The 288358-nt window shown below is 40.5% G+C and overlaps 1 protein-coding gene and 2 pseudogenes across 6 annotated transcripts; all 3 read right to left on the bottom strand.

Annotated features, from left to right (window-relative positions):
* Positions 1–56120: 56120 nt before the first annotated feature.
* On the bottom strand, positions 56121–230246 carry ARHGAP12 (Rho GTPase activating protein 12). Of its 4 annotated transcripts, XM_079768604.1 has the most exons (19): positions 230084–230246; positions 210784–210821; positions 207939–208693; positions 137157–137417; positions 125665–125805; positions 124060–124140; positions 110133–110258; positions 104806–104880; positions 92710–92771; positions 86194–86275; positions 74097–74198; positions 71638–71736; positions 68141–68243; positions 65080–65196; positions 61795–61893; positions 57966–58043; positions 57732–57866; positions 57408–57510; positions 56121–56565 (listed from the first exon to the last, which is right to left on the bottom strand). In XM_079768604.1, exons 3-19 carry the CDS (start codon positions 208614–208616, stop codon positions 56391–56393), a joined length of 2517 nt encoding a protein of 838 aa, XP_079624730.1. In that variant the 5' UTR covers positions 208617–208693; positions 210784–210821; positions 230084–230246; the 3' UTR covers positions 56121–56390. The 4 variants fall into 4 exon arrangements, with proteins under 4 accessions (XP_079624730.1, XP_079624731.1, XP_079624732.1 ...); XM_079768605.1 differs by lacking the exon at positions 104806–104880; XM_079768606.1 differs by lacking the exon at positions 125665–125805.
* On the bottom strand, positions 221258–221875 carry LOC307098612 (large ribosomal subunit protein uL24-like; annotated as a pseudogene). Its single transcript has one exon. The product of its transcript is annotated as a large ribosomal subunit protein uL24-like (transcript).
* A 29790-nt stretch (positions 230247–260036) lies between the features above and the next one.
* Positions 260037–268525, bottom strand: LOC307097601 (D-3-phosphoglycerate dehydrogenase-like; annotated as a pseudogene). Its single transcript has 2 exons — positions 268188–268525; positions 260037–261520 (listed from the first exon to the last, which is right to left on the bottom strand). The product of its transcript is annotated as a D-3-phosphoglycerate dehydrogenase-like (transcript).
* Between the last annotated feature and the right edge of the window lie 19833 nt (positions 268526–288358).

Raw genomic sequence — 288358 nt, 5'->3', positions numbered from 1 at the left:
GTGCCATGGGTCTCTGATGTTCAGGCCCCTCCATTTACCTGCAAGGAGACTGCAGTGACAGGTGGAGTAGCCTTGCCCAGGCCACGGAGCCAGCTGCAGCAGAGCCAAGTGCAGGTTTCCAGATTCCTCTTTGTGCTTTTGCTTTCTCAACAGCACCATTAAACACCATTTCAGCTTCTGAATGTGATTCTGACGGAAAAGGAAGTAAGACTCTGATAGGGCTTAAAGAGCACCTGTATGTCAGGCACTTTGTGTGCATTAGCTCATTAACCCTGTTATCTCACTAACAATGACTCTGCCTTGTTAGACTTTATTGTCCACATTTTATATCAGAGACCTGTGCAACATCACACAGACAATAAAGTTGGAGCCAGAATTCACCTCAGGTCTGTCTAACTACAAGTCCTGTATAGCTCATAATCTGGGGGCAAGATTACTTTTTAAATACCAGGAACCCTCCCCCTGGGCTGGTATCCGAGGAATTTATCCCATTCACTATGTGGCCACAGTCCAGCCTGATCAGAAGTCCTTCCTGCCCCACCCCATGGCCTTCCGGCTTTCCAGACTCTCTAGCATCTTTCTGGCAGCTCTCAGATGACACCCAGTGATGGACAGGACAGCAGCACCTGTGCCAGGAACGAGGGCAGCCCCACAAGAGAAGAAGACAGTTCCTGCTCTGATGCCTAAGGCATCTGGTTTCTGAGAGAATCACTGGCTTTCTCCTGTTAGTTCAGACCAGCTATAGCATTGGGGGTTACATTTTACACACTGATGTCACTGTTCCTGCAGGAGGGCTTCCTGTGGGACTCCCTAATTGGCACTACCTGTAGGGTCTGGTCACAATGATCTGCTGCCCCAATACAAAATGAAGGAGGGGAGGGGAGAGCTGTGGAGGGTTCCCCACACCCACCACCTTCCATGATATCCATTCTTAGCTCCTGGGTCTTTACTCTCCTTATCCTTCAGCATGGACTATTCCTCCTTTTACACACTTGACAAGTGAGAAAGTGTTATTCAAGTGGGGTGACGAACAAAGAACCCCAAACTATGCCTTCCATTACAATATCAATCCACACCAAATGAATCTTCTTAAGACACTCCTCCATTCAGTTCACACATACAATAGAAACCACCAGAGCTGCCCTCAATCCATGGCTTTCTAGGACAGTCAACGGGCAGCAGACTCTACTGCAAGGGATTCTTCTCTGGTATATCTACACAAAGACTTTTTGTAGATACAACTGTAATAAAAAAGATCAGTTTGGAACCATGAGTATTAGAAAATGAACATTAGGTCCCCAGGCCTTTCTTTAAAAGGTACCAACATACCTTTGTTAACATCAATATTAAACCTAGATCAAGTTTAGGAAACCACAGAAAAAGTAGGAACTGAAAGCACTTTAAGAAGAAAGTCAGGATAACAGGGAGATCCCTGCACACATTCCCTTGGATCACTACTAGTGCCCAGCCTGGAGAAACGTGGAGCCAAGTTAGACAGTCCCCGGCCATTCTGAGTAACATAATGGTACGCAGACCATGTTCTGAGTGCTAACACACCATGAACACAAACACTAGGCAAGTTGTGAGAGTGGAGATGTTTCATCTTTCATTACAGAAATGAGGAGTACCCACCCCTCCCTTCCTGTCCTATCAGAAGATTCTTGCTCCTTCCCATGACATGGATACATTGAGGCTCATTCATTCATTTGTATGTTTTTTTCAGCAAATATTTATTAAGCTCATGATGTATGTCAGGCACTGTCCTAGGCACTAGAAATCCAGCAGTGAACAAAAGAAACCAGCCAAACAACAACACAGGCAAAAAACCACTGCCCTCAAGGAGCTTCTACTCTAGCTGAGGAAACAGAAGGTGAATTAAAAAAAATAGTATAAGGTAAGAAAATGATAAGGGGAAAAGGAAAATAGAGAAGAGAGATGTGAAGTGTGAGAGGTGGTTGAAGTGTGAGAAAGCCTTCTGAAGTGACTTTTGAGTAAAGATGTGAAGAAGTTAAGAAACAACCAGGTGGATTGTATTTTAGGTAGAGAGAACAGCAAGTGCAAAGGAACCAGGGGAGGGGGGAGGTACAGAGGAGAGTAGTAGAAGATGAGGTCAGGCAGGTAAGGAGCAGGGACAGGAGATAATTCATGTAGAAGAAATCCTGGAGGGTTTGGCAGAGGAATGCCAAAATGACTTCAAACTGGAAGCTGTAACTGTCCATTGAGCAGAGACTAAAGGAGGATGAGAGCAGGTGCAAGGACACAAATCAGGAGACTGCAGTCATCCTAGGGCAGTGGTCGGCAAATTGCGGCTCGCGAGCCACATGCGGCTCTTCGGCCCCTTGAGTGTGGCTCTTCCACAAAATACCACGTGTGGGCGCGCATATACAGTGCGATTGAAACTTTGTGGCCCATGTGCAGAAGTCAGTTTTCGGCTCTCAAAAGAAATTTCAATCGTTGTACTGTTGATATTTGGCTCTGTTGACTAATGAGTTTGCCGACCACTCTCCTAGGGAATTTTGATGGTGGCTTGACCACAGCAATGGAGGTGATAAAAGGTGACTGAAAATATATTTTCAGGAAAGTATTGGCAACAACTGTTGACTGCCTGGGACCTGAGCAAATGGAAGAATGGAGTTTGGATGTTTCCATGCCTTCCTCACCCTGTCTGCACCACTACACACTCACCAACACATGTAAGCTCCCATGTCCCACACTCTTTGTCTTTCCGACAAATTGAACATTTCAGAGCTTTTCTGACTCAGTTCCTAAAGTCTCCCTGTCCTGTCCTAGGTAAGTCAATTCAACTCTGACACTAACCAACAGAATGAACCTGGGTGAGTTATTTTACCCTCTCCGACCCCTCTTCAGCTATAAAACAGGAATAAGGATTACATTTACCCTCAAGAGCAGTTGTGGGTATTAAGAAACTACAAGTACCAGCACATGGAGGGCATTTCCCTGTGACAGTCACACTGGGCCAAGTCTGTAATCACAGTTCCCCTGGCGCTGGCCACAGGAGCAGAAGGCCAGTGTACTCCCACCACTGCAGACACAGCTGTCAGGACAGACCCCACCCAGGGAAATGTGCACAGGCCCAGGTCAGAGGGCCTTGGTGGGCAGGGCAGGAAGTTCAGGGAAGCCCAGGTCTGGCCGAGGGCCACAGTGACTTGGCCCTCCGAGCTTCTGTCCTGAGGATGTTTGCGCTGCAGCCTGATTCTGGACCTGCCAGCAGGGGTCATGGTTCTCATCCTGCATCCAATCCCACCACTCTGGCCTCACTGGGGTTGTGTCAGGAGCACCAGGACTTCAGAGTCAGAATCTCCTGGTTTGAATCCCAAGTTTTCACTTACACTGAGTGGCCAGATTATTATGATCTCTGAATGCATAACAATCTGGCCACTCAGTGTGTATATATATATATGCGATGCATTAATTCGTGCATGGGTGGGGTCCGGCCAGCTTGGCCAGGGGGCGGGGACATGGGTGGTTGGCCAGCCTGCCTGCTGGTCGAACTCCTGGTCAAGGGGACAATTTGCATATTAGCCTTTTATTATATAGGATATACACTGAGTGGCCAGATTATTATGTGTTCAGAAATCATAATAATCTGGCCACTCAGTGTATAAGCTGTGTGGCTTTGGTCGATTATTTAACCTCTCTGGGCCTCCAGTTCATCTTTTATGAAAGGGGTGTTATTAATGCCCACTGCATAGAGCACTCATGGGATAAAACAAACTGGCCCATGCAAAGGACTTAATCCCGAGTCTATCTCCTGGTTAGTGCTTAAATGATGGATGGCTTCATTAGAATGAGTGTACTGTATAGGCTAGCAGGACTTACCTACCACCCAGAATCTATAAACAAAATTATTTTATCGCCAAAAAATGGTGAATAGGTTTGTGTCCTCTGACTTTAGCTCAGAGAACACCTACTTTTTATTATACTTTAATTTTTTAAATCCTCACCCAAAGATATTCTTTCCATTGATTTCTAGAGAGAGAGTGGAAGGGAGGGAGTAGGGGGAGAGAGAGAGAGAAAGAAACATTGACACGAGAAAGACACATCGATTTGTTGCCTCCCTCCTAGGGCTAGGGAACCTGCAACCAAGGTCCATGCCCTTACCTGGAATCAAACCCATGACCCTTTGGACCACAGGATGATACTCTAACCACTGAGAAAAACCGGCTAGGGCAACATCTACTTTTTAAGTAGTTAATACCTTCACATAGAGAAGAGGAGGCAACTCTCATGGATACCATTTTAACCTCTCTGTGATTTGGCTAAAGGATTTACCTTGGGGGTCTGCAACAAACTCAGCCCAAATGTATGTAGACTCTGAGGGCAGCAGATTTTCCTCCTCCCAGCTGATGGCTTGCCTGCTGTTAGTCTCTGGGGACCTAGGTTTTCTTTCACAAGCCACACACACAGCATGGCCCTTCCAGAACCAGGTGGCTTTTCCCCCTCATACTAGCTGGGTATTCTCAAGCCTGAGAGCCAAGCGGCTGTCTCAGGATTGTTCGGGTGGGTGCCAGGGGATGGGAGGGATAATAGAAAGCAAGAGGTTGGGCCTTTTCTTTTCTGAAAAGATCTTCATTTCCACGCTAATGGCAATTTCCGGCCTGCCTCAGTTTCAGACTCAGCCTTATTTGCTGAGTCATCTGGCACATTGCTGCTGGCACGTTTCCTCCACCTCCTTCTTCTTGGCCAAATGAGGTCAGTCATAAATTGACAAGGAAAAACACAGCTCTCCAAACGACTTTAGTATCTTATCTAGGGTTATTATGGAGCTTGGACAAATAACCAACAGGTAACAGCTGCTATGGATGCCAACCTGAACTGGCACCTCTCAACTTTCCCACCTCATCTTCATTCCTGTTTGCTGACTAAAAATGAATTCATTTTTCCCAAACCTTTCCACACTACTCCACAAACCACGGACCACATGAAGGCCCTGTGGGAACCAGAGGCCTCTAACCTTGGACTGAACCAGCCCTACCATTTCAAATGCCTTTTATTCTAGTACTTAATGAAGCAGAAGCAGTTAAGAGATGGACTGTGCAACTGACCAGATGTGAATGGAGAAATGGGAATTTACAGGGTGGAGAGGAGTTGAGAGGTGAAAGGAAGGCATTCAGGGCAGGGCTGAGCATGGAAGGGTGGGAACAACGTAGCATGGCTCATTGGTTTAATTAGAGCTGCCGCTCCATGACGAAGGTGAGACAGGCAGGATTATCTGTTTTTAGTACTTTAGGGCAAACCAGGAATCATCTTGGGTTTTTGAGCACAGAATAATGATGAAAGCAAATTTTTTTCAAGGGTGGAAATGAGAAGCGATTCATGCACTGTAGCTGAAAGAGACTCTTCAGGTAAACAACATCCCTGTCCTCCCAGCCCCTTCAGAATCTAACCTGCTGTATCCTCCTGTGAAATTTAAGATTACAAAATTGACGTATTTCAAATAGGTCTGTTTTCTGCTTGGTGCAATTCATAAGTTTGTTTGTGGCTTGATAGCTAATGGAAAACATGATATTATTTAAAACATGATATTATTTAAAATTATTTTCTTTTCTTTAAAAAGAAAATAAGACTGGAATGCAAAAGATGTAGGAGTACAATTCATTTAATGTCAGCGTTCCCTTTTAAGACTGAAGACAAGTCCTAGGTGGGAAGCATTTTATTCACTTAAGGAGAAGACTAACCTCTATACTCTAACAAAAGGATTCATTTTTATTTCCAGCTTGTTATTCTCTGGTTGCTGGAAGTTAGGCGGAAATCACATTAAGTGCTGACTGCCAGGTTTGGGTCATGAGAACAAGGATTGTGATTTTTAGAAAATGTGCATTACCTTGACCTTTAGAGATGACTGCATTCTGATTGATTAGCTGTGCTGACTTTTCCCCGGGGTTCAGCAGAGTCATAAATACAGAAGAAACAAAAACGCAAGTAATCAAGCCCACCGCAGGATTGGGCGCTGGGAAGAGGGAAGGTGGGCGCTTGGTGCTTGGTTCAAGTCCCTTCAGTAGGCTGGCCCACAGGGAGACACGTAATCCCCGCCAGAGGGTGCTACGGAGGTGGTGTGGTGGGAGGAGGTGTCGGGGAGGAGGAAGACTAGAGCGGGAGAGTGGGTGCGGACCCCCACGAGTGCGACTAGAGCCAGGCCGCGTGGGCGGGGCCGTCCTGTGCGGGCGGCAGGATAAGTGGGGCGAGGGTAGGCGTGCTAGGGGGTGGGGTCTGGGTCTCCTGCGCCAGGACTGGGCTGTAGGTGAGGCTCCAGAACGAGGCCCCTCCCCGCCCCTGACCTCGCGGCTTGTCTTGGGGGTAGATTCTGGAGGAGGTGCCTCCGTGGCCTTGCAGCTGGGAAATAACTGGTCTTCACACCGGAACCGGTGTTTCTGCAGCATCCTGGACCATCGGAGCGCAAGCATCAAGTGCAGCGAGGCTTCGCAGGGCTGGTGTATCCAGGCCTCTGGGGTTAGCTTTTCTGTGACCTGCAATATCAGTCCTTACACGTAATACTAATGCGCTTGGATAAATCTGAGGAAAGGAACTGTACAATTAAAAACCAAAGCAAAGTCTCGGGGTAGGGTTGAGGTGGTATTCGGCCTCAGACACAACGCCCGCACCTGGGTGGTGGGCAAAGGGAGTGTTTACTAGCCGCCCGCCCGCAGCCAGGATGCAGCAGCCAGGATGCAGCAGCCAGGGTGCAGCAGCCAGGATGCAGCAGCCAGGATGCAGCAACCAGGAAGCAGCAGCCAGGGTGCAGCAGTCAGGATGCAGCAGTCAGGATGCAGCAACCAGGAAGCAGCAGCCAGGGTGCAGTAACCACGGCGACCGCACAGGCCTCCACCTCCCTTTCTCCACTTGGCGGCCACGCCCCCTGGATGCCCCGCCTTCCCGTGCTCCCCATTGGCCACCGGCGTTCTCCGAAGCCACCAAATCACAGGACGCGTCTGCTTACAAAGGCTGAAGAGACGCCTCAGGCCCGAAGCCTTGCTCTGTGTCGGGGAGCCAGGCTGATGGCCTAATGGAGGTTAAAGTAAACTCCAATCAGAGAAGCAAATCGCGAGCAGAATCATCTAATCGTATATACGAAGGGAGCAATACCAGAGCCAAAGCAACCCCTAATAATCGGCCCTGAAAGGTTTCTGTAGCGAAGGGTTATCCGATTGCGTTCATCCTGAATATCTATCTAGACTCTGATCCCTCTGGCTCAGGCTCCATCACTTCCTATCAGGAGGTCCCTGTTTTCCTCCACTTAAAGAAGGACTGTATCGTTTATCAAGAACCAACTCCACATTTCTATGAGCTGCAGAGTCTGAGTCACCCCCTGGGAGCTTAAGGCTGTTTAGCATTCAATCCTGAAATGGAAAGCAATGACTGGGAGACTGATTTGTCTTTGCTTTTTTCTTTGCCTCTGTCTGCAGATAAAGAAATAGCTATCACAATTCCCTTTCGCAGAGGAAAAAAAATCAGTAGGTGTTTAATCTGCAATGGAGATGAACTTCCCATCTAACCCAAGGAGATGTGGGACTGCTTCCGGCTGAGGATTGATAAAACTGTCAGATGTCAGAACTGGCAGGGACCATACATAATCCCTTCCAACCTCCTAGCTGTAGCTTTACAGGTGAGGAGTCTGAGGCCCAGAGATGCTAGGGAACTTGTGCAAGGCCACCTAGCTGTCAGAGCCAGGTTAGAAATCCATGACCTTACTGCCACACCACACTGGACAGCTCTAGCCACTTGTTTTCTTCAGGAAGCCCTGTTAGCTGAGCCTCCCACTCCCCCTTCTTCCTCTCCCTCTCACACTGCCCAATAATAATTGACAACAGACCAATCCAGCCCTCAGAACCTGGGAGGCCAGGATCAAGCTGAGTTTTCTGATCCTAGCCACGGTGGATTGATTTCTTTGAAAAAGAAGGAAGCAGCTAGCTTTAACTTGGCCCCAGTCAGAAGCTCTGAAGCATTCAGTGATTCTGCCACACACAGGCTTTGACTTCACAAAATGTGCAGCTGATCTCACAAACCTTCAAAGCCTTAAAGAGCAGAATGATGAAGCATTAGGTCAGCAGTACAGGATGGAGCAAAGGTACGTTTACAGTTGTTCATATGGAAAATAATACAATAATTAATAAATAATAATACAAGAATAAACTCTGTGTTTGACGTACTCATAACTGTAAGCTGCCCCATCCTGTATAGTGACTCATGGCCAGATTCTCTTATTTCCCCAAAGTCCTAAATCCACAACACAGCATTAGCTGGATTTGGTACCTGTAAAGTCTTGCAGTCGTCTAAAAGTAGAGTTCCTTATTTTACCAAATCCACCACATTCCCTGTATGTGCATCTTGGTACCTCTGCTACCTGAGCACCTAGCATTTACTGAACTCCTGTACAGTCTCATCAAGCAATATAGGCACTTGTGAAGCAGCAAGGAGGAGGGAGAATCTCAAAGGCTTTCCTCTGGCCTAATCTTACCCTGCTGGCTCTGTTCATCCTCTGCCCCAGGCTGCAGCCTCCTGGCACCCCCAACCCACACACCTACCAATTCAAACCAACTTTCAGCTATCCATGGTTTCCTCCTAGTTTTTTGGTTAATCCCTGAAATCCAACTGTTCCTTTTGCCTCCATAGTTTCTTTAATGCTATTCTGAGAGAGCCAAACAGCCAAACTGGTTCACTGTCTGCATGGAAGCTGGAAAAGGAGAAGGAGGAGGGAGGATCAGGAGGAAGAGAAGAAGGAGAACAAAAAAAGAACATAGCCCTAACCGGTTTGGCTCAGTGGATAGGGCGTAGGCCTGCGGACTCAAGGATCCCAGGTTCGATTCTGGTCAAGGGCATGTACCTTGGTTGCGGCCACATCCCCAGTAGGGGGTGTGCAGGAGGCAGCTGATTGATGTTTCTAACTCTCTATCCCTCTCCCTTCCTCTCTGTAAAAAATCAATAAATTTTTTTTTTTTTTAAAGAAGCTATATGGCTAAAATGTATCCCTTTTACACCCTACTGAGCAAAATCCAAAATTGTTTTCCACCATATTCAAAGCAGATCCTACCCCATCATTAACTGGCACTGCTCATTCATTTTACAAACACTTTAAGCACCCCTCTGGGCTGGCACTGGGGATATTTAGGAACAATACAGAGAAGGTTGGTGACCCATGAAGCCTGCAGGCACCAGCTGTAGTTGCTACAGGCAGAGGTTACAGCACAGGAACAGTGTGAAATGTTCAGGTTGGATGGTGAAGAAATGGAAATGAAGGTGGCATGGCTAGAGCAAAGTGCTCAGTGGTAGTGTGGTAGGACTGCTGGCTCCTAACCGCTCGCCTGCCTGCCTGCCTGATTGCCCCTAACCGCTTCTGCCTGCCAGCTTGATAACCCCCTAACTGCTCCCCTGCTGGCCTGATTGATGCCTAACTGCTCCCCTGCTGGCCTGATCGCCCCCAACTGCCCTCCCCTGCAGGCCTGGTCACCCCCAACTGCCCTCCCCTGCTTGCCTGGTTGCCCCCAACTGCCCTCCCCTGCTGGCCTGATCTCACCCCCAACTGCCCTCCCCTGCAGGCCTGGTCACCCCCAACTGCTCTCCCCTGCTTGCCTGGTCACCCCCAACTGCCCTCCCCTGCCGGCCATCTTGTGGTGACCATCATGTGGTGACCATCTTGTGGCAGCCATCTGTGACAGCCATCTTGTGACAACATCGTGGCAGCCATCTTGTGATGGCCTAGGCTTTTATTATATAGGATAATGAAAAACCATCGCAGTGTTTTAAGCAGGGGAGAAGCATGATCTGACCCACATTTGCAAACACTGCTCTGGCTGCTGTGTGGCTAATGGATCATAGCAGTACCTAGAGAGGAATCTTCTTGGGCATCAGGAAAAGAAATACCCTTCTGGACTTTAATTTACCTCAGGAGGGGACACTTGTACTCGTTATCCACCCAGATTAGCATGAAGTATAATTGATTTTTGGCCTTCAGTTTTATAAATCAATCTCTTCTGAATTCTTTAGAATGAATCAGTCCCTCAGAACCTCTGGGCAAGAGGATAAAATTGAGTTTCTAGACCTGCAAAGCTGTGAACCAGATTATTCCAAAGTCCTGTCCACCTGTGAGGTCCTAAGTCAGAGCCCTCTCAAATCCCTCTCAGTTGCAGCCGTTTGCTATAAATCATTCTCATGTTTGTTGAGTAAATGAGTGGATGAATGAATGAATACATCAAAAATAGATGGTTGAATGGTTGTCTAGTTGGATGGAAGGATGAAAGGAATTGGTGTGTATGTGTGTGTGTGTGTGTGTGTGTGTGTGTGTGTGTTGCTGTTCTGATTCTTGTGGGAAGCCCACTCTGCTCTGTTAGCAAAAGGAATCCAGACCAAGTATTGGAAATGGCTCCTGGTTAACTTCATAGATTGCATTTTCATGTTGGCCTTGGATGCCTTTATCAAGGATTCCTGTGTCAGATCAGCCAGTCACTTCCCTGGCCTCTAATGGACTGGGCCTCCAGACAGAGAAAAAAGCTAGATGTTGAACAATGTGTTTTCCACCATTGGGAGCCAGTCACAGAACTTAGGCCTGAAAACATTCAGCAAGATTTGCATCTGTTTTCCTGCAAGGTTTACAGTGGAGAAAAATACTCTGAATGGAGGAAGCTTCTTTCCACTTGCTTTTGATCCTTAGGCACTGCAACCATCATCCCACAGACTATTTCCAGAACCTCACTTGCTGACCCCACCCCCAACTTCATGAACTCTGAGCAAGATGGTCATGTCCCCATACCACAATAGTTCGTAGTTAAATTTCAAGTGTGGTGTAAATTATCAGCTGGTATTTGTTGAGCATGTAATATGTGTCAGGCACAGTTTCAGCACTTTACATATATTAACTCATTTAACTTTTGCATCTACTCCTTATGTAGGCACAACTACTATCTCCATTTTACAGGTAAAGAAACTGAAGCAGGTTGTTAGATAACTTGCCCAAAGTTACAGAAGGACTAAAATTTGAACCATGACAGTGTGGGTCCAAAGACCAGCGATTTTCAGCCTTTTTCATCTCATGAACACAATATAAACTAATTAATAAAATTCTGCAACACACCAAAAAATTTGCCAATCTGACAAAAAAACAAAACAAAAAACCACAGGTACAATTTTGATTCATTCACACTGGACAGCTATTTTTGTGTTTGTTGTCATTTTTTAATTTGGCAATCTAATGGAAAAGAGGTTAGTGCCCCTGACTAAATAGTCAGGTATTGCATGTTTTAAAAATTCTTGCATCATACTTGTTGAAAATTGCTGTGCTAGACCAGTGTGTGTCTGTGTGTGTGTGTGTGTGTGTGTGTGTGTGTGTGTGTGTGTAACGATGCTTGAGAATATTCTTGCAGCTGTAGCATGCACTATCTCTGCACTTATACTTACATTGGGTTTTTGTTTTTGTTTAAATATATTTTATTGATTTTTTTATTTTTTACAGAGAGGAAGGGAGAGGGATAGAGAGTTAGAAACATCGATGAGAGAGAAACACCAATCAGCTGCCTCCTGCACACCCCATACTGGGGATGTGCCCGCAACCAAGGTACATGCCCTTGACCGGAATAGAACCTGGGACCCCTCAGTCCGCAGGCCGACGCTCTATCCACTGAGCCAAACCAGCCAGGGCTTACATCATTTTTGTTGTTGTTGTTTTTAACCATTATTGAAGACATCATTTAACATTGAGAATATAGACTGAGTGGCCAGATTATTATGATCTCTGAACGCATAATAATCTGGCCACTCAGTGTGTGTGTGTGTGTGTGTGTGTGTGTGTGTGTGTGTGTATATATATATATATATATATATATATATATATATATATATATATATTAGAGGCCCAGTGCATGAATTCGTGCATTGGTGGGGTCCGGCCAGCCTGGCCAGGGGGAGGAGACATGGGCGGTTGGCCAGCCTGCCTGCTGGTCGAACTCCTGGTCGAGGGGACAATTTGCATATTAGCCTTTTATTATATATGATATACACTGAGTGGCCAGATTATTATGTGTTCAGAAATCATAATAATCTGGCCACTCAGTGTATATCCTTTCATTACCCTTCCTGTAATGGCTTAGAAAAACATACTTATTTTGTTTTTAAAACAGAATTTAGCAAATGCCATAACTGCATCAGGTTAGAAACATATGTACTTTCATCCAACTGTATGGCAAAATGCCCACAGTGTATTCTGTATTATAATCTTCAAATATTCAGCAATTGCTTGCTATGCATCTTCCAATAGAATTTTCTGCCACAAGACTACATTTAAATTCATCTTCACATTTTTTCTGGGTGTTTGACTGGCTTTACCATGGTTTGTGGCTTTTATGTTTCTAAACATTTATTATTAGTAATTTGGTAAAAATCTTTAAGTACTGAAATATTTAATGACTTTAAACATTAATGGGAAAAATGTTGAAATTTGTCTTTATATTCTCTTTACATTACATTTTTTAATGTCTTGCCTATAGTGATATTCTCATTAGCTCTTAAGGTAGAATATATACTTTTGAATAAGGTCATTATGAATGAAATGGCCAATATATCAATTATCCTCTGAAAATGTTAATCCATTGTTAGCTGATATCTTTTCAGATCTGATTATATTGTTGTCGTTTTAACAGCTAATAAAGATTATGATGAGCTCATACTAAAAGCTGAAGAAGAATCCATTCTGCCATTTTCTTGTGTTCTGCATTTTCTTTGCAGGAAGCTTTTTAAACCAGCTGTCCATTTTGTGAGGCTTATTGGTTAAAAGAATGCAGTCTGGAAATATTTTTAACCCAAATTCATAAACTGCAGTAAATTGCAATTTGCTAAAAGCAAACAAAGTGTGGGGTGCTGCTGCACCCCACGCCTTTCCCAGGACCCAGAGGCACCACAGGCACCATCAGACTCCCAAACTGGGGACAGCACCAGGGTGAACCTAGGTATTAGAATATCAAAAAAACTTGATTTATTTTTTTACCTTTGGATAAAAAGAAATCTGAAAGAAAGCTGCAATATTTTATTCCCTCGCCCCAGTGGATTATCTTGCAGGCACCTCACTTTGGGGGCCGCGAGGAAATATTTTGCAGTCATTAAAAATTATGTTATAGGCCTAGCCGACTTGACTCAATGGTTGGAGCATCAGCCCGCAGACTGAAGGGTCTCCGGTTTGATTCCAGTCAAGGGCATGTACCTTGGTTGCAGGCTTGATCCCCGCCCCTGTCTGGCTGCATGCAGCGGGCAACCAATCAATGTGTCTCTCTCACATTGATGTTTCTCTCTCTATCTCTCCCCCTCTCTTCCACTCTCTCTGAAAATCAATAGGAAAAAATAACCTGGGGTGAGGGTTACCAACAACAACAAAAAATTATGTTATTGCCCTAACTGGTTTGGCTCAATGGATAGAGTGTCAGCCTGAAGACTGAAAGGTCCCAGGTTTGATTCCAGTCAAGGGCATGTACCTTGGTTGCGGGCACATCCCCAGTAGGGGGTGTGCAGGAGGCAGCTGATCAATGTTTCTCTCTCAATGATGTTTCTTCTCTGTAAAAAATCAATAAAATATATATATTTTTTTTAATTATGTTATTGAAGAGTACATATAAGGACAAAGAAAAGCAGTCATAATATACCAAATGGAGAAAGTCAGGTTCAAACACAGGATATACAAGATAATTTTTATTTTATATATAACAGTATATACACACATAAATGATAGTCATTCACATAAATGCCAAGTGCCAAATCAAAATGTTTGTCATGCCATTATCACCTATGACAGTCTGCACCTTTTTGAGCTAAGTGAATGTCAGTGCACACATAGTCTGGAAAAGAGTGGGAAAGCACGCTTGGCCCTCGGCATGGACACAGCAGCAGAGTTGAGCTTATGCAATTGGGAAATAGATGGAGAGGAGGGGCTGGAGTCAGAAATCAGCTTTACGTAAGCAGCCCAGGTGAGCCCCAAGCTGCCCGAAAACAGGGTAGGCACCTGTTGGAAGGGGACAGAAAGTAGGATCCAGCAGGCACTTTCCCAGCTTCCAGCTGTGTCCTGGGGCAGACTCTCTGTCAGGCTGGTCTTAAGCAATGACCTGTGTTATTCTAACATGTTCTGTCCTCCTCACATGCCAGACAACATGGTTTGGGTCCTCAGATGAGCAGGGAGAAAGCTGCTCTTCACATGATACACAGAAGTGAAGCATCTATCATCTGAGAAAATTAAACCATTGGCCCCAGACTGTGGGTCCCAAGCTCCTTGTTCCCTCTGGTTCTGCTCAGCCTCCCAGCTTTCTGGCCCTCCCTGGCCTCTCTCCTTTGGGGCAGGGGCTTCTTTGGCCTCTTGCCCATGCTGACACCAAACATCTGCTCAGTGCTTCTGGCCTCTCTCTTGACATCTATTTTAGCAGGTCTTCTAGGCTTGAGAGGTGCCCAGGGAAGATCCCTGAGGTGGCCCAGGACTGACTGCCCACCTATGGCTAAGGCCATTCAGAGCCCCATGTTCCTCTTCTCCTCCTGCACTCACCACAGTGGTGATCTGGCCTCCCAGTCAGACACCCCAGTGCCAAGTGGGAAAACAAGGAAGCCCAGAAGAGTTAGGAAATGAGCCAGAGCCTGAGATTCCTGTCATTCCCACACTCTGGGGCTTCCTTCTTATTAGGTCCAAGAAGTGAGGCTTTCACTGGCCCTGCCCCTGAAACCAGCACTGGGTGCATCAGCATGTGTGCCAACAAGTGTCCCTCCCCCAGAGGTCAAAGCCTTGGCCCAAAGAGATAGCAAAATAACAATACTTATTATAGCTGCCATGTATTGAGCCCCAATAAAACAAGTGCTGTACATGCATTCCTTCTTTTGATCCTATCAACAGCCCCTAGACTCTAGGGCCTAGAGGGTACATTCTTTCCTCTTCATTCTTACAGATGAGGTAGCTGAGGCTCAGAGAGGTTAAATAATTTGCCCAAGGTCTCACAGCCAGGAAGCAGAAAAGCTAGGACCTGGAGAGTCTGTCTGGGAGTCCTGTGTCCCTTCCTCCAGGCAGCACTGCTTAAGTTTGACCACTCAGCAGTAATTTTAGGACCCTGTTGTGAACTCCAGTCCCAAGGCCCACTCCAGTGGCCACCAAGGAAAGGGGCAGATGTCTGGCACTTGACGGCCAGGGACTGACTCTCAAAGATACTGCTCACCCACTCAGTGGGATTTCACTCCACCACACAGACGTCCCTGGACAAGGCCTTGTCAAATGCTATCAGATCTTCCCTGAGATTTGGTGGGGAACCGGTAGACAGTGCTGAGATTTGAAAGTAGAGGAGGAGCCCTGAGGGAGGGAAAGGGGAAGCCAAGGCCTGGATGGAAGCATTTGTGAACACCCAATCTGTAATGAGCCCCTGGAGGCCGACACACCAGGTTCCTAAGCCCTGGAGCCCAGCCCAGAGGCCCAGACTTTGGATGTGTGCGAGGGAGCATGTGGGTGAGTGTGCATGCAGATGTGTTTTGAGGGGAACACATTCTCGCCAGCCAAGTTGGGGTTTGCACCCTGAGACACCAAAAGCCAAACACTTGTTCTGTACTCCGGCCAGCTCTGGAGCCTCTGTTTAAAGTAGCCTATTTTGGGACAAGAAAAGCCCCACACAATTTAAGAGGCCACTGGGAGAGCTGATTTTAATTTTTAAGAACTAATACCACCACCCACAACTCACTGTTTATGAACAACCTTTGCTCTCCATCACTACCTTAAACTGTGTTCAAGACATTGTATCCACGTGGGCCAGGGAAGCACCTGGTGGGCAGGGCCAGGCAGCACTAATCACGGTGTGGGAGATGAAAGAGGGGGGCGAAACAAAAGCAGAGAAGGCAGCTGCTCCTGCGCACAGCGGTGTGGCCGGCCAGCAGGCTGGCCATCTATTGAGGGTAACAGACCCTGTTAAGTTATGCAGCCATGCTAACTCATCTGTTAGCATGCCCCATAAATCAGCCACAGTCTCACATCTTCCGGAAGGTCCCGCAACGCAAGCCTAGGGGGCCCAACAGGCCGGCTACCTGGGTAAACGGGAAGAAAACAAAGGATGAAGGGGGTCTGTGGCTCTTCTACAACACTGGAAGAAAAGCTCTGAGAGGCAGAGGTGGGAGCACGCAGACTGCAGCTCCAGGGCCCTGTGGAATCCAGGGCGCTAAAACCCTAGCGCTGCTGACTTGGGCCCAACCTGGCAGCAGACAGTCCTGTGGCCTGGAGGGGAGATTATTTCTGCCCCTGAACCTGCCTCAGCTAAAAGGCACTTCTGACCAAGAGCCACAATGATCTAACATGCCAAGTGGGGCCCGGATTAGTTCCCTTCCAGCCTTCCAACTCCTTCCAACTTCCACGATGCTTTGGAGCATCGAGGTGAGACTCCCCTGACTGATGGAAGGAACAGGGTCCCTCTGTTTGAGCTGCAGAGAGACTTCAGCAGGCGTGGAGCCCACCTCCCTCAGAGTCAGGGACAAGGTTAATGAGGAAACTGCCTCCTGGTAGCCAGCCCAGTGCCCATTGCAACAAGATGACAGCTCAGGGCTAGGCTTCATGGCTGCAAATTTCTGAAATGCACCTGCTCTCTGAAACAATGACATTGAAATAAAAACCTAACAGGTTGATAGCCTAAAATCGTGATCATTTCGTGTTTTAAAAAGCTAAAGAGCTCCAGTTCTTTATTTTGCTTTGGCCTCCCTACCTCAGCTGCCATCAACGACTGCAGACAAAAGCAGGAATTAATTACTATTATTCATTCCCAGGGCAGCACCGGTCCTGCAGGCATCGTTCCTCCTGGAGGAGAACGGCTTCAGGATATATGACTTCCAATGCTATGGAAACAAAAATGCTATGGAAACAAAGAGAGGAGAATGGAGGCAGAGGAAGGAGACGGGAACAGGGAAGTGGAGAGAAGGGCTCCAATTCTGCAGCTCACACTCTCTCTTCAACAGCCTTGTCCATCTATTTTAGTTGTAATGCTGTGAAAGTTTACAAAATCATATACATTGGGGAACAGTTAGCTCCCTTAAGGTAAAACTCTTTTTAGTATTTAGAAAGGCATATTCTCTTTTGACCATAAATAAAGATCTAAACTAATGGGAAAGTTGTACAGCAATGTGAATGAAATAATGCCACTGAAACCCACACACTTAAAAATGGTTAAAATTGTACATTTTATATTGATATTATATATATTTTACCACAACTTTTTAAAAGGAAAGAAAAACCCTAATGGGAAGAAAAAATGTTTAGTTGTTTCCTGATCTAGCCTCTGGAAATCCTATATAATAAAAGGCTAATATGCAAATAGACTGAACAGCAGAACAACCAGAACAACTGAACAACCGAACAACCAGTCGCTATGACGTGCGCTGACCACCAGGGGGTGTGTGTGGAACATGGCAGGTGTTCGCCATGACAGGATGGTGGAGCAGTTGAGTGGGTGCGCCAGACCAAGGTGGGGCGCTGGTTGCTGTCATCGGGGAAGCCTCTGGTGGTTACTGAAAATTATTTGCTCCCGCACACCGCGGTCCCACCCAGCGCTCGCACCTGCTGCCAGCACCAGCCCTGCTCGCACCCACTGCCAGTGCCAGCCCTGCTCACACCTGCAGCTGGTGCCAGAGCTGCCGCTTGTACCCACTGCCAGGCCCAGCACCGATCCTGATCACTCGGTGCCATCATTGGGTGCGACCAGCGGCTGCCAGCCCTGATCGCCCATGAGGGCTTCTCCAACTCCCCCTGCTCCTGAGGGGCAATTGGGGCAGCAGCCACCGCTCACACCCACTGATGGTGCTGGCCCCAATTGCTCCATGCCATCAGCGGGTGCGAGTGGGGCCGACGCCATCAGCATATGAGAGCTGCAGTGGCGGGACTGGGGCTGCCAGCAGACAGAGGACCTGGGGCCTTGGTGGGAGGGGCCAGGTGGGGGCACAGAGGATGGACCAAGACCCGCCCCTGTGCCTACCACAGCCTAGCAGCCCACAGTTCCTTTCAAGGTGTATGAATTCGTGCACTGGGCCCTAGTATTGTATAAGTGTAAGCCCTCTGCTGCTCCTTGGAGCACAAAATAGCCTGAGCTCCCAGCTCTGGCCAGTGATTAGCACCCAGCATGGGCACACCCTGGCTTTGGGGACCCTGCTCCATCCTCCATCCTTAACCTTAGAATCCAGGGCAAATAGATCGAAGGCTCTATTGGCCAGAGTGAGGGTGTGGCTGAGCTCAGAGCATTCAGTCCAGACTGCACTAAGTCAACATGGAAGGGGGACTGATTCTCAGGGGCTGTGTCCCAAGGCCACTCCCTGTAGGGCAGAGTATAAACACACCCCTCAAAGGGTGTGCTAGACTAGACACAGATCTTCCCTACTGGAATCCCCCAAGAAATACATGTTAAGTACTATGTGTGGGGTCACAGGACCAAGGTAGGGGCTACAGAAGCACACAGGAGAGACACTATCTCAGAGAGGATCAGGTTTAAGGACCAGTACTGGTAGGGGCCCAGGGGCATAAAGCTCATGTCATAGAAGGTAACTTCAAAAATACATAATTAGTTCCTTCAAAAGTAAAACACAGATTTACTGTATGACTCAGCAATTCCACTTCTAGTTATGAAACCGAAATGTGGGGTTTTTGAGTCTGAGTTCATTGTCTCATGAAATCGAAGAATGAAGCCGCAGACAAAAACAGTTAGCAGAACCAAAGTTTATTGGGAGAAGCCAGTCCTGGAAAAGGTGCAGCTGGGGTCCAGAAGCAGGCCAGTGCCCAGAGCTTCTTCCCATGTTACAGTTGGGAGTAGTTCAGCATCCAAGCTAATGGAAGTCTATTATCCATGTGTGGAGGCCCAACAGGCCATAAGCCACGTGGGAGCACATCCCCTGCCACCAACCCAAGAGCCTAGTGTGCCGGGGAGAGAAGAGGAAGCACATGCTTTTTGGCATCTATGCTTGTTAGTTCCTGGTTGGTCCTGTCAAAGAATTTTGTCTTAGCAACATCCTTGGAATTGGTTTATATGCCTTACTGCTTTGTGATTGATTATCTGCAAGTTGCCTGTCTTAGTCATACCACATGTTTTAAAGCTTGTACCTCCCGAACACGCCCTTCTTTCCCTGCCCAGTTGGGGTATCTCAGTAACTCCATTGAGTTGGGCTCCCAGTTTTACTTTCTTCTCCCATGGCCCTGCCCCTATCTACCTAGCTTCTTTCTGTCTCCTCAGTTATATACCCTAAAGAACTAAAAGCAGGGGCTAAGATACCTGTACACCAATGTTCATAGCAGCATTATTCACAATAGCCTAAAAGTGGAAACAACAAAAATGTCCATCATCAGATGAATGGATAACAAAATGTGGTAGAGGTAGTGCTGGAGGCAAATTCCAGCAGGTCATAATTATGCAAGAAGTTCATCAGAAGGCTGATGGACCTTGGGGCTTCAGCAGGGCTGATAATCTGGATATTATTACCTGCTGCTGAACAGCTGTAGGCATTTCCCCTAACCTAGTGGTCGGCAAACTCATTAGTCAACAGAGCCAAATATCAACAGTACAACGATTGAAAATTCTTTTGAGAGCCAAAAACCGACTTCTGCGCATGGACCACGAAGTTTCAATCGCACTGTATGTGCGCACCCGCACGTGGTATTTTGTGGAAGAGTCACACTCAAGGGGCCAAAGAGCCGCATGTGGCTCGTGAGCCGCAGTTTGCCAACCACTGCCCTAACCTGATAATCTTTTCCTGATTATCAAACCTTACCTTTGATATGTATATCTGCTTTCCTAAAGGGCCAATGGGTTTTCCAGTAAATAAAAAGCCGTGGGTCCGGACATTCAGAGAACTTAGTCACTAGAGCTAAGTTTTCGTCTGGCTCCCCTAAAATGCCTTCCAAATTTATATTTCTTGTCTAGTCTCTATCTATTTATGCGCAGCCCTTCTCCAGATTCTTGAACCCTTGCTGCGAAAAGACTGCAGCAAGGTAGATATATAATGCAATAATTATTAGTCAGCCATAAAATGGATTGAAATTCTGACACATGCTACAACATAGATGAACCCTAAAAACATGCTAAGTGAAATAAGCCAGACACATATTGTATGATTCCATTTTTTACTAGGCACCTAGAGTAGTCAAATATAGAAAGACAGAAAGTAGATTAGAGGTTACTAAGGGTGGGGGAAAAGGTGGGGGATGGGAAATTATTGTTTAAATGGGGACAAATTTTCTATTTGGATGATGAAAAAGTTCTAGCAATGGTTGCACAACATTGTGAATGTACTTAATGACATTGAATTGTACACTTAAAATGGTTGAAATGATAAATTATATATTATGTATATTTTACCACAATAAAACATTTTTTTCAGTTACTCAACTCCTCAGGGAGAAAAAAACAAAAACATGTCACTCCCAGATTATATAAGGTTTCCACAAGCTGAGAGAGAAAACATATGCAATAGAGTTAGATGGATTTCTGATTCCTGCAATTGTACACCAGATTTTCAGACCAAGCTGCCTTCTAGAAAAAAAAAAAGAATACTGAACAAAATACATACAAACTCCTTGAAAACATCAATCAAATAGTAACTACAAAATGAGGATATAAGGGGAAATGGGAACCCAGAGAGGTGGCAGAACATCAAAGAATCTAAGCTGTTTTCACCCTGAGGGCTGTTGCTAAAATGGGCCAGGGAGGCCGGGAAACAGAAACCAAGGCCTGGGTCTCATCAAGATGGGGAACCTCGCAGGACACCTTCCCACAGTCAGGCCTACACTTGGGCCTAAACCCATTCTCTTCCCAACATGCACACACACCCCAGGGCTCACAGGAAAAACTACTGAGGCTGCTTGCAAGGCAGGGAGGCAAGAAGAAAAAGGAAAGGAAACCACATATCCTTGGCCATGGGCCCCAGAATGGATTTGTAACCCAGATTCACAAAGAAACTCAAGCTAAGGTTTGGGTATAAAGTGGTTCCATATGGGCCCAGCCTACTTGGCGTGCACAGGATCAATAAATGTTAGCAACCACCACCGTCTCCCCATAACCACCTCTATCTACCCCCATCTCTGCCTCCTCTCTGCCTTTCCTGTCCACCCACACTGGCTTCCTCCAGGTTCCTGGAAGCCCCCAGGATCTCCTGCCCCTGGCCTTTCTCTTGGGTTCTACAGTCTCTCAGTGACCAGCTAACTCCTACTCATCCTTTAGACCTGATGCCAGTGGCATTTCCTCAAGGAAGTTTGCTCTGACTTGAATCTAAACCAAATCCCTTTGTAAATATAACCTTTCAAGCCTTTGTTCCTTACTTTCAGAGCACTTAAACCAGTTTTGAATTACACATTAGTGGGATTATTTTATTAACATCCCTCACTAGCAGGAAATATATCTGGTAATACTCATCATAAACTCCATTGATTTACCTTGTGTGCTTTATCAAGCACTGGTGGAAAATGTAAAGAAGTGTACAGAGGATTGTAGCTGGAGTAATATCAAATTTTGCTATATGACTAACATTGGATTCTTATTATAAACCAAACACTATGCAAAGTGCTTCAAACACATTATCTCATTTAACTCTTATTTTAAAAACTGTGAAGAGGGCATTATTGTCTGAATTTTACATATGAAAAAACTGAAGTCCTAAAAAGTTCAAGCATTTTGATTTGACTCCAGTTGAGAAATGTGGAATTTGAACTCAGGTCTCTCTGACCCCAGCACACTCTTAACCCCTTGCCTTGGTCTCATCCTAGAGCTCCACTTCCCCAGTGCTGCTCTGAGGCAGCAGTGGCCACTGAGAACTGACTGTACGGTTGGCTAGGAATAACGGAACATCAAAAGTCCTCTTACCCATGTTCTTCCCAATTCATGGCAACAAATTTAGAGTTACCCAAGCGCAGAATTCCATAATATAAAGGCAGTTCTGTAACCAGACAATCAAGGAGTCCGGGCTGCCTGTCACTACTTAAGCCAATTAAGCAGAGACAGGGTTGAATCATATATGAGCATTTATTACAATACTGCTGCAGTATGGGAGAGCAGCAGGTCATCCACAGAAATCTGCTCTGCCCCCCACCATAAACCAGCTGCTTATATAGGGTAGAAGGACAAAGATTACATGGGGAAGTAGGCAAAAGGGTATGCCAGAGAGCAGTTTACAGGTCTTCAAAGGACTAGTGATATGCAAAGGGTTGGGGATCTTCAAAGGGTTTAGTGATATGCAAAGGGCTGGTGGTCTTCAAAGGGCTGGTGATTCTGGTTTCTACAACAAGGTTGTTAATCTTTCCATAATAATAGGCAGCTCTGATGGGAAGGATGAGCTGCATTTCCAGGTGAACTCCCAGCCAGGTTAGAATGTGCCTTCTTTAATCAGAACAAAACAATCACTAATAATAGAGCATAATTAATATTTCTTACAATTCTAGTTGACCCCCAATATTCCATTTCTGCCCCTATCAGTCTGACAAGAACCTGGATCTTCTGGGGAAACCCAGTTCCACAAAACATCCTAACACCTGCCACCTCGCAGAGGTCCTGCCGTGACTTTGGTGATGGAGCCACCTGCCCATATTGCCCAAGATCTGCTTCAATTCATGAAGACTTTTCTATTGTCCTACACTCACAGGCAGTCCCTGAGTGTCTAAAAGATCATTGAAGAAGAGGCTGATAATGATGGGGAAAATAGGACATTTTGGGGGGACTAGCTATCTGAATCTGTGCCAGTCACCTAATGTACATTCTTGATAGCCTATAATTAAGTCACTGCTCCTTTCTCCACAATCTGGTCTTGCATGACCTGTTCAGCTAAGTACTCCCATTTTATAGAGGCCATAAACCATGAACAATACACAACCCCTGGAGCGGGTTATCAGCACTGGCACCAGGCCAGGCCTTTAGGTGTGGACTCACGGCCCCCATCCCAACACACAGGGTTTTTAGCAAAGCCTGCAAAAGGTCTGGAAGTCCCATCCATATTTGGGGGACAAAGAAACCAAAGGGTATAAAGGGAGAGCTTCCTCCATATTGGGTTGCTCAGGATTTGGAGAGAAACAGTCTCCCCTGAGTTATTGTACTAGTACATGCAAAACATCTGAAAATAAATGGGTTTTTCCTATAACTCCAATACTCCTGTGTATTTTTCGGTCCCCTGGTAAATTCTGTAACAACACTAGAGAAAGTTCTTTTTCAGTGGACAAAGGTTAAAAATAAATGATCTGTCAACCTTAAGTCAAAAAACAGCTTTAAATTTTTGCCATTGTCCCCAGATCCAAAAGTACTGTTTCCTAAGTTCTTGAAGAGAACCTCAGTTCAGTCTACTTTGGAACTGGTGTACAGTTTCCATTTTGTTCTTTGGAAGGCCTTCCTGTATTTATGGCCACGTTATTTTCAACCTCAGTCACCCAGGGAGCAGTCTTCATGTTCAGTGCCCAGCCTAGAGATGTACACAGGTACGCCCACAAGAGTTTCTACTATTGTTTCTTAGGACACCAAGATTAATCATTTATACAAGAAAAAAGTTAAAACAGTAGGAGCCTGATGATTATATTTTGAACATCTAACTAGATCATGAGTGTATAGCTATTTCTTTTTAAATTTACACAAATTAAGTTTACTTTCTGCAAAGAGGCATTTCCAACTCTTACTTTAAGCTTAAGGAAATTAAAACACCAGACACACACATGCACACACACGCACACACACACACACACACACACACAACCATCCCAGCCATGTTTTTACCCAAGTTAATGAGCAGAGTAGACAAATCCACCTAGCAGGTAATTTACCATTAACAGTTTGACTTCCTCAATCTAGCCACAATGAATTGTGAACCGGGAAAATTAAATAAGCTAAGAGGATTATAGTGCCAGTGCTTAAGGTTTATTTCCTATTATCTGGAAGCACAATTATTTTCAATAAAATGCAACCATTTTCTAAGAGAAAAACTTAAAGCAGCTCAGCTAATAAAATCGTACCATTAAAGTTTCAAGCAGATTTAGCTACTTGGAAACAGGGACCAAGTGCCTTTTATTGATGACTGGTGTGCCAACTCCAAACCCATGCCGCTTTATCACTCTGTTCAGATGAAATGCAGGGAAATAGGGCATTCTCCTGACAAATAACTTCTACATTCACTAAACGAAAGACGTTTATCTCCTTCCCTTTGAATGTCATACAAATTGTCGTCATTTGTAAAATTAGTTGAAAGTCTGTGTCCAATAGCCCAACTCAAAGCAACATAGGACAAGCTGTTAAAACTCTTATGGCAGTATGAAGTAGATCAATAATGTCACACATACTCTGGTGCCCTAAGCCCAGTATAAGCTCATCCAAAAATTACTGAGGAAGAGTTTTAATAGCCCCCACTGCCTATTAGAAATTTCAGAAATTGAGCTTTCAAAAACAGGTAAGTTGTTGGAGATTAGCCTCAAACATAAATATATCTGTCGTATGGGGAATTTTTCTTCCTAATGATATGTTTTGAAAAAAGTAGTAGAACACAACTTTGAAAAAAATTTAGATTTCTTATATTTCAAATGTAATTTAAAGGTTCCTAATGTTACTTACCATTGTGTCTCCTTTAACCAGCCATCAAACACAGCAGCTAAGAATCTAATAGCTTCAGTTTCAAGATAGTGTCTTTTTTGAAAATGAAAAATAATAATTATAGGACCACCAATGCCTAAAGGGGGTAAAAATGCAGTTTCTGAAGCTTATAAGGTCAATCCTAGCTCCTTCTACCACAAAGAAGAATAAATTTTGGGCTCACATAAGAAGAGGAGAAGCAGGTGGAGTGGGGGGAGGATAAATTATAATAATAATAATGAACTGTATACAGGGCTACAGTCTACAGGAAACAGAGCATTTACAATTGGAATGATTGATGAAAGAGAGTGAAACATACTATATTGTTTCTCAGTCAACTTTGACTGAGTAGCATTCACTAGATGATTCTTGCCTGTATCACTTATTACTTTCATGGTTGCTATTCTCTTCTGTATTGTTGTTCTTTTACTTCTTAATTTCTTAGATTTACTTAAATATTAGGAAAATTCACCCTTTTTCTATAACAGATTCTCTCCTTCCTTCCTTTTGTGTCATTCTTGATTTTCCCCCCTGGATTTTTTTCATTTTATCTAAATTTTCCAATGTATTGGCATATTTCCATAAATCCTCTTATTACCTTTTAGATATCTCTAGAGTTTGTGATGATGTCCACCTCTTTTTTATTATTTTTTTAAAATATTTTTTATTGATTTCAAAGAGGGGGAGAGAGAGAACATCAATGATGAGAGAGAGTCTTGGATCAGCTGCCCCACACTGGGGATCGAGCCTGCCACCAGGCATGTGCCCTGACCAGAAATTGAACCGTCAGGATTTCTTTTTGGACCTATTGAGACACCACAGGGTAAAAATGTCACCACTCCTCTACTCCCTACTCAAAACTGCAGATATAGCTTCTTTTTTTTTTAACTTTTTTAATACATTTTTATTGTTGATAGTATTACAGATATCTCTCATTTTCCTCCCTCTCTCCCCCTCCTCCCAGGCCCTACCCACCCACCCCATGTCTTCATTACCCTATTTCCCATGTCCGTGGGCTATGCCTATAAGTATTGGTTTATCTCTTCTCATCTCCCCAAACCCACATCGAGGTCTGTCAGTCTTTTCCATGCCTCCATGCTTCAGATCTTATTTTGTTGGTCAAGTCATTCTGTTCATTAGATTCCACAAATAAATGAGATCGTGTTATATTTGTCTTTCTCAGATTGACTTATTTCACTTAGCATAATATTTCCCAGGTCCATCCATGCTGTCCCAAAGGGTAACAATGGAATACTATACAGCTGTAAAAAAAAAAGGAGTCGGGAGGAGGGGGGATGGACTCATAGACTCTTTTTTTCCTCTGGATTTCTTTTCTTTTCTTTTTTAATTTAAATTCTTTATTGTTTAAACTATTACGTAAGTCTCCTTTTTCCCCTATTGACCACTCCCCGGCCGCCCCCACCCCCCAGCACATGCCCTCACCCCGCCCCTGTCTGTGTCCATTGGTTATGCTCATATGCTGTGCAGCAGATATAGCTTCTTTTATCTCCCTTCTAACTGCCTGTTTAAACTACTGACCCACATGCGCAGTTGATCAAGGTCTGACTGAAAAGTGGACCTTGAAAGAACTGACTTCGCTCCGTCCCCTTGCCCTCTATCTGAACCATAGGCATTCCATTTTATTCCCATAAATTCTGTTAGGACTACCTTTCAGGCACAGATGGTCCATTGACCTGTTAATTCCAGAATATAACTAAACCAGATAAGTAACTATGCCATTTCTAGCTTCTGTAAATATGCATGCTTGAATAATGGGAAAATAAAGCGGGGGGGGGGGGGGGGGGGGCTGGAAATCTGAGCCTGTAACGGAAATCTGGTGTACATTCTTATCGGTCTATGGTCTGGTCATTGCTCCCTCTTAAATCGTCTATCTTGCAGGACCTGTTTGCTTAAGCATTGTTACCATACTGGAAAGGCCATAAACTATAATACTCCCAGATGGAGTTGTCAGGGCTGGCGCCAGGCCAGGCCTTGAGATAGGGTCTCACAGCACCAATCCTAGAGGTTTTTGTGTTTTTTTTTTCCTCTTTTTGCCTTTATAAGCTTACCCCTAACCTCATTTCAGGGCCGCGAGGTTTGGAGTGGCGATAGCCCTTCGCGGTCGCTGTCGGCTTTGAAATAAAAGCTCCAAAATTCGACCCTCTGGCTGTGGCATCTTCTATTGGACTCGCTGAATTTCTTTTTTTAATATATTTTATTGACTTTTTACAGGGAGGAAGGGAGAGGGAGAGTTAGAAACATCGATCAGCTGCCTCCTGCACACTCCCCACTGGGTATGTGCCCTCAACCAAGGTACATGCCCTTGACCGGAATCGAACCTGGGATCCTTGAGTCCGCAGGCCGACCCTCTATCCACTGAGCCAAACCAGTTAGGGCTGGACTCGCTGAATTTCAATTTAACACGACCACTATTGGACCTTCCTAGGTGGCGGCAATAAGCAGTGCGCCCTCTTGGCCCCACAGCACAAGGGGCAAACATAATTACCAGGCCACACAGCTGCAAAAGGAATTCACCCAAACCTGAAATGAAGATTTTCGCATGCCTGCCTTTTCCGGAAAAGCCCCTCTTTTTGCTCTGGCCCGCTTTGTCCCCAGCTTATAAAAGCAGCCAAGCAGAGCCAGCCCCTGAGGCAGTTCAGAGGCCCTTCCTCTCCTCTGTGCTGCCGCCCTTGTGCTCTAGCATAAGCTTAATAAAATCTGTATGGAAATATCTCTGGGGTTTCCTCTCAATTTCTATCTTGGGGAACCCAAGAAACCCGACCTGGTAACACTATGCATTATTTAAAAGTGTATTGCTTAATTTTCAAACATACATGACTTTTCTAGGTTTTGATACTTATTTTTTCTTGCTTAATTCCACTACTCTTTATTGTTTCAATCTGCTAAAAATTGTTGACATTTTATTGCCCAGCCTGTGGTTGACTTTGGTAAATGTTTCATGTGCACTTTAAATTAATATGCATTCTAATATTGTTGGGTGCTGTGTTTAAATGTTTCTCTCTTGCCAATATTTTGTAAGGATGTTCTATTATTTATTGAGAGGTGTGTTAAAATTTCCCGCCTGATTGTGAATATGTTTACTTCTTCTTTCAGTCCTGCCAGTTTTAGTTCTACATTTTTTGAGGCTATGTAAAAAGGTGCATACAATTTAGGATTTTTGTGTCTGGCCCTTTTACTAACATGAAATGTCCTTTTTTGTCTCTCATAATGCTCTTTTGCCTTAAAGCCTAATTTGTAACTTAAACAGCTTTCTTTTGTGAATGCTTACATGATATATATTTTCCATTCTCTTACTTTAAACTTTCTGTAGGTTTATATTTAGGACAGTATATTTTTAAGTTTTGGTTTGGCTTTGTCCAGTGCAATAAAGTTTTAAGTAAAGCACTTAGTTTGTTTACATTATATGTATTATATTTATGTTTGGATCTTACTATTTGTTTTATTTTATATTTTTCCCACCCATCCTACATTACTGTTTATCCTCCCTCTTTTTTTTTTTTAATCTTTATTGTTAAAAGTATTATATATGTCCCTCTCCCCCCCCCCACCCCCATTGATTTCTTCTAGCCTGCCCCTGCTGCCCGCCCCCGGCCTTCATCACCCTATTGTCTGTGTCCATGGTTATGCATACATGTTTACCGATACACCTCCTAGGGCCAAGGGAATTAAGGAGGAAATAAATAAATAGGACTACATCAAAATAAAAAGCTTCTGCACAGCAAAAGAAATTATCAACAAAATAATAAGAGAGCCCATGGGAGAACATTTTTGTCAATGATACATCTGATAAGGGTTTCATTTCCAAAATAGATAGGGAACTCATGCAACTTTAACAAATAGACACTTCTGCCTCCTTTTTTTTTTTTTTTTGCCTTCTTTTGAATCTAGTGGTTTTCAATATTTCACATCCCTTACTATTCTTTTATGATTACCATAGGTTACAACATGCCTCCTGATTTATTAAATCTAATATAAATTAGTACTTTGACCAGTCCCTAAACAATGTCAATACCTCAACATTTTTACTCTATTTACTTGCTTCTATTCATCATAGTTATATGAGCTTGCGCACACACACACACATCCCACAAATCATACCTACATATTTACCTTTTTAATACTTTTCATTCCTTCTTTAAGCTCCATTCTTTATTCTGGGATAATTTTCCTTCTGCCTAAGGAGCCACATTTATTACTTCATTTATCGAGAAAATACTAGGGACAAAATCTCTTCACATTCTCCTTAAAATTGTCTCTATTTTTTCTTGGGATGGAGTTTTCTCACAACACCAACAGGGTGTCCTATAAATTCAACCCAATTCCGATACTATCTACCAGAGACAGTGATAAATCCACAGGTTAAGGGTTCAGTTCCACAAGGATGCCAGTGGCACACCCAAGTTATCATCTAGCTTCTGACAGACCAGCTACAGATCAGAGATTCCAATGACCACCCTGCTTATGTTCGATTAATTTGTTAGGACAGCTCACAGAACTCAGAGAAATATTTTACTTGTTAGACCACTGGTTTATTGTGAAAAAATAAACTCAAGAACAGCCAAATGGAAGATATGCATAGAGCAAGGTATGTGGAACGGGCACAGAGCTTCTACACCTTCTTTGGGCATTCTACTCCCTCAGCATCTCCAAGTGTTCACCAACCCAGGAGTTCTCTGAACACTGTCCTTTGGGCTGTTATGGAAACTGCATTACATGATTAAATCTTTGGCATTGATGACTGTTTCAACCTCCAGCCCTTCTCTCCTCCCTAGAAATCAGGAGGTGGGATAGAAATTTCCAACCCCCTAATCACAGGGTTGGTTCCCCTGGCAACCAGGCCCCAACTTGTGTCCAAAGGTCACCTCATTGACATAAACCCAGTTGTGGTGGAAAGGGGCTTTTTATAAATAACAGGGCGCCTATTTCACCTTTATGGCTCTGAAGTGATTTCAGGAACTGAAGACCAGGACCAAGTGTTATGACAAAAAAAATGCTCCCATGGCTATCATTGCCTAGGAAATTCCAAGGGCTTGGGGAGCTGTGAGCCAGGAACTATAAACAAAGACCAAATTTATATTTCTCATAAATCCCAATATCACAGTGTAGAATTCCAGGTTGGCAGGTAACTTTTACTTTTGGTGAGAAATCAGCAGCCAACTGATTGCTCCTTTAAAGGTAATACTAGTATGTCCCCTGTTTTGGTTTTTATTTTTGACAGTATCCCTACAATATCCCTAAAGTGTGGTTTTTTTCTATAATTATATTGTTTGTAAAGCTTCCCCAATCTATAGCTTGCTTATTTGCAATCTATTTTGGAAAAATTCCCAGGCATTGTCTCTTAAAATACTGCTTCTGCCATATTCTCTCACCTTTCCAGAACTCCTACTACATATATTAGAAATTTTTTTTCACTGTCTCATATAACCTTTATGTTCTTTTTCTTTTTTTTTTCTTTTTAGGAAGTGACCAATTTATCATTTTTTAATTGTTGATATTATTACAGATGTCCTCCATTTCCCCCCTTTTTTATACACTTCCACCCAGTCCCCGCTTCCCTGAACCTTCACCACACTGTTGTCTGTCTGTGTTCATGGCCTATGCATATGTTTTTTAGCTAATGTTTTCACCTTCTTTTATCCATTACCCACTACCACCCTCCACTCTAAGATCTCTCAGTCTGTTCCATGTATCCATGCCATTGGTCCTACTTTGTTCGTCAGTTAATTTATTTTGTTCATTAGCTTCCACATAGAAGTGAAATCATATGGTATTTGTCTTTTCTCTGACTGAGCTATTTTGCTTAGCCTAATCATCTCCAGGCCCATCCATTCTCTTGTAAAGGGTAAAAGTTCCTTCTTTTTTATACTCACATAGTATTCCATGGTATAAATATACCACAGCTTTTTCATCCACTCATCTACTGATGGGCACTTGGGCTGTTTCCAGATCTTGGTTATTATAAATAATGCTGCTAAGAACATAGTGTGCATATAATCTTCCTGATTGGTGTTTCAGGATTCTTAGGATATAATCCCAGAAGCGGGATTTCTGGGTCAAAGGACAGTTCCATTTTTAATTTTTTGAGGAAGCTCCATACTGTTTCCATAGTGGCTGCACCAGTCTGCATTCCCACCAGCAGTGCACTAGGGTTCCATTTTCTCCACATCCTTGCCAGCACTTGTTTTTTTTTTTTTTTTTTAATATATTTTATTGATTTTATACAGAGAGGAAGAGGGAGGGATAGAGAGTTAGAAACATCGATGAGAGAGAAACATCGATCAGCTGCCTCCTGCACACCCCCCACTGGGTACATGCTTTTGATCGGAATCGAACCTGGGACCCTTGAGTCCTCAGGCCGACGTTCTATCCACTGAGCCAAACCGATTTCGGCAGCACTTGTTGTTTGTTGACTAATTGATGGCTACATAGCCATTCTGACAGGTGTAAGGTGGCACCTCATTGTAATTTTAATATGCATCTCTCTGAAAATTGGTGATGTTGAGCAGTTTTTCATATGTCTATTGGCCATTTGTATGTCCTCTTTGGAGAAGTGTCTACTCAGGTCCTTTGCCCATTTTTTAATTGGATTGTAATTTTTCCTGGTGTTAAGGTGTATGAGTTCTTTGTATATTTTGGAAATTAACCCCTTATCAGATGTATCATTGGTGAATATGTTTTCCCATACAGTAGATTCCCTTTTCATTTTGTTGATTTCTTTTTTTTTTTGATTGATTTTTTTACAGAGAGGAAGGGAGAGGGATAGAGAGCTAGAAACATCGATGAGAGAGAAACATCGATCAGCCGCCTCCTGCACACCCCCCACTGGGGATGTGCCCGCAACCAAGGTACATGCCCTTGACCGGAATCGAACCTGGGACCCTTCAGTCCACAGGCCGACGCTCTATCCACTGAGCCAAACCGGTTTCGGCTTGTTGATTTCTTTTGCTGTGTAGAAGCTTTATAGTTTGATGTAGTTCCATTTGTTAATTTTTTCCTTTGTTTCCCTTGCCCTAGGCAATGTATCACTGAAGATACTGCAATGAGAGATATCTGAAATTTTACTGCCTATGTTTCCTTCCAGGGATTTTTGTGGTTTTGTGACTTACATTTAAATCTTCTAACTATTTTGAGTTTACTCCTGTGTGTGATGTAAGTTGGTGGTCTAGTTTAATTTTTTTTCATGTGCTGGTCCAATATACCCAACACCATTTATTGAAGAAACTGTATTACTCCATTGTATGCATGTAAGTGCATTGTATGCACATCTTTGCCAAATATTAATTGGCCATATTGGCTTGGGTCCATTTCTGGGTTATCTGTTCTGTTCCATTTATCTATATGCCTATTGTTGTGTCAATACCAGGCTGTTTTGATTACAATGGCTTTGTAGTGTAATTTGATAATTTGTATTGTGATCCCTCCAATTTTGTCCTTCTGTTTCAAGACTGCTGTGGCTATTCAGGGTCTTTTGGATTCCATATCAATTTTTGGAATACTTGATGTAGATCTGTGGAATATGCCATTGCTGTTTTAATAGGGATTGCATGGAATCTATAGATTTCTTTGGATAGTATGGACATTTTAATGATGTTGATTCTACCAGTCCATGAACACGGTATGTTCTTCCATTTGTTTATGTCTTCCTCTATTTCCTTTTCAATGTCCTGTAGTTTTCCAAGTATAGGTCTTTTATTCCCTCAGTTAGGTTTATTTCCAGGTATCTTTTTTTTCTTGTAATGTTAAATGGGAATTTTTTTTAGTTTCTCTCTCTGAAAGTTCATTGTTTTTTAATTAAAATATCATAGATTTTGTATCCTGCTACATTGCCGAAATTATTTATTAACCTAGCAGATTTTTGGTGGTCTTTAGGGTTTTCTATGACAATATGATGTCTTCTGTGAATAATGACAGTTTTACTTCCCCTTTCCAGTTTGAATGCCTTTTATATCTTCTTATCTGATCACTGTGGCTAGAACTTCCAGTACTATATATATATTTTTTATATATATATTTTATTGATTTTTCACAGAGAGGAAGTGAGAGGGATAGAGAGTTAGAAACATGGATGAGAGAGAAACATCCATCAGCTGCCTCTTGCACACCCCCTACTGGGGATGTGCCCGCAACCAAGGTACATGCCCTTGACCGGAATCGAACCTGGGACCTTTCAGTCCGCAGGCCGACGCTCTATCCACTGAGCCAAACCGGTTTCGGCTCCAGTACTATATTGAATAAGAGTGGTGAAAGAGCACATCCCTATCTTGTTCCTGATATTAAGGAAAATGCTTATAGTTTTTGCCCATTGGGTATGCATGTTTGTTATATATGACCTTTGATACATTGAGAAATGATCCCTCTATTACCACTTTGCCGAGAGTTTTATCATAAATGGGTGTTGGATCTTGTCACATGTTTTTTCTCCATCTATTGATATGATCATATGATTTTTATCTTTCATTTTGTTTATGTGGTATATCATGTTTATTGAATTTTGAATATTGAACCATCCTTGCATCCCTAGAATAAATCCTACTTGGTCATGTTGTATGTCTTTTAAATATATTGCTGGATCCAATTTGCTAATATTTTGTGGAGGATTTTAATGTCTATGTTCATCAGGAATATTGGCCTATAATTTTCTTTTCTTTCTTGTAGTGTCTTTATCTGGTTTTGGAATTAGGATAATACTGGCCTCATATAAAGAGGTTGGCAGTCTTCCATCCTCTTAAATATTTTGGAATAGTTTGAGGAGAATTGGTATTAATTTTTCTTAGAATTTTTGGTAAAACTTACCTGCGAAGTCATCTGATCCACGGCTTTTGTTTGCTGGGTGTTTTTTGACTACTGTTTCAATTTCATCAGTTATTATCAGCCTATTAGAGTTTCTGCCTCTTCCTAATTGAGTTTTATCACATGGTATGTGTCTAGGAATTTGTCCATATTGTCCAGTTTTTTAGCATTTAGATGTTCGAAGTATTTTCTTACAATCTGTCATATTTCTGTGATGTCAGTTAACATTTCTCCTCTTTCATTTCTGATTTCAGTGATTTGGGTCCTCTCTCTTAGTTTCTTGGTAAGTCCTACTAAACATTTATCAATCTTGTTTATCTTTTCAAAGAACCAGCTCTTGGTTTTATTGAAACTTTATATTGGTGAGGTTTTTTTTAGTCTCTATGCCATTCATTTCTGCTCTGATCTTTATTATTTTGTTTCTTTTATTTACTCAGGGCTTTTCTTGTTCTCTTCATAATTCTTTTAGTTGTAGAATTAGTTCATTTGTTAAGAGTTTTTTCTGGTGTTTGCGGGTAGGCCTGTAATGCTATGAACTTCCCTCTCACTATTGCTTTTGCTGTGTCCCATAGATTTACGTGTTTTTGTGTTCATTTTCATTTGTTTCCAGGAAGTTTTTGATTTCTGCCTTGATCTCGATCCTCATTCTTTTAAATTGTTTCTTTTTGCTGCTCTGACAAGCTGATTTTTTTTCCACCTTGTCTTCCAAATCACTTATTTGACCCTTTGCTTCATACAACCTAATTTTAATTCCTTTCAGTGTATTCTTGATGTCAGATATGATATTCTTTATTTCTGACTGGTTCTTATTCATCATTTCTATTTCATTTTTCATGCTGTTGTAGTTCCAAGTTCCTTTTAATTCTCACTCAGTTTTTTGAGTATCCCTTTGACTATTACTTTGAATTCTATATCTGATAAGTTGCTTTCCTCCATTTAATTTAGCTAGTTTTACTAGTATGTAGATCCCTCCTGTTCTTTCATTTGGGGCTTGTTTCTTTTTTTTTCTTTTTTTTATCATTTATATACTATTATTTATTAAAATTTAGGTATTATTTATCAAAGGTTTACTCATACTTTTTTATTTTTTATTTTTTATTTTTTTTACGAAGGTATTATATGTGTACATATCTTACAATTGCCCCCCCCCCACTCCCATATATGCCCTCACCCCCCAGAGTTTTGCGTTCATTGGTTATGCTTATATGCATGCATACAAGTCCTTTGGTTGATCTCTTATCTTCCCCACCTCTCCCTAACCTTCCTGCTGTAATTTGACAGACTGTTTGATGCTTTACTGCCTCTGTATCTATCTTTTTGTTCAACAGTTTATAATGTTCTTTATTATCCATAAATGAGTGAGGTCATGTGGTATTTTTCTTTCATTGACTGGCTTATTTCACTCAGCATAATGTTCTCCAATTCCATCCAGGTTGCTGCAAATGGTAAGAATTCCTTCTTTTTTATGGCAGCATACTATTCCATTGTGTAGATGTACCATAGTTTTCTGATCCAGTCATCAGCTGATGGGCACCTAGGCTGTTTCCAGATCTTAGCTATTGTAAATTGTGCTGCTATAAACATAGGGGTGCATATATCCTTTCTAATTGGTGTTCCCAGTTTCTTAGGATATATTCCTAGGAGTGGAATTACTGGGTCAAATGGGAGTTCCATTTTCAGTTTTTTGAGGAAACTCCATACTGTTATCCACAGTGGTTGCACCAGTCTGCATTCCCACCAGCAGTGCACGAGGGTTCCTTTTTCTCCACATCCTTGCCAACACTTGTCGTTTGTTGATTTGTTGATGATAGCCATTCTGACAGGTGTGAGATGGTACCACATTGTTGTTTTGATTTGCATCTCTCGGATGATTAGTGACTTTGAGCATGTTTTCATGTGTCTCTTGGCCTTCCTTCTGTCTTATTTTAAAAAGATTCTATTTAGATCCATTGCCCATTTTTTTATTGGATCATTTATCTTCCTTTTATTAAGTTGTATAAGCTGCCTGTAGATGTTGGAGATTAAACCTTTATCAGTGATACCATTTGCAAATATGTTCTCCTATACAGTGGGCTTTCTTGTTGTTTTGTTGATGGTTTCCTTTGCTGTAAAAAAAGCTTTTTATTTTGATGTAGTCCCATTTGTTTATTTTCTCTTTAGATTCCATTGCCCTAGGGGCAGTATCGGTGAAGAAGTTCTTTTGGCATATGTCTGACATTTTGCTGCCTGTTGATTCTTCTAGTATTTTTATGGTTTTCCATCTTATGTTTAAGTCCTGTACCCATTTTGGGTTTATTTTTGTGTATGGTGTAAGTTGATGATCTAGTTTCATTTTTTTGCATGTATCTGTCCAATTTTCCCAACACCATTTATTGAAGAGACTATCTTGATTCCATTGTATGTTCATGCCTCCTTTGTCAAATATTAATTGAGCATAGTGGTTTGGGTAAATATCTGGATTCCCTATTCTATTCCATTGATCTATATGTCTGTTCTTGTGCCAGTACCAGGCTGTTTTCAGAATAGTGGCTTTGTAATACAGCTTGAAATCTGGTATTGAGATCCCTCCTACTTTATTCTTCTTTCTCAGGATTGCTGCGGCTATTCGGGGTCTTTTTTTATTCCAGATGAATTTTTCGAGAGTTCTTTCAAGGTCTGTGAAATATGCCGTTGGTATTTTAATGGGGAGTGCATTGAATCTATAGATTGCTTTGGTTAGTATGGACATTTTAAGGATGTTGATTCTACCAATCCATGAACATGGTATGTTCTTCCATCTGTTTACGTCTTCCTCTATCTCTTTTTTCAGTGTCCTGTAGTTTTCCGCGTATAGGTCTTTTACCTCCTTAGTTAGGTTTATTCCTGGGTATCTTAATTTCTTTGGTGTGATGGTAAATGGGATTGTCTTTTTCGTCTCTCTTTCTGTAAGTTCACTATTGGTGTATAGAAAGGCAATAGATTTCTTGGCGTTAATTTTGTATCCTGATACATTACCGAATTCATTTATTAAGTCTATGAGTTTTTTGACGGAGTCTATCGGATTTTTTATGTACAATATCATGTCGTCTGCAAATAAAGACAGCTTTACTTGTTCTTTTCCAATTTGGATGCCTTTTATTTCTTCTTCTTGTCTAATTGCAATGGCTAATACTTCCAGTACTATGTCAAACAGGAGTGGTGAGAGTGGGCATCCCTGTCTTGTTCCTGTTCTTAGGGGAAATGTTTTTAGTTTTTGTCCATTGAGTATGATGTTTGCTGTGGGTTTATCATATATAGCTTTTATTATGTTGAGGTATGAGCCTTCTATTCCCACCTTGTTGAGAGTTTTTATCAAGAAAGGGTGTTGGATTTTGTCAAATGCTTTTTCTGCATCAATTGATATGACTATGTGATTTTTATCTCTCAGTTGGTTTATGTGATGTATCACGTTTATTGATTTGCGGATATTTTACCATCCTTGCATTCCTGGGATAAATCCTACTTGGTCATGGTGTATGATCTTTCTGATGTACTGCTGGAGCCGATTTGCTAGAATTTTGTTGAGGATTTTGGCATCTATGTTCATGAGGGATATTGGTCTGTAATTCTCTTTCATTGTATTGTCTTTATCTGGTTTTGGTATTAGGGTGATGCTGGCTTCATAGAAGGAGCTTGGAAGTGTTCCTTCCTCTTGAATTTTTTGGAATAGTCTGAGGAGGATAGGTTTTAGTTCTTCCTTGAATGTTTGGTAAAACTCTCCTGTGAAGACGTCAGGCCCCGGGCTTTTGTTTGCCGGAAGCTTTTTGATGACTGCTTCAATTTCATCCACAGTTACTGGCCTATTGAGCTGTTTAGATTCTTCCTGATTGATTTTTGGAAGGTTATATTTTTCTAGGAATATGTCCATTTCCTCCAGGTTGTCCAGTTTGTTGGAATAGAGTTGTTCGTAGTATTTTGTAACAATCCTTTGTATCTCAGTGGGGTCTGTTGTTATTTCACCTCTTTCATTTCTGATTTTGTTTATTTGGGTCCTCTCTCTTTGCTTCTTGGTGAGCCTGGCTAGAGGTTCATCAATCTTGTTTATCCTTTCCAAAAACCAGCTCTTGGTTTTGTTGATCTTTTGTATTGTTTCTTTGGTCTCTATGTCGTTTATCTCCGCTCTGATCTTTGTAATTTCCTTCCTTCTGGTTACACTGGGCTTTTCTTGCTGCTCTTTTGCTAACTCTTTGAGTTGTAGGGTTAGGTAATTTATTACCATTGTTTCTTGTTTTTTGCAATAGGCCTGTAGAGCTATGAACTTCCCTCTCAAGACTGCTTTCGCTGTGTCCCATAGATTTTGGATTGTTGTGTTTTCATTGTCATTTGTTGCTATGATGTTTTTTTATTTCTTCTTTGATCTCTCTGGTGACCCAGTCCTTGTTTAATAGCATGCTGTTTAGTCTCCATGTGTTTGATTTCTTTGGATTGTATTTATTGTAGTTGGTTTCCAGTTTTATGCCACTGTGATCTGAGAAGATGCTTGATATAATTTCTCTCTTCTTGAATTTGAAGAGACTTTGCCTGTGACCTAGCATATGGTCTATCTTTGAAAATGACCCATGTGCACTTGAGAAGAATGTATATTCTGTGGCTTTGGGGTGAAATGTTCTGAAGATGTCAATTAATTCCATCTGGTCTAGTGAGTCATTTAGGATTGCTGTTTCTTTGCTGATTTTTTGTTTAGAGGATTTGTCCAATGGTGATAGTGGGGTATTAAAGTCTCCTACTATGATTGTATTGCTATTAATCTCTCCCTTCATATCCTCCAGGAGTTTTTTTATGTATTTGGGTGCTCCTATATTGGGTGCGTATATGTTTACCAGAATTATTTCTTCTTGTTGAATTTCTCCCTTTAGTATTATGAAGTGGCCTTCCTTATCTCTTGTTATGGCATTTACTTTGAGGTCTATTTTGTCAGATATAAGTATTGCTACCCCAGCTTTTTTTTCATTTCCATTTGCCTGAAAGATATTTTTCCATCCCTTCACTTTCAATCTGTGTGAGTCTCTTGTTCTGAGGTGGGTCTCTTGTAGACAGCATATATATGGGTCATGTTTTTTTATCCATTCAGCCACTTGATGTCTTTTGATTGGAGCATTTAGTCCATTTACATTTAAAGTTATTACTGAAAGGTATTTGTTTGTAGTCTTATCTATTTTTGTGTCTGTATTCCTTCTTACCTATTTCTTCTTTTTACAGTATTCCCTTTAGCATTTCTTGCATTGCTGGTTTGGTGGTGATAAACTCACTGAGCCTTTTTTTTGTCTTCAAAGCACCTGATTTCCCCTTCAATTTTGATTGATAGCCTTGCTGAATATAGTATTCTTGGATTCAGTCCTTTGCTTTGCAACACTTTGTATACCTCCTTCCATTCTCTTATAGCTTGTTGTGTTTCTGTTGAGTAATCATTTGACAATCTGATGGGTGTTCCTTTGTAGGTAACTCTCTGTCTCTCTCTTGCCGCCTTTAAGATTCTCTCTTTATCATTTATATTTGCCATTGAAATTATGACATGTCTTGGTGTGGGTCTTTTGGGGTTGATCCTGCTTGGGACTCTCTTTACTTGTGTAACTTTTATCTTTCCCATATCCGGGAAGTTTTCTGTCATTATTTCTTCAAATAGATTTTCTAATCCCTGCTGCTCTTCTTGTCCTTCTGGCAGCCCTATTATATGCATGTTACTTCGTTTCATGTTGTCCCAAAGCTCCCTTAGGCTTTCTTCCTGCTTTTTAATTTTTTTCTCCAATTGCTGTTCATATTGAGCTTGTTTCTGTAACTAATCTCCTAACTCACTAATTTGGTCCTCTGCTTCTTCTAGTCTATTGTTGAAACTTTCCATGGTGTTTTTGATTGTAGCTATATCACTTTTCATTTCTTCCTGATTCTTGCATAAGTTGTTGATTTTCTCATCCATCCGATGTATAAATTCCACGACCATTACTCTGAACTCTCTTTTGGTCATGTTGCAAGCCTCAGTTTCATTAATTTCCTTTCTTGGTGACTCCTCATTTTCCTTCTTCTGTGAATTGTTTCGTCTCCCCATTCTGACTATCACCAGAAAGCTCAAGCTTCAGTTTGCGTGGACCTGGGCTGTGTGCTGTGGGGACTTCGCTCCACCCGAGTTTCACTGAAGTGCTCTGACACTAGGACGTGTGGCTGCCGTTGGTTGGTGGGAACCAGGCTTGCCCAGGGTCAGTGTCCCTGGTGTTCCATGTGGTCTCGTGTGCACACTTAGAATCAGGGGCCCTGTCTGCACCACGCTGTTGGTATGTGCCGAAAATGAGATCCTTAGCATGTGCCAGGAGTCAGAGTTTCCCTGTGTCTGCACCAAGAATCGAGTGTCAGAGTCTCTGTTGCCTCGTGCAGTTTCTTGTTGAGAATCAGGGTCCCTGTGTGTGCATGCACTACAATTGGAGTCACTGGCTCTTAGTGTGAATGCGCTGTGAGTCAGGGATCCCAGGCAGCTGTGTCCAGCGTGCCAAATTCCCTGAAGTGGAGCTGCATCCTGTTTGTGCTCTCTCTACTGAGCCAAACCGGCTAGGGCTTCGCACACTCTCAAATTCCTGAAGGGGAGCTGCCTCCGTGCACTCTCCCAGATTCCCCGAAGGGGGCGGAGTCCGTCCTGTGCGCCAAATTCCCCAAAGGGGAGCCCCTCTGTGCGCGCTCTAAGATTCCCCAAAGGGGAGCTGTGTCCCGCAAGCCAAATTCCCCCAAATTCCCCGAAGGCAGCCCTCTGTGCGTGCTGTTAGATTTCCCCTAAGGGGAGCTGCATCTGTCCCGCGCGCCAAATTCCCTAAAGGGGAGCGCGTCCGTGCGCGGGCGCTCTGCAGCTTGGGCGAGGGGCAGGTCTATCAGTTACTATGGCACTATCCGAGAGTCTGCGGGGAGGGGGATAGGCTCTTTGACTCACGGAAATCTGCTGCCGGGAAGTCTGGATTCTTGTTGTCTGTTGGTCTGAAGCTGTGATAGCAGTTCTCTGTCCCCAGTGGCTGCAGGGTCCTGATTTGTGTCTGAAGCCACGATCCTAGTCCCAGGCAGCTCTATTTCTCAAGATGGTGTGGTCTCCGCATCTGCACCAGCCGCCGAGAAGTGTCCGCTTTGTGTGCAGGGCTCCACCGTCTAGGACTGCCCGGTTAGGCAGCCCCTTGGAAGACCTGCAGGATCTAACTGACCCTAGCTCATACACACACACACACCACAGACGTCTACACTCTCCTCTATGGGTTCCTCACTCACACTCTCTCTCTCCCTACCTTCCTGCTGGTCGCCATCTTTTCTCTGGGGCTTGTTTCTTTATCTCCCTATTTTGGCTGTCTTTTTGTGTTTGCTTCTATGCATTAGATAGAACTGCTATGGCAAAGCCTAGAAAAAGAAAACAGAGAAAAGGGACAAAAAGAATAAGAAATAGAAAAAAATAGAGTAAGAAAAATAAAGAGCAAAATAAGAAATAAAAAGGGGAAAAGGAAATAGAAAACAAAAAAATATATAAAGAAAATAATGAAAAACAAAGTGGAATTCACCTCAGCAGATTTTAGTGTCTGCTGTGACCTCCCTTTGGATATGCTGTTGTGATGTTTGTTGGATCCTGCTCTGATATTGTCTGAAGCTGACCACTTGATGTGCCAATTCTGGGCTTTTGGGAGTTTCTCTGGTGCAACAATGTCAGACACTGTCCATACCTGGCCCTTAGCAACCTGTCTGAAGCTCCAAGTGATTCATAGTTTGTAGCTGCCTCCACTGAGTTTGGTTACACAAGAAAAGGACCAAGTTGCACTCTAAGGCCAGCTTTTACCAACACAGGACCCAGGGGCTAGTCATCAAATGTCCCAAGGCCCCTGGGATCTGCCTCCAGCTGTCAGGTTTACCAGTAGTCACTGAAAAGGCTGTTTCTGAAAAGGACTATGGCAGAATCAGAAGGGTGGGACCACTGGATCTCCCATAAGGAAAAGGTGCCATTCAGATTTCAGGGAAGATGGTGGTTATATTCCCCAGCTGCAGAGCCATACGTCTGAGTCTGTACCATATTTTTTCCCTGACCTCAGTAGGCTGGAACCCCTAGTATGCAGGTGAATGGGCCCTCCAGAGCCCAGCCATAAAGTCTTCCAGAAGCCAGAGATTGCTTCTATCAGCTCTCCCATGAGGGGGAAGCACCAGTTAGGTTCCTGGAAATGTAGGGTAATGGCCCAGCCCCAAGCCAGCCATTGATACCCCTAGAGACTGCCAAGACCTCTATACACCCCGGACTATGCTGCTGTGTTACCCTGCATCTTAGCAGGGTGGGATGAGTGGGATTCCAGCTTTTCCTCAGGCTGATGTCACTGTGAGGGGATTTCTCCTCAATAAAAATGGCTGTTACAGTGTTGAAGGATGACCAAGCATAGGGATCCTGGTGGCTGCTCTTCCATGTGTCTCTCTAAAGCCACCCACTCCAGATTCTCCTCAGGAGACTCCAGACTGCACTGCCCTCCCTCCACTGGTGCTCAGGGTGAGCGGCTACAAATGAAAAATTTGCACATCGGCCCTTGAAAAGGGTGGCTTTGTCTCCAACAGGTTTTGCCTCTCCTTGTCTGACATAAACCCCATCATCTTTCAAGCTGGATGCCACGTGGGCGCCTGTTCCAGGCTCTGACACTCTAGACTGGGGAACCGGTCTGGGGTCTAGGTTTCACAGCTGTGAGGGGCACCTCCTGCAGCTGAGGTAGCCCTCCATAACCTCAGCCTGCCACCCATGGGAGCAAGGCCCGCCCCTTTCAAGTCTCTGCCCTTCCTACAAGTCTTAAGGCGGCTTCTTCTGCCAGTCCTTGGTTAAAAGTCTCCTCTTCAGATGGTCTTCAGCTGGTAAGTCAGGGTGATAGTTCCCCAATTCTGGTGTTCATTTCCAGTTTGGTTCTGGAAGGAATTGCAAGATCCACCTACTCTGCTGCCATCTTGAACCACCCTCTGTTCAATTCTTTAGTTTCTATTCTTTTGTCTCACTGAGTTTCAGTCTGAATATTTTCTTCTGACATATCTTCTGTGCAGTTCTCTCTTTAGCTGTATTTAATCTGTAAACTCATTTACTAAATTCTTATTTCAGTTACTATATTTTTCAGTCCCAGAATTTTCATTTGAATCTTACCATAATTTCTAGTTCTCTGCTGAAATTCTCGATCCTTTCATTTGTTGTCTTGAACATACTTATCACAACTTTTATAAATAGGACAATTCCAATATTAGGAGCTCACATGTAACTGGTTTTTGTTTGTTGTTTTTTACTGATTTTGGTTAATTATTGCTTTATTCTCTGAGTGTTTTGTTTGTTAAATGGCAAACATTGAACATAAAAATTGTTAGATGTTCTGGATGATGCTATAATTCAGCAGAGTTTCTTTTTAAAATTTGAAACACATCATCTTTTTTTTTTTAATTGGGGCATAATTTATATACAGAGAAATATAGAGATCTTAAGTGAATAGTTTGGTAAACTTTGACAAATACATAACCTATACCCTTATAAAAATACTAGAAGCCCGGTGCACGAAATTCGTGCACGGCAGGGGGTTGTCCCTCAGCCCAGCCTGTACCCTCTCCAATCTGGGACTCCTGGAGGGATGTCCGACTGCCCGTTTAGGCCCGATCCTGGTGGGATCGGGCCTAAACGGGCAGTCGGACATCCCTCTCACAATCTAGTACTGCTGGCTCCCAACTGCTTGCCTGCCTTCCTGATTGCCCCTAACCGCTTCTGCCTGCCAGCCTGATCACCCCCTAACCACTCTGCTGCCAGCCTGGTTGATGCTTAACTGCTCCTCTGCCAGCCTGTTTGCCTCCAACTTCCCTCCTCTGCCAGCCTGGTCACCCCTAACTGCCCTCTCCTGCAGGGTTGATCACCTCCAACTGCCCTCCCTTGCAAGCCTGGTCCCTCTCAACTGCCCTCCCTTGCAGGCCTGGTCCCTCACAACTGCCCTCCCTTGCAGGCCGGGTGCCTCCCAACTGCCCTCTCCTTCTGGCCATCTTGTGTCCACATGGGGGCAGGATCTTTGACCATATGGGGGCAGCTATATTGTGTGTTGCAGTGATGATCAATCTGTATATTACTCTTTTATTAGATAGAATAGAGACCTGGTGCACAGGTGGGGGCCAGCTGGTTTGCCCTGAAGGGGGTCACAGATAAGGGTGGGGGTTCCCTTGGGGTGTGGGGCGGCCTGAGCGAGGGGCCTGTGGTGGTTTGCAGGCCGGCCATGCCCCCTGGCAACCCAAGGGGAGGCCCTGGTATCTGGAATTTATTTTCCTTCTACAATTGAAACTTTGTAGCCTGGAGCAGAGCCAAGCCTGGGGCTCCGGCAGCCATTTCTGTGGCAGTTAATTCACCTTCTACAATTGAAACTTTGTACCCTTAAGCGGGTGAGCCCGGCCAGGGTGTGCGGAAAGCTTTGCTTCCCCTGTTGCCGCCGGCAACCCTGGCCTGCTCTCTCAAGCTCCATTCTGCCACCATTTGTTTGAATTTGTTTACCTTCTATAATTGAAACTTTGTAGCTTGAGTGGAGGCTTAGGCCTGCAACAGCTATGGAAAGCTTGGCTTCCTCTGTTACCTGGGAAACCTTGCTCTCTGTGGCTGTAGCCATCTTGGATTGGGGTTAATTTGCATACTCGACCTGATTGGCTGGTGGGCGTGGCTTGGCTGGTGGGCGTGGCTTGGCTGGTGGGCGTGGCTTATGTAGCGGAGTGATGGTTAATTTGCATATTACCATTTTATTAGAGAGGATGACACATTTTATCACTCCTCCTGCCTCCTTTCCAATAAATTCCTTCTCTCCACAAAATGAATGTCAAGAGATGAATGTGGAATAAACAAATTGCAGTATGGACACACAATGGAATGTTACTCAGCAGTAAAACGACTTTAATACACACCTGGGTGAATCACAAATCATTATGCTGAGTCAAAGAAGTTGGACAGAAAAGAACATATGCAGTATGGTTACATTTACATGAACCTCCAGAAAAGTCAAATCTAGTCTGTATAGAAAGCCCGTCTGTAGTTGCCTGGCATGAGGTGTGGAGGATAGATATTGGCTGAAAAGGAGCACAAGGAACTTCTGAAGATGATGGCATTTTATTCTTTGTCTTCATGTGGTAGTGGTTTACAAAGGTGTTTATATTTGCCAAAACTAATCACACTGTACACTCAAAATGAGTGCAATATACCTCAATAATAGTGGTTTTTAAAACATTAACCGTTTCTCTAGTTCTTAGCTGGAGGGTTCATCTGAAGTTAATTTGCTGCAGCCAAAAGCATGTCTACTCATATAATTTTGTATATTGATTATGTCAGCTACATTGCTTAATATTCTCAGTTCTATATTATCTGCAGATTTTTATGCTTAAGTTATTAATAAAAAATTTAAATGTTACTAAGGCAAAAGTTAAGGTCACTCAAAGATATTGTTATATCACCAAGCCTAAAACTCACATTAACAGCTGGTTGTTACTCTAAAAGCCAAGTTATTTTTCTCTCTTTATCCACAGGACATTGTGTGCAATTTTGTCAAAGGCTTTGCTGAATCCAGGATTGTATTTACAGCATTCCTTTAATTGGCCAACCCATTTTTTTCTTAACTTGGGGGTCGGGGAGGGGAGATAGTCCATTTTGAGATTTCAAACATATCAACATATATTCTTGAATTCCATCTGCAGGTTTTTCAAGAAGCAGGAGCACGTTGTTGGTCTGGTCCTGGAGATAGTCATTTAAGACTTTTCATTGCTTTTCTTGGTTCTGTTATCACATCTCCACATTATTTATTTTATGCTTCCCTATTTGAAGATAATTTTGCTTGCTGCGGATGTAAGCCTTTTTTGTACTTCTTGATCTGCATATAGTTTTAAGGCACTGTTTGTTAACTAGCTTTTTAAAAAAACTTCATGGGGAATTTAAACCTCTGATATTTTTATAAACTTGAACTGTTGTATCATCACTTTGATTATATGTTCCACATAGTCAAATTGAGTTCATCCTCTGGAATCTGTGTTCCTCAGAGGGCTTTCTATGCAAGCATACCAGTTTCTTTAGTTTCTTTCTCTTCCCACTTTGCCTCTCATTAACTGTACACTTGAAATCTCACATTTTTATACTTGCCCAGGAATTCATGGGACTATTCACTTTTAAACTCTCAAGTTGTAAGATTGTTTGACTATGTGCTCTTTCAAGAGACATGGAGTATCTAGTTACTTCTCTTTTTATGATGCCAGTAGCCACTGATGCTTAATACTTATATTTGTTAATTCAATGGGGAAATAAAATGGGTAATATTATATTACTTCATTTTCAATTATTAATTGGAATACTTCTATATAGAGATGTTTTCCTTCTCCTGCCATTTGGTTACCCAAGTGCAAGCAGAAAAGACAGAATAAATGCTCCCTTCCCTTTATTTACTAGCTTTAAAGATGATATTAATTGGTTCCCTATCTTCCTCTTAAGGTTATTATCTTTTAAAATATCATTATGAATTCATAGGTTAAAGGATATTAATGGATCTCAATTCACTGCAATCATTCTCATTATTGAAGCTCTACTATTCTATTTTTGAGCACTGGGAATCCTTTTCAAGTTCCTCCAGATCCTTTTGACAAGATCCTAGTAGTATTTGATAGCTTCCTTGCTATCTGCTATGACAAAATCTTCTAGGATCATCTTGTACATTTCCTGTCCCACACGTGGAATCAGCCCTCTCTCTAAAAACCTTTGTTTCTTTTAATGAGAAATTACATTTCAAAGTCAAAATGTAGGTGCTAGAGATATTCCCTGGGTTGTTCATTTTTCTAGGTCTTTTTCATGGACAGTTAATAGAGTATGCATAGATATAGATACATAAACTATCTTATGACTTCATACTGATACTACCAATCCAAGCTAAGACTACAGTTTTTACTTATTACAATTGTAACTCTTTTCTTCCATTATGAGAATCCTGATTCTCAAGTGCTCAGGGTATAGAATATCACAGAAGTACTCATGTTTTATTTCCCATTACATACACAATCAGAATATGATTGCTGAAAACATTACAAAATTGTGCATATCGCCAAAGCCGGTTTGGCTCAGTGGATAGAGCGTCGGCCTGCGAACTGAAAGGTCCCAGGTTCGATTCCGGTCAAGGGCATGTATCTTGGTTGCGGGCACATCCCCCGTGGGGGGTGTGCAGGAGGCAGCTGATCGATGTTTCTCTCTCATCGATGTTTCTAGCTCTCTATCCCTCTCCCTTCCTCTCTGTAAAAAATCAATAAAATATATTTTTAAAAAATTTTGCATATGTTCTCCTCATCCTTCTGTTGTAAAAAACTGCACTAAATCTTTATTTGTAAGGGCCTCTGTGGCTATTAAGGACTAAGCAGTCTCCCTGTTGGCTCTCATTTACTCTTATTTCTATAAACAATGAAATATTTAATGCTCAAACTGCCAGTCCTTATGCTGATGACTCTAAAGACACTTTGACAGCCTGAAACTCATTCTGTAATGATTCTTAAAGATGGGATCATGAAGTATTTTTGAATCCATAAATGCTGATAATTTGTGCCTTTTATGCTTTGAAAGTCTATTTTGTTAGAAAATCCTTGATGGACTTCCCTTGAGAATCTTAAGTACATTGCTCCATTTTCATCTGGAGTAGAGTGTTGCTATTAAAAGTTCTGATAATCTAATTAATACTTTCCCTTACAAACCACAGGCCCTTTTTAAACAGATGTTCAAAGGGTTTACTTGCTTTCCTTTACAGCCCAGTAATTTCACTTGAATGTCTTGATATTGTTCATTTTAGGTCAATGTTAGTTATTTGGTGTGTTTTCAATACCCAATTTATTTTCTAATTTCAGGAAAGTCTTCTTAACAATGTCTTTTGCTTGCCTTCTCTTCTTTATGAACCTCCATCCTATATTTGATTTTTTGCCTATCTTCAATGCCACTTTTTAATTTAAAAAATCTTAAAACCTTTCATTTTTATTTAAAATTTTTATACTTTGGATTTAAGGCATGATCTTCTTATTGGTTATGTTTCTCTTTACAACTCTGAAATGTTTATAATTCTTTACTGAGTTTTGCCATCTTGTTTCTTAGTTCTGACAATTAGATCTATATTGTCCTTCCAGGTCTTATAGCATTTCCTATAGACTTTGAGCTCATTTTGGAATAATAGGTTATAGTTTTCTTTCATGGGGATGTGTTTCTGGCATGCTTCCTGTGTCCATAGGAATGTTATTCTGTTCCTTATTTTTTTCTTAATATTTTATATGGAATTTGGCCTTGATACTATGACTTGACCCATTTTTATGTAAAATTAACTTTCCTGAACCTTGGAGTAAGACAAAATTCAGGGAAGCTTTATTAACTTCACACATTTTTGTGTTTGCATTGTGTTAAAAATATGACAGCTTGATTCCTGGCTCTAACTTCCCTTCCCCACTTTGATCTAGATGATCTTTTGTCTATTGCCCCTATCTTGTCCAATTTTGATTCTGCTCTCAGCAACTTTTCAATGTGAGGTGTCGTCCTGGAAGGAAGAGGTTTTGAGAATCCTTAGGGGCTTAATTTTTGACAGTATTACAGATGTTCCTTTTGTGTCCTCGCCATTGACCCTCTCCACCCTGCTCCCATTCCCTCCCCAGGCCTTCCCCACACTATTGTCTGTCCATGAGTTATGCATATATGCATTTAAGTTCATTGGTTAATCTCTTCCGCCCCCTTCCCCTCCCCTTCCCTCTGAAAAATCTGACTGTTGCATGTTTCAATATCTCTGGATCTTTTTTGTTCATCAGTTTATTTTGCTCATTAGATTCCACATATAAGTGAGATCATGTGATATTTGTCTTTGTCAGCCTCTTCATTCTTGATGGTTGCACTGCAGTTCTGTCCTCAGGTCTATCAGAAGTTACCCTATTGCTTCTTTTTGCTACTCTCTCACAGATAGCAACATCATTGCAGATCTTGAAGCTGCTGGTGCTTTTCCCCACTTGGTCATATTTTGGGGGCTGTGAGGATACCTTGTTAAGAAACATGTCGTCACTGCACCATGTTCCCAGAATCCTCCGTATATTTAATTTTAATACATGAAGTATGATGTGGGTTACTTGTGTCACCATTACTATGTTGTTAAATCCGTGCTTTTCCTAGACTTTATTGAGAATGTCCCACTTCACATTTTATTGTTTTATGCCAGGATGATCCATCTGCTATTTAAAATCAGGCCTTTATCAATTGAAACCATGCTTTATCAAAGCCTCAACATTTCTTGTATTTATTTAACAAACCTGCCTTACTTCAACTCAACAAGTACTCAAGAATTATGTCATTCTCAACACATGCTACTCAATTGTGTAGCAATATATCTTAGCTCAATCTCAGTAGGCTGGCATGACCACAACAGGAGTAGCTGATTTGAAAGGCACACTAACAAAACTAGAGATTGACCATTTTGAGTTCATTTACTTAGTATGGGAATGTGTCAGAATTATATATACTAGTATACTATTTGACATCCCAAGACTGAAAACATGAAAGCAGGAATTCTGTTTTGCTTACCCTTGTATCCTTGGAAATTAACACTATGCTTAAACACCTAAAACAAATTCACTGAATTTGTTGAATAAATAAATGGGATCTTAGCATACTGTTAATATTAAAGTCTCTTCCCAACCTCTTATTCAGTGGGAGATGTTTCAATAATACCCATTATTTAAAATAATTATTTCATATTGTCTGATACTGGCTTTGTGGAACCATTAATGCCAAATGAACAAGCACTTATGAGAGTGCTAAGATGGTTAAGAAGGTTCATTCTTGTTACCTGCAATGTTCAGGCAATCAATTTAGTTAATATAACAGGTTGGAAGACAGGGACATAATAGGTAGGCAGCTATAAAATGTAGCCAGATGTCAGAAACATCACATCAGATCTGGTTCCCTAACATAAGGGGTTGAATTCAGGGAACCTCATAGTCAAAACTATGTGATCCAAAGACACTGAATTACCTCCTCCTACCCTGAAAAGATTTAGTTTCCTTCTAAGAAGAGCAGTGTTGGCTTTGATTCCTCTTTAAATCCACCCTCTCTAGGAAACATGGACACTTTGGACACAAGGGCCTCAATAAATCCCAATACAGTCTCTGTGAGTAGTCATTCATCTGATGGTCTAATGTAAACATCAACTGCAGAGCTAGGGGAGGGGAAGGAAGATAAAAGGAAGGCAAAAGAAGAAAAGACACAGAAAAAAATATTTCATGTTTCAATGAGAAGATGGGACAAGAGTTTGTAAGTTAATTTTACTAGATGGCAAAGCTGCTGCACTTATAAATTGCCTAAGTCTGAACTGAAGCACGGTGTCAATAGGAACTACTACACTACCTATCTAGGAATTTTAAGAGAGATTATTTTAGAAACAGAACTTTAATGGAAATTATTAATAGAAAGCCTTTACAATAGGGTTGAAAATACATCAGTAGCATCTTCTTCAACCAGAGCATTACGTGTGTCAACAATGCATAAAAGTACCAGCTCTGAAAGAATTTGGCCTGGGAGCCTTATAATAAGTAATCATTTTGATAAAAACAAAACACATTCATCATCACCATTCTATGGGATCTATATACCATGTCCCTGTCTATACTTTAGCAGGCAGCTGGTGAAATCATGTGCAGACCTATTGATGCACTTTGAGATTACCAACAATTTCCCTGTATCCATGGCTATATTTCAGCTCCCATTTAAAGATAAATTTGCATGTAACATCTCCATTACTTCATACAGGGCGTCATTTCAGAAAATCTTTCCCACCAAACAAAATTCTTGAAATCTAAATCTAAGAATACTGTGACATAAACTTCAGAAATGTTCTCTCATAGTACAGAATTCCTAAATTTCCCAGAGAACAATGTCAACCAAGGTTTTTTTAAAGCCACAGTTTTAAACCAGTTTACACCAAATTGCAAGCATTTTGATGGGAGAGGTATTTGAAAGTCAAATCACATTTAACACCCTTCCAACCCCCAATATGAGAACATATAGCAGGATAAATATTCAAAGTTGTCAGGCCTGCTATAAAAAATGTATCTCTCTTTGCTTTTAAGATCTTCTGGTGTCATATACTTAAGAGATAAGCATGAGAATTATGAAATATTATAACAGGTTTTTATAGGTCATGTATTTTTAAAAATAATTTTGCATTTTGCAATTGCTTATTCCTCATAACCAACCTTCTAGAACAGTACTTTCCAGAATTTTCTGAGGATGGAAATGCACTATCCAATATAGTAGACATTAACTCCATGTCACTACTGAACATTTGAAATGTGGCTACTGAGACTAACTGAATTTTTAGCATTTAATTTTAATAAAATTTAAATTGCTACAAGACAATTTAAATGGTGGCTGCAGTGATGGACAGCAGAGTTCTAGAACACAAGTGAAAGCGGATATCCATATTAAATAGAGATTAATGTACACAATGGCCTGCCCAGGAATGTCAATGGGTAGAAATAGAATCACTTAAGTCTGATTATTTGCCAGGGGAGGGAGAAGAATGCTGGCTTACTATCTATACAATTAGAACTAAAGCAGAAAGCAATACCAAACCTCTGTCAACCTCATTATAGATGTACACTAGTGGCCCGTTGCAGGAAGATTCCTGCAAGAACAGGGCTTCCCTCCCGCCACCGCCACCTCTCCCGCCCCCCCCCCGCGCTTTCCCTGCCGCCTCTGCCCCTCACCCTCTGCGCTTTCCCTCCCGCAGCTGCCGCCCCCCCTGCGCTTTCCCTCCCACCGCCACCGCTGCCCCGCACTTTCCCTCCCGCCACCTTGTGCTTTCCCTTCCCTCCCGCCGTCTCTGCCCTCCACCCCAAGCTTTCCCTCCCGCAGCCGCTGTCCCCGCCGCGCTTTCCCTCCCACCACGGCTGCCCCATGCTTTCCCTTCCGCTGCCGCCCCGCACTTTTCCGCCACCCGCCGCCGCCACCGCCCCACCCGTGCTTTCCCTCCCGCAGCTGCCTTGCTTTCTGCTTTCCCTCCCTCTTCCTTCTATGCTGTCTTCAGTCTTCCCTCCCTCCGCATATGCAAATTAACCGCCATATTTGTTGGGTTAATTTGCATACTCACTCTGATTGGCTCTGGGCGTAGCGAAGGTACGGTCAATTAGCATTTTTCTCTTTTATTAGTGTAGTTAATATATTTTTTAAAAATAGAAGTTTAATATGCCACACAAGTAAAAATTAGCTTAAAAACAGATGTCCATAATGTAGACAAGTTACTTGTTTTTTTCTCAAATATTTGAACATGCCAGAATATGCTTTACTTAAATTGATCACAAACTTAAAATAGCAATAACATAATTAAGATATTTCTTCCCTTTCAGCCTTATGCTTATCATCTTGTGCCACTAACTGACCAAATGACCTTAAGCATTCACAATAATTCTGGACCTCCATGAAACAAAACTGGGAATGTGAGGGTCCCTATTGATCCGGCTTTATCAATTGATGAGACTGTTTTTACTTCAGTATCTAAGATTCCCATTTCTCTTTGAAGGGGAAAGTAAGACATTTGGGGGGCTAGCTATCTGAATCTGTGCCAGTAACCTGCCTTCTGCCGCACACTCTTGCTTGCTGATAAATTCCATTCTTATCAAACTCCATTCTTATCTGTGATGCCTGTCCTGCCTTGCAGAACCTGTTTCCTGGAATACTCCCATTTTACAGAGGCCTTAAACCATGAACCATATACAATCTCCGGAGGGGCTAGCACCAGTGCTGGCCAAGCCTCTGGGTATGGTCTCACTTCCCCATCCCAACTCATGGGGGGCTGCAAAGCCCACGATGGGCCCAGAAGCCTGATTCATATTTGGGGACAAAGGAACTAAAGGGTATAAAGGGAAAGCTTTGTCCATGTCCATTGCTCAGGATTTGGAGACTGACTCCCCTGAGTCACGGCACTAGTGCAATCTGCAATAAAGACTACCTTTCTGAAAATATCCTCTTGATTCTCATGCATCACCTGGCAGCTTATCTGCAACATCTTGATTAGATCTAAATAATCTCTCAAAATGCCTAAGAGAAAGGAGGTCTTGAATGCCATGCTGAATCTCCATTAGGTACTCTACTATGACATCACAGTGGTTTTTATTTCCCCCTCTGCAAAGGCCCCTCTAATAAGAACTTCTACATAGCATCGTTGGTCATTCTGATGGCAGTACAGATTTCATCAGCATTAAAAGATTCATGACAACATTACAAGTTTCAGTGCTATTTGCAGTGTGAGTACAAGCATTAGAACCATGTAAAAGATTTGGCTACCAGAATTAATAATTAAAAATCTTAACCAAAACTTCTCTTCTGAAAACACCAAGAGAGGAAGTAAAATAAAGGGGGGCAGGGAGTTGATGAGAAAAAGTGAGGAACCAGACTTTTCTAAGTCCTTATGGTAGTGGTTTGTTAAACAGTTACCTTGTTCTACAAGTGCTCTGTTTATGAGAGTACCATGAAAGTGCTCTTTTCTTCCCCCCCTTTTTTTTCCTGTGAGAGAAGGGAAGCAATGAAGGAAATGAAAGAGTTCATTTAAGTGCTATATTCACATAAAGCTAATTTATAAAAGCTCAATCCAGCTGAATATATTTACAGCCACCACTGATCTATAAAACTTCAGTTGAGAAGACTAATTGAGATTCCCCAGGAGAACTGCCTTGTCTTTAGTAGTTACAGAATGTCTCATTAGGCATTCTGTACCTCCCCCTTCTCTAGAATACAAAGTCTGCCTGCCTGGCCTGGGTTTACAGCTTATGCATTTCCAATAGATTCCAATTTGTCATTATTGTAAGAGTGTTGCTTTTGTTTTGTAGCACCCTTTACCATTTTTGTTTGTTTGTTTCAAACTAAAGCTGCATTTAATAGGACTGTTAGTTATACTGGAATACTGTTTAAAAAAACAACTCTGCCCCTCCTCCAGGACTGTAACATATGGGCTGCTAAAGTCCCTATTTAACACCTTTTCTAGATTGCACCAGAGAAGTGCTTTCTGTAAAAGAGGATCATTAAAGCTAATGGTTGGAGTTCAGAGACCAGTAAACTACATAAAATCTTATTTTCTACCCATTTTTAATTCTATGTTTAGATGCAATATTTGAGCATCTGACTTTTATTACACCATGAGAGCATGACACCCGTTTGACTATTTTCTTCTTTATTGAAATGATGTGTGGTATGTTTCTTTGTGTATTTTTTTTAATGCATAAAGATATTGGAGAAATTAGTGTCATGGGAAACTATATGTTTACTTTAAATATTTAATTAGAAGCCTCTTCCATGAGATGAAAAACAAATCTCTTGGCATAATTATGGAATAACATTTTTTCCCCCTCTCACTGCTGCTATCTAATATCTAATTTACGGGCTTACAAAAAATTGTGTGATGAAACTAACATAGTATAAAGGTCTCTAGGTCTCTGCCCATACTATTATTGATGAATTTTCATTTATATGAAAACAATGGCACACACACTCATATTATATACACATAGTGTATGGATGTGTATGTAACATCTGCCTAAGCCTCAAATTTGACTGAATTATTCCATTTGTACTTTTCACATAATAAAAAATTATCTATAGATTTGCCTCTGTCTAAAATATAACATTATTTTTCATAGATATTTCATAATTAACTTTTTCGAGTAAACGGTAAAGCTTCTTATTGCTTTAAATTCTAAATATTTTTCTTTTAACTGGAATGTAATCCCATACTGAATTTATTTGTCTTTCAATTTCCAACTACATTTTTTATGACATGCTGAAGTAACTTTAGTAAATGAAATTTCACTGACAACTTATTTCAGCCTTTATTACATTTTCTACTAAAACTCAAGCTGTTGAAACAAAAAAAAATTACTGGTTTTGTTATTACAAAAAACAAGTGAGAAATTTTAATTCACAAAGGATGAAAACACAGGACACTGATCTTACTGTACATACAATATTACAATAAATCGATTAGGTACAGACTTAACATTTAAGACTTTACACACACACACGTACTTTGACAGAAGAAACACAGGACAATATTAATCACTGATATGTCCATAACGACTGAGAGAAAGAACATTACTGATTGGAGTCTGATTGTTTTCCTGGCACACCATCACTATATAGGCCAGTCCTAAATCATGTGGTATTATTAAGGATATCTTTAGGCAAATGTTAACATTCTCACTTGGCGGGTTATTCTCCCTGCCCAAAACAATTTGCTTTCCCTAGCTATCAAGTAACTAGGCTTATCATCAATTTAACAAGACCACAACAACAAACAATAGTTTTACCACAAAACTCAGGTGAGAGGTTTTTAGACAGATCATATAAAATATTTGTTCCTAAGGAAGGCAATCTATAAATTATAAATTAATTTCTAAGAAAAAGAGACTTGGTTACAAATCATTCAGTTTCAAATTTTGATGAAGAAATAAAAAATGGGGGCAGGGAGGAGGTACTGGCATGGAGCTAGTAGAAAAGATGTAAAATGAGGAAAAGATATTTGCCACAGAAAATATTAGATTCAGTTGATTTTTAAATGAGGTATACCAGCATATGCAAAAACAAAAAATTAAAAAACCAAAATAAACATCTCTAATGGGAAAAAAATTTCTAAACCTCTTATAGTTTTCTTTATTCAGATTAGACATTTCATATACAGCAGTTAATCTAAAAAAATACATTTTAAAAAATCTTCAACAAACCATGCTCTCCGTAACAAAACCTTCCAAACCCTGTTTTATTATACAAATTAATCTACATTAGTAATATAAGAAGAAATTCTCAAATTTAGCAATGTCATTTTCTGACATTCATCTAATTTACATATAGGTTTCCACTATCATACTGCAGTTAGAATTCAGCAATAAATTGTTTTCTAATGTATTCTGTACATATTAAATAACCTAAAGGCTCTTCTTGTAGTGCATTTACCATTTAGCAAGTCTATTCAGTATTTTTCCAGTACCATTTGCAATACAGTGATTTGCCTGTAAATATAATTAAAACCTAAAAGTGCGTAGTTAATTTTATCAAATAACAACCTATTTTTGGAGGAGACCTAGTATTCACAGAAAAGATAATCAATATCATGATTAGAAATGTTGGCTTAGAATATACTCTGAGGCTATACAACACAACTTTATACATAAGCTGAAGGACATTAAGTCTTCAGCCTATATTTACATAAAATAACGTGTTTCCACAGGATCATACCAAGAAGTCAATATGGCACTAGATATAATTAGGATTGTTAGCTAAATCAGTGTAGCACAGACAGCCCCAAAATACCCTGAACTGGCCTATGCTAAATTAAACTCCAGTATATCACAGTGTTTTATGTAATATTAGTGTGCTGCCCAAACAAGCAACTAAGATATCCCATAAGGATGCTGTGCAATACAGCAAAAGACAAAGCCTCTATCAAGGAATTATATCTGGGTTACATTAATTTTAGCACTTAGACTGCACTACATGCAAAAACCTTGAGGAAGAAATACACAGGTATCAAAACAGATATACTTCACTTTGTTTAAAATGCCCAGGAGAGATTTCCAAATAACTGATAGTAAGTATTGTTCTATCAATTAATAAACCTAACAAATCATGAGAAGAAGTTCTACATTATCCAGTTTGAGAAAAAAAAATATAGTTTTCTTACCAAATTATCCAGTGTATATGACTGGTTAGATTTGCAACTTTTTATTTTTACTGAAATTCAGAGTACGGAATGCAAACATTGAGGATAAAATTAAACACAGTTTTAACACCTTGCAACAAAGCAGCAAATATGAGGGCCTATTACCCATTTTGACTCTTCCAGTCCCTTCTGATCCCTCAAAAAAGTGCAAAATCAAAGAGTCACTGCTTGGTCCAAAAACAAAATACAACATGTATAAGGATTTAAAATCTGATGAAATCCGGTTCCTATGCTACAGGTTGTCTTCAATATGAAATCAACGTCCGAAGATTGAATTTATTTCCAGAAGAATTAATTCTACAATCTGGTTTTGGTAGACAGTATGAACTGCGATATTACCAGTCTCTTTCTCGGGCTTTAACAAGGTAGGACCAAAAACAATTGCTATACTCTGATAGGTCATTCGGTTTTTTTCTCCATTTTCTATAACTCTAAGGGGGAAAAGATAAATTGTTAATAGAGAAAATCTTAGAAAGAGAGGTAAATTCTTCCAATTGTATTATAAACATAAACAGTTTGCATTTAAAAATGAGAAATAACTTTCATTTTCTGAAGGTACATATAAACTATTTAGTCAAGTAGAATTCAGTCCAAATATCATGTAAAACTCTCTTCTGGATAAATACAGCTGGAAGGTATAATAAAACATATTCTAATAAACTTAAATGTGGTATTTTAGCTTAGCATTTAAAATAAGACAAACTTAAATATGACTTATAATTCAGGTGACAAAGATTATTGCACTAGGTTGATGGGGGTAAATTTCATTAGGGCACAGAGCTTAAACTTTACATTTTACTCACTTTATGTGTTGTTGTTTTTTAAATCTCTCACTGAGTCATTTAGTTTAGTATTCTAGTGGTTGTTCTTTCAGAATGAAAAAATCAGTTATTAAGGTAGCTATGTAGTAACTTAGAGCAATGATGGCTTTATTTTAAGGTGATTTAACAGTCCTCATTTAATAACCAATCTCATCTTCATATTAATTAAATTTAACAATTTCTAACACCAACCACACCCTTGCTAGGCATTACTTCACACATAATATCTATTTTAATGTATTCTTTATACCAAATCCTTTTACCTATGAGGAATTGAGGCTCAAAGGAGCTCTTTATCAAGTTGCAAAGACAGTAAACAGCATAGCTGGTATCTAAACCTGGGTCTGAGTGACCAAGCCTCCTGGGTATATTACACCATGTTTCATAACTATGCAGTTCTTCTATTTTTTGTTTTCCTAATTACTATTTCTCTTTTGTGCCAAGACTTTTACCTTTTGAGATGTCTAAAAAGGATCTGCATTGTATCTTGATTTGGCTTTGGCAACTGTTTGATTAGGTCCTTAACAGCAGTGACTCGCTGTCTTGGTTCTTGTTCTGAAAAAAAGATAGTAAGTAGAACTGAAACTGAAAAGCAGTGACATATTTTGGAACCTGTTATTTGGTGATACATAGTGACATCTGGTGGTCACATTTATAATTTCTGGAGCAAAACAGTTAAAAAACAAAACAAAAAAAATTCCACCAGAATGTAGTGACTTAATCTCTATAGAGGATTTTCAACATCTAGAAAAAAGAGAGTAGAATTACATACTTACTTATTGCATTCACAAAATCATTAAAGTGATTAAATGTAAAAAGTGGTTCTGGTAATTCTCGAAAAAACATTTTGAGTGCTCCAGTGATGACATGAATATCTTCCCATTTACTATCATTCAAGTTCAATTTCTCATCTGGAAAAACAGTTAAAATAGAAACAATTTTAAATTACTTTAAATTCTAACAGCTTTGAGTGATTCTTTTGGATATAACAATAGGGAATATGATCTTACCATGATTGACTGCAAATCTCAGTTTCTGAATCACTGCAAGGTTGCCACTTACTCTGTATATCCCATCAACATCCAAACCTAAGAGACAAATAATATTTTTATGTTTAAAGTACTTGCTTGCCTCTTCTAAAGATGCTCACATGTTTCAGAATTCTTATTCATTAACATTAGCATAAATGACTTTGTCTATAGATACTTGGCAGAGAAAGGGTGGAGATTCACTCTGAATTTTATTTAATAAACAGCAACAATTATATTTTATCATGTAAACTGTGAATCATCTCAAGGAAATAATTTCATTCAACTTGAAATACTAACAATTTAAAAGAAACTTCTACAAACACCTGGGGATAGTTCAACAAGTAAAGAAAGCCAATAGATAAAATCAGCCCACCCAGAGGGGAGAAACCAAGATGGCAGCACAGGTAAACACCTAAACTGCAGCCTCGCACAACAATTTCAAAAATACAACTAAAAAACAAAACGGACATCATCCAGAACCACAGGAAAGCTGGCTGACTGGAAATCCTACAACTAGAAGGAAAGAGAAAACCACAAGTAAAATCAGAGGAGCTGTAAAAGCCTGAGGTACGGAGACACGGGCACGCGCGTGCAGAGAGGACAGAGCCAGAGAGGACGGGGTGGCTGAGTGCCCGGCTGGCGTTCTCTAGGGGGAAGGAGATAAAAGCTCCGGACTGCGCTGAACCCTAGTTCCGACTGCACTGAACCCCAGTTCCGGGCGAGACCCTGGGGACCCAGGCTCATACTGGGGGAATCTGGGCTGTAAGGCGGAAACTCAGGGGAGCGGTGAAAGGCAGAGGTCCAGAGACGCGCACGTGAATGCATGCAGAGGACGGACTGTTGACTGTGCCGCTGGATTGCCCTAACGGGAAGGAGACAAAAGCTCCGGACTGCGCTGAACCCCAGTTCTGACAGCACTGAACCCCAGTTCCAGGCGAGAATTTGGGAATCCAGATTCATTGGGGGAGAGACTAGACTGTCTGGCAGCGGGCAAAACTCGAGGGCACCTTTCTCTCAGGTGCTTGCAGTGAGTACTGAGGGACACTGAGACCCAGGAACCTCATAGGGCGGGGCTGACGGGAAGCCAAGGCTGTCCGCTCCACCCTGAAACTCTGCTCCATCCAAGCTGAGCACAGAGGCTTTTGCAATTTTGCAAGTCTAGTCGAATAAGGCTGTCTTCTGGCGTAGAAACAGCTGATCCTCACAGCCAATTGGCCTGGAGGTCAACTCCTCCCACTGATACCAACAACAATCAAGACTTAACTACAACAAGGCTGAACACACAGTCCACAAAGGGGTGCACCAAGAGTGTCCACCTCAGGTAACTGGGGAGGCCGAGCCACTGGCCCATATAGGACACCTAGCACACAAAGCTACCCTACCAACTCAGGGAAGCAGCGAAAATGCGGAGACAAAGAAACAGATCACAAATGAAAGAAATGGAGGAAAACAAATGAATGGGCACAGAGTTCAAAACCACGGTTATAAGGTTTTTCAAGAATTTCCTAGAAAAGGCCGATAGATTTAGCGAGACCCTCAAGGATATGAGAGAGACCCTTGAGGATATGGAAAAGGACCAACTAGAAATTAAACATACACTGACTGAAATAAAAAATATTATACAGAGACCCAACAGCAAACTAGAGGAACGCAAGAATCAAGTCAAAGATTTGAAATACAAAGAAGCAAAAAAACACTCAACCGGACAAGCAAAAAGAGAAAAGAATCCAAAAAATTGAAGATAGTGTAAGAAGCCTCTGGGACAACTTCAAGCGTACCAACATCAGAATTATGGGGGTGCCAGAAGAAGAGAGAGCGCAAGATACTGAAAACCTATTTGAAGAAATAATGACTGAAAACTTCCCCCACCAGGTCAAAGAAATAGACTTACAAGTCCAGGAAGCGCAGAGAACCCCAAACAAAAGGAATCCAAAGAGGACCACACCAAGACACATCATAATTAAAATGCCAAGAGCAAAAGACAAAGAGAGAACATTAAAAGCAGCAAGATAAAAACAGTTAATTACCTACAAGGGAGCACCCATACGATTGTCAGCTGATTTCTCAACAGAAACTTTGCAGGCCAGTCGGGAGTGGCAAGAAATATTCAAAGTGATGAATAGCAAGAACCTACAACCAAGAGTACTCTACCCAGCCAAGATGACATTCAGAATTGAAGGTCAGCTAAAGAGCTTCACAGATAAGAAAAAGCTAAAGGAGTTCATCAACACCAAACCAGTATTATATGAAATGCTGAAAGGTATTCTTTAAGAAGAGGAATAAGAAGAAAAAGGTAAAGATAAAAATTATGAACAACAAATACGTATCTATCAACAAGTGAATCTAAAAATCAAGTGAATTAAAAATCTGATGAACAGAATAAACTGGTGAATATAATAGAATCAGGGGCATAGAAAGGGAGTGGACTGATAATTCTCAGGGGGAAAGGGGTGTGGGGGGTGCAGGAAGAGACTGGACAAAAATCGTACACCTATGGATGAGGACAGTGGGGGGAAGGTAAGGGAAGAGGGTGGGATGGGAACCAGGTGGAGGGAAGCTATGGGGGGGGGAAAGTGGAACAACTGTAATAATCTGAACAATAAAGATTTATTAAATTTTAAAAAAAATTAGCCCACCCATCTTTTCTATGCCATCTTATAATGTAAATGCCATAAGTACTCTCTTAAAAATGTTTGCCATATTAATATGTGCTTGTGACAAACTTAGTACAAGCTAACAACTAAAATAATGGTTTAATAAAAATAATTGATAATTTGATAATTTAGTAACTTATTTTATATGTGTAATAGAATCATTTGAAATTCATCCAATTAAGCCTAAAAATTCAAATATTCATTAAATGATAATGCTGTACACATTTAAAAAAAAGCTATTCATTTAACTTCAAATAAAGGCAAGTAGCATGGTAACTGTACTATCATGTTGACAAAGAGAATCAAAGAGATGAGATCTGAACTAGCAGAAATTCTGAATTATGTAAATATTTTAATTATACAAGATGTTTTTGAAGATATACAGATATAATAATGTGGTTAGTCAAGATACTGTTAATTTATATAAAACTAGTGTAAATATTATAAACATGTTAAAATTAATCAAAATAGAAATTAGTTTGTCTCATTTTACAGTAAAAAAAGATTAGGTAACTTTATAGTTGATTTAAGTTTTAAAATATCTCATTTTTATTATAAACAAAGAATTTTCTCTTAGTAAGTAAACATAATCTCTTCATATCTTCTACATTGTCAAATCATTTAATCAGTTTCAAGCCCAGCCGGGTGTAGCTCAGCAGTTAAACGTCGACCCAGGAACCAAGAGGTCACCAGTTTGATTCCCAATCAGGGCATATGCCCAGGTTGCAGGCTAGATCCCCAGTGGGAGGGCGTGCAGGAGGCAGCCAATCAATTATTCTCTCTCATCATTGATGTTTCTATCTCTCCCTCCCTCTCCCTTCCTCTCTGAAACCAATAAAAATATATTTTAAAAAATCAGTTTCAAAATCACAAACTTCTTCATTTTAAGCAAATGCCAACTCTAAATGGCTTCAAAGAACACCAGATGCTAAGCAATCATAAGCACTGAACATTTTAATGGACGCCCACAAAGGTCTTAATTTAAAACAGGTACAAACACGTTAAGTTTTTTGCAAACAAGATGCTTTTCTTAACATCTTTCAACTATGAAGAACTTTTGGTTTCATCACTCAAAATCATAAAAACGCTAGGGATTTTGATGGCAAAACAATAGGTTGGTATGCTTAACATTTTTAAAAAAATTATTTTCTTACCATATTCTTCAACATATTCGATGCATAATTTCACAAATTTTGGCACTGTGTCATTCTCTCTCTGACACAGATTAGCAAGATTGGCTCCAAATACCTGATCTGAAAGAGATCATTTTTTCAAAAATAATCACTTTGCTAAAATTTAGTTCATAAAACAGCTAAACCATTTCATAGTGCAATAAAGCCATTGAGTGCATCCAGAATTGCTTACCATGATTTATACTCTATACTAGAGGCCCGGTGCACGAAATTCGTGCACAGAGGGGGGTTGTCCCTCAGCCCAGCCTGTACCCTCTCCAATCTGGGACCCCTCGAGGGCAGTCGGACATCCTTCTCACAATCCAGGACTGCTGGCTCCCAACTGCTTGCCTGCCTGCCTTCCTGATAGCCCCTAACCGCTTCTGCCTGCCAGCCTGATCACCCCCTAACCACTCTGCTGCCATCCTGTTTGCCCCCAACTTCCCTCCTCTGCCAGCCTGGTCACCCCTAACTGCCCTCTCCTGCAGGGTTGATCACCTCCAACTGTCCTTCCTTGCAAGCCTGGTCCCTCTCAACTGCCCTCCCTTGCAGGCCTGGTCCTTCTCAACTGCCCTCCCTTGCAGGTTGGGTGCCTCCCAACTGCCCTCCCCTGCTGGCCATCTTGTGGAGGCCATATTGTGTCCACATGGGGGCAGGATTTTTGACCACATGGAGGCAGCTATATTTTGTGTTGCAGTGATGATCAATCTGCATATTACTCTTTTATTAGATAGGATAGAGGCCTGGTACAGGGGTAGGGGCCAGTTGGTTTGACCTGAAGGGTGTCCCTGATCAGTGTGGGGTTCCCTTGGGGCATGGGGCGGCCTGAGTGAGGGGCCTGTGGTGGTTTGCAGGCCAGTCACGCCCCCTGGCAACCCAAGCGGAGGCCCTGGTATCTGGAATTTATTCTCCTTCTACAATTGAAACTTTGTGGCTCCCTCCGCGGCCGGCAGCCATTTCTATTGGGGTTATAATTGAAACTTTGTAGCCTTAAGAGGGTGAGCCCGGCCAGGGTGTACGGAAAGCTTTGCTTCCCCTGTTGCCAGGGACAACCCTGGCCTGCTCTCTCAAGCTCCATTCTGCCGCCATTTCTGTTTGAATTTGTTTACCTTCTATAATTGAAACTTTGTAGCTTGAGTGGAGGCTTAGGCCTGGCAAGGGCAGGCGGAAAGCTTGGCTTCCTCTGTTACCTAGGAGACCTTGCTCTCTGTGGCTGTAGCCATCTTGGTTGGGTTAATTTGCAGACTTGCTCTGATTGGATGGTGGGCATGGCTTGTGGGTGTCGGAGGTATGGTCAATTTGCATATTTGTCTATTATTAGGTAGGATGATTTGCACTCTGCTTATCCCTTCCAATTTCATTTCAAACAATTTTCCTTCTTTACTAAATTCCATGAACATCCCAACTTATATTTGCTTGAGAACTTTATTACTTTCTATACCATCTGTAGAGATCAATATTCCCCTAAATTCAGCTCCTTCTCATCTCATCAATCCTGGTCTCAGCTAAATGTCATCGCCATAGGAAAACCCTCTGAACATCCTATCTATCATAACCCACTTCCAGTCACTATTTTATTACGATGTTAGATTATTCATAGTAGACGTTACTCTTTTAAATTATGTTGTCCATCTCTCATTTTTATATATAAGTTTTGTAAGGGCAAGGACCTCGCAATTGAACACCTGGCACTTGGTACATACTCAAGTATTAAAACTAGTATTTGCGTGCCCATCACGAGCCAACACTTGATTTCACAAAATATATTTCAAAGACTTCTATTAATCTTTTAGCCCAAAAGCTTTGAAATGCCAACACTTGTGTTAAGCATTCATGAAAACAAACAAAATATCTGAACTAGTGAATAACAACATAAAATCGCAACAGTTTATATTTCTCAGTGAAAAGGCCTGGTGAACAAATTAGTGGCTATTTCAATTCATTTATTTTTGAGGTTTTTTTTTTAAGGTTCTAAACTCAAAATATTAAATTAATATACATTATCGGGGAGTATTTATCTATAACTCTTAGGTTGCTAATATGAATCACTTAATTAGCTGAACTCTTCCTAAAAGTTTTAAATATCCTTTTAATGAAACCCATCTGTGTATTTTATTCAGATGCTTTGCAAACAGATGTTTCAGTGATGATTTTTATCAGAAACTTCATAATCAGAGACAAACTATATTTTATATATATCCTTTACCTATACCTTTATTTAAAATAACTATCACTATTTGGAATTATGTATTAAAAAACTTACCTTTGGAATTAAATATGCTTGCAAGAATATTGTATATTGTTTAAATCACATTATATGATTTTAAAAGAATGCTTTCTTACAAAGACAAGATCCTGTGCATTATGATTCTTTTAATGAAATAACAAATATACTAATTTTTAAATTATCTTAAATGAGAACTGAAGATAAATAAAAATAAAATTGCTTGTTCACTATTTTTTCTTCTTTCTACTGTGTTAATGATTGTCAATTCAAAATTTCTTCTGATCTGTACATCTCAAAACTGAAAATTATGTCTTCTAAAAATGTGCCACGTGCCCAGTGGGTGTTACTCAGTGGTCGAGTATCAACCTTTGAAACAGGAGATCACGGTTTGTGCCTGGATTGCAGACTTGATACCCGGTGTGGGGCATGCAGGAAGCAGCTGATCAATGATTCGCTCTCATCATTAATGTTTCTATCTCTCTCTGTCCCTCCCCATTCCTCTCTGAAATAAATAAAAATATATGTATTTTTAAATAATAAACAAAAATGTGCCACCCATATGATCACACTTGTGTAGTTCTTCTAGTACAGGGTTGCTAAAAACTTAGTTTGGTATTTATGTCTGCTCAATGCTTAAGTTAAAATAAACTCTTCATGTGAATTTTAAAAATCAATTTTAATTACTCAAATGTATTTTAATCACTGAACCTAAAAACTTTATGTGTGCTGAAACCTGTTTGGCTCAGTGGATAGAGCGTTGGCCTGCGGACTCAAGGGTCCCAGGTTCGATTCCGGTCAAGGGCATGTACCTTGGTTGCTGGCACATCCCCAGTAGGGGGTGTGCAGGAGGCAGCTGATCGATGTTTCTCTCTCATCGATGTATCTAACTCTCTATCCTCTCTCTTCCTCTCTGTAAAAAATCAATAAAATATATATATTTTAAAAAACTTTATGTGTAAGGAATAAGAACATTTTTATTTTGGAATATTTTTAGTTTTTAATTTAAAATGTCTTATTTCTGATTTCATACTTCTACCTACCTTTAATATAACCTTTTTCACGTACAGCTTGTAAAGTGGGGCGCCGTGTAAGAAACTTCTTTAAGTTTTTCTTAGTTTTTTTCTGTTCTGAAGAATCGATGCTAGACACTTTCATGGCTTAAAACAAACAGATATTAAGCATTTCATAAAATAAAAACCTTTTTGAAAAAAGTTCTTCCAGCTCACATTCAAAATATATTGTGATATATAAAAATCACAGTATAAGTTCAGTTATTCTAACTTTAATATGGTTTAAGAGTAACATGTGAGGAATCAAACTAACACAAACTTTTTCAAAGTGAAAAACCAAACAATACATTCCATTTTTATAACTAAGACTGACCACAAATTGTACCTTCTTTGGTATATATGTCAAGACATTCCCAAGTTACCCTAATTCACAATCACTATTTTATAAAGAATACTAGAGGCCCAGTGCACGAATTCATACATGGGTGGGGTCTGGCCAGCCCGCCCCTATGGGGGCCGATTGGGGCTGGAGGGCCCGATCGCAGGTGGGGCCAGCCAGGGGAGGGGCCACAGGAGGTTGGGAGGTCCGATTGGGGCCCGGATCGGGACAGCTGACCACCACAGTGTGTGTCATAGCAACTGGTCATTCTGGTAGCTGGGCTTTTACATATATAGATACAACTTATCTTCTTTAACTCTCCATCAGTTTTAGAAGGTAAAAATAAAACCCAGCAGCGCCAGCCAGTTTGGCTCGGGGGATAGAGCATTGGCCTGTGGACCAAAGGGTCCCAGGTTCAATTCTGTTCAAGGGCACGTACTTTGGTTGCAGGCTCCTCTCTGGCCTGGGCCCTGGTCAGGGCTTGTGCAGGAGGCTACCAATTAATGTGTTTCTCTCACATCATTGCTTCTCTCTGTCTTTCCCTCTCTCTTCCACTCTCCCTAAAGATCAATGAAAAAATATGCTCAGGAGAGGATTAACAAAAAAACAAAAGACCAGCAAAAAATTATCCTATATAATAAAGAGCTAATATGCTAATTAGACTGGACATCAGAATGACTATAAATAATGCATCAGCTTTGCAGTCTGGATCTGTTCTGTGGCCTCAGCCAGGCACAGAAGATCCACCTAGACCCAGCTAATTCTCTTGTCTGTCTTTTTCTTCATCCTTCACCAGCCCTCCCTCAGGCTCGCCGAACCCTTGGCTGTGCTGGCCCGGCGCAGAGAACTAGCTTAATTATTTATAGTTTAGGTTAAGTTTCATCATAATTATCTATACGCTGAACTAATTCTTTGGAAAATGTTGTATACTGCCTTTAATATTGATTTCTTTATTACAATAACGATTCAAAAAGTAAATTTCTTAAAAAATAACTACATTTGAGGAAACAATATATTAATAAAGAATTAAAGTAAGAGAATTTGTATCTGTTTACACTGTTATATGGTAACAATGTCAATAGGCCTACACTTCATTGGAATATGAGAGAACAAAAGTAGAACTGATTTTCTAATCACTCAGTTAATTTGAAGGCTAAAAATAAATTCTCAGTTATATGTGGATTTGTTAAAATAGATTTAACAAAGTTCAGAGTCATAGCTAATGGCCTATTTAAATTCACAAGACAATGCTTTCTTAAAACTGCTGGCCTAGCTCTGGTTCTTTATGTACATAGGATCTGGAAATATGGGTGCATGCAGCTGTACTTGCACAGACATACCCTAGTCCAGAGATGGCTGCATGGTGTCCAGTATGACTTTTGACGTTTTAAAGTTTAAGATTCTATCTAGAATCATAAACAATAATTATATATTTTTAAATCAATAAAGTTCAGTTTCCTAGAGACCTCAAAAGAAGTTCATCCTAATATATATTTTTTCTCTTTAAGTATCACAGTCCCTCAAAATTAATATGATGCTCTAGGGATGCATACAATGAGGTTGAAAATAACAATGAGTTAACAAGGAGAGTATTACAACATTGAACTTGCAAGTATTTAATCTTATAACTTCTTTGTAACACTGGAGATTTCACTTAGCTTTTATATATTTTTTAAAAATCTTTGAAAAGTAAGCCTCCTAACATTTAAATCAAAAAAGGAGGGGATAGTAGAAGAATATCAAAAAGGGAAAATATCCTGTAAGTAAATTACATCTAGAAAATTAATACTTTAGAAAATTAATTGTAAGGCTAAAAGCAAGACACCCATGAAAAATACACAAGGTGTCAAAACAAGCCAGAGGAAAATCATTTGGGCAAAAAATGAAATAGGATCCCAAGTCAAATTTATAGAAAATATTCCTTTATTAATTTTTGGTCGAGAATATGTTTATATATTTTCAGAAAATAGCTCCGAGACCATGTGGATTCCAGCAACAGAGAGGAATCGACAGGACTACTCCAGCCATGAAGACAGAAGAGAAGCAGTCCAGAGATGGAAGATGCTGACGTGGCCTTCCCATACTAGCAGTTAGCAGCTGTGCATCACTGTAGGTTGCCCAGGACCAAATCAGAGAGTCGGACCTGCATTACCACCATTTGTCCACCATCCAGAACTGAAATGTCAGTGCTGACATGTATACATAAGGAACTGTTGGACATTGAAATTGGGTCTCAAAAGAACTGTTGGCCCAGAAAGAAACTCACTACAGACTGATTCATTTGCCTGTCACTATAACCATTATTGCTTGTCTCATTTTCGGTTCTTATAAGTGTATTTCTAAATAGCACATGATCTCACTCATCTTGGGGAAATAATGAACAACATAGACTGATGAACAAGAACAGACCCAGAAACAAGGAGGCATGGATCAGACTGTCGGGCCTCAGAGGGAGGGTAGAGGAGGGTGGGGGTAAAGGGGAGAGATCAACCAAAGGACTTGTGTGCAAGCATATGAGCCTAACCAGCGGTTAAGGACAACAGGGGGTGGGGACATGTGTGGGGAGGGGTGTGGGATGGGAATGGGGGCATGAGGACAAATATGTGATACCTTAATCAATAAAGAAATTAAAAAAAAATAAAAAAAATCTTTGAAAAGCAAAGAGAATAAGCTCACTCAAACCACTAGCCAAATAGAGAAAGAATAACTTACAACGAAGTTTTCTAGGATCCTTATGGTCTTTTTCTTTATCTTGTTTTTCTATTCCTGGTGAGTCTGGTATTTCCTCTTCAATTGCTTCATCAGTTTCTACTGTCTATGGGTTGCAGATTTCGCAAACATGCATTACTTTTGATATTACTTTAGATGTAACAGCATAATTTTCAGAATAATCACTGACTTTTCAAATTATTTTAGGGAACCAATTAGCATATAACAGGTATGATTTAGATATTTGATAAATCATTTAAATTAGTCTGTTTTTTCTCCTTAGATGGCATTAATTCTGAATTTCCAAAAAGAAAAATTACTGATAATTCACAGACAATGGATTCACACTGATGGTGAAGTGATCTTGCCTCATTTTGATCAACTGCATATGAGTGTCAGTAATAACAGTTAAAAGGTCAGGCTACAATCTATGGTGCTAGAACAAGATGAAGCTACATTCTGAGAAAATGGCACAAGATAACTACATTTTGTGTCAATAGTTAATCATTATTCAGACTCATGGATGTTAAGAATTGAAAGAAATCCTAAGGATCTTAATCTAAGGTCTAACCACTTTTATAGGTTAAAAAACTGGACTGAGTTCTCAAAGCCAACCTTGCATTTTGCCTTTCACACTGAGGTCTTTATTCAACCAAGAATTTATTTTTCTGTATCATGTAAGGAAAGGCTCAAATTTCTTCTTGGATATCCAGCTGGCCCAGCATCATTTACTAAAAAATTTATTCTTACTCACTAGTCTACAGTGCTATATCTGGCATAAAGTGTCCAAAGATACGGGGGTCTATTCCACAGGTCTTTGTATCTATCCTGGTATGGATACAACATTGTATTAAATAATATAGCTTTACTGAAGTCTTGGCATATGATAGAGCAATTCCTTACACTTTCTTCTTCAAGAGTGTCTTGTATACTTTTAAGCCCTTTGCATTTCTCAATGAATTTTAGAATAAGCTTCTCAAGTTTCAGGAGAAAATCTAATGGGATTTTGAGTGAGATTCAAAAATCTCAAATCTATAAATTTATAAATCAATTGGAAGTATACTGTATCTTTGCATTATTGAGCCTTTTAATTTATGAACATAATATACTTCTCATTTAATTTAATTAGGTTTTCTTCAATGTCTCTCCATAAAGTTTTGTAATTTTCCCTGACAAGGTCTTGCAGATCTCTTACTACTTAGTATCTTTTGCCACTCTGTAAATGGTATATATTTTAAAATTTCATAGTAGTAAGTTCCTCTCTTTTCACTTGGTTTATTCCTTGATCCTTCAATTCTAAAAAATAAAACAAACAAACAAAAACACTTTCTCTGCAAGGCCTTCCCTGACCTTGAATTTTAGAATAAGGTTGGTCCCTACTTAATCAGTGTTTTTATAGTATGTTATACATCCCATACTATCATAAAACTCACCACATGTCATTATATGAACTGGTCAGTTGTCTGTCTTCAGTAATCATCTATCTTTTATGGCAAGCTCCATATAGAGAGGTATAGCATCTGACTGCATGCTGCTATATCCCCAGTTCATAAGGCATGCACACATTTGCCAAATGAATGCACCCAGACTTGCTTTCAAGAAAGCTGATATTGGGTAGAGTAGATGGCACATTTGAAAAGATTGGGCTCAGGTTGTTGAATTTTAATGGGAGTTACAGAAGGTTTCTAAGCAGGAAAGAGCTGTAAAATTGACATTAGAAAGTTTCATATTGCAATGGCATTAAAAATTAATTGGTGGGGAACTCAGAAAGAGAAACTAAAAAAGCAATCCCATTTACCATTGCAACAACAAAAAAGTAAGATAACTAGGAATAAACTTAACCAAGGAGGTAAAAGTTCTGTACATAGAAAACTATAGGACATTGAAAAAAGAAATAGAGGAAGATAACAAAGAAATGGAAGTGCATACCATGTTCATGGATTGGAAGAATTAACAATATTAAAATGTCTATACTACCAAAAGCAAGCTACAGATTCAACGCAATCCCTATTAAAATACCAATGGCATACTTCACAGAATTAGAACAAATACTCTGAAGATTTATACGGGATCATAGAAGACCCAGAATAGATGCAGAAATCTTGAGAAAGAAGAACAGAGTAGGAGGGATCACAATACCAGATATCAAACTATACTACAAAGCAATTATAACCAAAATAGCCTGGTACTGGCACAAGAACAGGCATATAGACCAATGTATCAGAACAGAGACCCTAGAAATTGATCCACACCATTACGGTCAATTAATATTTGATAAAGGAGGTAAGAACATACAATGGAGTAAAGACAGTCTCTTCAATAAATGGTGTTGAAAAAACTGGACAGACACATGCAAAAGGATGAAACTAGACCACCAACTTACACCATACACAAGAATAAACTCAAGGTGGATAAAAGACTTAAATGTAAGGCATGAAACCATAAAGGTCTGTACATTGTTTAGAGGGAAGGAGGTTTGGAGGGAGGGAGGGAGGGGTAGATATGAGTCATTTGATAGAAGAGGTAAAAGAGGAAAAGTTAAAGCATACTCAGATTCTATATCTGGGTGTTTTGAACTGAGGGAATCATAAAATTTTGGAGCTTGAAAGGATACTTAGAGACAATCAAATCCAACCTCTCTATTTTATAAGTAAAATACTGATGCTCACAGAGGTAGATACTAGTACCTTAGTAAGACCATAACTCATTAATTATGGGGCTTCACCTATAAATTCTCTGATAGACATCTTAATCTCTACTAAAGCCAGTGATTCCCAACTTTTTTTCTGTCTCTGTTTAGTTTTAAACCATAACACATTCCACTATGTATTCATTTTCAATTTTGTCACTGACATGTGATCCTTATTTAGCAGCCATGCCCCATATTGTGAATGGGTAAAAATATAATCTAAGGAAGTATAGCTCTAAGTATAAATCTGCAGTTCTTTTTAGTTACTGTATATATAAGGAGAAATTTATCAGGAACATGAGGGCACTGGTTGGGGTATGAGGGAGAGCTAGAACATCTGAGAACACCTTGGGATATTGGGGGATTAGATGTGTCACTAGTAAAAAAAAGCATGCTAATTAAAAGACTACAGATTCATTTATTTCACAATTTTGCCTAGGACCTATTTCCACCAAGTAGTACTATTTTTAACTCATTCAATCATTGAATAAATACTATGCACTAGGCATAGTGTATCTATCCCTTCTTCTTGAACTATTTCTTTTTGGACCAATGCCTCATGTGTAAATTATTTACAATAATTTAAATATTTTAAATAGTTAGACACTATATAAATGAGAATGCTAAATCATTCACCAGCTCCTGGGAATTAATGAAGTGACCACTGCCTTACCCACTTCTGTAAAAATATATATTAAGAATGTGTTTTTTCCACATATAAATTGGAATATAGAGATGCAATAAACAATTAGAAAACCAAAATGAAAAGCTGCTCTGAAGTAAAAAAAATTTACCTAAGTCAAACACATACCTGATTATTGATAGTAGTACTAAGAACTTTAAACCAATCATTAATAACAGTATCATTATCAGACTGAATTAGCAATTCTGTTCCTTGACGGGTTTTCAGCTTTAGAGAAAAGGAAAAAGAAAGAAAAAAAAAAGAGAGAGCATGGTTAGTGCTTTCAACCAAATAAATAAATACATTTAATTCAAAATCTAAAAAACCACAAGGAGAAGATTATAAGCCATATAATATATTATGTGATGAGAGGTTTAAGTACTACACAGCAATGGAATATCTCTTATTTTAGTATAAAATAATATCAGCTGAATTATTTTTTAAAAATATATACTTTATTGATTTTTTACAGAGAGGAAGGGAGAGGGATAGAGAGTCAGAAACATCGATGGGAGAGAAACATCTATCAGCTGCCTCCTGCACACCCCCTACTGGGGATGTGCCCGCAACCAAGGTACATGCCCTTGACCAGAATCGAACCTGGGACCTTTCAATCCACAGGCCGACGCTCTATCCACTGAACCAAACTGGTTAGGGCTCAGCTGAATTCTTTTATAAAATGTAAAGTTTTTCTCACAATAAATTTTCAGTGAAAATCTTAATTTAGGGTCCCAAATTCCATTACACAAATGACATAACACTTACTGAAATATAATATACTTGATCATTAAAAAATATGTTTAAGTACCAAAGCCATACATTTTAAATTAGAACTGAAACATAATTCATAAAACCTATGATATTTTTATATAAATCTGAGAAATTTCCCCCCCCCCTCTGGTTAAAAAATAAATGTAGGGAAAAATGTACATGGAGTTAGACTTACATTAATTCCTATTTAATAGAAAATATAATGGCTTACTACAGAGATAGCACAGATGATATATGCCATATCCTTTTTGGGCAGAAATATTACTAAATTTACTAAACATTACTAAAGTGTCAAATCACGAACTAACTCAAGTAAGGATACTATTGTATTGTGCTATCTGAAAGCAATAACAATTTATGTATAATTTCTTTGTTCTAAGTTTCTTACAATTGCTTGAAGTAAAGTTGGAGAAAGCCATCCTATTTTCTGGTTGATAACTTTTTTTTTCCCTGCAGGAACTTATGGCAATGTTTCCCAAACAACATTCTAAGACATAAGCCTCAAGCACAGTTCCTGAAATAATGTTTTAAAAAGGTATTTGACCACTGAATCCTTTTCATTCTGGAATCAGTTATTGGCACTGCAAGGCTTATTCAGAAAATAGTAACTTTCTTCCTTGCATTTTTCTAGAAAGTGGGTCAGGTCAGTCAACTAATACTGAATATTCAGTGGACATAAGAAACACTGTTAGAAGTTCTTAAAGATAAGGAAATAACATAGTTTTTCTGCTTAAAATACAAAAAAACACTTTCATCATCTAGTGGAGAGAATAACTTACAGATGTCGACAACCCAAGGTACATTAAAATAAATGCTAATTTTAAAGCATAAACAAAGCCGAAGCATCAATGTTGTGGTAATGTTTCTTATGCAATATAGATAATGTTGGGCATGGGTCAGTACCCAAGGTAAAATAATACAGAGTGAAAAATCAAAGAGGCAGGAAAACAGCAACTAATCCAATCTGCCTAGACAACAAGCTAGGAAAGGACTAAACCTTGAAGCTAGAAAGGAAGGTTGGGATCTGAAAGATTGTTTGCAAAGAGAGCCTCAAAAATTCTTCCCATCTCTCTATCCATACTCTACAATGTGACTTTGTACTGCTCATCAACTGGTGGACTCTAATTCCCCTCAACCCAGAATACTTGGCTGGCCTTTTGACTTGAGTTCACCAACAGAATATATTTGACATATGACTTCTAAATTTAGGCTGCAAGAAGTCTTGCAGCTTTCACAAAGCCCCTCTTGGAACCCTGATTCCAACACATAAAGAAGCCTGGGGTAGCCTCCTTGAGAATTAGAGATCTTGTGGAGAAAGAGGCCTAGCAAACAGCTGGCACCAACACCAGACAAGTGAACCATCCAGCCCCAGTCAAGCCACTGGGTGACTGAAGACTCATGAAAGATCAGAAGAATCACTCAGCTCAGTACCAGACAAATTAAGCAATGTGACTCTTCGTAAGCTGCTAATTGGGTGGTCTGATTTGCAGCAATAAATGACGCAAAATCACACATTACTATGCAGGGGTTTTTAATCACAAAATGGAAAGTATTTTTAAATATTAGATTTCATAGTAAATGAAATCATACCTTTTTTAGTGCTGCTGGGGAAAGGCAAGATTTGTGGAACAAAGGCTCGTAATATATGTGAGATCCTATAATTTATGCAAATGAAACCCAGATCTTCATACCAGCTGTTTTTCTTAATACAAACTGACTTAATTATACTGAAAGGCCATTTCCAAAGTAACTCAAAAAAAGAAGATCCAATCACTACAGTTAAGAATGTGAATTATACTCAGAAAAAAATTTATTACCTCAAATACATTCTTTTTGCTGGATTTATCCTTGGAAGCCATCTCAATCATCGCCCCCTTAAGGTCCACTGTGAACTCTGGTTTGGACTGATTACTCCCAAACTTCATGTTTAGAAAAAAGAGAAAAAAAAGCCTTTATGTGATATTCATGTACATGTGTACATTCAAAAAGAATGAAGACCAACTTTATATTATTAACAATAAATCAAACAGGTGATTATCTCAAATTCTTCTCTTTCTCTATTATAAAATAACAATTTCCACTTTAAAACTGAAAAATGTCTGCAAGACATAAATATATAGGTCATAGAAAAGGAAATAAAATGACAACTTCTATCATAAGAAAAATACAAAATAAAGCCACATTAAAATCTTTTTTCATCCAACAGTGTAGCAAAAAGGAAAAGGAAAAAAAGGTAATAAAATAAAATACAAACTTTTGAGGAAAAACTGTGTTGGTGAGGCTATAGAGCAAAGGTGGGGAATGTCTGGCCTGCGGGCCGTATAAGGCCCACAAAATCATTTGGTCTGGCCCTGCCAAGGCATTAGGGGTGAGTTAATTAAATGTTTGACCAAATATAGCAGGCTAATTTTCAAGTTGATAATTTTGTATGGCCCGTGAATGATGTTACGAATATCCAAATGGCCCTTGGCAGAAAAAAGTTCCCCACCCCCGCTATAGAGTATTAACAACCTTCATATGTAAGTAGGGTATAAATTAGAACAACTCCTAGAGAGGAAAAATTGGTAATTCTATAGAGTGTCCAAAAAAAATGTACACACACTTTTTTCTGATAGCTCAATTGATGTTTCTTTCTTTTCAGATTTAATCCATTGGAATTAATAATTATTCAAAGTGTATATACATTTTTTGGGACACAACCTATATATTTACAAATTTACAAATACATGTATTCTTTGGCTTAGCAATTCCATTTCTTGGCATTTATCCTAAGCTTAATATGACTACGTGAAATGATGTGTTCAAAAAGGCAAGGCAATATATATATATATATAAATATCTGGCAGATATTAAGTACCTTTCTACCTAATAAATATTCTCTAACTATGATTTGGTGATTTCAAGAGTGATTTCCTTACTAATTATTTGTTGTCAACAACTACCAATAACTTACAAAGTCAGAAAACTCTATACCCCATGTTCTTTAATTTAGCCTTTGTTAGAAATTATAATTAGAGCCAGATGCTATAAAGCCTTAGCAATTTAATGAGGAACTGTGAAAATAATAGGAAGATAGTTGGCATGGCTGGTCTCAGAAGAAAAAGCACTTAACTAGCTATTATATTTTGTTAACCAGATACGAAAAAGATTAGCAAATAGCAGAAAATCTATGTTAAATGTAGACTTATACTGTATCTTGCAATCATTAACTTAAATTTTTGTTTAGTCTGTTAACTAAGAATGTAAAACAGCATTCCTATGTCACTGAAAGGTTTGGAGGTTTTAAAATCTTTAAGGACTGATGAACTGTAATCTTAAAGTCAGAAAGATTTGTTACAGGAAATTTCATTTGCTAAAATATTTTCAAGTCAAATTAGATTTGCCATTGGAAAAAGATATTACCAACCTTGTCATAATTTATTCATTATTCATAATGTCAGTAGTTTCACATTTAATAAATGGTTCAACTTCATCTTTTTCCTTTTAGTCCATTTTTGCAGCTAGCAATGTGGACTTAAATAAGTACTTGTTATAACAAAACAAAATTTAGGATATTATATAGGATTTTTATTAGTGAAATAAAAATAATAATAAGATTTTTAACTATTCTACAAATTCTTGGCCTTCTTACATACAGTTTGTCACTCAGAAGACATTTAATTAACCATAAAGTTACAATGGACATATAGAAGTTTCTGAGCAAAAATGATAAATCTCAAAAGTTATTAAAACTTAAGTATACATATTTAACAAAATGATAAAAATCCATTTAATTTATTACATGCTCTGTAGATGGTTTGCTACATATAAGTTAAGATACAAGTAACTAACCAAATAAGATAAAGTAAACAACTATAAATTCAATAACATGGCATCGAATGCTAGAAAGATGCATTCAATATATAGTTGGCAACATCTTGTGTCTGTTATACTTTCTTTTTCAAAATCCAGTCTCACTTTTCTCTACTGTAATCAATCCCTCCAATGCATTCATAGCAAAGAAAATAAAATTACTGTGGCAAAGGGTATGCAATAACAACACATAATAGTGACAGCTGAGACAGGATCAGATTTTACATAAGTGACAGCAGGCCAAAGACTGACAGAATTTTTCTAAGAAAGCAGAGAATGTAAGAGCTCAGAGACTGAGCCCTGTTGGCAAAATGACTTGGTGAAAAAGGGGAAGAAAATGATGATGTCATAACATGGCACAATGGCAAAAGGACACACAAGAGAAAAGCATAATGGGAAACAGGTAAGACAAAAATACAATTCTACAAGCAGACACAACACAGCAAAGTTGAACTTCCAAATACTTTTACAAAAGCTCTAATTTTATCAGAATATTTTCTGACGTTATTACATAAATTCATGTTTTATTTTTAAGATTAGTGATGAATAAAGCATTATACGTTAAACAGGCCTGTGTTAGCTAAAATCACGACAAAGAACTTGAAGGATAATAGAGAAGTCATCTAAGCTTCCTCCTTGTGATCTGCTGGGCAATATTCTCTGGTACTCCTTCCTGAGTCTTCTTAGATGACCCTACCATCTAAGCTGCCTTCCCCTTCCTCTAGGAAAGTAGTTCTCAAATAGAGATGATTTTGCCCCCTGAGGACATTTTTAGTTGTCACAACAGGCGGTTTAGATGCTACTATCATCTGCTAATCACCTTATAATGCATAGGACAGCCCCCACAACAAAGAATTATCTTCCCCAAAGTGACTATTTTTAGAAATTTGAAATCATGTATAAATAAATTTGAATATGTACCAATATTTGTGTGAAAAATTTTTAAAATACTCAAGGTATATGATGAATGCTATCTGAGAGGGAGCATATGACACACTGTATTATAACTGTGCATGTGTTGATTTTCCCCATTATAATGTAAGCAATGAAGACAGGGACCAAAACCTCAAAATTTAACACAGCCCAGAACATAGCAGTTTTTATGTCTGTTGAAAAAAATGAGGTAAGGAAAAAGCAAGTGTCATTTACATTACTGATATAACAAACCAGTAAATAACTAATATTTTCCAGAAAACTAGTGGAATGTATCTATCCTTATGGAGAAGGAAAATCTCACTGGATTTTTAGATAACACAACAGCTATGCAAAATGTATCTTATACAGTGGAGTTGCATGCCACATATGTACATTTCTATTTACTCAATTTTAGCTATCCATAGAACCAAAAATAAATACAAAGCGTGAATGATTTTTAAGAAACATAACTTCAAATAGTTTGGGTGACTTTACTCATCAATAAGTATATGCAGTGGAGTAAGTATAAAATTTGAATCAACGACTTAAACTGTGTTGATCTAATTTTTAAAGAACCATACTTCTATAACATAACCCCTTATCATAAACCATCCAAACTCAACTGAAGGAAAAGCCATTTCTTCCCAAAATTAAAGGAAAAAACTGGCTGTGCTACAGACTGAGCTCTAATATACCATCTTCCAAAGAGATGCACAAGGGCAATTTTTATTATAGCTGATTTTTGTCCTTTTAGCTTATATGATAGCATTAGCATCTCATCCTCAGGGAAATCACTGTATAATCAGCATACATTTTACCTACAACAGATCTAATTGGTGAGTGAGCAGAAAAACAAAAGTAGGATTCTTTGAAATCCTTTTTTGAGTAATCATTATTATAGAGTTAATTAAGAAGCATCTTAACTGGCATTCTGTAACAGAAAAATTAGGAAACAATCTAAATGTCCATCCTTAGAAAAAATTATGGAACATCTACATAATGAAATATTATGTAACCCTAAAAAAGATTAAAGGAGATTTTTATGGGCTGAGTGATTTCCAATATATATTGCTAAGAGAAAAAAAGAAGCAAAATATAACAGCATACATAATGTGGTAGCTTTTGTCTACAAAAGAAAGAAAATGTCAGACATATATTGTATTTGCTGATTTTTGAGAGCTTGTTTGGAGGTTCTAGCAGGAGAGCGAAGCTACTTGTATACCCTTAACTGAAGACCAGTCCTCTCATGTGGGGGAGGGAAGTGCACAGCTTCGGGAGGAACGCACATGGATCGGTGAGAGAGGAGGGGGACACCCGCCTAGCCAGCCAGATCAGCCGAATCAACCCTGGCGAACAATGGGGTTAACAGATGTCGCAGCCAGATCGCCCTCACATCCTCTTTGCCGATTTTTGCAAGATGAAACACAGGAGGAATTAACCAATAACTAATACAAATGGCAACAAAAAAGAAACACCCTCCATATTTAATCAATTTTTAATATTTATGAATATTGTATATGCCAAAATACATCATACACACACATACACTTTTTATTTGAATAATCTTACTTGCTTTTACTTAAGCCATTTAAAAATTAGTTTTCAGTCCCTTAGTATGTGTTATTTATGGGAAGGAAAAAGCAAGGCTATCTTGAGATTTTTAAAAATTTGTCATCAAATAAAAACTAAAAAGAACCAAAATAGCAGCATACGTAAATGTCTGCACTTGCTGCCTCCCACAACCACATCAAAATTGCAATTAAAATACAGAAAATTATCATCCAGAACCGCCAGAAAGCTGGCTGAGTGGAAGTACTACAACTAGAGAGGTAAAGAAGAAAGCACATTGAGACTGGTAGGAGGTGCAGAGGTGCAGAATGGGCTGGTCCGGCACCTGGGTGTGCCGCTTTTTTAATCGGGAGGGAGATTGCCTCTGTGGAGGCTGCCAATTGGCCTGGAGGTCAATTCCTCCCAGTGATACCAACAGCAATCAAGGCTTAACTACAATAAGACTGTGCACACAGCCCACAAAGGGGTGCACCAAGAGCGTCCACCTCAGGTGACTGGGGAGGCTGAGCCACTGGGCCCTATAGGACAGCTAGCACACAAAGCCTCCTTATCAACACAGGGAAGCAGCAAAATGCGGAGACAAAGAAACATGTCACAAATGAAAGAAATGGAGGAAAGCAAGCTACAAGATATAGAGTTCAAAACCACAGTTATAAGGTTACTCAAGAATCTTCTAGAAACCTCTGAGAAATTTAGTGAGACCCTCGAGGATATGAAAAAGGACCAATTAGAAATTAAGCATACACTGACTGAAATAATGAATAATATACAGAGATCCAACAGCAGACTACAGAATCCCAAGAATCAAGTCAAAGATTTGAAATACAAAGAAGCAAAAAACACCCAACCGGAAAAGCAAAAAGAAAAAAGAATCCAAAAATATGAAGATAGTGTAAGGAGCCTCTGGGACAACTTCAAGCTTACCAACATCCGAATTATAGGGGTACCAGAAGAAGAGAGAGGGCAAGATATTGAAAACCTATTTGAAGAAATAATGACAGAAAACTTCCCCAACCTGGTGAAAGAAATAGACTTACAAGTCCAGGAAGCGCAGAGAACTCCAAACAAGAGGAATCCAAAGAGGACCACACCAAGACACATCATAATTAAAATGCCAAGGGCAAAAGACAAAGAGAGAATCTTACAAGCAGCAAGAGAAAAACAGTTAGTTACCTACAAGGGAGCACCCATATGACTGTCAGCTGATTTCTCAACAGAAACTATGCAAGCCATAAGGGAGTGGCAAGAAATATTCAAAGTGATGAATAGCAAGAACCTACAACCAAGATTACTCTACCCAGCAAAGCTGTCATTTAGAATTGAAGGTCAGATAAAGAGCTTCACAGACAAGAAAAAGCTAAAGGAGTTCATCACCTCCAAATCAGTATTATATGAAACTAGAAGCCCGATGCATGAAATTCGTGCAAGAGTAGGCCTTCCTTCTCCTGGCTACTGGCACCGGCTTCCCTCTGGCACCAGGGACCTGGGCTTCCCTCCGGCTGCCAGCAGACACCGGGGACCCAGGCTTCCCTCACAGCCCCGGCTTTGTCTGGAAAATCGTCCAGAAGGACATCCAGTCTAGTTAGCATATTACGCTTTTATTATTATACATGCTGAAAGGTATTCTTTAAGAAGAGAAAGAAGAAGGAAAAGGTAAAGATAAAAAATATGAACAAAGTGACAACAAATCCATATCTATGAACAAGTTAATCTAAAAATCAAATGAATAAAAAAATCAAATGAATAAAAAATCTGATGAACAGAATTAATTGCTGAAAGGAATAGAATCAGGGGCATGGATATGGAAGAGACTGACGATTCTCAGATGGAAGGGGGGTGTTGGGGGTGTGGGAAGAGATTAGATAAAGATCTTATATGCATGTATGCATTACCTATGGACACAGACAATAGGGCGGCGAAGGCCTGGGGTGGGGTGGGAACCGGGTGGAGGGGAGCTACGGGGTTAGGGGGAAGAGGGACATCTGTAATAATCTCAACAATAAAAATTAATTAAAAATAAAATAAAATTAAAAATCACTACATTACCAAGCATTTTATCATATTCCACATCTGTTTAGCTTTTACTGAGACTATAAAACAGTGTGATTGTACTTTATTTAATTATACCGATATGAAATGATTACTAATATTATATTAATAAAATTTTATGTAAAGGCAAAAATTCAAATAGTGAATCTCCACAGTTAAAAATTCATTAAGAATTCTACAATTTCAGAGGGGAGGAGCCAAGATGGCGGCGGAGGTGAACGGCTGATCTGTTGCCTCGCATGGCAGTTTCGGAAATACAACTAAAAAGATGGACTGGTGAGCGCGGCGACTCCTGCTCGCGTCTCCCCAGGCTGGGTGGCTGCTCCTCTCAGTCAGCACCTCAGCCGGGGCCATGAGCTCGTGGGCGGCCGCGGCAGCTGCTGTGGCGGCGGCCGCGGACTCGGCGCAGTGGCTCTCGGTGAAGGAAGAGACCATCTTTCTGCGGGACGGGCCCATCAGCGTCACCGACCTGGCAGAGCTACCCAGTGAGATCCTCGGGACCCTGTTGGCCGCCGACACCGACTTAGAGGATTTTTAGGACTTCCCGCCTTACATTCCAGTCCTTTAGCCATTTTGAGGGAGGAGAACCAAGAAGGCAGGAAAGTTAAACAAAGGAACTTCGCCGCGCACAGCAATTTCAATAATACAACTGGAGGACAGAGCGTCTGCCACCCAGAACCACAGGAGAGCTGGCTGAATGGTGGATTTACAGCTAAGAGGGAAGAGGAAAGAGCGAACTCGGAGGGGCTGAGGTGCGGAGGTGCGTGGGTCGGGCTGGAGGCGGGGGAAGGGTCGTGCAGCTTTGGTTCCAACCCTAGGGGAGATTAGCTCCCCATCACCCTGAAATCCAGCTTCTGGGGACGCACGGGAGACCCAGACGCCTGCGGGGAGAGGCTGGACTCTTGGCCTTCGTGTCGGAGAGTGGGAGTAACTTCCTTGCGAAGGTGCGCCCAGCAATCAGTGTTTGCTGCGCTGGAATGCGGAACGAGGTGGCTTAGAAACGCGGAAAGCAGAAAAAAGCAGACTTGAAGCCACTGCGGTTCGCCATGCCATGGCCTGGTGGCGCCCTGAGGCCCCGCCCCGCCCTGAGACCCGCCCCGCCCTGGGACCCACCCCGCACGTTTTGCAGACCCGCCCCGCACGTTTTGCAGGCCCACCTGGGCTCCAAACAACAGCTTTTGCATGTGGGTGGCCTGCCCTATGGCAGCTTGACCAGATAAACTGCGGTTCTAGTCGGACTGCTCCAGGGACGCTCAGACAGGAGGAGGAAACTGCAATTTTTGCTGTAATTCCTGCTGAGTGGCCTCAGGCAGTAGCTGACCTACACTCCATTGGAGACCCAGAAAGGAGGGCATCTAGTGGTCGGTGTGAGATGACACCAGATTTCAAACTCTCGCATAAGAGATACATTCAAGAGGCAGACTCAGTGAGCGCCAAAGCCTTGCTGCACCAAGACCCGGCCCATAAACGTGTCTCCTGCACAGCAACTCTTCCTTTATAGACACAGAGGGTCCGCACGGCCAATTGGCCTGGAGGACAATTCCTCCCAGCGACACCAACAACCATCAAGACTTAACTATACAAAGGAGGACCAAGATGGAGGCATAGGGCGGAAGCCTGATTGTTGCCTACCACAACAATTTTGAGTCTAAGACGGGAGAGCAGAGCAGACACCATCCAGAACCACCGGAGGGCTGGCTGAGCAGATGCTCTACAACTAGAAAAAAAGAGAGGGGTACGCGGGATAATGCTGATGCCGGTGACCCAAAGATCACACTTTAAGAACTACGGCTCAGGCGACACAAGGGCGGCCTGGAACGTGCTCGGCGCAGTTCCCCCGGCGGTCTCCGGCTGAGGGGACGGCTCCACTCGCTGCCGAGCACGGACAGACGAGCCCCTGGGAGACATGGAGTGGGAGACTCCGCGCTTGCTGACCTCCGAGTCCTTCAAGAATCTCAACGCCCCGGAAGCGGCCAGGTGCACACGCTCAGCGACCGGCCACCGCTGCAGACCCAAGGGCTGACGCAGCGACCCCGGACCAGCCCGCCGCCGCGCACCGGGCACACCGGAGCTTCGCCAAGCCCGCCAACCAACGAGTTCTGCGGCGGCTGCCCTGGAGCTCTGAGAAAATGGCCGAAGGAATTGCTGAGATGGAATTGACCAACAGGAATTGGGATCAAGAAGACGAAACCCCGCACCCCTGGGTCCGGGTGAGGTTGGGAACTGGGTCAGGGTGAGGCTGGGTACCGGGTCCGGGTGAGGCCACATGCCCCTGGATCCGGGTAAGGCTGCACGCCCACGGGTCCGGGTGAGGCTGGGTCCTGGGTCTGGGCGAGGCCGTGTGCCCCTGGATCCGGGTGAGGCTATGCACCCCTAGGTCCGGGTGAGGCTGGTACCTGGGTCCGGGTAAGGCCGCACGTCCCTGGGTCCGGGTGAGACTGGGTCCCGGGTCCGGGTGGGGCCGCCCCCATGGGTCCGGGTGAGGCTATGCGCCCCTAGGTCCGGGTGAGGCTGGTACCTGGGTCCGGGTGGGGCAGTGCGCCCCTGGACCCGGGTGAGGCCACGCAACCCTGGGTCTGGGAGAGGCCACACGCCCCTGGGTCCGGGTGAAGCTGTATCCCGGGTCCGGGTGAGGCCATATGCCCCTGGATCAGGGAGAGGCTGGGTCCCGGGTCCGGATGAGGCCTCGCGCACTTGGGTCCAGGTGAGGCCACGCGCCCCTGGGTCCGGGCGAGGCCGTGTGCCCCTGGATCTGGGTGAGGCTGGGTCCCGGGCCCGGGAGAGGACACGCGCCCCTGGGTCCAGGTGAGGCCATGCGCCCCTGGGTCCGGGTGAGGCCGTGTGCCCCTGGATCTGGGTGAGGCTGGGCCCCGGGTCCGGGTGAGGCCATGTGCCCCTGGGTCCGGGGGAAGCTAGATCCCGGGTCCGGGTGAGGCCACGTGCCCCTGGATCCGGGTGAGGCTGGGTCCCGGGCCCGGGTGAGGCCACGCGCCCCTGGGTCCGGGTAAGGCCACGCGCCCCCGGGTCCAGGTGAAGCTGGATCCCGGGTCCGGGTGAGGCCGTGTGCCCCTGGATCCGGGTGAGGCTGGGTCCCGGGTCCGGGTGAGGCCGTGTGCCCCTGGATCTGGGTGAGGCTGGGTCCCGGGCCCGGGAGAGGCCGCGCGCCCCTGGGTTCGGGTGAGGCCATGCGCCCCTAGGTCCGGGTGAAGCTGGACCCTGGGTCTGGGCGAGGCCGTGTGCCCCTGGATCCGGGTGAGGCTGGGTCCCGGGTCCGGGTGAGGCCGTGGGCCCCTGGATCCAGGTGAGGCCACGCGACCCTGGGTCTGGGAGAGGCCATGCGCCCCTGGGTCCGGGTGAGGCCACGCGCCCCTGGGTCCGGGGGAAGCTAGATCCCGGGTCCGGGCGAGGCCGTGTGCCCCTGGATCCAGGTGAGGCTGGGTCCCGGGCCCAGGAGAGGCCGCGCGCCCCTGGGTCCGGGTAAGGCCACGCGCCCCTGGGTCCGGGTGAAGCTGGATCCCGGGTCCGGGTGAGGCCGTGTGCCCCTGGATCCGGGTGAGGCTGGGTCCCGGGCCCGGGAGAGGCCGCGTGCCCCTGGGTCCAGGTGAGGCCCTGTGCCCCTGGATCCGGGTGAGGCTGGGCCCCGGGTCTGGGTGAGGCCATGGGCCCCGGGATCTGGGTGAGGCCACGCGACCCTGGGTCTGGGTGAGGCCACGCGCCCCTGGGTCCGGGGGAAGCTGGATCCCGGGTCCGGGTGAGGCCGTGTGCCCCTGGATCCGGGTGAGGCCGGGTCCCGGGCCCGGGTGAGGCCACGCGCCCCTGGGTCCGGGTGGGGCCACGCGCCCCTGGGTCCGGGTGAAGCTGGGTCCCGGGTCCGGGTGAGGCCGTGTGTCCCTGGATCCGGGTGAGGCCACGCGACCCTGGGTCTGGGAGAGGCCATGCACCCCTGGATCCGGGGGAAGCTGGACCCTGAGGCTGGGTCCCGGGTCCGGGTGAGGCCGTGGGCCCCTGGATCCGGGTGAGGCCAAGCGACCCTGGGTCTGGGAGAGGCCATGTGCCCCTGGGTCCGGATGAAGCCGTGCCCCTGGGTCCGGCCGAGGCCCAACCAGAGGGAATCGAACCTGCATTACCACCATTCGTCCACCATCCAGAGCTGAGGGGTCAGTGCCGACATGTACACATAAGGAACTGGTGGAAATTGATATTGGGTCTCAAAAGAACTGTTGGTCCAGAAAGAAACTCACTACAGACTGATTCATTTGCCTGTCAGCATAACTATTATTGCTTGTCTCACATTCAGTTCATATAAGTATATCTCTAGTGACACATGATCTCGCTCATCTAGGGGAAATGATGAACAACATAGACTGATGAACAAGAACAGAACCAGAAACAAGGAGGCATCGATCGGACTATCGGGCCTCAGAGGGAGGATAGGGGAGGGTGGGGGGAGGGGGGAGAGATCAACCAAAGGACTTGTGTGCATGCACATGAGCCTAACCAATGGTTAAGTTCAACAGGGGGTTGGGGCATCCGTGGGGAGGGGTGTGGGATGGGAATGGGGGGATGAGGACAAATATGTGACACCTTAATCAATAAAGAAATTTAAAAAAAAAAGAATTCTACAATTTCAATACTGGCTAAATCAGAGAATTTTAAACTATGTTTCTGCAATTGCAATTAATTGTACCTAACGCATATTAAGCATTCAAAAAGTATTAGATATTATGTCACAAATATACTTTTTAGAATTTGTACTACAAATAACTGAGGAGTAATAATAGTAAACACTCAAATATACAAAAAGTTTCAAAATGCTACAAGTAATGGTGACATTTCTTTCTCTTCTAAAACCTGGCTGACATTATATACGGACATGGACACCTGAATCACTGACTAGTATTTAGGGGTCCGTTCAAGGTGGAGCTTGGCACATTACTACTTATTTTCTGACTAAATACTTGAAATAGTAGAGTCACAAATAGAGGAGAGCTTTAATATCCTGAACATGAATCAAGAAATGTATTTGTTCTATCATGCCTAAATAGTAAGCCCACCTTTCAGTTCAATGGATAAAACAGAATCTGTTGATTTTAAGACATCATCTGTATACTGCAGTGTCTTCACCACCCAAAGTCAAGACTCCTTCTGTCACCATACATTTGGCCCCCTTTATCCTCTTCCACCTCCCCCCACCTCCCTTTCCCTCTGGTAACCACCATACTGCTGTCTGGGTCTATGAGTTTTTGTTTATTTGTCTAATTCGTTTGTTTGTTGCTTTCTGTTTTATATCCACCATGTGAATGAAATCATATGGTTCTTGACTTTTTCCATCAGACATATTTCACTTACCATGATATTTTCAAGGTGTATCCATGTTGTTCGCAAATGGCAGTATTTAATCTTTTTCATTTACTTTTTTTTTCACATTAGCCATAGCTAGAAGGACTATGGTATACTTCATGAACTTCAGGTACAATACTATCGACATATTTTGAATGTATAAAGCCCCCAAAGAGAAGAAATACTTACCCAACTTGTGCTACTTCCTTGAGTTTTGGTAAAGAGTAAAGATGAACCCTGCAACACGGCCCAAGAAGACAACCAGTTCTTTCTGTAATTATAAAGATGACCAATCAAAGTTCAATTTCCTAGTTTTTACAACCAAACTTTAAAAATTAAACACTATTTAGTGGTTATCAATGTTGTCCAAATTTACAGTCATTATTGACACTCTAATTGTTTTTATTAGGGATATAAAGCTAATGAAAATTACAATCATTTCATTATCCCAACATGACCATAAAGGCCCCAAAATCAATGAAGTTAGAGATACAGTTTATCAGAATAACTGTATACCTAATTATGCTTCCAGGGTACTTATCCAGGACTCTGAATATAGAAATATATAAAGGAAAACGCATTTATTCTCATTCAATCCATACTCCAGAGGTAACCAATGTTTACCTTATAAGGGAATTCAATCGCTGGCAGGCTAAAGTAAAATGTTAAATATGTCTACTACAGAAATTTATTAAAACTTACCTTACTGCCAAACATGTGGCCAGTTTTGTGGAAACTCTACAGGCACTCAAAAAAAGGTTTATTCTCCATTTTCAGAGTGTAGAATTTAATATCTATCAATCAGACCTACATTATTATTTTATTTCCTTTTATATCTACTTAAACTTCAAGGGTTAAGAAAAGGGAAATAAAGTTCACCACTACTTAGTCAACTAATATTTGACAAGAATACTTAATGGAAAAAGATAATTTTCAATAAATTATGCTGGGATACTTGAATATTCACTTAAAAGAATGAAGCTAAATCTGTAACTTACACTACTCACAAAAATTCACTAAAAATAGATTAAAGACCTAAATGTAGGACCTAAAACCATAAACCTTCTAGACAAAAACATAGAATAAAGCTCCCTGACTTGAGTCTTGGTAATAATTTTTTTAAATATGACATTTAAAGCACAAGCAACAAAATAAAAAAGTGGGACTAGATCGAACTAAAAAGCTCTGCATAGTGAAAGAAACTATCAACAAAGTGAAAGACAACCTACAGAATGGGGAAAAAATTTACAAACCAGATACCTGATAATGGGTTAATATCCAAAATGTATAAAGAACTCACATAACTTAACAGCAAAAGCCCATACAACCCAATGAAAAAGAAAAATGGGTAAAAGACCTGAATAGACATTTCTTCAAAGAAGATATACTAAAAGCTAATAGGCACATGAAAAGATGCTCAACTAGTCATTAGGAAAATTGCAAATTAAAACCACAATGCGATATCACCTTAGACCTGTTAAATGGCCATCATCAAAAAGACAAGAAGTAACAAATGATGTGGAGAAAAAGAAACCTTGTGCACTGCTGGTGGGATTGTAAATTGGCGCAGCCACTATGCAAAACAGTATGGAGGTTCCTCAAAATATTAAATATAGAATTACTTTATGACCCAGCAATTCCACTTCTGGGCATATATCCAAAAGAAAGAAAAGCACTAACTCGAAAAGATATTTGCTCCTTCATGTTCATAGCAGCATAATTTACAATAGCCCAGACAAGGAAACAACCTAAGTGTTCTCTGATGAATGAATGAATAAAGAAGTTGTGGTATATATACATATAATGGCATATCATTCAACCATAAAAAAGAAAAGGAAATCCTGTTATTTGTGACAACATGGATGGACCTTGAAGGCCTTATGCTAAGTGAAATAAGTCAGACAGAGAAAGACAAATACCATATAATCTCAATTATGTGTGGAATTTTAAAAACAAAACAAAACCTCAAAGAAAAAGAGGCAGAAGGTAGGGGGAGGAAGGTGGTTAAAGATACAAACTCACAGTAATAATATAAGTAAGCACTAGGCATAAAATGTACAACATGATAACTATGAGTAAATCTTACTAGTTCTCATCAAAAAGAGAAAATATTTTCCCTTTTTCTTTTCTGTTTATTGTATCTATATGAGAAGATGGATGTTAGCTGAACCTATTATGGTAATCATTTCACAATATATGTAAATCAAACCATCTTGCTGTATGCCTTAAACTTAATACAGTGATGTATGGCAATTATTTCTCAATAAAACAGGGGGGGAAGACAAATATTTAAAATTTCAAAAAAAGTTTGGGGGGGGGGGGATGGAGGATATCTGTAATAGTGTCAACCATAAAAAAATTAGGAAAAAAGTTTACTACATCTGAGTTTCTATCTATATATCTTTTTATTTCCTGTTCTTTTTGCCTATGGATCTTTATGCATTTGGTGAATGGCTGTTCTTAATGATTAAGATTCATAGTGGATTTATTCACAGTGCTTTATCATTTAAAAGTATTAATCTTTGTGATGCTTCATGCTTTTAGCCTGAATTGAACTCATCTGGTATTAAGATCCCTATTCCTGATCTTTGCATATCTTTGAAAAGCCTTTTTTTAAAAACTTTTATCATTTTTAGATGTCTCTGTTATATATAATATTTAGTTGGGTTTTGATTTGTGCTTCAGTCTGAGCACCTTTTACTTTCAATAAATGAGTATAGTTGACTTACATTTGTTGAAATTGTGATATGATAGATATGTTTGGTGCTTGTTCTGTCATCATTTTATTTTTACTTCATTTTACTATTTTGTATGGATGTCTTAAAATATTTTGTAATAATTTATTTTTATTTGTAATTTTTTAATGTTCAATCTCTGTTCTTAGATAATATCTACTGATTCCCTACTTTGAAAAATAGTAAAATATATTTCCACTTTAAATAAACTATATTTAAATAAAAATACTATAGAAGTAATAAATATATATGTGAGAACAAATACTGAAATTTTAGCACAATTAACAATAGTTGCTTCAAGGACTAAAGCACTTCTGTGAATGAGTTGCAAGCAGAATTAATCACTTTTTTTTTTCATGGTACCCAATTTTTTGCCAGGAAAAAAAAACAAAAAACCATTGATGGGCACACTCTGGTTATTTAGACTTGATTATCTGGCAAGTAGACATCATCTCAAAAATAAATGAAGATCTGAAAAATAAATCTTTCATTTCAAAGACAATAAATAATAGTGTTTATTGACTTGTTAGATGTACAAGGTAGATTCAGGAAAAAAAGTAGCACTCAATATCTAATTGTGAGCATTCACTGGATACCGGAGTGTCGCAAAGAATTTCAGAAAAAGGTTAGTCTATGTTTTGTAGACTACAGTAAAGTCTTTGTGACCATCATGAAAAGCTCTGGGTTGCTCTGAAAGCAACTGGCATGCCTCAGCACTTGACTGTCCTAATGTGTAACCTGTCCTATGGACAGGAAGTTGCTGTCACAGAATATGGAAACAGAATGGTTTCCTATAGCAGAGGTGTCAGACCAGGGAGCATTTCATTTCCCTATTTATTTAATTTGTACATACAACATATCATACAAAGAACTGGGCTAGATTCAGAGGAAGTAGTGAAAATTGGTGAAAGAAATATCAATGACTTAAGATATCAGTAACTTAAGATATGCAGATGACACCATATTACTTGTGGAAGGTAGCAATGACTTGAAACTTCTGATGAAAAGAAGAAAATGCCAAAGCAGGACTGCATTTGAACATTAAAAAGACAAAAATCATGACTACAGAAGAAATATACACCTTTAACCTAGATAATGAAGATATTGATATTAAAGATTTTGCTTACCTTGGTTCAGTCATCAATTCCAATGGAGACTGCAGCCAAGAAATGAAAAGAAGGCTGAGACTTGGAAGGGCAGCAAATGAAGAATTATGAAAGATCACGAAGAGCAAGGATGTGTCATTAGAGACCAAGATTAAGGTCATCCACACCCTCATATTTCCAAATACTATGTACTGATGTGAAAGTGGAACAGTGAAGAAGGCTGAGAGGAAAAAAGTGATTCACTTGAAACATGGTGTTGAAGGAGAGCTCTAAGCATACCCTGGACCACCAGAAAGATGAACAAGTGGATCCTAGAGCAAATTAAGCCTCAGACACTGCTTGAGGCAAAAATCACAAAACTAAAACTGTCCTACTTCAAGCACATCATAAGAAGACAGGGTCCTTTGGAAAAGACAATAATGCTGGAAAAAATAGAAGACCACAGGTAAGGGGAAGACAAAATATGAAATGGACTGACTCCATAAAAGCCATAGGCATGAGTATACAGGAGCTGAACAAGGCTGTAGAGAACAGGACATGATGACTATCACTCATTCATCCTTGGTGGCTAGGAGTCGGAGCTGACTCAATGGCACATAACACACATTTGTTGACAATAAAAAATTAAAGTTTCAAAAAGAAAGATTTTGGAAAACTTGGCATATCTGCTTCTATGAAGTTGTCAGTTTTCCATTACTAAGTGACTATTCTGATTTGTGGTTCTTTGATATAATAAAATAGAGTGTCAACATTTGAAATCAGTAAACTTAAACGAGTATTTTCCAAATGACCTACAAGATGCTACAAAATTATGCACGTGTAAAGATTCATTCAAAATGCAACACAGACCCATGGATTTTCATGTAATTAAGTATGAGAAGTTCACTGATGGTTTTTCAGTATTCATTGAAACTAACATTTGTGGAGTTTGAGTGCAACAGAAAAAATATGCACAATAATCTGAGAAGGCTATTAAAATATTCTTCCCTTTTTCAACTTTACTGTGTAAAGAAAGATTTTCTTCATATACTTTAACCAAAATAATGTCACAGCAAACAGACTACAAGCAGAGATGAAAATCTAGCTATTTTCCATTAAGCCAGATATTAAAGATTTGTGAAAATGTAAAACAATGTAATGCTTCTCATGGAAATTTTCTATGTATTGGAAAATAAAGGGGGTTTTCTTCATAAAAAATGTTCTCCATGTTAACATGTAACAGGTTATTAGCTTTAAAAGTTAATAAATATTCTTAAATTTTGTTTTAATTCCTCAGAGTAAATAACAATAAACTATAAGAACATAAGTTCTTTGCAGTAATTAATGATTTTTAAGAGTTTAAAAGGTTCCTCAGATCAAAATATATGAGGACCACTAATATACTGGAAATGCAAAGACTATTTTGTTCAACTCTATGTAAATTTGGTAGTAAAATGGATGATATTCTTAGGAAAATATAAATCAACAAAAGTATTCCCCAAAAAATTAGAAAATCTGTAAGACTATCACAGTTAAAGCAACAATAAAAACCAAATGGCCAAATAATTATTTTTACTAAATACAGTCAAAAGAGAGAAAGAGAAAAATAAAGACCCAATTTACAAGTGATTTGTACTGAAGAACAGTTTAAAGAACAGATAGTTGCAGTATTTGTAACGCTATTTTCAAGCACTAAAAACTTCCAAGTACTAATATTGGACATAGTTCAATATAAGCACAGATTTGATTGCTCATCCACACAGATTTGAAAGTTCAACTACATGTAGATTTTAAATGCTTTCTTAAACAACGGACTGATCTCATTTGGACTATAAAATCATAGCATTTTACAAATTTTTAAAAACTGGAGAAAATGCAACTTGGCTTACAAAGACATCAACCAAACAAGCCCAACAACTCAATAGAAAAACAAAGGGTAAGAACTGACAGTTCAACAACAAAAATACAAATGACTTATGACACTCTATGCCACACAAAGACAAATAAAAAATACCATTTCTCTCTAATTTCTATTAGCAAAGATCAAAGAATTTGACAACATATTAAACTGCAAAGGTGTGGAGAAATCCACTGCTACTGAGAGGTATGGACTGATTCAATGCTTTAGAAAATAATTTGGAACACTATGAAGATGACCATTGAATATGGCCTAGCAATTCCACTTTTATAAAATTTATTCTACAGGCCTACTTATATACTTACAAAATAAACTATGCAAGATACTAAGTATAATTTTGTTTGTAATAGCAAAAAAATGTAAACATCCTAAATGCCAACCAATAGATAGGCATATTTACATACTTGCAAATAACAAATAGTTAAATGAACTGTGATACAATATGTAACTATGCAGCAGTCACAATGTGGCAGCTCTGAATGCAATAAAATGAAACTATGTCCAAGATAAACTGTCAAAAGATTGTATTTAAAAATTAATCTATGCACATACAAATATATATATTCTATCTCTGAAGAGAATACTACATCTCATTAGATTTAGCTGGTTGCCTCTGGGGAGAGAAACTGATGGCTGGGTGACTGACTTTTGATTAAATATTGTGCATGCCTTTTATTTTTGTCATGTGCATTTATTACTTATTAAAAAATTTTTAATAAAGCTAATCCTTGCTCAGAATCCTCTGCCTTTTCACCTCTAATTTAATTTCACCTTAATATGTTAAGACACACAAAGAAAAAATTTCATACATTTCATGACAATAATACATACATTATATTAGAAAATATATTATTTGAAATTCTTATAGACTTTTTAAACATTTCTACTAGAATATAATTAAATTCATAGGTTTTCTTTATTTCAATCAGATGAAACATAGCAGAACATTTATGATTTGTGTACTTACCGAACCTTTTTTCCATTTTCAGTAATTTTTGTTACATTTAATAATCCATATTTCTCTTGACCCTATGGAACAGAGTAATACTGTGTATATATATATGTATATATATATATATATATCATTCTTATAGACAATGAAGTCCAAACCTTTACATATGAGTGGATCAAAATGATCTGATACTCTAAAAATTAGCTTAAAAGAAAAGATTAGTTTGTATGTATTGTGTTTAGTCCTTTTTAACACCTTGCTGACCAGTCACAAGTATACTCGTGTTTCCGTGTCCAAACATTGCTGACCGGTCATAAGTTAACTCATGTCTTTTTCTCAACTCATCAGTATTTTCAGAGATGTGACAAACAATATATCTAATTCTTTAAAATACATTTAATTCTTTTTTAAAAACCACATTGCAGCAGAGAAGACCATTTGAGCAAATTATGTGCAGATACTTTATCTGACTGATTTTGGTAGTCAGCTGGAAGATAGTACTTTGTCAGAAGATAGTAATGAGTCTGACATTAGACCATCATGAAGGCAAGAGAGAAATGTGATAGTATCTGATAGTGAAAGTGATTCTGAAGAAGAATGAGCAGAAAAAGACATTTTACCAGCTCTGGAAAATTTTATAAATATTTCAGATGTAACTGTTCAATCTGAATACCCACAAAGTATAAGTAAGCTTTTTTTTTTTTAAATTTTTTGTTGTTGTTAATCCTCACCCAAGGATATTTTTCCACTGATTTTTAGAGAGAGTGGGAGGGAAGGAGAAAGACAGAGAGAGAGAAACATCAATGTAAGAGAGACACATCAATTGGTTGCCTCCCACACATGCCCCCATCAGGGTCAGGGATCGAACCTGAAACCAAGGTACATACCTTTGACTGGAATCAAACCCAGGACCCTTTAGCCCACCGGCCAACACTCTATCCACTGAGCCAAACTGGCTAGGTCCCAATTTATTTGTTGATTTCATTACTTCTCAAATCAATTTATACCATCAACAAATGTAAAAATACCACAAAACCTCTGCTAAAACTTCACCATAGACAGACGTTACTTATATTGATAGATATAAAGAAGTTTCTTGGTTTACTTATATTGATGGGACTAACAAAGGGTAAGAAAAACAAAGAAGCCAGAATAAAAAAATTCCTGGTCAACCAATCTGTTACTTGAATCACCCATACTTCTATTTTTTAGAAATATTCTGTGTTCTTTTTATTTTTATTTTGAATTAATTTCAGAGAGGAAGGGAGAGGGAGAGAGAGTTAGAAATGTCAATGATGAGAAAGAATCATTGATTGGCTGCCCTCTGCACACCCCCTACTGGGGATCAAGCCCGCAACCCAGGCATGTGCCCTTGACCGGAATCGAACCTGGGACTCTTCAGTCCGCCGGCCGACACTCTATCCACTGAGCCAAACCGGTTAGGGGGAATCACCCATATTTCTGAAAACTATGACTGGAAAGAGGTTCAAGCAAATACTTACATTCTGTCATCTGAATGACAATTCACAAACAACATGTAACACAGACCGTCTTTACAAACCTCTTTTGGATCGCTTTATTTAGAAATTTAAATCTTTATATATACCAAAACAGCAGTTAGCACTCGAAACAATGATTCCATGGAGAGGACACATCAAATTCAAGACATATAATCCAGCAAAAATAATAAAATATGGAACTTTAGTAAGGAAGCTTTGTGAAAGTAAAGAGTGGCTATATTTGTAACTTCAAGATATATAACACAGAGGGTGGGTGGATGGAAAGAGATCAACCAAAGAACTTGTAAGTATATATACATAACCCATGGACACAGATAATAGGGTGGTAAAGGCCTGGGGTGGGGGCGGGGCCAGGCTAGAAGAGGTCAATGGGGGAACTAGGAGACATATGTAATACTTTCAACAATAAAGTTTTTTAAAAAACATATATAAGGGCCCTAACCGGTTTGGCTCAGTGGATAGAGCGTCGGCCTGCAGACTCAAGGGTCCCAGGTTCGATTCCAGTCAAGGGCATGTACCTTGGTTGCGGGCACATCCCCAGTGTGCAGAAGGCAGCTAATCGATGTTTCTCTCTCATCAATGTTTCTAACTTTCTATCCCTCTCCCTTCCTCTCTGTAAAATATCAATAAAATATATTTTTTTAAAAAAACATATATAAGGAAAGGCAAAAAGTTACAACAGATTATATTATCCATCTTATAGCCTTTTCTTGGTTCCTGGCATCATATTTACCAAGATAATTACTACAACAGCATATCTACAGCTGAACTTACATTACTGAAGAACAAAACACTGGTCTGTGGAACAAGAAGGGAAACCGTGGGTTGCCAAAACTACTAAAAGAAAAGCAACCAGCCACACAGGCAAGTTCTGCCTCGAAACAACCGGTCCAGCAAGGTGTTAAGAATATAACTTCTTAATACATCTATAAAGTTATTTTTAGTAATTCTGTAATTTAAAACTTCCTCTTCTCAAGTCATAGAAGCCCCATAAAGTATTTTGCTATCAAATTAGATTTCTATATAAATGCTACAAGTCAGCACTGGAAAAATTATTTGTGATTTGCTGTTCAAAGAAAGTGATACAATCCTACCTAATAAAATGATAATATGTAAGTTATCATCACTCTGCTACGCCCACGATTGGGCCAGCGGGAGGCGCAGGGGGAGGGACTCGGGGTGGCTGGGGTAGCTGATTGGGCCAGCGGGTCGCCAACAGCGGCGTGAGCTCAGCGTCTGAGCCATGGCTGTGCTGCGGAACAGAAGGGGCCTCTGGGGCAGCGAGCTCATGTCCCGCCGCGGACCATCAAAAGCGTGGGAGCTGGGTGCCTGTCCGCTCAGACACCAGGCCTTTCAGAAGCCTCCACCGAGCCGGAGGCTTCCGAAAAGCCTGGTGCACCAGCAGATAGGCACCCAGCTCCCCCGCGATCGAAAGCGAAAGCGTGTAGGGGACCCTACACGTGCATGATTCAATCATGCACTGGGCCTCTAGTGTTATGATAAAAATACCAAAAAATGAATTACTCTGCTGCTACTTTACAACAATATACTAGTAGTCTGAAAATTATTTAAGATACTAACCCACTTTGTCAAAATGTAAAAATATCTAGGTAGAATAAATGCAGTGACTGTATTTAATAAACTATTCAAAAGTAATGGCACTATGCATAAAATTGGCCTTAATGTGGCATAAAAAATTCAGTATGTGCTTCACTAAACATATTATCAGATGATAAATGGGGCCCTGGATAAACTAGATATATTAGTCAGTTGATGTAAAAAATAGTGACATAGCTTTAATCACCAAACCCTGTGAAAATAAAAGTCACTATGCTCAAGTTAAATGTTATTTTAAAATTATTTCAGGTGGAACTAAAGAGCACTTCCTCATTGCTTTAGCTTCGGATATTCAAATGAATTTAATCAAAATGAACTGGTGCCTATGGTAATCATCAGTATTAGGAAGCACTGTATGTATATGACAGAGCAGTCAATTTTATTTTAGCTGAAACATATACACACATATAAAAATATTCCTAATTCAAAATTTATTTATATGTAACTGACACCTTAGCTATTTTCTCCATGTACTTTAATTACAAAAAAATAAATATTTCTTGTATGAGAGATAAACACAATATAAAATATTTTCTCAATAATATATAAAAGGTAATGTTGAAAGTTTTGCCTGGTCTGATAAAAACTCATATCTATAAACAAAGGTGACATACTGTTGCTGACCCACATTTTTTGTATACAGGGAATTTTAGAAACACTCATGAAGTTTTACTATAATTTTTTCATAAAGCATATGTTAGATTGCCTTAGATATGCAAGTCGGATACTTTTCATAAAAGCTCTTTGTTGTGTCTCAACAAAAACATCAACTATACAGTTAAAAGTGTGCACAGGATGTTCAGTAAAAACATTCCTCAAGTTACTATCAGAAGTAGAGAGAAAAAAATAATTTCAATGATACAGGAACTAAGTAACACCATTAATCTGAGAGTATGGGTCCTGGTTATGTGAGCACAGGAACTGGAAGGATAGAGATAGGAATCAAGCCTATAAAAAAAAATGCCAAAATTGAAACTGTGCAGGGCAACAACCCAGAGGCAGAAAGGAAATACAGGTATCAAAACACAGAGGAATAGCCATAATGAGAACAGCCTATGCCTGAGGATGAGAAAGACACTCTAAATCAGGGATTCTTACCTAATCAATGGATGGATTAAAACTGGCACAAAATTTGTGCATGTATTGCATCACTCAAGAAAAAGGTCTAAAACTTTCACAAAATTCTCACAGGAATCAAGACCCAATTACTAATGCTCTTAGTATTAAGCACTCTAACTTGAATATAAAATAAGAACAAAATCTGCCATATCAAAAATGTGCAAATACAAAAACAATTACCATCCAATGTGATAAGTGCTGTGAGAAAGCTGTAACTAAATCAACCAGGGAGAGAAAGAAGGCTTCCTGGAGGCTGACACTTGAGCTAAGGAATAAGAGTTAGCTAGATGGAAACAGGAGATGAAAAACACAGATAGTACAAAGGCACAGAAGCTAGAGAGAACATAACATGTGAGGGCCTTTAAGTGTTCTCAGAGTATTGGATGAGGTGAAGCAGCAAGTAACAGGCAGTGGAAAGAAAGAACTAAGAAAGGGTGGCAGACTGGGATCCAACCACAAAAGTAACCTAATAATTTCCATAAGAAATGTTGAAGGCCTGAGCGAGGGCAGTGACAGAGAGTGAAGAGGGCCCAAATCTGAGAGAGATTCAGAAGACAGAATGTGAGGGTGAGAGGGAAGATCTGAGGGAAACTCCCAAGCTTGAGCAATGGGTAGATGTGGCATCTCAGCTTCAATGACACTTTTTATAGAGAAGCTTTCCCTGACCACTCCTCCACCCCTCCCATTATTTACTACTGCCCCCAGTTTTGTCTCTTTCATTGCATTTAATGTAAAGTATAACGACATATCCATTATTTACTCACTGGATACTCCAATAGGTTGTATGCTCGGATCATATCTGTTATGTTCATTAATATAACACCAGTGCCTTATATGTAGTTCAATACATATTTGTTGAAGTAATAAACCAACAAATCAGCAGTGCTATTACAAAAAAGAAATGTAAGAGAAATGTAACTTTTCAAACACCGAAGTTTCTGAATCTGACATAGAAGTGCTAAGTGGGCAGATAAATAATATAGGTTTGGCTATACAGGTGAGAGATTTGGGAGAAAAAAATTAGATCTTTATTTCAACAACTATCTGATGTACTTTCTCTACTTAACAGAATTCAAAATTAACCAATGTTTTTGTGTTGCTTAATAAAATAACTTCATAAAAATATCCTAAGTCTGGTAAAAAAAAAAAAAAAGCCCTTTTTCACACATGAATATATCTTAGTCTAAATATAGTTGCTACTCAAAGAAAACTCCATAAAATAAGCAAAAATGTTTTAATAAGGGTTAGCAAAATATGATTAAATTTTAACCAAAAAAAAAGAAAATCTATCCTAATTAAGGCAAGAAAATAACAAAATGCCAGTTCCATTATGTAATTTGAGAAAACTTTCACAGGTTCATAATCACTTTGCAGGCTCCAGAACTTCTAATCAATGTGGCATTCACTTAGTAAAATAGGTATTTCCCAATTTTGGCTAACAAGTATTATGTATCAAAATCAATGCAGTCCATCATATTATAATCACATTCCAGTTAATTATATATAATCATTTAATACTAAGATTCTTGTAATACAGAAAAAGTAAACTTGCACAATGATATAGTGTTGAAAAAGACCCAGAAATTTCCAGAACAGACAACAAAGACAGAAGGCACACTAGTGGTTGCCAGGAGGACAGGGAAGGGAGATGAGAAGATGTGCACTGACTAGTTAATGCAAGTGGTGGGCCCACAAAATCATTTGGTCTGACACTGCCAAGGTGTTAGAGGTGAGTTAATTAAATGTTTGACCAAATATAGTAGGCTAATTTTTAAGCTGATAATTTTGTATGGCCCTCGAATGATGTATAAATATCCAAATGGCCCCTGGCAGAAAAAAGGTCCCCCACCCCTGGAAGAGGTGTGAGCTTCCCTCTGAGGGATGAGAATGTCCTGAAACGAGATAGAAGGGATAGCTCTGCATATTATAAATATATGAATTATATACACTGAACTGTGTAGTTTAAGATGATTAATGGTTAATTTTGTTACACAAATTTCAACTTAAAAATTTTAAACCAGTGTTATTATGTTTTTAGAAAGGCTTTAAAATTGAATTATTCAATAAAAAAAACTACCACACTTGTCCATTAACACTTTTGTTAAAGCAAGTGTTGAAATGTCCTTTACTCCAAATGGGTAATGTATTTTAATACCATAAATGGAAATACAGGTAGAAAAGCTCAAGTTTCCAAGTTGGATAAAATCTTACTCAGTAATCTAGAACTTGAAAATGCATTTTCTAATAGGCAGATTGTGACAGAGATAAGGTTCTTAAATCAGCCCACCAAAAACCTATTTAATCTGTACTGTAGTCATATTATAGAAAATATAATAAATTTTAAAATTGTACACACTGCATTTCCAAAAATGATTTGAAAGAGACTATGAAAAATGACAATACACCCCAATTATAAAGTTATCAGTGCTTAGATCCCATCTCCACAATCTAATAATATTGACAATTCATCAAATAATGAAATTCAGCTTTATTACACCCATTTTCGAAATTTTAGGGAGTTAATTATAAAAAACAGCAGACTTCAAAAGTTCAAACTAAACTTGACAATTTTTTCAAAGCAGGATTACCTAAAGCAAATGCCTCAAGATGGAACATTACCATCAGACCACAATGGGAGTGTCTGGATATATCATCATCCAAAGACAATTAAATAAAAAAACTTTTTTCTGTTCTTATAAAATTTAAATTTTATTTTTAAGAACATTGTTTTATTTGTTTAGTTAAATATAATTAAAGTGTATTTTCGAAAAAATGTTTTAAAAAAAGAAAAATAATGCATTTGGAAACTGAAAATGAATTAAAAATAAACATGTTTAAAATTTACATTAGGAAATGGAATTTTAAATCTGGCTTGATTAGAAGAGACTGAATGAAAATATGCTAAGTGAAAAAGGTCTGTCAAGAAAGACCAGATATTTTATACGATTACTACAAGCCCGATGCACGAAGATTTGTGCTAGAATGGGCCTTCCTTTCCCTGGCTGCTGGCACCACCTTTCCACTCCGGCCCAGTCCCGGAGCCGCCTCTTTCCGCTCCAGCCCCGCCTTCCCACGCTGCACAGAGACCAGGGATGGAGCAGAATGCCTGCCCCTGGTCGCTTGGCGCCTGTGTATGCAAATTAATTGCCATCTTTGTTGGGTTAATTTGCATATCACTCCTGATTGGCTGGTGGGTGTAGCAGAGGTATGGTCAATTTACATGTTTGTCTATTATTAGGTAAGATATTCAGATGAAATGTCCAGAATAAGCAAATATAGTGAAACAGAAAGGATTACTGTATGCTTAAGGCTTTGTGGGATCTAGAGGTAGAGGGGTGACAGCAATGGGTACAGGTTCTTTCTGAGATGATGAAAATAGTCTACAGTTGACTATGATGATAGTTGCACATATCTGAATATACTAAAAACAACTGAATTATACACTTTAAATGAGTGAATTGCATGGCATGTGAATTACATTTTAATAAAGTTTTGATTAAAAAAAACCTAAAGAGCCCTGACCAGTTTGGCTCAGTGGATGGAACATCGGGCCATAGACTGATGGGTCCCGGGTTCAATTCTGGTCGAGGGCATGTACCTTGGTTGCAGGCTTGATCCCCAGTAGAGGGCGTGCAGGAGGAAGCTGATCAATGTTTCTCATCGATGTTTCTAACTCTCTAGCCCTCTCTCTTTATTAAAAAGTCAATAAAAAGATTTTTAATATAAAAATAAATAAAGAAGAGTTTGAAGAGGAAGATGGGCAATTTTCAGAGAGTTTAAGATGACATCAATAGCTAACATTATGATATTACTAGGGGCCCAGTGCATGAATTCGTGCACCTTGAAAGGAACTGTGGGCCGTGAGGCTGCAGTGGCACAGGGGCAGGTCTCAGCCCATCCTCCACACCCCCGCCTGGCCCCTCCCACTGAAGGCCCCAGTCCCCTGTCTGCCAGCAGCCCCACTCCTGCCACTGCCGCTCCCATGTGCTGACAGCAGCGGGTGTGAACGGGTCCGGCGCCGTCAGCAGGTGCAAACAGCGGCTGCTCACCCTATCACCCCTTAGGAGCAGGGGGAGATACAGAAGCCCTCAAGAGGCGATTGGGGCTGGCAGCCGCCGCTCGCACCCGCTGATGGCACCGAGCGATCAGGACCAACACTGGGCACCGGCAGCAGGTGCGAGTGGGGCCGGCAACGAAAGTGGGTGTGAGCGGTGGGTCCGGTGCTGGCAGCGGGTTTGAGCAGCTGCTGCTGGCACTGATCACCACTCAGGAGCAGGGGAAGGTGGAGAAGCCCTAAGGGGCCAGCAGCTGCCGCTCCGGCGCCAGCAGCAGGTACAAGGGGGGCTGGCACTGGCAGCAGGTGTGAGTGCTAGGCAGGACCGCAGTGCATGGGAGCAAAGAATTTTCAGTAACCATCAGAGATCAGAGGTTCATCCTAATGACAGCAACCAGTGACCCACCTTGGTTTGGCACCCCTGCTCACCTGCTCCACCATCCCACCACAGCCAATGCCCGCCATGTTTGCACTCTGCCACCTGTTGCGTACGCCCACCATGTTCCGCCTGCGCCCCCTAGTGGTCAGCACACGTCATAGTAACCAGTTGTTCAGTTGTTCCGCTGTTCTATTTGCATATGAGCCTTTTATTATATACAATTTTTATATATAAATTTGTAGCCTCCTTGTTCTTACCACTGAAGGCTTTATAACAACCAGATTTTAACTACTCACAAAGAAAGAGACATGTAAATATCCTTGTATTAACAAAGAAAGCGTGAGATGGACAAAATTCAGTGGAACCAAGGAAAAAGGAGAAGAGAGTAAAGGGAAAGGGAGGGAGGAGAAGTCAAGGAGGGCAGAAGCCTCAGTAAGGAAGGGCTGGCAGCATGGAGGAGGCACATTTCCCAGCATTCCCCATTCCAAGGGAAACAAGTGGCTGTGTGAAAACAGACTGGCCTCAGGTAGAATTAACAGAGCTGTTCATTATTTTGTTTTTTTTCCACTTGAAGGTACACAAAGAATAACAGAAAAAACATTGGTGAGACAATTCCCTATGATGGCCATCAGAGGATACCATGAGTCCAAGATGGCCTAGTTGCTTTCATACTCTTCAGAAAATGGCTAAGGCATCTATAATAATAAAAAGGTAATATGCTAATTAGACTGGACGTCTTCCAGATGTCATTCTGGATGTCCTTCCTGATGAAACCGGGCTGGAGGGAAGCCAGCCCAGGTTCCGGGTGCATGTGGGCGGCCCGGGGGAAGCCGGCCTGGGTCCTGGGTGCCTGCAGGTGGCCTGGGGGAAGCCAGCCCAGGCCCTGGGTGCTGGAGGGAAGCCGGTGCTGGCAGCCAGGGAAGGAAGGCCTACTCTTGCACGAATTTTCATGCATCGGGCCTCTAGTCCTATATAATAAAAGGCTAATATGCAAATAGACTGAACAGCGGAATGACTTGTCGCTATGACGCGCACTGACCACCAGGGGGCAGACGCTCAACACAGGAGCTGCCCCCTGGTGGTCAGTGCACTCCCACCAGGGGAGTGCTGCTCAGCCAGAAGTGGGCTCACGGCTGGTGAGCATAGCAGCGGTGGTGGGGAGCCTCTCCCGCCTCCGCAGCAGCGCTAAGCATGTCCCACTGCCAGCTTAGGCCTGCTCCTTGGGGGGGAGCGTCAGACATCCCCTGAGGGTTCCCGGACTGCGAGAGGTTGCAGGCTGGGCTGAGGGAACCCACCCCCAGTGCACCAATTTAGTGCACCAGGCCTCTACTGGAAAAATAATTTGTAAACAGTCCTTTATAACTCTATATAGACCATTTACAATGTCCTATTTCAAAGATTACCTAGAAATTTCCTTTTACCAAAATATAAATAATTTATAAAAGATATTAGGAATTATATTTTACCTATATTTAAAATAAGTTAAAAGGGGGTTCTGCTTTTTTCTAGATGGACTGATAGAGTATGATAGTAAGACCATCTTAGATCCATGCAGTAATTCTTTACAAAACCACTAAAATCATGTTTACAGTTATCTACATTTAATACTTATAAACCCAGGACTGTGTTAAATAATACAAAAGATAAAAAGTAGAAACTTAGTCTCTATCTATCCCTTAGGAGCTTAAAACCTTAGTAGGGAGACAAAGGGTACATGAGGTAACTTTCGCACCATTCAATGCAATAAGTGACAGGAGTTCAGAAAAAAAAAAAGAGATCATTAAAATGCTAAAGTTAGTCTGGCAAAGCCTCCTAAAAAGTCAGCACAGCATTTAACTGTAAAGTTTAACTAAGAAACACCAAGGACATTAGAGGCAGGGGAACTACACCTGAGCAATGTCAGAAGGGAATGTGTGCAACAGGTGATATGAACCATGAAAGACCTGACTAGGTTAGGGAATGAAGAGTTAGAAAAGTAAAATTTGGCATCTGTGGAAATCCTTGACTCTAACAAATGGGAAACTATCTAATAAATAACAGTCTATCATAGTTTCATAAAATAAGGAAGAAACAATAAAAGTTTATGTTTTAAAAAGCTTTAAAACTTTTATTTACTCATTCAACAAACATTTACTGAACAGCTAACTGGCACTGCAACAGGTATTGGGGTGATTCCATTTCTGCTCTAATGATGCTTTTCTTTGTCTAGTAGGGAAGACAGGCATAAATAGAGGGTTCAAGGTTTCTAGAAGACTGAAATGAAAAATTATTCTATTTCATGTACTCGAATATCATAATCAAATAAATGCTTTATGTATTTCAGAGAAACCTGATCAAATCTAGATTTGAATAAAATTTTCTGAGGAAGCAAATGAACGAACAGAAGTTAGGCAAAGATGTGGGAGAAAAATGTTTCAGTGGTCAGAGGAACGACAGTGCTGAAAAACAGGCTTCTTTGAGGAATGAGCAGAAGGGTAGTGTAGTTGGAGGAAAATAAGCCAGGAGGAAGGATTAGGACCAAGAAGTATGAGGTAAGGCTGGAGAAGCAATCAAGGACCAGAGCAGGCACAATCTTGTAGTCTTCATTAAAATTGCAGTCTTGCCCTGGCCAGTATGGTTCAGTTTGTTGGAGGATTGCCCCCTGCACCGAAGTGTCGCAGGTTCAATTCCCGATCAGGGCACATACCCAGGTTGCGGGTTCGACCTCCAGTCAGGGTGCATATGAGAGGCAACCAATCGATGTTTCTCTCTCTCTCTCTCTCCCTAAAATCAATAAAACATATCCTTGGGTGAGGATTCAAAAACAAAAAAAAACACAAAAAACAAACCTGCAGTCTTCATTCTAAAAGAAAAGAGAATCCACTGAAAGAGAAGACAAGACTGGAGGGACTTCAGATACAGAGATCAAGTAAAATTTCATACCACTTAAGACAAGTATGTAGAGAGAAACCACTTGGAGGTTTTTCAGTTTAGGGAAAACTCTCCAATATTCACCTGGCATAGAATGGGCAATGTGTTTCACAGCATTGAAAAACAATGGAATCTATGCTCATTAGGGAGGAAAATGCTTCTTACCTTTGGATTGCTGGCCTGAGGAAAACAAGGTAAAGTATGCCTTGATGGCCTTCTCCAGGGATTTTTATATTTACCAATATTTTTAAAAATCAAATAAATTCATCACTTACAAATATGGTATACAAATTAATCATGAATATACCATATTTTACACAAAGAGGCTTTTACATTAATAAAATCTGATTTTTAATTTAAACCTATTTTACTTGTGATTATCTTTTAAAAAACCAATGAAATTTAATAAAAGCCTAAGAAGTATTTAAACACTATACTTTGAGAAAATCAATTGATTGAAATTGATTGAAATAACTGGACTAAATTTTACTATAAGCTCTTATCATACTAACTGTATCTTGGTGCTTTGGTGAAGAGGGAGAAGATTCATTTTCAGGAAAGCAGGGTTTTGAGGCAGGTGGAGATTCCTATAAGAAATAAGTAATGAAAAATGTTATTCTAGCTTATATAATTTTATTTCTCCTTCTGCTCACAGTATGAGAGCTTACTAGAGGAAACTAGGAAAATTATTGTCCTTCTATATTGAGCTCCGAAAATAATATGGTACTGATTTGAAAAACTATAGATATCATAAAGTTTATGAAATATGGCATATTTTATACCAATTAGTTAAATTTAAATACCACATGTAGAATTACTCAAAAGAAATGATGCATACTGTCTTAAATCATGATGTCACATCAACTTGAATTAACCATATTTAAAATAGGTAAAACCTAAACACTTGTGGATAAAAATGTAATAGTCACCATAGTAATTTGCTATTGGTATGGTAGGTGTGAATACCTAGGATTAGCCCTAACCAGTTTGGCTCAGTGGATAGAGCGTCGGCCTGCGGACTGAAGGGTCCCAGGTTCGATTCCGGTCAAGGGCATGTACCTTGGTTGCAGGCACATACCCAGTAGGGAGTGTGCAGGAGGCAGCTGATCGATGTTTCTCTCTCATCGATGTTTCTAACTCTCTATCCCTCTCCCTTCCTCTCTGTAAAAAAATCAATAAAATATATATATTTTTAAAAATACCTAGGATTAGGAAAGGAATAGTCACAGGAATTACTTGACAACGGTGAGAATGAGAACTTTATTTTAGTAAATAGCTATCTAAGAAATTAAATTATTATTAATATTTAAAGTAATTTACAGTTAACTTTCCAATTATTAGAAATAAGATTTTTAAAATGCAAAACAGACACCTCCAATATAAAGATTAATAACTTAAGAGAAAAAAATTTAATTTCTAAGCCTATAAGAATACAATAGGGGCAAACCAATAATGTGCATTTCTAAAGCAATTCTGCTTTGTCAATTATTAAAAATGGTATGTGATTTCTACCACAGATGTTTATAAGACTATTAATGAAGGATAAAACTGAAAAAAACATTTTTAAAAATTTTTTTGGTATCAACAGCCAAATTTATATGGATTTAAATTCTCTCCATTCCCCTAGAAGCTTTGAATAATTACAGGAAAAGAGAATTTTAAAAATTCATATGCCAATGCCTATTATTAATTTTCCTATAAAACCAAATAATTTCTTTGAACATTTATCTTCACATCTGTATCAGTCTACTCCTCTATGCTTATGAAACTGGATAAGGAACTGAAAATTTGTACTAAATCACAATACAAAAATTGTTAACTGAGGAAAGTCTTCAGATTTATATCCTATATAATTTATAAACAGAGAAACTAGGCAGTAGTGAAAGTTTAACTCTTGGAGGGACAACCTTCCAAATCAAACATCCTAACTCATCTATACTATTAGTGGAGAACACATTAAAATTATACTAAAACTAGAGGCCTGGTACACAAAATTTGTGCACAGGTGGGGGGTTGTCCCTCAGCCCGGACTGCACCCTCTCCAATCTGGGACACCTCGGGGATGTCCGACTGCCAGTTTAGGCCCGATCCCACAACCGGCAGTCGGACATCCCTCTCACAATCCAGGACTGCTGGCTCCTAACCGCTCGCCTGCCTTACTGCCCCTAACCACTCCCCTGCAGGCCTGAATGATGCCTAACTGCTCCCCTGCCTGCCTGATCGCCCCCAACTGCCCTCTCCTGCTGGCCTGATCGCCCCCAACTACCCTTCCCTGCTGGCCTGATGGCCCCCAACTGCCCTTCCCTTCCAGCCTGGTCACCCCACCCCCAACTGCCCTCCCCTGCTGGCCTGGTCACCCCCCAACTGCCCTCCCCTGCCGGCCTGATCTCGCCCCCAACTGCCCTCCCCTGCCAGCCTGATGGCTCCCAACTGCCCTCCCCTGCCAGCCTGGCTGCCCCCAACTGCCCTCCCCTGCAGGCCTGGTCGCCCCCAACTGCCCTCCCCTGCCAGCCCCATCTCCCCCAACTGCCCTCCCCTGCCAGCCATCTTGTGGCAGCCATCTTGTGACGACGTCACATGAGAGCATGACACCACCTAGGCTTTTATTATATAGGATATCTTTATAAAAAGGAGTAACACTTAATGCTCAAATTTCAGTTTAGCCCCCTTTAACCTTTTGCACTCGGATGTTGAGTGTGACTCGACACGGTTAGCATCAGTAGCAGCTCGAGAAAAAAGCAAGCGAGTGCAAAGGGTTAACGATTCCTTTATTCTACTCGGGATTTAAATTTTTAAATACCCCAGATTTTACAAAGTGCGGCAGTAGAATAAAAAACTGGAGTTTCTTTTCATACAAACTTATTTATTTGGATTTTTTTATATTTCAAATTATTGATACGTTCAAAGAGTAATTTGCACTCGACATCCGAGTGCAAAAGGTTAAGTACTTTGAGAGAGCTTCACATTTTCTACTTTTTAATTTCTTAACTTCTAAAAAAGTGTCTAATATAAAACAGTCTGAGGAAAGGATTTGTAACCCACACACCAGAAAATAAGCAACTGAGTAAAATGAACAGTAACTATAGTTTATTTTTCATAGCATATCAATCCTACAGAAATAAAAACCACATCAAATGGAGTAATTATGTGTAATTATTTTAATTATTATTATAAATAAGAAACAATTTTACAATTATATATTTACTTATGTATACTATAAATGTATATGCATATATAAATATATCTTAAGTTTCTCCAAACAGCAGGTTTTAGTAAAAGCTACTAGTGGCCCAATGCACGAACTTCGTGCACTTGGGTGGGGGGGGGGGGGCGTCCCTCAGCCCAGCCTGTGCCCTCTCACAGCCTGGGAGCCCTCAGGGGATGTCTGACTGCCGTGGAGGTGGGAAGAGGCTCCGCCGCTGCGCTCACCAGCCTTGAGCCTGGCTTCTGGCTGAGTGGCGCGCCCCCTGTGGGAATGCACTGACCACCAGGGGGCAGCTCCTGCATTGAGCGTCTGCCCCCTGGTGATCAGTGCACATCATAGCGACCAGTCGTTTGGTCGATTTACATATTAGCCTTTTATTATATAGGATAAGCAGGCAGAAACAAACAGATGTACCACATATAAACATACAACATACACATACCTCCCTTCTCCATAGTTGTCTGCAACATCATAACATTTGCTACATAGTAGTATATTTCTATTTCAAGTTAACCCCTTTATATTAGTCAGCTACACTGTTCTGGTATAGTCCCTCTTTCATATCCTCAAATCTTTAAGAGGTATTATTATATGATGATAATAGAAAAGTTTACTTGGTGAAGCAGTTATCTATGATTCTATTTATAAAGAACTAGAGGCCCGGTGCACGAAATTCATGCATGGGGGAGAAGGGATCCCTCAGCCCAGCCTGCACCCTCTCACAATCCGGGACCCGTCAGGGCATGTCCGACTGCCGCTTTAGGCCTGATCCCACAGGGATCCCTGCTGGATTGGGCCTAAACCGGCAGTCCGACATCCCTCTCGCAATCCGGGGCTGCTGGCTTCTAACTATTTGCCTGCCTGCCTGATCGCCCCTAACCACTCTGCCTGCCTGCCTGATTGCCCCTAACCACTCGCCTGCCTGCCTCATCTCCCCTAACCACTCTGCCTGTCTGCCTCATCGCCCCTAACCACTCGCCTGCCTGCCTCATCGCCCGTAACCACTCTGCCTGCCTGCCTGATCACCCCTAACTGCTTGCCTGCCTGCTGATCACCCCTAACCACCTCTGCCTCAGCCCTCACCACCACGGCTTCATCCAGAATGATGCCCGGAAGGTTGTTCGACTCTCCAGTCTAATTAGCATATTGTGCTTTTATTACTATAGATAAGGTAGGGAGGGGGAGAGACATTTCTACCAAAAATAAGTAAATCTCTGGTCTCAAGAAAAATCATGTCCTCACAAATCTAACACAATTACATGAAAAAGAAAATGTAATTAAGAACTTCATAAAAGTTATTCTAATTGACTGAAACTTCAAGAAAAATTAAAAAGGAATACAAAATTTTAAGTCCACATCACCAAAATAATCATCCTTTTTTGTTCGTTATTAAGAGGCAGTGGAGTTGGTTCAGCAATGGCTTTTACATTAGAGCATTATACATGGTCTGAAGGAGCTTTCTAAATACCCTTATTGTAATTTGGTTCTTGGAATAAAATGACTTTTTCTATTAAAATCTCTAGGAATCTTACCTACTCAGGTTAATCTCAATGCTAATGTATCTTCAAGCATTCTTCAATGGCACAAACCCCAGAATTTCAATCCTTTAATATGCCATCTACATTCAACCTTACAAAGCAGAAATTAGAAACTTATCTACTACTTTCATTGTTGTTCTTTTAGTTCATCTTATGAGTAGAATGTTTCTACAGCTCTACAAAAGTCCATCTTTTAATTCAACAAAGACAACTTTACAGTCCCTTGTACTACTAAAACAAATACTTGTTTTGACTGACTGACAGAGATAATTTATAAAGGAATTTAAGACGGAAAGTATCCAAATATAAAGAACTATGCCTTAGGAGAGTTCATTCTGCTTTCAGTAGCACACCTAAAAATGCAGGAAACCTGTTAATTATGTCAAAAGAGAAGTCTGATAGTAAAATGTTTTAAAAGTCTCCAACAACAAATATCTTTCTAAAATAGTTTCCTTATATTGGAGTGTTAGCACCACCCTCACATTTTAACAGTAGTATGCCTAATGTTCTGCAAATTTGTACTGATTTCCTACTCCATCCCCAAAATGAAACCACAATGAAAAGATGTAACACAAGGAAGTTTAAAACTTTATGGCTTTTCCATTCTGAAGTTTGCATCAAAATTCATCCCCTATTTGAAATCAAGAACATTACTTTTCAGATTGATAAAAGAAGCACTTTTATGCAAAGAACATTTAGGGAAACAGAGGGTGTAAGATTCCAATCATTCCTGATATGGGAAAAATTAATTTTCTGTACTATAAAACTTCCTAGAGATTAAAGACAAACAATTAACAAATATATAACTTTAAAGAGGGTTATCAAAATAAAACAACACCCTGTCAACTACTAGGCTCAAATGTATCAAGGTATATACATACTTCATTAAACTACAGATAAGGTCCATTGAGCAAAAACACTTCAGACCCAATCTAAACCAAAATTTATTGTGCAAACATCAAACACTTCAAAACCAAAATCTACTACAGGACAAATAGTCACTAAGGTACGAGATTCTGCTAAGGAGAAAATAATTAATAATAATAAAGAATTTGCCAAAATTCTCAACCGATTTTTTCCCCCCAAAAAGTCTTACCTTGTCATTGGTGTCCAGCACAATGGTGCTATGTCTCCACTTTGTTAATACTATTGGTTCTTGTAGCCGCCTATCCAGGCTCCTACTTTTAGTTATTTCTCTTTGTTGCTGAGATGAAACATTATACTAAAGAAAAAAATATACTTCATAAATAATAGAAACGAAACGAAAACCTAAATATGCCAGCCCCCAATGACACATGAGGTAAGGTAAAGTTCATCATGTGACACTAACATGAATTTTCTGTCCTTGGTTTTCTCATCTGACCAGCATTTTGGTATTAGAGGGACCAAGTTAATGTTATCTTCGGCAAAATATTACATCTTTGTAAGTCTAAGTTTCATCAACTGTAAAACAGATATAACAGAAATATCTAATTCAAAGAGTTAACATGAGGATTAAACAAAGTATAAAAGATAGCAAATATTGACCTGATAGTAGGTTTTCGATAAATATTAGTTATTATCTATACCTATAAAAGCCTAAGCAACCGAACGACCGGTCGAGCAGTCACTATGACATGCACTGACCACCAGGGGGCAGTCGCTCAACGCAGGAGCTGGTGGTCAGTGCGCTCCCATAGCCTACCTCCCAGGGTCCCTCGCCCCGCCAGCCAACCTCCTGCAGCCCCGATCGGCCCCGAATGCCGGCCAGTCCAAGGGACCCCACCCATGCACAAATTTGTGCACCAGGCCTCTAGTAATTTATAAAATGTGGTCATTGGACAAATTAACTTTTTAGGGTTTCTGCTACTTATAAAATACACATGAATTCAATTTTTGGTGTAGGTTTTATAAACCATGCTTACATACACTGTAATAGTATTCTCTTATTTAAAGAAAATTTTGTTCATTTGCTATTACTTTTGTTTTACTTACAGGCCAAACACACTATTATTTCTTTCTCTGAAGAGGTAAAATATAACCAGGTCAAAAGGTAGAGATGGTCCTAATTCTAAGTCAATCCTATATCAGTTGTGTACAACAGATAGGTAATAACTGCCCAAGAAAATTGCATATAAAATTAAAAACACATTATCAATAAGGCATTAAGTCATTTAAGTTTTTCAAATGTCAAACATAAACATTTGAGAAATGTGAGGTTTAATAGGTATGCTGTTTTATACAGCCAATTTAGTAAATAATAAATTGTAATAAAACAAAATTAATCTGCTTTTTTAAGGGATACCTTCTTCTACTGAAACCAAAAGATACCTAAAATATCTATTACCCCCAACCCTAAAAGCCCAGTAAATCTTAAAATTTAATGATTCTGATTATAATTTCAATAAAAGTATCTTTGGGGATGTTTTTAATGTTAAGAACTCTTCCAACATCTTTCTCCACAATATGCCATTTCTTTTCTCTCCAAAATGAGTCCCTACAGACCCCTCTAAAATGGTCTCCCAAAGCTCTTAGTACTTTATTTTTCACATTAAAATTTGCCAAAACCAGGCAATCACGCGTGGGTGTTTGTTTTTAATTCATTTATCACAATTCACAAATGGGGTCATTTCTAAAATAAACAAAAAAGTTCAAAGGCTACCAAAAAATTCTGTGCCGGCCTGGCCAGCATGGCTCAGTGGCTGAGCATTGAGTTGTGAACCAGGAGGTCATGGTTAGGTTCCAGGTCAGGGCACATGCCCGGGTTGTGGGCTCAGTGTGGGCATGCAGGAGGCAGCCAATCAATGATTCTCTCTCACCATTGATGTCTCTCTCTCTTTCTCTCTCTCTCTCCTCCCACCCCCCTTACTCTCTGAAATCAATAATATTTTTTTTTAAAATTCTGTGCCAGAATCTCTAAGTAAAAAGAGACCTAATTATTAAACAAGGCTATATTTTCCCTTCAATCACTGTCAGCAATAATGGAAATGAATAGTTGTATAAAATCTTATATATGAATTTAATTGCTTCCTCCTCTAGTTTTTGACCTTTATAATTACCACAGCTGTTTAAAAATCCTTTCTATGCAGCAACAAAAATAATGTAACATTAAACTGGGTAATAACCACAATTTTAAATGTGTTAATTGTTTTACTATGCAACAGTATGTTAATAAAAGCCAATAAAAAGCATAAATGAAACATAAAATCTAGTGTAGACAAAAATGAAGTGTCATAATTAGAGAAAAGAAAAAGACCCCAGTTACACACACACACTCTTAATTAAAGTAGATGACTAAAAACTTTTTTCTAATCCTTTTAAAAATACCTTTCTGTTTAAAAATTTTAACTGAATTTTTATTTGAATTATTTCAAACATATACAAGACTAGAGACTATAATAAAAACCTACCATTGAGCTTTAGCATATCTAACATAAGACATCTGCTTCAGCTACTTTTTTTTTAAACAAAATATTACAGACCTATTAGAGGCTCTGAATATTGCTTCCAGATTCTATTCCTCTCTCTCCCTCCCCAGTAGTAACACATAATTCAATTTTTATTATTCTCATGCAGTTTGTAATCTGATACATACTTAGCTATATATATAAAAGCCTAATATGCAAAGTGTCCCCTCGGGAGTTCAACCGACCGGGAGTTTGACCGACTGGGAGTTCGATCGCTCGCTATGACATGCACTGATCACCACAGGACGAAGGAAGCCTCGGCCGGCAGCTGGCAGCTGAGGGAGGCCCCAGCTGGTGGCCGGCAGCAGCTAGGGACCCTACCTGTGCACAAATTTCTTGCACTGGGCTTCTTGTATGTATATATGCACACATTTTTAAAAATCTATCTGAAGGGTAAATATTACTTCATTGTTTTAATTCACATTTTCCTGGTTACTTGTAAAACTGAATATCTTTTCATGTATTATTTCATGTTATGTCCTCTTCTGTGCATTGCTTAGTCATGTATTTTGCCTATTTGCAACTAGGTTATCTTTCTCTTACTGGCATGTACAAAAAGAACTAGGACGTTCTCTATTCTTGGGATTCTAAACCTTTGTAAACTATGTGAGTTAAATGTATCTTTTCCTACTCTGTAGCTCATCTTTTCTCCTTTATGTATTGTATTTTTTACATTAGAAGACATTTTGTTTAATTTTCATGTAGTCACATCTGTCAATGTTGCCTTTCATAGTTTTCCCTTATATAGTCTTCTTTAAGAAATTCTTCCTACTCTGTAGTCAAAGATATTCTATGATATATATATACTACTATAGCCTTTAAAGTTTGCTTATTATAGTTATATCTGTAATCTACCTGGAAGTATGAAGTAAGGTCAAGGGCTATATTTAGTTCTTTTTTTTCTTTCATGTGAATAACCAATAATCTTAGCAACATTTACTGAATAGTCCATGCTTAATCCATTGATTTGTAATGCTACATCTGAGCTTCCTATTCCATTCTGGTCTATTCCTCTAGACATGTGCCCATACTATCCCATCTTAATCACTACAGCATAAACCCAGGCCTCATGTGCATGCCCGCCTCCCCCCACCCACACATTCTCCCTACTTAGAAATATTTTGCTTCTTCATAGAACTTTGTTTGCAAATAAAATTTAGAATGAGTTGCAACAAGGTGGGGAGGGGAATAGTAAATAGAAAGGCAGTGAATTTTACAGACTAATGTGGGCACTGTTATAAAATTAAGCCTCCAATGCAAGATCATAATGTAATACTGCACCATTTATTTGGGTCTTCTTTTATGTCCTTCAATTCTGGTCTGAAATTTTTCTTAAGATCTTACAAACTTTAATAGGCATCTTCTTAGTCATGGTTCTTTTTGTAGCTGTTGCTACTGTTAATATAAAGAGGATCTTTATTCCTGTAACATTTTAAAACTACTTACTAGAAAAATGAGTAGTTTTTATGTTGATTATATACCCAGCAACTGAACTATTATCAGTTTTGAGTTTGTAGAGTCTCTTGATTTTTCTAACAATTCAAAACAAAACAAAACACAAAAAACAATTGTATCTTTCTTTTCAATTATATTACAGATATCCCCCACTTTCCAAAAGTTTATATTGTGCCACTTTGCTTTTACAAAAGAACTACCTGAGTACACCTATTTCACTAGCAGGAAAAAAATCCAAAGAGGACTTCCGCTTTTATGAAAAAAATGTCACATACTGCACTTTTCGTCATTGTGGCTTACAATAGTTTTCATAGGAATACTCTACTTTCTGATAGTGAGAGAAATCAGTTTTTCTTTTTCTTTTACTTTATTACTGAACAGAAGCAGTGATAGAGAATTTATAATCTAGTTCCTAACTCTAATGGGAAAGTTTCTGTAATTTCACCGTGAAATATGAGATTTATCATAGATTATTTGATAAACAACCTTTAGCATGATGTAGTATGTCATTACATCTGAAGTAATTTTCTTATAGAAGCATATAGTTGGGTCATGGTTTTTTACCCATTCTGAAAATCTTTTAATAAGTATATTTAGAACATTTACACTTAATGTATTGTTTATGTAAGGATTATGCCTGCCATTTTTACTATGTTTTGTGTTCTGTTTACATGCCTATGTCTCTATTTCTGCCTTGCTGTGGCCTACTACCATTTTTTTTTTAATCCTCACTCAATTATACATGTGTTTTTTTCATTGATTTTAAAGGTGCCCCGACTGGGGATGGAACCCACAACCTGGATATGTGCCCTCATTGGGAACTGAACCTGAAACCTCTCTGGTGTATGGGGTGACACTCCAACCAACTGAGCAACCCGGCCAAAGCCTACCGTATTTTAATTTATCATACAGATATTCCCTGATTTACTGGTACAATGACAATGGGGTTATGTCCCAAAAAAATCTATCATATGTTATAAATATTTTAAGTCGAAAATGCATTTAACACAACTGACATACTGAACATCATAGCATAGCCAAGCCTCCCTTAAATGTTCTCAACACAATATCCAAAAAAAACGCTGGCAACACAGTGCACTGTAGAGCGTCTGTTGTTTACTCCATAATCACATGCCTGACTGGGAGCTACGCTTCACTGCCAGTGCCCAGCATCATGAGAGTACTGTCTGTTTATCTCTAGCCCAGGAAATGATCAAAACTCAAAATTTGAAGTACAGTTTCTCCTGAAAGCCAACCACTTTCACACCATCATAAAGTCAAAAAGTCGTAAGTCAAATCATCGTACGTGAGGACCATCTATGGTTTCTTGAGTGTATCTCTTGTTACATTTTTTAGTGCTTGCTCTAGGAATTACAATTTACATACTTAATATATTAGTATACTAGTATCAATATTTTACTACTTCAAATGGAATGTAAAAACTTTTTAAAAATTACACCACATTATTCTCGTTCTCTTTATGATATAGTTGGTTATCTCTACACTCAAGTGCTACTTCAGAAATGTTATAATTTCCCTTTTGAATGTCAAACATGATTTTTTAAATTTTCTCTTTATTGCTTAAAGTATTACAAATGTCCCTCCCTCCACTAACCTCCTTCACCACCCTCCAGACCTTCACCACACTATTGTATGTGTCCAGGGGTTATGTACATTTGCATGTAAGTTCTTTGGTTAATCTCTTCCTGCGGCTCCTCCCTCTTCCCTCTGAGATTCGTTAGTCTATTCCATGCTTCCATGTCTCTAGATGTATTTTTTCCAGTTTGCTTTGTTCACTAGATTCCACATATAAGTTAGATCATGTGATATGTGTCTTTCTATGACTGGCTTATTTTGTTTAACATAATACTCTTTAGGTCCCTCCATGGTGTCTCAAAGGTAAGAGATCCTTCTTTTTACAGCTGCATAGTATTCCACTGTGTAAATGTACCACAGGTATTTTATCTACTCATCTACTGATGGGCACTTGGTCTGTTTCCACATCTTAGCTATTGTAAATTCTGTTATGAACATAGGGGTCCATATATTCTTTCTGATTGGTGTTTCAGGCTTCTCAGGATATGTCCCTAGAAGTGGGATCATTGGGTCAAATAGGAGTTCCATTTTTAATTTTTTGAGGAAACTTCATACTGTTCTCCACAGTGGCTGCGCCAGTCTGCATTCCCACCAGCAGTGCACTAGGGTTCCTTTTTCTCCGCATCCTCGCCACCACTTATTGTTTGTTGATCTCATTGTAGTTTTAATCTGAATCTCTGTGATGATTAGTGACTTTGAGCATTTTTTCATATGTTTCGTGCCCATCTGTATGTACTCTTTGGAGAAGTGTCTATTCAGGTCCTTTGCCCATTTTTAAATTGGATTGTCTGTCTTCCTTCTGTTAAATTGTATGAGTTTTTTATATATTTTGGAAATTAACCTCTTACCAGATGTATCATTGGCAAATATGTTCTCCCATATACTAGTAGTTGGCTCCCTTTTCATTGTGTTGATGGTTTCTTTTGCTGTGCAATAGCTTTTTAGTTTGATGTGGTCCCATTTGTTTACTTTTTCCTGTTTCCCTTGCTCTAGGGGATGTATCGACAAATATATTGCTACAAGAGATGTCTGAGATTTGATGCCCATGGTTTCTTCTAGGATTTTTATGGTTTCACCACTTATATTTAAGTCTAAAAATATGGAACTCTTCACAAGTTTGTGTATCATCCTTACCCAGGGGCCATGCTAATCTTCTCTGTATCATTATAATTTTAGTATATGTGCTGCTGAAGCGAGCACTCAAACAGAATTTTAAAAACTCAGGACTAAAATCTCCCTTCCCCATTGTTTCTTCATTCCTGATGTTCCAAGTATTCTTCAGCTATCATTTCCTTTCTGTTTGAAGAACTTACTATAGCAATTTTTGTGTAAAAAGACTGTTGGTGATAAATCTCTTAAGTTACTTTCATCTGAAAATATCTTTATTTTACTTTCATTCCTGAAGGATATTTTTGCTGGATATACAATTATGGATTAACAGGTGTTTTCTTTCAACATATGAAAAATATTTCACCACTTCCTTCTGGCTTCATGGTTTCTAAGAAGATATCTACTGCCATTCAAATCATTACTACCCTATAAGAAATGTGTTGTTTCACTGAGCTGCTTTCAAGATTGGGTGAATGGGGCTGGGGCAGGGTCCTTAGTTTTCAGAAATGTGATTACAATCTGTTTAGATGTGGATTTCTTCGGGTCTGTCCTATTTAGTTTACTTTGCTTCTTAAATCTGTTTGTTTCACTTTTGCCAAATTTGGAACATTTTCAAACATTATTTCTTCAAATATTTTTCAGCCTCGCACTCTCCTTCTGGAAGTCCAATTAAACAAATGTTAGATCTTTTTCATTTTCCCACAGATCTGAGGTTTTGTTTATTTATTTATTTTTTTAAAAACACACCTATTTATTCTTCCTAGGACCAGTAAACTGGCCTGGCTTGTTCTTCCCATGGCAATGGGAAAGATTAAAGAGCAAGCCCTAGTACTCAAGCCTATCTCAATATTATGCTTTGTGACACATCTGCTCACATTCCATCAGTAAAAGCAAGTCACATGACTGAACTCAGTAAAGGGCAGGACAATACATCCCATCCACTGTGGGAGGCCACTACAAAGGTACATGGTAAAGAGCACTAAAAAGGAGTGGGTAAAGAATGGCCTCAATGACTCAATGATGTAATCTACCCTAGCAGGTAATCTGATCTTTTACCCTCTGATGGTTTTTAAGATTGTCTATTCTGAAGTTTTGCAGATCCAGTAAACTTTGTTAATATGTGGATTTATTTTTTACCTATCCTTCCTTTAGTTTTAGAAAATTCCAAGATCTTATATTTTTAAATATTATTTCTCTACCACTTTCCTCCATTCTCTCCTTTTGGAATTCCTAGTGTGAGTACAGAAAACTCCACCCATCTTCTATTTCCCTTAACTATGTACACATTACTATTTGTTATTTTCCTCTCTCTCTTCTATAGTTTATGCTATCCACTGTACTTTTTATTTCAATTACTATCTTTTTTATCTCAAAGATTTATAATTGCATATTCTTTATTTTATTCACCTGTTCATGTTAACATTTGTTTTGAGTTTTAAAATTTCTTGTTCTTTTAAAACAAAAGCCTTCATTTAACTTTCTGAACACCCACAACATATTCAAAGTCTTTATCATCTGAAATGAGCACAATAATCTGATTCTTGATTTTCTTGTGTCTGTAACAGCATTAGAGTTATTCCTGTGTTTTATTTGGAATTCTAAGCACTCATTTTGAGTGAGAGGGATTTTGTTTTTTCATTCTTCATTTATCCTTCTTTATTTTTCCCTCCCAATCCTTGCTCTTATATACTAGGTTTTAAGTTCCCTTCACCTACATCCAATCTAGAACCAGGTACATAATATGTGTATATACATATTTTATCTTACTTAGTTGTCACATGAACATGTTCTTCTTTCCAAATTTATAGACCAACGCCTTGAGGGTAAAGACCAAGCCCTATGCATTTGTACCCATTATAACACCTACACAGTACTGAGAGACAAAATGTATTTAAAAAAGTTAAATTTCTAATATCTGTATTGAGGGTTACAAATCTCTGACAGAACTTAAGACTTACTTTCAGTGTTAAATTTCTTAGGGTACAGAACTTAATCTGCAGTCTTCATTATTATACAGTAACTAAAGGCCCGGTGCACGAAATTCATACCTGGGGGGGGGGGGGTTGTCCCTCAGCCTAGCCTGCACCCTCTCCAATCTGGGACCCCTCAAGGGATGTCCGACTGCCCGTTTAGGCCAGATCCCGGTAGTATCGGGCCCAAACGGGCAGTCGGACATCCCTCTCACAATCCAGGACTGCTGGCTCCCAACTGCTCACCTGCCTGCCTTCCTGAATGTCCTTAACTGCTTCTGCCTGCCAGCCTGATTACCCCCTAACCACTCCCATGCCAGCCTGATTGATGCCTAACTGCTCCCCTGCTAGCCCAATTGCCCCTAACTGCCCTCCCCTACAGGCCTGGTCCCCCCTAACTGCCCTCCCCTGCAGGCCTGGTCTCCCAACTGCCCTCCCCTACCAACCCGGTCACCCCTAACTGCCCTCTCCTGCCAGCCTCATTGCCCCTAACTGCTCTCCCTTGCTGGTCTGGTCCCCCCCCCCAACTGCCCTCCCCTGCAGGCCTGGTCCCCCCCAACTGCCCTTCCCTGCAGGCCCGGTTGGCCCCAAATTCCCTTCTCTGCCAGCCTGGTCACCCCTAACTGCCCTTCCCTGCAGGCTTGATCGCCCCCAACTGCCCTCCCTTGCAGGCCTGGTCCCCCCCCCACAACTGCTCTCCCCTGTAGGCCTGGGTCTTCCCCAACTGCCCTACCCTACAGGCCCAGTCGCCCCCAACTTCCCTCCTCTGCCAGCCTGGTCACCCCTAACTGCCCTCCCCTGCAGGCTTGATTGCCCCCAACTGCTCTCCCTTACAGGCCTGGTCCCTCCCAACTGCCCTACCCTGCTGGTCATCTTGTGGTGGCCATCTTGTGTCCACATGGGGGCAGCAATCTTGTGTGTTGGAGTGACAGTCAATTTGCATATTACTCTTTTATTAGATAGGATAAGTCATTAAATAGTGATTCTAGAACATTTTCCCTCATTTACTTACTAGAGGCTTGAAGCACAAAATTCAGGCAAGAGTAGGCCTTCCTTCCCTGGCTGCCGGCACCGGCTTCCCTCTGGCACCCAGGACCCAGGCTTCCCAGAGGCCGCCAGCAAGCACCCGGGACTCAGGCTTCCCTCGCAGCCCTGGCTTCATCCAGAAAGTCGTCTGGAAGGACGTCTGGTCTAATTAGTATATTATGCTTTTATTATTATATATAGATTCCCACTGTACCCAACTCAAGCCTCCTCTCCATATCAAATTTAATTGGAAGTTCAAAAAACTGCCAAGACCTTCTGACACTTTATCCTAAGTGGCAAATGGCAGAAAATAAGATAATATCACAAAACTAGTAACTCCACACTGGTCATAATAACCTTCCATTTCTAATGTTGTAGAACTAACTATCCTTTAGGACTGGGGTGGGGAAAATCCAGCAAAGGGCCTTAAAATCTTTTGGTCTGGCCCTGCCAAGGCATTAGGGGTGAGTTAAATATTTGACCAAATATTGCAGGTTAATTTTTAAGTTGATAATTTTGTATGGCCCATGAATGATGTTATAAATATCCAAATAGCCCTTGGCAGAAAAAAGGTTTCCCATCCTCCCTTCTTTCTTTCACCCAAGGCATCTTCAGAAGTAAGTTGGTTTCCTAATATTGAGCCTATACATCTTCTGACTAAGGAGAGTATAGATGTTAGTAAGAAATCCAACAGAGATATTTAGCTACCAGTTAAGTAAAGGTTCCAAATTAACCCTTATCTAAAGTCATTCTGGAAGCCTCTCCTTTCAGTGGACCCTGACGTAGGAAAAAAAAAAATCACTCACAAAAAGTTTTAGTTTCATGTCATTAACCAGAGAATCAGACTAATAAGAGCTACAATTCAAATCCGTCACGAAAAGCAAAAAATTTAACATTGTATGTTTAAAATATTTAATTAATACTATATTAATGAAATATTAGTCTTCTATATTTGATAATTTTCAGTGAAATACAATTTCATCAGATTTGTCTTCTAATTTTTTAGGTCAAAATCCGATCTCATATATTATAAGGCTAACAGAACCAACCACTGTTACATAGTTTTCAATACTGAACAGTTATAGCCCCAAAATACATTCCTATCCCAGCACATAGGATATTATATATTTTAGCCATCAGTATCCATAGATTTTTTTCTTCCCAATTTAATCACTAAATATGATTAAACTGTTTTTATTTACAGTTTTAAAAAGTAACAGCTAACAGTCTTCAACTTCTTGGCACATTTGAAAAACAAAAACATTATTAATCTTATTATGCATATGTCTATTCTTCTAAGAGTGTGGAACAGCCATATTAAATTTAGAATATTAATTTCTCACTTCAAAGTTTTATTGTATTCTGATTAAATTTGGAAAATAAAATTGTATCATTTCATATTCAATTTTTTGAAAATTTAAAAAACAAAAAACCCCAAACTGTTGCTAGTTTATCACTTAACTGCTCTGCTTATGTTCGTAATATAATATTTCAGGGACCCCAAAGCTCGGCACAACTTCGATGTTCAAAGAGTAATAATATGGTTTGATCTTTAGTCAGAATCAAATCCAAAGTACAAATTAAAGATAATTTTTTTAAATCCACAAATGTTTTACTGAATGATATTTCATAATTTTATTTACATTTTTTTCCCATCATTTACCCCTCTATGCCCTTTTCCACTTCCCCGCCCACAATCACCATACTGTGGTCCATGTCCATAAGTTCTGTTTTATTTTTATTTTTTGTTCAATCACTCCACCCCTACCAGCACCCCCAAATCACCAAAGTTGTGCTCTCTGTCTATGAGTCTGTCTATATTTTGTGTGGTAGTTCACTTTCTTCATTAAATTCCAACACGAGAGCAATCATATGGTACTTGTCTCTCTATGACTGGCTTATTTCACTTTTCTAGGTCCATCCATTCTGTGCCAAAGGTTAAAATTTTCTTCCTTTTTACGACAGAGTAGTATTCCATTGTGTAAATGTATCACAGCATTTTATACACTCATCTACTGAAGGACACTTGGCCTGCTTCCAAATCTTGACTATTATAAATAACTAGAGGCCCAGTGCATGAAATTCGTGCACGGGGCGGGGGGGTGTCCCTCAGCCCAGCCTGCACCCTCTCCAATCTGGGACCCCTCGAGGGATATCCGACTGCCCGTTTAGGCCCTACCGGGATCGGGCCTAAACAGGCAGTCAGAAATCCCCCTCAAAATCCAGGACTGCTGGCTCCCAACTGCTCACCTGCCTGCCTTCCTGAATGCCTCTAACCACTTCTGCCTGCCAGCCTGATCACCCCCTAACCACTCCCCTGCCAGCCTAATTGATGCCAAACTGCTCCCCTGCCAGCCTGTTTGCCCCTAACTACCCTCCCCTGCAGGCCTGGTCACCCCTAGCTGCCCTCCCCTGCAGGCCTGGTCACCCCCAACTGCTCTCCCCTGCAGGCCTGGGTCCCCTGCAACTGCCCTTCCCTGAAGGCCCGGTCACCTCCAACTTCCCTCCTCTGCCAGCCTGGTCACCCCTAACTGCCCTCCCCTGCAGGCTTGATCACCCCAACTGCCCTCCCCTGCAGGCCTGGTCCCCCCCAACTGCCCGCCCCTGCTGGCCTGATTGCCCCCAACTGCCCTCCCTTGCAGGCCTGGTCCCTCCCAACTGCCCTCCCCTGCTGGCCATCTTGTGGTGGCCATCTTGTGTCCACATGGGGGCAGCCATCTTATGTGTTGGAGTGATGGTCAATTTGCATATTACTCTTTTATTAGATAGGCTAGAGGCCTGGTGCATGGGTGGGGGCCAGCTGGTTTGCCCTGAAGGGTGTCCCGAATCAGGGTGGGGCTTCCCTTGGGGCGTGGGGTAGCCTGGGCGAGGGGCCTGTGGTGGTTTGCAGGCCAGCCACGCCCCCTGGCAACCCAAGCAGAGGCCCTGGTATCTGGAATTTATTTATCTTTTACAATTGAAACTTTGTAGCCTGGAGCAGAGCCAAGCCTTCTGCTCACTCCGTGGCGGCAGCCATTTCTGTTGGGATTTATTTATCTTCTATAATTGAAACTTTGTAGCCTTAAGAGGAGGCCAAAGAAGGCCAGGGCTGCAGAAGCTAGGCTTCCTCCATCGCTGGGGGCAACCCTAGCCTCCTGCTCTCTCCAGCACTGTGGCTGCCGCCATTTCTGTTGGGATTTATTGATCTTCTATAATTGAAACTTTGTAGCATTGAGTGGAGGCCTGGGCTGGCAAGGGCAGGCGGAAAGCTTGGCTTCCTCTATTACCAGGGAAACCCAAGCCTCCCTCCTGCTCTCTCCGTGGCTGCAGCCATCTTGGTTGAGTTTATTTGCATATTTGCTCCTGATTGGCTGGTGGGCGTGGCTTGTTGGAGTGGCTTGTTGGTGTAGCAGAGGTACGGTCAATTTGCTTATTACTCTTTTATTAGATAGGATGCTGCAATTAACATAGGGGTACATATATTCTTTCAAATTGGTGTTTCAGGTTTACTCAGATAAATTCCTAGAAGTAAAAACGCCAAGTCCTAAGGCAGCCCCATTTTTAACTTTTAGAGGTAACTCCATACTGCTATCCACAGTAGCTGCACCAATCTGCATGCCCACCAGCAGTACATGAGGGGTCCCTTTTCTCCACATCCTCGCCAAGACCTGTTATTTACTGATTAATTGATAACAGCCATTCAGACAGGTGTGAGGTGATATCTCCTTGTGGTTTTAATTAGCATTTCTCTGATGATTAGTGATGTTGTACATCTTTTCACATGTCTATTGGCCATCTATCTGTATTTTCTCTTTGGAGAAGTGTCTATTCAAGTCTTTTGCCCATTTTTTAAATTGGATTGTTTGTTTTTTTGGTGTTGAGTTTTACCAGTTATTTATATATTTTAGAGATTAACCCTTTATCAGATGTATCATTGGTGAATACATTCTCCCATTCAGTGGGTTGTCTTTTCATTTGGCTGATGTTTTCCTTTGCTATGCAAAAACTCTTTAGTTTAATGTAGTCCCATTTGTTTATTTTCTCTTTTATTTCCTTTGCCAAATAATATATATCAGAAAAATTATGGGTACATGAGATGTCAGAAATTTTAGTGCCGATATTTTCTAGAATATTTACAGTTTTGCGACTAACATTTAAGTATTTAATCCATTGTGAGCTTATTCTTGTGTGTAGTATAAGAAGGTAGTCTAGTTTCATTTTTTGGATGGTGCTTTGGAGAATTCAAATGGTCACTGTAGGATCGAGTTTTTTCTAAAATAATGTTTTTTTCTAAAATAAAAACTGGAAGCTACACTGACACTATCCCAGGACCAAACTGGAATTACAACTAAAATATAGAAAACAATCCAGAATAATAAACAATTTTCATATTATTTCATCTACTATTTTCAAATAGGAAGTCAGTATTAAGGTTTATTACCTTTGGCAATTCCCATTCCGACCTAGATCCATCGGCACTGTAGTAATATTGTCTACCTTGATCATCAACATGCTTGAGCCACTATAAAAACAGAACAGGTGTTATTTTTTAATTTAAATAAAAGTAAGTTTAAGCTTATACAACCAGAGATATTAGTTATTATTCCTATGAATTGTATTCTAACTGCTTTAGAAAACTTCAAAAAAATTTTTAACAATCTTATGCTAATAGTTACATTTTAAGTTTGGTAAGATTAAATAAACTCAATATTGAATTAAGTTTATTTTCTCTCTCTTTCCTCCAAAGTAAAGCTAGGGGTTCAAGTACCACTAAATAACATAAGAAATATATAACATAAAGATATAAATACACACACACACACACACACACACACACACACACATATATATATACACACACACACACTGAACACAGGTCCACACCACCCTAAAAAACAGGATTGAGAAATTAATAAAAAGAGATTTTTTTCTTCAATCTTTAAGTATAACACTACTAAAAATTTTAAGCCAAACTTCATGAGGGCAACAAATCTTACTTACTATGACTAAATAATAATAGAAAAATATTTCATACGATATAACACAGAGACTGAGGGGGAAAAGACTACGTATTGCTAATACAAATGTATTATCTTGACGGTGATATATATAATTACTACTATTTCCTTATGTTCTAGTGTCAAATAATTAAAGCAGAAATGAGGGATAAAAGCCTGACTTCATTCATTCCCAAGGGCATGTTCTCTAAACCAGCCCAACTAAACAGTTACCTTCTCTGATGATAAGAGATGTAATATACACATAAAATTTCAATATGCATTCCCCCAAACAAGTTAATTATTCATAAGATACTAGATTCATGGGTTTTGTTTTACATAACTTGGTTATAAAAGAAAAGTGAGTGTAGGAAGTGAGGTAGTATATCATAATAACATGCTAAGAAAACTATTCCCAAAATCTTTTCTCCATGAAAAATAGCCCTTTGAATCCGCAGGTTTCCCATCTACAGATTTAACCAACTGCAGATTGAAAATAAAGGCCCACCCCCAATTCCCAGAAAGTTCCAAGGAGCAAAATTTGGATTTGCCAATGTGCCAAGCACTACACTGAATCCACATGAATGAAGTGATGTGTAGGCAGGTCCTGCTTTAGCCCATGTACAAATATAGGTTATTGGCAAATACTATGCCATTTTATATAACATGAGGATTTGAGCATCCTCAGATTATGGTATCTGTGGGGAAGAGGAGGGTTCTGGACCAATCCCGCAAGGATACCAAGGGACAACTATATAAAGAAGTATTTTTATTGAAGAAATCTAAACAGAATGACACTTAACAGGCCTACTCTTAAAAAGGTCTGTTCTAAGTGGGTTTTGACACCATAAAAATAATCAATGTAATTGTAAGCAGTTTAAAAGCTGAGTCAGTAGTTATATTGAGTTTTCATGTTGTCAACTTACATAACTACAGAATTACAATGAAGAATATTTGCATGAGTTTTTTAAGTACTACTAAACTTTCAGTATACAATGATTTTATGAGAGGATTCAACCAAGAAAACTAGATGACAAAAAAGAATGTACCTTTTCATTAGTATAGTCACTGGTATATAAGGTATGCCCACGTTCATCCAACTCTTCTGACCAACCCCTTGGAGGAGAACCACACTGACTATCTGACTGGCTGTAACAAATGTTGTGGCAGTTTTCTTCTGATGAAAGAAGCTATAAATAGTCAGAAACATAAGGAATTTTCTTCTTTGAATAATATAAGTATGCAGCAGTTGAAAATCTAAGAGATCAATTTTATTTGACTTTAAATACTAAGACATCCTGAATATATTTGAAGAATTAATTTTTAAAACAAATTGTTCACCCTTTTAAATGGTACACTGTAAGTGTTGAGGTGAAATTAATAATAGTTATTCTATAACATTAATACAAATCTAGAAAAGTTCACCATCATAAAATTGAAAACAGAAGCTTTCACTCGTCAGCAAACAAGGACTTTGATAGAAAAGCAGAATATCACCAGTACCTGAGCCCCATCACCCCCCTCCAGTGACTATTCCACCCAAACTTAATTTAGGACGTCAAAGGACAGATTCCCTTGGTCTCTCCCTTAAAGTTTCAACAATTATAACTCAACAAAGGAGTCCCTGCTCAATGCACAAGCATGCCTGAGAGATACATTCATTAAGACATCTAAAGGTGGGCAAGTGAGAGCAAAAGAGGGAGGCAAGAAGGCAGGAAAGCTGAGATGAGCCACCGACACAGCCCTGCATCAGAGAGCTCAGGGCCGGGCTCAGCCTGGAGAAGGGAGGAATCTGGTTCTGGTTCACAATCCCTTCAGCCAGGAAGAGCAGAAAGATTTGGTGGGCATTCCTGCAGAAGCAAATAGTATGAGCTTCAGCTGAGCAGAGACCTGGACAAGGATACAGCACTGGGCTCCGTCACAGTTGTTAGGCGGTGGCCATTACAGGTAGAGAAACAAAGCTACAAAGTCCATAGCCTCCCAGAGCCAGCCTCCCTTCACCTTTGGTGTTGGGTTGTGGGGCACAATATCTGCAAACATGAGAACTGGTACTACAGAATCACTTTTTTCCCTTAACAAAGGGTGCACTCTGTAATCAATTTGGGGGTCAGGGCACAGGGGTGACCCATGGAAATTAAGGTCACCATTATTAAGAGGGCAAAACAACAAAGAAGCTGGCCAGCTCCCCAGCCCACCCCACCACCACACATCACAGCTACCTGGAGGAAAGTGTCTGGCTACAGAGGACAACACGGGATCTCACAGATATATATATGACAACAACAACTGGTTGCAGACTCCTCCCCAGCTCTGACTGAGGTGCATACAGGAGGCAACCAATTGATGTGCTTCTCTCACATCAATATTTCTCTCTGTCTCTCCCTCCCTCTTCTACGTGCTCTAAAAAAAAAAAAATCAATGGAAAAATATCCTCAGGTGAGGACTGAAAAAAAAAGAACAAAAAACTTGTGATTTAGCACCACCTATTGGAAAATAAGAGAAAGACCCCTTCGCATTAATCTGCTAGAGAAATGCCACTCATATACATAGATGCCTAGACAGAAAAAATCTATCAAATACCACGAATAAACAAGGTAGCAAGGCAGTTCAGAAAGAGAATGAAAAATCTCCAGAAAACAAACTTAAAGACATAAAAATGTGTGATATAAATTACAGCAAATTCAAGATTGCAGTTATGAAAATACAAGATGTAAGAAAATACAGACAGGCAATTTAATGCACTCAGAAAACAAGCAAAGAAAATTAATACCATACTGAAAAGACTGAAATTTTAAAAAAGAACCAACCAAACAAATTCTGGAGATGAAGAACTCAGTAAGAGATCAAGAATGAACTAGCAAGCATATGAAATAAAGCAAAGCAGATAGAGGAAAGGCTTAGTGGTATCAAAGACAGAAATCTAGAAATGATACAGAGGGAAGAAGAAACAGATTTAAGCATAAAAAAGATATGTAAGAACTCTACGAAAACTATCTGACTCCATCAGAAAAAGCAATCCTATATAATAAAAGCATAATATCCAAATCGACAAAACAGCTGAATGACCAGTCAGTGGGGGGAGGGGCCGGCAAGCAGGTGGCACCAGGCCAACCAAGGCGCATGCCAGTGAGCAGGAGGGGACAGCGATGGGGGTGGGGGGTGGCAGCGACCAGTGGCGGCAGAGGGGCAATGGGGGGGAGGGTGGCCAAGCCGCACCGGCCGGTGCCATCCCCTGATCAGCCGCCCGGTCGCAGGGTGATGGGGGCAGCACCGTCCCCTGATCAGCCCGCCTGGTCAGAGGGAGGCCAGACTGCAGCTTAGGCCCACTCCCTGAGCGGGCCTAAGCTGTCAATAGGACATCCCCTGAGGGCTCCCGGACTGAGAGGACACAGGCCAGGCTGAGGGACCCCCCACCCCAGAGTGCACGAATTTTCCTGCACTGAGCCTCTAGTCTATAATAATAAAAGCGTAATATGCTCATTAGACTGACGTCCTTCTGGAAGACCTTCTGGATGAAGCCGGGACTGCAAGGGAAGCCTGGGTCCCAGGTGCCAGAGGGAAGCCAGTGCCAGCAGCCAGGGGAAGGAAGGCCTACTCTTGCACTATTTTCCTGCATTGGGCCTCTAGTATAAGAATAATAGGCATACCAGAAAAAGAGGAAGAAAGAAACAGAGAGCCTATTCAAACAAATAGTTGATAAGAACTTCCCAAACCTATTGAAAGAGCCAGATCCTTGAATCCAAGAAGCAATAACACATAGTTATTTCGATCCAAAGAGGCCTTCTCCAAGGCACATTGTATTAAAACTGTCAAAAATTAATTTTTTTAACAGAGAAAGAATTTTCAAGGCAGCTGAGGGGTTAGGGGGAGGAGTAAGTAACCTATAAAGGAAAGCCCATTACATTATCATCAGACTTCTCAGCAGAAACTCTACAAGCCAGAAGAGAAGTGGAACCAAATATTCAAACTACTGAAAGAAATTATCAGCCAAGAATAATATATGCAGTAAAGTTATCCTTTAAATATGAAGGAGAAATAAAGACTTTTCTAGACATACAGAAACAGAGGGAATTCATCAGAAGACCTCCATTGCAGTAAATACTCAAGGGGGTTATTCTACCGGAAACAAAGAACAAAAGGTCACTATGAGTAAGTTCACCAACAAACTTACAGCATAGCCTGGCTGGTGTGGCTCGGTGGTTGACAGTCGACCTACGAACCAGGAGGTCAGGGTTGAATTCTCGATCAGGGCACAATTCCTGGTTGGGCACATGCCTGCGTTGCAGCTCAATCCCCAGGAGGGGGTGTGCAGGAGGCAGCCAATCAATGATTCTCTCTCATCATTGATGTTTCTATCTCTCTCTCTCCTCTCTGAAATCAATTAAAAAAATATTTCATTAAAAAAAACTTACAGCATAAGTATAGATAATTTGTGACAACAAAAACAGTGACAATAAAAGGGGAGAGGGTGAAGGTCTGACTTTGCAAAGGAGGATGGACATCAGATGCATTCAAAAGAAAAAGAGTTACTACATAATGAAACTTTCTTTTTCATAAACCTAATAGTAACCACACAAAAAAAATCCAAAACAGAGACACATAGCTTAAAAAAAGAGGAAACAAAGTAAAGAAGTATGGAATATCACCAAACAAAAACAGACAGAAACACAAAGAAAAAGAACCAATGGAGGTACAGAGCTACCAGAAAACAAAAGATAAAATGGCTACAGAAAATCCTCATACATCAATAATTACACTAAATGTAAATGGACTAAATTCACCAATAAAGAGGCAGAGAGTAGCAGAGTGGATCAAAAAACAAAACCTAACCATATGCTGCCTTCAGGAGACACATCTAAGTGTCACTTTGTGCAGATGACATAATTCTGTATATAGAAAACCCTAAAGACTCCACCAAAAACTATTAGAAACAATAAATACAGTAAAGTTGCAGGATACAAAATCAAAGCGCAAAAATCCACTGCTTTCCTATATACTAATAATGAAACTTCAGAAAAAGAAATGGGAGGGACAGGGGACAATACCTAGGAATAGACTTAAAGAAGGATGTGAAGGACCTATATACTGAAAACTACAAAGCATTATTAAAAAAAATAAATGTAATACTATCAACAATAAAAATATATATACATTTTTTTAAAAGGAGAGATAGAAAAAGACACAATGAAATAGAAAGATACCCCATGTTCAGGGACTGGAAGAATCAACATCCAGTTAAAAGGGCCATATTACCCAAAGCAATATACAGGTTTAATCCCCATCAAAATCTTAATGTCATTTTTTTAAAGAAATAGAATTTTAAAATTATTAGGTTTGTATGGCACCACAAAAGAACCTGAATAGCAAAACTGAGAAAAAAGAACAAAGCCAGAGGTATCATACTACCTGACTTCAAAACTGTAATACAGAGCTACGATAATCAAAACAGCATGGTACTGGTGAAAAAAAGACCACACAGAGCAATGGAACAGAATTAAGAGCCCAGCAATAAAACCACAGGTACACAGGCAAATAATTTTTGACAAAGAGCCAAAAATACACAATGGAAAGGGGGGTGGAGGGGAAGCCTCTTCAATAAATGATTCTGGGAAAATTAGCAAGCCACATGCAAAAAAATGAAACTAGATTACAGTTTGACCCTTGTACATAATTTAATTCAAAATGAATCAAAGACATAGATCTGAAACAATAAATTACATAAAAGAAAACCTAAGTGCTATGTTTTCTATGGACCGTGGTCATAGAAAACATTTTATGAATCTGACCCCAAAGGCAAGGGAAGTAAAGGTAAAAAGAAATGAATAAGACTATAAAATACAGCAAAAGAAACTGACAACATAACAAATAGGCAACCAACCAAATGGGAGATGATATTTGCAAACAACAGCTCCAACAAGGGGTTAATATCCAAACTATATAAAGAACTCAACTCATACAATTCAACACCAAACAAACAATCCAATTTAAAAAATGGGCAGAGGATGTGAACAGATACGTCTCCCCAAAAAGACATATGAATGGCCAACATATGAAAAGATGTTCAATTTTACTAGCTATTAAGGAAATGCAAATCAAAAGTACAATTCACCACCTCATACCTGTTAGAATGGCTATTAACAACAAGACAGGTAATAATGAGGAGTTAGAAATGAGTAGCAATTAGGGATGGGATATGGGGGAGAGGAATGTAAAGGGGAGGAGTGACTGAACCCGCCTTTGGGAGCAGAAAACAGTTCATCAACCATACCTTTTCCCATTTGAAATCACAAGAATCAAGGAGCCTGGTCCAGAGCTGAAACAGGGGTAGGGAAAATGAGCAAGAACCCTGAAGTTTAAAATGTATGGATATTGCTAAGGCAGAATTCTTAGAATTTACCAATGGGAAGTTAGCAAGGCACATATTAACCTCTAGACAAAGAAACTTCGGTGGCAACCTGCTTGGGTCCCCTCCCTCCTACAGCAAGGAGTTTTTCTGTAACAAAACTTTACTTTCAGCCCTGCCCACATTGGTCATGGTTGAGCGTTGACCTATGAACCAGGAGGTCATGGTTCAATTCCTAGTCAGGGCACATGCCCTGGTTGCAGGCTTGATCCCCAGTGTGAGGTGTGCAGAAAGCAACCAATCAATGATTCTCTCTCATTTTTTGAATTTAATTACAGAGGAAAGGAGAGTGAGAGGCAGATTTCTCCCTCCCCTTCTCCCTTCCTCTGTAATTAAATTAAATTTTTAAAAAACTAAATAAAAACTTTACTTTTGCTCATCTCTTTGTCTGTGAATTCATTCTTCAATTTTGCGGGACAACGAACTTGGACCCAAACAGAAATTTTGGCATTAATAACAAGTGTTGGAGAGGTTGTGAAGAAAAAGGAACCCTCATTCACTGCTGGTGAGAATGTAAACTGGTACAGCCACTATGAAAAACAGTTTGGCAATTCCTAAAAAAATTAAGAATGGACTTACCATATAACCCAGCAATCCTTTTAAGTATCTACCAAAAAATTTGAAAACATTTATTTGCACCCCTGAATTCATCCCAGCATTGTTCATGGTGGCCAAGATGTTGAGACAACTACAGTGTCCTTCAATGGAGGACTGGATAAAGAACATATGGTGCATATATACTATTTACTGGAATTATCAAAAATAAATTATGAGACTAAAAAAAGATAATAACAAACAATAGGCCCTTCACTGGATAATAACAAATAAATAATAGACCCTTCATTGTAGAAAAAAAAAACTACATAAAATATTATTTGACAAGTGAACATGGAATATTAACTGTATACTAAATAATATATCAGCATTAACTTTTTTCTATGATAAATCTATTTTTCACCCCCCAAAAAAATGGTTTTGCTGGAAAATGTCCATATAGTTAAGAGAATAATTATGTTGTCTGCTCCAAATGGTCCAGAAAAAAGTTACTGGAGGTTGGAGGGAGGAAGAGAGAAATAAAGCAAATGTGGCAAAATATTAACAATTGGTAACTTTACATGAAATCTCTGGTGTAGAGAGCACCTGGGAAGGCAAATGAGCATTTCTTTAATTATTGTCAGCTGAATCCAGTGGCATTCGCAGAACCACGTCCTGGAGACATACCGTGCCAGAGGCAGGTACCTCGTCAGCCTGACCCTTAGCTCAGGTGCCAGGGGGTGGGTTTTATTATCTAAGTTCAGCCAGGCGCAAGGAATGGACGAAATTATCTGGGCTTAGCCAGAAGTAACGATTACAAAGAAGCCACAAAGAATGAAAAATTACAGCTTGATCTTTAATCATGATTTCACATAATTTCCTTTGTTTTAAACTCTAGTAAAACTTCCTGGAATTATACTGTATATAATGAACGCGCTGCACTGGCTCTGGGTCACTGTCTCTCCATCAGAGGACAGCTGTCCCACCCCGTCCCAGCTTTCCCTACTGTTTCTGCGTCTGTCTCTTTCATTTTCTCAATCCCCCGTCACCCCTTAGGACTCGTGTCCACTCTCGAGCCGCACTGGACAGGGTAAAGAGAGAAATACTTAATACTCTGGTATATGAATTTTCACTGTATTGTTCTTTCTAGTTTATTGTAGGTTTCAAACTTTTCAAATTAACAAGAGGGGAAGCTTCACCAAACAAATACTAAGGGTACCAGTTAATAATGCGGATTTTTTTCAATAGATGGAGTTACACATATGTTGATACATATTCGATTTGATATGTATGCTATTTTGTTGTGTTGACAAGCTTCAAAACTTCCTATCTCAAATTTGCTGAAGGTGTTAACATCATAGATATTTTTACACTTAAAAATCTTGAATTTTGTGCCAAAAAAAGAGCATTTGCGGGAAGTTTTAATTCATTACTTTATTTTGAAGAAAAGTGCTGATGAAAGTTATCATATGGTGAATATGCTCCTTTCTCAAGATACTTGTGAACGCTGGTTTAAACGCTTTAAAAGTGATGATTTCGATGTAAAAGACAAAGAACATCCAGGTCAACCGCAAAAGTTTGAAGACCAACAATTACAAGCATTATTGGGTGAAGATGCATGTCAAACTCAAAAGCAACTTGCAAAAAGATTAAACACTGCTAAGCAAACAATGTCTAATTGTTTACAAGCAATGGGAAAGATTTTAAAGGAAGGAAAATGGGTGCTACATCAACTGAATGAAAGACAAATGGAAAACCAAAAAGTCATCAGTAAAATGTTGCTTCAACGGCACAAAAGAAAGTCTTTTTGCATCGAATTGTGACTGGCGATGAAAAGTGGCTTTATTTTGAGAATCCCAAATGCACAAAATCATGGGTTGATCCAGGTCAACCATCAACATCGACTGCAAGGCCAAACCCTTCAGAAAGAAGACAATGCTCTGTGTTTGGTGGGATCAGGAAGGTGTGGTGTATTATGAGCTTCTAAAACCAGGTGAAACCGTTAATACTGATCACTACCGACAACAAATAATCAATTTGAACCACACTTTGTTCTTGAAACGACCAGAATGGGCCAGAAGACACGGCAAAGTAATTTTGCTTCATGATGACACACCATCACACACTTCAAAACCAGTTAGACACGTTAAAAGATCTTGCCTGGGAAGTATTAACCCACCCGCCTTATTCACCAGACCTTGCTCCTTCAGATTACCACTTGTTCCGATCAATGGCACATGCACTTTCTGAGCAGCACTTAAGTGGAAAACTGGGTCTCTGAATGGTTTGCCTCAAAATAAGAAAGGTTCTATTAGGACGGTATCCACAAATTACCTGAAAGATGGGGGAAATGTGTAGCTATCGATGGATATTACTTTGAATAAAGCACTTTTGATGTTTCTCTTGAAATTATCGTGTTTCCTTTGATTACAAAATCCACATTATTTAATGGTACATGTAGCAAAAACACTTTTTTTAAAAATTCAAACACCAAATAAAAATGTAAATGAAGAGGAAAATAGTGAACAGAAACTACATCTGGAAAATTATTGAGAATGAAGCAGAGAGACATAGAGATAACATTTTTAAATATAAGGGAAATCAAGAGACATGACAAACAGAGTGAACAGACTAAACATGCATCTAATCAAATTTCCAGAATGAGAAGAGAAAATGAGACACTAGCTATTTACAGTTAATGGCTATGAATTTTCCTGAACTGATCAAAGATAGGACTCCTAAAATTCAGGGATTCCAACAAAGCTGTGGCAGGAAATAGAAAAGATAACCTTCACCTTATCACATCATAGTGAAATTATAAATAGAAGATCTTAAAAGTTACCAGCAAGAAATGACAATCAGACTGACAGGTGAATTTTTATTATCAACCATGGAAGCAAGAAACATGAGAATAAAATCTTTAATAAATTAGAAAAAAAACAAATAAGTAAACATTCAACTTAGATCTATATACCAGGTAAAAACATTCTTCAAATATAAGGACGAAATGAGTAAATTTCCAGATAAATAAAAACTAAAATTCTATCACGAACAGATCCTCACTAAGGACATTTAAAAGTATGTACTTAAGATGGTAGGAAAGTTATCCAGATAATCTAATTTGCATTAAAAAATGTGATAAAAGTGGTAGTAAATATGAGGATTAATTTTAAGAGTCATCATGTACAACAAGAATAAAGACAACAATAAAATAAAATATAAGAAGACAATAGCACAACAACATGTATAGTCCTTGTACGGCTTTAAGGAGCAAGAAGCAAAAGCAGCACCACTGACATTTAAGACCAGATAGATAACTCTTTGTGAGAGTTTTCTTGCGTATCATAAGCTGTTCATCAGCATCTCTGGTCTCCAACCACTAGAGGCCAGTAGCAGTCTCCCACCAGTAACAAACACAACTGACTCCACACTGTCTAAATCTAACCCCTCACCCCTCAACCCTCACCCCTCCCTGAGCAGAACTATCCCTAGTTGAGAACTTTTGTTCTAGAGTGACAACTAAAATAATGTCTCTAAGTTAAGATGGAACATTTGCTCCGTATCAAACCCCACTAAAATAAAAATGGTAAGATACCTTTAAAAGTCCTAAACCCACAAGAAGAGGGAAAATGGTGAAGAGCCAACAGTCACAAAACTCTGAAAATTGAGACACAGATGAACAAGAAAGCAGAATCTAAACTGGTGGGAGTAGGGAGTGAAGTTGGGAAGGGAAGATGAAATCCAATAAATTTAGAGAAGAATCTTCAAATGGCTCAGGATCTGATGGTATTCCTGGAACTGGGGCTGAAAGCAGGGGTACTAACTGGGAGTGCACCTCTTCCTTCCTTATCTCAGCAGAAGTATACGTATTTATTCCCTCTCAAGAGAGAGAAACAGTACAATTCTTAGTTGGAAGACAACATAATTAGGACATAGGTACCAACAGAAAGAGGGAAGACTAAGGGATTATATTGCAAACTGAATGCTGACTACCAAGATCCTGGCAGCCCTGACTTTCTAGATAGAGATTTTAAGACTTCTGTGGAAACTCTGATTAGTCTAAAAGGAAAGACCTAATGGTTCTAACATTAGGGACTCCCCAATAAGCAGATGACTTCACCTGCCATAAAGTTCAAAATGCCTTGCAAATGTGAGGGGAAAAAAAATAATTTCCAACCAGAATTCTATATTCAGACAAACTAGCAATTAAATATGAGAGCAGAATATAGACATTTTAACACTCAACTTTGCCTCCCATGCACAACCCTTCCCAAGAACTAGAAGATGTGACCCAGCCACTTTGAAAATACCTATTTTTATACAATTTGTAAGCTGAGACTCTGATATACAAAACACTCTTTTATTTCATGAAATTTAAAGTTAAAAAACATGTTGTTAAAAGTTCCTGTGTGTACTTTAAAATTCCTTTAAATTATTCTATAATTTAGCCCTTTCCCCAATTCTCCCAAATTACAAGATTTTACTTTATTGTTCATACACAGGGTAATTTATTTTCAAATCTTTCTAGGTCTACAATTCAAATAGTTTTCCTAACATTTTTTATTACAATAACCAGAAACAATTTCTCTCACTATTCTCAATCTCATTCTTGAACACTAAAAGTACAATTTACCACCAAACCAGAGCTATTAATAACCAACTAAAAAGCAGGACAAGAAGAGGGGTTATTAACTACAAAAAGCTTCTAGATTCTGTTAAATACAAGAAGTGTTACCTGATTTTTCCAGCTCCTGAAGTTCTGTTTTTATTGTACAAGCCAGCTGCTTTTTATAAGGGCAGGGTGCCCTACGCAAGTGCAGGGCCCAGTTTACTGAACAGCAGGATTTAACACCCTTTTATCAATCCAACTGAAGCTTTTCCTGCATATCTAGACAGCCCCAAGGAATCTCTACAAATCTCTGAGGTAAGTATTTCTCAAAATACAGCTGGCCAATTCACTGCACCACCCTTCAAGAAGTGTGGGGAAAGGTGAAATCAAGGGTGCAGGGGGAAGATAGTATAAACACACCTGTTAGAGAAAATAATGATTTTGAAATAAATTGTCAGACTTACTGGATGGCTCATTTGTAGCAGACACATTAGATTATAAAAAGTGATCTTGTACCTCTAACTGTCAGAAACTGAGAAGTATCCTGATAGATACCAAACCAATAAAGTATCCATTTTAATCAGTTAAATATTTGTTTTTGTGTATTTGACTAAGCCACATCATATAATATTTTTTCCTTCCTTTTCTAAAAAAAAAAAAAAAGTCACTGCATGGGCAATAACAGTGATTGAACTATCTACCATCTAGCACATGAGCACATGAGGGAAACCATTAGCACTAGGCAACTTTAATCCAGTTAATTCTGCAACTAATAAGCACACTACAAGGTTAGCTACTGTCTACTAGTTAGAGATTAGGCAGTAACTAGCATTAACAAAATAAAACTTGCAAAGAAGATTTGGTATTTTAGAGATTTCAAGTATACTACCATTTCAATACCAAGACACAAACCTATTCACTCCTTTTGTCTCTGAATGATTAAAAAAAAAAAAAAAGTTTTGTAACTCACTGGTCAACTCCGTGATTACTCATACCTCTTGATCTCCTGGATTTTGTAAATCTTTGCTAATGCTTGAATCCCGAGTCCATCGAGGGGGTTTCCAAGTTCTTTCCTGTGTTCCTCTGTTATAGTAATAACTGCGCCCTGAAGTATCTTTATGAGTTTCCCATTCTCCATTAATCTGAATTGCTGGGCTCCCAGGAAGCGGGGGGAGAGTAGACTGGGATATTTTCAGCTCTTGTAGATTAGCATAGACGGGAGAATCTGGACGTCCTTGATTTGGAGGTGTTGTTGCCTGTGAAAAATTTAAAGTATTCATGTTTAAACTACCAAATCATTTATAAATTAAAATTAAATTAAACACGAGATTTATAAAGATACATACTAAGATTCATTTAAAAACCTATACAGGAAGTTTCTTTTCAAGGAAGTAACAATTTAACAGTTTCAATAGCCCTAGTTTGAAAGAAATTAAAGATTCAAAGAGAGCCCTGGCCAGTTTGGCTCAGTGGATGGAGCATCGGCCTGTGGACTGGGGGTCCCAGGTTCGATTCCAGTCAAGGGCATGTACCTTGGTTGAGGGCACATCCCCAGTAGGGGGTGTGCAGGAGGCAGGTGATAGATGTTTCTCTCTCATCGATGTTTCTAACTCTCTATCTCTCTCCCTTTCTCTCTGTAAAAAATCAATAAAATATATATATTTTTTAAAGATTCAAAGAGAATACACTGTGATTAATAACTTTGCCTCACCCTGAATCAATATGCAACTAGAAATCAGAAGTTGTGGGTTCTAGTCCAAGATGTGGCACTAACAAATTATATGACACAGGATCAGATCACTTCACCTCTTTAAAGATGGAATTTTTTTTTTATTGGTTGTAAACGAGAAAATTGGATCAAACAACCTGGGTCTCCTTTGGTTCTAAAATTCTATTATTTTAGGCAATTTTTAAAATATAGAAAGCCTTGCTCTAGCTGGTTTGGCTCAGTGGATAGAGCATCAGCCTTCAGACTGAACGGTCCCAGGTTCGATTCTGGTCAAGGGCACATGCCCGATTGCAGACTCAATTCCCAGTAGGGGGCATGCAGAAGGCAGCGGATCAATGATTCTCCCTCATCATTAATGTTTCTATCTCTCTTACCCTCTCCCTTCCTCTCTCTAAAAATCAATAAAAAAAATTTTTTAATATATATAAAGACACATGAATAACTTAGCAATTACTCAGAAAACTATCAAAAGAAATAATTTTATATTCAAAGCTTTAATATTAAATCAGGAATATAAATGAAAGATAAAGGAGATAGATTACTTCAGCTAAGAATTTATTACATTCTATTTCTTCTCAGTTACAAGTTCTAGGTAGCCATAAATATTTAATTTATTCCTAGTTTCTTCGTGAATTTCCTAACAGTGGAAAAGTGAAAATGAGCAATAACTCTGATTTACAAGCTTAATCTCAAACTACATATTTTGTTTTAAATGTCTCACTACATGTCAAGAGCAGAATACTCTTCATACACTTTGCATAATGACACTGTAAACTGGATTGTTAGAATTCTAGTTGCTGGAAAAAAGCATTCATCTGGGAACACCTTTTTATATTGTGTATTCATATTTGTGTATAATCATCCCTTTTATGACAGGGTATCTCAACCTCAGCACCACTAGCATTTTGGGACAGATCATTATTTGCTGTGGGAGGCTATCCTGTGCAATGCAGAATGTTTACTAGCATCTCTGGCCTCTACCCTCTAGATCAAGAATGGGGAACTTTTTTTCTGCCAAGGGTCATTTGGATATTTATAACACCATTCACAAGCCATACAAAATTATTAACTTAAAAATTAGCCAGCCCCATTTGCAACAGCATGGATGGAACTAGAGAGCATTATGACAAGCGAAATAACCAATCAGAGAAAGATAAGTATCACATGATCTCACTCATATGTGGATATAATGATCAACATAATTTGATGAACAAGAATAGATCCAGAGACAAATGGTAGGGGATGGGGGGGGGGGGATAAAAGAGCAACAAAAGGACTTGTATGCCTGCATATTAGCATAACCAATGGGGTGGTGGGTGCCTGCCTGGGGTGGGAATGGCTGGGAGCGGGGGTCAAATGGGAAAAAGGAGACATATGTAAAACTTTAGACAATGAAAAAAAAATTAGCCTGTCATAGTTGGTCAAACATTTAATTAACTCACCCCTAACACCTTGGCACCATGGCAGGACAGGACCAAATGATTTTGAAGGCCTTACAAGGTCCACAGACTGACATTCCTCACCTGTAGTCTAGATGATAGTGGCTTCCCCCAGACCCCACTGTGACAACTAAAAATTATTCATACATTGTCAAATGTCCCCTGGGGACAAAACTGCCTTTGGGGAGAAACCAAGATGGCGACATAGGTAAACACCTAAACTGCTGCCTCGCACAACAATATCAAAACTACAACTAAAAGACAAAACGAACACCATCCAGAACCACAGGAAAGCTGGCTGAGTGGAAATTCTACAACTAGAAGGAAAGAGGAAAGCACATTGAGACTCAGAGGAGCTGCAAAAGGCTGAGGTACGGAGACGCACGCGCGCGGAGAGGACGGGCAGCTGACTGCACGGGTGGCTGAGTGCGCGGCTGGCTTTCTAAAGCGGGAGGGAGACGGAAGCTCCCGACTGCGCTGAACTCCAGTCCCGGGCTAGACTCTGGGAACCCAAACTCATTCGGGGGGAATCTGGACTGTTAGGAAAAGAGAAAGCACACTGAGACTCAGGGGAGCTGCAGAAGGCAGAGGTCCAGAGGCGCGCACGCGCAGAGAGGATTGACTGCTGAGTGCACGGGTGACTGAGTGCGCAGCTGGCTTTCTAAAGCGGGAAGGAGACGGAAGCTCCCGACAGCTCTGAACTCCAGTTCCGGGGGAGACTCTGGGAAACCAGACTCATTCAGGGAGAAACTGGACTGTCTGGCAGTGGGCGAAACTCGAGGGCAGCTTTCTCTCAGAGGTGCTTGCAGCAATTACCAGGGACACTGAGACCCAGGGGCCTCATAGGGCAGGGCTGACGGGCAGCCATTGCTGTTTGCTCCACCCTGAGACTCCACCCCATCCAAGCTGAGCACTGAGGCTTTTCCAAGTCTTCTCCCATAAGGGTGTCTCCAGCACAGAAGTTCTCCCAGTGTAGACACAGCTGATCCTCACAACCAATTGGCCTGGAGGTCAATTCCTCCCAGTGATACCAACAACAATCAAGACTTAACTACAACAACACTGTGCACACAGCCCACAAAGGGGTGCACCAAAAGTGTCCACCTCAGGTAACTGGGGAGGCTGAGCCACTGGGCCATATAGGACACTTACCACACAAAGCTACTCTACCAACTCAGGGAAGCAGCCAAAATGCGGACAAAGAAACAGATCACAAATGAAAAAAATGGAGGAAAGCAAACGACTGGATATAGAGTTCAAAACCACGGTTATAAGCCGAAACCGGTTTGGCTCAGTGAATAGAGCGTCGGTCTGCGGACTGAAAGGTCCCAGGTTCGATTCCGGTCAAGGGCATATACATTGGTTGCGGGCACATCCCCAGTAGGGGGTGTGCAGGAGGCAGCAGGTCGATGTTTCTCTCTCATCGATGTTTCTAGCTCTCTATCCCTCTCCTTTCCTCTCTGTAAAAAATCAATAAATATATTTTTTAAAAAAACAAAAAACACAGTTATAAGGTTTTTCAAGAATTTTCTAGAAAAGGCCGATAAATTTAGCGAGACCCTCGAGGATATGAAAAAGGACCAACTAGAAATTAAACATACATTGACTGAAATAAAAAATATTATACAAAGACCTAACAGCAGACTAAAGGACTGCAAGAATCAAGTCAAAGATTTGAAGTACAAAGAAGCAAAAAACACTCAACCGGAAAAGCAAAAAGAATCCAAAAATTTGAAGATAGTGTAAGGAGCCTCTAGGACAACCTCAAGCGTACCAACATCCGAATTATGGGGGTGCCAGAAGAAGAGAGAGAGCAAGATACTGAAAACCTATTTGAAGAAATAATGACAGAAAACTTCCCCCACCTGGTGAAATAGACTTACGAGTCCAGGAAGCGCACAGAACCCCAAACAAAAGGAATCCAAAGAGTACCACACCAAGACACATCATAATTAAAATGCCAAGGGCAAAAGACAAAGAGAGAATCTTACAAGCAGCAAGAGAAAAACAGTTAATTACCTACAAGGGAGCACCCATATGATTGTCAGCTGATTTCTCAACAGAAACTATGCAGGCCAGATGGGAGTGGCAAGAAATATTCAAAGTGATGAATAGCAAGAACCTACAACCAAGATTACTCTACCCAGCAAAGCTATCATTTAGAATTGAAGGTCAGATAAAGAGCTTCACAGATAAGAAAAAGCTAAAGGAGTTCATCACTGCCAAACCAGGATTATATGAAATGCTGAAAGGTATTCTTTAAGAAGAGGAAGAAGAAGAAAAAAGTAAAGATAAAAATTATGAACAACAAATACATATCTATGAACAAGTGAATCTAAAAATCAAGTGAATAAAAAATCTGATGAACAGAATAAACTGGTGAATATAATAGAATCAGGGGCATAGAAAGGGAGTGAACTGACAATTCTCGGGGGGAAAGGGGTGTGGGGGATGCAGGAAGAGACTGGACAAAAATCATACACCTATGGATGAGGACAGTGCGGGGGAGGTAAGGGCAGAGGGTGGGGTGGGAACCATGTGGAGGGGAGCTAAGGGGGGTTGGGGGGAAGAGGAACAATTGTAATAATCTGAACAATAAAGATTTATTAAATTAAAAAAAAACTGCCTTTGGTTTCAAACCATTGTTTTATCATATAAATCCTAGAATTATATTCAGATTTACAATTACTTCTATAATATACCCACTGTTTTATGAATGCTTAAAAATGTTAAATTAAAAAGGAAAATGTGGATATACTGAATCAGTTTAATTAAAATTAAAGTAACTATAACTTCTCAAATAAAAAACGAATTTGTATTTAAATTTTTAAAAATGGGGAAAGAGCTGAAACAAATAAATATTATTTGTCTATTAAGTAATTATAATTAATTGAAATCACATAATAAGCTTTAAAAAAAGAAAACAGAAAAAAAAGAAAACAGTAAAAATAATCCACAGCTTGAACACATTTGTAAAATGGTTATCTTTGGTCTTTTTACACACAGTAATTATGCCAAAAGAGTGTACTCAATGATACAAATTATAATTACACAAATTAACATTTTTCTTAAAATGTTACCTTTGAATTTAGATTACTATTGAACATTATCCTCCTATGAGGAAAACCTATCCATGAAGATAAATTTCCATGTATTTCTCTTCCAAACTAATTCCAATCCTGGTGAATTCCCTAAGATAATAATGCTTCTCTGACTAAAAATGAACTCCGTTAACATAATAATTCTATATAGTAAGTCATTTCCTAGAACCTTGTCAAGACAGTATTTATTCAAAAAGTATTAAATAAGTTCATATTTATTCCTGATACCTTTACTAAAGTTAGAGAAATAAAAATACTAAGAAATAGCCATTTTCTAAATGATGTTTATGGACAAACTACTAAATCTTTAGGAAACAACTAGTTCCTGTTAAAGTAGTTCAAATTTAAACAGTTTTTCCAATAAAAAAAAAAAATTTAAACTGCTTCAACACAGTTTATAAGGCTAGCATAATTCCGAAACAAAAGCAAAGAAGAATTTAATGAAAGAAAATCATAAACCTATCTCACTTATAAAAATATATTAACTAAAACATTAGCAATCAAATCCAGTAATGTATTAATAAACAAACTGGGGGGAAAGCAGAAATGTTAAGAAAGTCTGTCTTTAGGAAATCTCACTGTAATCCTTTACATTAACAAAACAACATTGTCATCTCCACAGACCAACAAATCATTTGATAAAATTCAACATGGAATGATAATAAAACTCAGCAAGTGAGGAATAGGTGATACCTCTTTAATTTGACTTTTGAAAATTACATAGAATAAAACCAAAAAAATGGTGGCGTAACAGACAGACGTGTCCCGAGCCTTGTCCCGAAGACGAAAGAAAGAACAGCTGAGGGTCGCACAGGGAGTGTTTGTTGGTGAGTTGAGGGACAGCTATACTCCAGGAGAAGGTGGGGGACTGCTGGACGGGGTTCCCCTGACCAGGCAGCCCCCACTGCTGCTGGGTTCCCTCCCGGAGCCACCGGCTCGGATGCAGAGACTGTGCCATCTTGAAGGGGAAAGTGGATGTTATCGGAAGCCTGAAAATCTACAACTGCGGCACCCACCGAACAGCTGCGAACCCCAGAACACCGGTCCCCAATTGGTGCAAACATGCAGATGCAGAGGAGCTCTACACTCCACCACAGAAAGGTCAGATTTCGCCTGGGATAAGGTGAGGTCTCTGGTCCCCGCAGGAGAGAGAAATGCGCGCACTGCGGGAGCTGGAGACCGGGGGAAGTCTGCGCCTAGAAAAATCCATGGCTGTTGGGGCTGGCGTGATCCGTGAATATGGAAGGGGGTCCTCAGAGCTGCTAACAGAAGGGATCTCTAAAAAGCAACCCATTTTGATCTGACGCAAAAGGACAGCCTAAATATTTTAAAAGTGTGCCGGCTGCTTAGACCCAAGGGGGAAGGGGGCCTGCGCAGACTTGAGTGCAGCCCTGTTGTTCGCACACTTGGGCTTTTTCCTCTTCAAATCCTTGCTTCTGATTACTAAGCCCAATACATAGGATCACCCAGTTAGGGACATCCTAGGAGAATGCAGGGGGAAATTGTTTTTCTGAAAATTACATAGAATAAATATCATATTTAGCAGGACACTGATGAAAACCACTGTCATTAAAGTCAATAATAATCTGTTTTCACCACTCTTATTCAAGACTAGAAGCCCAGCGTGCGAAATTGCATGGCCCCGCCCACCCGCGCCAGTCTTTGGTCGTTACGGCGTTATGGCCACTAGGTTTTTATAATATAGATAGTCCTGGAAGTCCTAGCCGCAGCGATCAGACAAGAAGAAAACATAAAAGGTATTCAAACTGGAAAGGAGGAATTAAAACTCTCATTATTCACAGATGATATGATACTGTACAAAGAAAACACTAAAGACCCCACCAAAAAACTACCAGATTTAATAAATGAATTTGGAAAAGCAGCAGCATACAAATTAACACAAAGAAATTGATGGCATTTTATACAACAATAATTAACTCTCTCAGAAATGGAAACTAAAAAAAAATCCCATATACCACTACAAAAAAACACACAAAAAATAATATGGTATCTAGGAATAAACCTAACTAAGGAGGTAAAAGACTGTATTTGGAAAACTATAGGATACTATAAAAAGAAATAGAGGATGATACAAACAACTGGAAGTATATGTTCATGGATTGGAAGACTTATCATCATTAAAATGTCCGAACTACCCAAAGCAAACTATAGATTCAACACAATTCCTATTAAAATACCAACAGAATATTTCATAGATCTAGAACAAATATCCCAAAAATATATATGGAACCAAAAAAAAAAAAGCCTGAATAGCCTCATTAATCTTGAGAAAGAAGAAAAAAATTGAGGGATCAAAATACCAGATATCAAACTGTATTACAAAGCCACTGTAATCAAAACAGACTGATTCTGGCACAAGAACAAGCATATAGATCAATGGAACAGAACAGAGAACCCAGAAATCGACCCAAGCCATTATGCTCAATTAATATTTGATAAAGGAAGCAAGAGCACACAATAAAGACAGTCTCTACAAAAAATGGAGTTGGGAAAATTGGACAGATACATGCAAAAAAAAACCAACTAGACTACCAACTTACAACAGACATAAGAATAAACTCAAAATGGATAAAAGACTTAAATGTAAGTTGTGAAACCATAAAAATCCTAGAAGAAACCATAGGCAGCAAAATCTCAGACATCTCTCATAGCAATATGTTTACAGATACATCTCCTAAGGCAAGGGAAAAAATTAACAAATGGGACTATATCAAACTAAAAAGCTTCTGCACAGCAAAAGAAACCATCAACAATATAAAAAAGGAAACCCACTGTATGGGAGAACATATTCACCAATGATACATCGGATAAGGGATTAATTTCCAAAATATATCAAGAACTTATACAACTCAACATCAGAAAGACAAACATTCTAATTTAAAAATGGGCAAATGACCTAAATAGACACTTGTCCAAAGAGGACATACAGATGACCTAAATAGACACTTGTCCAAAGAGGACATACAGATGGCCAAGAAATATATGAAAAAATGTTCAACGTCACTAATCATCAGAAAGATACAAATAAAAATAATAATGAGATATCACCTCATACCTGTCAGATGGCTATCATCAACAAATAAACAAAAAAATAAATGCTGGCAAGAATGTGGAGAAAAGGGAATCTCAAACCTTAGTATGCTGCTGGTAGGAATGCAGATTGGTGCAGCCAATAAAAAATCTCAGAATAAAAAATCTCATTCACACTAGGAAAACAACTGTTTAACACTAATAAGCTCTAAAGGAAAGGTAGAAAACCAAGTGAGGAATACTAATAACACTTTCCTTAGGCACCGAAAATTATACTTGAATATATACACCTTTGTTCCTAAATGGAACAACTAACTTTTAAACATGTACTTCTCCAATAATCTATAAATGCTACAAATTCAATGCAATGTTTAGCACGTAATACGGTTAATATAACACCTAGCACACAGTAGTACTTAATGAAATTTATTGAATGAATGAAAGAATTAATGAACAAACACACACGTGAACAAAAGAATGCAAACACACATGCCCAAGTAAAAGCAAAATTAAAGACTTGGAATTGGTTACATGCAAGGAAACTTAAGAAAACACCCACATTTCCAGTTTGGATAAAAGAATGGGCAGTTGTGCCAGCACCTAAGATAGAAACTACCTAAAACATGAGTGTCAACTAAGCTAGGTGCTAATATTACAACTATGAATAAAAAAAATTATTGTGCCTTAAGACCTCATAATATAGGAAAATAAAGTATAACAAAAATATCATTTAAACACATAATAGAAACAATGCTAAAGTTACACATGGGATATCATGGGAGCAAAAAGGAAGCGACCTGGGAACAAGTAATTATGACTTAGACATAAGAGTTAGCCAGGTAAAAGCGGGGGATACAGGAGTCTGCAAGAACAAAGTTTGAGTGGGGGGGGGGGGGGGTGGAGTCAGGAATGATGCTGACTCACAGAGTAGGCAAAAGGAGCAGCAAGAGAAATATCTAAGGAGAAGCAAATGACAGAATAAGGAGAGTTTTTATGTCATGTAAAAAAAATGGCCATTTTCCAGTAACCTTTAGGGAACTAGTTAAGACTTTACACCAGGAAGTACATTCTGATTTAAAATTTAGAAATATTACAGCTTTTAGAGGGCCACAACTAGAGACAGAGATCAGTTAAGAGGTTGGTACAACAGTATAGAAACAAGATGAACAAATATGCAATAGGACAAGAATAGTAGAAATGGAGACCCAAAGCCAGATTCAAGAAATAATTAGAAGATTAAATTAACATACAGATTCCTATGTGAAGCATATTTTTTGTTATGTGTGTTTTTAACTATAGATTAAATAATGTCAAGATGAAAAATAGGATAAAAAGAGAGGAGCAAAGAAGAGTTCCATTTAGACTGCATTAAGTTCATATGCCTTTTGAAAATCCAGGTGTACAGGGCTGACTGGCTCAGACTGTTAGATATACAGATTGGGAGCTCAGCAAAAAAATCGGTGGAGCCAATAACTGAAGATAGTACACAGAATGAGAGCAGGAGGAAAACAGAACCCTGAAGAATACTAAGCAGTTACTTTATAAATTAAAATCAGAGGAGAACCAAGATAGTGGCATAGGTAAATGCCTGTCCTGGCCACCTCCCACAACCACATCAAAATTACAACTAAAAATTCAGAACCACCATCATGCAGAACTGCCTGAAAGTTGGCTGAATGTAAGTCCTACAACTATAGAAGTAAAGAAGAGTGGACTCTTTTCCCCCTCCCCAATATGGGAGTCTGTGCTTGTTTCTCAATAAATTTTCACCTTTTACTATAAAAAAAAAAAAAAGTAAAGAAGAAAACATATTGAGACTGGTAGGAGGTATGGAGGGGCAAAGGGGCGGAGGTGCAGAATGGGCTGGACCTGCTTCCTCGTGCGCCAGCTTTTTTTGTTTGTTTTTAATCATGAGGGAGGTCGTCTCAGCAGAGGCCGTGGGTGAAAAGCAAGGAGTCCCAGCCCCACAACAGACCCCCAACCCAGAGTTCCAGAGCTGGGAAAAGAAGTCCCTATAACTACCACTGTAAAAACAATAGGGATTGAGGCTCAGTGATGCGGATGCTGCTGGAGACACAGCTGTTCCTCTTAAAGGGCTGGCACACTTACTGAAATTACCAGGTCCCGCTTCCTCCGAGCTCTAGCACCAGGGCAAGGCTATGGGGTACAGACACATATGAGAAGGAACTGGATTATCTGGCATCAGGGCAAGAATTCAGGAGCAGCTTTCTACCATACAGAGGTGCTGGTAGGGGTCACTGTTCCTATGCTGGGGCCTCCCCAGTGACAGGGCTGACTGGCAGCCATTTCTATTTGCTCCTTTCTGGTGAGTCCCTGAGACCCCACCCCATCCAATTTACAACCCCATCCAACCTGTATGCAGCGGCTTTTGCATATGAATGGCCTGTCCTTGCTTAGGCTTCACACTTTGATAAAAATCTCTCAAACAAGCTGCAGCTGGGTCACGAATCCCCAAACCTATCAATAAAAGGCCCAAAACCCAGCACTAGCACCAGCCTGCCTTGCTTCACAACTGGGCCTCATCTGGACACTTCCAAACCCGATACAAATACAAGGAATCTGCAGATATCTCTGTAGCCCCCGCCGGGTGGCCCCAGATAGTTTGCACCTCCCTAGAGAACCAAGAAACCGTGCACCCAGTGTACAGCGTCAGACCATACCAGATTACAACTCTACACATCCGTAAGTGACAAGGGGCAGACTCAGTGAGCACCAAAGCCCTACTGAAGCAAGTCCTGCTCCATAGGGGTATCTCCTGCACAGCAGCTTTCCCACTGAGGTTGCAGCTAGTCCTCACAGTCAATTGGCCTGGAGGTCAATTCTTCCCAGTGACACCAACAGCAATCAAGGCTCAACAGGACAGTGCACACAACCACAGATGGGCGCACCTAGAATGCCCAGCTCAGGTGACTGGGGAGGCTGAGTCACTGAACCCTATAGGACACCTATTATACAAGGCCTCTCTACCAATTCCAGAAGACATAGCAGCTCTATCCAGTACACAGAAACAAACACAGGGAAGCAGCCCAAATGCAGAAACAAAGAAACATGTCAAATGAAAGAAATGGAAGAAAGCAAACTACTGGATATAGGAGTTCAAAATCACAGTTATAAGGTTACTCAAGAAGCTTCATGAGGCCTTCAAGAGACTTAGTGAGATTTTCAAGGATCTTAGTGAGAATGTGACCCACAGGTTGAGAACCGCTAGCAGGGTCGCCTAAGACCACCAGAAAACACATATATTTACATTATGATTCATAACAGTTATAAAATTACAGTTATGAAGTAGCAACGAAAATAATTTTTTGGTTGGGGGTCACCACAACTTGAGGAACTGTATTAAAGGGTCGCAGCATTAGAAAGGTTGAGAACCACTGGTCTAGGAGATCCCACAATGCGTCTGCCACCGTAACAACGATTCCCAGCATTCCTGGTGCTCCCTGCACTCTGGGCTTCCGCTTCTGGTCCAGGGGCTGCACAAACGAAAAGGAATGCTAACTCCAGCCGCCCCCAGGCCTGGCTGACAGGACCAGACACTCCAGTGGTGTCCCCGGGACCCTGGCTGCTTGGTGCTGGCGTGCGCGGGTGCACTGGCCACAGGCTCAAAGCGGGTGGGGTCCTGGGGACACCCACCACACCCCGAGCCACTCGGCGCCTCCGCGCATAGGCCCCAAGTGACCAAAGGACGGGAACGCCCCCAGCCACTCGGGGCCTGCATACCTCCGCGATGCCCACAGGCCCGCCATCTTTGTCAGGTTAATTTGCATACTTGCTCCTGATTGGCTGTGGGCATCGCAGAGGCATAGTCAATTTACATATTTGTCTATTATTAGTGTAAATATGCATTAACTATGGGCACAGACAATAGGGTGGTGAAGGCCTGGGGCAAGGTGGGAACCAGGTAGAAGGGGGCAATGTGTGTGGGGAGAGGGACATCTGTAATACTCTCAACAATAAAGATTTTAAAAATAAATTAATAAAAAAAATTTTTAAGCAATTAATTAAAATCCGAATACAGATATACAGGTTAGCGTAAGGTCTGGCACGGTAACTTTACTGTTGTTGTTATTATTGTAAGTATTATTGCAATTGATATTATTAAGTTACTAGGCAAAGTAAGAGGATCTAGTAAAACAGGCAAATAGGAAAGTCAGCAGTAGAAGATGCAAGGGGAAAAATCAAGAAGGAAAACTTCGCCGAAACCGGTTTGGCTCAGTGGATAGAGCGTCGGTCTGCGGACTGGAAGGTCCCAGGTTCGATTCCGGTCAAGGGCATGTACATTGGTTGCGGGCACATCCCCCGCCCCCCGGTGGGGGGTGTGCAGGAGGCAGCTGATCGATGTCTCTCTCTCATCGATGTTTCTAGCTCTCTATCCCTCTCCCTTCCTCTCTGTGAAAAATCAATAAAATATATTTTTTTAAAAAAAATTAGAAAAAAAAGAAGGAAAACTTCATAAAAGAAGGAACTTGACAGTACCAATCCAAAGACTCTGAAAAGATCACTAGATTCAGCAATTAAGAAGTCATTAAAAGACTTCAACTTCCAGCCTCAAGGATCTGAAATTATCTTCCCTCCATAAACAACCAGAAAAGTCAGTAAAACACCAAAAATTATTTGTACAACAAGCAGCAGAGGAGTATGTGTGATTCCTGAGAGAAGTAACAAAGGAAGTGAGCACTACCACTCCCATGCTTTCTGACTAGAGGTGGTTTCCAGAAAGCAGCCCAGGGAGGAGAAGTCCAAGCAGAGTTTAGCAAGCTCAGTAAGTGAACAAGACAGAGATAGAAGTTTGCATTTACTACTTAAAGTAACAAAGAGAATAACGTTAAGTGAAAATAATTAGATAAATATCAAACACTGCAGAAAGGAAAAGGAGAAGGGAATGGTCCCTATTTTTTTTTAATCGGGAAATTTTCAAACTTGGTATTCTTCAAAATTGATAACCCAGGAAATAAGAGGCAGCAGTGATGTCTGAAATCAAAAGATATAACAGTAATTCTAAATAGAAGAACATATAGTTAGAAGAGGTTTATTGGCAATAAATGGTAAAACTTTAATATTTCACATTCTCTTTTTCCACCAAATATTGTTCATTTGCTATTAAAAACACTTCCTAGTAGAAATAAGAAATTTGTTTTCTTAATTAAACTCCATACTTATAATAGGTTTAAACTTTCTATTCCAAAGTGTGGGAAGAGATAAAAGAACACTCAGTAATTTTATTAATACTGTCATCTCTGACCATGTTTATTATCAACAACTCAGACCACTGAGAAAACCTCAAGGTAATTACCATTGATTCATCACTAATTGTTTTTTTTCCTCAAGAACTCTTGAAAATATAAATTCTTGGTAGAAAAAATACTTAGTATAAAATATCAAACTAATTTTTGCATTTACACAAAACATATATTGCCCAGCCAGTGTGGCTCAGTGGTTGGGCATTGATCTATGAACCAGGTCACGGTTCAATTCCCAGTCAGGGCACATGCCTGGGTTGTAGGCCTGATCCCCAGTAGGGGGCATGTACTACAGGCAGCCAATCAATGATTCTCCCTCATCATTGATATTTCTGTCTCTCTCCCTCTCTCCCTTCCTTTCTGAAATCAATAAAATATGTATTTTTTAAAGCATATTAACTACAACAAGGGATGGTTTAAGCAATTATACACCATTTTGTCTAGTGAACCAAAAATATGGTGGTGGTGTTTTAACAAACACACTCAATGCTGGTGAAGGTACAATGTAACAACTTTAGTTTACTGCTACTAATTTTAATTAGCTGAACCTTTTTGGAAAACAGTTTGGCATTATGTTTCAAAAGCTTTATTAAAAATATTTTTTTATTGTTGATAGTATTACAGCTATCTCCCATAACCTTTTAAAAGTATTTTTAGGACCCTCAGCCAAGTGGGGGAGGGAGTTCTAGATATAGAAAGAAAAAATTTCCCACAAAAATGTTCATTCCAATGTTATTTATCAGATGTAAATTAGAAACAATTTAAAATCCAACAGAGGAATAGTTAAGTAAATAATGATCCAACAGATGAGGTAATACTGTATAAGCACTGTAAATGTTAATGACTTTTTAATAACATGGTAAAAATTTTTGAGGATAATGAGAAAAGGAGCATATAAAACTTCTTCCAACTTCCAAGTAAACTTTAACTAAAATTTTAAAAGTATGAAGAAAAACAAACTAAAACAACAGTATTCTCTGGACAATGGGATTTATATATTATTTGTTTTCTATGTGCTTTATTTCCCAATTTTGTTACAATAAAAATTATTATTTTGGGAGTTTGATTGGGGCAAGAATCTGGGGCACCTAACTAGTCCACTGACTCATAAAATGGACAACAATTTAGTATTAACACTAATGTTTCTTAAGGACTGGTCAATGGCTCATCTGTATCACTCACCTAGGGTATTTATTAGTGCACGTTCCTTTTGTTGTTGTTGTTCATCCTCACCTAAGGATAATTTTCCATTGATTTTTAGAGAGAGTGGAAGGGAGGGGGAGAGCCAGAGAGAGAGAAACAGGGAAACATCAATACGAGAGAAACACATCGATTGGTTGCCTCCCGCACGCGCCCTGACCAAGGCTGGGGTTCGAGCCCACAACTGAGTTATGTGCCTTGGGCCGGTTTGAACCTAGGACCTATCAGTCTGTGGGCGAATGCTTTGTCCACTGAGCCAAACCGGCTATGGCCTAGGGTGCTTATTAAAATTCTTGGGCCATATCCCAGAGTTACTGGGAGGTGGGAGACAGTGATTAGAGTGGTAGTCAAGAATCGGTATTTTTTAAGTACTTTATGTGATTTTTATGTATACTATTGTTCAGAAAACACCAATAGAATTCAATCTTTCTGAGTGGGCTTAGGGAAAACTGGTTGCCCTGTCTCAATAAATTTGTATTATAAAACATATGATTACTTAAAGTCAATTCTGAAGTCCACATACCACCAGTTGCTTCTTACTATGCAGACAAGTGAAAGGAAGAAGAGTTAAATAAAATAAACAAAAAAGTATTTCTAATAAACAAATCAAAAATTAATTTTCTAATATTTATAAGAAGTATTCTATACTTCAACTGAACAACTTTGTTCAAGAATTGTCAACAACAAAAATAAGTTAATTTTTTATGTCTCCCACTGCAGAGGAGGGGGGTAACAAACCTTTGAAAGGAGAACAAAAAAACAAAGTTAATTTTATAGGCCATTTCTGTCATTAATTAACAACTAAATTGGGACTAGGACCTCTGCACATGACCTAATTTTACATTTAAAAAAAGACTTGGCCTGTTCCACTTTATCTATACATAGAACTAAATAGTCCTCCCACTATCCACAGAAAGAAAAAAATTGAGAACCATAAAGAAGGTAAATTTAAATTGCATCTGAATCTTTTTTTTAATACCAAAAGGATTGAGATTTGTCCCCTTTTTATTTTTGACATTCATGTAGTTCAAGAATTGTTTCTAAAATAAACTTCAGATATTGGCAGATTATATATACCTCATCTCCTGATTAGTATATGCTACTCAATACTGAGGTATTTACCTTACTATAAATGCAAGATTACACTTATATTTACTGAATGATTAATATAAGTCTTTATTGTTTATCATAACTTTGACATCAATTTAGGAGGGAAAAACACATTTACCAAAGTATCAGACACCAAATAAAAACTTACATTACTTTTTAAATTCTATTTTAATTTATGTGGAAAGAAGACATTTATGTGCCTTTGGTAATTTATTTGCTTAAACTCTGCCTTAAAATAGTGGCTAATTATTATAACACTCAACCATTGAACAGAATAGAAAACAACAAATAACTGTCAATAAGCCAATATTGTTAAAAGTAGACTAAAATTTTAGTTTCACTACTGAAAATTACATATTAATTTTTATATCTTTATTGTTGAGAGTATTACAGATGTCCACCACCCTTATTCCCCCCATTGCCCTCCTCCACCCAGATCCTGTCCCATCCCAGACCTTCACCACCCTATTGTCTGTGTCCATGGGTAATGCATATATGCATATCAGTTCTTTGGTCAATCTCTTCCCCCACCCCATATCCCCTTCCCTCTGAGATTCATATGTCTTTTCCATGTTTCTATGCCTCTGGTTCTATTCTATTCATCAGTTTATTTTGTTCATGAGATTCCTTATTCTTTTATTTTGATTTTTAGATTTACTTGCTGATAGATATGTATTTATTGCCATTTTATGGTTCCCCTTCCCCTTCTGCTTCTTCAAAAAGACCCTTTAACATTTCTTGCAATACTGGTTTGTGGTGATGAACTCCATTAGCTTTTTCTTGTCTATGAAGCTCTTTATCTGACCTTCAATTCTTAATTATAGCTTTGCTGGGTAGGGTAATCTTGCTTGTAAGTCCTTGCTTTTCAACACTTTGAATATTTTTTGCCACTCCCTTCTGGCCTGCAGTTTCTGTTGAAAAAATCAGCTGACAGTTGCATGGGCGATCCTTTGTAAGTAACTAATTGTGTTTCTCTTGCTGCTTTTAAGATTCTTTGTCTTTAACCTTTGGCTATGATGTGTCTTGGTGTGAGCCTCATGGGGTTCATCTTGTTTGGGACTCTCTGTGCTTCCTGGACTTGTAAATGTATTTCTTTCACCAGGTAAAGGAAGTTTTCTGTCTTTATTTTTTCAAATAGTTTTTCAGTTTTTTGCTCCCTCTCTTCTCCTTCCTGCAACCCTGATGCAAATGTTGGTACATTTGAAGTTGACCCAGAGACTCCTTACACCGTCTTCATATTTTTGTATTCTATTTTCATTTTCCTCTTTTGACTGGGTGTTTTTTGCTTCCTTATATTCCAAATTGCTGATTTGATTTGCAGTATCCTCTACTGCTGATTCTCTGTAACTTCTTCTTTTCAGTTAGTGTGGTCTTCATTTCTGACTTGTCCTTTTTCATGTATCTGATGTTCTAATTTCCTTGAGATTCTCAATAAGTTCCTTGACATTCTTACTAAGATCCTTGAAGCTCTCATTAAGTTCCTTCAGCATCCTTATAACCATTGTTTTGAACTCTGTATGTAATAGTTTTCTTCCATTTCATTTAGTTCTTATTCTGGAGATTTCTTCTGTTCTTTCATTGTAACATGTTTCTTTGTCTCCCTATTTTGGCTGCTTCCCTATGCTTGTTTCTATGTATTGGGTAGAGCTGCTATGTTTCCTGGAATTGATAGAGTGGCCTTGTATAGGAGGTGTCCAGCAGGGCCCAGTGGCTCAACCTCCCCAGTCACCTGAGCTGGGCACTCTAGGTGTGCCCCTGGGTGGCCCGTGTGCACTGTCCTATTGTAGTTGAGCCTTAATTGTAGTTGATGTCACTTGGAGGAATTGAGCCTCAGGCCAATCGGCTGTGAGGACCATCTGTGACTACAGCAGAAGAACTTCTGTGCATAAGACACCCCTATGAAGCAGGATTTGCTTCAGCGGGGCTTTGGTGCTCACGGAGCCCGCCCCTTAAGTGTGTCACTTGTGGATGTAGTAGAGTTGTAATGTGGTATGTTGTGAAGCTGCCCACCAGGTGCACAGGCTCTGGGGCCTCCCAGGAGGTTCAAAGTCAGCTACTGTCTATGCCCTCCTTGGGGCCACCCAGCCTGAGTTACAGAGTGATCTGCAGATGGCTGCTATAATGTGTTGGGCTAGGAGGTGCCCAGGAAAGGCCAAACTGTGAGCCTTGGCAAGCTGCTGCTAGTGCCGGGCATGGGGCCCCTTACTAAAGGTTTGGGGCACACTGAGTCCAACTGCTGCTTGTTTGAGAGATTTTAGGAAATCTCTGAAGCCTGAGCCAGAACAGGCCACTTATATGGAAAAGACACTGCAAACAGTTTGGGTGGGGCTGCAAATTGGGTAAAGTGGATTATCAGGGAATCACCAGGGCAGTGGGAAACTAGGCAGGCCAGCTTGATGGAGACTCAGATATGGCATCTGCCAGTCAGCTCTGTAGGGGGTCGGGGGGAAGGTCCCAGCACTTTTGTCTGGGAGCAAGCTACCCCTAAGTTCTTGCCATGATGCAAGACAATGTAGTTCCTCCCTCCGTAATCCCGGGTCCTTTCAAGCTGCTGCCCCAGTGCTATAGCTCAGTGAAAGTGAGTCTGAGTAAATCCGTGCACTGGCCCTTTAAGAGGAATGCCTGGGAATCTTAGTGGCCCTATTTCCCTCAGCCTCAATCCCCACTGGTTTTAATAGCCTGAAGTTATGGAGATTTCTCTTCCCGGCACTGGAACCCTGAGCTGGGAGCCTGATGTGCAGCTGGGACCCCTTTCTCCTCACAGGAGGCCTCCTCAGTCAAGATATCCCTCCCAATTAAAAACACACACCATACATGCTTGTCGGACCAGCCCATTCCTCACTTTCAACCCTCCTGCCAGTCTCAAGTTGTAAGACTTCCATCCAGCCAGATTTGATTGTTGGAGGATGCGAGTACCAGTGTTTACCTACAATGTCATCTTGGTTCCTCCTCCATATCAATTTTAACTGAAAAATACAACTTTCCAAAAGGCAATCTTTTAATCAAAAGCCAAATTTAAGGGGGGGGGGGGTGTATCATCCTGTTTCATTATTTTAAAATATAATCTTACAAATTATAGTGTTCATATCTTAAAGCATGATGGCATTGAGACTTCAAGTTCTATAGAGTATACTGGTATTTTCAATGATTTACTTATTTAGCTAACATTTAAAAACTAATTATGAGTTAGGTGGGAGATAGATGGGAGATGAAAATAAGACAGTCCCTGTCCTTATGTGCCAGAAGCCTAGTATAAAGAGGAAGAAAACTATTTCAGTGGCATGAGCTAAGTGCTACGGTGAAGTTTGTGTACAGGATGCTCGGGTAGCACAAAAGAGTGGCACTAAACAGGAAGAATGTGAGACATGGTGTTCAGAAAGGGTTCAGAGCATAGGTTTAAATCTATACTAATAAAAGGGTAACATGCTAATTAGACCAAATAGACCAGATGTCTTCCAGACATCCTTCCATGCATCCTTCCAGACAAAGTCATGGTGGCAGGGGCCGAAGCAGAGGCTGTTAGGGACAATCAGGCCAGCAGGGGAGAGCGGTTAGGGGTGATCAGGCTGGCAAGGAAGAACAGTTAGGGGCAATCAGGCAAGCAGGCAGAGGCGGTTAGGGGCAATCAAGCAAGCAGGCAGAGGCAGTTAGGGGCAATCAAGCAAGCAGGCAAAGTGGTTAGGGGAGATCAAGCAGGAAGGCAGAGTGGTTAGGGGTGATCAGGCAGGCAGGTGAGCGGTTAGGAGCCAGTGGTCCCGGATTGTGAAAGAGATGTCCGTCTGCCAGTTTGGCCCGATCCCGCTGATAAAGCAACATGCAAAGAGCTGGTACACTGTCATTATTCCAAATGTCCGTCCCTCGGGATCTGAACGGTAACTGTATAATCACCATGACTAAAGATTACTCTGTTGAAGGAAACCAAGATGGCGGCATAAGGTATACACCTATACGTGCTGCCCCTCACAAGCACACCAAAACTGCAACTAAAAGACAAAACGACTATCATCCAGAACCATGGGAAAGCTGGCTAAGAGGAAGTTCTACAACTAGAAGGAAAGAAAAAAGCACATTGAGACTAGGTGTGGAAGAGCAGAGGTACGGAGGCGCACGAATTGGGCTGGCAACTGGGTGCGCTGTTTTGTTTTATCGGAAGGGAGATACAAGTTCCCGACTGCTCTGAACTCCAGTTTCCGGCGAGACTTTGAGAACTCAAACTCATACAGGGAGAAACTGGACTGTCTGGTATCGGGTCGGAAAGCGAGGGTGGCTTTTTCGCAGAGGTGCTCGCAGGGATCATTGTTACTGCGTGGGGGCGCAGGACGCGGGGACAAAGAGACACAGAGACGGCTGATTGGCAGTCATCACTGTCTGCTTAGCCCTGGTAAATCCCTGAGACCCCCGCCCCACCCAATTTACAACCCCACCCAAGCTGTGCAGTGGCTTTTGCATATGAATGGCCTGTCCTTTCAAAGCCTAACCTAACAAATTGCAGCTGGGTCAGAGAGCTCCAAAACTTCCAAACCCCAAAACAAAAAGGAGAAATCTGCAGATCTCATTGTAGCTCCTGTTGGGGGGCCTCAGGCAGTAGCTGACTTTGCACCTCCTTGGAGATCCAGGAGCCAGTGTATCGTGTTCAGTGTGAGACGATACCAGATTTCAACTCCTCACATGCATAAGTGACACACTCAAGGGGCAGACTCAGTGAGCACCAAAGTCCCACTGAAGCAAGTTCTGCCCCATAAGGGTGTCTCCAGCACAGCAGTTCTTCCATTATAAACACAGCGGGCCCTCACAGCCAATTGGCCTGGAGGTCAATTCCTCCCAGTAATACCAACAGCAATCAAGGCTTAACTACAACAAGACTGTGCACACAGCCCACAAAGGGGTGCACCAAGAGTGTCCATCTCAGGTAACTGGGGAGGCTGAGCCACTGGGCCCCATAGGACACCTAGCACACAAAGCCACTCTATCAACAGAGGGAAGCAGCCAAAATGCAGAGACAAAGAAACATATCACAAATGAAAGAAATGGAGGAAAGCAAACTACTAGATATAGAGTTCAAAACCACAATTATAAGGTTACTCAAGAATCTTCTAGAAACCTCGGAGAAACTTAGTGAGACCTCCGAGGAACTTAGTGAGACCTTCAAGGACCTTAATGAGAATGCCAAAGAAATGGAAAAAGACCAGTCAGAAATTAAGCATGCACTGTCTGAAATAAAGAATAATATACAGAAATTCAACAGTAGACTAGAGGATCCCAAGAATCAAATCAAAGATTTGAAATACGAGGAAGCAAAAAACACCCAACCAGAAATGAAAAAAGAATCCAAAAATATGAAGATAGTGTAAGGAGCCTCTGGGACAACTTCAAGCGTGCCAACATCCAAATTATGGGGGTGCCAGAAGAAGAGAGAGAGCAAGATATTGAAAACCTATTTGAAGAAATAATGACAGAAAACTTCCCCTACCTGGTGAAAAAAATAAACTTACAAGTCCAGGAAGCGCACAGAACCCCAAACAAAAGGAATCCAAAGAGGACCACACAAATACACATCATAATTAAAATGCCAAGGGCAAAAGACAAAGAGAGAATCTTGAAAGCAGCAAGAGAACAACAGTTAGTTACCTACAAGGGAGTACCCAAATGACTGTCAGCTGATTTGTCAACAAAAACTATGCAGGCCAGAAGGGAGTGGCAAGAAATATTCAAAGTGATGAACAGCAAGAACTTACAACCAAGATTACTCTACCCAGCAAAGCTATCATTTAGAATTGAAGGTCAGCTAAAGAGCTTCACAGATAAGAAAAAGCTAAAGGAGTTCATCACCACCAAACCAGGATTATATGAAATGCTGAAGGGTAGTCTTTAAGAAGAGAAAGAAGAAAAAAAGGGAAAGATAAAAATTATGAACAACCAAGTCAAATACATATCTATGAACAAGTGAATCTAAAAATCAAGTAGCCGAAACCGGTTTGGCTCAGTGGATAAAAATCAAGTGAATAAAAAATCTGATAAACAGAATAAACTGGTGAATACAATACAATCAGGGGCATAGAAAGGGAGTGGACTGACAATTATCGGGGTGGGGAAGGGGGCGTGAGGGGTGCAGGAAGAGATTAGACAAAAATCTTACACCTATGGATGAGGACAGTGGCAGGGGGTAAGGGTATGGGGTGAGGGGGAACCGGGTGGAGGGGAGCTATGGGGGGAAAAAAGAGGAACATCTGTAATAATCTGAACAATAAAGATGTATTTTAAAAAAATATTATTCTGTTGCTGAAATTTCTAGAGAGTAAAAAGTTTATGGTACAGTTACAAATGAAAAAAATGCATGTATGTTTACTTGTTGAGTGTATATATGCACAAGTTATAGCTTAGAAGTTGAAGGTGCTGGCAACAGCAAAAAAAAATTAATAAATTTCAAAAAGATACTAAATTAATCCATAGTAACAAGGTGCACATTTAAATGGCTGACATACCATCCTTCCTCTCATTTTCTGATAAATGACTATTCTTTTTTGTTTGTTTATTCAAAAATAAGATTCTGAAATAACATTTTGAAAACTTCTAATTATCTATCTATAATCTAGGGGGCAGTTGGGGGCGAGAAGGCCGGCAGGGGAGGGCAGTTGGGGGCAATCGGGCCAGCAGGGGAGCGGTCTAATATGCTAATTAGACCGGGAGACCTTCTGGAGACCTTCTGGAGACCATCCTGACGTCCTTCCGGACAAAGCTGGGAGCTTGGCAGGCCTGCAAAGCGCCCCCAAACGGCCCTCAGACCTTTGCCCAGGCCAGCCACGCCCCCCAGGGGGACCATCACCCTGATGGGGGTGTGGCCGACCTGCAAACGGCTATCAGCCCCTCGCACAGGCCGGCCACACCCCCCAGCAGGGACCTCACAACAGTGGGGGTGTGGCCAGCCTGAAAATGGCAATCAGCCCCTTGCCCAGGCTGACCACACCCCCCAGCAGAGACAGCCACCCCGAAGGGGGTGTGGCCAGCCTGAAAACAGCACTCAGCCCCTCACTCAGGCTGGCCACTCCCCCCAGCAAGGACACTCACCCGGATGGGGGTGTGGCTAGCCTGCAAACCACCCCAGCCCCCTCACCTAGGCCAGCCCCGCCCTCCAAGGGAACCCCCACTCTGATCCAGGACCCCCTTCAGGACAAAGCCATGGTGGTGGGGACAAGGCAGAGGTGGTTAGGGGCGATCAGGCCAGGAGGGGAGGGCAGTTGGGGTTGATAAGGCCAGAGGGGGGGGGACGGTTGGGGGCGAGCAGGCCAACAGTGGGGGGCAGATGGAGGCGAGAAGGCCAGCAGGTAGACTGGATAGGGGCTATCAGGCAGGCAGGCAGGTGAGCGGCTAGGAGCCAGCGGTCCCGGATTGCCAGAGTGATGTCCGACTGTATAAATTGGGCCTAAACCAGCAGTCGAGACATCCCCTGAGGGGTCTCAGATTGGAGAAGGTGCAGATTGGGCTGAGCAACACCCCACCCCGTGCACGAATTTTGTGCTAGACACTAGTGTAAAATAATTTCTAAGTTGTCACTTCAAATAACACAACCAAACAAATGGGTTTCTAACTAACAACATGTACCAATTCATTAGTAAGTCTGCATGATAACACTGTAATACAGTTGCTCGAATCATCTATTATTATATTAACTAGAAGCCCGGTGCACGAAATTCGTGCACAGCGGGGGGTTGTAACTCAGCCCAGCCTGTACCCTCTCCAATCTGGGACTCCTGGAGGGATGTCCGACTGCCCGTTTAGGCCCGATCCTGGTGGGATCGGGCCTAAACGGGCAGTCGGACATCCCTCTCACAATCCAGGACTGCTGGCTCCCAACTGCTTGCCTGCCTGCCTTCCTGATTGGCCCTAACCGCTTCTGCCTGCCAGCCTGATCATCCCCTAACCACTCCGCTGCCAGCCTGGTTGATGCTTAACTGCTCCCCTGCCAGCCTGTTTGCCCCCAACTTCCCTCCTCTGCCAGCGTGGTCACCCCTAACTGCCCTCTCCTTCAGGGTTGATCACCTCCAACTGCCCTCCCTTGCAAGCCTGGTCCCTCTCAACTGCCCTCCCTTGCAGGCCGGGTGCCGCCCAACTGCCCTCCCCTGCTGGCCATCTTGTAGTGGCCATCTTGTGTCCACATGGGGGCAGGATCTTTGACCACATGGGGCAGCTATATTGTGTGTTGCAGTGATGATCAATCTGCATATTACTCTTTTATTAGATAGGATAGAGGCCTGGTACACAGGTGGGGGCCAGCTGGTTTGCCCTGAAGGGTGTCCCGGATCAGGGTGGGGTTCCCTTGGGGCGTGGGGCGGCCTGAGCGAGGGGCCTGTGGTGGTTTGCAGGCCGGCCACGCCCCCTGGCATCCCAAGCAGAGGCCCTGGTATCTGGGATTTATTTTCCTTCTACAATTGAAACTTTGTAGCGTGGAGCAGAGCCAAGCCTGCTGCTCCCTCCGGGGCAGCAGCCATTTCTGTGGCAGTTAATTCACCTTCTACAATTGAAACTTTGTAGCCTTAAGCGGGTGAGCCCGACCAGGGTGTGCGGAAAGCTTTGCTTCCCCTGTTGCCGCCGGCAACCCTGGCCTGCTCTCTCAAGCTCCATTCTGCCGCCATTTGTTTGAATTTGTTTACCTTCTATAATTGAAACTTTGTAGCTTGAGTGGAGGCTTAGGCCTGCAATGGCTATGGAAAGCTTGGCTTGCTCTGTTACCTGGGAAACCTTGCTCTCTGTGGCTGAGCCATCTTGTTTTGGGTTAATTTGCATACTCGCCCTGATTGGCTGGTGGGTGTGGCTTGGCTGGCGGGAGTGGCTTATGTAGCGGAGTGATGGTTAATTTGCATATTACCATTTTATTAGAGAGGATTCTAAACTGGCTGCATAGTTACAAGGTTTAAAGCACTATTTCCTTAAAGCTGTACTGAAAACTTTATACAAAGTACATAAAAAATAAATGATTTTCCATCATCTTTCACTTGTTTGTATTTTCTAATTTATTCTTCAAATTATTCTTCAAATTCATTAATTAATGAATTCATTAATTTGAAGTGAGAGCAAAAAAAAAAAAAACTGTGGGAGAGAAAAGACCATTAGTTTAAAACCACATGACAATTCTAGAATGATCCTTAGGAAGTTCTATAACCTAAGCTAACGAGGCAAGAATATATGATACCCCTGGAGGCCAATACCAAACTCAAATTTACTCAGAAAATCCAGAGTAGGCAAGGAGGAAGGGCTGGTTCAAGTCATAGGTATTTGGGTTCACTATAAATTAGAATTATCCTACATAATAAAGAGGCAATATGCAAATTGACCCTCACGCCGTTGCACAAGATGGTCGCCCCCATGTGGTCAAAGATAGCCACCCCCATGTGGTCAAAGATGACTGCCACAAGATGGCCGGTGGGGAGGGTAGTTGTGGGCGATCAGAACTGCAGGGGAGGTCAGTTGGGGGGGACCATGCCTGCAGGGGAGGGCAGTTGGGGGGGACCAGGCCAGTAGGGGAGGGCAGTGAAGGGTGACCAGGCCAGCAGGGGAGGGCAGTTAGGGGCAATCAGGCCGGCCGGGGAGCAGTTAGGTGTCGATCAGGCTGGCAGGGGAGTGGTTAGGGGGTTATCAGGCTGGCATGCAGAAGCAGTTACGGGCAATCATGCAGACAGGCAGGCAACTGTTTGGGAGCCAGCAGTCCTGGATTGTGAGAGGGATGTCCGACTGCCCGTTTAGGCCCGATCTCACTAGGATCAGGCCTAAACGGGCAGTCGGACATCCCTCGATGGGTCCCAGATTGGAGAGGGTGCAGGCTGGGCTGAGGGACAACCCCCCCCGCCGTGCACAAATATTACTCTAGTGTGTGTGTGTGTGTGTATGTATGTATGTATATGTATGTGTGTGTGTATGTTAACGGCGGAACAACCGGTCGTTATGACGTGCGCTGACCATGAGGAGGCACGCGCGGAACATAGCAGGCATCGGCAGCAGGCAACACAGCACGGAACATGGTGGGAGTTGGCTGCAGCGGGATGCTGGAGCAGGTGAGTGGGGGCGCCATACCAAGGCAGGGCACCAGTCGCTGTCATTGGGCCCAGCCTCTGGTGGTTACTGAAAATTCTTTGCTCCTCCTCTTTACGGTCCCGCCCAGCACTTGCACCTACTGTTGGCACCAGCCCTACTTGCACCCGCTTCCAGCACCCAGCGCTGGCCCCAATCACTTGGCATCATCAGTGGGTTCAAACGGCAGCTGCCAGCCCCACTCGCCCATCAGGGCTTCTCTACCTCCCCCCTGCTCCTGAGGGGCAATCGGGTCAGCAGCTGCCATTCACACCCACTGTCGGAGCCAGCCCCACTTACAACTGATGCTGGCACCGGCCCCAATCGCTCCGTGCCGTCAGCAGGTGTGAGCGGGGCCAGTGCCGTCAGCTGCTGGCAGACAGGGGCCCGGGGGCCATGGCGGGAGGAGCCAGGCAGGGTCACAGAGGATAGGCAGAGACCTGCCCCTATGCACACCGTGACCCACAGTTCCATTCAAGGTGCACGAATTCATGCACTGGGCCTCTAGTGTAGGATGTTGCTATAAATATGGAGATACGAATATCTGTTCAAGTCACTACTTTCAATTCTTTTAAGTACTGTGATGATTAATTTTGTGTCAATTTGACTAAGCTAAGGGGATGCCCAGATAAGCAGGAAAAGCATTATTTCTGGGTGTATTTTAAGGGTATCCCTGGAAAAGATTACTTGAATAAGTAGAATTAAAGAATTAATAAAGAAGATTTTCCTCACCAATGGTGATGGGGCATCCTCTAATCCATTAAGGGCCTGAATAGAACAAACAGGCAGAGGAAGGGCAAATTCACTTTTTCCAGTTGAGCTGAGACATCTATTGCCTCCTGCTCTAGGACATTGGCTCTTCTGGTTCTCACGCCTTAGGATTCAAACAGGGACTTGCACTCAGCCCACCCCAGTTCTCAGAACTTGAGACTTGGACTGAATGAATTACGCTGCTGGCTTTCCTGGTTCTCCAACTTGCAGACGGCAGATTGTGGGACTTCTCAAATCTCCATAAATGCATTAGCCAATTCCTATAATAAATGTTCTCTTACATTATCTTCTATTGATTCTGTTCCTCTGGAAAACCCTGACTAACAGATTTATACACAGAGCCTTTTTCTTTTTAAACTCCTCCAAAAAAAAAACTTACCATTAGCTCTAAAGGTCATCATTAAAAATCATATTGATATTTTATTACATATTTTCCACTTCCCAACAACTTACATACATACTAAAGACCATTAATCCAAATAGGGGGTAGGGATTCAACAGTTTAAAAGCAATTTAATTTTATTCTTCTCAACCTCCTCATACTAGGTGTATCGGTTAATAATTCGGATTTTGTAATCAAAGAAAACACAATAATTTCAAGGGAAACATCAAAAGTGCTGTATACAAAGTAACGTCCATCGCTAGCTACACATTTCTTCCATCTTTCAGGTGATTTGTGGATACTGTCCCAATAGAACCTTTCTTGTTTTGAGGCAAACCATTCAGAGACCCAATTTTCCACTTCTTTGTATGTTTTGAAGTGTTGCTCAGAAAGTGCGTGTGCCATCGATTGGAACAAGTGGTAATCTGGAGGAGCAAGGTCTGGTGAATAAGGCAGGTGGGTTAATACTTCCCAGGCAAGATCTTTTCATGTGTCTTTAACTGGTTTTGAAATGTGTGAAGGTGCGTCATCATGAAGCAAAATTACTTTGCCGTGTCTTCTGGCCCATTCTGGTCATTTCAAGATCAAAGTGTGGTTCAAATTGATTATTTGTTGTCGGTAGCGATCAGTATTAACGGTTTCACCTGGTTTTAGAAGCTCATAATACACCACACCTTCCTGATCCCACCAAACACAGAGCATTGTCTTCTTTCTGAAGGGTTTGGCCCTGCAGTCGATGTTGATGGTTGACCTGGATCAACCCATGATTTTGTGCATTTGGGATTCTCAAAATAAAGCCACTTTTCATCGCCGGTCACAATTCGATGCAAAAAAGTCTTTCTTTTGTGCCGTTGAAGCAACATTTTACTGATGACTTTTTGGTTTTCCATTTGTCTTTCGTTCAGTTGATGTGGCACCCATTTTCCTTCCTTTAAAATCTTTCCCATTGCTTGTAAACGATTGAACATTGTTTGCTGAGCAATGTTTGATCTTTCTGCAAGTTGCTTTTGAGTTTGACATGCATCTTCACCCAATAATGCTTGTAACTGTTGGTCTTCAAACTTTTTCAGTTGACCTGGATGTTCTTTGTCTTTTACATCGAAATCATCACTTTTAAAGCATTTAAACCAGCATTCACAAGTATCTTGAGATGGAGCATGTTCACCAAAAGCTTCCCGAAGTATATGATAACTTTTATCAGCACTTTTCTTCAAAATAAAGTAATGAATTAAAACTTCCTGCAAACGCTCTTTTTTTTTGGCACAAAATTCAAGATTTTTAAGTGTAAAAATATCTATGATGTTAACACCTTCAGCAAATTTGAGATATGAAGTTTTGAAGCTTGTTATCAATACAACAAAATAGCATACATATCAAATCGCATATGTATCAACATATGTGTAATTCCATCTATTGAAAAAAATCCACATTATTAACCGGTACACCTAGTATATCCCAAATTCCCAGGGAGAAAAATATAAACCATGTACTTATATTTCAAAGTGCAGAAAACAAAATCATCTAATAAATAAACTCCAGTTCTATGCAGAGTTAATGCTATTCAAAACTCTAGTTTGTTTTCCAGGATCCTTAGTCTCCTAGCAGGCCCTTCCAAATTCTCTTCCTCATCAAAACTAGCTCAGTTCAGAGTTTTTAGAAAAGATCCTTAAATACAAAGATACATTTCCCATAAGTCATAATAATTCTTGACCCTCCTCTAAAGACTCAGAATTACTCTACCTTATTCAAAGCTCACTTGAGAAATGTCGGCTCCCTTTGGTTCCAAATCAGTTATTTATATGTTTGTTCCTTTTCATTGGGTATCTAAACATTCACAGGAATAATAAAAAGATTTTCATTCAGGCTTCAAAAGTCTCTACATATAAAACAAAAAAAAATGAGAAAATCTGTGACAGAGATCTAAATTCAGTTAAGATTTACTAATTTCTTAACTAGTGTGTCCTTTTGAGATACTGTTGCTCTTCATAATGAGACATACTGAAAGTGCCATAAAGATGCCTGGTTCCTTTTAACAGAAGTACTAGCCATCGGAAGAAACAACTCTGGTTATCACAGTTTTCAGTCTTCATATTCTTTTTTAGTGAATGCCCTAACAGAAAAACTATTAGGTATCAATAACAATATGTCAGAACAAGTAACTACTGTAAGAGTATCCATACCATTTTTTTCACATGCAATAAACATTAATATCTTAAAAAAGTTATTTTAAATATGTTACATGCAATAAACACCAATTATTCAAGAAAAATTATCTTACATATATTACATGTAATAAACATTAATATTTCAAGAATAAAAGGATTTTTAGTATAATAATATTACCAAAACTGTACTAACATAGTATGGTATCACAAAAGTTGTAGAAAATACTAAAAATCATCAAATAACAGGATTACTTCTATTATATTCTAGAATATTTTTCCCCTCTGGCTCTATTTTTGTTCATCAGTTTATGTTGTTCATTATATTCCACAAATGAGTGAGATCATATGATATTTATCTTTCTCTGACTTGCTTATTTTGCTTAACATGATGCATTTAAAGTCTCTTTTGCCCTAACCGGTTTGGCGCAGTGGATAGAGCGTCGGCCTGCGGACTCAAGGGTCCCAGGTTCGATTCCGGTCAAGGGCATGTACCTTGGTTGCAGTTGATGTTTCTAACTCTCTCCTCCTCTCCCTTCCTCTCTGTAAAAAAAATCAATAAAAAAAAATTTTTTTTTAAATCTCTTTTGTTGGATATGAGTATTGCTACTCCAGCTTTTTTTTTTCTTTTCCATTTGCATGGAAAAATTTTTTCCATCCCTTCACTTTCATCCTGTGTGTGTCTTTTGTTTTGAAGTGGGTCTCTTGTAGACAGCATATAGTTGGGTCATGTTTTTGTATCCATTCAGATACCCTAAACCAGTGATGGCAAACCTATGACACGCGTGTCAGCACTGACACGCGTAGCCATTTCTGATGACATGCGGCCACATGCCGAGGATGAAACATTTGCTGCTCCTGAGGATGAAACATTTGCGACTAGAGTCTTGGAGTTAGTTTTTTCCTCAAAGTGACACACTACCTGAGTTATGCTCAGTTTTTTGGCGAAGTTTGACACACCAAGCTCAAAAGGTTGCCCATCACTGCCCTAAACCTTTTGATTGGAGCATTTAATCCATTTACATTTAGGGTTATTATTGAGAGGTACTTATTTATAGCCCTTTTAATTCTATATGGCTAGGTTTCTCTGTTTCTTCTTCTCAGCAATCCCTTACAGCAATCCCTTTAGCATTCCTTATAATGCTGGCTTGGTGGTGATGAATTCCTTTACCCCCCCCTTTTTTTTTTTTTTTTGGTCTGGGAAGCTTTTTATTTGACCCTCTATTTTGAATGATAGCCTTGCTGGATATAGTAATCTTGGTCTCAGATCCTTGCTTTCCATTACCTTGAGTACTTTATGCCATTCCCTCTGGCCTATTGAGTTTCTGATGAGAAATCAGGTGTCAGCCTTATGGGAACTCCTTTGTAGGTTTTCTTTTCTCTTGCTGCCTTTAAGATTCTGTCTTTTAATTTTTGGCATTTTAATTATGAAGTGTCTGGGCGTGGATCTGTTTGGGTTCTTCCTGTTTGGGGTTCTCTGTGCCTTCTGTACTTGTGTGACTTTCTCCTTTACCAGTTTAGGAAAGTTTTCTACCATTATTTCTTCAAACACCTTCTCTATTCCTTTTTTTCTTTCTGCCTCTTCTGGCACACCTACTATTCTAATATTGTTAGGTTTCACGTTGTCCCACTGCTCCCTTAAGCTGTCCTCCTGTTTTTAATTGTTTTTTCTTTTTGGTTCTCTAATTGACTAATTGAGTGATATTTTCAACTGTCTTCTAATTCACTGATTTGATCCTCAGCTTCCTGTAATCTGCTGTGTATTCCTTCCAATGTGTTCTTTGTGTTATGTCATTCTTTATCTCAGACTGTTCTTTTTTCATAGTTACATCTTTTTTTATACTGTTGAGCATTTTTAACATCATTACTCTGAACTCTGTTTCAGATAAATTTTTTATCTCCATTTATCTCTTCTTCTGAAGAATTCTCTAGTTCTTCCATTTGGGGGTTCTTTGTTTCCTCATTTTGGTTGTCTGTTTGGGTTTGTGACTATGTTTTAGGTAGATCCTCTATACCTCTCATCTCTACTGCAGGACAGTGTTAAAGGCTGTTTCTGACTAATTGGATTAGGCAAAAAATCAAAGCCCCAGAGACTGCCTCTGTCTACAGATTACAACTTGAATTGCACCCAGGCAATTCAGGTATGGAGTGTTTTTCCAACAGGGTGGGGCACTTGCTTCTGCCTGGAGGCTAATTGTAACTTTTAATCTCTTAATTGGCCTCAGGGCAAGGTGTTTTCCAATAGGGTGTGTCCACCCTCTTCCCCCCAGGCAAGGCAGATGTCTATCTGGGACAGATGTCCTCCGCTGCGTGAGGGAATGACTCAGCCCAGGAAACCTGGGGTGTCTGCCTTCTGAGCTCTATCGCCTAGGTTCTGCTCTCACAGCACCAGTCCACTGAACCCTCCTCTCTGCCAGAGCACAAGGTGGGTGGCTCCAAAAGGAATTTTTGTGCATTGGCCCTTTAAGAGGGTGCCCGAACTTTCAGCTGCCACTCCCTGGCAGACAGCACCCCACTGCTTTTCACAGCTAGATGTTATGTGGGTTCCCTCCTCAGTTTTGGTGCTCTCTGCTAGGGAGCCCAGCTTCAGGATTAGATCCCAGAGTTCTCAGTGGCACCCACCCCCATACACACACACAGCTGAGATCTCTCTCCAGGACTTCAGTTGCCATCTGTGGGTGCCTAGCCAGCCCTTTCACGCCTCTGCCCCTCCTACCAGTCTCCATGCGGTCTCTACCTTCGGTCCTTGAGTATCAGGGTTCTCTCCTGTGAGTTTTCCATTGATTATTCAGGAAGGCTTTCCATATTCCAGTTGTAATTCCAGCTTGTTTCTGGGAGCATGTCCGTGCAGCATCCTCCTACTCTGCCACCATCCCATTTTTCTAATTACATTTAGTTACTAGAGGAAACTAAGATTTATTAATTTCTATTTAAATCTTTAAATCTGTAGCTAAAAAATTAAAAGATTACATTCTTTCCCACTTGATTATGCCTAAAGAAAATCTGGCTATTAAGTTACTATAATTTGTAAACAGATTTTTCCATAACTCATTTAAATTATATTAAATAAACTGTCAATAAAGACAAAATTACTTTAATAGATACATGAAATATTTGGTTTTCTATAAAAACAAACAGTTCTGACCTGCTGACATGGCTCAGTGGTTGAGCATCAACCTATGGACCAGGAAGTCATGGTTCAATTCCTGGTCAGGGCACATACCCGGGTTGCGGGCTTGGTCCCCAGTGTGGGGCATGCAGGAGGCAGCTGATAAATGATTCTCTCTCATCACTGATGTTTCTTTCTCTCTCCCTCTTCCTTCCTCTCTGAAATAAAAAAATAAAATAAAACAAAACAGTTCTAAGCTCTAGGTATATGTTAGCAATACCATCCAAATAACATGGGTGCTTAACAATGCTTTTCAATAATAACCATGACAAATCAAGTACAGGAAAATCTGACATACCTAAGGGAGGTACTAGTACCGTATTTTCCGGCGTATAAGATTTTCCTGGGTTAAAAAGTCGTTTTATACGCCAGAAAATACAGTAGTCCAATATATCTAATCCATTATATCTAATCCCATCAATATAGTCCAATATACCATATTTCCCGGCGTATAAAACGACTTTTTAACCCAGGAAAATCTTATATGCCCAGTCGTCTTATACGCTAGAAAGTACGGTATTTAGCATATAATTAATAAAACTTTAAAACCACACTTTATTCACTAGAAAAGTGATGTATTACGTTGCACAAAATGTTAGATTTAGTCCTCTTTAAAGTATGAAATATACATACAAAAGCAAAAAAAAGTCATCTGACTCCTTTTTTAAAAAATTGAAAAACAAAAAATAGGATGAAAAAGAAAAAAAAACTCTAGAACTCTACTACTTATAAATAAAGGCAGTCCGCGGGTTACTTTGGACTCGACATATGTCATTTCATGGTTACGTCGCCATCTTCCATTTAGTTATATAAAAAAAGTTCCATCATTTTGACGTATGTATATATGTGCTTTATGTTTCTTATTATTTATTTACTACAAGTAAAGGTCAGGAATTGTTAACTTTCTTTTAAATTTTTTTTACTGTTTCACTTCATTACTGCTGTGTATGTGCTCCATGTGAGTGACATAGGTGCTTATGTAGGTGGGTTCTGACTTACGGCGAAAATCGCGTTATATCGTGCCATAGGAACGGATCTCCGACGTAACCCCTGTTGATATCTCGAATGAAGTTTTAATAATACAGGCTGAAATATTCTTTCTTTAGGATATTTAACACTTTCAAACATCTTGCACTTCCATAATTTCATAATGAAACTCCTGAGCTTCCTTTAATATAAAAATCTGTCTTATACCAGCTGATGACTTTTTTGAGCAATCAAATAATGGCAACAATTCTCTTTCCAAAGCCTTCAGTTTTATCTGTATGGCAATGCTTTTGCAATTTACATTTGAGCATTTTATTGTATTTTACATTTCTTAAAATGAGGCAATAATGAATATTTAGAAAAAATAGTACAAAACTTCCCTGTATTTCCTTATAGTAACAGGAATATGCAAATTCTGCTGCAAATCAAGCCTGTGGCCTGTTTTTTGTAAATAAAGTTTTATTGAAACAAAGCCATGTTCCTTTTTTGCATATTGTCTATGACTACTTTTAAGCTACAATGGCAGAGTTGAAAATTTGTGACAGAGACCATATAGCTCACAAAACCTAAAATAGTTACTATCTGATTCTTTAAAGAAAAAGTTTCCAACTCCTGTGAAAATAAACTATATTTTATTAAAACTAAGATTTAAACTCGATTTTATTAAAACTAAGTACACATGAATTAGATAAATACATATTATACTGCATTCTTCCAAAATAGTTAAATAGTTATAAAATTTAGATCCTTTCTACACTGGCATTGTCTTCTATAAACCACAAAAAAGATGAACAAAAATGCAATCTTCAGCTATGTAAAAATGTCAGTTTCATGTTAACAAAATTTCAACTGATTTTCTTAATTGACCTGTAAATTTTAATACCTATTTAAAAGACAAGCCCTAGCCGGTTTGGCTCAGAGGATAGAGCATCGGCCTGCAGACTCAAGGGTCCCAGGTTCGATTCTGGTCAAGGGCATGTACCTTGGTTGCGGGCATATCCCCACTGGGGGGTGTGCAGGAGGCAGCTGATCGATGTTTCTCTCTCATTGATGTTTCTAACTCTCTATCCCTCTCCCTTCCTCTCTGTAAATAATCAATAAAATATATTTTAAAAAATAAAAGACAAAAGCATTTCTTTCATTTAACTATAGAAATAGTTATCACAGAGAACTTCAGTGTTTCCTTTAAGAAAGGAAAATTGTATTTTAAAAATATAATTTTATTAGTACCTGGTCCAAATAAAATAGACACAAAAATTACATGCAAAATCTCAAACTCTAATAACTGTTTAACTTATCTAACTTATTCTTTCCAACATATTTTTCCTCTGACCTCATATTTTGTATTACCCATTCACTTCTTTATCACACTAACTAGAGGCCCGGTGCACGACATTCATGCACTGGTGGGGGGGGGGTCCCTCAGCCTGGCCTGAGCCCTCTCGCAGTCCAGGAGCCCTCAGGAGATGTCCACCTGCCAGCTTAGGCCCGCTCCCTAGAGGAGTCGGACATCCTTAGCGCTGTAGAGGAGGCGTGAGAGGCTCCCGCCACCGCCGCTGCACTTGCAGCCATCAGCCTGGCTTGTGATTAAGCAAACCTCCCCCTGTGGGAGCGCACTGACCACCAGGGGGCAGCTCCTGCGTTGAGCGTCTGCCCCCTGGTGGTCAGTGCATGTCATAGCAACCGGTTGTTCCCAGTCGTTCTGCCATTAGGTCAATATGCATACTACCCTTTTATTATATAGGATTTTGTGAACAAGGCATTATTCTAAGTACTTATACCATTTCACTTAATCTCCATAAAAATTCTATGACATAAATTTTACTATCATTCCCATTTTACAGATGGAGAAATAGTTCCAGGAAAATTCAAGTACCTGTCCAGGGTTAAACAAGTAAAAAGTGACCAATCTACACTTTGAACCCAGGTAACCTGGCTCCAGAATCTGTGTTTGTGTTCTTTGCCTCTTTTATACTATGCTGCCTTTACACTTATTTATGGGTAAAAAATTTATTAAAGTTATAATTGTAACATATTAAAGTAAACCATTCCAAAATTCAAGCCCTCTTTTGAAGTATATTACAAACTAAATTAGATAAACAAGAAAAGTACTTGTGCTAGTAAAAAAATATATGTATTTGTTTGACAATGTATACTATGTTAATTATAAAATAAAAGTGTAAAGTCATACATACTCTTTAATGTGCAGGTCTTTTGATTTCACTAGTAGCTTTAATGCTCTCTATCATTCATTTTTACATTCAAGAATCATGCAATACATCCCGGATAAAAGGATAAAAAACAGTAATAGACAAATCCTTGTCCTTGAGAGGTAAGACTCAAAACAGTAAAGTGTACTTTCCAGACTTTACATCCTAAGTTCCCCCAAAACTTATCATACCAGTTTCCCATAAGAATATTTAAAATGACAAAGGATTACAAAACATAATATAAATGTACTGAGCAATGTCATGTTAAAAAAATTTTTTAGCCGTGGCTGTCATGGCTCAGTGGTTAGACCAGGGCACTAAAGGGTCTCAGGTTCAATTCCCGGTCAAGAGCATGTATCTGGGTTGCAGGTTCGATCCTGCGTGTGGGAAACAAACAATCGATGTGTCTCTCACATCAATGTTTCTGTCTTTCTCTTTCTTTCTCTCCTTCCTCCCCTCTGTTCTACTCTCTAAAAATCAATGGAAAAAAATATTCTCAGTTGAGGATTAACAAAAAAAAATAGTTTTTAACTTGCTTAAACTATCTATATATATATATATATATATATATATATATATATATATATATATATATATATATATAAAGAGGTAATATGCTAATTTGTCCTAACGGTGTCCCAGTCACAACCGGTCAACAGGCAGGAGCTGCTGGGCAGGAATGGGGTTGGGGACTTCTGTCCCCAGTGCTAACCTCACACTGCCTCTGAGGCAGAGGCCACTCCCGACGGAGGCATGCACAGGCAGGAGCTGATGGGCAGGGACAAAGGTGGGTACTTCTGCCCCCAGTGCAGATGTGTGCAGGCCTGCCCAGCACTCACGTCACGCTGCCTGCGTGCGTCCCCGTCCAGCACTGACATGACACTGCAGGGGGGCCGGGCTTGACAGGTGTGTGGCCGGCCGGGTCTGGGTCTTGCCCAGTGGGGGTGGGTCCGGCCGGGTCTGGGTCTCAAGTGATTCTGAGGCATGCACAAGTGCGCGGGGACTTGACTCTGGGTCCCACGGCGTGCTCCGGAGTCTGACAGGAGGGAGGAGGGAGCCTGATACCCGCACCCAGGACCCACACAGCAGGGCGGCAGGAGCCCCAACCCTCATGGAATCAGCCGTTGGTCAGCTTGCTGTCAGTGGCCTGACAGCCAGGAATCCATTCACCCGCATCCCAGACCCTGACAGAAGGGAGGTGGGAATATGTCTAAAGGCCAACTATTGGCACAAAGTACCTCTGAAGCCAAAAGAAGCCATTGTTGGCGACACAATGTATCTGAAGGCCAACTACTGGCACAAGGTATCTCTGCAGCCAAAAGAAAGCATCATTGTCAACAGAGTATGTCTGAAGAGCAAGTTATTTGCACAACGTACCTCTGAAGCCGAAAGAAGCCAGCGTCAGTGACAGAACGTATCTGAAGAGCAACTATTGGCACAACGTAGGTCTGCAGCCAAAAGAAGCCAGAGTCATCGACAGAAAATGTCTGAAAACCAACGTATCTCTGAAGCTGAAGGAAGGCAGTGTCAGCAACAGAATGTATCTGAGCACCAAGTATTGGCACGTAGGTCTGCAGCCGAAAGAAGGAAGCATCATCGACAGAAAATGTCTGAAGACCAACGTCCCTCTGAAGCTGAAAGGCAATGGCGGCATCGACAGAATATGTCTAGAGAACAGTCAGCAACAAGTACTACCAATATTGGTAGGAACTGCCTTCACAGCAAAAAAGGAGTAAATGAGGATTCAATTATCGAACATAGTTGTGGTCCAATGACTGCTATATGTCAATTTTGTCTGTCACTAAATTTCTCCGATGAAAAACCATCTGATAGAAAATTTACTCGATGTTGTAGCAAAGGTAAAGTTTGTCCAAATGATATACATTTTCCAGAATACCCGGCATATTTTTAAAAATTAATGATAAATTAAGATTCTGACAGTAAAAATTTCATGGAAAATATTATTTCAATAAATAGTTCTTTTGCTTTTGCTTCCATGGGTGCAAAGATTGCATCGCCATCAGGATATGGGCCACACTGTTTTAGAATACACGGACAAGTTTATCAACGTACTGGAATTTTACATCCTTCGGATGGTGTTTCTCGGAAGTTTGCTCAACTCTATATTTTGGATACAGCCGAAGCTATAAGTAAACGATTAGCAATGCCAGAGAACCAGGGCTGCTCAGAAAGACTCATGATCAACATCAACAACCTCATGCATGAAATAAATGAATTAACAAAATCATACAAGATGCTATATGAGGTAGAAAAGGAAGCCCAATCTGAAGCAGCAGTGAAAGATATTGCTCCCATGGAAGTAACAATGGTGATTAAATAAGATCGTAACAGTGATCTGGATAGATATAATTCTCCCCGTGTAACCGAGGTTGTTGTCATATTCAGAAACGAAGATGGAGAACCTCCTTTTGAAAGGGACTTGCTCATTCATTGTAAACCAGATCCCAATAATCCGAATGCCAATAAAATGAAACAAATCAGTATCCTGTTTCCTACATTAGATGCAATAACATATCCTACTCTTTTTCCACATGGCAAAAAAAGCCTGGGGAACGGATATTGCATTAAGACTCAGAGATGACAGTGTAACTGACAGTAATACTAGACAACATGTAAGGACACGAGTCACACAAATGCAGTATTATGGATTTCATCTCTCTGTCCAGGACACATTCAATCCTATTCTAAATGCAGGAAAATTAACTCAACAGTATATTGTCGATTCATATTCAAAAATGGAAGCCAATCGGATAGATTTCATTAAAGCAAACCAATCAAGGTTGAGAGTTAAAAAATATAGTGGTTTGATGGATTATCTCACATCTAGATCTGAAAATGACAATGTGCCGATTAGTAAAATGATAATACTGCCGTCATCTTTTAAGGGTAGTCCCAGAAATATGCAGCAGCAATATCAGGATGCTATGGCAATTGTACCGAAGTATGGCAAGCCCGATTTATTCATAACCATGACATGCAACCCAAAATGGGCAGATATTACAATTTACAACGCTGGCAAAAAGTTGAAAACAGACCTGACTTGGTAGCCAGAGTTTTTAATATTAAACTGAATGCTTTTTTAAATGATATATGTAAATTCCATTTATTTGGCAAAGTAATAGCTAAAATTCATGTCACTGAATTTCAGAAACGCAGACTGCCTCATGCTCACATATTATTGATATTAGATAGTGAATCCAAATTACGGACAGAAGATGACATTGACTGTATAGTTAAGACAGAAATTCCGGATGAAGACCAGTGTCCTCGACTTTTTCAAATTGTAAAATCAAATATGGTACATGGACCATGTGGAATACAAAATCCATGTATGTCCATGTATGGAAAATGGAAAATGTTCAAAGGGATATCCAAAAGAATTTCAAAATGTGACCATTGGAAATATTGATGGATATCCCAAATACAAAGGAAGATCTGGTAGCACCATGTCTATTGGAAATAAAGTTGTTGATAACACTTGGATTGTCCCTTATAACCCATACTTGTGCCTTAAATATAACTGTCATATAAACGTTTAAGTCTGTGCATCGTGTCAAGTAGTTATTTAAATATGTCTATAAAGGGCACGATTGTGCAAATATTTCAAATTTCTGAAAAATATATTATCAATCATGATGAAGTACAGGACTTCATTGACTCCAGGTATGTGAGCGCTCCTGAGGCTGTTTGGAGACTTTTTGCAATGTGAATGCATGACCAATCTCATGCAATTACAAGATTAGCTATTCATTTGCCAAATTAACAAAATTTGTATTTTCATACTGATGATTTTGCTGAAGTTTTAGATAGGGCTAAAAGGCATAACTCAACTTTGATGGCTTGGTTCTTATTGAATAGAGATGATTTTTCACACACGTAATTATTATTATTGGTAGATTTCACAGCATTACGTATTTAATAATTCTTTGTGGACAAAACGCCGAAAGGGTGGGAATAAAGTATTAGGTAGACTGTTCACTGTGAGCTTTAGAGAACCAGGACGATATTACCTTAGACTTTTGCTTCTGCATGTAAAGGGTGGGGTAAGTTTTGAGGATCAGGCAACTGTAGGAGGTGTAATTTATGATACCTTTCGTGAAGCTGCTAAACATCAAGGACTATTAATCGACGACACTATCTGGAAAGATACGATTGATGATGCAATCATCCTTAATATGCCCAAACAACTATGGCAACTTTTTGCATACATATGTGTGTTTGTATGTCCTTCTAATGCAGACAAATTATGGGATGAGAATAAATCTCATTTTATTGAAGATTTTTGTTGGAAATTACTCCGAAGACAAGGTGCCTGTGTAAACTGAAATGCATGCCCTTAACAAAATTCAAGAGGTATGCACAATGCATGGAATGAAATGTTCACATTTCAAACTTCCGGACCATCCTTTATTTACAAATACATGTGATGAATCGTACGAGCAACAACAGGCAGAGGTTTTGATAAATTCTCTGAATGATGAACAGTTGGCAGCCTTTCAGACTATAACTTCAGCCATTGAAGATAAAACTGTACACCCCAAATGCTTTTTCTTGGATGGTCCAGGTGGTAGTGGAAAAACATATCTTTATAAAGTTTTAATACATTATATTAGAGGTCGTGGTGGTACTGTTTTACCCACAGTGTCTACAGGAATTGCTGCAAATTTACTTCTTGGTGGAAGAACCTTTCATTCCCAATATAAATTACCAATTCCATTAAATGAAACTTCAATTTCTAGACTTGATATAAAGAGTGAAGTTGCTAAAACCATTAAAAAGGCCCAGCTTCTCATTATTGATGAATGCACCATGGCATCCAGTCATGCTATAAACGACATAGAAAGATTATTAAGAGCAATTACGAATTTGAATGTTGCATTTAGTAGGAAAGTTCTCCTTCTCGGAGGGGATTTTAGACAATGTCTCAGTATTGTACCACATGCTATGCGATCGGCCATAGTACAAACGAGTATAAAGTACTGTAATGTTTGGGGATGTTTCAAAAAATTGTCTCTTAAAAAAAATATGAGATCAGAGGATTCTGCTTATTGTGAATGGTTAGTAAAACTGGGAGATGGCAAACTTGATAGCAGTTTTCATTTAGGAATGGATACTATTGAAACCCCCTGTGAAATGATTTGTAATGGACCTATTATTGAAGCTACCTTTGGAAATAGTATATCTATAGATAATATTAAAAATATATCTAAACGTGAGATTCTTTGTCCAAAAAATGAGCACGTTCAAAAGTTAAATGAAGAAATTTTGTATATACTCGATGGAGATTTTCACACCTATTTGAGTGATGATTCCATTGATTCAACAGATGATGCTAAAAAGGAAAATTTTCCCATCGAATTTCTTATAGTATTACTCCTTTGGGAATGCCGTGTCATAAATTAAAATTGAAAGTGGGTGTAATCATCATGATACTGAGAAATCTTAATAGTAAATGGGGTCTTTGTAATGGTACCAGATTTATTATCAAAAGATTACGACCTAACATTATCGAAGCTGAAGTATTAACAGGATCTGCAGAGGGAGAGGTTGTTCTGATTCCAAGGACTGATTTGTCCCCATCTGACACTGGCCTCCCATTTAAATTAATTCAACGACAGTTTCCCGTGATGCCAGCATTTGCGATGACTATTAATAAATCATAAGGACAAACTCTAGACAGAGTAGGAATATTCCTACCTGAACCCGTTTTTGCAAATGGTCAGTTATATGTTGCTTTCTCTCAAGTTCAAAGAGCATGTGACATTCAAGTTAAAGTTCTAAATACTTCATCACAAGGAAAATCAGTCAAGCACTTTGAAAGTGTTTTCACTCTTAATGTGGTGTACAGGGAGATATTAGCATAAGTTTAGTCACTTTATCAGTTATTGTTTGCATCACTGTTGTTTTTATATCATGTTTTTGTTGTTTTTATATCATGTTTTTGTTGTTATATCATTTTGTTATTGCTTATTTATTAATAAATTTATATATTATTTTCATATACATTTTACTAATTTTCTTTCATCTCTGACACTTCTATTATAGAGAAAGGGCAAATAGCAATATTAACATATTTCCTCTAATTAATTCCCTTTTAATGTGCACAAATTTCATGCACCAGGCCACTAGTTATAAATAAGACAAGAAATAGCAAGTGTTAAAGAGGATGTGGAGAAAAGTGAACCCTCAGACACTGCTGGTAGGGATGTAAACTGGTGCAGTCAATATGGAAAACAGTATAGAAGTTCCAGGAAAAATTAAAAATAGAGTTACCACATGATCCAGCACCCCTCTTCTGCGTATCTACCCCAAAATGTTGAAAACACTTATTCATAAAGATATATGTACCACTATGTTCACTGCAGCATTATTCACAATAGCCAAGATATGGAAACAATCTAAGTGTCCTTTGACCAATGACTGTATAAAGAAGATGTGGTACATTTATACAATGGAGCACTACTCTGTTATAAAAAAAGATAAAATACTGCCATTTGCAACAACATGGGTGGATCTTAAGAGTATCATGCAAAGTCTCACAGAAAAGGACAAGAACCATACGATTTCACTCACATATGAGATAAAAAAACAAATTCACAAACCCAGACAACAGTACAGTGGTTATCAAAAGGGTAAAGGGGTGAGAAAAGGTCAAACAGAGTAAAGGGGGTAAATTATATGGTGACGAAAGTAGACTAGACTTTGAGTGGTGAGCATAAAATGGAGTATACAGATGTTGTATTACAAAGTTGTACACCTAAATCTTATAGAATGTTATTAAACCAATGTTACTTCCAATAAACTTAAATTTTTATAAAAAGCTTGCCTAAAGCAGTAACATTATCCATTCAGACTAAAAAACAAAATTAAATGTCTTGGGCCCTCAAATATATTTCAAGAGGCATAACACAGTACACAAAGTACATAAAGCACAAACCCAAACAAATCTATTCTAAACCAATATGCTAAAAATTTAAAAATTCTGCTTGCCTCCTTAGAGATTAGAAAAGTTCTTTTGAGAATCTAAAATAGAAATTCATAAAGTTTCAAACTGTCTTTTCTCAATAAAAATTTCCTTTGGCAATAACAAAAATACATAGCAATTAATATTTATTTTAAGCATATATTCTGAGACTCCTGACTTATTCATCTCATTAATCTTCTCAACACCCAAAAGTTAATTATTCCTCCTCATAAGGAAGTTACTGAACCAAGAGTCACAATTACATCTATTTGATTTCAAAGTTCAGGCTATTACTACCTATGTTGTCCCTACCAAGTAGAAGTAATAGTAATCATTTCTTAAAACTATGTTTAATATTTTTGTTGTCACATTGTAAAATATTTTCAAATTTAAGAGCTTGCACATTCTTTCTCCCTAAAGCTAATAACAGAAAAACACTAGTAAGAAATATTAAGTGTTATCAACTTTAATTTCAGTTTGCCTATCTTTTGGTAAAAGATTTGAAAATAATGTTCTGCTTCCTAAAACATGCCTGGCAAAGTATAAGCAAACAACACATATTTTAAATAGTTAAATAATGCAATCCTTTCTACGAAAATGGCAACTATCCAGCTCAGTTCTGATTTCAAATGTTGTCTCTCACAGTTCCCAGAAGTACGTTCTTACTTCTCACACTCATCAAAACAAATGTTCTGAAATTTGGTTTATAAAGTATAGATACTACATTTATGACACTGCCCAAAATTCAAGCTCAAAACTAACAAATATACTACTATAAAGACAACTAACAGTATTAATAATGATAAATACAAAAATTTGATTCTTTTAAAAACAAAGGTTCAATAATTTTTCATGTTACTTCTGATAATCCTGGAGAGTGGACTAAAATACACTAACTACAAGCTCTTTAAAAGCAAAAACTAAATAAGTCTTTGCATTTTATCTAGCACAGAGAAAGCCTTTAATAAGTGATGAATGAAAAACAGATATTGGATATTCCTGTCTTACTAAAGGGATTTCAATTAGGCAAAAATTTCTGTCCCCCAGGAAAAATGATTGAGGTTTCACGACAGTAAAAAATATTTACTTTATAAGATTTAACATTAATTATCCTCTTATCAAAACTTGCTACAAATTTTACTTCAACAAGCTAAACAGATAAAAGGAGAGAAACTGTGTTAGTTCATCTTATATCAAATTATTGAAAAATAGTTCAATCACTAATAAAGCTATCTCTCACACTGTATACTACGCTTAAAGAAGAATCAATATAGTAGGCAGCCTTTCTTTTGCTTGGTAAGCTTTCCATTTTCTAATTTCAGCACAAAAACATTTAAGACTGACTACAGGAAATCTTTCCTTCCTCTTTTCCAACCTTACTGCAGGCATAGTCTTTCACTTCTTGTCATTTCTAATTTGCAAAGTCAAGGTTTTCAGATTTTGAAACTGAGCATTTTCATACTGTGCCTTCCTCATGGAAATGTGGCTTTCTTTATGTATAAGTTTTGAGATAAGCATTAACTATTTCTAAGGCAAGAAGTTTCCAACATTTTAATTTTGCCATAGTTCATATATGCTTACAAGAAAAAAAAATTAATTTAACTCTATGTATTTGTTAAAAGACCACTGTTTTCCAAACTAACTGATACAGATTTTAATAAAGAACTCATCTATCAGTTGCCTCTCCTCAAAAGAGTTTTGCCAAAAAATATTTAGCCAAATTTTAAAACATTTTTATCAAAAATTTTTATTATCATCAACCAATAACATATATGCCCTGAATAAAGTGATTTGACTGTAAGAAAAAGAACCTTGCAAGGCCTCAATTAAATGCCACTTTCACTTAGCCAAATGTAGACACTCTCACCAAAACAGCAATTCTCAAACTTTCTGGTCCCAGAACCCCTCTTACATTCTTAAAAATCACTTGGGACACCAAAAAGCTTTTGTTCATGCAAGTTATCCATTGATCTTTAGTATTCAAAGTTGAAACTACAAAATTTTAAAACTACAAAATTTTAAAACTAAAAATTATTGGTAAAATTTCTTTTTAAACATCCTATCTAATAAAAGAGTAATATGCAAATTGACCATACCTCTGCTACACCCACAAACCACAGCCACCAGCCAATCAGGCGCAAGTATGCAAATTAACCCAACCAAGATGGCTGCAGCCACGGAGAGAGCAGGAGGCTTGGGTTTCCCTGGCAATGAAGGAAGCCAAGCTTTCCGCCTGCCCTGGCCTGCCTTGGCCTCCGCTTAAGGCTACAAAGTTTCAATTATAGAAGATAAATAAATCCCAACAAAAATGGCGGCAGCTACGGAGCTGGAAAGAGCAGGAGGCTTGAGTTGCCCCCGGCGATGGAGGAAGCCAAGTTTCCACAGCCCAGGTCTGCCTTGGCCTCCACTTAAGGCTACAAAGTTTCAATTATAGAAGACAAATAAATCCCAGATACCAGGGCCTCCACTTGGGTCGCCGGGGAGCATGGCCAGCCTGCAAACCACCACAGGCCCCTCGCCCAGGCCGCCCCACGCCCCAAGGGAAGCCCCACACTGATCCAGGACACCCTTCAGGTCAAACCAGCTGGCCCCCACCCATGCACCTGGCCTCTATCCTATCTAATCCTATCTAATAAAAGAATAATATGCAAATTGACCATCACTCCAACACACAAGATGGCTGCCCCGTGTGGTCAAAGATGGCTGCCCCCATGTGGATACAAGATGGCCGTCACAAGATGGCCAGCAGGGGAGGGGAGTTGGGAGGGACCAGGCCTGCAAGGGAGGGCCGTTGTGGGCTATCAGGCCAGCAGGGGAGGGCAGTTGGGGGCAATCAAGCCTGCAGGGGAGGGCCGTTAGGGGTGAGCAGGCCGGCAGAGGAGGGAAGTTGGGGGTGACCAGGCCTGCAGGGAAGGGAAGTTGAGGGGGACCCAGGCCTGCACGAAAGAGCAGTTGGAGGGGAACAGGCCTGCAGGGGAGGGCAGTTAGGGGTGACCAAGCCTGCAGGGGAGGGTAGTTAGGGGAAAACAGGCTGACAGGGGAGCAGTTAGGCATCAATCAGGCTGGCAGGGGAGTAGTTAGGGGGTGATTAGGCTGGCAGGCAGAAGCAGTTAGGGGCAATCAGTAAGGCAGGCAGGCAAGCAGTTGGGAGCCTAACGGGATCGGGCCTAAACAGGCAGTCAGACATCCCTCAAGGGGTCCCAGATTGGAGAGGGTGCAGGCTGAGCTGAGGGACACACACTCCCCCACCTGCACGAATTTCGTGCACCGGGCCTCTAGTAATTATATATTTATGCAAAATGATAGTCTCCCAAAAAAATTAGTGGGAAAAATGTTTTTACATTTACATTCTAATTTCTTCACTGTCTGGATTCTCATATCTGCTTCTACATTAAATCTGTTGTAATATGCCCTAACTGGATTGGCTCAGTGGATAGAGCAACAGCCCGTGGACTGATAGGTACCGGGTTCAATTCCTGGGTCAGGGCACATGCCTTGGTTGAGGGCTTGATCCCCAGTAGGGGGACATGAAGGAGGTAGCTGATAGATGTTTCACTCTCATCCATGTTTCTAACTCTCTATCCCTCTCCCTTCCTCTCTGTAAAAATCAATAAAATATATATTTTTTAAATCTGTTGTAATTTGTTGTTTTGATAAAAAAAAAAAAAGAGAGAGAGAGAGAAGGCTTTTTTTATTACAGACATTCTTTGATAATTACAGACATTAAGATAATTACAGACATTCTTCACTGGCATTCCACCAAAACTCAAGTGGTAGTTTTTTTAGAGATCAGTTGCAATGTAGAAACTAAAATCACATCAATTAACTATTTGTACTTTATCACATTAAATTCACTGATCTACCTTGTCCTTGAATGACTCTCGTACCCATCACACATTGGTCTCACTGAATTAATATTTACCTTCCAAATGTTGAAACATTTATTATACAATATCAAAAAAATATATAACTAAGTATCACCACTGCTTTCATCAAGAAAGTCTTGGGTTGAGCAGTTGTAAGCTCATGGTATCAGATAAAAATTTTCGAAATTCTAATTTTCACTTGATAGCTTGAATTTTATAATTTGCAACAAAAAATAATCAATTGTTTTTCTAAAATTGGTGAGCTTATTTTATTCATTTTTGACAAAATGTCTAACAAGTACCCTAGAATTAACCAGTTGTCAGTCATTCTTTCAAGTAAAACTGGTGTTCTATGATAAAAGTGACTAGCTCAACTCAACTTAATCAAATGAGAATGTTTTATAATTATTTTCAGTATCTTTAAAAATGCAAATTTCTCCCTTGATTTTGTAAACTGAAAATATGAAATTGTTTCTTCAACGTAAAAAGAAAGTTATCTCTACCTACCTTACAAAGCAGTTGTGAGGCAACCACACATGTAAGCATCTATTTGACTGCTTTACACATTAAAGATGCTCAACAATGGTTAGTTCCTTTCACTCTCCTCTCTCTCACTATAATATTGGTTATTTTTATGAATTGCCTCTATTTATTTTTCTATATCTCATTAAAAACCAAGCTGTCATCCTGGCTGGTGTGGCTCAGTTGGCTGGAGCATTGTCCAGTACACTGAAAGGTGGTGGGTTGAATTCCCAGTAAGGACACATACCCGGGTTGCGGGTTCGATCCCCCAGTCGGGGTGTGTATGAGAAGCAATCGATAGATGTTTCTCTCACACATCAACATTTCTTTCTCCCTCTCGTTCTCGCTCGCTCTCTCTCTCACAAAAAAAAGTCAACTTAAAAAAGCATATTAAAAACACCAAGTTTCACTCACCTACTCTCCAATCACTTCTAAATGACTCAATTCCACTCTGCTAAGACACAGAAAAACAGACATATAAGTAGTATTGAACAATAGGTTACAAAACGAGGGCTTCAGAAGTCAAGTACTTTGTAGAAAGGCTAAGACAAAAATTTGGTTTAGAAGCCTATTCTTGTACTTCTTTTTTTAATGTACCAAGTTACACTCATGATTTTCCAGAAATCTGAGCTCAAGTGTTACACCATGCTTCAAATTAATTGTTGTGGCATTATTTGAGTAGTCATTCTGAGTTTATATCATCTGTCTGGCATCTACTGAAGTAATTGCTAAAAATATTCTATGCATAGAGATATTTTTCTCAACAAAAATGTTTCCACATCTGTTGTTTTTGTTAATATGTCACCTAGATTACCAAATTCTTTCCCAGGACAAAAACAGGGTGAAAACACAAAACATTTTTAATGTACATATTTTTTAATGACTCTATTAAGATTCCATCATCTTTTCAACCATCTCTTCTATTGCTACTCTAATATAATCATACAACAAATATATATGTACTAGAGGCCCAATACACAAAATTTGTGCAAGAGTAGGCCTTCACAGCCCTGGCTGCCCAGGCCCTCGCCACCCCGGCTTCATCTGGAAGGTCATCGGGACAGTCGTTCCACTGTTCGGCCATTCGGTCAATTTGCATATTACACTTTTATTATTATAGATGTATACATATACATACATATGTCAAGAGGAAGGGACAGAGAGAGAAAATTTTAATACCTCAAGTACCGTACTTTCCGGCATATAAGACGACTTTTTAACCCAGGAAAATCTTCTCAAAAGTCGGGGGTCTTATACGCCGAAAATACGGTAGGTTAGAAAAATCTCTGACAATGTATATCAGATTGCTTAAAACCCAAATACCGTATTTTCCGGGGTATAAGACCCCCGACTTTTGAGACTTTCCTGGGTTAAAAAGTTGTCTTATATGCTGGAAAATACGGTAAACTGGTACCATGACTTTAAACATAATGTGTAAGACTTTTTAAATCATAGACTTAAATATTCATGCATTTAAATTTATCAGAATCTGGCTACAGCTGTGAAGAAATTTATATGAAACTGACCCTACACTGTATCCAAGAATTCTGAAACATAAATAATACATTCATGCCCTGGCCGGGTGGCCCAGTTGATTAGAACATCACCCCATATAACAAAAAATTCCGGTTCAATTCCTGGTCAGGGCACATATATCTAGGTTGCGGGTTCAATCCCCAGTTAGGGCACGTATGGGAGGCAACTGATCAATGTTTCTCTATCACGTCAATGTTTCTCCCTCCCTCCCCTCCCTTTTTCTCTCTGACATATCCTATATCTTCAGATGAGAATTAAAAAGAATACATTCATTTACTATTCCAAAATATAGCTATATCCCAATGTACAGCAAATAATTGTGCCAAATGACTATTTATTGTTTCTGAATGCATAGTATTCCCCCTTTTCAGGTACTAGCACCACCATTCCTTTTGTTGATGATCTGCCCGCCCCCAAATGATGTGATTCTGACGGGACTGCCAACCATGCTACCCTGCACACTCCACACCTTCTCTGTGAAGCGGCTGCCACAACATGCACTTCTGACAAAACAGAGTGCTCAACCTACCTACCAAAGTAACTGGCCCAGAGATGAGCATAAGAATTAAGCCAGGCTGAGGATTTTAACCCTTTGCACTTTCTTGCTTTTTTCTCGATTCCTTTATTCTAATGCTAACCGTGTAGAGTCACACTCAACATCCGAGTGCAAAAGGTTAAAAATGAACTTCAGGCCTTTCTTTTGGATCCAATGGTGGTGATAAAAGCCTGGAGCAGTCAGTGACTATACCCTGTGTATTAGGGTATAGAAAAAGAAACATTAAGAAGTATATATGTATATATGTATGTGTGTGTGTGTATATATATATAAATATAAATATAGACAGACAGATATAGGTAGATAATGGGGGATAGAGAGAGGAATTATTTTAAGGAATTGGCTCGTGCACTCGTGGAGGTGGGGCAAGTCCAAAATCTTCAGGGTAAGCTGGCAGGCTGGAGACCAAGGGAAGAGGTGCAGTTTAGAGTTCAAAAGCAGTCTGCAGCAGAATTCCTTCTTATTGAGGGGAGGTTCAATTCTCTGCTATAGTCTCAGTACATATATAATCTTCACTATACAGATTATTTGTTGTCAAAATGCTGGCAGAACTAGGACACAAACCTTAGCTTTAAAGACTATACTCTGAAGAGAATAAGTCATGTGCAAGGGAATATTACTTTGCTATTCCTATTTCATAGAACTCCTCTCTACTTGAAATCTGGACCTTGAAAGCTTCCTATGCTGAACTAGAATCAGTATGGAAACAAGTCCTTGTAGCACTCTCCCTGGCCTGGCTAGCAGCTGGTATCAATGACTGACCTCGTAGAGAAGAAGTGTAACCTAGAGGTTCCATCTCAGAAAACAAGGATATGGTGGACAACTATTACTTTAATGCCTGGCATCTCTTTCTATTCTTGGAACAGCATATTTGCTACTTCTTTGGAGGAACTTTTTGCCATCAAATTACAATTATGCAGTTTGGGTAGGTCCAAGCATGTCCCTGGCCATAGTATAAGCATACCCACAAGCCAAGCCAGATGCCTTCTCCAAGATTTTCTCCAAGAATTAGAACTAAGGAAAGAAAAGTAGCCCAGCCTATGTGATTCAGTGGTTGAGCATTGACCTATGAACCAGGAGGTCATGGTTCGATTCCCGTTTAGGGCACATGCCTGGGTTGCGAGCTCGATCTCCAGTAGGGGTGTGTGCAGGAGGCAGTCAATCAATGATTCTCTCTCGTCATTGATGTTTCTCTCTCTCTCTCTCCCTCTCCCTTCCTCTCTGAAATCAAATAAAAATATGTATTTTTAAAAAGAAAGTAAATTAGATACTCTAACAGAAAAATTAAGGATGTGATACCAGTAGTTGCCAAAAACTTGTCTACAGCCATAAGGAAGAAGTCTATGTGGAAGAATGATAGGATCATGGAGAGAGAATTAGAGATGAGAGAGAGAGAGAAAAGGGATCATGACAGCAAAAAAGGCCCCACTTGCAATCACCTCTAAAGCCTGGGTGAATGAACCCTTCCTGTAGCTTTGTTACATGAGCCAATAAATTTCCTTTTGCCTAAGCTTTGTCACAATTTGGTTTTCACCACTTACAACAAAGTTCTAACTAATACAAAAGGGATTAAAGCACAAAATGGAAATAAATATAAAATAAAATAAAGCCAAATGCACCTATGAAGTATAGGTAGAAGTCAGAGTATACACAAAAAGTAAAAAAAAAAAAAAAAAAAAAAAAAGAGCAAATTGTCTAAGAAAAGAAAAAGGTGAGAAAAGGGTAGGGAAAGAGGTGAAAGGGAGATGAACACAAGACGAGCTTGATGTTGAGGGTGAGCCCAATGAAACTGTATGCATGAATATACATGTAGGCATTTCTTGGAAAGATGGTCTATGGCTTTCACTAGATCCTCAAAAAGGTCACCACCACACAATTAAGGAAGATGGGGCCTGATAAAGAGATATACGCTAAAATAAAGCAGGCTCTTTGTTCCAGAAGCAAGCTAGAAATAGATAATAAAGTATTTGCTTTCTAATAACAATAGTGTCTAAGAAAAGACAGCAGTTATAAAAAGATATTCTTTTCCTGGAGAATAGGTATGCCAAACAGAATAAGACCAGTCACCATAGAAGATCCGATCAATCTTGCCTTCAGATTTAATCCAAATATAATTTCAAGTTGATCTAGATCCTCTCTCAAGTTTCCATCTACTTATCTATTTGTGCCTAAATTCCCTTAAAGAAGAGTTATCAATTTTTACTCCACAATCACTTTGTCTAAAAATTTCCCTTTAAAAATCTGGGTTTCCGAATATATTTAAATTATAGCAAAATTATGTGTAAATGCACATTTCTTGAGAAAGGAGTTTGCATTTTTCTTCAAATTCTAACAGGCAGTGTTGATTTTGTCACTTCCAGGGATTTCACTAATTAATACATTACCGAAACTAGACTCAACTGTAATACAACCAACTCTCCATGATGTGGAGATGAAGATAATTTTTGTGGATTATTAGAATTCTTTTTCTTTCCTTCTTACTACTTATTAGTGTTTTACAGGCTCAACGCAAAGGATAGCCAAGAGAATGGAATGGAACTAAAATGTCAATCAATCCACATTAGTACTTTCTAGTAAGGTTAAAGAATAATTTTTTTTTAAAGATTAATGAGGGATGAGATAAAACTAACAACTACTGAGAGTGAAGGAAAGAGTCAAGATGGCAGGTAAACACGGCACTTGCCTCCTCCCACAACCACATCAAAATTATAACTAAAATACAGAACAATCATCATTCAGATCTGCCTGAAATATGGCTGAATGGAAGCCGTACAACTAGAGAATTAAAGAAGAGCCACATTGAGATTGGTAGGAAGGGCGGAGGCAGAGAAGGCCTAGTCCAATACCCACTTGTGGCGTATTTTTAATTGGGAGGGATATCATGGTAGCGGAGATCCCCTGTGAGGAGAAAAGGGTCCCAGCTCCAAACCAGACCCCTCAGCCCAGGGTTCCAGTGTGGGGAAGAGAAGTCCCCATAATTTCAGCTGCAAAACCAGTGGGGACTGAGGCTGAGGGAGACAGAGGTCTCCTAAGATTCCCCTGGATTCTTTTTAAAGGGCCCACAGACTTACTCAGACTCATTCCCTTTTAGCTTCAGCAATGGAGCAGCAGCTTGAAAGGATCCAAGGACATATGGGAAGGAACTAAATTGTCTGGCATCAGGGCAACAACAGTGGGACAGCTTTCTACCAGATAAATGTGCTGACAGAGTTCACTGTTCTTTTGCTGAGAACTCTCCACCACAGAACCGACTGGCAGGTGCCATAACTGAGTCTCCATCAACCTTGCCCACACTGTTGGCCCCACAATAGTGATTCCTTGAGACCCCACCCCATCCCACCCAATTTGCAGTCCCATCCAACCTGTTTGCTGTGGCTTTTCTATATGAATGCCTGTCTTGGCTCAGGCTTCAGATATTCCTAAAATATCTCAAACAAGCCGCAGTTGGCCTCCATAGGCCTCATACCTGTCAATAAGTGACCCCAGGCCTGACACTAGCAGCAGCTTTCATTGTCTCACAACTTGGCCTCTCCTGAACACCTCCAAGCTCAACACAAGTAGCAGCAATCTGCAGATAACACTGTAGCTCATGCAGGGTGGCCCCAGGAAGGGCATAGACAGTAGCTGATTTGTACCTCCTGGGAGGCTCCAGAGCCAGTGTAATCAGTGGTTAGCTTCAAACAATGCCAGATTACAACCTCACCACATCTACGAGTGACACACTCAAGGAATACACTAGGAAAACACAAAGCCCCACTGAAGCCAATCCTGCTCCATAGGGGTATCTCCTGCACAGCAACTCTTCCGATGTAGTCACAGCTGGTCCTCACAGCCGATTGGCCAGGGAGTCAATCACTACCAGTGACACCAACAACAATCAAGGCTCAACTACAACAGAACAGACCACACAGACCACACAGGAGCGCACCTAGAGTGCCCAGCTCAGATGGCTGGAGAGGCTGAGCCACTGGGCCCTACAGGACACCTATTACACAAGGCCACTCTACCAATTCCAGAAGACACAGCAGTTCTATCTAATACATACAAACAGACATAGGGAAGCAGCCAACATGCAGAGACAAATAAACATGTCGCAATGAAAGAACAGAATAAATCTCCAGAAAGAGAACTAAATGAAATGGAAAAAAAGCAAAGTACCAGATGCAGAATTCTACACAATGGTTATAAAGATGCTTAAGGAACTTAATAAGAACTTCAAGGAACTTATAACTTCAAGGAACTTAGTAGGAACTACAACTTCAAGAAACTTAGTAAGAACATCAATGACATGAAAAAGGATAAGTCAGAAATGAAGGCTGCACTAACTGAAATGAATAAGTTACCAGAGATTCAGCAGTACAGTAGAGGATACTGAGAATCAAACCAGCGATTTGGAATATAAGGAAGCAAAAAACACCCCAATCAGAAAAGCAAGAAGAATATAGAATCCAGAAACATGAAGATGGTGTAGGACATCCCCTGAGGGCCCCAGTCTGTGAGAGGGGGCAGGCTGGGCTGACGGCCCCCGCCCCAGTGCATGAATTTCATGCACCGGGCCCCTAGTCCTCCAATATAATAAAAGGATAATATGCAAATCGACCAAATGGCAGAACCACTGGACACTATGATGCGCACTCACCACCAGGGGGCAGACGCTGAACGCAGGAGCTGCCCCCTAGTGGTCAGTAGACTCCCACAGTGGGAGCACCGCTCAGCCAGAAGCCGGTCTCAAGGCTGGTGAGTGCAACAGCGGTGGCGGGAGCCTCTCCCGCCTCCACAGCAGTGGGACATCCCCTGGGGGCTCCCGGACTGCAAGAGGGCGCAGTCCAGGCTGAGGGACCCCCTGCGAGTGCACAAATTTCATGCATCCAGCTTCTAGTTTAAAAAATAATGACAGAAAACTCCCCCTACCTGGTGAAAGAAATAGACTTACAAGTCCAGGAAGCACAGATAGCCCCAAACAAGAGGAAACCCAAGAGACCCATGCCGGCACAAACACAGGCTCTAGGAGCCCACAGTGAGTCACAGAGTCATACGCTACCCATTATGTGGGCTCTGGGACCGCGCAGTGAGTTGCACACCATTGGGATGTCTCAGATGTCCATTGCTACAGAAGTAGGGACCCTAAGCTCATCCACAACAGCTTGCAGGACAAGATCAGAAGTGAGCCAGATAGTCAGACAACCTGTGTGAAGAGACTTCATCCACGAACGGTACAATAACATTCAAGACCCAACTACATCAGGACAACCCAAATAATTCAAGTAGGGGGCTTTCCTAGAACACCCACCTCAGGAGATCACAGAGACTAAACCATTGGATCCAACAAAACACCTACTACATAGGATCACCCCCTAAGAAAGCTGAGAGGCACAGCAGTTTGATCTAAGACATAGAAACAAATACAAAGGGACAGCAAAAATGAGGAAACAAAGAAACAATTCCCAAAGGAAAGAAAAGGAGGAATCACCAGAAAAGGAACTAAATGAAATGGAGGCAAATAACTTGTCAGAAAAAGAATTTAAATGGTTATAAGGATGCTCAAGTTTCTTACTGAAAATTACAAGCAACTCAATGAGAATTTAAGAAGCTGAATGAGAAATATACCAACATGGATAAGAATCAAGAGGAAATCAAAAATGACTTAGCTGCAATAAAGAACACAGTGGAAGATTTGAACAGACTAGAGGAAGCTGAGGACTGATTCAGCGACTTAGAAGACAGGGTAGGAAAACACACCCAGTCAGAGCAGCAACTGAAAAAAAAAAATTAAAAAGCAGGAGGAGAGTTTAAAGGGAGCTTTGGGAAACAGAACAAAGCAACATCTGCATAATAGCGGTCCCATAAGGAGAAGAAGATGAGCAAGGAATAGAAAATCTATTTGAAGAAACAATGACAGAAAACTTGCCTGACTTGGGGAAAAAAATGTCCCACAAGTCCAGGAGGCACAGAGTCCCAAAAAAGATGAACCTATAAAAGGCTGACACCAAGACACATCATAATTAAAATGACAAACATTAAAGACAAAGGAAGAATCTTAAAGGCTGCAAGAGAGAGACAATTACATAATTACATACAAGGGACCTCCCATTAAACTATCAGCTGATTTCTCAACAGAAACACATCAGGCCAGAAGGGAGTGGCATGAACTATACAAAGTAATGAAAAGCAAGGTACTGAATCCAAGACTACTCTATCCAGCAAGGCTATCATTCAAAAATGAAGATGGAATCAGGAGCTTTACAGACAAGGAGTTTATTACCACCAAACCAGCAATGCAAGAAATCCTAAAGGGACCCTTGTAAGAAGAAGAAATAGAAAGAGGAAGGAACACAGGCATAAAGAATAAAAATGAGAACAAACAAGTACCTATCAATAACCGTAAATGTAGATGGATTAAATGATCCAATCAAAATACACATGGTATCTGAATGGATAAGAAAACATTATATATATAAATTCATTGGGCAAATGGAAATGAGACAGGACACACAACAACCCCAAATCTCTAGGACACTACAAAAGCAGTCCTGAGATGGAAGTTCATAGCACTACAGCCCTACCTCAAAAGGACAAGAAAAACTTGTACTAACTTATGCAACCCTATAACTTTAAGAATTAGAAAGAGAGCAACAAGAAAAGCCCAGAATAAGTAGAAGAAAATAATAAAGATCAGAGCAAAAATAAATGACATAGAGACTAAAAAAAAAATACAAAATATCAATAAAACCAAGATCAGGTTCCTTGAAAGGATAAACAAGATTGATGAACCTCCAGCCAAACTCACGAAGAAACAAAGAGAAAGGACCCAAATAAACAAAATCAAAATTGAAATAGGTGAAGTAACAACTGACCCCACAGAAATACAAAGGATTGTAAAAAAAATACTAAGAACAACTCTATTCGAACAAACTGAACAACCTTGATGAAATGGACACATTATTTAAAAAATACAATCTTCCAAAACTCAGTCAGGAAAATTCAGAAAACCTAAGTAGGCCAATAACTACTGATGAAATTGGGCAGAGATAATAAAAAAAAATCTTCCAACAAACAAAAAGCCCTGGTCCAGACACCTTCACAGGTGAATTTTACCAAACATTCAAAGAACAATTAACACCTACCCTCCTCAAACTATTCCAAAAAGTTCAAGAAGACAAAACACTTCCAAGCTCTTTCTATGAGGTCAGCATTACCCTAATCACAAAACTAGATAAAGACACTACAAAGAAAGAGAATTACAGGCCAATATCCCTCATGAACATAGATGCTAAAATTCTCAACAAAATTTTAGCAAATCAGATCCAGCATACATTAAAAGGATCACACACCATGACCAAGTGGGATTTATTCCAGGGATGCAAGGATGGTACAATATCTGCAAATCAATAAATGTGATACAGCAAATTAACTGATTGCAAGACAAAAATTAAATGATCATATTAATTAATGCAGAAAGCAATTGACAAAATCCAACACCCTTTTTTGATGAAAACTTTCAGCAAAGTGGGAATACATCAACATAACAAAAGCCTTATATGACAAACCTACAGCCAGCATCTTACTGAATGGGCAAAAACTAAAAGCATTTCCCCTAACAACAAGAACAAGACAGGGATGCCCACTTTACTACTCTTGTTCAACATAGTACTGGAAGTTCTAAAAACAGCAATCAGACAAGAAGAAGAAATAAAAGGCATACAAATTGGAAAGAAGGTCTCATTATTCACAGATAACATGATATTGCACATAGAAAACCATAAAGACTCCATCAAAAAACTAGATTTAATAAATGAATTCAGCAATGTAGTAGGATATAAATTAACACACAGAAATCTATGGTATTTCTATACACCAATAATAAACTATCAGAAAGAGAAACTAATTAAATAATTCCATTTACCATTACAACAAAAAAATTTAGATAAGAATAAACTTAACCAAGCAGATAAAAGACCTATGCTCAGGAAACAACAGGACGTTTAAAAGAGATAGAGGAAGATATAAACAAGTGGAAGAATATACCATGTTCATGGATTGATAAAATCATTATCATTAAAATGTCAGGCCCTAGCTGGTTTGGCTCAGTGGATAGAACATTAGACTGTGGACTGGAGGGTACCAAGTTCAATTCCAGTCAAGGTCCCATGCTCAGGTTTTGGCTTAATTCCCAGTAGGGGGCGTACAGGAGGCAGCCAATCAATGATAGTCTCTCATCACTGATGTTTCTATCTCTCCCTCTTTCTACCTCTCTGAAATCAATAAAAAATATATTTTTTAAATAATAATAAAATAAAATGTCCATACTACCCAAAGCAATTTATATATTCAATGCAACCCCTAATAAAATACCAAAGCATATTTCACAGACCTGGAACAAATACTCCAAATATGTATATGGAATCTAAAAAGATCAAAAACCTTAAGAAAAAAGAACAAAGTTGGAGGCACCACAATACCAGATATCAAGTTATACTACAAAGCCACTGTACTCAAAATAGCCTGGTACTGGCACAAGAACAGGTATATAGACCAATGGAACAGAACAGAGACTCCAGAAATCGACCCAAGCCATTATGCTCAATTAATATTTGACAAAGGAGGCAAGAACATAAAATGGAGTCAAGACAGTCTCTTCAATAAATGGTGTTGGGAAAATTGGACAGATACATGCAAAAAAAATGAAACTAGACCACCAAATTACACCATACACAAAAATAAACTCAAAATGGATAAAAGACTTAAATGTAAGACGTGAAACTATAAAAATCCTAGAAGAAACCATTGACAGCAAAATATCAGACATTTGTTGTAGCAATATCTTTACCAATACTTCTCCTAGGATAATGGAAACTAAGGGGAAAAATAAATAGGACTACATCAAAATAATGTTTCTGCAGAGCTGAAACCGGTTTGGCTCAGTGGATAGAGCGTCGGCCTGCGGACTGAAAGGTCCCAGGTTCGATTCCGGTCAAGGGTATGTACCTTGGTTGCGGGCACATCCCCAGTAGGGGTTGTGCAAGAGGCAGCTGATCGATGTTTCTAACTCTCTATCCCTCTCTCTTCCTCTCTGTGAAAAATCAATAAAATATATTTTTTTTAAAAAATGTTTCTGCAGAGCAAAAGAAACCATCAACAAAATGAAAAGGAAACCCACTGCATGGGAGAACATATTTGCCAATGATACATCCAATAAGGGGTTAATCTTCAAAAGTTATAGGGAACTCATACAACTTAACAAAAGGAAGATTTAAAAAATCCAATTAAAAATGGCAAAGAACCTAGATACTTTATGTCCACACTTCCAAAGTGGACATAAAGAAGGCCAAGAGGCATATGGAAAAATGCTCAAAGTCACTAATCATCCAAGGGATGCACATCAAAACAACAATGAGGTATTACCTCACACCTGTCAGAACTGCTATCATTAACAAATCAACAAATGACAAGTGTTGTCAAGGATGTGGTGAAAAGGGAACCATCGTACACTGCTGGTGGGAATGCAGACTGGTACAGTTTCTGTGGAAAACAGTATGAAGCTTCCCCAGAAAATTAAAAATGGAACTCCCATTTGACCCAGTGATCCCACTTCTAGAAATATATCCTAAGAAATCAGAAACACCAATCAGAAATAATATATGCGCCCCTATGTTCATAGCACAATTTACAATAGCTAAGATTTGGAAACAGCCTAAGTGCCCATCAGCAGATGAGTGGATAAAAAACCTATGGCATATCTAGACAATGGAATACTATGCAGCTGTAAAAAAGAAAGAACTCTTATCCTTTGCAACAGCATGGATGAACCTGGAGAGCATTATTTTAAGTGAAATAAGCCAATCAGAGAAAGGTAAGTATCACATGATCTCACTCATATGTGCAATCTAATGAACACTATAAACTGATGATTAAAATAGATCCAGAGACATAAAAGCATTGAACAGACTGTCAAACCTCAGAGGGAAGGCAGGGGATGGTGGGTGGATGGAAAGAAATCAACCAATGAATTTGTATGCATATATACATAACCTATGGATACAGACAACAGAGTGGTAAAGGACTGGGGTGACAAGGGCGGACTGGCAGAGGTCAATGGGTTAAAGGGGGACATGTAATACTTACAATAATAAAGATTTAAAAAATAAATAAAAGAAAAGCAAGGACCTACAACCAAGATTACTCTATCCCACAAAGCTATAGTTTAGAACTGAAGGTCAGACAAAGAGCTTCCCAGACAAGAAAAAGCTAAAGGAGTTCATCGCCACCAAACCAGTATTACATGAAATGTGGAAGGGGGAGGGAGAGGAGAAGGAGAAAAAGAGGGAGAAGGAAGAGGAAGAGAATGGGGAGGAAAGGGAGAAAGAGAAGGAGGGGGAGGAGGGGGAAAAGGGGAGGGGGGAGAAGGAGGAGGAGGAAGAGGAGGAAGAGGAGGAAGAGGAGGAAGAGGAGGAAGAGGAGATCAAAAATATGAACAATAGCCCAGCCAGCATGGCTCAGTGGTTGAGCATTGACCTATGAACCAGGAGTGCATGGTTCGACCCAGTCAGGGCACATGCCCAGGTTGCAGGCTCAATCCCCAGTGTGGGGCATGCATGAGGCAGCTGATCAATGATTTTCTCTCATTATTGATGTTTCTATCTCTCTCTCCCTCTCCCTTCCTCTCTGAAATCAATAAAATTATATTTTTTGAAATATATGAACAATAAAATGGAAATAAATACATATCTATCTACAAATCAAAATAAACAAACATAGAATCTAATGAACAAAATAAACTAGAATAATTTTTTTAAAAAAAAGAAACAGAAGCATGGAAACAAGGAAAAGACTGATGAATCTCAGAGGGAAGGGGATCTGGGATTGGGGAAGATATTAACCAAAGAACTTACATGCATTATCCATGGACACAGACAATAGGGTGGTGAAGGCTTTGTACCTAAAACATACAAGGAACTCTTAACACTCAACAATAAGAAAATAAACCCAATTTCAAAATGAACAAAGATCTAGACACCTCATCAAAGAAGATACAAAGACACAAAATAAGCATATGAAAAGATGCTCAATATCACTTGTCATTAGTGAATGCAAATTAAAATAAGATATTACATATTATTAGAACAGCTAAAACTAAAAAAAAATTGACAATACCAAATGATCATGAATATGTGGAAAATGAGAAACTCTCATTCACTGCTGATGGGAACGCAAAATGGAATAGCCACTTTGAAAACACAGTTTGGCAGTTTCTTATAAGGGTAAATATTGCCTTATCATACTACTCAACAATCTTAGGTATTTACCCAACTGATTTTAGGTATCTACCCTAATGATCTGAAATATGTCTACACAAAAGCCTGAATACAAATATTTCTAGCAGTTTTATTCAAAATTTCCAAAAACTGGAAGCAACCAAGATGTCCTTCATAAGATAAATGAATAAATAAATTGTGATACATCACTATAACAAATTACTCAGCAATAAAAGAAATGTTCTCAAACATGAAAAGGCATGGATGAATCTTAAATACATACTGCTAAGTGAAAGAAGCCAATCTAAAAAGTCTACCCACTAGAAAAGACAAAATTACACAGAGAGTAAAAGGATGAGCGGTTGCAAAGGACTGGAAGTGAGAAAGGGCAGAGGGTGAACAGGTGAAGCACAGGGGATTAGGTCAATGAAACTATTCTGTAGGATACTATAATTGTGTATATATAATATTGTGCATTTGTCAAAACCCATTGAACTCTACAGCACTAAGAGCAAACCTTGATGTATGCAAATTTTTTAATGTAGAAATTTGAGGTGAGATAGAGAATTCCAGAAAAGAATGCAGAATATGAGAAAAAATAAACTAACTTTAGCCCTGGCCAGTATGGCTCAGTTGGTTGAAGCATTGTCCTGTGCACTGAAGAGTCCCAGGTTTGATACCCAATCAGGGTACATACCCAGATTGTGGTTCGACTCTGGTCTCAGGTGGGGATAAAGGTGTTGATGAGTGGAGCTTGCATAACGAAACAAAACAAAACTGCACATGCAGTACTATATTCTAGCTGATAAAGTTATGCCGCCATCTTTGTTGGGTTAATTTGCATACTCACTCCTGATTGGCTGGTGGGTGTAGCAGAGGTGCGGTCAATTTGCATGTTTTTCTTTTATTAGTGTAGATGTTTCTGTAAGAGTGTTTTTAGATTTATAATTAACATTTAAATAGGTGGACTTTAAGTAAATCAGATTCCCCGCCCCTCAATAATATGGCAGACCTCATCCAATCAGTTGAAGACCTGAATAGAACAAAAGACTGCCCGCCCCCCCGCCCCCCCCCCCCCCCAATGCAAGAATAAATTCTTACAGTTGACCTTCAGATTTGAACTTCAACACTAGCTCTTCCCTGGGTCTTCAGCATATTATCCTACTCTGCAGATTTTGTACTTGCCAGCCTTCATAATCACATAAGCCAATTCCTTAAAATAAATGTCTCTCTACATATACACACACACTCTATTGGTTCTGTTTCCCTGGAGAAACCTAATAGAGCTATGCAATGAGTTCTTACACTCGACACAAAAGCATGATCCACAAAAGGAAAAGTAAATTGGACATCAAAATTAAAAACTTTTGCTCTACAAAAGAATCTGCTTAAGAGGATGAAAAGACAAGCTACACATTAGGAGAAAATATCTGCAAACCATGTATCTGACAAATGACTACTATCTAGACCAGTGGTCGGCAAACTCATTAGTCAACAGAGCCAAATATCAACAGTACGATTGAAATTTCTTTTGAGAACCAAATTTTTTAAACTTAAACTTCTTCTAACACCACTTCTTCAAAATAGACTCGCCCAGGCCGTGGAATTTTGTGGAAGAGCCACACTCAAGGGGCCAAAGAGCCGCATGTGGCTCGCGAGCCGCAGTTTGCCGACCACGGATCTAGACTATATAAACAACTCTCCAAACTCAACTGTACAAAAACAGCCCAATTAGAAACTGGGCAAAAAGACATAAAGAGACATTTCAATGAAAAGGATCTACTGATGGCAAATAAGCACATGTAAAGATGTTCAACATCATTAGCTATTTGGGAAATACAAATTAAAATCACAAGATATTACACACCTATAAAAATGGCTAAAATAAAGAAAGGACTTGTATGCATGCATATAAGCCTAACCAATGGACACGAACACCAGGGGGATGAGGGCATGAGTGGGGGAGGGAGGTTTGGGGGGTTAATGGAGGTATGAGGACACATATGTAATACCTTAATCAATAAAGAAATTTTTTAAAAAAAGAAGTGACAACACCAAATGCTGGTGAGCATGCAGAGAAATTGGATTACAAACATTGTTGGTAGGAACATAAAATGATAGAGCAACTCTAGAACACAGAGTTTGGTTGTCTCCTAAAAAATTAAACATGCAACTACCATCAGCAATTATACTTGTGGGAAATTATACCAGAGATATAAAAAGTTTATGTTCACACAAAACCTGTGCAGAAATGTTTATATATAGTAGCTTTGTTTGCAACAGCCAAAAACTGGAAACCCAGATGTTTTTCAATGGGTGAATGGTGAAACTAAGTATGGTACATTCACACAACAGAATACTAGTCAGCAATAAAAAGAACAAATACTAATTCACACAACAAACGGAATCTCCAGAGAATTATACTGAATGATAAAGCCAATCCCAAAAGATTATATAGCATACAACTACCTTTAGATAACATTCTTGAAATACCAAAAAAAAATTTTTTTTAATATATATTTTATTGATTTTTTTTTTTACAGAGAGCAAGGGAGAGGGATAGAGAGTCAGAAACATAGATGGGAGAGAAACATCGATCAGCTGCCTCCTACACACCTCCCACTGGGGATGTGCCCGCAACCAAGGTACATGCCCTTGACCGGAATCGAACCCGGGACCCTTCAGTCCGCAGGCCGACGCTCTATCCAAACTGGTTAGGGCAAATACCAAAAAATTTTAAATGGAGAGTATATCAGTGGTGACCAGGGTGGGGGTGGGAGGGAAGAGGGTATGGCTATAAAAGGAAACCATAAATGATCCTTGTGGTGATGGAAATGCTCAGTATCTCTACTGTACAAGGTCAGTATCCTGATTGTGATATCATAGTTTTGCAAGACATTTAGGTGGCTTGGTGGAGTCAGAATACATATTAAAATAGCTTAAGCAAAGAGTGGGAAGTGAGCAAATGCAGAGAAGTAAATCTATTTAACTCTTTCCGTAAATTGCCAGTAAAGGGGAAGGGTAGTAAGTGATACTCAGAGGGAAAGGTGTCATTGAAGAGCTTTACTAAGATGGGAAACACAAGAGCAAATTTAAATGCTGATGAAAAAACTTGGTAAATAATGAGTCTACAGCCACATGAGCACAATGCGATATAACTTTTAACAAAAGGTTTGTGGAAGAAAGGGAAAAGCAAATACACTTTTGATAGGAGAGACAACTCTTGCATTATACTGGGGATAAAATGAATGGCTGATATAGGTGTACTTAATATTTGATGGTGAAAATAATAATAGAAATAATAGCCCTAGCAGGTTTGGCTCAGTGGATAGAGCATCGGCCTGTGCACTGAAAGGTCCAAGGTTCAATTCCGGTCAAGGACATTTGTTTCTCTCACACTGATATTTCTCTCTGTCTTTCCCTCATTTTTCCACTCTCTAAAAATCAATGGAAAGAAAAAAAAATTATCCTTGGAAATTGAAGCAGTCGTCAAAAAGCTTCCAGTAAACCAGAGCCCGAAGCCAAACAGCTTCACAGGGGAATTTTACCAAACATTCAAAGAACTAAAACCTATCCTTCTCAGACTACTGCAAAAAAGTAAAGAGGAAGGGAACACTTCCAAGCTCATTCTATGAAGCTAGCATTACCCTAATACCAAAACCAGACAAAGACAATACAAAGAAAGAGAATTACAGGCCAATATCCCTCATGAACAAAGATGCTAAAATCCTCAACAAAATTCTAGCAAATCTGATCCAGCATTACATCAGAAAGATGATACACCATGACCAAATAAGATTTATCCCGGGGATGCAAGGATGGTACAATATCCGCAAATCAATAAACATGATATATCACATAAACAAAATGAGAGATAAAAATCACAGTCATGCCGGGGCCGGTTTGGCTCAGTGGATAGAGCGTCGGTCTGCGGACTGGAGGGTCCCAGGTTCAATTCCGGTCAAGGGCATGTACATTGGTTGCGGGGACATCCCCCGGTGGGGGGTGTGCAGGAGGCAGCTGGTCGATGTCTCTCTCTCATCGATGTTTCTGGCTCTCTATCCCTCTCCCTTCCTCTCTGTGAAAAATCAATAAAATATATTTTTTTTAAAAAATAATCACAGTCATATCAATTGATGCAGAAAAAGCATTTGACAAAATCCAACACCCTTCCTTTTTTTCTTTTAATATATTTTATTGATTTTTTACAGAGAGGAAGAGAGAGGGATAGAGAGTTAGAAACATCGATGAGAGAGAAACATTGATCAGCTGCCTCCTGCACACCCCCTACTGGGGATGTGCCCGCAACCAAGGTACATGCCCTTGACCGGAATCGAACCTGGAACCCTTCAGTCCGCAGGCCGACGCTCTATCCACTGAGCCAAACCAGTTTCGGCCCAACAGCCTTTCTTGATAAAAACCCTCAGCAAAGTGGGAATAGAGGGATCATACCTCAACATAATAAAAGCCTTATATGACAAACCATAGCTAACATCATATTCAATGGCAAAAACTAAAACCATTTCACCTAAGAACGGGAACAAGACAGGGATGTCCACTTTCACCACTCCTGTTTGACATAATCCTGGAAGTGCTAGCCACAGTAATTAGAGAAGAAGAAATAAAAGGTATCCAAATTGGAAAAGAAGAAGTAAAACTGTCATTATTCACAGATGGCATGACACTGTACATAGAAAACCCTAAAGACTCCATCAAAAAACTACTAGACTTAATAAATGAATTCGGCAATGTAGCAGGATACAAAATTAACACCCAGAAATCTATGGCCTTTTTACCAGTATACACCAACTAGAAGCCCGATGCACAAAATTCGTGCAAGGGGCTCGGCCCTCGAGGCTCCAGCTGCCTCACGGCCTCAGCTGTCTCGGAGCCCCACGGCCCTGCCCCCCACCCATTTGTTGTTCCACAAAGTTGTTCTGCCACCTGGTCTAATTAGCATATTAGCTCTTTATTATACAGGACAGTGAATTACACAAAGAGAGTCTAAAAAAGCAATCCCATTTACCATAGCACAAAAAAAATTAAGATACCTAGGAAAAAACTTAACTAAGGAGGTAAAAGATCTGTACTCGGAAAACTACAGGACACTGAAAAAAAGAGGTAGAGGAAGACATAAACAGATGGAAGAACATACTGTGTTCATGGATTAGTAGCATCAACATCATTGAAATGTCCATATTACCCAAAGCAATCTATAGATTCAATGCACTCCCCACTGAAATACCAATAGCATATTTCACAGACCTAGAACAAACTCTCCAAAAATTCATCTGGAAAAAAGACCCCGAATAGCAGCAGCAATCCTGCAAAAGAAGAACAAAGTAGGAGGGATCTCAATACCAGGTATCAAGCTATATTACAAAGCCACGGTTCTCAAAACTGTCTGGTACTGGCACAAGAACAGTACTAGTAGACCAATGGGATAGGATAGAGAACCCAGAAATCAACCCAAACCACAATGCTCAATTAATATTTCACAAAGGAGACAAGAGCATACAATCGAGTCAAGACAGTCTATTCAATAAATTGTGTTTGGAAAATTGGACAGATACATGCAAAAAAAATGAAACTAGACCACCAACTTACACCACACACAAAAATAAACTCAAAATGGATAAAGGACTTAAATGTAAGACGGGAAACCATAAAAATCTTAAGAGGAATTCACAGGCAGCAAAATCTCAGACATATGCCAAAGCAATATCTTCACTGATACAGCTCGTAGGGCAATGGAAACTAAGAAAAAAATAAACAAATGGGACTACATCAAAATAAAAAGCTTCTGCACAGCAAAAGAAACCATCAACAAAACAATAAGAAAGCCCACTGTATGGGAGAACATATTTGCCAATGTTATCACCAATAAGGGTTTAATCTCCAACATTTACAGGGAACTCATACAACTTAACAAAAAAAAGGTAAACAACCCAATCAAAAAATGGGCAACGGACCTACATAGATACTGTTCAAAAGAAGACATAAGGAAGGCCAAGAGACATATGAAAACATGCTCAAAGTCACTAATCATCCAAGAGATGCAAATCACAATGACAATGCGGTACCATCTCACACCTGTCAGAATAGCTATCATCAACAAATCAACAAATGGCAAATGCTGGCGAGGAAGCGGAGAAAAAGGAACTCTCATGCACTGCTGATGAGAATGCAGACTGGTGCAGCCACTGTGGAGAACAGTATGGAATTTCCTCAAAAAACTAAAAATGGAACTCCCATTTGACCCAGTGATCCCACTTCTAGGAATATATACCAAGAAACTAGAAACACCAATCAGAAAGAATATAGGCACCCCTATGTTCATAGCGGCACAATTTACCATAGCTAAGATTTGGAAACAGCCTAAGTGCCCATCAGCAGATGAGTGGATTAAAAAACTGTGGTACATCTACACAATGGAATACTAAGCTGCTGTAAAAAGGAAGGAACTCCTACTATTTGCAAGAGCATGGATGGAACTGGAGAGCATTATGCTAAGTGAAATAAGTCAGTCAGAGAAAGATAAATATCACATGATCTCACCCATTTGTGGAATATGATGAAAAACATAAACTGATGAACAAAAACAGATCCAGAGACAGTGAAGCATCAATCAGACCGTCAAACCTCAGACGGAAGGCAGGGGAGAGTGGGGGTAAGGGGGAGAGATCAACCAAAGGACTTGTATGTATGCATATAAACCTAACCAATGGACACAGACACCAGGGGGGTGAGGGCACAAGCGGGGGGGGGGGGGGTGGCGGGGGGAAGAGTTAGAGGGACAATGGGGGGGGGGATAAGGACACATATGTAATACCTTAATCAATAAAGAATTTAAAAATGTGGGGGAAAATAAATAAAATAACAATTTTTTTAAATCCTCGGGTGAGGATAAATAAGGAACAATAATAATGACGGCTATAATTTACTGAATACTTACTGTGATAGCCAGCCCCCAAGGTGGTCCCAATGATCTCAGATCCTAATGTGTACACCCAGTGTAGTCCCTTCCCACAGAGAATAGGGCTGAATTGCATACTAGTAAGATATGACAGTGTGTAACTTCCAAGATTCAGGCAAAAAAGATAATGCAACTTTTATCTTGTTCTACCTTGCATTGCTCCTTCTGGGGGAAAGCTAGTCACAACATTCAAACATATGTGAAGAGGCTGAACTAGCACCATGTGAGTGAGCCATCTTTAAAAGTACCCCCCACATTGTCCTGACCGGTTTGGCTCAGTGGATAGAGTGTCCGCCTGCAGACTTAGGGTTCCAGGTTTGATTCCGGTCAAGGGCATGTACCTTGGTTGGGGGCACATCCCCAGTAGGGGATGTGCAGGAGGCAGCTGATCGATGTTTCTCTCTCATCAATGTTTCTAATTCTCTATCCCTCTCTCTTCCTCTCTGTAAAAAAATCAATAAAATATATTTTTAAAAAATAAATAAAGTACCACCCCCCCTCCCCCAATGCTTATTGTGCTAAGCCACTAAATTTGGAAGTACAATCAAACCTCATTTCTCGAATATAATTCGCTTCTGGACTCAACAACCCTTTCATGCTGATACCATCTCTCAGGCAACAAAGGAGAGAATTCAGAGAGATTGCTCGAGTATGAGTCAGTCTACCACTGTTCACTCCAGATATTGTGCTGTGAATATTTTCATGGGTTTTTGTTGCTTTTGTTGCTATTTATTATTTTAAAATTTTCATGTTTTACTGTACATTTAATTTCCTTTTTGTTAAATTTTCATTTACAATTCATGTCCTTTTTGTTTTTAAAGTGTTTATTTATAGATTAAACAGTACATTAAACATATATACTGTTTATAAAAAAGGTTAAAACAGGAAATCATTTGGGGGTCTGGAATGGATTAATTCAATTTACATTATTTCTAATGGGAAAAATGCTTTGGTTTTCAAACAGCCTTTTGGAACTAATTAAATTCAACAACTGAGATTCCAGCAATAGGTACCTAACGTACATATGTGCCACCACCCAGGCATAGTTTTAAGCATATTAGATACAGTAACCCACTTAATCCTCAACAAGCCCATGATCTGCAATTTAAGATGAGAAAACTGAAACATGGATAAGTTAACTAATTTGCCCCAATCATCACACAGCGCGTGATAGAATGGAATTATGGAAACCGTAAAGGGAACCTTTATAGAGTCTGATTCAAATCAAAAGCCAGTGCGATTAACAGCTGTTAAAAGTGCTATTAAGGGCTATTAACATCCTCCCCGAAGTTGAAGCAGTTTCTATCCCATGGCTTTTATTTTTGCTGTGAAATAGAAGGAAAGGTTACCTGATAAGACAGCAGGGAAAAGCAGGTGAATCAAAGAACTAAAGATAATATAAAAGGTTTGAACAGTTGCCATGAAGAGAAAGGGACTGGCTAGAGAAATCTAATAGAATTTCCAAACAGGAGAGGTAAAGAGCCATGAAATTGTATGCCATGATTTTAAAATGACCATAATGAGGAGAATACAGGCTGGCCGTGTACCTAAATAAAAAACGAAATTTGAAGTGTGAAACAGTGGTGATGATGAGATAGAAGAGAAAAAGGACATCTTTCTCAAATCCAACTAGCTCAAAAATGAGCCATTTATAAAAACAATTCCTAGAAACACTACATATTCTATGTGAAAATCTATATATGTAACAGCCTAATATGCAAAGTGTCCCCTTGGGAGTTTGACTGACCGGAAGTTCAATCGCTCGCTATGATGTGTGCTGACCACCAGGGGGCAGCGCAGAAGGAAGAAAGGAAGGCCCCGGCCAGCAGCTGGCAGCTGCTAGGGACCCTACCAATGCACGAATTTCATGCACTGGGCCTCCAGTATCACATAAAGACTAAAGAAAAGAAAGCTTACTGAGATGAATGATGATAAACTGACAGTACTACTTTCCGTGTCTTTTTTAAAATATATTTTTATTGATTTCAGAGAGGAAGGGAGAGGGAGAAGGAAATAGAAACATCAATGATGAGAGAAAATCATTGATCGGCTGCCTCCTGCACACCCGCTACTGGGGTTTGAGCCCACCACCCAGGCACGTGCCCTGACCAGAAATCGAACCATGACTCCTTGGTTCATAGGCTGACACTCAACCACTGAGAACACACCAGCCGAGCTTATGTAAATGTCTTGATCTCAAACATCTAAAGTTTTTTTAGAAAATGTTACCTTTTCCCTAATTCTATTTAAAATATCACACACAAAAATTAAAACTTAGAAAAAGAACATACTAGTTCCATTATAATCAGATCACACCTAAATGCAGCCATACAATTATTTACTAACTAAACCTGATGAATAAATCTTACAACAGAGCTTTAGACAAAAAATGTATCACATTTTTCTTTTTTATTTATTTATTTAAGAGAGAGAGGAAGGCAGAGGGGGAGAGAGGCAGAGAGGGGGGAAGGGAGAGAGATGAAGGGAGAGAGGGAGAGAGAAACATCTATTTGTTATTCCACTTATTTATGCACTCATTGGTTGATTCTTGTATGTGCCCTGACCAGGGATCAAACCCGCAACCTTGGCATTTTCAAGTGCACTTAACAATAGACTTTTCCAAATATAGGGTGTCCCCCAAAAAATGTATACACTTTTTAACAGCTGCTAACTAACTTAATTTTGAAAATGAGTTGTATGTTAATAAGCACTGACTTTACAATCATTCAAAGTATGTATACATTTTGGGGGGACACCCTATACATTTAAGTTTCAATTTTAGGCATGTGCTTTTAAAATTACTTCACTATACCTGACTAATAAACTGGCATAAACTAATCTCAAAATAAAGTTAGGTAAGGAAAAATTTTAGAAACCAAACAACAGACACATAAAATTTTTTCCAGGCAATGCAAATAAGCATGGATACATAGACACTTAAGACACAAAAGTGCATGAATGGAGGTAAAGGTTTGTGAACTTTATGTTTTTCTTAATACTCCAGGTTAATAAATAAGTTTTGAAGACCAAGAGTTAGTGGTTAATATTCCAGTGACTTCTTTCCCCATATATCCATTATTACCTGGAGACTTATCAGAAACTAGTCAAAATGAGTACTGCTAGAAAACAAACTTTTTCTAATAAAAGAAATATCATCACTGGGTAAATTAAGATCTATCTCATGCATAATCAATAGAGAGAAAATTTTTTCCACACATAAAGTACTTCTAGTCCTAAAAACATCCAAGAATTATGGAAACCATAAAGTGAACTCTACAAATTATTTACCATATTCTCTATCTCTTTAATTCAGGATGGAACCCATGTATTTTATAAACATAAAGTAAAACAAATGATTCTTAATTCTTACAAAGATTTTTTAATTAAATTAAAATCTGTAATTTATATTTTTATTAAGGTACACGTGTTTCATCATTCTTTTAATCTTACCCTTATCTGTTCCGTGGAGCTGCTGCTAAGTTCATCACCAGACTCAGAATCCTGATGGGCCCTTTCTGAGACTTCTGCTGAATCGCAAGACTGTTCCTGGGAGAAGCTAGTTTTCTCTACGTCCAAGAACTCTGGACCGGGAAAGTGACCAAATAAGCGCGTCCTATTCTGGCTGGAAACTTTAGGTGAATGTGAATCACTGCTAAACTTTCCATTATTGTGGGTGAGGTCCAGGCTTAGGTTGACAGTTTGACTTGGATCATAACTGGGTCCAAAATTCTGATTGGCATCACGAATAAGACCTGTTCCTTGAATAGACAATGATGGCTTTCCAAAACTTGAAAGCTCAGGCAATTTGTTCACATTTTCTGTTGATCTCTGAAGATGGAGACTCTGGATCACTTTCATAGAATTATTTGGCAGTCCAACTGCCTGTTTAACAGGCGGCGGCATCAGAGCTTTGCGGGTGACTTCCTTAACATATTGGGCTGGCACATAAAATGCTTTAGAATTCTCATCTGGTTTGACTTGCCACCAGTCATCATTGGTCTTTTTCACCAATATGTATCGCTCCCCTTGTCTTATCACAATCTTTCTGTCCTTTGCTTCATATTCATAATCATATTCCACTTCGATATACACTTGTCCTGAAACAATCTTGCCACTTCTGTCAGCCATTTTTATTCAATAATATTCACCTCTCAAAAAGCATGGTATGCCACATTATAGCCTTATGTCTTGTTGGATTAATATAGCTATTGTTATTTAAACAGAAGAACAGAATGAAGAAACAAGTTAATAGAGTTTGGATTTTTTATATTTACTCACAAGCATCACATAATACAAGCCATTTATTACCTTCAAATCTCAAACTCAGAAAGTAAATATGAATCTAATGTTTTCTATTGTCCTACATTAGAAAACTCTCATAATACTGTAATGTACATTTTTCAGTCATTTATGACCAATACCAAACCAATGATTGGAATAGTAAATACACTACTAACCAGTCAGACACAAGACTATCAAAACTAAGAGGTAAGAAAAACTTTCCTTCTTTTCATGACTACCTCAAACCTCCTTCACTTTCTTAGAAAGGCTCAGTAATAATAGGCACTTCCCATAGGCCAGGCACTGATCTAGGTTCACTGTATGCCTTAGCTAAGATCATCTTTGAAGTTGGAGTTGAATTTCAATGAAATTGTACTCTTCATTTTTAAAATGATCAAGAGCATTAATGAGCTTTAAAAAACACTATCCAGCCCAGACAGTGTTGCCCAGTGATTGAGCATCAACCTATGATCCAGGAAGTCACAATTCAATTCCCCATCAGGGCACATGCCCAGATTGCGGGTTCAATCCCCAGTGGAGGGCATACAGGAGGCAGCCAATCAATGGTTCTCATGATTTATGTTTCTCTCTCTCCCTCTCCATTCCTCTCTGAAATCAATGAAAATATATATTTTTTTAAAGTTATCCAATTATACTTTTCATTTCCTAATATAAAAAATACAACATTGTTATTGTTAGACAAAATACACTGAAAAAGAAACTGCTAATTTACTTTGTTTTCCTTTTATGTCTACCTCAGGAGGGCCATGATTCTTGTTAGGTTGAATCCCACAAATGCCAACAAATAATCAGTCTTTGTATTAGTAAATGTTAAAAATCTACCACCACCACCCTAAACCCATTCAAAGTCTATTAAAAATAGCACTAAATTGGCTTAAGAAATCTAGTTTTTACTTTGTTTTTTCAATCCTCACCTGAAGATATGTTTATTGGTTTGAGAGAGAGAGAGAGAGAAACATCAGTGTGAGAGAGAAACATTGATCAGTTGCCTCCCTTACGCAAGCCAACAGGGGATTGAACCTGCAACCTAAGTATGTGCCCTGATCAGGAATGGAACCTGCAACCTTTTGGTGTATGGGATGATGCTCCAACCAGCCAGTTCTCTAGTTTTCACTTTAATTTCTACATGAATTCCAAAATATTTTGTACCTCATAGAACACAGCTTTCAAACTTCAAAATGATCATAGCATTTCAATATTGCTGCAACTCAAGTCAAGCCACAACCACAGTGGGATAAAGTATCTTCCCCCAAATAAAAGGTATGTTGAAGTCCTAAAGCCAGGACCTGCAAAAACCTTATTTGGAAATAGGGTCTACCCATATATAATCCACTTAGGATAAAGTTATACATGATTAGGGCGAGCCCCAAAATCCAATGACTGGTGTCTTCATAAGGAGAGGGAGATTTGAAAACCAGGAGAGGAGACACAGAGGAAAAAAGCCCATATGAACACAAAGACAGAAACTGTAGTGATTTAGGTATAAGCCAAAACGCCAAGGATGCTGGGAAGAGGCAAGAAAGGACCCTCCCCTAGAGCCTTCAGAGGGAGAGCAGACTTATTGATGCCTTTATTTTGGACAGCTAGCTTCCAGAACTGTGAGAGAATAAATTTTTGTTGTTTTAAGCCAATCACTTTGTGCACTCTATTACAGCAGCCCTGGGAAACTAATATATTCAACCCAAAGCTCACACATCAAACCTTAGCAATTCTGAATATTAAGTGTACCAAAAATATTTACCCAAGGTCCCATGACAACCTGCTAATTTTCCTCAGCACCCAAGTACTGGGCATGATATTACTGTATGCTATATGTGCAGTAACTAACAAGCATTCCCCTGAGGACCATTATTCTCTGTAACAGATAACCCCATTAGCCCAGTTGATAAATAAGTTAGTGATGCAGTAACTAAAATGTACTTTCTAGACAAACTACTTGAATAACAAATTTAATACAGTAATGTTGTTTCAAAAAAATAAAAATAAAACTTACCTTAGAAGGAGACAGAAATATCCAGTATTAATTTAAACCTATAAAAAAAATAAAGTTCATTAACTTTGGCCAAAATTGCTTAAAGAAAGCTATAAGTACAATGTTGCTCACATTTTAGAAGTATAACATTCTGGCTACAAGGAACACAGTACAATTTTATATGCCACCACTGTGTCAGCAACATCCTCCAAACACAGGTACACTTTACCACTGCCTCTCCTACTTCATTTCCACATTGTCTCAACTTCATTTCTGCCCCTATTTTTATTCTGACAGAATACCTTTTTAAACTTCTAATAACATGAGAAACAACTTTTGTAAAATTGTTTAAAATGACAACTATTTTTCAAGTTTATGTATTGAATGGGTAAAGAGAATGAAAACAAATAATGAAAGTTGTTGGGAGCCCTAACATTTCCCCACAGATTACTTACTAATTATAAATGGGGAAATACACCAAGTGGTCAAACTTAGCAACACCAACAGTGGGACAGACAACCCGATAATATATATGCCCCCTAATGTGATGCAATGAGATATTACAATGTCACCTAAATTGCACTCTTGCCAAAAAAAGGTTTAACCTTAAGCTAATCATTAGGATACAAACAAATCCAGAAAGTGAGACGTTCTATTAGACAACAGACCTGAATTCTTTTTAAAAATTCAACCTCATAAAAAAATGAAAAAGAGCCCTGACTGGTTTGGCTCAGTGGATAAAGCATTGGCCTGTGGACTCAGGGGTCCCAGGTTCGAATCCGGTCAAGGGCATGTACCTCAGTTGTGGGCACATCCCCAGTAGGGAGTGTGCAGGAGGCAGCTGATCGATGTTTCTCTCTCATCGATGTTTCTAACTCTCTATCCCTCTGCCTTCCTCTGTAAAAAATCAGTAAAATATATATATTTTTTTTAAAATGAAAAAGGGAGGGAGATTCTTCAAGATTAAAAGTGACTACAGACACACAATAGCCAAATCCACTTGATGTTTTAATACCTAAAACTTACCATACCCAAAATCCGCTTCCTATCTCTACCCCACCCCAGGCCTAGCAAATCCACATGGTATAAGCCCTCACAGTAAATAGGAATTCTAACCTTCCAAAAGTCCCAACCTTTATTTTCATTCATTACCGGGACATTAGTCACTATGTGCTTTAATCTTTTTACCTACATAACTTTTTCGCTACAACTTTTCAAAATTCCACACTGAGATATTTATCCTCAGGTGTTTGTTTGTTTTTTCTTTTTCTTTCCAGGAAGTAATAAAATAACTTAAGTTTATACCTTTGAAGATAGTGAAACAAGTAAGGGTATATGCAGAAAATTATTGTAGCTCAGGCATACTATAATTGGTCAAACATTTATTCGTAGGAATGGAGAAAAAAGTATGAAGAATAAGAAGTAAACTGTATGATTTCATGCTAGTCAGAGAGGGGCTGTGGGATGGGAAGCAATACTGGGTTAAAGGCCAGCCTATGTTCCACCTCTTTTACTGCCAGGTTTTACAACTACACCTTCCCAGTAACTAGAAGGTAAGTATGAAGGAGGTGTTAGGAAGAAAGATAAAGAAGTCAATTTAACCACATTCAACGTGAGACATCCAATCTACAGTTTTAGTTAAAGGCAATGAGAATTATGAGGACAAGGAAGACAAAGAAGTAGTCAAAAGACTATGCAAAAAAGATAGTTAGATATCAAGGCAGATGGCATGAGCAAAAGTGGGCACAATGTAATAAGAGAACAGGAGCTGAGATAGATTTCTAGGTAATACTGGGATGGAAGATGGGGAATGAAACTGGGAAGCCCCTAAGAGAGACTAATCTATAAAAGCGTAATTAGACCAGACGTCATTCCAGACGACCTTCCGGACGAAGCCAGGGCTGCAAGAGAAGCCCAAGTCCCAGGTGCCTGCCGGCAGCCAGAGAGAAGCCTGGGTTTCAGGTACCAGAGGGAAGCCTGTGCCAGCAGCCGGGGGAAGGAAGGCCTACTCTTACACAAATTTCGTGCATTGGGCCTCTAGTAAAATTATAAACTTCTAGAAAATCACATAGCAGAAATTATGTATTACAATCCAAGGTCTAGGAAAAGTTATATAAAATAAAAATAAAAGCCTTATTATATACTATGGAGTCAAAGAAAATTAAAATAATTATGGGGTAGCTCTAAAAACTTAGGTCTCAGTGAAAATTACCTGCAAATGTGTGAATAACTTATATACTTTTAAAAACATAAGCTGTATTATTAAAACGCTAGAGGCCCGGTGCACGAAATTCGTGCACGGAGGGGGGGGGTTGTCCCTCAGCCCAGCCTGCACCCTCTCCAATCTGGGACCCCTCGAGGGATGTCTGACTGCCCGTTTAGGCCCGATGTAGGATCGGGCCTAAACGGGCAGTTGGACATCCCTCTCACAATCCAGGACTGCTGGCTCCCAACTTCTCACCTGCCTGCCTTCCTGATTGTCCCTAACTGCTTCTGCCTGCCAGCCTGATCACCCCCTAACCACTCCGCTGCCAGCCTGATTGATGCCTAACTGCTCCCCTGCCAGCCTGTTTGCCCCCAACTTCCCTCCTCTGCCGGCCTGGTCACCACTAACTGCCCTCCCCTGCAGGGTTGATGGCCTCCAACTGCCCTCCCTTGCAGGCCTGGTGCCTCCCAACTGCCCTCCCCTGCTGGCCATCTTGTGGTGGCCATCTTGTGTCCACATGGGGGCAGGATCTTTGACCACATGGGGACAGCTATATTGTGTGTTGTAGTGATGGTCAATCTGCATATTACTCTTTTATTAGATAGGATAGAGGCCTGGTGCATGGGTGGGGGCCAGCTGGTTTGCCCTAAAGGGTGAGGGTTCCCTTGGGGCGTGGGGTGGCCTGAGCAAGGGTCCTGTGGTGGTTTGCAGGCCGGCCACGCCCCCTGGCGACCCAAGAGGAGGCCCTGGTATCTGGAATTTATTTACCTTCTACAATTGAAACTTTGTAGCCTGGAGCAAAGCCAAGCCTGCTGCTCGCTCCTCGGCCAGCAGCGATTTCTGTTGGAGTTAATTCACCTTCTATAATTGAAACTTTGTAGCCTTGAGTGGAGGCTTAGGCCTGCAACAGGATGGCTTCTTTTGTTACCGCGGAAACCCAAGCCTCCCTCCTGCTCTCAGTGGCTATAGCCATCTTGGTTGGGTTTATTTGCATATTTGCTCCTGATTGGTTGGTGGGCGTGGCTTGGCTGGTGGGTGTGGCTTAGGCATAGCGAAGGTGCGGTCAATTTGCATATTACTCTATTATTAGGTAGGATTTAGTTTTGGTTTGTTTCTTCATCCATGCCCCAAACTTGTGGATTCTTCTCTTTAAATTAGGTTGAGAACTGTTTATCCTGTTATCCTCAAGTATTTTGGTTAGAATCTTATTCAACTACAGCACCCACTGAGCAAAACACTCCTCTAATTAAAATATATTCTGTACTCATCATCACACTCCTGCATTCATATTCATCTCACACACACACACACAGAGACACACTTACAACTAAGTACCTAGCCAGTACAAGTAACGTTTTTGCATAGCTACTGCCCAGTACCAACCGTTTTTCTTTGCCGTTTCAAAAATACATATGTAGGCTTTGCACACCTCTCTTCCTCGTTTTTCAACAAGAACAAACATACAAACATACAACTGCTTATATCTTTTACTTCTCTTCCTCCAAGTCAGATTCAGAACTTTCTATTGTGATATTTTAAAATCTAATAGTCTCCTCCTTTCTGTCTGCCAATTTTTCTCATTTTCCTCCACAAATTACACAGCTCAGCAAAGGTTATCTTCCTCCTCCAGGACATCCACTTAGTCAACTATATCTCTCAGTATGGTGTCCTTACTAATTATATCAAAAAAGTAAACAACATCTTAAGAAAAATATAGTAAATGTACCCATAATTAATAAGTTTACAATTTAAGTCCCATATATAGGTATAGCCTATTTAGCAATTCTAATACTATGAACAATAAAATGTTAACACAGCCTCACATGTAAACGTTAACCAACTTAAAAATACCACAATTTAAACACTGATTCTTGATACTAAGTCCTCCAATTAGTTTTAGAAGTACTTGTTTAAAATTAAAAATCCCTGAACAGGCCTCTGCTAAAGAAATCAATTAAGCTTAATGAGCAAAACAAAAATGTTAACAACAATTCCAGTGAAAGAAATTACTCCACCAAATAATTCTGTAAATTGTACAGTTAACAAGACATCATAGGCCAGCCATTCTAGGGCCCTTAAGAGTCTTTTTCTTAATGCATGATCCCTGTTTTCTAAGAATAAAAAGATACATAAGGCATTTCTTTAGGCCTAAAGAAATAAAGGAAAATAAAATAATTAATATTAGAAACTATTCTGGCCATAAAGAAATAGCAAAAATGGAATAGCAGAAAGGATACAGGACATGATCGGGTAACTGGAAAGCAGCAGAGAACACAGTCAAGTGTAAACCAGTAAAGGAAACTCAAAACCAAGATTTAAATCTGAAACAAAAAAAGAGAAAACAACCAAAAAAGTGTTTGGGGAAGCAAGCATATTTTAATAAAAATGACATGTGCATGAGGTATTTTAGGAATATTTGTGCCATGAAGTCTTTCTTAGTCAGAAATGAGTGAGCATGACTTTTTCTTGGATACAAGAATGGAGAAAATATTCCAATTTAAAAAGGAAAAAATATGACCTTAGAATCAGCAATGAATTTTTAAATATACCCACCAAATGCATGATCCATGAAGAAAATATTACGTAGAAATTTATTGAAATTTAAAACTTCTGATCTGTGAAAGACACTAAGAGAATGAAAACCAACCTCAGAAAGAGAAAATATTTGCAAAAGACCTCTGATGAAGGACTTGTAACCAAATATGCAAAGAACTCTTAAAACTCAACAAAATGAACCAAAATTTTTACATGGAAAAAAGGATCTGAGAAAACACATCATGAAAGAAAACATAGCAAGTAAGCACGTGAAAAAATATCAACATCATGTCATTAAGAATTTGCAAATTAAAACAAGATACCATTACATACCCATTAGAACGGCTAAAATAAAATTTAAAAAAACTGAAAACACCAAATGCTGGTGAGGATATAGAGCAACAGGAACTTTTATTCATTGCTGGTAGAAATGCAAAATGGTACAGCCACTGTGGAAGACAGTTTAGCAGCTTCTTACAAAGCTAAATATGGTCTTACCATACCATCACACTCCTGGGTATTTAACCAAATGAATTGAAAACTTATTTCCACAAAAAGTTCTACAGCAAATGTTTATAGCAGCTTTATTTATAACTTCTAAAAACTAAAAGCAACCAAGATGTCCTACAATAGGAGAAAGGATAAACTGTAATGGAATATTATTCAGTGATAAAAAGAAATGCGCTATCAAGTCAAGAATAGACACAAATAAAGCTTAGATATAGTTTGCAAAGTGAAAGAAGTCAGTTTGAAAGAGCCAAATACGGAATTTTAATTACCGTTTTTTCCGGAGTATAAGACGACTGAGCGTATAAGATTTTCCTGGGTTAAAAAGTCATCTTATATGCCAGAAAATACTGTACCTTTTCTGAAACAATCCCCACCCTCTGTTCCATCGTTCCTGTTACAATTACCGTATTTTCCGGCTTATAAGACTACTTTTTAACCCAGGAAAATCTTATACGCCCAGTCGTCTTATACGCTGGAAAATACGGTATATAGCATTCTGCAAAAGTCAAAACTATAGAGACAGTGATTATTGGAAGTGGGAGGAGAAGAGGGAGTCTTTCATACCCAATTAATCATTACAAAACAAAGTCTGAACTTCAATGTATACAAAATTTTTAAAAACTGTTACGAGGTCAGGGGAATCCCAGGATGGAATGCAGACATGCTAGTCGAGCAGTATTACAAATATATAGATTGATCTCCCTGAAGGGGAGGAAGAAGGGAAAGATGCTGACCTAACAAATATTGGAAATAAGTGGGGTGTATAAGAATATAGGCAAAGGGACTGCACTTAAGTACTGTGTTGTAGTAAATAAAAATGTGTCCCAAACGAGTGTGAATTAAAAATTATGATACTGCTATACATATATACTGGAGCTGAATAATTAAGTAAATGGAATGTGTGTAGCAGGAACCAGATTTCTCAATGTTGGAGTGAAAATTTATAGACAAGCAAGGAGAGAAGGCTAGAGTAATCCATGTGTTAATGGATTAGACTTGGAGACATCAGTATGAAATCAATGAACCCATTTTTAGTTTACCACAGATATAGGTGATTACCTTATAAAAATTACAGAAACTTGTCTATGAGATAGTTCAATAAGCCAGGACATGTGGAATAGGGAAACTGAGACAGATAGCTGAACTAACTGGCAGAGCAATTTACAGCATATAGAGAAGGTCATCTCCCTAGAAATAACATCTAGGCCTCAATTGTATTTCAGCTACAAACCCAGAAAAACAGCAAAACTAGATGAGCGACACCAGGACCAGCTGCAATGACTAAGGACCCCTTGCCCTAACACTAACCAATCGGTGGAGATCAGGGCCCTCATCAATTTTCTAAGTGAGAATCACACTTAGAAAACTGATGAATATTCTGCTGAAACCCTCCCTTGAGAGCACCCCTAAGATTCCCACCTGCAAGAAAGAGATGAAAGCCTCAAGACAAAGGACTCAGTACTCACTCTCTTGGGGAAGCAGCCCATACCATTTCCTTTCCCCTCTTCCCCCACAGGCATCTTCTAGACGCTAAGGGACCCCAAGAGACTTACAACCAGGAGAGCAATGGGCAGCAGCCGGCCCACCCCTGAAGCTGTTCCCAAGGCCCCCTTTTCTCTGACTTCCCAGAGAGCTAAGGCAGCCCAGCCTCGGCTCTCCTGTTGCTTCTTCTAGGCTAAGCCCCTTCTTGTTTTACTGTCACCAGCTTTAATAAACATTCCCTCATAGTCACCTGGACTCATGTTGTGAAATTTTTCCTGCACGAAGTCAAGAACCCACACACTACCAGCCGGCCCTAGGCAGACCCACCAAGGGCTAGGTCCTCTTTCCGGCAACATCCATCTACTTCTTAGTACACACTGTTCCTTGCTGTCTGTAAAAATGACAGCCTAGAGGCAACAAGCACACATAGCACCCAGACTTGGTTTCTAATACCATTCTCCAAATAAAGGAACCAAGGCTCTTTGGTAAAATGGCTGATTCTAGTACTGGGGAAAGAAATATACAAGATGAGCCTGGAGCATCTTCTAGTGCCATATTGACCCTTCAAACTCCCCCATTTGGATTTTAAGTACTTGATTTAAATGCTTCTTATTAGACAACTGTCTTCTTAACTCTACCTCAAATTAAAAGTGATATGCACATTTGATATTCTGATTAATGTATCTTACATAATGTCCCACGTTTAAATAATTTAAATAAACTCACATTTCTTTTGTGCTTTACTTATAAACACCACATTTATGGAGAATTACAGTGCTTGTTTTTCTCACCTAAACACAAATTACAATTATTTAAGAGGTACTAGGGTTCTTCATTATCAATGGCTGTTAAATCTTCAAAATCATTCTAAAAATGATCTCTTAAACATGACCCAGTTAATATATAACAGAGCAGAAAGTGAAAATCCTATTGTATTCAAAAAAATTTTCGCAAACTCAGTACTTTAGTAAAGAGCCCTGATCAAGCTCCCTTTCAGACCAAAAAACAGTAAAGATCAATTAGGATTTTAATCCCTTAAGAGCCACTTGCACACACTAAGAGTTTTAATATGATGATGTAGGATACCAAGATAGCATGAGGTAAAAAAAAAAAAAAAAACCTCAAAATCAGTAAAAAGTCTAAGGAACAAAAGTAATTCTTTTCTTGAGCAAAAAGGTTACTTAACTTCCTTTTCCTTAAGACTCTATTTCATCAAAAACTACCACCTATGGATATCAGCTTCACAATAACCTTTAAAACCACCCTTTTATGATGATCATTCTGCTTCTACACTTTTTTTTTTTTTTTTAGTTTTCTCTTTACTTCCTTCTAAATGCACTCCAATTAATGGATTTTTCCTTCCAAACCCTCAACACCTAAGTCCCATATTTCAATTTTTTAATAAGAACTTTCTAAAAATAATCAGTTTTTAAAAACAAAAAGAAATTAACTTTTTTACAGTTCATATAATTTTTTTCTTGCATCTCACCCACCCCCATCCCCTTGTGGTAACAACACCTGTTCAATGCTGGTGGGAATGTAAAACAGTACAGCCACTGGGAAATCAGCATGGAATTTTTTTCAAAACATTAGAAATAAAATTACTATATGATACAGCAAGTCTACTACTGGATATACATCCAAAAGAATTGAAAGCAGGGACTTGAACAGATATATGAACACCCATGTTCATAGCAATATTATTCACAATAATAAAAAAGGTGGAAGCAAATCTAATGTCCATAGGTGGATGGATAGCTTTAAAAAAAAAAAAAAAGTGGTATATACAGACAATGAAATATTACAGGCACATATTACCACAATAAAGAGTCACTAGAAATACCATTTAAATCACCTTATCCTTGTCTACCCATAACCTACAAGTTACTAAAATCCTAACAAAGCTTTTACAGATGTCAATGTCAATACAGGGTGGGGTAAAAGTGGGTTTACAGTTGTGAGTACACAAAACACAGTTTATTCTTGTATTATTATTTTATTATTATTTTTCATGTGAACAACTGTATTAAAAAGCAAATAAACATTAAAACTTTTGGAAAATTGTAAAGTAGCATGTATGTAGCAAACAAATAATGAACTACACTACCAATCCCTCCAAGCTTTCTGTCCTCTACTGGAAAAAAAAGAAACACTTGCCCGGCTGGCTTGGCTCAATGGTTGAGCATTGACCTATGAATCAGAAGGTCACAGTTCAATTCCCAGTCATGGCACATGCCAGGGTTGGAGGCTCGACCCCTGCGCGTGCAGGAGGGTACAGGAGGCAGCCGATCAATGATTCCCTCCCATCATTGTTTCTATCTCTCTCTCCTTTTCCCTCTCTCCCCTCCTCTCTGAAATCAATAAAACTCTATTTAAAAAAAGAAAAACACTCCACAATTCTTAACTTTTATTCAAGTTTAAATTATTTTATAAAACATTAAAAACCCAATAATGCAAATTAAAACCAAAATAAGATATAACTACAAACCAACTACAATAAAGTTATTTTTAAAAAAAGACAATACAGCTTGGTCAACCTGTGCACCGGGGATTGCGGTTCGATTCCCGGTAGGGGCCCATGCCCAAGTTGCAGCCTTCCCCAGTGTGGGGTGTGCAGGAGGCGGCCAATCAGTGCTGACAAGAATACCAACAACTGGAACACTCAAACAGTGCTAATGGGAATGCTAAATGGTACAGCCATTTCTAATAAACCATATATTTTCCTTAGACTATATTCTGGGCCATAAAACAAATTTCAATAAAATTAAAAGAACTGAAATCATACAAAGTGTTTTCTCTGACAATTAAATTATAAATTAATAAAAGACATCTTAAACCCCCAAATTTGTTGTTAGAATCTAAACACTTTCTGAGTAACTTAGTGGTCAAAGCAGATATCAAACAGGAAATTTGAACTGAATGAAAATGAAAACATGACATTTCAAAATTTGTGGGATGCAGCTAAAGTAGTACTTAGAACATTTTATAGCATTAAAAGCCCATATTAGGAAAGAAGAAAGGTCTCAAATCAATGACATAAGCTTCTACTCTATGAAACTAAATAAAGAAGAGTAAAATAAACCCAAAGTAAGCAGAAGGGGTATGCTAAACATCAGAGTAGAAATCAATAAAAAACAGTAAAATGTTAGAGGAAATCAATGAAACCAGAAGCTGGGTCTTTGAGAACATCAGTAATACTGATAATCCTCTGGCCAAATTGATCAAGAACAAATGAGGAAAACACAAATTGCCAATATCAGGAATAAGACAAGAGACATACTAGAGATCCTAAAGACATCAAAGAAAGATAAGATTATGAACTTATGCCAATAAATTCAACAACTTAGATAAATTGGACAAATTTCTTGAAAGACAAATTACCAAAGTTTGCTTAAAAAGAGATAATCAAAAGAGCCCTGTATCTATTAAAAATATTGACTGTCTTGCCCTAGACCAGTGATAGCGAACCTATGACACGCGTGTCAGCACTGACTTTTGCTGCTCCTGAGGATGAAACATTTGCGAAATAATGTTTTTTCCTCAAAGTGACACACTACCCGAGTTATGCTCAGTTTTTTGGCGAAGTTTGACACACCAAGCTCAAAAGGTTGCCCATCACTGCCCTAGACAGTTTGGCTAAGTGCATACATAGCACGAGGACTGAAGAGTCTCAGATTCAATTCCAGTATCTCAGTTGCAGGCTCAATCCCCAGCCCGAGCCGGGCAGTGCGGAAGGCAACTAATCAATGTGTCTCTCTCACATTGATGTTTCTATTTCTGTCTCCCCTTGTTCCTTCCAATCTCTCTAAAAATCAATGAAAAAAATATCCTTGGATGAGGATTCACAAAAGAAAATAAACATTGAATGTCTTTTTTTTTTAAGTTTTTAATGAAAGTTGAATATAGGATTACTTTATTCCTGCATCTTCTCAATTGTGTCTTCCTTGTATTTACCCTTTTCCTTTCCTACTTGGTGAGATTTGGCTTTCCATTCAAGGGTCTTTGCAAAGTCTTTGTCCAGTTTTAGTCTAGTGATAACCACCTTGCTAAGGTAAATGCCCACATGAACAGCTGTACCATTAGCTTTCTCCTGCTGCACTCGTTTAATGTAGATGACATATTTCGTTCTCTACACCTAGACTACTTTGCCAATTTGCTGCCCTTTGTAATGTCCTTGAGCAACCTGAACTTTATCATCCTTTCGGATGGGCATGGATTGAACACTGTAGTACTTCTCTCTCAGTTCTTCGGAAAGAGAAGACATAATCTTCCTGCAAATGTGGAAAGGCACACTGAAATGACTCTTACAGTTCTTGATCCAGTCAGAAGTCACAAAGAGATTGAACTTCATTTTGACCATTGGCGCTTCTACACTGGCTGCAAAAGGCTTGAATCTGTCTTTTAAAATCTTCCCACAAAGAAAATTCCTGGCCCAGATGTCTTCACTAGTGATTTTACCAAAAATGTAAGGAAGATAATATAAACTCTATACAAGCCTCTCAAAGAAAACTGAAAGAGGGAAAGCACCCCAACTCATTCTATGAGATGAGCATTACCATCGTGTCAAAACCAGACCTTATAAGAAAGAAAAACTATCCCTCATGAACACATATCTCCAACAAACTCATATCTAGAATATATAAAAAATTATACAAAGTCAATAACACAAACAACCCAACAAAAATGGCAAAAGATATAAACAGACACTTATCCAAAGAAGATAGATGATAAATAAGCCCATAAAAAAGGTGCCCAAAATCTTTAGTCATTACGAAAATGCAAATCAAAACCACAAAGAATACATACTATTAGAATGACCAAAATTTAAAAGACTGATACCAGTGTTTTTGAGAATGTGGAGCAACTAGAACTTACCCACTGCTGGTTGAGATGTAAAATAGTAAAAGCACTTAGGAAAAAATTTTAACATATATCTACTATATGATCCAGGGATTCTACTCCTAGTTATTTACCAAAAAAAAATGAAAGCACATGACAACACAAAGGTCTGTATGTGAATGTTCACAGCAGCTTTATTTGTCATCACCCCAAATTGGGAACAACCCAAATGTCCATCAACAGGTAGGTGGATAAACTAATTGCAGTATATCCACATATGGGTCTATCAGAATAAAAAGGAATGAACTACTGATGCACACAAAAAAAACAGGATGAATTTCAAAACAATTTTGCTGAATGAAAAAAATCCAAACAACAGTGCATACTTTCAAGATTCTATCTGCATAAAATTCTAGAAAATACAAACTAATCTATAGTGACAGAAAGCAGATGAAATATCACCAGGGAACAAGGGCAACGAATTACAAAGAGGCTCAAGAAAATTTTTTTGTGTGGGGAGGTGATAAATATGTTATCTTAATAGTGGTGATAATGGTATATAGCTCACAGGTATATACATACATAAAAACTCATCAAATTACACACTTAAATATGCAAAGTTAATTATACAGCAATTATACCTCAATAAAGCTGTGAAACAAAACCCTAATAATGAAAATGAAAATTTCCAGATATCACTACCCGTCTATTAGAATGGTCTTAGGTCTGACTGGGTAATAATAACAGTATTTTTGTAATAAGAGCTAGAACTTATAAAGCACTTACTATGTGCCAAGCATTATGCCATGTACTTTACACATATCCACACTAATTCTCCCAGTATGTGGACTGTCCTATTAATAAGCTTTGTTTTACAAATGGAAAAAAACTGATGCTGAGAGAGGTTCAGTGACTCAGGTCACATGGCTAGCAAGAGGCAGAGGCAGGGATTTTTGAGGAGGGACTAATTTTACTAGTGTCATCCATCAGTTCATTTGTGAGTATTTTTCTACTCTCACAAATTTTGCTTATTTGAGTAAGCAACAATTAGTGTGGATACTCTGTATCATTCCTTATAGTTTATAAAGTACTTTTTCTCTTTTCATTCTCACAAGGATCTTTTGAGGTTTGTATTTTTTTCCTTTGTTTTTCAAATAAGTTAGGATGCTCAGGGTCTGAGAGCTGATAGATGGCAAATCCTAGATATAAGTTTCAGATTTTCTTAGTTCTTCCCTATTAAACTTTTTTCTGTTGTGGGATCCCATTCAGAATACCACATATACATTGTGTAGCATATCCTGTAGCTTTCAAAACACAAGTTACTGAAACCCAGATATTCTAAAGAGAGGAGGCATGAGGTAGGGACCCAAAATTTACATTTCTAACAAATTCCCAAAGGTTGCTCTTGGGGCCAATAAAAAAAAAACATACACTTAAAATAGCATTGATCTAGATTCTAGACTCCAGGCCTGTGCTGTTCAATACAGCAGCCATTAGCCAAATGTGGTTATTGAGCATTTGATGTGTGACCAATCCAAACTTGATGTGCTGTCAACAACACGTGGGATTTCAAAGACTTAGTTCAAAAAAAAAAAAAAAGAATGTATAAAAAAATCATTATGAAGTTCATATTGATTACATGATAAAATGATAAATTTATTTCACTTGGGGTTTTTTCCCCCACTTTACTTTTATCATGTAGCTACTTAAATCTTCAAACTTACATAGGCAACTGGCATTTATTTCTATTGGATAGCAGTGATCTGTGTTCTGGGCAGAAGGACAGCACGAGTTATCACCTGGGGGCTTGTTAGAGTTCAGATGATTCCCATACACATTCAAGTCTGAGAAGCATTTAGAGATGTCAGCATTTAACAGTTCTGTTCCAAGAAAAAGCTTTATCAACAGCAAAATGAAACTGCACGATATTTACTAAGTCAATAAAGTCAATAAAAGTAATAGTAATAGGAAAATAGCCAAATCACTGCAAAGCCATCCACAAATGAGGATGTGGCACAATTAGACCATTTAACAATTGAAGAAAAGAAAAACCACAAGATAATGGCCCAATGGGTTCCTCAAAATAGCATGATTTAAAAAGCAGGATTTGAAGTACAATGATGCCATGTGGTACCATCATACCTTTTCACATCTGATTCATTCTACAAAATAGTGCACGTTTGCAATTTTTGCAACATATAACTAAAACTATTATAAAAGTTTAAATCCACTTTCCTCTCCCACTATTTATTATAAAACTAGAGGCCCAGTGCACGAAATTCGTGCGGGGGGGGGGGGGGGGTCCCTCAGCCCAGCCTGCACCCTCTCCAATCTGGGACCCATTGAGGGATGTCCGACTGCCAGTTTAGGCCCGATCCTGGCAGGATAGGGCCTAAACGGGCAGTCGGACATCCCTCTCACAGTCCAGGACTGCTGGCTCCCAACTGCTTGCCTGCCTGCCTTCCTGATTGCCCCTAACCGCTTCTGCCTGCCAGCCTGATCACCCCCTAACCACTCCCCTGCCAGCCTGACTGATGCCGAACTGCTCCCCTGCCAGCCTGTTTGCCCCTAACTGCCCTCCCCTGCAGGCCTGGTCACCCCTAACTGCCCTCCCCTGCAGGCTTGATTGCCCCCAACTGCCCTCCCTTGCAGGCCTGGTCCCTCCCAACTGCCCTCTCCTGCTGGCCTGACCGCCCACAACTGCCCTCCCCTGCAGGCCTGATCCCTCCCAACTGCCTTCCCCTGCTGGCCATCTTGTGGTGGCCATCTTGTGTCCACATGGGGGCAGCCATCTTGGGTGTTGGAGTGATGGTCAATTTGCATATTACTCTTTGATTAGATAGGATTATATAGGATAAGCGATGCCTGGTGCATGGGTGGGGGCCGGCTGGTTTGACCTGAAAGGTGTCCCGGATCAGGGTGGGGGTTCTCTTGGGGCGTGGGGCGGCCTGAGCGAGGGGCCTATGGTGGTTTATAGGCTGGCCTTGCCCCCTGGCGACCCAAGGGGAGGCCCTGGTATCTGGGATATATTTATCTTCTATAATTTAATTGAAACTTTGTAGCCTTTTAGCGGAGGCCAAGGCAGGCCAGGGCTGCAGAAGCTTGGCTTCCTCCATTGCCTGGGGCAACTCAAGCCTCCTGCTCTCTCCAGCTCCATGGCTGCCACCATTTTTGTTGGGATTTATTTATCTTCTATAATTGAAACTTTGTAGCCTTGAGTGGAGGCCTGGGCTGGCCAGGGTGTGCAGAAAGCTTGGCTTCCTCCATTGCCAGGGAAACCCAAGCCTCCTGCTCACTCCGTGGCCGCAGCCATCTTGGTTGGGTTAATTTGCATACTCGCTCCTGATTGTCTGGTAGGTATGGTTTGTGGGTATAGCGGAGTGGAGGTTAATTTGCATATTACTCTTTTATTAGATAGGATTATAATACCTGTTTTAGGGAAATTCGCCTTAAGCTTTTCCTAGTACCAATTTTTTCAGATAAGCAAAATATTAGTACTACCATTTAACACTTTGCACTCGCTTGCTTTTTTCTCGAGCTGCTACCTATGCTAACCGTGTCGAGTCACACTCGACATCCAAGTGCAAAAGGTTAATAATTTTACACATCACTATATTCATTGTTTTGGTCAACTTAAAATTTTTACTAGCCTTTTGTTCTTGGAAATGTCAACTACATAACTTAAAGTACTTAAATTTTTTAAGCCCACTTTCTATCCACCTTTTACAAAAAGCACTCAAGAGATACTTTCTAATTAATGGAAGAAAATCCAAGTGATTAACTACAAATAATATGTTGTTTTTCTACATCATTTGCTATGATCACTTGAACCTTCAAAAAACTGATGTAGTAAGTAAAAAAATTTAAAGTTACATGCCCTAGGGCGTTTGTCTCGGTGGATAGAGCGTCCTGAAGGATCACGGGTTCCATTCCGGTCAAGGGCGTCACGGGCAGGTAGTAACTGGATCCCCAGCCCCAGCCCTGGCCGGAAGGCAACCAAGGGATGTGTCTCTCTCACTTCGATGTCTCTCTGTCTCTCCCCCACCTCCCTTCCACTCTAAAAAAAAAAAAAAAAATGGAAAATTGTTCTCAGGTGAGGATTAACCAAACAAATATATATATATATACTAGTGGCCCAGTGCACGAAATTCATGCACATTAAAAAGGGATTAATTAGAGGAAATAATTTAATATTGCTATTTGCCCTTTCTCTATAATAGAAGTGTCAGAGATGAAAGAAAATTAGTAAAAATGTATATGAAAACCTTCCTCCTGTCAGAGTCTGGGGTGCACTACGGGACCCAGAGTCAAGTCCCCACCCACCCACATGTGCCTCAAAATTGCATGAGACCCAGACCCGGCCACCCTCCCCCCCGCATTGGGCTACATCCAGACCCGGCCAGTCCCACCCTTGTCAAGCCCCACCAGGCAGGGGGCGTAGCCTCAAGTCCTCTGGCCCGGTGCCAGGATGGGGGGCGTGGCCTGAGGTCCCCCAGCCCAGACCGGAGTGGGGGGGCATGCCTTGAGGTCCCTTGTAAAGCCACGCTGGGTGGGGGGCATGGCCTGAGGTCCTCCATCAAGCCCTGCCAGGCGGGAGGGCGCAGCCTCAGGTCCCCCGTCAAGCCCCACTGGGCTGGGGGCACGGCCTGAGTTCCCTCGACCCAGCACTGGGGGTGCACCTTGAGGTCCCCTGTCAAGCCCCGCTGGGTGGGGGGCACGGCCTGAGGTCCCCTGTCAAGCCCAGCCAGGCAGGGGAGCGCAGCCTCAGGTTCCCTGGCCCAGTGCTGGGGCGGGGGGCGCGGCCTGGGGTCCCGCATCAAGCCCCACCGGGCGGGGGGTGCAGTCTGAGGTCCCCCGGCCTGGTGCTGGGATGGGGGGTGTGGCCTGAAGTCCCCTGCCAAGCCCCACCTAGTGGGGGGCGCAGCCTGAGTTCCCCGACCCAGCACTGGGGGTGCACCTTGAGGTCCCGTCAAGCCCAGTCAGGAAGGGGGGCGCAGCCTCAGGTCCCCTGGCCCAGTGCTGGGGCGGGGGGTGTGGCCTGAGGTCCCCCGTCAAGCCCCGCCGGGCGGGGGGTGCGGTCTGAGGTCCCCCGGCCTGATGCTGGGGTGTGGGGCGCGGTCTAAAGTCCCCTGTCAAGCCCCACCTGGTGGGGGGCATGGCCTGAGGTCCCCCAGCCTGGCGCTGGGGCGGAGGGAGCAGCCTGAGGTCCCCTAGCCCAGCAGCAGGACGGAATGGGCACCTTGAGGTTCCCCATCAAGCCCTGATGGGCGGGGGGGCATGACCTCAGGTCTCCCAGCCTGGCGCCGGGGCGGGGACGCGGCCTGAGGTGCCCTGTCAAGCCCCACGGGGGCGGGGGAGGGGATAGCCTCAGGTCCCTGCTGATTGCTCATTAAGGCTCCTTATGGGAACTTGGCCTCAGCTGTGGGGCAGTCATCTTTGTGACGGAGTGATGGTCAATTAGCATATTCCCTCTTTATTAGATAGGATATATGTATGTGTGTATGTGTGTGTATATATATATATATATATATATATATATACACACACACACATATATATATGTGTGTGTGTGTGTGTATATATATAGACAAACATGTAAATTGACCATACCTCTGCTATACCCACAGCCAATCAGGAGTATGCAAATTAACCAGACCAATATGGTGGGTTGATTTGCATATACAGGCGCAGAGCAGCTGGGAGGGGCGGGACTCCTGCTATTGGGGGCGGGGGGGGAGGGGGGAGGGAGCTACAGGAGTGGTGCTCCGCTGGGAGCGAGGACTTGCAGGCTCCCGGACGGCCCGGAGTGAAGCCAGGGGAAGGCTGGCCTATTCTTGTGCAAATATCGTGCAACAGGCCTCTAGTATATATATAAAGTTACGTAAAATATTGACTATACATGGACAACTACTAATGACATTCAAGAGTGAGTTAGTAATCTTCTCCAACTACTATGATTAATATAGTACAAACAAGTCTATCAACAAAGACTGGGGCATATACATACGTACAAACACACACATACACAATCTGTTACATTATTTTTTCCACAGAGAAAAACACCTCCAGAGCAGTGGAGCTACATGCAGCCATGGGTCACACATATGTGCCCAACCTGTCTGGGTCTTGAGGCTGCATGACTCCGAGTCAAGTCTTTACAGCCTGCTCCTAGGCCAGTGATGGGCAACCTTTTGAGCTTGGTGTGTCAAACTTCGCCAAAAAACTGAGCATAACTCGGGTAGTGTGTCACTTTGAGGAAAAAACATTATTTCGCAAATGTTTCATCCTCAGGAGCAGCAAATGTTTCATCCTCGGCATGCGGCCGCCTCAGCGGCCGCGTGTCATCAGAAATGGCTACGCGTGTCAGTGCTGACACGCGTGTCATAGGTTCGCCATCACTGTCCTAGGCACTGCTTTGGGCTCCCTAATTCATGCTCTGAAACGTTTCCAGGAGCATTTTTAAAACAAAGAGAAAGAAAAATACTGACAACAGCCAGACCAGAAAAGGTACAGTAAGATGACCCATTCTTTAATACACCCTCTTACATATAAGGTAAAGACCACTGAACATGGACAAACAAATACATCTCCAGGCCACCATTTCCCAACCTTAAGTATGAAAGAGACATAACAGGGGACTAGATACTTTTTGACAACCTTTCACTGTAACATTCAGTCTTCCAAGCTCTCACCTTTAGAAATGAGTGGGAGAATCTAAACCATACCCCAAGTGACTCTTCATTCAATTCTCCTTTCTCTACTATAACCTCCCCTTAGCAATATGTGCATAAATGGTCAATAAAACTACTTCCACATGTCATTTTTACCCATAAAGCAATACCAGTGTTAACAGCCTTTACCCACAACAAACACTTCACTTGGAATGACATTAGAACTTCCATAAAGGTATGCTTTTTAAATTTTGCTTTTTTAGCCTTTACAACTGTATTTAAAACTGCTGCTGCAGCCAGAAGGAAAATACCACACATCTCTAAAACTGAAGGCCCCGCCAATTTCCCTGGATGTGGACATTTTTTCTCAGAGGGTCCACAATAACTTAAGATACAACACATACAGGTCAGTTGATTGTCTTGGAAAGAGGACCCTAAGATGGGAGGAGGTCAGCAAGACTGTAAAAGGGATGTTTTAAATTCAAGGACTCTGAGAAGGTACGTCCCAGAGGAGTTGGGAAGTAGCAAATACGCATTCAGCAGGGGCGGGGCACCTCTAAAGACCCAAGATGCAAGGGCCCAGTGTAAGGTCCGCAGTCCCCAGGTGGGCAAACACCCCACAACACACAGCAGTTACGGGCAGGCGGCGAGGAAGGAGGGTGGCACCAGCCGCTCTTTCACACACACACACACACACGCGCGTGCGCGCGCACCAGAAGCACACACCCCGACACCCTCCTTCCTGGGGGTGGGGCGGGAGCTGCCCTCACACAGGAAGCCAGGAAACCCGGGGGTCAAAGGAGCCACGACTTCGAGCCATTTAAACCCTCCCGCCCACGTCAGCCCCGGGGCGGGCAACAGCCCCTCTACCCCCGCGTCCCGACCCCTCAAGGCGGCGCTCCCCACCTCACGTCGCGTGCACCTCGGCACCTACACGCCTCCCGGACACGCGTTCCCCCCCCCACACACACTCCCAACTCCGCAGCCCTCGGCGGGCGCCACTGCGACCCCGGAGCGTCTTTGTGCAGCGGCCCACCACCCTGCCCTCCGCCCGCGGGATCCCCGCCCACCATCTTACCGGGGACCCAGCGGCCTCGCGGGAGCGGTGCCCCCTTCACCCAGCCCGCGGGCTGCGGGGGGCCGAAGCGAGCCTGAAGGGCTCTCACCCGGCACCGGCGGGGTCCCGCAGACTGGTCTCCGCGGGAGGGTAAGTTCCAGGGCACGTCAGAGCGCGCCGGCGCGGGGGCGGGGCGGGGGGCTCACGTGACGGCGGGGCGGGGTCAAAGTCACGTGATGACCCGGGCAGCGCGAGGTGCACAGGCCTCTCTGCTGATAGAGGAGGGGGAGGGGGGGAGCCGAGGGCGGTCGAGGGACCGATGAGGGAGCGGCCCTCTGCGAGGGAGTAAGCGCTTGGTAAACAGACGGTGGGAAACGCTGAGAAACCGTCGTGGGGAAAACGAGGGAAGGACGGACGGGAAGCGGACCGAGCGCTCGGGTGGCGGGAACGAAGCCTGGGAAAGACAGCGGGGCGCTGGGCCGTGCGCGCTCGTCCTCAGCCCTTGCCTGCTGGGAGCCGCTGCTGAGCGAGGTCAATTGTTCAGGGGCCTCCAAATCCCCGGGGTACTCGGGAAAAGTGTCACATGCCACCCCAGTGCGACGACGTGGAGCTCTATAGACACTGCGGCCATTACCCGGCCCTTGCGGAGCTGCCCGCCGCCGGAGCCGCCGGAGCAGCGTGCTGGCCAGCTGTTCACACTCGGGGCCCCGGAGGCCCCTGAGGACCAGGAGCGGGGCTCCACGGTCGGGGGGCTTCAGAGCAGCAGGACCACTCACTCGTTCACCATTCAGCCATTCACGGAGCCTGCTGTGTCCGTGCCCCACGGGGGCTGCAATGTCATTGCCCCAAAGTCATTCCAGTTTGCCGTGTGGCAGCCCAGAATCCAGACATCAGGCGTTCAGGGTTTTTCGTGGTGATCCCGTGTAGAGTTCTGCTTGATTGGAAATGGAGAAAGAGACCTGGCTTCTGCCCTTGTCACTTCACCCTTTTCCACCTCAGCTATCAAATGAGCTTGTTGACTGAATTACGGGCTCCTTCTTCTAGTTATAAAATTAAATAACTGAAAAACAACTGATAAGTATTAGGACTTCAGAAACAACTCATTCAGTAATCAGCTGTTGATTGTGGCTATTACGGTGCCGGGATGAGATTTTAAATTTTAATAATGGGGGTTAGGGGGAACAGCCAAGATATGATTCAAGAGCCACTCTCTGGAATTAGCTCTTTTCTGTTCTTCACCTCATACTTGAAGATGCTATTATGTTTGGCTTTCTTATCACAAGCTGAACTACCAATTGTTCTTTAAAGGCTGCAAAGAACTATTGGCAAGACTTTAAGAGCTGTACTTTACCACCTTCTTACAAAATTAAATATAACGGAGGGCTAAAGTTTTAGGATAGTCTCCTGTCAGAAAGGAAAAATACTTAAAATAAGCCTGAGACCATACTACATAATTGCACTTGCTACCACCCTTTCCTTGGCATCAATGGTCTTTTCTGTCTCTCTGTTTCCAACCTGTTGCCCTTTCTGTTGCCTTGTTCATATACTGAGTATTGCTGCTGTTTGCTTCTGAAACTATTTTTTATAGAATCCCTTGTGATCTTTCTAGAACCAAAACAAAGGCAGACTGTAAAAAGGAAACTGTGCCCTGATGGGAGGGAATGTGCTGGTAACCTTATCTTCCCCACTCTCCAAACCTGAATTAGACACCCTTGGTTTCAGCAACAGTTTGTATATACTTGTTGATCTTCCGGTAACCCTACTTCCTATTTCATAACCTAATCTCAGATGATACCACAATGCCCACAGTATGCTGATCACTATCAACAGCAGATGGAGTCAAGTAAAAAGAGCTCTCACCCAAGTGTGTTGTTTTAAAAGGACCTGATGGGGAGCTGTACAATTATATGCAACATTGACTCTAGTTAGTTTTTAAATAACAGTGGTAGCATATGACTGGCCCCTGTGCTCAGGATCTCAACAGTTCAACTTCAGGATATTGACATTCAACTGGCTTCTTACGAAGTATCAAAATGTACAATTCAAATGTAAGCTTCACAAAAGCAGATATTTTACTTTGATTTGTGTGTATGAGAGAGGTTATATATTTCTCAAGTGCCTAAAAGCACTTGGCATGCAGTAGGTACACAATAAATTTCTGTTGAGTGTATTTTTAGTGTACATGTAGTCTGTAAATTGCTGAATAAACTTATCCTGCTTTCTTCCTAATTCTTTAATATGTAGCCCATTTTTCTTTGTGCATTTCTAAATGAAAAAGCATAAAATTATATCTGCCATCACTGCTTTGACTAGGCTGTAGAGCAGGCGTCCTCAAACTACGGCCCGCGGGCCACATGCGGCCCGCAGAGGACCTTTATCCGGCCCGCCGGCTGTTTTTACCGTTTTGTTTTTTTACTTCAAAATAAGATATGTTCAGTGTGCATAGGAATTTGTTCATAGTTGTTGTTTTTTTAAACTATAGTCCGGCCCTCCAACGGTCTGAGGGACAGTGAACTGGCCCCCTGTTTAAAAAGTTTGAGGACCCCTGCTATAGAGAAACAGGAATTTGTCGGTATCTATCAAAATTTCAAATGCATATGTACTCTGAACCTCTGATTTCACTTCTAGTGGTTTATCCCACAGATATATTTTCTCAAATGAGAAATTATAAGGTCTTTCTTGTATTGCTGAAAATAACAAATTATTGGGAACAACCTAAATATCCATCAATAGGACACTAAATTATGATATATCCATACATTTGAATATGTGCTATGTACTAGTAGCTGTTAACAAAAATGACAAAGTTTCTTATGTTTTAATATTAAGATTGCCGAGATATTTTTTGTTGTTAAATGAAAAAAAGGGCAGGAAAATGGTGCAAAATAATGTATTGCTTGTATATGCATTAAAGTAGGACAAACTAATTGTCGAGGTATAAGAAATCATCAGATGGAAGACATAGGAAAGACTTTTCACTGTTTTCATATTTAAACTTTTGATATTCAAAACATGAGAATGATTTACCTCTTCAAAAAATATTTTTAAAAAGTTAAATTTAAAAGTTTTCTGGCCCTCGCTGGTTTGTTTCAGTGGATAGAGCATCGGCCTGCAGACCAAAGGGTCCCAGGTTCAATTCTGATCAAGGGCACATATCTTGTTTGCAGGCTCCTCCCCAGCCCAGGCCCTGGTCAGGACTTGTGCAGGAGGCAACCAATTGATGTGTTTCTCTCACATCGATATTTCTCTCTGTCTTTCCCTCTCTCTTCCACTCTCCCTAAAAAAAAAAAACACACACACACAATGAAAAAATATTCTCAGGTGAGGATTAACAAAACAAAAAAAAAAGTTTTCTCATATCTCTACTTTGTTATTAAAACATTCAGGCTTCATTTATTTTATCAAATACTTTGCCTGATTAGAATATGAGTAAAAGGTTAGCCAGTACATATATCAGAGAAACTTTTTAAAAATCCAGTTATTTTCATTAAGTTCAAATTGAACAATATCTATTCCTTACGATACTAATTTAGGATCCAAGTACTACATGTAAATTTTCAAAAGTACTTTATTTTTCTTGAAGTAGAGCCTTACTTGAATGAGTTTTAACAACTTAGATCCTCTGTTTTAAATAATAAGATCAGAATTTCATGGACCATTTGTTCGTCTCTATAAGATCAAGAAAACATATTGGGGGGCGGGGGGGGGGACACTGAAGGCATGTGTTTCTGTGTGTGTACCTGTTCACCTGCCTACTTTGTAATGTCAGCTGCCTCCGTTTCCATGGGTTACACAGATGCTCCAGAAATGATTTTGCCTAATATGTTTCAGTATTTGATTATATTTATTAGTGAACTTAATTTACAAAAATCTCAAAGGGAATTATAGACTGCAGTCACATTCAAATTTACATGACACCATCTCTTTAAGGATTTTTTAAAATATATTTTATTGATTTTTTTACAGAGAGGAAGGGAGAAGGATAGAGAGTTAGAAACATCGATGAGAGAGAAACATTGATCAGCTGCCTCCTGCACACCTCCTATTGGGGATGTGCCCACAACCAAGGTACATGCCCTTGACCAGAATCGAACCTGGGACCTTTCAGTCCGCAGGTCAACGCTCTATCCACTGAGCCAACCCAGTTAGGGCTCTTTAAGGATTTTTAAAAGATTTATTGATTTATTTATTTAATCAATCCTCACCAGAGGATATTTTTTCCATTGATTTTCAGAGAGAGAGTGGAAAGGAAGGCAGAGGGGGGAAAAGAGAGAAGAGGAGAGAGAGAAACATCTATTTGAGAGAGAGACATTGATTGGTTGCCTCCCACACAGCCCTGACCTGCAAACCAGGTATGGGCCCTTGACTGGAATTAAACCCTCAGGCCAATGCTCTAACCACTGAGCACGCCAGCCAGGGCTTAAGAGCTTAAGTAATGTTTTCTTGTGCAATCTCATATTTTTGCCTTATAAATTTACATGATCAGTTTTTTTACAGTTACTAAAGACAAGTGCAGGCATAAATAATTAGGACTAAAGGAAAAATTGCCACCTGGAGCTTTTTTCCAAAATTATCTAGCCAGGCCTGCCTAACACAAGAAAATTAGTAATTTGCCTTAAAATTTAAACTATATAATTAGCCATTCAATAATTCAGATATATTTTAATTGATAATTTGTTCTGCTTACATCCTTTAAATATGCATTCATTTTAGTGTTATTTATAACTCAGACTTAGATATAGGCACTAAGGAAATGATCCTAAAATTAATAAAAATCAATAATCAGTAATTCATTATTAACCAATTTATACTGCATGAAAAACCTTTTATATTTATCACAACTAAGCAGTAGTGCAAAGTTTCCATATGAAGCATAGGTAAGATAGAAATAATATTTCTTGATTTAAAAATAAAGGTATTTCTTTAACTTTGGGAATAAAGCAAGGTTATCTGCTTTCACCACTTCTAGTCAACATTGTACTGGCAGTTCTAGAAGGTCTCCAACAGTAAATAAATTTGTAGATAAAACTTTTTATAAATGTAATTTAGTACAGTAGATAAAACATCCAAGCAAATCACATTGCTTAAATTCATGATTTGGTATGGGAGGGGTAAAGGAAATAAAAACATCTAGCCCAAAACCTTGCATTTGGTAGGTGGTCAGTAAATGATAAAGTTGACGTTTTGTGGAGCTTTTTCAAATCTTAGTAGAAAAGTAATTTGTTATAAAGTAGTAGAAATAGACCTTTACAGATTTATACAGGTAGGAGATAAAAATATACCTCTTTCTTAGTTTGGTTTCCTCTAGAATCTGACCTTGAGGCAAGGATTAAAGTGCAAGAAGTTTATTTGGGAGGTGATTGGAGTGAGGAAATGAGAGAGGGAAGAAGGCAATCAATAAAGAGTGCTTAATGGAGCCACTGTGGGCAGTTGGAGGTTAATCCCACTAGGGAAATTCTGGGAGATAACCTCTCCTATCTGTATAATAAAAAACTAATATGCAAATCGACCAAATGGCAGAATGGCTGGTCGCTATGATGTGCACTGACCACCAGGGGGCAGATGCTCAATGCAGGAGCTGCCTTCTGCTGGTCAGTGCGCTCCCACAGGGAGCCAGGCTCATGGCTGGCGAGCCCAGCACTGGTGGTGGGAGCCTCTCCCACCTCCCCGGCAGTGCTCAGCATGTCCGACTGCCGACTTATGCCTGCAGGGAGCGGGCCTAAGCTGTCAGTTGGACATCCCCAAGGGTTCCCGGACTGCGAGAGGGCGCAGGCCGAGCTGAGGGACCATCCCCGCCCCCAAGTGCATGAATTTCATGCACCGGGCCTCTAGTTTTCAAATAAAATTGAGCAGCCCTAAGCTCAAATACAAACTTGACTTTGTGGGATTTTCAAAATATACAGGATGTCCCCCAAAAATGGATACACACTGATAGCTCAATTTTGAAAATGAAATTTTAATAAACACTGCCTTTATAATTATTCAAAGTGTGTGAATACATTTTGGGGGTACCCTATATATGTGCAGGATGGACCTGGCCATCATACTCATTTTCCTGAAGATTTTGGATGAGTCCTCCAGCTCCACAGTAACAGGTGCCTATCACCCTTTTAGCTGAGCATGTGAAAATTTAGATGGTTTGCAGTGTATACATGTACTGCCAACTCAAACTAATAATCCTATCTAATAAAAGGCTAATATGCAAATCAACCAAACAGTGGAACAACCAGTTGCTATGATGCACACTGATCACCAGGGGGCAGACGCTCAATGCAGGAGCTGCCCCCTCGTGGTCAGTGCACTCCCACAGTGGGAGTGCTGCTCAGCCAGAAGCCTGAGCTGGGCTCATGGCTGGCAAGTGCAGTGGCCTCCATAGCAGAGCTAAGGATGTCTGACTGCTGGCTTAGGCTCGCTCCCCCGAGGACATCCCCTGAGGGCTCCCAGACTGCAAGAGGGCACAGGCCAGGCTGAGGGACCCCAGCCATATGCATGTTGGGGGCGACCAGGCCAGCAGGGGAGAGCTGTTAGGGGCAACCAGGCAGGCAGGCAGAGGTGGTTAGGGACGATCAGGCAGACAGGAGAGCAGTTAGGGGCATTAGGCAGGCAGGCAGGTGAGTGGTTAGGAGCCAGTGGTCCTGGATTGGAGAGGGTGCAGGCCGGGCTGAGGGAAACCCCCCCCCATGCACAAATTTCGTGCACCGGGCCTCTAGTTGTGTATAATATTGATTTGAGGGATCAATCCTACAATTTTTCACTGTTCCATACTTAGGAAGAAACTTTTATTTTAATGTGGTCAGAATTATGTTAAAACTATTAGAATGCTACATCTTTATTGCTACATAAAATAGATCCTTGTCATTTCCAAGTATCAATCCAAATGTGATTATATGACTATAAAACTATACGTCAGATCAACTACAAATCAGCTATCTGCCAATAGAGACTATCCAAATAGCTAAGAACCAAGAATTAAGAAAAAGAAAACAAAAACAGAGAGAGTTGGTGCTCAGATGGAACAGAGTTCAAGCACAAAACATTTAGTCAATTTGAAGTTCTGATGAGTTCAGTCTGGTTATTCTCCATTTGCCCAACTACCAGACCCCGATCCAATTCTCTACCCTTCTCTCCTGTCCCATACCTTGGAAATTGCATCAAAACCGGACTCCCTTGCCACGTGGCTTTTGGTTTTGAGGCATTCACAGAAGGCAGGGTAAAAGAGAAAGGTCAGGGTATTTATTTCCCTCCACTCCCTGCCTTCCCAAGATTCTGGTGGAAAGGTCGTTACTCACCTCCACAAATGCAGTTCTCTTTAACAGCTCTTTCATGGTTCCTGCTCCCTCCAGGTTCTGGAACATTTGGTCTTTAATCATCTACCTAGAGGCCTAGGAGTGGGAATGGCTCCTGACTATACTCATCCCTGAGTGCCCACCACCCACTTATTGGTTCCCGTAGCCCTGTCCACATCCCTGTGAATAGTCCAATGGTTAAATCTGCTTCCATTAAATTCCTCTAAGTGTACCATCTATACTAATAAAAGCCTAGGTGGCCCTCGTGCCCTCATGTCATCACAAGATGGCTGCCCCCATGTTCTCACAAGATGGCCGCCCCCACGTCATCACAAGATGGCCGGCAGGGGAGGGCAGTTGTGGGCAACCGGGACGGCAGGGGAGGGCAGTTGGGGGCAACCAGGCCTGCAGGGGAGGGCAGTTGGGGATGATCAGGCCAGCAGGGGAGCAGTTAGGTGTCAATCAGGCCGGCAGGGGAGTGGTTAGGGGCGATCAGGCTGGCAGGCAGAAGAGGTTAGGGGCAATCAGGCAGGCAGGCAGGCAGGCGAGAGGTTAGGAGCCAGCAGTCCCAGATTGTGAGAGGGATGTCCCTACGGACCAGGCCTAAACCGACAGTCAGACATCTCCCGAGGGGTCCCAGATTGGAGTGGGTGCAGGCTGGGCTGAGGGACACCCTCCAGTGCACAAATTACATGCACCGGGCCTCATCCTATGTAATAAAAGCCCAGCGATCAAACAGCAGAACAATTGGTCAACCAGTCACTATGAAGTACACTGACCATCAGGGGGCAGATGCTCAATGCTGGAGCTGCCCCCTGGTGGTCTGTGCGTTTCCACAATAGGAGTGCTCCTCAGCTGACTGGGATAAGAAGCTGCTCCCACAGTGGGGCAATCTCCGCAGGCCAATCTCCGCAGGCCACGCTCCCCATCAGTGCACGAATCCCGTGCACCAGGCCTCTAGTTTACTGATAATGACCCTGACTAATACATCAGTGGTTAACTGTTTTCCTAATCAGGAATAGTTTAGAAATATTTACAGGTCTTTGATCATTTTTTTAAATAATTGTTTTTCATACTCACCTGAGGACATAATAATTTATTTATTTATTTATTTATTTATTTATTTATTTATTTATTTAAGAAAGAGAGAGAAACAGCAATGTGAGAGAGAAACATTGATTGGTCGCCTCCAGCATGGGCCCCAACCGGGGATCAAACCTGCAACCTGGGCATGTGTCCTCATGGGGGATTGAACCTGAAACACTCTGGTGTACAGGACGACACTCCAACCAACTGAACCACCTGGCCATGGCTGAGATGAGAGAGATTCCAAGGAACACCTCAACAAAAGAAAAATAACCAACATCTGGAGGAGAAGTAAAATGAAAGAAGAAAAATGCTATATAAAAAGCAGCAACAAATGCTTGAGCTCAGTTATGAAAACATAGTAAAGTCATTCAGGAACCCTCAAGGTCATAGAACTTTTTATGATGTTCATTTTGATGACTCTAAGTCACCTTGGTAGTTGAAGCTTCACTTAATCCTCCTGATCTTGTAAACCTCCCCAAAGTGAGATTTTTATTTTCTTTTCTTTTTTTCTTTCTTAGATTTTTAAATAAAAATATAGTTTCACTAGGAACCTCTGCTGCTGCCTCTCAGCTCTCAGTTATGCTTCGAATCACTAAAGATAGAGGAGAGGGACAGAACATCTTCCTACCAGATGTGAACAGTCTATAGGCAAGTTCCTACATGTTTGCAGAAATACTGGCACAGGAAAAACTAGCCATTAACCACAAGATGCCAGCTAATGCTTAAAGTATTCAGCTTTGTTTCCACAAATTTGAGTTTTTATAATGTTAAGAAAATTTATCAAATTGTTCATTGTTACTTCTACTTCAATATCATTTATTTTCTAAAAATACAATAAACAACATCATGTCAGTCACCATTCACAAGAAGAAATAAATTATAAGTAAAAAGATAAATTGTATATTAACATGGCAATCTAGTTAAGAAAGACATTATCAATTCTTTAGATCATCTTTGCTAGTTATTGAAGATTTCAAGGATTAAAATAATTGAGACTGTAGAAGGGAAAGAATTTCAACGTTCAGGGAACACTGTACTAAAGCTGTTGATATTATCATTATGGCATTTAGGTAGTTGTCAGGACAACCATATGTAATCCTTTATTAGTTTCTTGGAACACCACTCCAGGAAGCAAAGAGAATGATTCATCAGGTGGCACGCTCCTGTTGTGTGAGTCAGGAAAATACCAATGCTCTCATTCAGCCTTGTAGAGGCATCATTATATGAGATTTAAAATGCCACCACTATGTGATCTGTGACAATTTCCACAAGAGCAAGCTGGTGACTTCATTAAATATTCCTGTAAGTCTAATTTCATTATTCTCATAATAGACTATGAAATAGATTTTCACTTTGTGCTATTTATTTCTCTTCTTTTTGTCTTTTAGGAAATTTACAACATATTCCTCATTTTCATCTTTTGGATGCAAAGTCAATGTGAAAGTAAAATACGTCTTTTTGCTGCCTTACCAGTGTTGTTTGAAATCGAGAGAAGAAATTGAAATTAATGGCTGAAACAAGATAATTTTTGTCTTCATTTCCTCGTATAATATCACACAGAATCTAAAATTGTCAGGACTACCAAATTCAAATCCAGAGTTGTGGTTTAAGCTCCTCTGCTTTGCATATTGTGTAAAATCAGAATGAGCTACCTAATGATCTGATACACAGAGTATCCACAGTGTGCTAAGTTCAAAGATTATTTTAATAAAATGAATAAAAATGTGCAAATAATATGGCTACTTTGAAAACTTACCAGAAAAGTTCTTACCATGTAGTAGAACTTTCTTGCCATTTTTTTTTCTGTTTAACTTTTATTTCATGTATTGTGTGTATATGTGTGTGTGTGTGTGTAGAATGGAAGAGAATTTTGTCTATCTAAATATATATCCTACTGCCCTAACCAGTTTGGCTCAGTGGATAGAGCATCTGCCTGCGGACTCAAGGGTCCCAGGTTCAATTCTGGTCAAGGGCATGTACCTTGGTTGCTGGCACATCCCCAGTAAGGAGTGTGCAGGAGGCAGCTGGTCGATGTTTCTCTCTCATTGATGTTTCTAACTCTCTATCCCTCTCCCTTCCTCTCTGTAAAAAAATCAATAAAATATATTTTAAATATATATATATATATATATATATATATATATATATATATATATATATATATCCTACTTAGTTTGGGGAGAAATACACTGAGTGGCCAGATTATTATGATCTCTGAACGCATAATAATCTGGCCACTCAGTGTACTTCTCTTGTGTACCTCATTTATTTGATATCAAAGATACTATAAATCGTGCACCTGATCAGTTTTTCCCTTTACATTGGCTGATAGAAAGCTCAGGGCAAATAGGTGGTTGATCTCCAGCAAAAGTCTAGAATACTTTAGGTACCCATTTGAGATGCAAATACACTGAGTGGCCAGATTATTATGCGTTCAGAGATCATAATAATCTGGCCACTCAGTGTATATGAAAGAAAGAAAAAGTTCTCTAATAGTTTAAAAAATTGGGGGAAAGGAAGAAAAACCCTCTCTCCTTGATTTGGCAAAGTTAGTCTCAGTTTCACTAGTACCACTTATAATTTCATGTTTGAACTCTTGAACATTTGAAAGTATCTACTAATACAATTTCTAATAGTTTCACACACATACACACACACAAAAACAACTTCTTTATTGCAGTCTACTGTATTTCTGCAGAGTTTACACACTTTTTCTTAGCTGAGAAGAAGGGTGTGTCCTCTAAAATCACAAAGATTCCCAAGCCCTCTTCCCTAGTGGCTAACAAATTTATTTATTCTTATATTAATCAATCTGTTGAAACAAGATTGCACACTCTCTGTCAAACTGGTTCCACTTCATTTCGGTGACCTTCGTTCTCCTATGTGTTTGCAGCACTGCATGCCTGATAGAGAAAGGTATTGCATTGCAAGTGGAATAAGCCTTCAATTTGATTAAAACCTGCTCTTTGATGCTTCTTTCTTTCTTTTTTTTTTTAAGACCCCAAATAGCCTCGGCAATCTTTTTTTTTAAATATACTTTATTGAGTTTTTTACAGAGAGGAAGGGACAGGGATACAGAGTTAGAAACATCGATGAGAGAGAAGCATCCATCAGCTGCCTTCTGCACATCCCCTACTGGGTTTGTGTCCACAACCAAGGTACATGCCCTTGGCCAGAATCGAACCTGCGACCCTTCAGTCCACAGGCTGATGCTCTATCCACTGAGCCAAACCAGTTGGGGTTGATGCTTATTTCTTAACCTTTTAGACTTATAATGTTTTATCCTACCTAATAAAAGAGTAATATGCAAATTGACCGTACCTCTGCTACACCCACAAGCCATGCCCACCAGCCACACCCACCAGCCCATCAGAGCGAGTATGCAAATAAACCCAACCAAGATGGCTACAGCCACAGAGAGCAGGAGGGAGGCTTGGGTTTCCTAGGCAACGGAGGAAGCCAAGCTTTCCGCCTGCCTTTGCCAGCCTAAGCCTCCACTCAAAGCTGCAAAGTTTCAATTATAGAAGATAAACAAATCCAAACAGAAATGGCGGCAGCCACTGAGCTGGGAAGAGAGGGAGGCTAGGGTTGCCCCTGGCAATGGAAGAAGCAAAGCTTTCCGCACACCCTGGCCGGCCCAAGCCTCCACTCTAGGCTACAAAGTTTTAATTATAGAAGGTGAATTAACCCCAACAGAAATGGCTGCTGGCCACGGAGTGAGCAGGAGGCTTGGCTCTGCTCCAGGCTACAAAGTTTCAATTGTAGAAGGTAAATAAATTCCAGATACCAGGGCCTCCGCTTGGGTCGCCAGGGGGCGTGGCTGGCCTGCAAACCACCACAGGCCCCTCACTCAGGCCGCCCCATGCCCCAAGGGAACCTCCACCCTGATCCGGGACACCCATCAGGGCAAACCAGCTGGCCCCCACCCATGCACCAGGCCTCTAGCCTATCTAATAAAAGAGTAATATGCAGATTGACCATCACTCCAACACACAATATGGATACCCCCATGTGGTCAAAGATCCTGCCCCCATGTGGACACAAGATGGCCAGCAGGGGAGGGAAGTTGGGAGGCACCAGGCCTGCAAGGGAGGGCAGTTGAGAGGGACCAGGCCTGCAAGGGAGGGCAGTTGGAGGCCATCAACCCTGCAGGGGAGGGCAGTTAGGGGTGACCAGGCCGGCAGAGGAGGGAAGTTGGGGGCAAACAGGCTGGCAGGGGAGCAGTTAGGTATCAATCAGGCTGGCAGCGGAGTGGTTAGGGGGTGATCAGGCTGGCAGGCAGAAGCAGTTAGGGGCAATCAGGAAGGCAGGCAGGCGAGCAGTTGGGAGCCAGCAGTCCTGGATTGTGAGAGGGATGTCCCAGATTGGAGAGGGTGCAGGCTGGGCTGAGGGACAGCCCCCCCTCCATGCATGAATTTCGTGCACCGGGCCTCTAGTGTTTAAATAAGATCACAGTCTATTATCAGAAAACTTTATGTACATATTTAGCCTATTTAGCATAATTATTTTTACTATGAACAAAATTTTGACTCATAGAATGAAGGGGGCATTGGAAACAGTTTCTATTAAAGATGATAAGGAAATAAAATTGAATTCTTTACTTGAAAGTGCTTAGTAACTTGCTACCCACTGAATGGGAGGAGAGAAGCAGCAGAAAGATTTCTTGAGGGAATTCAGGACTCCCACACTAGCATTTTTGCTTTGTCATTAATTAGTAATATAATGTACAAATGTCATCTTGGATGACACCTCTCATAGCCTCAGTTTCTTTCTCTGTCAAATGAGAGAGTTGGCTTGGGTGATTCTAAGATCCTATTCATTCCCAGTATCCTTGATTCTCTTTATGACCTCAAGATATTTGGCTTATTTTATAACTAGTGACCCAGTGCACGAAATTCGTGCACATTAAAAGGGGATCAATTAGAGGAAATAATTTAATATTGCTATTTGCCCTTTCTCTATAATAGAAGTGTCAGAGATGAAAGAAAATTAGTAAAATGTATATGAAAACCTTCCTCCTATCAAAGTCTGGGGCTCACCACAGGACCGAGAGTCAAGTCCCCACCCACCCACATGCACCTCAAAATCGCATGAGACCCAGACCCGGCCGCCACCCCCCCCCCCCATTGGGCTAGATCCAGACCCGGCCAGTCCCACCTTTGTCAAGCCCTGCCGGGCCGGGGGTGCGGTCTGAGGTCCCCCGGCCTGGTGCTGGGGTGGAGGGTGGGGCCTGAAGTCCTCTGTCAAGCCCCACCTTGTAAGGGGTATGGCCGGAAGTCCCCCAGCCTGGCACTGGGGCAGGGGGAGCAACCTAAGGTCCCCTAGCCCAGCTCCAGGATGGGAAGCACACCTTGAGGTTCCCCGTCAAGCCCCGCCGGGTGGGGGGCACGGCCTGAGGTCCCCCAGCCTGACACCAGGGTGGGGGGCATGGCCTGAGGTCCCCTGTCAAGCCCCACGGGGGCAGGGGAGGGCGTAGCCTCAGGTCCCTGCTGATTGCTCGTTAAGGCTCCTTAAGGGAATTTTACCTCAGCTGTGGGTGCAGCCATCTTTGTGATGGAGTGATGGTCAATTAGCATATTCCCTCTTTATTATATAGGACCGTGGTCGGCAAACTGCGGCTCGCGAGCCACATGCGGCTCTTTGGCCCCTTGAGTGTGGCTCTTCCACAAAATACCACAGCCTGGGCAAGTCTATTTTGAAGAAGTTTAAGTTTAAAAAATTTGGGTCTCAAAAGAAATTTCAATCATTGTACTGTTGATATTTGGCTCTGTTGACTAATGAGTTTGCCGACCACTGAGATAGGATAACATTTACTACAATATAGTGATAGTTAATGCTCTTCCTTTCAATCTCAAAATATTTTTTCTTATTATGTAATCTTTAAAATATCCATTGGATAACAAGCAGGACTATTATAATCCCTGTTTTTCAAATAGGGATCTATAGGGAGGTTCCTTATTTGGCCAAATGGAACAAGGCAGAGAGTCATTATTAGCCAGTGCCAAACCCTGCAATTGCAGTCATTTGAGCCAGAATCTGGATAGTCACCAGCACCAGGTGAAGACACTTCATCTCATCCACCAGGGAGATTGTATTTAAGCCCCTTCGGATACTTGCTCTAATTGTATCCATAAGAAAAATTAGACACGTAAGTATCAGCCTTTCAAGAAGCAGCTACAGAATAAAGGCTGACACTCCAAGTTAAATTAAAACACATCTAATTGAATCATTTTAAAAGATGACCCTGAAGTGGCAACATTTGTGGAACTACCGTGGCTTCAGAGTGACTCATGCTGAAACGTATTCCTGATATTATATCACATACTAGAGGCCCAGTGCACGAAATTCATGCACTGGTGGTAGGGGTAGGGGGTGTCCCTCAGCCCAGCCTGCGCCCTCTGGTAGTTCAGAACCCCTCGCTCCTTACCGCCCACCTGCAGCGGAGGTGGGAAAGACTCCCACCACCACCACTGCACTCGCCACCTGTAAGCCTGGCTTCTGGCTGAGCGGCTCTCTCCCTGTGGGAGCGCACTGACCACCAGGGGGCAGCTCTGTGTCGAACATCTGCCCCCTGGTGGTCAGTGCACGTCATAGCGACTGGTCTTTCTGTTGTTCGGTCGATTTGCATATTAGGGTTTTATTATATAGGATTGTGTTGTTTAAAAAATAGTCAAAACATATGGAATGCAGTATTAAAATGAATACTGGGTTGAGAAAAGGAATAGCATGCCATTTTACATGTTAACACTTTTATTTCACTTGTTCACCAGAGAGAAATATATCACTTAGTTTTCCTACTCTTGCTGGTGGCCCCTTCCTGTTGCTGTTCAAATATTCTCTAGAATGACTTAAAGGAGAGGAATCCCACAGCATTGCATACAGAGACCTTTCTCTGGGGTGTGCTTGTTAGTCTTCTTAGTAAATAATGATAACGAAGACCCCAAGATATGAACAGACCAATGACATAAGTAAACAATTCACAATAAAGGAAATTCAGCTCTTCAACAAAAGTTCCATTTCACTAGTAATCAAATATATGCAAATTCAAACACTAATGAGAGACCATTTAGCAAAGTGTATGCTTGTTTTTTAATCCTCATCCAAAGATATTTTTTCCATTGATTTTTTTTTTTTTTTTTAAGAGAGAGAGTGGATGGGACTGAGGAGGGCAGGAGGGAGAGAGAGAGAGGAACATCAGTGAGAGACACACATAGATTGGTTGCCACCCACACTTGGCCAGACCAGGGGTGGAGCCTGCAACCGAGGTAAGTGCCCTTGACCAGGAATTAAACCCCACACCCTTCAGTCCAAGGGCCAGGCCAAAGCTCTAACCACTGAAACAAACTGGCCAGGGTTATTTGTTTTTAATAATAATACTCAGAAATGCATCAGTGTAAAAGCTTTTTTCTTAAATGTTGCTTGTAGCACTGTAAACCCATTCAGCTCCGTTAAAAAAGAAAATTGGCAGTAATACAAATCAAAATTAAAGCATTCAAATATTTTATACTTTTTGAACTAGCAATTTCACTCTTGGGAATTTATTCCAAGATAGTCTAAGTATGGAAAATATTTTGTATACACCAATGTGTTTATCACAGGGATATTTTAATACCAAAAAGTAGAAACTGAATAAACATCCAACATAATGTTAAAGTGTGGCTCATTCTTACCAAAATATTGTGAAGCAATTAAAATTATATTCTAAGTGTTTCTAATTACAAAGGAAAATACGTAAGTTATCATGTGATGTGAGAAATCAGGTTATAAAAACCACGAAAACATTTTTTTAAGATAAAAACTCATGAAAAAAACTTAGGAATAAAGTACACTAAAATGTTAATAGTTGTCTTCAGATTGGTAACGCTTTACTTTTCTGTATTCTCAATGTTTCTATATTGATCACTTAAGACTTTTATAATAAAGAAAAAATGTAAAAAATTAAGCAGATACACCTCATCCCAGGCCAGGTAGGAAATACAATTAAATCGGAGAGCATTCATCTGGAATTACCAACTGAGGTCCAGCTGAGGAGGAGACATATCACGGAAGGACAGAAAACACCTGGAGACTAGGTCCCAAGGGGAGCTGGCCCAGCTCCCAGGGGCAGCAGGCCAGCAGGCCGAGGGAGAGGAGAGAGTGCTGGGCTACAGGAGGGTCTGTTTTCTCAAAAGATAGAGGTCCAGAGCCCAGGGGGTCTCCACAGCCCGGAGCACCAGAGCCGAGAGACCCACGGCCCACATAGCATCCAGCAGTGAAAGGTGGCAGGGCTGCTGGCCACAGTTAAGTCTAGAGCCCTCAGATTGGAGCTAGTAGAAGCCAAAGCCATAGTTTCAGGGTTTTTGTTTTTTTTTTAAACCCAGAGCCCAGGAGTTTTCATTTGCAGTTACTCACCCAAGGCTTTGGTACAAAGAGGGAGATGTGGACTCCAGATGCCTAAGGAGTGGCTGGGGTGGAAAGCTTTGCAGGGAGACTTGGAAAAACAATAGCCATGAACATTCAGTTGTAGGCCCCCAAACCAAAATGGCCATTTTTCCTGAAGGAAGCTAGCTACTCCCAGTAGCCAGAGGGTAGAAGAAAAAAATGAAAGAAACCCCGCCTTAGGTGATACAGCCTGCCCCAGCCCCAGGAACCCTGCATGCCACACCCTATGTTTTGAGCTTTTCAGAGGAAACAAAAGCAGAGCCAACCTTATGGGTTTGAACAGTCTCAAGGAGTCCACCCTGACTGGATTGGGGGAGGAGCGGTCCACCCCATTATCCAGGGAACCAGACTGATTATTTCCCTGCATGAGAGAACTGATAAAAACTCCAAGTTTCCAGCCAACCACGTTGGTCTCCATACAAGTATTTCTGTCCAGCAAAGGGCAGAGTAATATTTTGGGCCACTCGCAGAGGAGTAGCTCTGTGAAAGGGAAACACACCAACCACATTCCCTGAAAGCTAAACTGCATCTCCCCTGCCTAAAGCCCTTTCAGAAGCAGACGTTTGAGTGATTAAGATTGACAGCTGGCTAGCAGGCAAAGGGGAGCAGTGGTGGAGTCCTGGAAACCAGGTGAAGATGGCTGGCCCAGCCCTGGACCCTGTGCTGCTAAAAAAAAACCTACTTTATAGGGCAGATTGGTCCCTCCTGCATGCAGCCAAGGCCTGTGGAGACAGACACAAACGGTGGATTGGTGGATTGCTTGAAACATCAAGTTGGTTGCTAAAAGCCAAAAGACAGTGCCTGACAGTGGTTAGCACCTAAGTACCTAACAGAAAGCCCAGAATTGGCGGACACACAGAAGAGTGGGGTCCAAAGTGAACTCCCACTAAACTTGGCTAAAACGAACTGCATTTTCCTGCCTTTTTCCTTCTCATTTTTAAAATTTTTCTTTCATTCTTTTTTCCTCTTTTACATTTTTCTTTTTGTTAACGTAAAAAAACCATTGAAACCTGTAAAGAATTTTTGTGAGTTTATTTGAGCCAAACTGTGGACATGCCGGGAAGCAGAACCTCAGCGAATTGAGATTATGCTCCGGAGAATGGCGAGTTACATTTGTATTTATACATTGCAATCAAAGGAAAGGGACATAGGGGAGTTACATGGAATTCATTGGTGATAGATTAAGGAGGTGGGATAAAGCAAAGCGGGGAAACCTCTGGGATAGGGTAAAAAGTGAAATGATGGACATGTGCTTCTTTTACAGAGATGGATACAGGATACTTTAACGTAATTAACAGTTGACAATTAACTTGATAACAATAACAATGAGGGAATGTCCTGGTGCCATTTGTTGTGCCCTGAGGGGTCCGGGGTAAAAAGGAAGTTACAAGTTACCCAGACATCTCACAGATATATTATCTTAGAGGCAAAAAGGCAAATGGGCTCAGTAAAGATCTAAGTTGATCTTTGTCAGGGAAAATATCGGCTTAGGACATGACTACCCACTATAACCTGTTTGTAGTTAAATATTTAATTTTCAGACCATCTTTTGTGGTTATTTTAGGTCTCTGAGTTTGCAAGACTGCCGCGCAGGCCTCCCCTGAGCTTGTCAGGTTAGCATGTGGCTCCTTTCATCCACATTATTTATATGCTTTATTGATTTGTTATTCTAGTCTCTGTTGTTTCATTCATATATTTAATTTTCATGTTTCCTTTTCCTACTCAATATTTTCCTTTGTTCACTACTCAATTTTTTTCTATATTTTCTTTCTCTCCTGCTTTCTCATCTTTTTTCCCCCTTATTTTAGGTCTATCTACTTTCTCCTCTATTTTGCTTTTCCAAATTTATTTCTTGTCTTTTCATTTGTTTTCTCCTCCCTTTATTTTAAACCATTTTCCTTCCACCATTCCTCTAATTCTTTATTCTTTATTTTCTTTAGTTCAGCTCTGCATCTACATAGTCCAGCAGACTATGTTGTTTTCTGTTTGTGCTTTTTTGTTTGTTTATTTTTGTTTGTTTGTTTTTTCATTCTTTTTTATTTTCCTATCATTCTTTCCCTCTTTTCTCTTCCTAATTCTTCTCTGGTGGTTGCTTTTGTTGGTGCTGTAGGTGTCTCGTGTATGTTTTTGGGTTTTTTTCCTTCTGTTTCATGTTTGGTTGTGTTGTATTTTGTTCTGTTCAATCAGCATGTCTTCAACAGTTCACACAATGTGGTCAGGTGTGAACCACATAGTCAGCCAGCCTGAGAAGAGACTCCATCCATAAATGGGACAATAACATGCATGAACCTAACTACAATAGGAGAATCGAAATAGCTCAAGTAAGGGGCTCTCCTAGAACACCCACCTCAGAAGATCAAAGAGACTGCACCACTCATTCCCACAAAGCACCTACTACATAAAACAAAATCTTGGAAGCAAAGCAGTTTGATCTAATACAAAGAAACAAAAACAAAGGGATAGCAAAAGTGGGGAGAAAATAAAACAATCCCCAAATGAAGGAAAAGGAGGAATCTCCAGAAAAGGAACTAAATGAAATGGAGGTAAACTATTTGTCAGATAAAGAATTCAGAGTAATGGTAATAAGGGAGCTCAAATAATTCAGTGAGAACTGCAAGCAACTTAAAAGGTTCTTAATGAGAGCCACACCAACATGAACAGAGAGCTTGAAACAATAAATAAGAATGAATTGGAAATTAGGAATGACATAGCTAAAATAAAGAACACCCTGAAAGGATTCAAAGTAGACTAGAAAAGGCTGAGGACTGAATCCGCAAATTAGAAGATTAGATAGAAAAAAATACCCACTCACAGCAGCAAATGGAAAAAAATTAAAAAGCAGGAGGAGAATCTAAGGGAGCTTTGGGGCAACATAAAATGTAACAACATTCTCATTATAGGGGTTCCAGAAGGAGAAGAATCTGATAAAGGAATAGAGAACCTGTTTGAAGAAATAATAGCAGAAAATTTTCCTAACCTAGTGAAGGAAAAGTCACTCAAGTTCAGGAAACACAGAGAATCCCAATCAAGATGAATCCCAAAAGACCCACATCAAGGCACATATTAATTAAAATGGCAAATATTAAGATAAATAATCTTAAAGACTGCAGGTTAAAGAAAGAAAGTTACCTACCAAGGAACTCCCATTAAACTGTCAGTTGACTGCTCATTAGAAAGACTTCAGGCCAGAAGGGAATGCCATGAAGTATACAAGGTAATGAAAATCAAGGGACTTCAAATTGAAGACCGTAACAAGAGATAATGAAGGCCACTTCATAATACTAAAGGGATAAATTCAACTACTCTATCCAGCAAGGCTATCATTAAAAATTGAAGGTGATATAAAGATCTTCACCAACAAAAAAGGCTAAAAGAGTTTTTTACCACCAAACAAGCACTGCAAGGAATGCTAAAGGGACTACTGTAAGAAGAAATAGAAAAAAAGAGGAGGGAACAAGCATAAAGAATAAGAATGGTAACAAGTAAGTACCTAACAATAATAACCTTAAATGTAAGTGGCTTAAATGCTCCAATCAAAAGATACAAGTTAGCTGAATCGATTAAAAAATGACCCAGCCCAACCAGTGTGGCTCAGTGGTTGAACCAGGAGGTCATAGTTTGATTCCTCCTGGTCAGGGTACATGCCCAGGGTTGCAGGACAGCCAGTCAACGATACTCTCTCATTATTGATACTCCCTCTACCTTCCTCTCTGAAGTCAATAAAAGAATATTTTTTTAAAAAAGAAAGAAAACATGACCTATGTATATGCCATCTACAAGAGACCCACCTCAGAACAAATGACTCACACAGAATGAAATTGAAGAGATGGAAAAAAAAATTTCCAGGCAAATTGAAATGAAAAACAACAACAACAACAAAAAAAAACAGATGGGATAGTAATACTCATATCTGACAAAATAGACTTCCAAGTGTAGGCCATAACAAGAGATAATGAAGGCCACTTCATAATGCTAAAGGGATGAATACAATAAAAGGATATAACTCTGGTAAATATATATGCACCCAATACAGGAGCATTCAAATATATTTTTAAAAATTTTCTGGAGGATATCAAGGGAGAGATCAACAGCAATACACTCATAGCAGGGGACTTTAAAACCCCTCTGACTTCACTGGATAGATCTTCTAGACAAAAAATCAGCAATGAAATAGCAATCCTAAACTGCACACTACATCAGTTGCAATTAATTGACATTTTCAGAACATTTCAAACCAAAGCTAGAGAATATACATTCTTCAAAAATGTACATGGGACATTTTCAAAGATAGACCACATATAAGGACACAAGGTAAGACTCTACAAACTCAAAGGATTGCAATCATATTAAGCATCTTCTCAGATCACAATGGCATAAAGTTAGAAATCAACTACCATAAACACACACACACACACACACACAAACAAAAAACATTCAAACACATGGAGGCTAAATAGCATGCAATTAAACAATGAATGGGTTATCAAAGAGATCAAAGAAGACATATAAAACATCCTGGAAAAAAATGAGAAAGAACACACAACAACCCCAAATCTCTAGGACACTGCAAAAGCAGTCCTGAGAGGGAAGTTCATAGCACTACAGACCTACCTCAAAAAAGAATAAAAATTAATAATAAACTATCTAACCCTACAACTTAAAGAACTAAAAAGAGCCCAGAGTAGGTAGAAGGAAAAAAAATTATGATGACTAGAGTAGAAATAAATGACATGAGACTAAAAAAAATACAAAAAAAAAACCAGTGAAACCAAGATCTGGTTCTTTGAAAGGATAAATAAGATTGATGAACCATTAGCAAGACTCATCAAGAAACAAAGAGAGAGGACCCAAATAAATAACATCAGAAATGAAGGTGGAGAAGTAACCACTGACACCACAGAAATACAAAGAAAATACATATGTCAACAAGTTGGAAAATGTGGATGAAATGGACAAATTTCTAGAAAAATACTATCTCCCAAAACTTAATCAGGAAGAATCAGAAAACCTGAATAGGCCAATAACAACTGATGAAATAGAAGCAGTAATAATAAAAAAAATAACTCCCAGCAAACAAAAGCCTGGATCCAGATGGCTTCAAAGGGGGAGTTTTACCAAACATTCAAAGAACAACTAACACCTATACTCTTCAAACTATTCCAAAAAATCAAAGAGGAAGGAACACTTCCAAGCTCTTTTTATGAGGCCAGCATTATCCTAATTTTAAAAACAGATAAAGACACTACAAAGAGAGAGAATTACAGGCCAATATCCCTGATGAATATAGATGTTAAAATCCTCAACAAAATATTAGCAAATTAGATTCAGCAATACATTAAAAAGATCATACACCATGACCAAGTGGGGTTTAATATGGGAATCCAAGGCTGGTACAATATTCACAAATCAATAAATATGATACATCACTCTCAGCAAAGTGGGAATAAAGAGATCATATCTCAACATAATAAAGGCCATATATGACAAACTGACAGCAAATAACATACTCAGTGGGTAAAGACTAAAACCATTTCCCCTAAGAATAAGAAAAAGACAGGGATGCCCTCTATCATCACTCTTGTTCAACATAGTACTGAAAGTGCTAGCCACAGCAATCAGACAAGAAGAAAAAATAAAAGGTATCCAAATTGGAAAGGAAGAAGTAAAACTGTCATTATTCACAGATGACATGATATTGTACATAGAAATACCCTAAAGACTCCACCAAAAAACTACTAGATTTAATAAATAAATTCAGGAAAGTAGCAGGATAAAAAAACAACACCCAGAAAAGCATGGCATTTTTACACACCAATAATGAACTATCAGAAAGAGAAACTAAAAAATTCCATTTACCATTGCAACAAAAAATTTAGAATATTTAGGAATAAACTTAACCAAGAAGGTAAAAGACTTGTACTCGGAAAACTACAGGACATTGAAAAAAGAGATAGAGGAAGATATAAACAAGTGGAAGAATATACGTTATTGGATTGGTAGAATGAACATTATTAAAATGTCCATACTACCTAAAGCAATCTACCAATTCAATACAATCCCTATTAAAATACCAATGGCATATTTCACAAATCTAGAACAAACTCTCCAAAAATTTATACGGAACCAAAAAAGACCCTGAATAGCCACAGCAATCTTGAGAAAGAAGAACAAGATGGGAGGGATCACAATACTAGATATCAAGTTATACTACAAAGTTACTTTAATCAAAATAGCCTGGTACTAGCACAAGAACAGGCATATAGATCAATGAAACAGAACAGAGATCCTAGAAATTGACCCAAGCCATTATGCTCAATTAATATTTCACAAAAGAGGCAAGAACATACAATGGAGTCAAAACTGTCCCTTCAATAAATGGTGTTGAGAATATTGGACAGGTACATGAAAAAAAATGAAACTAGACCACCAACTTACACCATACACAAGAATCCTATATAATAAAAGTGTAATATGTAAATTGACTGAATGGCGGAATGACCAGTCGCTATGATGCGCACTGACCACCAGGAGGCAGACGCTCAATGCAGGAGCTTCCCCCTGGTGGTCAGTGCGCTCCCACAGGAAGCAGGGCTCATGGCTGGCAAGTGCAGCAGAGGTGGCCTCTCCCGCCTCCACGGCAGGCGGACGGTCAGGAGCGAGGGGTCCTGGATTGCAAGAGCCCCGGATTGCAAGAGGGATGTCTGCCTGCCGGCACGCGAACATCCCCCAAGGGGTCCTGGATGAAAGAGTTGAACTTCTATAATGATCACACCAGGTTAGTGTTTGTGAAAAAGTTGGGCTAAATTATTAAGGAATCCTATGATTATAAAACAAAAATGACAAAACAAAACAGAGCCTAAAATGTCTCAATTGCTTTTTTTCTTCACTGAAGAAATGAAGTATTATATATTTTCTACTTATAAGTTCTGTAATAGCACACTTGAATTATGGAGCAATTTTTAGTTTTTTAAATGATATTTATTCATATTCAAAATTTAGCAGAGATTTCAAAGTGTCAGGATAAATATAATTCCAAAATAATGAGGAGTTTCTCTTTCCTAAATTGTCTTTAAATTTACTAACACTATCACAATTTATAAAAATCTTAAGCAAGATAGCAGCCCTGAGCTCTTTGGAACTGCCAACATTATAAAATACAGTAACGGTAGGGAGATTATTTCAGATAAGAGTGACTCTTGAGTGGATTGTGATTCTAGAAAAATAAAAAGATAATCAGAGAAATTTGAATATGATCTATATATTAGCTAATACCATTGCATCAGTATTAACTTTCTTTTAAAAAATATATATTTTATTGATTTCAGAGAGGAAGGGAGAGAAAGAGAGAGATAGAAACATCAATGACGAGAAAGAATCATTGATCAGCTGTCTCCTGCAGGACCAGTACCAGGGACTGAGCCTGCAACCCATGCATGTGCCCTTGACTGGAATTGAACCCAGGACCCTTCAGTACGCAGGCCGACGCTCTATTCACTGAGCCAAACCAGCTAGGGCAATATTAAATTTCTTAAGTAAGAAAATGCTATTAGGATTATATAAGGGAATTGCTTTTCTTGGGAGGTGCAAAATAAATATTTAACTATGAAACTTACTTTTAATTGGTTGAAAAATATATATACAGAGATAAAGCATATGTAGCAAAACATTAGTAATTTATGAATCTAGGTGAAGGGCTTATGGATTTTCATTGTTCATTTTTTTAAAATATATTTTATTGGTTTTTACAGAGAGGAAGAGAGAGGGATAGAGAGTCGGAAACATCGATGAGAGAGAAACATCGACCAGCCGCCCCCTGCACACCCCCCACTGGGGATGCGCCCTCAACCAAGGTACATGCCCTTGACCGGAACCGAACCTGGGACCCTTGAGTCCGCAGGCCGACGCTCTATCCACTGAGCCAAACCGGTCTCGGCCATTGTTCATTTTTTTAAACATTTTTTAAAAATATATTTTATTGATTTTTTACAGAGAGGAAGAGAGAGGAATAGAGAGTTAGAAACATCGATCAGTTGCCTCTTGCACACCCCCTACTGGGGATGTGCCCGCAACCAAGGTACATACCCTTGACCGGAATCGAACCCGGGACCCTTGAGTCCGCAGGCCGACACTCTATCCACTGAGCCAAACCGGTTTTGGCATTGTTCAATTTTTTTCAAATGTTCTATAGGCTTCATTAAAAAATTGGGAGGAAAAAAATCCAAAACTGAAGAGAATAGTCTTTAAAAACCTTGAAGGAAGGAGTGCTTCTTTGTTAGTACATAATATAAAATGTCACTATAAACCAGTGATGGCGAACCTATGACACGCGTGTCAGCACTGACACGCATAGCCATTTCTGATGACATGCGGCCGCATGCCGAGGATGAAACATTTGCTGCTCCTGAGGATGAAACATTTGCGACTAGAGTCTTGGAGTTAGTTTTTTTCTCAAACTGACACACTACCCGAGTTATGCTCATTTTTTTGGCAAAGTTTGACACACCAAGCTCAAAAGGTTGCCCATCACTGCTATAAACAGTGGTTAACTGACTTGCCAGAAGCCAATTCCAGCATGTCATAATTGCAAGTTTCATCAAAAGGTTGATGGAACTTGGGGACTCAACAAGGGCTGAGTCACATATGTTATTACCTGTTGGGAATGGCTAAAGGCATTTCCCCAAACCTGAAAAGGATGATTGTTTGCTGCCAGACAGCTCAGGGCATCTTAATCTACATGTTATTGCCTCCTACTTGCCAAACACCTGAACAGCCATAGGCTATTCCCCAATCTGACTGTAGAAGAAACCCTACCCTTTGAAGTATATATCTCCACCTTGCCTTAGGACAATTTGTGTTAATAAAAAGCAAGAAGTCCTGAGACAAGGAGAACTTGGTTTCTTCAGCCAGGCTCCAGCCCTGACAACTCTGTCTGGGAGTACTATAGTTTACTAGAGGCCCGGTGCACGAAATTCGTGCACAGAGGGGGGGGTGTCCCTCAGCCCAGCCTGTACCCTCTCCAATCTGGGAACCCCGAGGGATGTCCGACTGCCCATTTAGGCCCGATCCCGGATTGGGCCTAAACGGGCAGTCGGACATCCCTCTCACAATCCAGGACTGCTGGCTCCCAACTGCTCGCCTGCCTTCCTTCCTGATTGCCTCTAACCGCTTCTGCCTGCCAGCCTGATCACCCCCTAACCACTCCCCTGCCAGCCTGATTGATGCCTAACTGCTCCCCTGCCAGCCTGTTTGCCCCAACTTCCCTCCTCTGCCGGCCTGGTCACCCCTAACTGCCCTCCCCTGCAGGGTTGATTGCCTCCAACTGCCCTCCCTTGCAGGCCTGGTGCCTCCCAACTGCCCTCCCCTGCTGGCCATCTTGTGGTGGCCATCTTGTGTCCACATGGGGGCAGGATCTTTGACCACATGGGGGCATCCATATTGTGTGTTGGAGAGATGGTCAATCTGCATATTACTCTTTTATTAGATAGGATAGAGGCCTGGTGCATGGGTGGGGGCCAGCTGGTTTGCCCTGAAGGGTGTTCCGGATCAGGATGGGGGTTCCCTTGGGGCATGGGGCAGCCTGAGCAAGGGGCCTGTGGTGGTTTGCAGGCCAGCCATGCCCCCTGGCGACCCAAGCGGAGGCCCTGGCATCTGGAATTTGTTTACCTTCTACAATTGAAACTTTGTAGCCTGGAGCGGAGCCAAGCCTCTTGCTCGCTCCGTGGCTGGCAGCCATTTCTGTTGGGGTTAATTCACCTTCTATAATTGAAACTTTGTAGCCTTGAGTGGAGGCCTAGGCCAGCCAGGGCAGGTGGAAAGCTTGGTTTCCTCCGTTGCTGGGGGCAACCCTGGCCTGCTCTCTCCAGCTCCATGGCTGCCGCCATTTCTGTTTGGATTTTTTTACCTTCTATTATTGAAACTTTGTAGTTTGAGTGGAGGCTTAGGCCTGCAAGGGCAGGTGGAAAGCTTGGCTTCCTCCATTGCCTGGGAAACCTTGCTCTCTGTGACTGTAGCCATCTTGGTTGGATTTATTTGCGTATCTGCTCCTGATTGGCTGGTGGGTGTGGCTTGTGGGCGTGGCTTGTGGGTGTAGCGGAGTTAGGGTCAATTTGCATATTACTCTTTTATTAGATAGTATGGCCTTTCCAATATGGTAACAATGCTTAAGCAAACAGGTCCTGCAGATAGGTGATTTAAGAGGGAGCAGTGACCAGACCATAGACCTATAAGAACATACACCAGATTTCTGTCATAGGCTCATATTTCCAGCCCCCCCGCCCTTATTTTCCCATTATTCAAGCAAGCATATTTACAGAAGCTAGAAATAGCATAGTTACTTATCTGATTTAGTTATATCCTGGAATTAACAGGTCAATGGACCATCTGTACCTGAAAGGCAGTCCTAACAAAATTTATGGGAATAAAATGGAGTGCCTATGGTTCAGGTAGAGGGCAAGGGGACAGAATGGAATCAGTTCTTTCAAGGTCCATTTTTCACAACCTATGAAGCAGGAAGTCACAGTTCAATTCCCCGTCTGGGCACACTCCTGAGTTGTGGGCTCAATCCCCAGTGTGGAGCATTCAGGAGGCAGCCGATCAATGATTCAATCTCATCATTGATGTTTCTGTTTCTCTCTCCCTCTTCCCTCCTCTCTGAAATCAATCAATATATCTATCTATATCAGTGATGGGCAACCTTTTGAGCTTGGTGTGTCAAACTTTGCCAAAAAAATGACCATAACTTGGGTAGTGTGTCACTTTGAGGAAAAAACTAACTCCAAGACTCTAGTCGCAAATGTTTCATCCTCAGGAGCAGCAAATGTTTCATCCTTGGCATGCGGCCGCGTGTCATCAAAAATGGCTACGGATGTCAGTGCTGACATGCGTGTCATAGGTTCGCCATCACTGATATCTATCTATCTATCTATCTATCTATCTATCTATCTATCTATCTTAAAGATATTGAAAGGAAAAAAATCCAGCTTGTAACAATGGAAAATCTGCAAAATCTGGCATCTAAAAATTACAGCATAGCCCTCTCCGGTTAGCTTAGTTAGTTAGAGTGTCATCCAGATATGCCAAGGTTGTGGGTTTGATTCCTTGTCAGGACATACACAAGAATCAACCAATGAATTCATGAATAAGTAGAACAACAAATATCTCTCTCTCAAAAAAAATCAACTAAAAATTACAGCATAGCCCTGGCCAGTGTTGTTCAGTTGTTAAGGTGTGTCTGCCCTCATACCAAAATGTCACAGGTTTAATTTCCAGTCAAGGGCACATTCCTGGGTTGCATGTTTGATCCCAGCCTCTATGGAGGTGCATACAAAAGGCAACCAATCAATGTGTCTCTCTCACATCGATGTTTCTCTTCTCTCTCTCTCTCTCTCTCTCTCTCTCTCTCTCTCTCTCTTTCCTTTTCCTGCTCTCCTCATTCCTCCCTCCCTTCCACTCTCTCTAAAAAGCAATCAAAAAAATATTTGGGTAAAGATTAACCACACACACAAAAAAAGTTTACAGCATAAAAAGAAACAGGAAAATACAACCCAGAGTAAGAAAAATGAATCAATAGAAACAGACCTACATATGGAACATATGATGGAATAGAATTGGTAGGCGAAGTTATTAAAAGTTATTATAGCCCTGGCTGGGTGGCTCAGTTGGAGTGTTGTCCCATACACCAAAAGGTTGTGGTTCAGTTCCCGGTCAGGGCACATACCTAGGTTGAGGGTTTGATCCCCACTTGGGGCATGTATGGGAGGCTACCAATCAATATTTCTCTCTTTCTCTCCCTTCTTCTCTAAAATCAATTTTAAAAATTAAAAAACACATATCCTGCCAAAACCGGTTTGGCTCAGTGGATAGAGCGTCGGCCTGCGGACTGAAAGGTCCCAGGTTCGATTCCGGTCAAGGGCATGTACCTTGGTTGCGGGCACATCCCCAGTAGGGGGTGTGCAAGAGGCAGCTGATTGATGTTTCTCTCTCATCGATGTTTCTAGCTCTCTATCCCTCTCCCTTCCTCTCTGTAAAAAATCAATAAAACATATTTTTTTTAAAAAAATAAAAATAAATAAATAAATAAATAAATAAATAAATAAATAATAAAAATATTCCATATGTTAAAGAAGCATGACAAAGAGATAGGTACAGTATATAATCCATATTGAACTTTTAAATATGGAAATTACACTGGATGGGTTTAGCAGCAGATTAGATACCACAAAATAAAAGATTAGTGAATTTGAAGACAAAGCAATAAAACATATTCAAAAAAAGCACAAAGGGAAGAAATATTGAATATAATAATGAGCACAGTTCAGTGAGCTATGAGGCAATATAAAGCAACCTAATATATCTGTGATTAGAGTTCCAGAGGAGAGGAGTAGAAGGTGGAAGGATGGATGCAGAAAGTATTTAAAGAATAATAACAAAAAATTCCATTTTTGATGAAATTTATACATTCACAAGATCCCTGTAACTCAATGAACCCCAAGAAAAAAAAGAAACATGATGAAATTTGCAATACTTTATAATCAAACTAGTGGCCCAGTGCACAAAATTCATTAACAGAGGTGGGGGTTCCTTCAGCCCAGCCTGCACCCTCTCCAATCAGACATCCCTCTCACAATCTGGGACCGCTGGCTCCTAACTGCTTACCTGCCTGCCTGCCTGATTGCCCCTAACCTCTCTGCCTGCCTGCCTGATCTTGCCCCCAACTGCCCTCCCCTGCTGGCCTGATCTTGCCCCCAACGGCCCTCCCCTGCCAGCCTGATCTTGCCCCCAACGGCCCTCCCCTGCAGGCCTGATCTCACTCCCAACTGCCCTCCTCTGCCAGCCAATTTGGTTCTGATTGATCAGTTTCTATGCCAGTCAGCATCAAAAGCTCTGCCTCCTAGGCAGCCATTGGCTCCTCACAGTTGATCCAGATTTGGTTCTGATTGGTCAGTTTCTATGCCAGTCAGCGTCAAAAGCTCCTCCTCCTAGGCAGCCATTGGCTCCTCACAGTTGACCCAGGTTTGATTCTTCTTTTTTTTTTTTTTTGGGGGGGGGGAGGGGGCGGTGGGCTGTTTATTAAATGGTTATTACAGGGGTCAGACTACATAAGTGGTGTCAGCCCCGGGAATGTGACCTCTCAATGTTGATCACAAAGCCCCCAAGGCTGGTCCTGGTGAGCCCCAAGGTCAGAAATGAAACTGAAAGGCCTTGGTCACATGCTGTTTCCAGGCGTCTAGGCTGGGAAGAAGGGAGGAGATGCCGATGACATGCCAGGTCTCCCCATCGGACACCACTGAGGTCTGGTAGGACAGCAGCTGCATGCCTGCCTCTGCCAGGAGCCCAATCATGGTAGGCAGCATGGCAGGGTTGGAGGGCTGAGCACAGAACAGGAGCAGGGGCAGACCCCTGCGGAGATGCACTCCTGGTCTGAAGGCAGCTCCATTGAGTGCCTGCAGCACAGGTGTGGTGCCCTGGACAAAGCCCACAGCCTGGTAGGGGGCACCTGCCAGGGCCACACTCAGGAGGCCTTCCCTGCATCCTTGCTCTCCTGGCACAGTGGGGTTATGGGAGGTGGTTACATTGAGGCCGGCCTCCTTCACCAGCAGCTTGGCGTTCACAAAGTTCACATCCACATGATTAGAAGAGTCTTTGAGGAGGCCGACAATGACTGCAGGGCTCAGGCAGTTCCCAGTATTCCTCAGGGATAAGCCCTGCGTTACCACCTGGATGGTCCCTTGGGGGGACCCTGCCCAGGCTCGCATCAGAGTCCCCAGAGCTTCTGCCAGACTGATCCAAGGTTTGGTTTGCAGAGAGAAGGCGCTGGTAAGGGCCTGGGCATTCATGACCCTGCGAGGGCTCTCCCCTTCACCATGTCCACAAACTGGACAGTGATCTCCTCCCCGCAGCGGCTCTAGGCCTCTTTGGTGCTGGCGCCCAGGTAGGGGCAGCTGATGACATTCTCCTGGTTCACCAAGGCATGGTCCTGAGGTGGCTCCTCCATGAACGCGTACAGCACTGCGCCCGCATACTACCCCGACTGCAGGGCCCGGAGCAGGGCGCCCTCGTCCACGATTCCTCCCAGGCACAGTTCACCACGCGCATGCCCTTCTTGCACAGGGTGAAGGTGCTGTCCTTCAGCAGGCCTGTCGTGGAGGGCAGGAGAGGGGTGTGCACAGTGATGAAGTCACAGAGGGGCCAGATCTCCTCCAGGGGCAGCTGCAGAACGCCGACGGAGGCTGAGACCTCTGGTGAGATGATGGGGTCGTACCCTACAGTCTTCATCCCGAAGGACTGCATCCAGATGGCCACCTCTCTCCCGATCCTCCCTAGGCCAAGAATTCCCAGGGTCTTTCCATTCAACTTGGTTCCCATGAACTTCTTTCGGTCCCATTTGCCGTCCTTCATCGAAACCGTTGCCTGGGGAATCTGCCTGGCCAGACACGTGATCATCCCACAGGTGAGCTCTGCAGCACTAAGACTGCTCCCATTGGGAGTTTTCATGACCAGGATGCCCTTCCTCGTGGCAGCTTCCAGATCCATGTTGTCCACACTAGTGCTGGCACTGCCTGCCACTTGGAGCTTCTCTGCTGCATTGATGACATCTGCGATCACCTTGGTGGCTGAACGGACAATTAGGCCTTCACAGTCCTGCAGCTGAGCTATTAGGAAACTAAAGCAGTCATCAAAAAGCTTCCAGCAAACAAAAGCTCAGGGCCAGACGGCTTCACAGGGTTTTACCAAACATTCAAAGAAGAACTAAAGCCTATCCTCCTCAGACTATTGCAAAAAATTCAAGAGGAAGGAACACTTCCAAGCTCATTCTATGAAGCCAGCATTACCCTAATACCAAAATCAGATAAAGACAACAACAAAGAAAGAGAATTACAGGCCAATATCCCTCATGAACATAGATGCCAAAATCCTCAACAAAATTCTGGCAAATCGGATCCAGCAGTACATCAGAAAGATCATACACTATGACCAAGTAGGATTTATCCCAGAGATGCAAGGATGGTACAATATCTGCAAATCAATGAACGTGATACATCACATAAACAAATTGAGAGATAAAAATCACATAGATCAATTGATGCAGGAAAAGCATTTGACAAAATCCAACACCCTTTTTTGATAAAAATCCTCAGCAAAGTGGGAAAAGAGGGATCATATCTCAACATAATAAAAGCCTTATATGACAAACCTACAGCCAACATAATACTCAATGGGCAAAAACTAAAACTATTTCACCTAAGAACAGGAACAAGACAGGGATGCCCACTTTCACCACTCCTGTTCGACATAGTATTGGAAATGCTAGCCATAGCAATCAGACAAGAAGAAGAAATAAAAGGTATCCAAATTGGGAAAGAAGAAGTAAAACTGTCATTATTCAGAGATGACATGATACTGTATATAGAAAACCCTAAAGACTCCACCAAAAAAATTATTAGACTTAATAAATGAATTCGGCAATGTAGCAGGATACAAAATTAACGCCTAGAAATCTATAGCATCTTTATACACCAATAGTGAACTTACAGAAAGAGAGATTAAAAAAACAATCCCATTTGCCATTGCACCAAAAAAAAAAAAATTAAGATACCTAGGAATAAACTTAACTAAGGAGGTAAAAGACCTGTACTTGGAAAACTACAGGACACTGAAAAAAGAGGTAGAGGAAGACAAACAAATGGAAGAACATACCATGTTCATGGATTGGTAGAATCAACATCATTAAATTGTCCATACTACCCAAAGCAATCTATAGATTCAACGCACTCCCCATTAAAATACCAAGGGCATATTTCACAGACCTAGAACGAACTCTCCAAAAATTCATCTAGAATAAAAATAGACCCCAAATAGCTGCAGCAATCCTGAGAAAGAAGAACAAAGTAGGAGGGGTCAACCAAAGGACTTGTATGCATGCATATAAGCATAATCAATGGACACAGACACTAGGGGGGTGAGGACTCTAGTGCGGGAGGGCAATGGGGGGATAAAGACACATATGTAATACCTTAATCAATAAAGAAAAAATTATTTGCCCATTTATATGTGGTTTTATTTCTGGGCTCTCAATTCTGTTTCATTTGTCTGTGTGTTTGTTTTTCTGCCAATACCTGCTGTTTTGATTATCATAGCTCTGTAGTATAATTTGAAGTTAGGGAGTGTGATAACTTTGGCTTTCTTCTTTTTTCTTAGGATTGCTTTGGGTATTCACTATTGGTGTATAAATGTAATCCTAACCCCTCTGCCTGCCAGCCTAATCGCCCCTACCTTGCCCCCTGCCAGCCTACATGTTGATTCTTCCAATCTATGAACATGGAATATCTTTCTATTTCATTGTGTCTTTTTCTGTCTCTTTTAATAATGCTTTGTAGTTTTTAGTATATAGGTCCTTCACATCTTTTATTAAGTTTATTCCTAGGTATTTTATCCTTTTGGTTGCAATTGCAAAAACAATTGTGTGTTTTTTTCATTTTTTTCCCCCTGAAGTTCCATTGTTAGTATATAAAAAAGCCATGGACTTTTTGTACATTGGTTTTGTATCCTGCAACTAGACTGTATTTGTTTTTTGTTTTTAAGAGTTTTTGGTGGGGAAAATTTAATTGAAGGACTGTACATAAAAAATTCAGATGCCATTGTTGATATCTATGTTTTAGAAAAAAAGAAATATATAAGACTAAGAAAAAGAGGGTGTCAAAGACACAGGTCAATTCTCGGCAGCGGGGCAGATGGAGAAGCCAGGAGAGGTTGTGGGTATATAAGAATGAGTCTTTATTGCAGAAGCCAGTGGCCACATAGCCATCAGACAAAATAGTCCTTTACAGCAAAGTCTCATATACAGACAGGCAGCTAGACACCGGCTGGTGAATAGATACATCTTTCTCATAAAGCAGCATTAGTCTGTACCCACAGCTATTATCCGAGCAGCCGCACGCTGCCCCTTAGACTTACCGCCTCACATCATAGCAGCACCTAAGCTCTCTTCCTCAGCAGCTTCTCCTGTCTCTCCTGTCCAGCACACGGCTGGTTAACATGGCAGCTATATCTGAGCTCTCTATGAGCTCGTAGCCTTACATCATTGCAGTATCAGCTCTCAGCTCCATCTGAGCTCTCCTCTCTCCTGCGCACATATGAGTTACATTCTCTGTGCCTGCCGTCTCCCTTCTCTGAGCTCTCTAGCCTCTGCTCTGCCCAGTTGCTTTCTCTCTCTGCTCTCTAGCCTCTCTCTGGTCAGTAACCTGTATATATTCCAGAGACAAAGAAGGCTAGTATAGCCTTCAGTGACATCAATCATTTGGGTTACAGAAGGGCACAGTGTACTATATGTCCTTGCTCATGGTATCTTGGCCTGATTACGATTCTCTGGTTCATGCCAGAACATCCTTGAACATCCTAGTGTGTGAATAACAAGGCCTCTGTGCTCTCATTGGCGTGGTTCTCACAGAGGGTCCTCTCTAGGACCCCTCCTTGGTCCAGATATCAGAAGCCTGCCCTCCCCCTCACCACACCTGGTCTTCCCCATGTCCCTGCCCTCAGTTGGGTGGTGAGCAGGCCCTGCTCCAGCTTCCCCACCCCTGGCAAGCTTTGGACAGATCATTTAACCTTGGTTTTATTGCCATTATCAGTAAATATGGGGCTAAAGTACATAATTACTTCCATACTGTCTAGCTATAAAATTTTATGGTTATCGAATGTGAAAATTGGGGAGCATTACTGATTTTCAGAATATTGCATTAACTAACAATACATCAGTTTCACTCTGCTCCTATGATTTAAAAAAAAAAAAAGAATTGTAATAGGCAATGGGGGAAAGAATAGCTTGGTGCAGAAAGAGGGAAGCTTCCTATTTGTTACTGAAGCACAAGCTTCCTATTTATCACGTCCTCAGTCTGGCTGTGTAATGCAAAACTCAGGTGGGAAAGACAGAAGAGAACAAATTTTGTGTCTTTGTCTTTTTATTTCTCCGTTTTTTGCTAGACAAATGGGGAGAGGTGCAGTGGGTTAGGGGGAATGTTAGGTAACAAAGAATGTGTGTGAATAAGAGCATAAAATTAAGAAAGCCCTTCTTGAAATCTTAGAAAAATTCTGCTTCCTTACTATAACAGAAATGAAGCAGAATTTACAACAATTCAATGACCTGTAATGATAAAATTAAACACAAAATATTTTTTGATTAATGACCAAATAAGAGCTAAATAATAAAATTAATGAAAACACAAAAAGTCTTTTTAATGAATGAAGTGATAATTAGCCTTAATAACAAACTTTCATCAAAGGTTGAAGGAGAAAAAAAGAAGCACAACACTAGTAAAACAGAAGTAACAGAAAATGTATATAATGGTGTTGCTGATGACAGCAATGGATTAATTCAACAAAGAGTGCACAAACTGATAATCAGCAATCAGCAATTTCCTACTATGGAGAATGAAGATTCTAATAGGTAAGCCTATAGTAATATTGTTATTTTCCTATAAAACAAATTCTAATTTGAGCTAATATTCATTATTAACAGATTTTATAATTTTAATAGGGATATCCAACCTTGCCTGGTATTCAGAAAAATGCAAATTAACAAACAATGAAATACAATTTTTTGAAATCATAGTAATAAATATTTTATTTTAAAACAATAACAAACAGTTGGCAAACAGGAGGAAAAGGCATTCTCATATACTGTTGGTAGGTGAAATTGGTACTTTTTTTAGAGAGAGAGAGAAAAGGAGAGACAGACAGACAGACAGAAAGAGAAACATCAATTTTTTTGTTCCACTTATTTATGCATTCATCGATTAATTCTTGTATGTACCCTGACTGGCAATCAAACCCACAACCTTGGTGTATCAGGACAATACTCTAACCAACTGAGCTATCTCTTTTGAAGGGTTATTTAGAGGCCTTTCAAATGTATCATTTCTCTATCCCAATAGCTTTACTTCCAGAACTAGATCCCACAGAAAAGCATGACCGGTATAAACAAACACACACATATATTCTAAAAACATGTATTATATATTATTATGTATATAAAACATACAATAGGTCATTATATGTATTACTAGAGGCCCAGTGTACGAAATTTGTGTACTGGGGGGGGAGGTGCCCCTCAGCCCAGTCTGCACCCTCTCCAATCTGGGACCCCTCAGGGGATGTCCAACTTCTGGCAGTTGGACAGCCCTCTCACAATCCGGAACTACTGGCTCCTAACCACTCGCCTGCCTGCCTGCCTGATTGCCCCTAACCCCTCTGCCTGCCAGCCTGATCGCCCCTATCTTGACCCCTGCCAGCCTGATCACCCCTACCTTGCCCCCCTGCCAGCCTGATCGCCCCTATCTTGCCCTCCCCTGCAGGCCTGATCACCCCCAACTACCCTCCCCTGCTGGCCCGATAGCCCCCAACTGCCCTCCCCTATTGGCCTGATCACCCCAAACTGCCTGTGCCTTGGCCCCCAGTCTGGCCTCCCTCTGGGGGGCACCGCCCCCATTATCCCGCTGCTGCTGCCACTGCTGGCCTGAGCCTCAGCCCTTCGCAGCTGCCCATGGCTTCCTGAGCCTCGGCCCTTGCAGCTGCTGTGGCTTTGTCTGGAAGGATGTCTGGAAGACAACCACTCTAATTAGCATATTACCCTTTTATTAGAATAGATTTGGGGACCATTACAACCACACAGAACTTAAAGAAAACACATGGCCCTGGCCGGTTTGGCTTAATGGAGAGAGCATCGGCCTGTGGACTGAAAGGTCCCGGTTTGATTCTGGTCAGGGGCACATGCCTGGGTTGCGGGATCAATCCCCAGTAGGGGGCCTGTGGGAGACAGCTGATCAGTGATTCTTATCATTGATGTTTCTATCTCTCTCTCCCTCTCCCTTTCTCTCTGAAGTAAAAAAAACAAAACAGAAAACACATGATCTTCACTTTGGGCTTTGTCATTTTACAATATCCTTTGTGCAGTATTTTAACTTCCCTTTACCCACCCTTAAAATGCAATCTATTTTGGGGAAGATGATCAGGAAAGTGATTCTAGTGGGTAGAAGTTTTTTTTGGAGGGGATGGAGTCGTGAAGATATTTAAAAATTGAGCATGGTGATGGTTGCACCACTCTGAATTTACTTTAAAAAAACAGTTCATTGTACACTTTAGGTGACATGTACAGTATATGAATTAGATCTCAACAAAGCTGTTCTTTTATTTCTTTTTAAATAAAGACCAGTCTTATAATCAATTGCAGATGTTTTCAGAGGCCCCCAGGATTTGCTTACCGCGTCCCAAACCACGGCTGTGACTCCCAGTTGCCTCCAGTCCTGGTGGATCTGGATGGTGTGGTTTGCAAAGGAGAAGGTGGCAAGAGGCTTGTGGAATTTCTGCAGCCCCATTCCCGTGGTCTCCTCATAGGGCACCAGGGCCATTTCCACTGTGCCAGCTCTCTGCTTCCTTTAACCTGTTGGGCAAAAGAATCCTGCATGCTCTGGCCAGAAAGTGCATTGATTAGGTGGCCCGAATGCTTTTTTCAAGGTCGTTTTATGGATTCAAAAGAATAAACAGAGATGTGGAAAGCTTTTGTCGAAATCCTTTTACATGGTTCTTCCAGTCTCATGGGAAGTGAGATGTGTCTCTGAATTCATCCCAAAGGGTGTCTTTGGGAAAAAGCACCCAGAATGGTACAACTCCTTCAGGATGCCCTACACACTTTGCTGTCAGGACTCAGGGGGGCTTGAGGGTGAGCGAGGCGACGGTGCCAGCACAGGCCCCAGGAAAAGGTAATGCTTTCTACACTGCCCAGGCCACGTGGACTGCAGCTGCACCCGCCCAGGTGGGCAGGGTATTTCTGCTGTTTTGTTTTGGTCTGGCCTCCACCCCGTCAGCCACAGACCTGGGCCTGCACTGAGACCGAACGGTTTGATGGTCCTACTTTTTGGTGGATGGTGGACGCACTCCCACCTCCCAGAGACTGGCAGTTAGACTTTGGCGGCTTCTGAGTCCCTCGCGGGGAGAGCCCGGCCCTAAGTAAAAAACAGACTCGGGCGTCCTCGGCCAGGAGGCCTCCTCGGACTAGGGTCCACCACAGTTTGAAGGCCAGTCACGCCCCCAATCCTGGCAGGGGTCTCCTCTGGGGCGCTGGCAGGTCTGGGCTAATAGCTGCCCTGGTTTGGAGGCCGGTCACGCCCACCGATCCTGGCAGGGATCTCCTCTGGGGTGCTGGCCAGCCTGGGCTCTGGGCGCCGCAAAGGGAGAGGTTCCCTGAACCCGCTTCCCGCACACCTAGGCTAGGATACATCTCGTAGGAGGCGGCTTCAGTGCAGGGGCAGCGGTGGCCAGGTCCTCCAGCGCCTCACCTCCTGGGCTGCAGTCCCAGGTCTCCCAGTGACTCAGCCTTGGGTGCGCCCCCACAGTTGCCTGTACCATCAGTCGCCTGAGTGCAGGCCTCAGCAGCTGAAAGCTGGCCTCCTGGCAGCCAGGCCACCACACCCAGCACCGCTGGTAGCTCTCCGCTGCTCGCTCGCTGCCGAGCCCTGTCCACTGGGGTGAGGGTGTACTCCGAGCCGCTCCAACCCCTGGTGTGTGCCCACTGCCCAGAGACCCTCCCTCCCTCCACAGTCCGGCTCGGGAAGCTGGCCTCATTGCTGGGGCTACGATGCCAGAGCCCCACCCCGGCCAATATGGGCTCCACCATCTTTGTAGCAGAGTGACAGTTAATTTGCATATTACCCTTTTATTAGATAGGATATATATGACAGATATTAAGGATATATAACACACATATGTATTAAGGATATTTTATAAATATGTTACATATATACATATATATGTAAGGACATTTCTTATAGTATTACATACCAATAAGTTGGAGGTAGTCTAAATACCTATCAATAAGGAAATAGTTATACCCCAAAATAATAGTGTGCAGCCACTGGAAAAAATGAGGTTAGGTCTGGTCTACAATATGCTGATTGTTTCACAATTGAAGTGTATTTAAAGCATTGGGTTTGATGTCATGTCTTAATCAAATTTTGTTAGAATACTTTTAATATCTGCCCAGTTATAAAAGGAAGTTATATGCTACATTGGCACTCTACTTTGTTACCATCAAAATCGCTAGTTATTAGATTTTTGTATTTTGTTCCTAATATGAGAGACTGCTTCAAATATCAGGCCTTAAAATTAATCTGAAATCAAAGGGATTTCACAAGAAAGTATGTTCCATATCTTCTATAACAATTTTAGTATATTGAGTAAAACCTATTAAAACACATCAAGGGATCAATCTGTTATATCAGAGGTTGACAGACCTTTTCTGTAAAGGGCCAGATAATCAATATTTTAGGCTTTGTGGACCATCAGGTCTCTGAAAATCTGTCATAGGCACTAGGTAAATGAATGGGCATGGCTGTGTTCCAATAAAACTTTATTTACAAAAACAGGCACTGGTCAGGATTTGGCTTGCAGGCAGTCATTTGCTAACCTTTGCACTATAAACTAAGGTGTTGATAATGCAGTGAATCTTCTTTTTAAAGGTACCCTGCATGCATGCCTTCAGCCTTCCTTTTTGAAGAGAATATATTTTAGTATGCACCACACCAAAGTTGTCAACAGTGACTTCATAATATACAATTTACAAAAATTCAGTTTATAAAGTAAGAATATTATATGCCTGTTTCCCCCTTGATTTCTGTTACACAATTTTAATATGACTAATTACTTTGTATATTTGAGTAGTAGTGTAAAATATTCTAGAGTAGTGTAAAATATTTTGCAAACTTAAGATGTCCAAAATCCAAAAGAACTATTGCTACCCTTTCTCATACCTGCCCTGTTTAAGTGATAATTTTCATCAGGCAAGAAATCCTTCTGTGGCCTTTGTAAGCAAGAGAAAAATGGTAATCAGATTATACATAATATTATATATCTAGAAAAATTTTAAGGGGTCTCTTAGTTGTATAATTTTGTGAATTTGTTACTTAATGCCTGGTCTGGCATTTAATACCACATGTATGTTATTTTAAAACTTTTAAGTATTACAAAAATACTTCATGATCATATGAAAGGATTGAAAACTATAGTTCAACAAGAAAATTAGGTCATCCACGATCATGCCATTTAGCTACGAAGTCCTAAAAAGAACTATCTATACTCACTGATTCTAATTTCCATTCTATGCACTCTTGAATACAATCTGGTAATTTTCAGTCCCACATCTTTTCCAAAATTGTTTTTCTCAAGGTTACCATTGGTTTTCTTTTTCTTTTTTTCCTTTTATTGAATTTATTGTGGGGTGACACTGGTTAACAAAATTATACAGGTTTCAGGTGCACAATTTCACAACACATCATATGTACACTGTATTGTGTGTTCACCACCCTAAGTCAAGTTTCCTTCCATCACCATTTATCCTCCCTATACTCTCCCCCACCTCTCCACACCGCCCCCCTCCCCCTGAAATCACCACAGAAGATTTTCCTCTTTTTCTTTTTCTTTTTTGCTCAATCCCTCCACCCTCCACCCTCCACCCTCCACCACTGGTTTTCACTTTAATAACTCTAGACGTAATTTCTTAGACCTCATTCATTTTACATAATCTATCAGCAATATTTGACCCCATGGAAAGCTCTCTCTTCCAAAATACTTTCTTCATTTGGCTTTCAGGATTTTTCGTTTTGGGGGGCGTGGGGGGGTACACTTATCTGCTTCCCCCCCCCCCCGCTTGTCTAGTTCATTCATCTCAGTCCATTTTACTTGTTTCTCCTCATCCCCTACCTTTTACATATTCACCTGTCCCAGGATTCAGTCCTTGATATTTTTTCTCATTACTTTTACTACCCTGTGTATGCTAATGATCTTCAAATTTATATCTCCAACCCAGATCTCTCTCCTTAATTCCAGACATATATATCAGAATGCCTACTTGATATCTCATTTTGGATAGCTCTTGGGTATTTTGCAAACTTAAGATGTCCAAAATCTAAAAGAACTACTGATATCCTTTCTCATACCTGCCCTGTTTAAGTTTAATAACAACCTCCAATTGCTCTGCCAGAAATTTGGTGTCATCCTCAACTCTGTTTTCTTTCTCCTACACCTCACATCTAATCTGTCAGCAAATCTTATCAGGTTACCTTCAAAATATATCCAGAAGCCAATTACATCTTCCAGGCTCAGGTCACTATCATCTGCTGTCTAGAGTAGCTTAAGAGTTGCCTACATAATTGGTTTTCCTTCTTTCTTTCTCCCCTTTTCTCTCCTTTCCCTCCTTTTTTACTTTCTTTCCATTAATTCTACTCTTTCCATCAATTCTATTTTTTTAAAATCCTCACCCAAGGATATTTTTTCCATTGATCTTTAGAGAGAATTGGACAGAATAGAGAGAGGGAGGAGAGAGAGAGAGAGAGAGAGAGAGAGAGAGAGAGAGAGAGAGAGATGTAAGAGAGACACATTGACTGGTTGCCTTCTGTACCTGTCTTTGATAAGGAATTGAACCCGAAACCCTTTGGTCTGCAAGCCAACGCTCTAACAGCTGAGCCAAACTGGCCATGGCTTCCATCAGTTCGAAACACAGTGGACGTATTAAATAATAGATTATGCTGTTCCCCTGCTCAAAACCTAAGTGCCTCCCATTTCACTTAGAGTGCATGCCAGATTCTTCCTAATACCTAGAAGGCTTTACATAATCTGTTCCTCTCAGATCTCTATCTCTGACTTGAACTTCTATTTTCTATCCCTTTCACTCTGTTCCAACCACACTAAATTTCTCACTATTCCTAAATGCTCCAGGCATACGTCTGTAATTGCTGTTGATTCAATCTGGAATGCTTTCCCCTCAGATATTCTCATGGCACACTCTTTCCATTCCATTAGTTCTTTACTTAAAAGTCACTTAGCCAGCCTATATTTTACCTACCCTTCCTCCCACAACACTTCAAATTTTCATTTCTCTGCTTTAGTTTTTCTCTTCTAGCACACTGTATATTTTGCCTATTGAGTTTACTGTTAGTGTGTGTTTACTAGTACTTCACTCTCAAGGCTAGATTTTTGTCTATTCACTACCATACAGCCTCAGTGCCTAGAAAAGGGCCTAGCAAGCATATACTACTACACAAATATTTACTGAGTAAATGGAGTTTAATGTATGTGTATTGTTTTAAACATTATGTAAATTCTTAAACAAGAAACGAGTTTAATGTGGAATCATTCTGACAGTTTTACCTGTCAGTTATGTGCATTTTAAATATTCTTTTTGGCTCTTCCTAGTAAGTTCTATTCTCTCCATGAATGTTTTTCCATTTAGGAAGAAAAGCCCAATATTGTGGTTGCTTACCACTTTTTATTGGTACTTGTTGTAGTTTTAATTATGGTGAAATGGATCAAAGGAATAGCAAACTTCATTTATATTTTATTAAGAAATAGAAAATATTATGGTGTAAATTATCCTAGGACTTTAAAAAATTCTTGCCAAATGTTAATGAGCCCTCAATAGCGGAAATAAAACGATGAAGTTTGAATTTGTTGCTCATTGTAGTAGGAGAGCTGTGCTGATCAGGCACAGTGTTTTCTAGCACAGTAGCCTGCTCCTCTTATATATGGTTTTTGGAGGAGTGGGGTTTTGAGGATTAGTGGACTTTCAAAGACTTAAGTGGGATAACATTATCTAAAGCAGCATGGTTAATAGGGTGAGATGGGTGTTGAATGGTTGTCACTCTAAAGCATGCTTCTTCAAAAAAGGTTGTCTCTGATTGGCTTTCTTTCAGAAGGAAGCAGCTGATATTGATTGCTGAGTGAGGCTCTGGTCACTGATTGATTAAACACATTTAAAACTAGTTCTGGTGGCTTCTTGTTCCCATGGCAACTTGTCTTTTGAGGAAACTTTAACCAAATGTTTTCTGTTTAAAAGTTACCTTCCATTGCCCTGGCCAGCTGGCTCAGTTGGTTGGAGCATCTTCCTGTGCACCAAAGGTTGCAGGTCCATTCCTGGTCACCGCACATAACTAGATTGTGGGTTCAATCCTGGGTTAGGGAGCGTTTGGGAAGCAACTCATCAATGTTTCCCTTTCTCTCTCTCTCAAGTTAATTTAAAAAAACATATCATTGAGTGAAGATAAAAGAAAAAAGTTGCCTCCAGCAACTATGTTGGAAATGAAAACTATTTCATACTCTATAATTAGAGACTTATTTTTGAAGTTTGGGTCAAGAGGAATTGTTTAATAATTGCTCTCAGTAAGATCCCCCTCCCCCTTTTTATATGCTTAGTATAACCAAAAGAGTTATTTGCATATAGATATGTTTTTAAAAATATTGTTAGTTTTGTTTTGTTTTTGGTACTCCTAGGGGCTCAGACTCAACTCTTAAAATAATAATCTCTCCAGGGAAATTTAAGTCTTTTTGTACATTTTTGTAGGTATGTAATGATATTCTTATCCATGCATTTACTACATAAAAAAGTAAATATAAGGCCATGGCTGGGATCTCAAAGGAAGAGCAGCAGGCATGGCTGTGGCGCAGTCTCCTGGCTGCGTGCAGAGCTGGAGGGCTCTTCTCACACAAGCACTTCACTTCCTCCTGGAGAGGTTGGAACTGCAGTAGCCCCAGGACTGGGCCACTCCTTCTCTGCTGCCTCCTTCTCTCCCTCAGAGCTCCCAGTCCAGTTGCCCTCTGATGTTTCCCAGGAATTTCACTAGAAACTAAAGTTTTTATCAAGAAACTAGTGGCCTGGTCCACGAAATTTATGCACGGGGGAAGGGTTTCTCTCAGCCCAGCCTGCACCCTCTCCAACTGGGGACCCCTTGGGCGATATCCAACCACCAGTTTAGGCCCGATCCCTGTGGGACATTCCTCCTAAACTGGAGGTCGGACATTACTCTCATAATCTGGGACCACTGGCTCCTAACCACTACCTGCCTGCCTGCCTGATCGCCCCTAACTGCCTCTGCCTGCCTGCCTGATTGCCCCTAACCGCTTCTGCCTGCCAGCTGATCACCCCCTAACCACTCCCCTGCCAGCCTGATGGATGCCTAACTGCTCCCCTGCTGGTCCGATCATCCGCAACTGCTCTCCCCTGATAGCCTGGTCACCCCCAAATGCCCTCCCCTGCATATTCCCTCTTTATTAGATAGGGTTTTTTCTTTAACATATTGGACAGCCCTAACTGCTTTGGCTCAGTGGATGGAGCGTCGGCCTGCAGACTCAAGGGTCCCAGGTTCGATTCCAGACAAGGGCATATACCTTGGTTGGGGGCACATACCCAGTGGGGAGTGTGCAGGAGGCAGCTGTTTGATGTTTCTCTCTCATAGATGTTTCTAGTTCTCTATCCCTTTCCCTTCCTCTCTGTAAAAAGGTCAATAAAATATATTTTTTTAAAAACATATTGGACATTGTACCTGCCATGGTCTTGACAAACCAGTAAAAATGTAAACCCAAACTAAAAGTGTCATAAAATAAACTCCTTAAACAAGAATTTCATGAGACCTTGGAAAGGTGATATCATGTGGTTGTTTCTTCCTTTTATCCTTCTCTTTCTTTTTCTTGATGTTTCATCTTTTGTCCTTTCTTTCTTTTCTCCTTTTATTCCTTTTTTGTCCTCTCTCTCTCTTAACTTTTCCGTTGGTAGAATCATTAGTACTTGAATTGCTCCATGGGGGCGCGGGCAACTCCCAGCCAGACACCTGGGGCTGCCGCTGGGAGGGGATGGCAGCGTGGGGACGCAGGCGCCTCCTAGCTGGACACCCTGGGTGTCCTGCTGCTGGGAGGGGATCGTGGCGTGGGGGCACAGATGCCTCCTAGCCGGACACCCGGGGCTGCCCAGCTCTCAGCGGCAGCCCTCCCTGGGACTGGGGGACTCCGGCGGGGCTGAGAGGACTGGGTGCCACCATCTTGTTAGGATAGGATTGCTTATTATATAGATTATATAGAACAGGATTGCTTAAAGTGGGGAGGGAAAGCCTTTTTCATCAGGAGGAGATGCTCTTGGAAGACAAAAATATATAATCCTATATCTGGACTGATAGCCAGCCGTATGCACTATACTGCCAAACCGGTCATTAAAAAATTGAACTGCTTTCTTACACCTTATACCAAACAGCTGTTGTCCTTAAAACCCCTCCTCATCCCCCATCTTAGGTTCTTCCTTTGCAGTTCACCCAGATTAGGTTCTGATTGGTTGGTTTCTATGCCAGTCAGCATCAAAAGCTCTGCCTCCTAGGCAGCCATTAGCTCCTCAGAGTTCACCCAGATTTGGTTTTGATTGGTCAGTTTCTATGCCAGTCAGCATCTCTGGGCCTATCAACAGGCCTGATCAGAGAGGTGGGGCTGATCCGGCAGCCCCAGTGGAGGCCTGAGAGAAAGAGAGAGACAAGGGCTGATCAATAGCTGCCATGGAGGCTACAGTCAGACCCTGCTTCTCCCTCCAGGCCTCTCTTCAGGCCTGATCCACAGCCCCCTTGGCAGTCAGTGCTGGGTCACAGCGCCCGCAGTGGCGGCAGTCAGTGCTGGGTCGCCACAGCAACCCAGCACTGACTTCTGGTTGGTCGAGCCTTTGGTCATTTTTGGATGTTACGGACACTGGGTTTTTATATATTAGGATATTTTGAGTTTGAAGACAGACATGTACTAGAGTTTAGATTCTTTCATTTGATTAAGCATTTGACACTGTCCTGCTCTAGAGATTGAGAAGCCTAGCAGATCTACCTAATACATAGTCACAAACACAAATAGGCAGCCAAAATGAGGAGAAAAAGAAACAACCCCCAAAGAAAAGAACAAGAGAATTCTCCAGAAGAAGAGATAAATGAAAAGGAGATAAGAAATTTATCTAAAACAGAGTTCAGAATAATGATGGTAAAGATGCTCAACAACATGAGAAAAGATATAGTAACTATGAAAACAGAAATAAAGAATGACATAGTACAAATAAAGAACACATTGGAAGGAATATACAGCACATTAAGGGAAGCTGAGGATGGAATCAGTGAATTAGAAGACAGGGTTGAAAAAATTACTCAATCATAGAACCAAAAAGAAAAAACAATTAAAAAACAGGAGGACAGCTTAACCCTTTGCACTCGCTTGCTTTTTTCTCGATTCCTTTATTCTAATGCTAACCGTGTCGAGTCACACTCGACATCTGAGTGCAAAAGGTTAAGGGAGGTGTGGAACAATGTGCTACATAACAATATTAGAATAAAAGATGTGCTAGAAGAGGCAGAAAGGGAGAATATGTTTAAAGAAATAATGGCAGAAAACTTTCCTAAACTGGTAAAGGAAAATGTCACACAAGTTCAGGAGGCACAGAGAACCTAAGCAAGGAGAACCCAAACAGGCCAATGCCCAGACACATCATAATTAAAATACCAAAAATTAAAGACAAAGAGAGAACCTTAAAGCCAGCAGAAGAAAAGCAAAGGAGCCTAAAATGGAGCTCCTCCCATAAGACTAACACCTGATTTCTCATCAGAAACTCTATAGGCCAGAAGGGAATTGCATGAAGTACTCAAGGTAATGAAAAGCAAGGATCTTGAACCAAGATGATTACATCCAGCAAGGCTATTATTCAAAACTAGAGGCCCAGTGCATGATTGAATCATGCACGTGTAGGGTCCCCTACACGCTTTCACTTTTGATCACGGGGGAGCTGGGTGCCTGTCCGCTGGTGCACCAGGCCTTTCAGAAGCCTCCAGCTTGGCGGAGGCTTCTGAAAGGCCTGGTGCCGGAGCAGACAGGCACCCAGCTCCCCCGCTTTTGGTGGTCCGCGGCGGGACGTGAGCTCGCTGCCCCAGAGGCCCCTTCTGTTCCGCAGCACAGCCATGGCGCAGACGCTGAGCTCACGCTGCCGCTGGCAATGCGAGCTCAGCGTCCTGCTGGCCCAATCGGCTACCCCGGCCACCCCGAGTCCCACCTCCTGCTCCTTCCGCTGGCCCAATCGTGGGCATAGCGGAGTGATGGTAATTTACATATTACCATTTTATTAGGTAGGATAGATGGTGAAATAAAGAGCTTCCCAGACAAAAGAAAAAAGAAAAAAGCTAAAGGAGTACATCATCACCAAGCCAGCATTACAATTACTACTAAAGGAACTGCAGTAAGGAGAAGAAGAAACAAAGAGAGAAACCTAGGCATACAGAATTAAAATGGCAATAAATAAGTACCTATCAATAGTAACCCTAAATGTAAATGTATTAAATGCTCCAATAAAAAGGCATAGGGTAGCTGAATGGATACAAAAGCATGACCCAACTATATGCTGTCTACAAGAGTCCCACCTCAGAATAGAAGACAGACATAGGATGAGAGTGAAGGGATGGGAAAATTTTTTCCATGCAAACGGAAACAAACAAACAAACAAACAAACAAAAAAAGCTGGAGTAGAAATACTCATATCCAATGAAATAGACTTCAAAATGAAGGCCATCATAAGAGACAACAAAGGTCACTAAGTAATACTAAAGGGGTCGATCAAACAAGAGGATATAACCCTGGTAAACATATATGCATCCAATATAGAATCACCTAAATATATTAAAAAACTTCTAGAGCAAGCATGTCAAACTTGCAGCCTGTGGCCTGCATGTGGCCCACAATGAATATTTTTGCGGCCCAGCCAATATAATGGTATGTAAGAAATGTTTTAATAAAAATTTCATAACTTAATTTTTACAATATCCTGTTATACATAATTATTAATAACTAACTACAATGTTTACTAATGACTGATTACTATAATTGTATTGCATTCATTTCCCTTACACGCCTTATGTGCAGGTGCACCATTGCTCTCCACTTATATTAGCAGCAAATATTTTAGCAGCTGATTGCCATGCCACTAGTCTTGCACTGACTTGTTTGGTGCATACAAAAGGAATATTTTGCTTTCAGAGAACAAGAAAAATAGGTTTATTTGTGTTACGCTTATTAATTTGTGCAGTTATTCAGTGTCTGGTAAGTTAAGAAAAAATACTAATTTTTTACAATATTCTATTATTTTATGTTAATGATTACTCATTTATTTCAGCCCTTTGTATTCATCATGTCTCTATTGAAATAAACCTACGTTTTGATGAAAATTGAAGCTTTTGTTTTTTTGTAGCACACATAAACTTAAACCTTATTTATTTGGCCTGTGTTAGCCTTTGGGTTTGACATGCTTGTTCTAGAGGACTTTAAGGGAGAGATCAACAAAAATCCTATCTAATAAAAGAGTAATATGCAAATTGACCATCACTCCAAGACACAAGATGGCCGCCCCCATGTGGACACAATATGGCCGCCACAAGATGGCTGGCAGGGGAGGGTAGTTGTGGGCAGTTGGGGGTGACCAGGCTGGCAAAGGAGGGCAGTTGGGGGAGACCAGGCCAGCAGGGGAGGGCAGTTGGGAGCGAACAGGTCTACAGGGGAGGACAGTTGGGGGGGGCAGACCTGCAGGGTAGGGCAGTTGGGGGGGCGCCAGGCCAGCAGGGGAGGGCAGTTGGGGGCAACCAGGCCTGTAGGGAAGGTCAGTTGGGGGGACCAGGCCTGCAGGGGAGGGCAGTTAGGGGGGGGGGGTCCAGGCCTGCAGGGAGGACAGTTGGGGGAGACCAGGCCAGCAGGGGAGAGCAGTTGTGGGTGATCAGGCCAGCAGGGAGGGTAGTTAGGGGTGACTGTGCTGGCAGAGGAGGGCAGTTGGGGGAGACCAGGTCTGCAGAGGAGGGCAGTTGTGGGAGATCAGGCCAACAGGTAGGGGAGTTAGGGGTGACTGGGTCAGCAAAGGAAGGCAGTTGTGGGAGGACCAGGCCTGCAGGGGAGGACAGTTGGTGGGGGGGACCCAGGCCTGCAGAGGAGGGCAGTTAGGGGTGACTGGGCCAGCAGGGGAGGGCAGTTGGGGGTGACCAGACTGGCAGGGGAAGGCAGTTAAGGGTGACCAGGCCATCAGGGGAGGGCATTTAGGGGCAATCAGGCCAGCCGGGGAGCAGTTAGGCATCGATCAGGTTGGCAGTGGAGTGGTTAGGGGGTGATCAGGCTGGCAGGCAGAAGTGGTTAGGGGCAATCAGGCAGAGGCAAGCAAGCGGTTGGGAGCTAGCAGTCCTGGATTGTGAGAGGGATGTCCGACCGCCCGTTTAGGCCCAATCCCATCGGGCCTAAACGGGCGGTCGGACATCCTTCAAGGGGTCCCAGATTGGAGAGGGTGCAGGCTGGGCTGAGTGACACCCCCATCCCCCCATGCACAAATTTCATGCACTGGGCCTCTAGTACAGTCATAATAGGGGACTTTAACTCCCAGCTGACTTAACTGGATAGATCTTCCAGACAAAAGGTTAACAAGGAAACAGTGACTTTAAATGACACACTGGATTAGAAGAATTTAATTGACATTCATAGGACATTTCACCCCAAAGCATCAGAATATACATTCTTCTCAAGTGCACATGGGTCATTCTTAATGTCTCTACAAGTTAAAGAAGATTGAAATCATATCAAGCATATTCTCAGATCACAGTGGAATGAAATTAGAAATCAACTACAGTAAAAACACCCAAAAACCTTCAAACACCCAAAAAACTTCAAATACATGGAGGCTTGTAAACCATTCATTGTTTATTAAACAATGAATGGTTTATGAGCGAGAGCAAGAAAGAAATAAAAAACTTCCTGGAAACAAATGAAAATAAACACACAACAACCAAAAAAGTATGGGACACAGTAAAAGTAGTCCTGATAGGAAAATTCATAGCACTATAGGCATACCTCAAAAAAAACCAAGAAAAATCAACAACAAACTATTTAACCCTACAACTTAAAGAACTATAAAGAGAACAACAAGAAAAGCCCAGAGTAAGTAGAATGAAGGAAATAATAAAGATTAGAGCAGAAATACATAACAAAGAGACTAAAAAAACAAAATACAAAAAAAAATCAATGAAATCAAAAGCTGGTTCTTTAAAAGGATAAACAAAATTGATGAGCCATTAGCCAGACTCATCAATAAACAAAGAGAGAGGACCCAAATAAATAAAATAATAAATGAAAGTGGAGAAGTAACCACTGACACCATAGAAAAATAAAGGATTGTAAGAAAAGACTTTGAACAACTATATGCCAACAAGGTGGACAATGTGATTGAAATGGAAAATTTTCTAGAAAAATACATTTCCCAAAACTGAATCAGGAAGAATCAGAAAATCTGAATAGGCCAATAACAACTGATGAAATAGAAGCAGTAATAATAATAAAAAAAACCCCAAAAACTCCCAGCAAACAAAAGCCAAGGTCTGGACAGCTTCACAGGGGACTTTTACCAAACATTCAGAGAACTAACAACTATATTCCTCAATCCATTCCAAAAAATCCAAGAGAAAGGAACACTTCCAAGCTCTTTTTATGAAGCCAGAATTATCCTAATTCCAGAACCAGATAAAGATAACACAAAGAAAGAGAATTACAGGCCAATATCCCCGATGAACATAGATGCTACACTCCTCAACAAAATATTAGCAAATGGAATCCAGCAATATTTAAGATACTCTGATCATACACCATGACCAAGTGGGATATATTCCAGGGATGCAAGGCTGGTACAATATTTACAATTCAATAAATATGATACATCATATAAACAAATTGAAAGACAAAATAAATCACATGATCATGTCAATTGATGCAGAAAAAGCGTTCGAAAAAATCCAACAGCCATTTTTGATAAAACCTCTCAGCAAAGTGGCAATAGAGGGAGCATATCTCAACATGATAAAGGCCATATGACAAACCTACAGAGAACATAATTCTCAATGGGCAAACACTAAACCCATTTCCCCTAAGAACAGGAACAAGACAGGGATGCCCACTTTCACCACTCTTATTCAACATAGGACTGGAAGTCCTAACCATAGCAATCAGTCAAGAAGAATAAATAAAATGCATCCAAATTGGAAAGGAGGAAGTAAAACTCTCTTAATTTGCAGATGACATTATACTGTACATACAAAACCCTAAAGACTCCACCAAAAAACTACTAGATTTAATAAATGAATTTGGCAATGTAGCAGGATACAAAATTAAAACCCAAAAATCGATGGCTTTTTTATACACCAACTAGAAGCCCAGTGCATGATTTAATCATGCACGTGTAAGCTGTCTGTCCGCTGGTCGGCAGCTCCGAAGTCCCTGGGCCCCTAGGGCGAGGCGGGGCAGGGGCGTGGTCCTCCTGCTGCCAGAGCCCAGGCCAGGGTCTTGCCTTTGCCTCCCGCCCAGGAAGGCTGGGGCCGCCGCCACGCGCTCCTGCGGCCCAACTGCCGCCAGACTCCTCCCCGGGGAGCCGCGCCACCCACCCGCCACCCGCCGCCTCCAAACCTCCAAAACGCCGGCTCGGCTCACTGCCCCAGAGGCCTGTCTGTGCCGCAGCACAGCCATGGCACAGATGCTGAGCTCACGTCGCCGCTGGCTACGCGAGCTCAGCGTCCTGCTGGCCCAATCACCACCCCAGCCACCCCGAGTCCCGCCCCCTGTGTCACCCGCTGGCCCAATCATGGGCGTAGCGGAGTGATGGTAATTTAAATATTACCTTTTTATTATGTAAGATAATGAATTCTCAGAAAGAGAAACTAAACAATTGGCAACCCCATTTACCATTGCAACAAAAAAAATTTAAGATACTTAGGAATAAACTTAACCAAGGAGGCAAAAGACTTGTATTCGGAAAACTACAAGATGATGAAAAAAGCAATAGAAGAAAATTTAAACAGGTGGAAGAATATACCATGTTCATTGGTTGGTAGAATCAGCATCATTAAAATGTCCATACTACCCAAGACAATCTACAGATTCAGTGCAATCCCTATTAAAATACCAACAGCATATTTCACAGATCTAGAAAAAGTACTCTAAAAATTTATATGGAATCAAAAAAGACCCCGAATAGTGACAGCAATCTTGAGAAAGAAACACAAAGTTGGAGGAATCACAATATCAGATTTCAAGTTATACTGCAAAGCCTCCATAATCAAAACAGTCTGGTACTGGCACAAGAATAGGCATGTGGATCCATGGAACATAACAGAGACCTTAGAAGTCGACCCATGCCATTACACTCAATTAATATTTGATAAAGGGGGCAAGAGCAGAGCATACAATGAAGTCAAGACAGTCTCTTCAATAATGGTGTTGGGAAAATTGGACAGATACATGCAAAAAAATGAAACTAGACCATCAACTTACACAATACACAAGAATAAACTCAAAATGGATGAAAAACTGAAATGTAAGTCATGAAACCATAAAAATCCTAGAAGCAACCATAGGCAGCAAAACCTCAGACATCTCTTATAGCAATATGTTTATGGATACATCTCCTAGGGCAAAGGAAACTATGGAGAAAATAAACAAATGGGACTACATCAAAATAAAAAGGCTTCTGCACAGCAAAAGAAACCATCATCCAAATGAAAAGGGAGCCCACTATATGGGAGAACATATTTTGCAATGATACATCTGATAAAGGGCTAATATCCAAAACATATAAGGAACTCATACAATTTAACAACAGGATGACAAAATAATCCAATTAAAAAATGGGCAAATAACCTAAATAGACACTTTTCCAAAGTGGACATACAGATGGCCAAGAGATGTATGAAACAATACTCAGTCACTGATCATCAGAGAGATGCAAATTAAAATGACAATTACTTATCACCTCACACCTGTCAGAATGGCTACCATCAACAAATCAACAAATGCCAAGTGTTGGTGAGGATGTGGAAAAAAAGGGAGCCCTGTACACTGCCAGTGGGAATGCAGACTATTGCAGCCATTATAGAAAACAGTATGGAGTTTCCTCAAAAAATTAAATATAGAACTGTCATTTGACCCAGTGATCCCACTTGTAGGAATATATCCTAAGAAAACTGAAACATCAATCAGAAAGAATGTATGCACCCCTATTTTCATAGCAGCACAATTTACAATGGCTAAGATCTTGAAACATAGGTAGGTGATTGGATAAAAAAGTTTGGATAAATTCATACCATGGAATACTATGCAGCAGTAAAAAGGAAAACTCTCTTATCCTTTGATACAGCATGGAAGGACCTGGAGAGTATCATGCTAAGTGAAATAAGTCAGAGAAAGACAAGTATTAGATGATCTCACTCATATGTAGACTCTAGGTAACAAAATAAACTGATGAACAGAGTGGATCCAGAGACATGAAATCATGAAACAGAGTGTGGAATCTCAGAGGTAAGGCATGGGAGGGTGGATGGATGGAAGGTGATCAACCAGAACTTGTATGCATATATGCATGGCCCATGGAGACAGACAATAAGGTGGTGAAGACTGGGGCAGTGGGTGGGGGCTGGCTAGAAGTGGTCAATGAGGTATAAGATGGGACATATGTAATACTTTCAACAATAAAGATTTTTTAAAAAGAATAAGAACCCATGATTACACCATTTGAGAAGGCTGATTCACTAGCTGGTGGTCTACCTCAAGTGAATGATAACAGCTGTTTAAGTGAAATAGATCAGGATGGTAAAAGGTGAAATCTATAAATCTTTTAGCTCTAGGTGATGGAATATTAGCAATGATTATCTTTTCTAGAAATAAAGGAGCATAATGTATTATACAGATCAAGGCAAGAGAATTCCCAATTATATCAAACTAGAGGCCTGGTGCACGAATTCGTGCACCAGTGGGGTGTCTTGGCCTGGCCTGCTGGATCAGGCCGAAACTGGCTTTCTGACATCCCCCAAGGGGTCCTGGATTGCTAGAGGGCGCAGGCCAGGCCAAAGGACCCCACTGGTGCACAATCGGGGCCAGGGAGGGACGTGGGAGGTTGGCCAGCCGGGGGGTGGGGAGGAACATGGGAGGTCTCCAGGGTGTGTCCAGCCCGGCTCAATCTGTCCTGATTGGACAGACCCCAGCAGCAAGCTAACCTACCAGTCGGAGCCCCTGGTGGTCAGTGCATGTCATAGCGAGTGGTTAAGCGGCCTTAGCATCTCATTAGCATATTATGCTTTGATTGGTGGAACAGCTGACTGGTTGACCAGACACTTAGCATATTAGGCTTTTATTATATAGGATGCTATTGAAAGGTTAAGATGAGTGAGGATAAGTGACTCTGATAAGGAGCATTTTTAATAAACAGTTGCCATGGAAGCTACACTGTGGTGAGTAAATGAAACAACTCCTTAGAGAATTTTTACTGGAAAGGCAATAGAGAAATGGATGATGACAGAAGATGACTGTGGAGTTCAAGGAAGTTTTCTTTCTTTTCTTATTTTAAGATGGGAGCTTTTAGAGCATGTCTGTATATTGTTGGAAAAGATCCAGTAGAGAAAAACATGTTTATTAAATGTAACTTTATTTGAATTTCCAAGTTTTAGAAAGCTCATTGATTGTATTACACATTTTAAAGATTATATAAACTAAATATCCATTGCATTTCTATAATGTGCAGGGGTTTTTTGTTTTTATATTTTTATTTATTTTTTCCATCGCCATTTATCCCCTCTGTGCTCTCTTTCACTTCCCTCTACCCCACAATCACCCCACTGTTGTCCATGTCCAGGAGTTCCCTCTCTCTTTTATTTTATTTTTTGCTCAATTCCTCCACCTCACCCCGCAAACCCACAACCACCACCAGAGCTGTATGCCTGCTCTCTATCTATGAGTGTCTCTATTTTTCTTGGTAGTTCATATGGTTATTAAATTCCACATATGAGTGAAATCATATGGTACTTGTATTTCTCTGACTGGCTTATTTCACTTAGCATAATATTCTCCAGGCCCATCCAAGCTGTTGCAAAGGGTAAATTTCCTTCCTTTTTACAGCCAAGTGGTATTCCATTGGGTAAATGTACCGCAGCTGTTTTATCCACTCATCGACTGATGGACACTTGGGCTGCATCCAAATCTTGGTAAGTACAAATAACTACAATGAACATAGGGTGCATATATTTTTCGAGTCAGTGTTTTGGGTTTCTTTGGATAAACTCCCAGAAGTGAAATTGCTGGTTCATAATGCAGTTCCATTTTTAATTTTTTGAGGTAATTCCATACTGCTTTCCACAGTGGCTGCACAAAATCAACATTCCCAACAGTGTACAAGGGTTCCTTTTTCTCCATATCCTTGCCAACACTTGTTGTTTGTTGATTTATTGATGGTAGCTAATCTGACAGGTCTCCATATCCTTGCCAACACTTGTTGTTTGTTGATTTATTGATGGTAGCTAATCTGACAGGTCTGAAGTGATATCTTATTGCGGCTTTAATTTGCATTTCTCTGATGGTTAGTGATGTTGATCATCTTTTCATGTATCTATTGGCCATCTATATGATCCCTTTGGAGGAATGTCTATTCAAGTCATTTGCCCATTTTTTAAAATTGGATTGTTTGTTTTTATTGGTGTTGAGTTTTTTAAGTTCTTTACAAGTTTGGATATTAACTCCTTATCAGATGTATCATTGACGAATACGTTTCCCATTCAGTGGGTTGTCTTTTCATTTGGTTGACGGTTTCCTCTGCTATGCTAAAACTCTTTTTTTTTAAGTTTCATATTATTTTAGATAAAACAATCAATCAAAAGTTTGCCTGTAATTTCTCCAGCCAGATATGATAGAGATGTTAACGACAATAATAATCATGATTGTATCTGATTGTGCCAGGGGTTGTCCAGGGGCTTTTAAAAAGTAAGTCCACTTAATTTTTTTTTAAATTTCTTTATTAAGGTATTACATATGTGTCCTCATCCCTCCATTAACCCCTCAACCCACCCCCACACTCATGTCCTCACACCCCTGGTGTTCATGTCCATTGGTTAGGCTTATATTCATGCATACAAGTCCTTTGGTTTATCTCTCCCCCTCTCCCCCACTCTCTCCTATATTCCCTCTGAGGTTTGATGGTTTGATCGATGCTTCTCTATCCCTGGATCTGTTTTTGTTCATCAGTTTATGTTGTTCATTATATTTCACAAATGAGTGAGATCATGTGGTATTTGTCTTTCTCTGACTGGCTTATTTCACTTAGCATAATGCTCTCCATTCCATCCATGCTGTTGCAAATGGTAAGAACTTCTTTTTTACTGCAGCGTAGTATTCCATTGTGTAGATGTACCACAGTTTTTTAATCCACTCATCTGCTGATGGGCACATAGGCTGTTTCCAAATCTTAGCTATGGTGAATTGTGCTGCTATGAACATAGGAGGGATGCGTATATCCTTTCTGATTCGTGTTTCTAGTTTCTTGGGATATATTTCTAGAAGTGGGATCACTGGGTCAAATAGGAGTTCTGTTTTTAGTTTTTTGAGGAAACTCCATACTGTTCTCCACAGTGGCTGCACCAGTCTGCATAACCACCAGCAGTGCAAAAGAGTTCCTTTTTCTCCACATCCTCGCCAACATTTGTCGTTTGTTGATTTGTTGATGATAGCCATTCTCACGGGTGTGAGATGATACCGCATTGTTGTTTTGATTTGCATCTCTCGGATAATTAGTGACTTTGAGCATGTTTTCATATGTCTCTTAGCCTTCCTTCTGTCCTCCTTCGAAAAGTTTCTATTTAGGTCCGTTGCCCATTTCTTGATTGGATTGTTTATCTTCCTTTTTTTAAGTTGTATGAGTTCCCTGTAAATGTTGGAGATTAAACCCTTATTGGTGATGTCTTGGCAAATATGTTCTCCCATGTAGTGGGCTTTCTTGTTGTTTTGTTGATGGATTCTTTTGCTGTGCAAAAGCTTTTTATTTTGATGTAGTCCCATTTGTTTATTTTCTCTTTAGTTTCCATTGCCCTAGGAGCAGTATCAGTGAAGAAGTTCCTTCGGCATATGTCTGAGATTTTTCTGCCTGTGGATTCCTCTAGTATTTTTATGTTTTCCCGTCTTATGTTTAAGTCCTTTATCCATTTTGAGTTTATTTTTGTGTATGGTGTAAGTTGGTTGTCTAGTTTCATTTTTTTGTATGTATCTGTCCAATTTTCCCAACACCATTTGTTGAAGAGACTATCTTAACTTCATTTTATGTTCATGCCTCCTTTGTCAAATATTAATTGGGCAAGGTGGTTTGGGTCGATTTCTGGGTTCTCTATTCTATTCCATTGATCTATATGTCTGTTCTTGTGCCAGTACCAGGCTGTTTTAAGAACATTGGCTTTGTAATACAGCTTGATGTCTGGTATTGAGATCCCACCTACTTTGTTCTTCTTTCTCAGGATTGCTGCAGCTATTTGGGGTCTTTTTTTATTCCAGATGAATTTTTGGAAAGTTCTTTCTAGGTCTGTGAAATATGCCATTGGTATTTTACTGGGGAGTGCATTGAATCTATAGATTGCTTTGGGTAGTATGGACATTTTGATGATGTTGATTCTACCAATCCATGAACAGGGTGTGTTCTTCCATCTGTTTATGTCTTCCTCTATCTCTTTTTCCAGTGTCCTGTAGTTTTTCGCATAAATGAAACCAAGAGGGAAGTTTATAGCTCTACAAGTTTATAGCTCTACAAGGTCTTTTACCTCCTTAGTTAAGTTTATTCCTAGGTATCTTAATTTTTTTGGTGCGATGGTAAATGGGATTGCTTTTTTAGTCTCTCTTTCTATAAGTTCATTATTGGTGTATAGAAATGCCATAGATTTCTTGGCATTAATTTTGTATCCTGCTACGTTGCCAAATTCATTTATTAAGTCTAGTAGTTTTTTGATGGAGTCTTTAGGGTTTGCTATGTACAATATAATGTCATCTGCAAATAAGGACAGTTTTACTTCTTCTTTTCCAATTTGGATGCCTTTTATTTCTTCTTCTTGTCTGATCACAATGGCTAGTACTTCCAGTACTATGTTGAACAGGAGTGGTGAGAGTGGCATCCCTGTATTGTTCCTGTTCTTAGGGGAAATGGTTTTAGTTTTTGTCCATTGAGTATGATGTTGGCTGTGAGTTTTTCATATATGGCTTTTATTATGTTGAGGTATGAGCCTTCTATTCCCACCTTGCTGAGTGTTGGATTTTGTCAAATGCTTTTTCTGTGTCAATTGATATGATTATGTGATTTTTATCTTTCAATTTGTTTATGTGATGTATCACGTTTATTGATTTGCGGATATTGTACCATCCTTGCATCCCTGGGATAAATCCTACTTGGTCATGGTGTATGATATTTCTGATGAATTGCTGGGTCCGGTTTGCTAGAATTTTGTTGAGGATTTTGGCATCTATGTTCATGAGGGATATTGGCCTGTAATTCTCTTTCATTGTGTTGTCTTTATCTGGTTTTGATATTAGGGTGATGCTGGCTTCATAGAATGAGCTTGGAAGTGTTCCTTCCTCTTGGATTTTTTGGAATAGTCTGAGGAGGATAGGTTTTAGTTCTTCCTTGAATGTTTGGTATATCTCTCCTGTGAAGCCGTCTGGCCATGGGCTTTTGTTTGCTGGGAGCTTTTTGATGACTGCTTCAATTTCTTCCATAGTTATCGGCCTATTGAGATTTTTAGAATCTTCCCAATTGAGTTTTGGAAGGTTGTATTTTTCTAGGAATATGTCCATTTCCTCTAGGTTGTCTAGT

The sequence above is a fragment of the Cnephaeus nilssonii genome (assembly GCF_951640355.1).
Source record: "Cnephaeus nilssonii genome assembly, chromosome: 4".
Taxonomy (NCBI): domain Eukaryota; kingdom Metazoa; phylum Chordata; class Mammalia; order Chiroptera; family Vespertilionidae; genus Cnephaeus; species Cnephaeus nilssonii.
Note: the sequence above shows the minus strand (reverse complement) of the source record. Positions and strands in the feature narration are given on the sequence as shown.

Coding starts and splice junctions, on each gene's coding strand:
- ARHGAP12 (XM_079768604.1), bottom strand. CDS start 208,616: ATGGCTGACAGAAGTGGCAAGATTGTTTCAGGACAAGTGTATATCGAA. Junction 86,276..92,709: donor GAAAATGGAAAAAAGGTTCG/GTAAGTACACAA, acceptor TTATAATTACAG/AAAGAACTGGTTGTCTTCTT. Junction 58,044..61,794: donor CGAATATGTTGAAGAATATG/GTAAGAAAATAA, acceptor TTTGTCTCTTAG/GTTTGGATGTTGATGGGATA.